The 274399-nt window shown below is 43.2% G+C and overlaps 36 protein-coding genes and 6 long non-coding RNA genes across 76 annotated transcripts; 24 read left to right on the forward strand and 18 right to left on the reverse strand.

Moving 5' to 3' along the window:
* Nucleotides 1–2772: 2772 nt before the first annotated feature.
* On the reverse strand, nt 2773–4022 carry LOC108619983 (uncharacterized protein CG1552). 2 transcript variants are annotated; one of them, XM_018016828.2, is made up of 3 exons: nt 3691–4022; nt 3493–3607; nt 2773–3317 (listed from the first exon to the last, which is right to left on the reverse strand). In XM_018016828.2, the coding sequence occupies exons 1-3, from the start codon at nt 3839–3841 to the stop codon at nt 3080–3082; spliced, it is 504 nt and encodes a 167-aa protein (XP_017872317.1). In that variant the 5' UTR covers nt 3842–4022; the 3' UTR covers nt 2773–3079. The 2 variants fall into 2 exon arrangements, with proteins under 2 accessions (XP_017872317.1, XP_017872314.1); XM_018016825.2 differs by having other exon boundaries at nt 3454–3607; nt 3691–4017.
* Nucleotides 4023–8037: 4015 nt separating this feature from the next.
* On the reverse strand, nt 8038–11243 carry LOC108619984 (uncharacterized). 2 transcript variants are annotated; one of them, XM_018016829.2, is made up of 3 exons: nt 10816–11243; nt 9560–9680; nt 8038–8389 (listed from the first exon to the last, which is right to left on the reverse strand). In XM_018016829.2, the coding sequence occupies exons 1-3, from the start codon at nt 11024–11026 to the stop codon at nt 8266–8268; spliced, it is 456 nt and encodes a 151-aa protein (XP_017872318.1). In that variant the 5' UTR covers nt 11027–11243; the 3' UTR covers nt 8038–8265. The 2 variants fall into 2 exon arrangements, with proteins under 2 accessions (XP_017872318.1, XP_089330722.1); XM_089474596.1 differs by lacking the exon at nt 10816–11243 and adding an exon at nt 10648–10794.
* A 4972-nt stretch (nt 11244–16215) lies between these two features.
* Nucleotides 16216–18218, reverse strand: LOC108619986 (uncharacterized). The gene is made up of 3 exons (XM_018016831.2): nt 17574–18218; nt 17359–17491; nt 16216–16568 (listed from the first exon to the last, which is right to left on the reverse strand). The coding sequence occupies exons 1-3, from the start codon at nt 17734–17736 to the stop codon at nt 16460–16462; spliced, it is 405 nt and encodes a 134-aa protein (XP_017872320.1). The 5' UTR covers nt 17737–18218; the 3' UTR covers nt 16216–16459.
* A 3723-nt stretch (nt 18219–21941) lies between these two features.
* On the forward strand, nt 21942–24214 carry LOC108619985 (uncharacterized). The gene is made up of 3 exons (XM_018016830.2): nt 21942–22183; nt 22276–22390; nt 23863–24214. The coding sequence occupies exons 1-3, from the start codon at nt 22030–22032 to the stop codon at nt 24011–24013; spliced, it is 420 nt and encodes a 139-aa protein (XP_017872319.1). The 5' UTR covers nt 21942–22029; the 3' UTR covers nt 24014–24214.
* LOC149267771 (uncharacterized) lies at nt 22401–23656 on the forward strand. The gene is made up of 2 exons (XR_016271110.1): nt 22401–23232; nt 23342–23656. It is a non-coding gene; the product is annotated as an uncharacterized LOC149267771 (long non-coding RNA).
* A 5428-nt stretch (nt 24215–29642) lies between the features above and the next one.
* On the reverse strand, nt 29643–52302 carry sev (receptor protein-tyrosine kinase sevenless). 4 transcript variants are annotated; one of them, XM_089474578.1, is made up of 12 exons: nt 52215–52302; nt 47756–49056; nt 41850–41924; nt 40131–40196; nt 39702–40037; nt 38888–39124; nt 38507–38829; nt 32906–37773; nt 32215–32492; nt 31955–32146; nt 30402–30841; nt 29643–30316 (listed from the first exon to the last, which is right to left on the reverse strand). In XM_089474578.1, exons 2-12 carry the CDS (start codon nt 48836–48838, stop codon nt 29962–29964), a joined length of 8253 nt encoding a protein of 2750 aa, XP_089330704.1. In that variant the 5' UTR covers nt 48839–49056; nt 52215–52302; the 3' UTR covers nt 29643–29961. The 4 variants fall into 4 exon arrangements, with proteins under 4 accessions (XP_089330704.1, XP_089330707.1, XP_089330705.1 ...); XM_089474581.1 differs by having other exon boundaries at nt 47756–48917; nt 52215–52234; XM_089474579.1 differs by lacking the exon at nt 52215–52302 and adding an exon at nt 50653–51200.
* A 3092-nt stretch (nt 52303–55394) lies between these two features.
* On the forward strand, nt 55395–56353 carry Vago (vago). The gene is made up of 3 exons (XM_018017121.2): nt 55395–55573; nt 55644–55779; nt 55894–56353. Exons 1-3 carry the CDS (start codon nt 55501–55503, stop codon nt 56165–56167), a joined length of 483 nt encoding a protein of 160 aa, XP_017872610.1. The 5' UTR covers nt 55395–55500; the 3' UTR covers nt 56168–56353.
* A 215-nt stretch (nt 56354–56568) lies between these two features.
* LOC108619878 (growth hormone-inducible transmembrane protein) lies at nt 56569–58666 on the forward strand. Of its 2 annotated transcripts, XM_089474592.1 has the most exons (7): nt 56569–56703; nt 56794–57075; nt 57128–57239; nt 57678–57819; nt 57893–58229; nt 58306–58438; nt 58499–58666. In XM_089474592.1, the coding sequence occupies exons 2-7, from the start codon at nt 56874–56876 to the stop codon at nt 58575–58577; spliced, it is 1005 nt and encodes a 334-aa protein (XP_089330718.1). In that variant the 5' UTR covers nt 56569–56703; nt 56794–56873; the 3' UTR covers nt 58578–58666. The 2 variants fall into 2 exon arrangements, with proteins under 2 accessions (XP_089330718.1, XP_017872173.1); XM_018016684.2 differs by lacking the exon at nt 56569–56703 and having other exon boundaries at nt 56710–57075.
* A 280-nt stretch (nt 58667–58946) lies between these two features.
* On the forward strand, nt 58947–61408 carry LOC149267772 (lanC-like protein 3 homolog). Of its 2 annotated transcripts, none has more exons than XM_089474589.1 (3): nt 58947–59104; nt 59258–59321; nt 59462–61408. In XM_089474589.1, the coding sequence occupies exon 3, from the start codon at nt 59554–59556 to the stop codon at nt 60811–60813; it is 1260 nt and encodes a 419-aa protein (XP_089330715.1). In that variant the 5' UTR covers nt 58947–59104; nt 59258–59321; nt 59462–59553; the 3' UTR covers nt 60814–61408. The 2 variants fall into 2 exon arrangements, with proteins under 2 accessions (XP_089330715.1, XP_089330716.1); XM_089474590.1 differs by having other exon boundaries at nt 58975–59067.
* A 330-nt stretch (nt 61409–61738) lies between these two features.
* eIF3g1 (eukaryotic translation initiation factor 3 subunit g1) lies at nt 61739–62965 on the forward strand. Its single transcript, XM_018016688.2, has 2 exons — nt 61739–61899; nt 61964–62965. Exon 2 carries the CDS (start codon nt 61964–61966, stop codon nt 62771–62773), a length of 810 nt encoding a protein of 269 aa, XP_017872177.1. The 5' UTR covers nt 61739–61899; the 3' UTR covers nt 62774–62965.
* A 736-nt stretch (nt 62966–63701) lies between these two features.
* Smyd3 (SET and MYND domain containing, class 3) lies at nt 63702–65505 on the forward strand. The gene is made up of 5 exons (XM_018016685.2): nt 63702–63835; nt 63897–64138; nt 64214–64365; nt 64536–64998; nt 65071–65505. The coding sequence occupies exons 1-5, from the start codon at nt 63717–63719 to the stop codon at nt 65439–65441; spliced, it is 1347 nt and encodes a 448-aa protein (XP_017872174.1). The 5' UTR covers nt 63702–63716; the 3' UTR covers nt 65442–65505.
* Zw10 (Zeste-white 10 kinetochore protein) lies at nt 65471–68307 on the reverse strand. Its single transcript, XM_018016681.2, has 3 exons — nt 66830–68307; nt 66376–66715; nt 65471–66015 (listed from the first exon to the last, which is right to left on the reverse strand). Exons 1-3 carry the CDS (start codon nt 68156–68158, stop codon nt 65540–65542), a joined length of 2145 nt encoding a protein of 714 aa, XP_017872170.1. The 5' UTR covers nt 68159–68307; the 3' UTR covers nt 65471–65539.
* A 407-nt stretch (nt 68308–68714) lies between these two features.
* Torsin (torsin family member) lies at nt 68715–69959 on the forward strand. The gene is made up of 2 exons (XM_018016686.2): nt 68715–68999; nt 69052–69959. The coding sequence occupies exons 1-2, from the start codon at nt 68789–68791 to the stop codon at nt 69879–69881; spliced, it is 1041 nt and encodes a 346-aa protein (XP_017872175.1). The 5' UTR covers nt 68715–68788; the 3' UTR covers nt 69882–69959.
* Nucleotides 69960–70252: 293 nt separating this feature from the next.
* mRpL30 (mitochondrial ribosomal protein L30) lies at nt 70253–71031 on the reverse strand. Its single transcript, XM_018016680.2, has 2 exons — nt 70800–71031; nt 70253–70736 (listed from the first exon to the last, which is right to left on the reverse strand). The coding sequence occupies exons 1-2, from the start codon at nt 70925–70927 to the stop codon at nt 70322–70324; spliced, it is 543 nt and encodes a 180-aa protein (XP_017872169.1). The 5' UTR covers nt 70928–71031; the 3' UTR covers nt 70253–70321.
* Nucleotides 71032–71341: 310 nt separating this feature from the next.
* HLH4C (Helix loop helix protein 4C) lies at nt 71342–74482 on the forward strand. The gene is made up of 2 exons (XM_018014618.2): nt 71342–71778; nt 73129–74482. Exon 2 carries the CDS (start codon nt 73183–73185, stop codon nt 73717–73719), a length of 537 nt encoding a protein of 178 aa, XP_017870107.1. The 5' UTR covers nt 71342–71778; nt 73129–73182; the 3' UTR covers nt 73720–74482.
* Nucleotides 74483–74873: 391 nt separating this feature from the next.
* On the forward strand, nt 74874–79880 carry LOC108619994 (protein Flattop homolog). Its single transcript, XM_018016842.2, has 4 exons — nt 74874–75130; nt 78895–79031; nt 79100–79403; nt 79490–79880. The coding sequence occupies exons 1-4, from the start codon at nt 75104–75106 to the stop codon at nt 79781–79783; spliced, it is 762 nt and encodes a 253-aa protein (XP_017872331.1). The 5' UTR covers nt 74874–75103; the 3' UTR covers nt 79784–79880.
* A 117-nt stretch (nt 79881–79997) lies between these two features.
* On the forward strand, nt 79998–86726 carry LOC108618036 (uncharacterized). Its single transcript, XM_089474588.1, has one exon. It carries the CDS (start codon nt 80373–80375, stop codon nt 82074–82076), a length of 1704 nt encoding a protein of 567 aa, XP_089330714.1. The 5' UTR covers nt 79998–80372; the 3' UTR covers nt 82077–86726.
* On the reverse strand, nt 82866–86055 carry pon (partner of numb). The gene is made up of 2 exons (XM_018016840.2): nt 85459–86055; nt 82866–85399 (listed from the first exon to the last, which is right to left on the reverse strand). The coding sequence occupies exons 1-2, from the start codon at nt 85903–85905 to the stop codon at nt 83879–83881; spliced, it is 1968 nt and encodes a 655-aa protein (XP_017872329.1). The 5' UTR covers nt 85906–86055; the 3' UTR covers nt 82866–83878.
* On the forward strand, nt 86521–91006 carry LOC108619993 (ATP-binding cassette sub-family F member 2). 4 transcript variants are annotated; one of them, XM_089474587.1, is made up of 5 exons: nt 86521–86726; nt 87985–88676; nt 89379–89884; nt 89943–90479; nt 90550–91006. In XM_089474587.1, exons 2-5 carry the CDS (start codon nt 88007–88009, stop codon nt 90682–90684), a joined length of 1848 nt encoding a protein of 615 aa, XP_089330713.1. In that variant the 5' UTR covers nt 86521–86726; nt 87985–88006; the 3' UTR covers nt 90685–91006. The 4 variants fall into 4 exon arrangements, with proteins under 4 accessions (XP_089330713.1, XP_089330711.1, XP_089330712.1 ...); XM_089474585.1 differs by having other exon boundaries at nt 86522–86726; nt 87805–88676; XM_089474586.1 differs by having other exon boundaries at nt 86522–86726; nt 87879–88676.
* Nucleotides 91007–92161: 1155 nt separating this feature from the next.
* Hap40 (Huntingtin-associated protein 40 kDa) lies at nt 92162–94384 on the reverse strand. Its single transcript, XM_018016814.2, has 2 exons — nt 93817–94384; nt 92162–93749 (listed from the first exon to the last, which is right to left on the reverse strand). Exons 1-2 carry the CDS (start codon nt 94023–94025, stop codon nt 92888–92890), a joined length of 1071 nt encoding a protein of 356 aa, XP_017872303.1. The 5' UTR covers nt 94026–94384; the 3' UTR covers nt 92162–92887.
* Nucleotides 94385–94463: 79 nt separating this feature from the next.
* On the forward strand, nt 94464–97256 carry Pis (phosphatidylinositol synthase). 2 transcript variants are annotated; one of them, XM_018016818.2, is made up of 5 exons: nt 94464–94653; nt 95238–95372; nt 95938–96091; nt 96149–96300; nt 96387–97256. In XM_018016818.2, exons 1-5 carry the CDS (start codon nt 94602–94604, stop codon nt 96569–96571), a joined length of 678 nt encoding a protein of 225 aa, XP_017872307.1. In that variant the 5' UTR covers nt 94464–94601; the 3' UTR covers nt 96572–97256. The 2 variants fall into 2 exon arrangements, with proteins under 2 accessions (XP_017872307.1, XP_089330720.1); XM_089474594.1 differs by lacking the exon at nt 94464–94653 and adding an exon at nt 95157–95179.
* Nucleotides 97257–97293: 37 nt separating this feature from the next.
* On the forward strand, nt 97294–98258 carry LOC108619975 (mitochondrial inner membrane protease subunit 1). Of its 2 annotated transcripts, XM_018016819.2 has the most exons (3): nt 97294–97432; nt 97544–97711; nt 97769–98258. In XM_018016819.2, the coding sequence occupies exons 2-3, from the start codon at nt 97595–97597 to the stop codon at nt 98162–98164; spliced, it is 513 nt and encodes a 170-aa protein (XP_017872308.1). In that variant the 5' UTR covers nt 97294–97432; nt 97544–97594; the 3' UTR covers nt 98165–98258. The 2 variants fall into 2 exon arrangements, with proteins under 2 accessions (XP_017872308.1, XP_089330721.1); XM_089474595.1 differs by having other exon boundaries at nt 97407–97711.
* On the reverse strand, nt 98248–100488 carry LOC108619973 (nucleoside diphosphate-linked moiety X motif 6). 3 transcript variants are annotated; one of them, XM_018016817.2, is made up of 4 exons: nt 100329–100488; nt 99461–99711; nt 99258–99382; nt 98248–99202 (listed from the first exon to the last, which is right to left on the reverse strand). In XM_018016817.2, the coding sequence occupies exons 2-4, from the start codon at nt 99628–99630 to the stop codon at nt 98502–98504; spliced, it is 996 nt and encodes a 331-aa protein (XP_017872306.1). In that variant the 5' UTR covers nt 99631–99711; nt 100329–100488; the 3' UTR covers nt 98248–98501. The 3 variants fall into 3 exon arrangements, with proteins under 3 accessions (XP_017872306.1, XP_089330719.1, XP_017872304.1); XM_089474593.1 differs by lacking the exon at nt 100329–100488 and adding an exon at nt 99843–100269; XM_018016815.2 differs by lacking the exon at nt 100329–100488 and adding an exon at nt 99839–100268.
* A 167-nt stretch (nt 100489–100655) lies between these two features.
* Nucleotides 100656–105792, reverse strand: LOC108618035 (SRSF protein kinase 3-like). 3 transcript variants are annotated; one of them, XM_089474584.1, is made up of 2 exons: nt 105658–105792; nt 100656–103818 (listed from the first exon to the last, which is right to left on the reverse strand). In XM_089474584.1, exon 2 carries the CDS (start codon nt 103772–103774, stop codon nt 101012–101014), a length of 2763 nt encoding a protein of 920 aa, XP_089330710.1. In that variant the 5' UTR covers nt 103775–103818; nt 105658–105792; the 3' UTR covers nt 100656–101011. The 3 variants fall into 3 exon arrangements, with proteins under 3 accessions (XP_089330710.1, XP_089330709.1, XP_089330708.1); XM_089474583.1 differs by lacking the exon at nt 105658–105792 and adding an exon at nt 105470–105610; XM_089474582.1 differs by lacking the exon at nt 105658–105792 and adding an exon at nt 103881–103988.
* Nucleotides 105793–105842: 50 nt separating this feature from the next.
* Nucleotides 105843–110690, forward strand: LOC149267773 (uncharacterized). Its single transcript, XR_016271109.1, has 4 exons — nt 105843–106785; nt 106841–107119; nt 107204–107394; nt 109332–110690. It is a non-coding gene; the product is annotated as an uncharacterized LOC149267773 (long non-coding RNA).
* Nucleotides 110691–112710: 2020 nt separating this feature from the next.
* On the forward strand, nt 112711–118695 carry LOC108618034 (uncharacterized). The gene is made up of 3 exons (XM_018013939.2): nt 112711–114435; nt 114498–114575; nt 115170–118695. The coding sequence occupies exons 1-3, from the start codon at nt 112876–112878 to the stop codon at nt 118653–118655; spliced, it is 5124 nt and encodes a 1707-aa protein (XP_017869428.2). The 5' UTR covers nt 112711–112875; the 3' UTR covers nt 118656–118695.
* An 8101-nt stretch (nt 118696–126796) lies between these two features.
* LOC149267774 (uncharacterized) lies at nt 126797–132616 on the reverse strand. Of its 5 annotated transcripts, XM_089474145.1 has the most exons (3): nt 129219–129362; nt 128949–129006; nt 126797–128342 (listed from the first exon to the last, which is right to left on the reverse strand). In XM_089474145.1, the coding sequence occupies exon 3, from the start codon at nt 128247–128249 to the stop codon at nt 126921–126923; it is 1329 nt and encodes a 442-aa protein (XP_089330271.1). In that variant the 5' UTR covers nt 128250–128342; nt 128949–129006; nt 129219–129362; the 3' UTR covers nt 126797–126920. The 5 variants fall into 5 exon arrangements, with proteins under 5 accessions (XP_089330271.1, XP_089330269.1, XP_089330268.1 ...); XM_089474143.1 differs by lacking the exons at nt 128949–129006; nt 129219–129362 and adding an exon at nt 131629–132616; XM_089474142.1 differs by lacking the exon at nt 128949–129006.
* A 147-nt stretch (nt 132617–132763) lies between these two features.
* LOC108620157 (uncharacterized) lies at nt 132764–133779 on the reverse strand. Its single transcript, XM_018017048.2, has 2 exons — nt 133215–133779; nt 132764–133137 (listed from the first exon to the last, which is right to left on the reverse strand). Exons 1-2 carry the CDS (start codon nt 133591–133593, stop codon nt 133082–133084), a joined length of 435 nt encoding a protein of 144 aa, XP_017872537.1. The 5' UTR covers nt 133594–133779; the 3' UTR covers nt 132764–133081.
* A 410-nt stretch (nt 133780–134189) lies between these two features.
* On the forward strand, nt 134190–137242 carry LOC108620156 (uncharacterized). The gene is made up of 2 exons (XM_018017047.2): nt 134190–134401; nt 135656–137242. Exon 2 carries the CDS (start codon nt 135677–135679, stop codon nt 137033–137035), a length of 1359 nt encoding a protein of 452 aa, XP_017872536.2. The 5' UTR covers nt 134190–134401; nt 135656–135676; the 3' UTR covers nt 137036–137242.
* Nucleotides 137243–152008: 14766 nt separating this feature from the next.
* Nucleotides 152009–185718, reverse strand: DAAM (disheveled-associated activator of morphogenesis-like protein). Its single transcript, XM_089473098.1, has 10 exons — nt 185305–185718; nt 159715–160821; nt 155832–156800; nt 155587–155764; nt 154810–155505; nt 154537–154742; nt 154266–154405; nt 154043–154204; nt 153680–153843; nt 152009–153620 (listed from the first exon to the last, which is right to left on the reverse strand). The coding sequence occupies exons 1-10, from the start codon at nt 185350–185352 to the stop codon at nt 152698–152700; spliced, it is 4593 nt and encodes a 1530-aa protein (XP_089329224.1). The 5' UTR covers nt 185353–185718; the 3' UTR covers nt 152009–152697.
* Nucleotides 177061–179431, forward strand: LOC108619337 (uncharacterized). Of its 2 annotated transcripts, XR_016271075.1 has the most exons (7): nt 177061–177478; nt 177543–177699; nt 177764–178015; nt 178091–178552; nt 178617–178786; nt 178851–179057; nt 179122–179431. It is a non-coding gene; the product is annotated as an uncharacterized LOC108619337 (long non-coding RNA). The 2 variants fall into 2 exon arrangements; XR_001916233.2 differs by having other exon boundaries at nt 177764–178552.
* Nucleotides 185719–213991: 28273 nt separating the features above from the next.
* Nucleotides 213992–224713, forward strand: exd (PBX homeobox extradenticle). Of its 4 annotated transcripts, none has more exons than XM_018015864.2 (6): nt 213992–214139; nt 214479–214558; nt 216213–216549; nt 222946–223264; nt 223660–223918; nt 223989–224713. In XM_018015864.2, the coding sequence occupies exons 3-6, from the start codon at nt 216291–216293 to the stop codon at nt 224277–224279; spliced, it is 1128 nt and encodes a 375-aa protein (XP_017871353.1). In that variant the 5' UTR covers nt 213992–214139; nt 214479–214558; nt 216213–216290; the 3' UTR covers nt 224280–224713. The 4 variants fall into 4 exon arrangements, with proteins under 4 accessions (XP_017871353.1, XP_089331575.1, XP_089331574.1 ...); XM_089475448.1 differs by lacking the exon at nt 213992–214139 and adding an exon at nt 214147–214400; XM_089475449.1 differs by lacking the exon at nt 214479–214558 and having other exon boundaries at nt 214003–214139.
* Nucleotides 214483–215384, reverse strand: LOC149267775 (uncharacterized). Its single transcript, XR_016271246.1, has 2 exons — nt 215023–215384; nt 214483–214969 (listed from the first exon to the last, which is right to left on the reverse strand). It is a non-coding gene; the product is annotated as an uncharacterized LOC149267775 (long non-coding RNA).
* Nucleotides 221274–221903, reverse strand: LOC149267776 (uncharacterized). The gene is made up of 2 exons (XR_016271247.1): nt 221564–221903; nt 221274–221485 (listed from the first exon to the last, which is right to left on the reverse strand). It is a non-coding gene; the product is annotated as an uncharacterized LOC149267776 (long non-coding RNA).
* LOC108619329 (zinc finger FYVE domain-containing protein 1-like) lies at nt 224382–231600 on the reverse strand. Of its 2 annotated transcripts, XM_018015857.2 has the most exons (9): nt 230374–231057; nt 229881–230304; nt 229319–229747; nt 229051–229252; nt 228218–228827; nt 227956–228154; nt 227601–227793; nt 226983–227090; nt 224382–226925 (listed from the first exon to the last, which is right to left on the reverse strand). In XM_018015857.2, exons 2-9 carry the CDS (start codon nt 229905–229907, stop codon nt 226366–226368), a joined length of 2328 nt encoding a protein of 775 aa, XP_017871346.1. In that variant the 5' UTR covers nt 229908–230304; nt 230374–231057; the 3' UTR covers nt 224382–226365. The 2 variants fall into 2 exon arrangements, with proteins under 2 accessions (XP_017871346.1, XP_017871345.1); XM_018015856.2 differs by lacking the exons at nt 229881–230304; nt 230374–231057 and adding an exon at nt 231160–231600.
* A 275-nt stretch (nt 231601–231875) lies between these two features.
* On the forward strand, nt 231876–240479 carry vap (RAS p21 protein activator vap). Of its 9 annotated transcripts, none has more exons than XM_018015852.2 (9): nt 231876–232260; nt 233617–234139; nt 235662–235775; nt 235860–235932; nt 236224–236633; nt 237004–237853; nt 238021–238927; nt 238992–239142; nt 239205–240479. In XM_018015852.2, the coding sequence occupies exons 2-9, from the start codon at nt 233929–233931 to the stop codon at nt 239351–239353; spliced, it is 2865 nt and encodes a 954-aa protein (XP_017871341.1). In that variant the 5' UTR covers nt 231876–232260; nt 233617–233928; the 3' UTR covers nt 239354–240479. The 9 variants fall into 9 exon arrangements, with proteins under 9 accessions (XP_017871341.1, XP_089331569.1, XP_017871342.1 ...); XM_089475443.1 differs by having other exon boundaries at nt 233936–234139; XM_018015853.2 differs by having other exon boundaries at nt 233974–234139.
* Nucleotides 240480–240658: 179 nt separating this feature from the next.
* Nucleotides 240659–241954, forward strand: LOC108619336 (beta-lactamase-like protein 2 homolog). 2 transcript variants are annotated; one of them, XM_018015868.2, is made up of 4 exons: nt 240659–240887; nt 240941–241113; nt 241202–241420; nt 241480–241954. In XM_018015868.2, the coding sequence occupies exons 1-4, from the start codon at nt 240769–240771 to the stop codon at nt 241860–241862; spliced, it is 894 nt and encodes a 297-aa protein (XP_017871357.1). In that variant the 5' UTR covers nt 240659–240768; the 3' UTR covers nt 241863–241954. The 2 variants fall into 2 exon arrangements, with proteins under 2 accessions (XP_017871357.1, XP_017871356.1); XM_018015867.2 differs by having other exon boundaries at nt 240660–240887; nt 241187–241420.
* A 126-nt stretch (nt 241955–242080) lies between these two features.
* Nucleotides 242081–245334, reverse strand: LOC108619328 (pre-rRNA 2'-O-ribose RNA methyltransferase FTSJ3). Its single transcript, XM_018015854.2, has 2 exons — nt 243335–245334; nt 242081–242806 (listed from the first exon to the last, which is right to left on the reverse strand). The coding sequence occupies exons 1-2, from the start codon at nt 245214–245216 to the stop codon at nt 242208–242210; spliced, it is 2481 nt and encodes an 826-aa protein (XP_017871343.1). The 5' UTR covers nt 245217–245334; the 3' UTR covers nt 242081–242207.
* A 245-nt stretch (nt 245335–245579) lies between these two features.
* On the forward strand, nt 245580–247168 carry mRpL3 (mitochondrial ribosomal protein L3). The gene is made up of 4 exons (XM_018015865.2): nt 245580–245739; nt 245805–245907; nt 245966–246510; nt 246582–247168. The coding sequence occupies exons 1-4, from the start codon at nt 245702–245704 to the stop codon at nt 247003–247005; spliced, it is 1110 nt and encodes a 369-aa protein (XP_017871354.1). The 5' UTR covers nt 245580–245701; the 3' UTR covers nt 247006–247168.
* A 543-nt stretch (nt 247169–247711) lies between these two features.
* On the forward strand, nt 247712–250015 carry LOC108619330 (uncharacterized). Its single transcript, XR_016271245.1, has 2 exons — nt 247712–248524; nt 248581–250015. It is a non-coding gene; the product is annotated as an uncharacterized LOC108619330 (long non-coding RNA).
* Nucleotides 250016–250327: 312 nt separating this feature from the next.
* Slc25A46a (Solute carrier family 25 member 46a) lies at nt 250328–252637 on the reverse strand. The gene is made up of 5 exons (XM_018015862.2): nt 252206–252637; nt 252021–252140; nt 251804–251952; nt 251401–251740; nt 250328–251337 (listed from the first exon to the last, which is right to left on the reverse strand). Exons 1-5 carry the CDS (start codon nt 252238–252240, stop codon nt 250545–250547), a joined length of 1437 nt encoding a protein of 478 aa, XP_017871351.1. The 5' UTR covers nt 252241–252637; the 3' UTR covers nt 250328–250544.
* A 153-nt stretch (nt 252638–252790) lies between these two features.
* On the forward strand, nt 252791–254776 carry Ogg1 (8-oxoguanine DNA glycosylase). Its single transcript, XM_018015866.2, has 4 exons — nt 252791–252997; nt 253051–253368; nt 253486–253975; nt 254195–254776. Exons 1-4 carry the CDS (start codon nt 252906–252908, stop codon nt 254267–254269), a joined length of 975 nt encoding a protein of 324 aa, XP_017871355.1. The 5' UTR covers nt 252791–252905; the 3' UTR covers nt 254270–254776.
* Nucleotides 254777–274399: the final 19623 nt, after the last annotated feature.

The raw sequence follows: 274399 nt of genomic DNA on the forward strand, positions 1-274399 counted from the left end.
AGACTGCATTAAGCTGTCGGCAACAGGTGGATAACGGGTTAAATGCAGTGTCTATTCAGTTGCTGAACGGAAGGGCAGTTTAGACAGTTAGATACGCGTTCACACACATATAGAGTGAAGAAGAAGAAGAAGACGAAACAGGAAAAGAAGAAGATGAAGGCGACGAAGTACATGTATAAGAAGAATAAGTAGAACGACTCAGAAGAAGACAGAAAGAGAAGAAGAAGGAGCTGAAGAAGAAGAAAACGGAGAAGATAGAGAAGAAGAAGAGAGCAAAGTAAAAAGAGAAGGCTGCCAGCTCAGCTCCACTGGACCACATGCTTTGCCTTTATATGTAAGCATATGTGTGAGTTGGTATGTTTGTATTAGAGTCTCTCAATGCATGTGTGCATGTGTGCATGTGTGTGTTTGTGTTTCTTACAAAGGCATAAATGAAAGAAAAACAAGAAACGGCAACAACTAAAAGCGTACGATAAATATAAATTGCATTGTGCAATAATCTTCAAAGTGCAACAAAGTAAAACCAACAACAACAACAACAACAACAACAATGTCATGAAGAAGAAGCTGAGGCAACACAAAACACAATGAGTATCTCAGCAGGAAAGACAGAGAGAGAGGGAGAGAGAGAGTGAGCGAGGTGGGCAGAGGGAGCGAGGGAGGGACAGGGCTAGAGATAGAAGCAGCTGAAAGCTGGTAGCTAGTGGGTGCGAAGCATAAAGCCACATAAAAAGCAAGTCGAGGCAGCCAGGCAAGCAGAAGGAAATGCGCCAACAACAATGGGAAGAATAAGAAGGAGAAGAAGGAGAAGGAGAAGAATTCTGCTTGGGCAGGATATAAGCGCACACACACACACACACACACACACAGCGAGAGAGACAAAGTAAACAAGGCTGACAGGTTGCCTAACCAGCCAGGCTAAGGCGGCCCGGCTGCCACGCCCCTACCTTTGCCGCAGCATCCAGCTGCTTCTGTTAACTGGGCCCACAGCCGCAGCCATTGGCGTCGCACAAATGGGGCATCATTGGCTAAAGGATTCAAATCGATTCCATCTCAATGAGACGCATTGACAGGATTGCAGAATTGATTCTACATAAATATGCCCTAATATCTAAGACTCTGTATATACACATGTATCTCTGTATCTAATATTCTCTATAGTCTGTAGACTCCCACTCTCTCTCTCTGCGCTGTAATCGAACCCCGCTAGGTGGCGCCACTGCCTGCGGTTGCAAACCTTATGACAGCGAACAGTTATGGCTAGCTGTATCTTTTGTATTTACTTGTGCGCCACATGCAACATGCAACAGCGACAGCGAGACGACTAGGTAAAGGGGACAGAAACAAGGACAGGCACAGGCACAGGCAGAGGCAGAGGCAGAGGCAGAGGCAGAGGCAGAGGCTGAGGCACGGCGACTGCAATGATAATGCGCCGAGGCGAAGGTCCCCATGGCAAGGAGCTCAGCCTCGACGCTGGGCTATCAAAATTGTTGCTTATTAAAATAAAATTTATTGCTTGTTTGCTGATAAAAATGAGGAAGATGAAGAAGAGGAAGAAGAAGATGAGTAGAAGTGGCTGAGAGAGCAGCCGGATGATGAAGCAGAAGAAGCAGAAACTTGGTTAGCCTCGTGTGGCACGTAAAAGTGTTAAAATGATAAGCAGCGCGCAAACATCAGGAATATTGCTGCAACAGGAAATGCAGCACCATAAAGCCATAAAGCCAAGGCGGAGCACAAAGCGAACAGCAGGAGGCGCAGCAGCGGGAGTAGGGAGCGAGCCAAGAATGAGAGCGAACTGCTCAAGACAGTCCGAGACAAAGGCAAATGCAAAATGCAATTAAAGCTGCAGAGGTGCAAAAGCAATGCAAATTTTTAATGAGCTCCTGCCCAATGCCGAGCGCCTGATGCTCGCTTTGAGCAAGCCTGCACTGAAGATTAGCCGACTGAGAGATCAAGCTCTTAGCCAAGGCAATAAACTGTTACGAGTCAGGCACAGCCGAGAGCTTAATACAGTCATGAGGAATATCAGCTTGAATCAATTTAAGGTACGTTTACTCACGTGAAGTAGAGCAAGAAGAGTCCCTAGAAAGAAGAGTCCCTCTTTAAAAATAGAATGAGATAGAGATATATCGATGCATATTCACAATTGTCAGACCTAGAGCCATGCCCGAGCCTATATACCCACTTTTGCGTTGCCCGGGCGCGCATCATTGCCGACCCGCTTAATGAGCAACTCGTTCAAGAGTCCGCAGATTCCGCAACTTCTTCAGCTTCAGCTCCAGCTTCAGCTTCAGCTTGTTCTTCTTCTTCCACTGCTCCTTCAGCTGCTGCACTCCATTGGAGTCGAGCTGTCTCTACTTGGACATGCCCGTCCAGGCCCTTGACAATGCCAGCCAGTCACAAGAGCAGCCGCCAACTGTCGCCAAGTAGTTCGAGTGGCTCAAGTTATTTTGGCTCACCCTAATTTGTGTATACCCCTCAAATGAAAGGCTTATGTGGGGCGTATCAGCATCGAACTGAAAAGTCAATCTGAATTGCCTTTGTCTACTTCCAATTTACTCTCCTGCACGCAGTGAAGATGTTCTGATTGATGAGAGTGATTGATTGATTGACTGAATCAGTCGGTTATTGATATTACTTCAAAAAGAAAGAACAGAGGATTGATTGACCAGTTTCTACATAGACTAGTTTCCAGAAGGACACTTACTGTTATGCGGAATACAGCTAATACAATGATTGACTCTGATTGACTGTCATGGATTTAGGGCGAAATACAGTGCTTGGTAAAGTTTATTTACATCAATCATCAGCTAGGGCAACTAAGCGATTAATTGATAGCTTGATTGAAGACTTGCTTGTTGGGTATACGATAGTTAGGGTATATTAGTATTCGATAGAGTAGAGTAAACGTATGTGCTCTGGGCCAGACTTCAAGTGCTGCGTCTAGACAGGCGAGTCGACAGCCGAATTCCAATCCGCAGAGCCGAATTCCAATCAGAAGGGAGCACTGCAACCCAATTGGCAATCAGCCTATGCGCCTAGCCACAGAGTTGACAAAGTGGATGAGCAGCGGCCGGCATTAGTAGTTCTTGTAGCCCATCTCGCTGAGCAGGGTGTTGCCGTCGGCGCTGGAGGAGGACGAGGACGAGGACGCGTCCTGCATGTTGCGCAATATGCGATGGCGGAAGTGCATTGTCCGCAGGCGCTGCATGCGCCGCTTCAGATTGCAGTAGACGGGGCAGCAGTCGGGGAAGGGCTTGTACATGAGGTCCTCCTCGTCGCCCTGCTCGCACTGCTCCGGCAGGATGTCCAGGCAGCTGGGGGAAAAAGCACAGAAAGCAAAAAGGTTCGCATTAGCCAGAGTCGAAGTCGGAGCCATGAGTCGTCATGCAGTCATGCAATCATGCAGTCATGCCGTCATGCAATTTTTGTTGAATAATCAAGTTTCACTACTCGTTCGGTCTAGACATTTTTTCCACTACGAAAATAGACCTGGAGCGCGGCATGATCTGATTGTTCTCGCAGAACAGGTTCGAGCAGAGGCTGAGCAGAACGAGCCGGCGCGGCAGGAACTTTGACTGCTCCCACATGCAGCGACGGTAGGAGCCTGCGAAGCGACAGAGACAGAGACAGAGACAGAGATGACAGAGATTACAGATATTCAGATATTCATATGGACAGATCTCTTACGTAACACGCTGTTGTCACTCTCGCTGGAGTCGTCGGGATTGTAGCCGCGCTGCAGCTGATAGCGCTTCATGTGGAACTGGCCAAAGCCTTGGCAGCTGCTTAGCCAGGCTAGGCTAAGCCAGGCAGCAGCTAGCAGTTGCAATGGATACATACTATCTCCCTCTCTCTCTCTCTCTCTCGGTCCCGCTCTGTTGATCTCTCTTTGATGCACGCTCTCTCGCTCTCTTTTCTGTGTTTCGCCTTCTCTCTCTGTGTGTGTATCTAACTGTTCAGCCTGGCTGTTCTTTGGCTACTAAGCACTGAGCGTCTGCTGCGCGACATTACGTATACGCAATGTTCTATCACCTCACATGTAGGTATGTGTGTGACTGTGTGTGTGACTGTGTGTGTGTGTGCTTCTATCTAACTGTACAGCCTTTGGCTTTGCTTGGGCTATTCACAATATTACGTATACGTAATGTTATATCAACTCAACTACACACACACACATACATATATATATATCACTACATGTGTATGTGTGTTTGTAACAGTTAAATTGGCCGCGACACTTGATTAAATCAGCAAACAAACAAAACGAAAAACAACTTAACAAATGCAAATTTTTCGTTGATACGAAAAACGGGGGCTGCTGCGGCTCGCCGAGCTGCCGCAAATGAATATGAATATGAATACTAGTTGTGAGTACATTCACTCGGTGCCCAAACAAAGCGGCCATCCGCCCAAATTATGCGAAATTGTCGCCCAGTTAAAGCGCAGGCAGCAAATCAAAATAAAAATAACATTAAAAAAATGAGAAAAACAACAAATCAAATGTCAAGTGCAGCCAGACGGGCTGAGAGAGAGAGAGGGAGAGGGAGACAGGCAGGCAGAATGGCTGAGTGGCAGAGAGGGAGAGCTACAGCTAGATAGTTACTAAATTGTGTATTTACAGTTGTCAAACTCTTGGCTACAAATCGACTCTAAGCCAGCGGAGCAACGACTCAAAACTTTGTCGAGCCATTAGAAGAAGTGCGACAGGCTCGAGCAGCAGGGCATATCTGACTGCAGCAATGCTCGTTCAGTGCGTAGTGACTCAGTGAGCGCATATCATACACAGACATAATATTGTTAGCTCAAGCCGCAGAGCAGCTCCAGAAACGAAGCTGACCGAGGCTACGTCTGTATGCTTCAATACAGCTCGTTGGGCATATGTGAAGAGCCTGCCATGCGACGTTAACCAACACTAGCTACCCGGCTGTCGAATAGTCTAGCATTTCCACAGCTGCAACTTCTGAGCAGAAGCCCAGCAAAAGTTGCGCCTGCTCCTCGAGTGGGTCAGCGGCAGCTGCAGCAGCAACTGGCGATGCAAAAGTAAAAGTTTCGCAGAAAACTCAAAAATTCATAAATATACAAACAGATATACACTTTCATAAAAATATGAGTGCATATATATGTATATGTATGTGCAGCTTCATATATGAAGCGACGACTGCAAAAATCGTGTAACGAAATTTCGCTTGAATTTCTTTCTGCTTTGCTGCCACACCCAGTCGATGACAAAACTTTTCGCTCAATAACAACGCAAATAAGTTCAATAACTTTTCGCAGCAAAAGCTCGAGACGCAACGATAAGCAAATCGTATGCATAATTGCAGTCTGAATATTTATGCCAGGCCAAGCCTTCTGCTCTAGCCAAATTCCAAGCCATAAGTTGCGCATACGCCCCGTGGCATTTCACTAGGCAAATGTGTATGCTTCAAATATATCTGTATATGTATATGTGTATAAATATCATTTTATACACTCAGAGTAACAAACCTCAAGTCTGATTAGTTTTATTAGAATGCACAAGCTCTGCTCAAGCTGGAGCTGATATTTGTGAGCATTACGTATACGCAGCCGTGCACATGAATGTGCATATATATTTGTATATTTGTTGCAATGCAAGTCTTATATTACAAACATTACTGTGTGAAAGCATTTCAGCTGCAATTTATAAGCATTTCATTTGAAACTATGCTGCCTCTCTCTCTCCCTCTCTTTGTGTCTCTCTCTCTCTCGCTCCGCCTCTGTCTCTTCCCTATCTCTATCTCTCTATTCTTCCCCATATCTCTCTTTTACTTTTTCCCCTTCTCTACTTCCCTATCTCTCTCCTTCCCTATTTCTCTCTCCCTCTCCCTCTGCCTCTCTCTCACTGTCTCTCGCTTACTTTTTCTTTTCTAGCCCTTTCTCACTCTCGCGCTCTCTCCCTCTCTCTCTATCTCTACCCTTCCCTATTTCTCTCTCTTTCCCTGTCTCTCACGATATATTTTTCTATTTCCTCTATAGCTTTCACCATCTCTCTTTCTGTCTCTTTCCCCATTTCATTCTCACTCTGCCTAAATGACCTGCTGTACATCATATATTTTACATATATACCTATACATATATATATATATATATATATATATATATATATATATATATTTGTTTCATTTGCCCTTCAGTTGATATATTCCTTTCAAGCTCCCCCCACTTAGCGATTGTTTGCGGTTTCAATCAGCTGTGGCAGTGTTTTCAAGTATTTTTTAAAGTAATTTAATTATATTAAAATTTATTATGAAAACTCTAGCTGAGGGAACAAAGCGAACACTTTAACCAGTGCCTGCCCACCCTCCTGCCCCGGCATCCTTTCCCCAGCGCTTTCCCTTTATTGGTCAGCAGAGCAGACGCCAGATCCTTGTGCTCGCATCCTGAAGATGTTTTCTGGGCGGGGGCGGAGGCGGGTGCGGAGGCGAGGCTCTTATATTTGAAGCACGTTGCGCCCCAACGAGCAGCCAGCAATTAAGTTTGAGCAAGTTAAAAGTTTCTGCCAGCGACAAACGTTGTCTGATGCGACCCTTTTGTGTGTGCACGTGGCCCAATACGTAGCCATTGTTGGCATACCCTGTAGGTGTGCAAGTGTGGCTCCAATGGGGTTATATAGACGACGAGAGTGAGAGAGGGATTAGGCTAGGGAGCGAGATATCTAGAGATCTATGAATGAAAGACAGAGAGGTCTCTTTAAAGAAGCGAGACAGAGAGGCACCGACCCAATCTACCTGTAAGAAATACAATATACCCACTCAAGCATACACTTTTCACAATGGGTATGCAAAATACATAAAATAACTTTGGCATATTTTCTACCTGTTTGCTCAACTTTTTACATACATCAATTTTGACATTTATCAACTGCATATGGAGACTTGGCCTACAGGGTATCTGCCAGCCGAGCCGTGAGTGTGAGGCCGAGCCAAACGCATCTGTAATTGTGGCCGCGTCTGCACGTGTTGTTGCGAAAGGCGTAAACTGTATTTTCATGACACTAAACAAACAATTAACTCCACACCAAAGCCAAGACAAAGGCGCAAGGAGAAAGAGAGCGCGCGGAGGGGGGTGACAGAATGGGAGAGGGGTAGCGAGAGCTTAACTGGTCTCTGCGCCTGGTTACTTCATTTTGTCGGGCCTCATGTCAATTAGAATGCTAATTTTTATGCAAATTTTTGCGGATAGAATTTCCGAGTTTGTTGTTCTATGCTTCGGCTGTTCGGATTGCTGTATGTCCGTCTGATTGTCTGTCTGCCTGGCTGGCTGGCTGGCTGTTTGTTTGTTTGGCTTGTTTTGTTTGTCTGCGCGGCGGCTTTGTCTGGCACTTTTGTTTATACGGCGCCAGCTTGTTCTTTATTATGGACAAGCAAACAGTTTTCGGCGGAAATAAACCAACTAAAAGGCGCTGCCAGAGGAAATTGCCAGCAGGTCGTCGCAAATTAATGGACATTCCTGTCCATGCCAGCTCCAGCTGGCAATAGGCTTCACTGCGCACTGCCACTCCTGGCGGCTGGATGCTCGACTACTTACTGTAAACAATCTAAAACGGCAGGTACCGTAAGCAACTCCTCCAGCTCTGTGCCCCTCCGCCTCCTCCTCCTCACCCGACTGCCACGGCCTCATCAAAAGTATTTCCATAAATTCTTGAATCATGCTATTTATTCAACAAAAGCTCTCCTTAGTTATGCCAGGGTATATAGAGCAGCTGGAGAGAACTATCGATTGCCTTTGATACTCTAATTCCACGTTCAAGTAGCTCATTTACTCAATGTTTGACCATTTATTCCGAGCAAAGAGTTGAGAATTTGTCGATAAGTAAATCGACTTATTTCTGTAACTGTAAAATTTATATCAATTTGATCATTCTGATCTGATACCATTTCTAGATAGAGAAAGGCAGAGTTTTCATGATTATGTTCTGTCTTCAGCGCAGATTAGCCTTGAAATAAAGGAGTTTAACATGAGAAATCTATCGATAAATATCGATCAGTTATCTGTTAAAGTAAAAATCGTTGCTACTTTCAGTAAATATTTATTAATGCATACAAATTAAAGTTAGGAAAAAAAATAACATTTTATATTAGATATAATATAATTGCAGAACTATCAATAACACAATTCCACAGGATATACAATCATATCATAGCTGGAACACTCTTTATATCCATATTTCTACCTCGCATATGCATATGCAATACACTTGAGTTATCGATAGTTGGGCAAGAGCAGGAACCAGGCTGACGATCAGTAGTTGGGCTCGCTGCCAAAGAACGTAAACGTCTCATTACAGCGTATCTCATAGCAGTCCGGAAACGATGTGAAGTGCCTCGACAAGCGCAAATCAAAGATGAACTCGCAATACGGATAGCTGTTAGTATTTGGAATAAGTTCAGATTAGAGATGAATCAATAAATATATGTAAATGATGTATGTATGCATTTCAATATACAAAGAGATTGATTTGATTGACGCACTGCCTAGCTAACTTACTGAAGTTGACTGTATTGCAATTGATTGATTGACTACTTGACAAACTTATTGGCTCACTGTTGCCTACAAAATATACAAGACTGCTTGACTGAGTGATAGGCTGCTTGAATGAGAGATTGATTGGGTGTCTGATTGAATGCGGTGGCTGACTCTCATGAAGCCAAAGTCTATATATTTGATTGATTGTCTAATTGATTGATATTCATTTCTAATGATAGTTGATATCCTCCACTTAAACTTTGATTGAATCAACGATTGACTGAAAGAATGACGTTTGATGATTGACATGCTAATTTACTGAATGTAGCTAAACTAAAGCAAGCCTCAATCTATCTCTTATGACTCTTGCGCTTCGCTCACTGAATGATTGAATGACTGACTGATTGATGCTCAACAGACTAGACTCATGTAGTCAGCTTTATCTGCAGCAGTAGCTGAATTTCACTTGAATGCACACGTGTCAATTAGACTGGATGATGGAATACCTGATGAATTGATTGACTGATTGAACAGTAAATGAAATAGAGAATTACACTTTAGTCTGCCTGGAATAAAACTAGGCTAATCACATTGGAAATGCCTTGAACTGTAAGCTATGAGCTAAGAGCTTAGTCCATGCAAACATTTCACTGGCTCGATAGCAAAAATGGCGTTTGTATAATGCAGCTTGGCTTAAACCGAACCCAACTTTTGGTATAGTTGAGAATAGTTGGCTGTAAATACTCGACACGTGCACTCACTTTATTATTTGCAACGCTGAAATATTTATACCGACGCTGCCAGCTATTTTAATTGTTATGCTAAAGCAAACCTGGCCACCCGCCGACCCCACCGAGGGTGGCAGCTTGGCAAGTTTTGTTTTAAAATGCAATACACACAAGTTGAAAATAACATAAATTGTAAATTGTATGGCATATGGGGTGCAGGGTGTGGGGTGTGGGGTGTGGGGTGTGGGGCATGGGGTTGCGGCTGGGGCTGGGGTTGGGGTTGGGGTTGGGGTCGGGCTTGATAGGTGTGGGGCGATGTGCGGTTGTGTGATTGAACTTACATTGGCGGAAACCAGAGGAAGCAGCGATATGTGCAGAGTATGCCGAACGGGCGCTTGAACTCACCATCCGGCGTTTGTATCGAGCCCGAGTTGTGCTTCTTCCAGCACTGCGAGGCCCAGCCTGTAACCCCAACCATCAACGTATATCAGTGCAGGCCAACAAGCAGCGTGTTTTCAATTGTTTACAGCACACCAATTCCACCTCATAATTGAGTGGTCAACAATAAGAGCTTAAAGCCAGCGCGCTCTAGTCGGCTGAGGCCGACTAGCAGACTAGCAGACTTCTATATGTGCGTAGTATGGAGAGTCAAGAGAAAAAGAAGGATTTCAGACTCTTGGAACTCGATAGCTATGCCCTCTTGGACAAGTCTTAGGGAAGGGCACTCAGAAGATCGAAGATCGAATGGTTTGCAGCTGTATATTTCTATTGAGAGTTCTTATACCTCATTTGATATCTGTAGCCCTCAATAATCTCGAACAGAGCCGAGAAAACCAAGGCTGACAGACAATAACTCAACTTCTATTGAGAGTCTGCACATTGAACCAAGTCTCATTGAACGGTGATCAGACAAAGGGATATTTCTTATCTGTATGGCTTCATTGGGAGTCTGCATACCAAGTTAGGCATCTGTAGCTCTTAGAGTCCTCGAGACAGAAACGCTCTACAGAGAGAAGGAGAGCGGGAGAAACAGAGATAAAAACTATTCACGCCCACAGCTGATGTCCTTGCTGTCGCTGATTTTCACGCACATTTCCATTAAACAATTTTCAACCACTTTAAATTCAAATTGAATTTAGTTTTAGGCCATAAACATGTGTATGCGTGTGTGTGTGTGTGTGTGTGTGGGTGGGTGAGTTCTTTTTGCTCTCCATAATAAACAATTTATGCGGAGGCTGGCATGGCGTATGCGTAATATGCGCCATATACATCAAATTACATTTTGGACGCTCATTAACACACACTCACACACACTCACACGCAGGCACACACACACATACGCGGAGGCAGGCATTATATATGCCAAATTGGGTTTGCCACACGCACGCATACAGGCACACACACACACTGAACACACATATGCACACACTTGCATTACGCATACGCAACGTGCGCCGCAAAATAATTGATGAAATTTTCAATAGGCTTTAAATTAGCGCCGCACAAAAACAAAAATTGAACAAAAATTTGCACACAATTGATAAACAATAAGCGATAGACGATAGACGATAGATGATAGGCGTTTCGATATACGTACTGCCATAATTGTAATCACATAGACAGCACAAAATTAAGAGCAACACAAATGTGAGTGTCGTTGTGCCTTTGCGTGTGTGTATCGCAGTAATTGTTGCTGTTGCCGATGCTGTTGCTCTTGTTGTTGCTCTGGTTGTTGTTGTTGTTGTTGTTGTTGTTATCGATTTGGCCATTGCATAACAATCATTGATAGTACTGTCCCCGTCGAACATGCTCCAGTTATTGTCGGTGTCTGCTCTCAGCGCCTGTGCCCGGGCAACAGCGCATCGATGTTCAACGCGTTTTTAACTGTCATCCGCTTTATGCGCGCCACGTCTAACGAAACCTATAACAACACAGGCACTCACACAGACACAGACACACACGCACAGGCACGCACACATACAGAGAGACAAAAGCCAAGACAGCAAAGAAATGCCACAAGTTTGTGTTTTGTTGCTGTTGCTGTTGCTGCCGCAGTTGCCCCTAAATTGATGACAATTGATAAATTATAGCACTCGCCGAGGCGAGAGCCGAGTGTGTCACAGTATGTGTAAGTATCTGTGAATAGCTGTGAGTAAGTGTGAGTATCTATGACTAACTGCAATACCCAGCCCACGCCTCAGCCCTAAGCTCTGTATCTGTATCTGTATCTGTATCTGTATCTGTATCTGTATCTGTATCTGTATCTGTATCTGTATCTGTATCTGTATCTGTATCTGTATCTGTATCTGTATCTGTATCTGTATCTGTATCTGTATCTGTATCTGTATCTGTATCTGTATCTGTATCTGTATCTGTATCTGTATCTGTATCTGTATCTTATCTGTATCTGTATCTGTATCTGTATCTGTATCTGTATCTGTATCTGTATCTGTATCTGTATCTGTATCTGTATCTGTATCTGTATCTGTATCTGTATCTGTATCTGTATCTGTATCTGTATCTGTATCTGTATCTGTATCTGTATCTGTATCTGTATCTGTATCTGTATCTGTATCTGTATCTGTATCTGTATCTGTATCTGTATCTGTATCTGTATCTGTATCTGTATCTGTATCTGTATCTGTATCTGTATCTGTATCTGTATCTGTATCTGTATCTGTATCTGTATCTGTATCTGTATCTGTATCTGTATCTGTATCTGTATCTGTATCTGTATCTGTATCTGTATCTGTATCTGTATCTGTATCTGTATCTGTATCTGTATCTGTATCTGTATCTGTATCTGTATCTGTATCTGTATCTGTATCTGTATCTGTATCTGTATCTTATCTATATCTGTATCTGTATCTGTATCTGTATCTGTATCTGTATCTGTATCTGTATCTGTATCTGTATCTGTATCTGTATCTGTATCTGTATCTGTATCTGTATCTGTATCTGTATCTGTATCTGTATCTGTATCTGTAATCTGATCTGTATCTGTATCTGTATCTGTATCTGTATCTGTATCTGTATCTGTATCTGTATCTGTATCTGTATCTGTATCTGTATCTGTATCTGTATCTGTATCTGTATCTGTATCTGTATCTGTATCTGTATCTGTATCTGTATCTGTATCTGTATCTGTATCTGTATCTGTATCTGTATCTGCATCTGCATCTGCATCTGTATCTGCATCTGCATCTGTATCTGTATCTGTATCTGTATCTCTGATTTACCCACATCTCGACGTCTCAATCAATGTATCTCCATCTCAATTGCTGCTCGCATCTGATGGAGCTGTTGACACCTTTTCTGTTGCTGCGTCAATCAGTCAGGCATCCAGCTGTCCGACTGTCTCGCTTTCTGTCAGGTTGGCTGTCAACTTAAGCGGCGAATGGCTGCCAGAGCTGTTTCTCATAATTTGTGGATACTTTATTGTGCTATTTATAAAAAGCATTTTGCGCTTTGTCAATCACAATGTGAATTTCACTTCAAATTCCCAACACACTCGCAATGCTCCCTCGCACCGCCAGCAGACTCAAGTAGACTTGAGGCATTTACAAGTTGCTGGATTAGAATTTGACTTATTCTGCTGCCCTTGTGGAATTCATCGACTGGAGCTACAAAGTGAATGTTCATTTTGGAATTTACTTACTGCAAAGTTCTTTCGCCTCAGCCGAAAAGCAAAGAGCAAATCACTGGGGCCCATGCATCGCTCACATACTTTGCACGCACTTTTGCTGCACATTTTGTTTCTCTCTCTTTTTTGCAGTTGAAATTGCAGCGGAGGGGAGGACAGTCGCGGTGCGTAATGCGCAATTAATTTGTTTATAACTATTTCGAAATAATCTAATTTCATACAGAAATTGCTGTAATTTGCCAATCAGCATTGAAAGTGAAGTCCGGCAATGCGAACGCGCGCGCCCGCCCAACAATAAACGCATCCATCTAAACAATCTAACAAGCCCAATCAACGCACAACGACCACGACCCAAATCCCAGATACAGATACGGCTACGGCGATAGATGCAGATACAACAAGTAAGACTGCCAGGACTGACTCTGCCTGACCATCAGATACCCTGTAGACTGTGGCCCCCTTTACTGCTCGAAAGATATATACCAAAACAGGAATATTAGTATTATAGAGCTGGGCTGCCAGGCGAGTCCCTCGAATATGAACAGCCCATCTATGAATAGCAATCGCTGTCATCTTCCTCTCACACATTCCATAACATCCTACATACGCCTGCATCCAATCCTATATACCCCGCTGACACACTTACAATGCGTCTAGGGTGTCGAATTGGGGTATATGGAAACAAATACATGTGGAAGTGCGTTCGCATTGCTGTTGATCTTCGCTTGAAGCAGGCTGCAGAGTGTACATATGTGTGCATGTGTGTGTGTGTGTGTGTGTGTGTGTGGGCGGTTGGATGGCCTTCAGCGATCAATGTCATTTCGTTTGATTCCATTAAAGTGCGACCCCAAAAACAAAACAAAACAAAACAAAATAAAAGCTGCGAACTACGCAATGCGAAACAACAAAGCGAAAATGGAAATGGAAACTGTTTGCAGGGCAATGTGGATGCCCAGCAGCTGAGCGGGTGGCAGGGCGACTCTGTTTTGGCTGTGCGAATCAATCGCAACCCTTGCACTTCCCAGTCCACTCTCACATCCGTATCCACGTCCACGTCCACTTCCACATAAAGCCAGCTCTATGGGAGTAGCAGGTGCGTAAGTTAACAGCTCCATTGACTACAGCCACACAATTTATCTTATTTTTAGCCTGACTTTGAGGCCGGCGTCAAAGGCACACACACACGCACACCCACACACAGAGCACCTGTCCAACCACGCCCGCAGCGCGGCAGCCCCCCTCCCCCGCGTCCAACTACTGTCACCCAGCTCAGCCCTTTGCCACGTAATACACAAATTTCAGCATAACTTTGACTGGCTTATAAATGTCGAACGATTTATTTGCGGCTGTTTGCACAGGTAAGCGGCACAGGTGAGGAGCGGAGGACGGGGGAAGCCCGAGCCACCTGCCCCTAAATATATATATATATAGGTATAGCTGCTATAGCTGACGCGTCTAACAAAGTGTTTCAAATTTGTTTACTGCTGAGAAAAAAGCTAAAAAAAAACGCTTGAGCTGAGCTGGTGGCAAATATGTGACTGGCTGATACTCTAATGCAATAGAAGAGATATTCAAGAAACGGAAATATTTCTTGTCCTTATTAAGCATCGCATGTGTTGCAGGCCAACTGCGCAGTGTCTAGCTCTTCAAGTTTTCGTCTCTTGATCAGAAAGCCCATCCGATATTTATCGACCTCGAATCAAATTCAGATCTAGATCTATTTCTATGTGCTATATGCCTTAGACCCAACTTTGGTAATAACTCTTAAAGGTTTCGACTTTTGATCAGAAAACTCAAACGAAATTTATCGATTTTTATCGACCTCAAATCAAATTCAGATCTAGATCTATTTCTATGTGCTTATGCCTTAGACCCAACTTTGGCGATAGCTCTTAAAGGTTTCGTCTCTTGATCAGAAAGCCCATCCGATATTTATCGATTTTTATCGACCTCGAATCAAATTCAGATATAGATCTATTTATATGTGCTATATGCCTTAGACCCAACTTTGGTGATATCTCTTCAAGTTTTCGTCTCTTGATCAGAAAGCCCATCCGATATTTATCGATTTTTATCGACCTCGAATCAAATTCAGATCTAGATCTATTTCTATGTGATATATGCCTGAAACCCAACTATGGTGACAGCTCTTAAAGTTTTCGACTTTTGATCAGAAAACTCAAACGACATTTATCGATTTTTATCGACCTTGAATAAAATTCTGATCTAGATCTATTTCTAAGTGTATGCCTTAGACCCAACTTTGGTGCACATTTTTCGTGGCGAAAAAATTGGGAATTGCTTTTTCGGCCAGCCTTGACTCGCTCGGCAAATGGGGCGTGGCACTTGTGTAGCAGCATTGATAGCTGCCATGGCCTTTTGGCAACGTCTTTGGCCAACAGATGAAGTGCAAAATCGACTTGAGAGCTAACAAGAAATGGATGAAAAACTAGAAAAGAGCTCAGAGTGCAACTTTAATGGGCCACTCAGCTGCGAAGTGAATGTGTGTGCTCTGCGTGCGTGCGTGTGTCTGTGTGTGCGCTTGCTGGAGTGAATGAGTGCACGCAGCACACGTGGCGTATACGCAATCCGCTGGCTATATTGCGATGCTAGACACGTCGCTGTAGTTATCAAGGATTGTTCTTGTTCTCGTTGTTGTTCCTGTTGGCTGTTGCTGCCACCATTCAGGCTGCACTCGCAGTATTCACAGGTCCCGAACTGAATCAACAATCGAATCGCTGCGAATCAATTCACACACTCAAACATCAGCTTTAACTGAGACACGCTGTAAACATGCAACACACTCACATTCAATTGGAAAATTGAATAGATGCGATGCACCTGCTGATGGCGCGCTAGGACATAGATAGATTCGCACATATCTATTAAGGAGATCTGATATAATTATAGCTGTCATTCTTCATATATACGTACATGTACATAATTCTATCCCTATACATACGCCTTGGATGAGTATATAGTGTGCATAGACTCAGATACTGATGATGTTTATGGATACCCAGTTGATCTGCCTACTACGGAAACTTATTCGTGTTCCCTAGATGTCGAGAAATCTCTAGAAAACTGAGATATCTATCATATCAGCACTCAGAAACCGAGTTAACCAAGCTGCTACGATTCATCTACTAAATCTATTTGGATCTCGTCACATTCTCCATCGAACTCACAAATATATGAAACATATCTACAATAAACTATGCACAATTTATGGTGTACACTTAGAAATATAATCTGAAATTAATTAAATTCTGCCTAACTCTTCTAGAACTTCTATTTTATTTTTTGTAAATTTTTCCAAACTTTAAACCTTGGACTATAAATAAAACACAAACACCAAGTTTTTTAAATATGAACGTATTTTTTTCCACTCTGTACGTAATTCATATAAAATTAACTAAAATTTATTTTAAGCATAAAAATTAACTTAAAAAAAAAAAAGAAAAAAAAAAGTTAAGATTAAGGAGCACTTTGAACTAGAAATACAATAATTAGCTATATATATATATATATATATGTATATAGAGAGCTGCATGTGAGTGCGCATACACCCGGTCGGCACTCGGTATTTGCCTTTTGTCTAGCTGAAATAGTTTAAGAGCGTGCACTTGACGTTCGTGCAGTCGGGCAGTGAAGTGAACAAAACGCAGGATAACTTGTAGTCGTAGATGAATTCGCAAGTGGGATAACTGCAACGAGAACGAGAAGGAGGCAGAGGCAGAACCAGGGAAGGAGAAAGAGAAGAGAGAGTGAGTAAAAGAGGTATCAAGCAATATTATAAAATAGAAATTGAATTTCGCTTTGCGAAGCAAAAAGTAGCAATTGTAAAGGAGCTAAGCTGGTTATGGCACTCGAGCCAGGACAGCAGGTCGTGACACGCGTAAGCTACGTAAAGCTGGAAGAAAATATAATTTAAATTGTGCTTTACTCATAGATCTGGGAGCTGAACGGCTTTCGAATGAGTATCTAATACACATGCATTGCATCAGGCTTCTAATCATATATCCAAATTATAGATGGGACATTTCAGACAGACTTATATAAAATGATCGATAATAAATTTCGATCGATTGTATAAAAAGTGTTAAGGCTTTAGCACAGAAAGAACGATTTGTATGTATCACTGTATATTAAACGCAAATGTCCATCGATAACAATCGATAAGCCTCTTGTTGGCTGTAATTGAACAGTCTTACGAGTCTTATGCAAAATTGAATGAAATACAGCACAAGCTAAGAATAATTCTTCACAAAAAATATTTATATCGATCGCTCTCTATAGCACTTTCTGTAGAATCGATATATTGATATCGATAACAATCGTATATGACACTATTCCCTTATAAAGCGTTTCACTTGTCACGTTTTCATCTCAAATATTTAGTGGCATGAGGGAGGGGGGATGAGGTGGTCAATGACGGACATTAGTGCTGGGGCGTGGGGGCTGGGGCTGGGGGTGGTCAGAGTATCGATTGCTTACCTGATTGTAAAGAACCAGGTGCACTTGAAGTTGCACAGAATGCCATATGGTTTCTTCAGCTGCTCCTTCTTGTTGACAATGGTGTTCTGTAGATTGTAGCCATCGTAGCGGCGCCAGCAGTGATTGATGTTGCCTGCACGGGAGTAGAGTGGAGTAGAATGGAGTAGAATGGAGTGGAGTGGAGTCAAGCGGAGGGATGTGGTGCTGGCACTTACGTCTTATGTGATGGCTGCCGCCATGGTGATGAAAGTCGCGTCCCTCCAACTGCATTCCATGGCCGTTGGTGGCCTCGACGCCCGCGCTCGAGCTGCCAAAGAGCAGCAGGTACCACAATATCAGCGAGCTGACTATGAAGACGTAGCTCAGCACTCTGCCCATATTTCCCTTTCTACTGGGGGCGTGGCGCGCGCGGCTCGATTCGATTTGATGCGATTTGATTTGCTCTGGGCGGAGCCGTTCACGTTTCTTGTTTCTAGCTCGAGGCCGATGACAAAGCCTTGCTGCACTTTCTTCAGGTGGCGCCCCCTGTTTGTGTCTGTGTATGTGTGCGTGTGTGCAGGTATGCGTGTGAGTGTGTGCGACTATATATGTGTGTGTGTGTGTGCGACGCTATGTATGTGTGTGTGTGAGTGTGTGTGTATGTGTGCTATGGCTGTCGCTTTCGTTGCTGCTGCGAATGTCGCCCCTGCACTGAATACATTGTCTGAAAAAGTGAATTTGTTTTGGCTCCCCAACTGCTGAGCTGCTCCACGGTTGTGCGGCTTTGCCGTCTCTATTTTCATTTGATTCTTTTCCATGTTTTTCTCTATTTATTTTACCTCTCTATATGCTCTGTTTTTGTGCGAGCATTATAAATACCCCGTAAGCATGTGGCATACGCATGGGGTAGATTGATTTTGCTTTCCATTTAAGTCAGAGCCAGATGAGGGGAAAGAGAAGCTTACCAAAGACTTCGTGTTACCAAGAGAAAATCTTGCCTAATTAGAGTATGTAGGTCCAATTGGACATATGCAATCCCAGTTGGAGTACCGCTTCCGCTCATTGTATCAATACGAACTCTACCATTTGCATCCGCCTGCTCGAGAGGTAGTGTCAATCGTTCATACCCGACTCTCGGGCTGTTGCTATACAGCAACATATATAGCATGTATATATATTTTGTTTTCGGTCCTCATTCATCAACCTATTCAATTTGAGTGAGCGAGTATTTTCGTCTTTCGGCTGCGCGCTTTGCGTTTCTCACTCGTTTCTCGTTTGCCTGTTTTGCCTGTCACTCATTTTGCTAATTTAGATAATCAACTGTGAATTAGCTTAGCATCGTCCCTCTCCCACACTCTATCTCGCTCGCTCTCCTACTATCTCTCTCTATCTCTCTCTTTGCTCTCTGGCTGAGCCAAGCGGCTACGAACTGAGGTTCGCAGTCAACGCACTCGGGAATGTGTGTTTCTTAATTTAGATCTCACTAGATTAAGGCTTGGTCATACATCGATAATTTAAATTGATGTCGATGGTTGACTTTTGTGCTTATCGATAAGTGTACATTCATATGAATTTTCGTTTGTCTTAATCGATATTACGATAAACACGTATTGCTGAACAATATTACCGAGAATCATTCGATATACCATGCTATTCCGATACATTTCGCAGAGACATATGTATCGATAACAGTTTATCGCTGTCATTTCATGCGTAAGTTGATTAATGGCAATGAGTATCATAGAGCATATATCATAACGGTTAATCGATATCATATATTGTCGATAGCATCCATTAATGACGTTTACCCCTAAATAGTGCATATCTCATTGATAACCATTTATCGATATGCTTGTTTGACTGCTGGCAAAGCAACACAATGAGTTTTATATGCATATCAGCCATAGACACTTATCGATAGCACATGCTATCGATCAACTAAGCAAGGCTACTCAGTCTGCAGCTGCATTCCACATGAGTTTCCTGACTTTATGAGCGAATAACTGGCAATCTGCCGCATGTGCAGTTACACCTCAAGGCGAGCCCATCAAAACTTTAGTGCACAGTCATAGTCACAGTCGCAGTCACTGGGAGAGTCACAATGACAGTCACAGCCAGAGACACTGGCATCCACTGTGTAATAAATTAAAAATTTATTTAACTGCAGTTGACAATTTATTTGCATTTAATTTACCACAATTGTGGAAGCAGAAGCCAGAGCTAGACCCGAAACCAAAGCCAAAGCCAAAGCCAGAGCCGGAGCCGGAGCCGGAGTGAACAAGTGAATTCATGAAGTCGTAAAAAGATGTGGCAAAGGTAGTGGCAGAAGGGGCGAAGTACTACATAGGGGAGGCGTGGCATATGCAACGGCCAAGTTGCAAGAAAGCGCAATGAAACGAAATGAAGGTCGCTGAATGAGTGTCTAACTGTATGAATGAATGAATGAATGAATGCATAACTAACACGCAGCCCAAACACAGGCGATGCATGTCTGACACACACTCAACGGAGCACCCTGTGTGTGTGTGTGTGGGTGTGTGTGTGTGTCTGACGGGCTGAATGAAGTGTTTGGCAACACTTTAACTTGATTAAAAATTTAATAGCCAGCAGGATAAACATTTGCTTCAATTTTCTTCGCAGCTCAACTTTCTACACACCCACACTCCCTCTCTCTCCCTCTCGCTCTCTCCTTGACATGTCTATTCAATTGCACAACTTGCCGCAACACTTGTCTGTGCGTGTGTCGGATGTGCGGGTCTGCCTGCCGGTTGGCTTAACCCGAGCGAATGCATTTCATTAATTTACAATAGGAAAAACTTGAGCAACTTTACAGCAGCAACGACTTAGGGCTCATGCGGTATATCGATAAGTGTTATCGATTGCTGATTTAAGTATATTAATACTACTATCTATTAGCTAAGACTAAAACTATGCTGATTGCCAGCAGCACTCAGCGTAGGTGATATCGATATTTATCGATAGGACAGAGATTTTACAATATCAGAATTTTCATTAATTCCGATTCATATTATATTGAATTCCATCTATATATTGAAGTATAAAATGTTTTCAATTAACAATCGATATATTGATAAGCTATTGCTTAAGTTCTGTTCAAATATCGATACTTATCGTTTGACTATTACTACTACTACTTATACTTTGAGTATCATATTGATACTCTATACGCTGTGTTAAGAATTCCAAATTTTTAGATCTATGAGTAATACAAATCAAATTTGAAATCGATAAGAATTGAGTCGTATACTACCTTTCCCATTCCACCCAAGCTCTAGGGCCTTGGTCCATTTTTATATCGCTCCAAATGCATTTTGCAATCGCCGGCTCAGTGGCATCGTTTAGTCGAGCAGACCCGTCAAGAGCTTTCGAAAGCTGCCCTGTTCAAGCTCTATTCAATGTGTCTAACTTTAAGCTCAGCTAAGTACTCAACTTATACATTTATATATATAGTTAAAGAGCCAATCCCAAAGCTCGATCGCAGCGGAAGCTCTTTCAATTGGATGTCGACACAAATACTCAGATTAATTCTAAAAAAAAAAAAAATACAAAAAAATACATAAAAAACTACCAAACAAACATAACAAATTCCCAGTGGCAAAGCAACAGCTCGAATTGTAAATGATGAGACAACGAAAGAACGAGAGAGAGAGAGAGAGAGAGGGAGCTTCTGCGTGATAAACTCGCTGACCCGCAAATAAGGCGTGCTGGGGCAAGGGGCGTGGGCGGGCGTGACGAGCGTTGCTGTCAGCAGCGTCTTCAATTAAATAGTAATACATAATAATCAACACAAAAAAGCAGAAACAAACAAATGCACAGCAAGCTGGAAGCAGCACAGCGAATACCCTATGGAATAAGTGAAGCGCAGGTATCATCAATCAATCAATCACAAGAGCAATGAAAAGTCTGCTTCGCAAAGAAATGATTAGCTGAAGGAGAAGCAATACTCAGATTAATATACACTTTTATAACTTTCACTGACTGAATGACTACTTGATTGATTGATTGATGTTTAGCTGTAGCCTTAAAGTGAAACATATTGAATGCATGCTAGCCTAGCTGATTGATTAGGTGAAACGATTGATGGACTGAGCACTCAATCATCGTAACTATGACATTCGCAGCGAGGCAATTGATTGATTGATTGACTGAAAATTGTTTAGCTGATGTTGATGAATCGACAGACTGTTTGACTGAGTAATTGAATAAATGCCACACTATAGACCCAAAACGAACCATCTGATTGATTGATTAACTATGGGCTTGATTGAGAGAATGATTAGCTGACTGATTGAATGCCACTTGTGCATCGCCTGCCTTATTTGTGCAGACAAAAGAATCTTTCTGGAACTATTTGTCTGGAAATGTTTACGTTTCCGTCTCAATTCACGGATGAATGCCTCCCGCTGGGACCTCAGCCCAGCTGAGCGTATCACGCTGCATCAGCAGCCAGAGACGCCCCCCGTGGTTAGGGTGCGGCGAAAACAAACCAATTGATGAATCTAAGCCAAAAGCCAAGTCACTCGCAGCAGCGCCAGCAAGAACAACAACAATAGAAATGCTGATGCCGATGTCGATTGGCGATGACAAATTTCGATAGCCGTTGCCCAAGTGGAACAAGCGAATCAGCCAGCAGTCGCCGCCAGTGCCATTTCGAACGACAAACGCGTCGCAATGTCTGAGCAACGTTCCACCAAGCCGAGAGGCAGCAGTCCCAGCAATCGATGCCGCAGCAGCGGCCTGATCTTCACAAGCCTCTGGCTCATGCTGCTCCTGCAGCTGGCTACGGAAACAGAGGGCTACCGAGCTATCATACCCATCGACGAAGGTGCGAACGAGCGTTGCTCTACCTGAGCTAGCCACACTCTCCCTCACTCACTCACTCACTCACTCGCTCTCTCTCTCTCTCTCTCTGTTTAGCTAATCCCGGCAAATGCATTTATCGTGGCGATTTGCTGCCGGAGGGCATCAACAACGGCATTCCGCCCTGTCAGCGGCTTACTTGCAATGCGGATGGCTCCATACTTATCGAGGGGTGAGTCTGGCCAGGGCCAAATACGCACACGCACACACTGACACACACGCACTCACACACGCAGTAACTCACACCAAGCTAAACACAAACATTCGAAATGTTTTGCACAGATAAGAAAGGGGCTGACGGCGCAGTAGGCATCGTCAAAACTTTGTGAATTGAGTTTAGAGCGGAATTATTTTTTCTGATTAAGAATTAGCAGACACTGAAACTCCTCTGGAACAAGTATAAGTATATATAGAAGAAACATGTAGCAGAAGGAAGAAAGAAGGAAAGATAAAAGGCTTCCATATGCCTGCAAACATAGCTTAACCCGTTCAGCTTATCTATCCAGAGAGACAAGGAGAGAGACTCGAAGGGAACTCGAGGAACTTATCGAATGGAATGGAATGAGGAACTTATCCAATCGAGATTTTTTTTTTTTTTTTCTTTTTTTTTCAATCGAGATAAGTTTGATATCATTCTCTTAAAGAATCTAAGCATAAGCGAGAGGAAAATGGAGCCAAGAGGCTCTCAAGATTATCTAAAAAATAACTTTACAATTGAAGACTACTTATATATGCTAGCATAGGAAAATCCCGGCTTGGATATGTCACAGCTTTTCAGCTGACATTTTTTTGATTAAGCGAGAGAGAGAGATATAGGAGATATAGGAAGTATAAGAAAAGGAAACTAAATACTACATAGATATATATATTTATCTATATATATAAATATATATTATATACTCCATATGTACTCCATAGAGAGAACTCTGAAATATATCTGTGAGACTTCAGCTTTATTTTCCATAAACTCCTTCCTGAATCGCTTGAGTTCCATGAAGGCCAATGATATAGCAAGTAAGACACAACTTTAAATTCTTATGGAAAGATATAGATAGATAAGCCAAACAGAACTATGTAGTATATACTGCATATATTCTAATTAAAACTCTTTAATATTTGTTAGACACGATTACATCATTCCCAGCACATTTCCATCCAGTTACAATATCATCTAGGTCTATTAACAGAATGTATTTGAACGAGACGGCAATGGAGCTGAAATATTCTTTTTCGAGCCAGTTGAAATGAAGGCCAGAAAATTAATCAACTAATTGAAGGCGCTTCAATTAAAAACTGGTCCAGTTTATCAATGTAGCTCAATCAATTAATCAATTGATAAAACTCATTTTGGAAACTTGTAATGTTCAATGTCTCATAGATTCACTTTAGATTCGCGTAGCTGGCATAGCTAATAAAAAAAGGAAATTTTGGAGCATCATCCTCGATCATTCATTGTCAATCAGTATCAATCACGAAATTAAATGAATAAAATATTATCAATCTTAAAGTTTCCATCGTACGCATACTAAACATCTTTAATCTCTCACCAGCTTTACTACTTATATATTTATATCTGATCTATATATTATGATTCTCTTTCTCTTTCCGTCTTGGTCCTCTCTGTTCGCATTTGTCCGTCTGCAGCTGCGGCAAACTTCGCATCGATAAATGCAATCGGGGCGAACGCATCTATCCGTCGAAGCCCTTCCCGGAGTGCTGCCTGCTGCGCTACAAGTGCAAAAGGCCGGACGGAGTGCCCTTCTACATTGAACGGAATGCTGCCGAGGGAGCGTAGATGATCCATAACATAAGGCAGCCATCTGGGATCCATCCGGAACTCATTTCAAAATCCATTTGTCGCCCGCACCGGCAAACAAGCTATGCTAATTTATTTTGTACATTATCCCACTTTGTATATCGAATCAAGCAACTATTCTTTTTTTTTTTACTCCACATAAACATACATGAAACAAAAAACACACACACACAGACTTTATATAGCCATGTGATACTTGGAGCTTTTTAATACTGGGCTCCCTTGACTCGCAGCAGAAAAGAAATTGTTTAATTACTGTGCCAGCCCGCTCATAAACAGCAATTAACGCGCCCCACATGCTCCAAGCCCCCTCTGAAGTGACGCCAACTGCAATCGAGGCACTAGCTGTGGATGCAACTGAACGGCACTTGCAGCTCAGGCCTGAACGACTGGCAACTACTCTCGACTCAGTCTCTATGTGTCACACATAAAGATATCGATCAATCAAGCTAGATCGGTGGGACAATATATTAGTCAATTGATCGGCATAGTGATGAGTCATTCAATCATCAGCTCATCATATAGTGTGTTAGGTAGGCATGCAGTCAACCTTACTGGTTGATCAATCAGGCAATCAGCCGATCAGTCACTAGTCCATTTATCATTCAATCAATCTGGCATTAGGCAGTCATTTGTCAGGCAATCAATTAACTAGCCATCAATCAGTCAATCAACTAGTGATTCAGTAAGCTCAATCAGTAATCTGTAATCTTACAGTCAATCAATCAATCAGTCAAATAGTCAGCTTATCAATCATCTATTACCAAGTCGATCGATTTGCTACCACACAGTCAAGAATCCATTCAATCAATTGCTCTGTTAATCAGTCAGTCAATCTAATAGATTAACAGTCAATCATTTAGTCAGTCAATTTATCAATCAACCAGATGGAAAGCAATTTAATTATTTAATGTATATTGTCTTTCACGGCCTCCCATTTGCAATACTCCCTACAATCCAGTTGGCTGCAGGGTATTGTTTAAGAAATAAAAATAAAATTTAAAAAAAAAAAAAAATAAATAAAATAAAATAAATAAGCGCACCTTTTGTCGCAAAACGTTAATTAGTGCGAAATAATGAAGCTGCGTCCCAGTCGCAGATTCGCAGATTGCGAACTGAGCATTGGGGAATCGGAGCATGGGCAAAGGGAGATGGTGAGTGAGAGAGGGCGGTGGATGGGGGATGGGAACTGCTTCTATCCAAATGCCACCCAAAGGGCGGGCAGTGTCAAAGCTTAAGATGCGCGTGCAGCGAAAATATCGCGAGAATTTGTTGCCTCTTTCTTTTCTTGCTCTTGAGGGAAAAGCATCCCCTCGTCCCCATCTTCGTCTTCGCCCCGGTCTTCGTTCCGCCTTCTTCAGTCCTTTGTAACTGCGCAAATTAGCCCAATTAGTTCGACAGCTTATCGCATGGCTAAGCAGCTTTATGTGAAATAGCCAACATATTTGGACTTGAGATAAACCTGCCGCCTCCCACCCTCTTTCACTCCCAGTCGCTCCCCCTTGACCCTTTTCCCCTATATCTATGACTCACTCACACTCCACAATGGCGCTTTCGCCTTCCCTCATCATTATTGGGAGCTGATTTTTCCAGTACTCATTAATAGATTTATTGAGCTCGTCCATTTGAGCGACTAATAAAATAGTTAGTTAAACAAGTTGGAGAGGTTTGAGTTGAACACTTACAGGGTATTATGTATTATGATGACAGCTTGCAGTCAACATCGAGAGCAAGTTTTTCTAAAATTATAAATGAACCAATTTCCAGGGTATTTTATAGTCTGGAACTGCCGATTAGAGCACTTCTGCACGCGATAATTGATACTTGTAATCAATCTTAAATATAGACCATAAAGGAAATGGTTTGTACAGACAAAGCCTATTCAGATACAAGAGCTTTTCAAACATGTACAGGGTATGCATGCACAGTCAAGTAGAAGCAAGAAATTGGTCTGCATAAATGATCTCCATTTCGGCAGTTTTGCAAATTGTTACAGGGTATTTTTAGTGAGACGATGCACATGTTAATATCACACAGAGACAAATACAGATAGGACAGGGTATATTCTAGTCAGGCATAGTCTCCTAAGCCATTTTAATAATATTTATTTGAAGAGACATTCATTATGAAATTAATAACGCAACGCCATGCAGCTTTTACACACATTCCAACTCCGACAGGGTATTCCACAGTCGGGCATGCCGGCTCTGCTGTTTGTGCTCATGCATTTAGATGATGATTGATGCTTGCTGCCAAAAATAAGTGCACTCTGGCCATGCGAAATTGTTGCGCACTGTCAAGTTCTTTATAAGCCTCTGCGCCCTAAACTTGCCGAGGTATTTGCACAAAGCCACCTTTCGACAGGGGCTAGGGGCGTGGCAATGAGAGTAGCTTATGGAAAATGCGTAGAGCAGAGCCAACGTACATATGTGCGCACAATTTTGGCTCAAGTGCTGGGTAATTGGGGGCGGGGCAAGGAAAAGTTTGCTAAAATTTCAAATAAACTCCAAAGAAAGAGAGAGAGAGGGGAGGGGGGGAGAGAGGTGGAAACTCTTAAAGTTGCTCAAGTTAAATCGTTGGCATCTCCCCTCGAGGTAGTTACCTTGGCCTAACCAGCACTCAATTTATTTATGGCTTTGCTCTGAGCCGCAACTAGTTGACTCTTTTAATAACCAATTTGGCAGCGAACAGCCGGCAGACGGCAAAAAGGATATTAGCGTTGTCCTCGACGCCAGGATCTAAGAACTAGACCAAGTTTTTTCCACGCCCGCCTGCAACTGTAGATGGAACTGAGCAGGTGCCGGCGGGGGAGGAGGAGGAGGGGGAGGAGGGAGTGGTGGCTGGAGTGAATCTTAATGGAAAAACGCACAAGGACATGCACACACATACACACACACACACACACACACTCACACATACGCACACCTGCTTAGCTACACCTACAGGTAAGTTGTGTATTATGAAAAGCTCATCTAATTTCAATCAATTGTTGCCAGAGTTGAGGGCAACAAATTTTTAAGTGCTGCTGCTGCTACCTCCACTTCACTCTCTTCCTCTTCCTCAGCTCCGCTCTGTCCTCGGATAGAAAGGTGTGTGTGTGTGGGTGTGGGTGTGGCAATATCTTCATCCAGAGCAACGCAGCTTGAACAAAAAGTTGGTGAAAAATTAAATTCAATAAAAATCAAAATGAAATTTAATAACCAGCCACACGTGCAGCTAAATAGAGTTTGCAGCGGGTCGATAAACGATAAACGATAACATTTGCTGGTTACATGTTAGAGATGGGACTGAAGCCCAGGCAGTCAGAGCACATGACTGAATGATAAACGGTCATATATCGATAACTGGTGATCGATACCGATAACAATAATAATGACCAAATGCTCGTTTAGATAAAGATAAATGTTCGCTCCATATTTATTTCTTCCCTTTTAATCAAAAACCAATTTCATTTTTGTGAGGCAGCCTAGCTAAGCTCTGCGCTATTCTGGCTCCAACCTAATCTTAAAAGCCCACCGCCAGCCCTTGAGTCAACTTCCTATCCCCACGTAGCCCCCACTTTAACCACCATTCCCATCCCCATGCCTATCATCATTCCTGGCTCGAGCCGAAACCAAACTTCAAGTAGCTCTCGCGTAACCACTTAATCATATCAGCATAATAAGTCAACAGGAGACGCACCAAGGTAATAAAATTAAATCCTTGCTCAAAAGCTCAAGTAAGGGCAGGCGGTGCCAGCAGGTGGCTGGAGGGGCATGGCGGAGGCACGCCTACCCTATACGCGATATTATAGTCTAAGCCCCAAAGCAGAGCGAAAAACCAACAAGCGAAATCAATGGCAAGTCAACGCGAGGCATCTATGTCGCACGCAAAAAAATAAGAGCAGAAGTGAAGATGCTTTTGCATGGGGTATGCGCGACTTGGTTATGCCCTGTCGGGGAAGAACTTGTGGACAAAAAGATAACTACATCATGAGAAATGTTGAGAGGAGCAAGAAAGAGGGCAAATGAAAATGCAGAACCTATAGCTGTGCATATGACGTGCTCGACTAGCAGATACCCTGTAGGCATATAACTTGTTATACATAGATATAGATAGACAGCTAAGGTTTAGCTGAGGCAGTTGACATCTATGATAACAAAACACATTATATAACTCACTCAACTAGTAGATACCCTATAGATAGATAAAGGAAGTTTGAAGTGACTCTTGCTTATATAGTGCAAATGGGGTATGCAGATCTCTCCCTATCTCTCTTTTTTCCTTCCCACCTGCCCGGTCACGCCAATATGCCCGCTGCTGCCAATGTCTAGGGTATGCAAAAGAAAAACTGCTTACGCGCATATTAAAAATGCTTTATTTATGCTCCACTCCAAACAGGGAAGGAAAACGATGGAGACGCGACGACGGTAATCGATTTATGCGCAGCTATTTACAATTTGTTATTTGGGCGGCACAAACAGCGACCACGCCCCCGTCAGACAGCCAGCCTGCACCGCCGCCGCCCTCGTCTCCCTTTGGTAGCCAAGCAACATTTGTGAAATTCAATGAGAGCCATATGGAAAAGTTCACGCAAATCGTTTGGGGAGAGATGAAAATTCAGCGAGCGGACGAACGAATGGACCGATGGATGGATGGATGGACCTGCAACTGGAGATGTTTGAAATATAATCAAAATGTGTGTGTATATGTGTGTGTGTGACAGACAGACAGAGAGGTAGCGATCTCAGTAGCCATTGTTCAAAGTTTTGCTCAAAGTCACATTTAATTTGAATGGGTAAAAATCTCGAGCCATTCTACACAAACTTACAACATTTTCCCGCACACAATGAACAAATAGGTTAAAGTTCTGAGATACAGAATGTTCGACTGTAAGATGCCCTGTAATCGATTTCAGCTTTGATAACAAACCACAACAGTTTAACCATGCTGGGTCTTATGGTTCCCTAACTGTACTGAAGGAACCCAGATTAGCATTCAGCCGTTTTTTAATGTAAATGTATCGATATTTATCGATATATAGCAAGTGAAGTTGAAGCTTTTAACAATTGTTGCATAGTGATGCACTAAACCAATATACTCACTACATACACATTTAATAGGGTAGCAAACCAATGAGGAAAAAAGCGCCAAGCGAAGGAGAAAAGAATTAAAATATCGTATAGAAAACTTTGTCCAAGCTATAAATGTGCAAAAATTTTAATGAAATTAAAATAAGCCGCGACACGTGTCCGAATGAGAGTCCAAATCGAATGGCTAAGAGACGATATCTAATTGCTCTCAAAGCCGATTTGTCATTTACTTGGGCGAGCTGCAGATAGAGACAAGAGGATACAGCGAGAGAGAGAGAGAGATAGTGAGGGAGAGAGAGTAAGGGAGAGACAGCGGGGCTAATATTAAATAAACTGAGTTTTGTTTGCACTCAAAAGAGATTCAAGCTTAATCTGAAGATAAGATTGAGAATATATAAACATATATATGAATATGGCTTACCAACATTGTAGCCCCTGCTTTGACAGTTGCACAGGTAAACATGACGGAATCGCAGCTAAGCCTTTCGAGATTAAGCTCATAGATGGGCTTGGCTTTCAAATTCATTTATATAAAATGTATTTCGTATATAATATTTATTGCGAAATCGTTACAGAGTACCGTAAAATATGTCATATGTGTAAACTACTAAAAAAAATAGATATATGTATATGCATATGTTATACACTAGACACAAAAAAAATAAAATAAAATAAAAACATTTGTTTCGTTTTGGCTAATTTTTCAGTACAGAAAAAAAAAAGAAACTTAATTGCCTATCGCAGCCCCGGCATGTGGGTGGGCTGTATATTGTTTTTGGCAAGTGGGCGTGGCATGGCTGAGTGCACACGCCAAAGCAAATGCTCAATCAATTCGAGGCGCGATTGAGCCGCATTTCAGAGCCGCGAGACGCTTTCATTCGCATACAGCTGTCCACTCTCTGCTGTCTGTGTGTGCGGAAGTGCGTGTGTGTGTGCGCGTGTGCCTGTGGGTGTGTGTGTGGGCGTCTGAGTGTGTATGCTGACATGTGCCTGCGTATCCTTGGTGTCCATCTGCAGCGAGAGGCGCTCGGGCGCATCGTCGAAACGCACCTTGACCTCTGGCTTGCCATTGCCACTGTGCAACAAAGCCTGCGCGTCCAGCTCCATGATGGGCATATCCATGCTGAGCGTCTGCAGCACGCTGTGGCAGCGCCTGAAGCTAGGCCGCTCCCAGGGCTCTGAGCGCCAGCATTGCAGGAGCAGCGCGTAACTGTGAATAGAATCGAGATGCATGAAGCGAATATACCCCTTTGCAGGCGCCGAGCGGGCACCATTGAAATGTGGCTGGCACTTACAGTCTGTCCGGACATTGCTCCGGCTGCTGCAGTCGGCCGCCCTCCTTGACGTGGGCGAGCACCTCGAAATTGTTGCGCGCCGCATACGGCTGCTGGCCGAGCGTGAGTATCTCCCAGCAGAGCACACCGAACGCCCACACGTCCGACTGGGTGCTGAAGAGGCCGTCGACGAGACTCTCGAGTGCCATCCAGCGCACGGGCAGCAGGCCCTCGCCCTCCTTGCGGTAGTAGTCGCTCTTGTAGATGTCGCGTGCCAGCCCGAAATCCCCAATTTTCACGATGCGTCGCCCGCCAATTGCTGCCCCATCGGACACCAGGCAATTGCGGCAAGCGAGGTCGCGATGCACGAAGTGCATGTCCTCCAGATAGCTGCAGCCATTGGCCACGTCCAGGCACATGTTCAGCAGATCCTCAAACTCTAATTTGCGCTTCGGCGATTCCTGCAAGCAACGGTACATCAGTATCAGTCATTTCCTGCTTTAAATGCATTCAAACTAAGATGGCATCTCTCTCGCACACAAATTCTATTTTCGGCTACTTTAACTGTTTTAAGCCAAAACTAAAACAACAACAAGCAATTGCAAAGAGCAACGCGAGAGCGCATAGAAAACGGTTTCGTTTTCGTTCTCTCCTTTGATCGTCTTCGAGCTTCACTCGACACCATGCACAGAAAAGAGATAAAGCAATGTGGCTACTCTCTCTCCCTCTCTCTGTCTCTCTCTTGCTTTTGCTTAGCGCATGGCTTCGAGTGCAAAAGGTTACACAGAGCGTGCGTCGACAGCAGAAATTGTGACGCCACATTAGAGAGTCTGAATTCTGTTATGGTACAAAAGCTTTTATGCGTTGAGTGAGTGCATAAGAACGGGACATTTTATTAGGGAGAATATTATTAAATTGTTTTCAGTCTGTTAAGTTGAATAACATTATACATAAAATGTGGGCAAGCTATGACGTCATGAGCAATAAGCAAAATTTAAATCTTTATACATCAAATATGCTATTTTGGTTGTGCACACATAGAAGGCTTAATACACTCTGCTTAAATATGTGTGTCGAAATATGAATACCCTACTCTATTACTATGACATGCCGAGTTTTGCAGCTGAGTATATGTTTATTAAACGTAATATTATTTTTAAAAATTATTGGTCAGAATATTTGATGCAGTGAAGGTAAAGATTTGTTTTTATAGGCATTGATAGCTCACGCAGCGTATTTTAAGAGTCGAGCTAGCTTAATAAGCTGCTTACAAAAGTAAAAGAGAAGAGAGAGTCGTAGCAGAGATGCAAACACATATAATATGTAATACATACGTACATGTATGTATAAGAAGAAGGTTATGAAAGAAGCACAGGCAAACGATTGTGTAAGTATGACAGAGACGGCATATGTATGTATGTACATAAGTATTTGTGTCCATCCTTTATATTCCGTTTGTTCAATTGAACCAATTGAAAATATAGTTTTAGTAGGGCAACAGTAACTTCTATTATATACATATATACATGCATACAAGGTATTTGATAATTGGCAATTAGGCTCAATCCGCTCACCTGTGAGTTGGGCCGCGCCGCACGCAAGTAGCTGAGCAGATCTCCCGCCTCCATGTGCTCCATGATCAGCGAAATGGTATCGCTGTCGAAGCAGATGCCAATCAGGCAAACGATATTCTCGTGCTTGAAGTTGCTCATCAGCTGCGCCTCCTGCAGCAGCTCCGCAAACTCGCTGGCGCCCTTGCGCAGACTCTGCAAGTGGATGAGGACGGTGCTTCAGTTTGGGCACGGCAGGTGAACTAGGAGCACTAAACACTCACCTTGATGGCCACTCGCTGCGGCTGCGCCTCGTCTTCGCCCTGCAGCTGGCCCTCGTACACCTCGCCAAAGGCGCCGCTGCCCAGAAAGCGCAGCAGCGTCAGTCGACTCCAGCTGATCTGCGGCAGCAGCGCAATGTCCGCGTCGCTCAGCGTCATCGAGAACGTGCGATTGCGCGCTGCCATCAGCTGCTGCTGCGTCTGCAGCGTCGATAAGTTGCTCCAAATGCTGGGTCGGCTCTGCTGGAGCAGCTTTTTGGCTCGCTGGCGACGTTTTTGTACTGCGAAATGGATTGATTGAATATTGATTGATTCATTTATACATAAGTAAATATGCATGTATGTATATATAGATGGATATGTATAGAGAGGAATACGAGATAGTTGGCATGATTTACGATAGTCGGAGATTGATTGATAGCTGATTTATGATTGATGATTGACAATCGATTGATTGATTAATAAACTGACTTGGTCTCGCGAATGAAATGATGGAGCGTTGTATGTTGCTTGAAGATTGATTGATGATTGACAATCGCTTGATTTACTGATTGACCGACTTGGCCTTGACATGAATTAAATGATTGAACGTTGTACATAGCTTGTTTAATCCACAAATCGACTGATTGAAGACTGAGCAAGCTTGTACAGCCGACTGACTTGCTTGGCGATTGATGAACATGATTGAGCTTACCTTTGCGCACGAGCACAAGGGCCAGCACACAGCTGGACACAATGGCCGCTGGAGCAATGATGGCCAGGACCAGCGAGCCGCGCTTCTCGGGCGAGACGAAGGGCTCCGCAATGCGTTCGCTGTCCTCGCTGAAGGGTCCCCAGCCATGGAGGCGGTTCCTGGCCCTGACACGGAACAGTAGAAGGCGACGCGAGTGCAGGTCGCGCACAATGCAGCTCAGCTCGGTGGTGTTGCAGAGGTCCAGCCACTGATCCTCGATGACCTGCGGCTCCTCGGCCCACGGCAGCGTGGCGAGGGAGGTTTCGCGGCGTCTCCGACGCCGACTCGGGCGACGCGCCTGCAGCGCCTCCAGATTGTAGAGCATTATGGGTACCCCATTCTCGGAGGCGGGCGCCCAGCTGACCCGGAACACTTCCCCCGCTATGTGCTCCAGCTGCGGTCGTCCGGGCGCACTGGGCGCATCGCTCAGCGTCTCGAACACCTGGCTCGCCGTATAGTAAACCGAGCCGGCTGGCGTGCTGGCATAGCTTATGGCGAGGCGGCAGGAGTAGCGCGTCTTGGGCTGCAGCGACGACAGCTTCATCAAGGTGTAGTTGGCGATTACGTTGAACTTCAGCTGCTCGCTGTTCAGCGACTGGCACTCGAGGATCAGCGAGCTGATGGCGTCGCTGGTGCCCGCCCAGGCCAGGGTCAGGGAGTAGGCGCTCAGCTCGACTAGCTGCAAGGGCGGCAGCTTCTGGTAGCTGCGAATCAATATGGGTTTGGTGCCGTTGAACTTCGTGGGCGTGGCATGGGCATGCAGCCAGAGCTGGTAGAGGCGGCCAGGCTGAAGCTGGGTCAAGCGCTGCACACCAGCTTGCTCCAGGCGCAGCTGCTGCGGTGGGTTGATCGCCGTCTGATTCCGATCAGTATCTGCCTCGCCCGCGTCTGCATTGATGAATGATTGATCCTCCTGATTAACCAACGATTGATCTGTGTCTTTGCCTGTTTGCTCGTTTGCTTCATCCACTGCCTCGGGAGTCATTGATTGAGCCTTTGCTTTCTCGCCTTGCTGATGTACTGCTCCGTCAGTCTGTTGATTGCTCCCTGCTTGAGCTCCCAAGTCCTTGTCCTTGTCCTTGTCCTCCTCAAGGCTGCCCCATACATCTCCCGCTTGCTCATCCTCCTGGTGCTCCTCCTCTATCAGCTGCCAGTGCAGCGTGTAGTAGACGCTCTCGCTTCGCAGCTGCAGTGGCGCCAGCCAGCTCACTTCCAGCTCATTGGGACTCAAGGCCCTGGCGCTGAAGTTCCGAGGGGCCGTAGGCGTGGCGGGTGCAGTGCTCAGCCGCAGCTTCGGCAGCACCAGCAGCGGCTCGAGCTTCAAGACGGTCTGGTAGTAGCTGCTCAATGAGACGCCCAGCTCATAGCTGTGGAAGGGCTTCAAACCGGCAATGCTCAGTGATTGGCCGGCGAAGCCCTTGAGCGAACGCAGCTCACTGGAGTTGCCCTGGCTCGCCGTCAAGTTGAGCTGGTAGCCCAGTCCGGGTATGGGCAGGCGGCAGTCCGGGGCAGCTGTGAGGTGGGGCAGCTGCAGGGTGCAATTGGTTTCGTCGCAGCTGGAGGCCAACGGCTCGTGCTGGCCGCTCCAGGAGGCGGGCAGCAGCAGGCAGTGCCGGTCGGGGTAGGCCTGGTAGTTGTAGGAGCGCAGCAGGCGCACCTCATCAAAGCTCAAGGGCAGCAGGTACTCCAGCTGCTGGCGCCGTCGGCCGAAGGCGCGCAGACTGCCATTGCGCAGGGCGTAGAGATAGCCAGAGTCCTGGGCCAGCTGCAGGATGTTCTCGTTCAGCAGGTTGAGCTGGGCGCTCAGGGAGCTGGGCGTGCAGAGCTGACGATGGATGTGGTAGATGCACAGCCTGCCCAGATCGTCGACCAGGTTGACGGTCTCCTCCGACGGCTGCTGGCTGCCCTCGAAGAGGCGCCACAGCGACTGCGTGAGGCCCTGGAAATGCAGGTCCGTCTCGTTGGCTAGGCTGCGACCCCTCAAGGTGCCGTTGCGCTCGTTCAGCGAGTGCTGCAGCCAGATGAGAGCGCGCGCATGGGGCAGCGCCATCAGGTCCCGCAGGAGCTCACCGCGCGGCGTGCACCACAGCCTTTCGCCCGGCAAAATGCGCGCCTCGAAGCGGCACAGATCGAGCCGGTAGAGGCAGGCAGCGGGCAGCCGGTCGACCGCCGACAGCTGGTCCAGCTCGGCCCAGTAGACGACGCGCTGCACCCAGTCGACGGTCAGGGCGAGCACCTCGGCGCGCATGCGGGCCAGCTTGGCTGGCACCTGGCCCGGCACGTGGCTGAGCAGCTCCACGTGCTCGTTCACCCAGAGCAGGCGCCGCTCGCCCTCGATGGTGACCAGGTGCTCGACGGGGTTCGCCGTGTAGACCAGCTGCCGGCGTCTGGCCAGGTCCAGGTCGAACTCCCCGATGTGCTCGGCATTGGCGTAGAGCAGCCGGGGCACCGCCTGCAGCTCCGGCGCTATGTGCAGCGTGTGGCTTGTGGCCGCTGTCGACTGCTGGGCCTGCACCTGGAAGCGGTACGTCTCGTCCGGCTGCAGCTGGCCAATGCGCGCCTCCAGCTGCGTCTGGTTGAGCAGCAGCTCGGCGTGGAGGTCGGCGCCGTGCCAGCAGCTGATGCGGTACTGCAGCGTCGCCTGCTGCTCCTCCTCGGGCACGTCCCAGCGCAGCAGCGCGCTGATGTTGACGCCAGTCTGCAGCGCCTGGGCGCGCCGCTCCACGAAGACGCGCAGCCTGCGGGGCTGCGTGGGCGCGGCCAAGGGCGTCGCCAGCGTCAGCCGAGTGGTGGGTCCAGCGCGCCAGGCCGAGTGCGGCGTCAGGCTGACCCTCAGCGGCAGCATGGCCTGCGAGAGCTGCGTGATGCGCGCGAAGGCCGTGGCCAGCTCCAGGCTGAGCACCCGCTCGCCGCCCTGCTCCAGCAGCAGCTTGTAGCTGATGCTGTGGTTGCCCGCCGTGTGCGTGGGCTGCCAGCGCAGCCGGAAGTCGTTCCAGTGCCCGCCCGGCTCGATGCGCACGCTCTCCGCGGCCACGGGCAGCGGGCGCACGCTCTGGTCCGGGCTGGGGTACGCCTTGTCGCTCAGCAGCTGCAGCGCAGTCAGCGATGCATTCAGACCCAGGCCGAGCGGCTGCAGCGGCTGCGTGCCCCTCGAGCTCTCGTCCAAGCGCAGCAGGTGCGCCGCGCTGCCGTCGGCGGCGATCCAGGCCAGGGCGTTCAAGGGCTGGAAGTGCTGCAGCGTGTGGGGCAGGGCGTCGATCGAGCTCAGCGTCGTCAGCAGCTCCAGGCTGCGGTCCATGGACAGCGCGCTGCGATAGACCAACAGCTGAGAGCTCGAGCCGGAACCGGAGCCGGAGCCGGAGCTGGAGCCCTCGACCAGCCAGTAGAGATAACGGTGCTGCAGGTCCAGGCAGAAGTTGCGGATGCGTCCGGTGAGGCCGTTGACGTGGTAGAACTCCAGCTCCTGCTGGGTGTTCAGCGTGCGACTGGCCAAGTGCGCCTCGCTCGAGTAGTACAGCTGGCCGTGCTCCGCATCCAGGGCCAGCTGCCTAGCCCCAAAGACGGGCAGCAGCTCCCGCTCACCCGTCAGCGGGTCCATGCGCTGCACCACATTGCGCGCCAGGTCCGTCCAGTAGAGCATGCCGCCGCGCCAGTCGTAGGCCACGGAGCTGACCTGCTGCAGGCGGTTCAGGGAGCCGCAGCTCAGCTGGGGCTCCAGCCGGTGCACGCAGTAGAGGGTCTGCTCGCTGACGTAGTAGGCCACGCTCTCGTTGACCAGGACGAGGGGGCTGGGCGCGGGGGCGAGCTTGGCGGGCAAAGCCTTCAGCTGCTCGCCCAGCTCGTTGGTCATGTAGAGCCGGCCCTGGCGCGTGGCCCAGCGCAGGCGGTGCTCGCCCAGGGGCCAGCTGCGCGTCGCGATCTGCTGCGTCCACTCGCCCGCCCAGCCGGCCTGGTTGATGGCTCGCACGCGCAGCTGGTAGAGATTGTTCGGCTGCAGGCGCTCCAGGCCGAAGCTCAGCTGCCGGATATTCCGTATGTTGTACGCGCTCTGGCTACCCACGTCGAGCACCTCGAGCTCGTAGCTGAAGTTGGCCACGGACAAGGTCTGGTAGGGGTTGAGGGCCGGCGGCTGCCAGCTGATCTTGGCCGCCTGAGCGCCGAGCATGGCGCGCAGCTGCTGCGGCTGGGCCGGCTCCAGGGCCAGGGGCTGGCGACGTCGCTCCAGGGCCACGCTCTCGAAGATTTCCTCCTGCAGCAGCTCCTGCTCGTCGCGCTGCATCGTCCAGCTGCTGGTCTTGCTCTGCATCTCCAGTTTGCTGTCGTTGATCAGCAGCAGCTGCTTCTGATCGACGCTCAGCGCGAAGCTCAGCCAGTTCTCGTCCCTCAGTGGCCTCAGCTGCTTGTAGCTGCCGTCGTAGCTCAGCTCCAGCAGCTGCTGCTCCTCCAGGAGCAGCACGTGAAGCAGCCAACGCTGCGGCTCCAGCACAAAGTTGCCCAGCCTCGTTTGGGCCGGGCCCACTCGCACCCTAGCCTTGCTGCTCAAGTCCAGGCGATGCAGCGACTCCCCGTCCGACCAGAAGAGCCAGCCATTCAGTGCATCCACCTCCAGCTGCTGCACCGTCTCGCCCAGCTGTGCGTTCAGCTGCTGCACGTCGTCTCCTTCCGTCGAGCAGCTAAACAGTTCGTACTCCGCACCGTCTCCTGCCTCCGCTGCCAAGTACAGTCGTTGCCGCAGCCAGTCCAGGCTCACCTTTCGCGCTGTCCAATTGCCGGGCAGCTGCAGGTGCAAAGCTCGCGCCGCACTAGTCGCCGGCTCATCCAGTAATTGACTGCGAAAAAGGAAGAGGATTTAACCATTTGATTGACGATTGTTGCTGTGACTGACTGACTGATGGATTCTTGGAAACACAAAGGGATATCTACATACATGTATGTTAACCAGTCTGTTATGTTTGAATGACTGATGATTGATTGCTGACTGATTGATAGCTAACTGTGAGAATAGAGAATGAGAATGAGAATGATTGAATGTATAACTGCTTGAATGAGAGATAGGCTGACTGAGTTGACTTGAATCATTGATTGACTGCAGATTGCTGAACTGCCTGATTGACTTACTGATTTTCAGAGTACACCATAGCATAATTATGTTTGTCAAACTATCTAAATGATTGACAGGATAATTGCAATACTCACTGATTGATTGACCGACTGATAGACTGACCTAAAGTAGACTCTGCTCTATTTAAGAGGATATTATTGTCTGGACGATTCATAGATTGAACGCCTGATTGTTGAATCAACCAGCTTGATTGATTGACGACTTGATTGATTGATTAAGAATACTAACATAATTCACATTTAAGTACCTAAATGATGAACCTGATTGATGGACTACTTTATCAATTAACTGATGATTTTTGTTGTATATCTTATACTTGATTGATGGACTGACGATCCTGAAGATCCAACCCAATCGGAGCTAAACACTTTTAAGCTACATGGCTCCTAGCCGAGGCTAGCGCAGTGTACAGTTGGGTACATCCCCCATCAATCACTCACCTGTGCAGCTGTCCTAGCGAGTCGAGTAGCCAGAGTCGCTGTTCGCGCTGCGACCAGGCCAAGTCGCTGATGTTCGTCTGCTCGTTGGAGCGGTAGACGACGCGCGTCTCACCCGCCGGCTCAAGGGATTGCCAGACGACTTGCCGCCTGCTGGCCAGCAGCACACTCAGCAGCTGCTGCGGCTCCAGCGGCGGCTTCGTCTGAATCGCAGCCACGGCCGAGGGTCCCTGGCCCTGTTTGTTGATCATGCTCAGCGACAGCGAGTAGTTGGTCAGCGGCTGCAGCTGGCCGAAGATGCAGCTCGTGCGCTGAGCGGGCAGCAGCTGAGGCAGAAGAGATATTGATGTGTATCTGGACACCTGCAGCTGGACTTGGACTCACCTGCTCGCGACTGTCGTTGCTGCCGCCACTCAGCTGCAGCTTGTAGCCCTCGAGCGGCGCATTGCTGTAGCGGCCGGGACGCCAGTGAAGGGCCACGTGATGCTCGTCCAGCGCCAGCACCGATTCAATGCTTGGCGCCGAGATGGGTGCTCCTTCGATGGGCGTTTCATAGATGGGCGTGGCTGGCGAGTAGAGAACATCCGAGCTGCCCTCGCCAAAAGGCAGCTCAAAGCGAAACTAAAGTGTGAGAGAGAGAGAGAGAGAGAGAGGGAGGGGAGTAAGGCGTAAATTATTGGAAGAGTTAAGCTTCTCAGTAGATCAACTCTGAATTGACAAATCGACAGAGTTAAAACGGGTATATAAGCTCTTCGTGTACAAGTTTTCTCTCCATAAGTTATTCCTATTACGACAGAGACAGCTCTTAACATCCTCTCCATCAGGTACAAAGCGGATATATTAATTTAGAGCAATATCTGTCTACTCGGTAGTGCTCAGTGGCACCTTCTGCATTCTTACACACATATCTATGACTCTTTCTCAATTTATGTTTGTATGCACTTATATTTCATTCTGATTTGAGAGCATGAAATCATATATATCTATATATATGTATAGTCTGTATAGTGGGTATATTAGATCTCTACCGTTTGTGTAATGCCTAAGCCCACTGGAGGCCTCTCCTTCTCATTTATAGATCAACTCTGAGCCTGACTACATGAGATCTCCAACCCAATCAGGACTTATCCCAGCCAACAAGCATTATCAATGGCACACCGTCTCTCTCTGCCTGTCTGTGTGGCTGCTGGCAACTTACCCTGTAGCGCGAGTAGGGAATAAGCGCCTCGAGTATCTCACACACGTAGTACTCATCGCAGTCGTAGTCGGCCAGATTATGCCAGGCCAGCTCCGTCAGCTGATCCAATTGCTGATATTGTATGTTGAAGGGCCGACTGGCCAAGAAGTTCTCTGGAAACTGAATGCTCCACTTGATGGTCAAAGCGGACGAGTCGCTCGATGGCTCCAGCAGTTGCGGCTGCGTCGACTCCACCAGCTTGGCCATGGCCAAGCGCTGCAGATGCCAATAGTCCCGCTGTGACGTCTCGCAGGCGCCAATGCAGGGCAAATCGTAAGGATAAAACTGCGTGGAGGCCTAGAGCAGCGAGAAAGAGAGATTTAGATAGGAAGAGAGATGTGCAGAGAGAGAGAGAGAGTAAGTGAGAGAGAGAGAGAGATAGTCACTTACGCAGGCCTCCTGGCAGGGCTCGATGTCCTTGAGTGCTCGATACCATTGCGCACAGCCCTTGGTGCACTGCAAAGAGAGAGAGAGAGAGGGAGAGAAAGATATGAATTATGAAAGTAGAAATGGAAATTCCTTAAGCAAAGATATATATCAGCGAATGTGAAAGTCGAAGTGAGGAAAGACTACTACAAGTCTTAAGTAGGAGCAGAAGAAATAGTAAAAGTCTATGGGAAGGAAGAGCTTTGAGCGCTGGAGTCATGTTTCTCGTAGACTACTGACAACCTAAGAATATCTCTCACATATGATAACTACTGCCTAAGCTCAGGTCTTTCAAAGAACTACTACCCACCCAGTCAATGACTCTATATATGGACTCCATTTCAAGACAGTACTAATACTACTCTACACTAATCGTATGCCCGTCTGCTCAACAAATCTCAGCCGTTCAAACGGGCTTTGCTGTTCACTTCAAAGCATTTCTAGATGCCCATAACAATTTTTTGCTTATTATATATTTTTGTGATCTTTTAATTTGTCGTAATCGAAAAATTTCGTGTTCTCAATAGGTGAGTGGCATACGTATGCGCCCTAAGGAATCCCCGGAAAACTCTAGTCTAGTCCAGTCTGAGCTGAGATGGATTGCTGCAAGGTAAAAAAAAACACACAGAAGATCGGGATCAAGTACCTCGGCTCGAAGTGCAGGTCGAGTCGATTGATGGGCTTGCACCTGATGTTCAATGGGTTCTTGAGCTGCCTGGAGCGGGAGTACGACTGGGCGCGTCTCATGCACTTCGAGCTGGTGTGCAACTAGTTCCCACTGTGGCCAGGATATCGTGATACTCCTTGCTCAGCCCCCATGGGGAAACTCAATCAGCACCAACCACTAACAGCTTGCGGTTAAGCTTAAATACAAATGTGAGCCGTGAAGCGGCTTCGACTTCAAATGTGTTTTCAGTTCTTAGCAGAAGTTGACTTGCTCGTATACTTTACATTCTGCTTTTTTTACATTCTCTGGTCTATCCGCTTGAGAAAGGGGTATTCGTTCAAATATGCCTTGATAATGCATAGTAATGGGTGTCCCATAGTCGGTCATCACATTGTTTAACTCGCTTTCTCGCATAAACATTGGCTTAAGAGCATTTTTCATAAAAACTACACTATGCTATGTCTTTGTACGAGATAGGGTATCTGCTAGTCGTTCACAATTTTGCATAATGGCCCAGTGGAAAACAGTTAAAGAGAGATCCCATGAAGCTCTGAAGCAAACTTGTTGCATATGCACTGAAACCGTTTATTTATGTATATTATAGGGCATCTGCCAGTCGTTCAATTTGTCAACCAACTTGCAATCGGAGAACAGACGTAGGAAATCGTTTTCATGCTGCACAACATACGTATGCATATACATATGTATAGATGTATGTATTTATGTTGCTTATGTATATGATAGAGTATCTGTCTGTCGTTCATTTTGCTGGCTCTGCAATTACACTCTTTGTCTGGGAATTTCGGGGTGCTCGGCTTCAGTTACGGGGAATTGATTCGATTTTCGATTTTCGATTTTCGTCTCTCCTTTGCTTTTCTATCCCTTTTTTTGTGGGTCAGTCGAAAGCAGGTTTCGAATTACGGGGCTTTGCGGCCTTTGGTCAGGGCTACACTCGACACCGCTTTCGCAGTGGCGAGGGGGCGAGGGGGCGTGGCAAGGGGCAGGTGTTGACTTACGCGAGTTTTGTAGCACTTGTCGCTGTTGTCGGCCTTATCGCACTTAATGCCGAATTCGTCAAGAAATAGATCCTCCTGGAAAAAGAGAAATGAAACATCAATAAAGAGCGACAAGCGGAAATGCTGATGTAGGAGAGTGTCGACGCGGCGTAGGACAGTGTAGGGGAAGCTTGGCCGTGGGAAGAATATTCAATTCAATGTCAGTGCATTCGCATTCAGACAATGGCACAGCGCGGAGAAAGGCAATTGCTGAAGAAAGCGAATGAAAGAGGGGAGCAAGTAAGCAAAGAGAAGGGCTGCGAGAGAGAGAGGGAGAGATAGAGTGAGAGGTAGTGCACTTAGCCAGCTTGTGACCTTTAAAACTTGTCCTCTATCTACAATAAAAAGCTTAATTAAGATACCCTGTAATAGGTGAGTACGCCGAAGCGAGGTAGATTAACTCGGATTGAATGTGATATAAATGGAAACTGTAGCGATATCTATGTAAAGCATGGAGAGTAAATATACGAAGACTGGATACATTCTAGTATATTGTAGACAAACTCCACCCACTAAGCTGTCAATATACCCACTCACACACCTTGCACTGGGTATTCGCAATTTGTTGATTCGCTGGCTTTCAACTCGATAACTGAGAATTTCTGCCTATTAAAAATGCACAAATCTATTTGACCAACTCAACATTTAACGTGCGTCACGCCAAACGAGTTTCAGACTGCCCTCTCCCTCTCCCTCAGCCTCCCCCTCTCTGCCTCTCGCTCTTTTCTGCTTAGAGCACGTGAATCTTTGATCTCTGCTCTATTCGAAATAAATCTGCATTGATAATTAGCCAAAAGAAATAAAGAAAAAACATTTTGTTCGCATCGAAGGTCAACAAGAGACGTGCAAAAGTTGCTTAACCTAGTGCTACATAATGGAGCTGTGCATTAGCATGAATAGAATGGATCTCCAGTGGGGCACACCAGCAGAAGAAGAAGCAGCAAGAGAACCTCCATGGGGCTAGCAAAATGTAATTCCTACTCACAGCTGAACTGGACACAAATTAAGTCCAGCCAGACAATGCTCGACTTACTTGAATAGGCAATTCAATTTCTCGCTCGCTCTTTGTTTCTACGTCAATGTCTGCCCAGACTCTGCCTCTGCCCTCGACTTGTACGATATGTTTGTGTTTTATTCAGAATCTATTATTAGTTCTCTCTTCTTTCTCGCTTTCTCTAAGTGAACGACTCCCTCGCCCTGAGTCTGCCTTGATTTCCTTTTTTCTCTCTTCTCTCCGTCTCTCCTTTTCCCTTTTCTTTTCAATTCAGTCAGAATTACTATAACCTTCTCTCTCTTTCAGCGCCTTAGTGAACTAATATTTAATATGGATCTCTCTCTCTCTCTCTCTTTTTATATACCTCTCATTATCTCGCTCTCTCTCTCTCTCATTCTCTCTCTCTCTCTTTCTCTCTCTCTCTTTCTCTCTCTCTCTCTTTCTTCAATATGAATCTCTCTCTTTTATAACCGTCTCTTTATCTCTCTCTCTTTCTCTGTCAGAGAGCTTATAGTTGGTATGAATCTTTTTCTCTCTCTGTCTCTCTCTCTCTCTCTCTCTCTCTCTTCCCCATTCTTATTCTCTCTAACTCTATCGCTCTTTCTCCCTCTCTCTCTATCCTTAGCACTATCTCCTTCTCCAAGTCCCCCTCCCCCTCCAGTTCCATTTTCAATTCCAATTTCCCATTTCGGCTTTCGTTTCTATGATTCGAATTTCGAATTGCCTTTAAGCTTCAAATTATCGCATGCAGTTGCACAATTTACACATCTCTGTGTACACACACACACATATACATACATGCATTAATGTATGTGTGTGTGGGTATGTTTGTGTTTCTTTATTCTTGCACACGCGTCAATTTAATTTAGAATTCTACGTAATATTTTATTAATTTAGCTTGATTGGCTTTTTCACAAACTGTTCACAGTGACTGTGTGTGTATTTGTGTGTGTGTATGCGTCTCTCTCTGTATGTGCGTGTGTATGTGTGTGTGAGATGAAAGATGTAAGGGGGTGGCGTCGAGTGGGCGGGCGTGGCACGTAGGGCGAGCTGCTAGCTAATTGGCATTGGAGGGGGACTTTCATGTCGTCGTTGCAGCGTCTTTTGTTGTACAATTTCTATTACATTAACTGATTGACTGACTGACTGACTGACTGACTGACTGAGTGATTGACTGACTAACATACACACACATACTCACACACACAGCTATTGCTGCCAAAGTGTATATGTGTGTGTGTTATTGACACCATTTGTTGCTGTTGCTAGTGAAAAACACTCTTCACATTTAACCAATGCGGGTATATTGAAGAGAGCAGAGCATTGGAGACACATCTGGTATCTAAATATGAAAAGTCTATCTGAAATGATCTAAAATTTAGAGAAATACGATAAAGTCATCTACTAATTAGATATCACTTTAAAGACTGGTTTCTTTGAGCAAAAGTCGAGATCCTCAAGAGCTGGAGATTTGGTATGAGTGCTCGCGTAAGGCCTAAATCAAATCGTGATTGCTACTCTCTCTCTCTCCCTCGTTTAGGATTAAAGTTATTTTGGCATAACTCAACTTTCTTTAGAATTCGAAATATATTAATTATATTAAAAGTTTCCAGCAAACGTATAAAAATACAACTCTAAACTGAAAACCGGTTAGGTTAGGCATAGTTCAATGGGGTGAGGGTATCTGCTAGTCGGTCACACATACTGCTGCTGATTTATTGCGCTGCAGTCCGAAAAGCTAAATAAATTGGCTGAGCATTTTGCACAGAATCATCAGCATCATCAGCATCAACAGCATCATCATCGCGTCGAGTGATTCTTTCGTAGAGCTAGATATTTGCGCTGCGATCCAATCTATTCGGCTGCCCCTCTAGAGCTGCCTAGGCAGCTGCAGCTGAGGCAATTAAAGCAGCCAAGCGATAAGCAACAATTTACAGACCTACTAGGGACATTCCCGATAAGCAAAGAGAGCGGGGAGAGGGAGAGAGAGAGAGAGAGAGAAAGAGTGCGAGAGCATCTCGAATTCCCAATCCGTGTTTGAATCTCAGTTCGTACAGCATTTACAGCAATTAGGCTGCCTGATTAGCTTTAATTAAGCCAAACTGACATCGAGATGGGGCTTTCGATTGCATTGCCCTCACTCTCTCTCTCTCTCTCTCTGTCTCTTTTTAAATGGGTCTCGGTCGGGGCAATGGGGCATGGGCTTTACGAGCAGTGAAATGGGAATTGCCGAGTGTTGAGTGAGCGTGAAATGTGTAGCGCTTAATTAGCGCACTCTAGCCCTAACTAGTGTCTAATTGAATGCTCTGACAGCTGTTTGCATTCTCAGCTTAATCGATAAGCAGTTATCGATTAGCAAACATAAGAGGGAGAGAGAGAGACAAAGAGAGAGAGAGAGAGGGAGAAAGATGTAAAGGATGGGAAAGGGAATGTGAAAAGTGAAAATAATGAGAGGCTCAGGTCAGAGATAATCTTTATATCGATTACATATCAATAGATTATCGATAATGATAAAAGCACAATGAGAAAAGATTGGATATAGATACTGCTATATGGCGCCATCTATCGGGCATTTCAGAGCGATAATTGAATAATGATGGCAACAATTGTGAAAAACAAACATAAATTACAAATATAAAGTAGAAAAAACAAAGACCACTTAAGTACTTTTTTAATTATGCCAGATACGTGAACAGACGCGAGTCGAGTTCACCGAGAAACTAATTAAAAGCAGCGCTACAGCATCAATTTGGTTTCTCTCCCTCTCTCTCTCTCTCTCTCTCTATTTATATATATATAACTAAAGATGATGAAATATGTTTTCAATTTGTTTCCATTTCTAACAATTTCTATTTATTTATTTTGGTTTTGGGCAATTAATAAACACAACTAGCTCTAACTGGTAAGCAGCCGTCGCCATCTGGAGCCGACAACAGGCAAGTTTCACATAGAGCAAAGACAGATCCAGAGAACATTCGAGGAAGCAGCCCACACAATGTGCATTCATGCAAATTACCATCAATTTGGCAGGTAACCCAAATATTTTAGTTACAGTTAGAGATACAGATACAGATACAGATACAGATACAGATACAGATACAGATACAGATACAGATACAGATACAGATACAGATACAGATACAGATACAGATACAGATACAGATACAGATACAGATACAGATACAGATACAGATACAGATACAGATACAGATACAGATACAGATACAGATACAGATACAGATACAGATACAGATACAGATACAGATACAGATACAGATACAGATACAGATACAGATACAGATACAGATACAGATACAGATACAGATACAGATACAGCTACAGATACAGATACAGATACAGATACAGATACAGATACAGATACAGATACAGATACAGATACAGATACAGATACAGATACAGATACAGATAAGATACAGATACAGATACAGATACAGATACAGATACAGATACGATACAGATACAGATACAGATACAGATACAGATACAGATACAGATACAGATACAGATACAGATACAGATACAGATTACAGATACAGAACAGATACAGATACAGATACAGATACAGATACAGATACAGATACAGATACAGCTACCAGAATACAGATACAGATACAGATACAGATACAGATACAGATACAGATACAGATACAGATACAGATAACAGATACAGATACAGATACAGATACAGATACAGATACAGATACAGATACAGATACAGATACAGATACAGATACAGATACAGATACAGATACAGATACAGATACAGATACAGACATACAGATACAGATACAAATACAGATACAGATACAGATACAGATACAGATACAGATACAGATACAGATACAGATACAGATACAGATTAGTTGCAGTTCCTGTTGCACATGCATACACAAATACAGTTTCAGATTCAGATACAAAAGCTGAGATAGATACAAATAATCGTTCCATTTAGCATCTAAATTGTAGATGCCGCTGATTTAAGTGCCCCTTTGACATGACAAGCGAAGCGGACTACAAGCTATAATCAAGTAACTTGACAATAAATAAAGAAATGAGGGGACGAGAAAGGGGGTGATATTAGATAGATCACATAGATCAAGTATGTAGATCACGTAGATCGCTTAATTAAAGCCTCTGATTTCAATAGGCTTCGTGCCATGTGACTAAACGTAGCTGATGTTGGCTTTCAGCTACTCATTGACAAAAGATAGACTCAATTCGATCACGCAATGCTCTCTTTGGAGTTAATAATAGATTAGCTGCAAGTGGAGAGAGAGAGAGGGAAAGAGGTGGATAGCATAGGTAACATTAGCTTTATCAGGAGGATAAATTACAGTAAGCGAGAAGAGCTTGCCTTGAAAGTAGAGCCGTAGCCATATAGATCAGCTCATTCCTAATCATGAATAGATGTATGTATGTATATGATAGGCTTTGATAAAATCAATCGATATATAATAGATAATGAATCTATATATAATCGATATAAATGTATCGATTCATTTTGTCACATTTACATTGGGTTCTGGGTAAACAAGAGGCCCAAAAACTTTACTTTTCTCAGCAGTAGATCAGAGAACCCTCTTGGGTTGAGTAGAGATGTCTTCGATTAAATTTCAGCGGCTTTTCATTCTGGGGCACTTGAAGCACCCCGCCTTTACTGATCTAGGGGAGAATCTTGAGTTTTAGATCTTACAGCAAATCAAATTTCATCACTCGGATCTTTCTAGTCTCAAGTCTCAAGTCTCTCAAGCTCCTCTGACTATGCTTACATAAGCTTGCAGCTGCTGATAATCAGACCCTAGATTCTATAATAGACCTAGCTATATTCATCGTGCCAGAAGTTTCGACTCACCTCTACAATGCAGCGCTGAACGCAGTCGCGGGTAACGTGTTCCAGAACGATTCGCTCATCGATGCCTGCATTGCTCTCATGTTGCTGCTGCTGCTGCTGCTGTTGCTGCTGCTGTTGCTGTTGTTGTTGCTGTCGCTGCTGCTGCTCGCGCGTCTCCGTGTGAACTGGCGCTCGAACAACGCTGCTGATGACAATGCCCTCAGCGACGCTGGGTGGTGAGGCGCCCAAGTGCTTGGCCCAGACGGCGACCTTCTCAACCACATCGCTGTCCAGGGTGGGTCGCATGTTCGCCTGGGCGAGTGGTATCACAGCAACTGTTGCTGCCGTGGTCGGTGTTGCTGGCGTGAAGCCGAACTGTTGCTGCGAGCGACAGCAAACGGTGCAGCATAGCGAGAGCAACAGCAGCAGCACAAGCAGGTGCCCCAGCAACATGGTGGCGATGTTGCCGTTGCGGCTGCACGAGAAGCTGCCGCGGATTAGCTGCAACAGGCTTTGCCCAGAACAATTGCCATGGGAACGAGATCGTAGCAATTCTTGTTGCTTGAGTTGTTGCTGTTGCAGCTGTTGCTGTTGCTGTTGCTGCTGTTGCTGTTGCTGCTGTTGCTGGTGTTGCTGATGCTCTAGCTCCTGCTTGGCTCGCTCCTGATTTGCCAACATTTTCGTATTGACATTCACAGCAATCTTAACATTGAAGCTAAAGCTAAAGCGTCGCGGCTGCTGCTGTTGCTGCTGTAACAGCAACTGTTGTTGTTGCTGCTGTTGCTGCTTCAACAGCTGCTGCTGCTGCTTAAGGGTTTGTTGCTGCTGTTCCAGATATTGCCGCTGCTGCTGTTGTAGCGCCTGTTGCTGCTTCAGTGTATGTTGCTGCTCCAGCAACTGTTGCTGCTGTTGCTGATTCTGTTGCCTCTCGAGATTCTGATTGAGATTCCGATGTTGCTGCTGTTGCTGCTCTTTGTGCTGCTGCAGAAGCGGTAACTCTTCTAGCAACTGCTGTTGCTGCTGTGCTGCTGCTGCTGTTGTTGTTGCTGTTGTTGTTGCTGTTGCTGCTGTTGTTGTTGTTGCCGCATCATTTTGACCAAACATAGTCAACAATTTGCATCAATTTCCATGCGAAATATTCATTGAAACACATACAAATAAAACAAAAGCCCGACCTACACCTCTGTAAGCGAGTGTTACTATGTGTGCGTGTGTGGGTGTGTGTATGTGTGTTTGTGTGTCTGAGCTGGTTTCCAATTTCTGGATTTGTTCGATTTGCTGTTCAAAAAGCTTCGATCGACGCTTTGCAATTTACATTTTGCCTGAAATTGTAAAACGAAATAACAAAAATATAAAACCAAATCCAAAAATCCAATAAGAACCTCGTCGTCTCTTATTGGAATTCGCATCGGCATCGACAAAAAAGGGGAATTTGCATATCATGTTCATTATAATAAGCTCACAGCAATGGGGCGAAGAGTTCAATGTGCGGGCACAATTCAAGTCGATATGCTTATAGGGAATACCTCAGATATGTATAGATATATGTATGTATATAGTTGATCTACTTGTTCAAGTCGAATGGAAGTAACGAGCTCAGGCCAGAAATAGCGATTCGCAAAGCTCAAAGGTGCGAGTCCCACTTTGGCATATTAAGCAATTTAATTATTCAACATCATTCCACATCTACTTTGTAGAATCCCATTAATAATTTAGTGATCAAAAGTGGCTCGCTGCGGCGTAGGCTCGAGTTCGAGCAAAGGCGAGACGGATAAAGAAAGAGACTGGGAGACGGGCGGAGACGGAGAGGCATGGGCTAACGGACGAACGGACGGATAGTGGGACAGAAGGCATGACGGAAGAAATGACAAATGAACGGACAGAAGTACGAAAATACAATGGAGCAACGGAAAAAAAAATGGACGGACGGACGGATGGACGGACGGAAAGACAAACGATTGAACAGATGCGAAGGAACAAAACGAATGGACTGACAGGCCAAGACACGAATGGATGTGCAAACTGGGAGGAACAGGCGGCGAGAGGAATAAAACGGACAGACGGACGGACGGAACATGTGAGGCTATGAATGATGAAACAAACAGACAGCATTGCACGCAACTAATATGCTCCACAGTGAATGACCAGCCGAACACAATTGAAGGGTCGTTAATAAAGTCAACAAATGTTCCACATAGAGCAGGAGAAAAACAAACAGTTATATATGTAGATATATTTATGTTTACATTAACACTAATTGACCGCAAGACTCTAGGCCCTAGAACAACTGAATTACAACATAAAGAGGACTTAAAAACACTAAGAATCTCACAGTGAGCTATGCACGACTAGCAGATACCCTTGCGTCGCAAAGCGAGGGATCAGAAAGATAATTAAGCAACGCATACGCTCTATACGGTTAACTATATCGAATTCGTAATCGATTTTTATCGATTTTTATTAATCAGCAAAGTTATCGATGACTTTAAGCCAAAAATTATGCAATTTTATGGAAGATCGGGCGGACAGACAGAGAGACTGATGGAAAGAGAGACAGAAGATGAGCAAGCAGAGAGACGGCTAGAGCCGAGAAGGTTAACTATCCTACTCCACTGAAGTAGATCTGGAACACATGTATACACACACTCCGTGGAAGTAGCCATGTCGCGCACTTAGAAATCGATATACCCCGTCAGCACACGCTCACACAAATTTCCATCTATATATAAATATTTATCACTAATTAACCGCCATCGAGGCTCTGAGGATAATTAAAAAAAAAACACACACACACACACACTCACACACAAAAAAAAAAACAGAAAAAGAATTAAAAAAAGAAAACAACAAATCCAATTCGAAATGACTTTTTATGCAAATGCCGTTATTAATTAATTATTTACGAATTCGATTGTTACACTTGATTCTTGTTTTTTATTTTCAATTCTCATTTTTTGTTTATGCACATTTCGCATTTTTGTTTATGTTGTTTTTTTTTATCACATTCGAGCTCCGAGACGAACAAGCACTTTATGTTGTAGTTGTTGCTATAGTTGAATCTTGTTGTTGTTGTTGTTGTTCACGCGCTTTAATTCAATTTGCTGTTAATGCGCGTAATTGATTTGAGCAGCTTAATTGCAATTGACGGCAAGCCCTTCAGCATCCCTAAGTGTATCTGTATCTGTATCTGTATCTGTATCTGTATCTGTATCTGTATCTGTATCTGTATCTGTATCTGTATCTGTATCTGTATCTGTATCTGTATCTGTATCTGTATCTGTATCTGTATCTGTATCTGTATCTGTATCTGTATCTGTATCTGTATCTGTATCTGTATCTGTATCTGTATCTGTATCTGTAAATGTATCTGTATCTGTATCTGTATCTGTATCTGTATCTGTATCTGTATCTGTATCTGTATCTGTATCTGTATCTGTATCTGTATCTGTATCTGTATCTGTATCTGTATCTGTATCTGTATCTGTATCTGTATCTGTATCTGTATCTGTATCTGTATCTGTATCTGTATCTGTATCTGTATCTGTATCTGTATCTGTATCTGTATCTGTATCTGTATCTGTATCTGTATCTGTATCTGTATCTGTATCTGTATCTGTATCTGTATCTGTATCTGTATCTGTATCTGTATCTGTATCTGTATCTGTATCTGTATCTGTATCTGTATCTGTATCTGTATCTGTATCTGTATCTGTATCTGTATCTGTATCTGTATCTGTATCTGTATCTGTATCTGTATCTGTATCTGTATCTGTATCTGTATCTGTATCTGTATCTGTATCTGTATCTGTATCTGTATCTGTATCTGTATCTGTATCTGTATCTGTATCTGTATCTGTATCTGTATCTGTATCTGTATCTGTATCTGTATCTGTATCTGTATCTGTATCTGTATCTGTATCTGTATCTGTATCTGTATCTGTATCTGTATCTGTATCTGTATCTGTATCTGTATCTGTATCTGTATCTGTATCTGTATCTGTATCTGTATCTGTATCTGTATCTGTATCTGTATCTGTATCTGTATCTGTATCTGTATCTGTATCTGTATCTGTATCTGTATCTGTATCTGTATCTGTATCTGTATCTGTATCTGTATCTGTATCTGTATCTGTATCTGTATCTGTATCTGTATCTGTATCTGTATCTGTATCTGTATCTGTATCTGTATCTGTATCTGTATCTGTATCTGTAATCTGTATCTGTATCTGTATCTGTATCTGTATCTGTATCTGTATCTGTATCTGTATCTGTATCTGTATATGTATCTGTATCTGTATCTGTATCTGTATCTGTATCTGTATCTGTATCTGTATCTGTATCTGTATCTGTATCTGTATCTGTATCTGTATCTGTATCTGTATCTGTATCTGTATCTGTATCTGTATCTGTATCTGTATCGGCTTAAGTTTAGATATCTGTATATATCTATATATCTTTATATCTATAGTGCGCTACGTACTTAACCGTGCCGCGATCGTCGCTTAACTGATGAAACCGGCAAACGGCGACGGCTCCAAAAAAAAAAAAAAAAAAACAAAAAAAAAACAAAAACAACCCCAAGCCAAAGACGCTCAACGATCAACAAACAGCAAACAACGATCAACGCCAGCCTCATCCAGAGAGGAGAGAGCAAGAGCGTGAGAAAGAGAGGGAGAGAGAGAGAGAGAGAGAGAGAGAGGGAGAGTTGGGTTTCATAAAAAGCAATTCCCAAATTTCGCTTTACACCTCTTTCTCGAACAGCTTTCAGCGACAATTTATGCAGCTCGCGCAGTTCGTGTGGAAACTAAAAGCGAGCTGTAGCCACGATTAGTTGGACTATTCGCTGTCTGCGTCAATTAATGGCAAGTGATTTGACATTCCCGGCTAATTATTGGCAGTCTATTGCAAGTGCTGCGAAGAAACTCATGTACTTGGGCATTAATAGTCAGTGCTATCGATCTATTCGATTCTAGCCATTGCCCGTCTATCGATCAGTCTGTCAGTCATTTATTAACTTGATTTGTCGAGAGTTAGCTCGTCAATCTGTTGGTCAGTCATTCAGGCAATCAGTCTCAATCAGTCAGCAGTCATTCACTCGATGATGAATACAAAACTTTCCTCTTATGGCACATGTTCAATCAATCAAGCAAAGACTGATCAATCAGTCTCTCATTCCAGACTAATGCCTGACTGATGTATGAGTAATGTATGATTAAAGTATGCCAGATACATGTTTAATGTATGCCTGGTATATTACTGATGTATGATTGACGTACGAATGATGTACGACTGAAGAATGAATGTTATATGATTGATGTAGGCCTGTCGTATGTCTGATGTATGTCTGATAGACGACTGATGTATGACAGATGTATGATGTTTCTCACATATATAATTGATGTATGGCTATTGTATGACTAATATTTTACTGATGTATGACTGATAGATGACTGATGTATGACTAATGTATGATGTTTCTTATAAATATATTTGATGTATGGCTACTGTATGACTAATATACATATTTCAGATGTATGACTGTTACATGACTGATGTATGATGTTTCTCAGATATATAATTGATGTATGGCTATTGTATGACTAATATATTACTGATTATGACTAAATTATGTTTAGTGTAGAGAGAGATATAAGAATTCTAATATATGCTATACATATATATTGATTGATCAATCAATGTGCATTGACTTGAAGTAAACGGTTTTTTTGCGCATCTACAAAAACTGTATAGGGTATCTGACAGTCGGTAGTCCCTCTTGTAAAAGCTCCGAGTATTTGCAGCGAAAGTATACAATGAATAAAATCAGAACGAAATGGGGAATGCGCTGAAAAGTAAGCAACATTCTGCTGGCTGATGCGTCAATCAAGCATCGCAGCACTTGATAGGGCTATTAGGAATTTGTGCTTGACAATTTCCGTTTCCGTTCGAAAACCTTTTGGCTAGGAATGCACACACTTTCTATACGTGATTTGATTTGTGCAGGAAATTGCAAGTGCGGCGGAAATTTCGAGCGTTTTTTTTTTTTTCGCTTTGCCGTGTCAAAGGTTATCTGGCTGGGCAATTGATTAGATTGAGCAACAGCAGCAGCAACAGCTAATCGCCGAATGGATTTGTGTGAAAGGTTCAAACTGTCAATTGTGCTCGAAAAAGGGGACTCACTCAAATAGCGAGTGGAAGCGAAATGCTTGAACTGATTTTCAGCTGATTCTACTTCTACTGCAGTCAATCAATAAGTCGGTCAGTTGGTCAAACTATTGGTCAGTCAATCAATCACGTCCTCACAGCTCAACTTTAGCTTAATCAAATAATTAAATCAATCGGGCCATATACCATCACCATCAATCAACATACATCACTCAATCAGCTTGGAAGATAAGAAGGTTCCATCCAGCAAGCAATAGTTTAGGGCTAACTATCCGGTGTTCAGTCTAGAGCACAGAACGCATTGATTGAAAGAATCGTGGCGGGATGATTGAGGAATAGTCAATCCTAATCGTTGATGGAGCAATCAAAGTACATCTTAGGATAAAATTCGTATCATCTCTCACTCTCTCTCATTCACTATCTTCTTCAGCATGTATCTCTCTCTCTCTTTCTCTCTCTCTCTCTCTCTCCCTCCCTCTTTCTCTCTCACTTGGTTGTATAAGCATGAAAGCATGATTCATCTGCTGTGGCCCAGTGCCCCACACAGCTCGCTTGGTATTGGTCAGGCGCAGTCTACAAAGTGAAACAAATTATTTATAAACAATGTCTTAAAATTTAACATCAAAGAGCACACACATACGCCTGCGTTTGCCCATGCACATGTGTATTCTATGTATGTATGTACATACATATATATGTAGGTACGTTCTCGTAAACATCAATTAGTTTGCCATTTTTCGTGAAAAACATGAAAGGTATATCGACTGCAGACGACATTGGTCTAAGCAGGTCCTATGGTATGAGAGAAACAGACAAAGAGAGAGAGAGGGACTGAGAAAAAATAGAAAAAAAAATATATAGGGCATAGGGATAGAAAAACGAGAAATCGGAAAGACCAATAGATCTAAAGAAAGGGATAGAACATATGTGAGATAAAAAGAAAAACCAAGAGACAGACACAGACACAGACACAAAGTCAAAGAACGGAAAAATTAAGATAAAGGGAAAGAGATAGACAAAGAGACACAGAGATAGACAGAGAGGGAGAGCGAGGGACAGAAAATTATGGCCACACGGAGCAGAGCCGACTGAGATTAAGAGGGATTCATTGGGAAAAGCAGAGAGATTTGGTCATCTTAGAGAGATTCATTGAGGGACCCATTCGGGAATTGTAGGAAGACACGCTCATCTTAGAGATATGCCAATGTATATATAAAGACTTGTGCAACCACCTCACAGTCGCAACTCATTAACACCATAGCTTTGTGACGCTCTACAGGGTAGCGCCTGGTCATGCCATCGACATTTGAATTTCGATCTTTTCTGCGCTGCGGACTGAGCGATAAGCATGCCATATAGAAAAGCATCAACACATTTCATATACATACAAAATATTGTTAAATTCCCAGTAGAGAAAGCGCGTAAATGCTCTGAGTAAATGTGATTACACACACACACACACAGATACATATGAAGATAGAGACAATCCATGTGGAGGAACCATTGATAGAGATTAAATACATTTGCTTGGAATCAGTTGCGCACTAAACTTTGCAAACGTCGAAACGAATCAGGCAAACAAAAATAATCGAGAAGAAAAAATGGAATCTGCTAAATTGTTGTTAATAGGATTCATCTTCGTAGCCGGCAGCCGGGCAATGCCGCAGTATCCATGTAAGTATGGACGGATGATCCGTGTATATAGCTGTGCTCTTCACTCATTCCATTTTGGTGCCTTTGGCAGCTAGTTACCGTTACAGTCAACAGTACTGCCGGGATACGCTGACAGGCAGGCAGCTGTATGTGGGAGAAGTGTTTACACGGCCGGGGCAATGTGTGCGAGTGCAATGTCTGGGCACACTTCGGATATGGGAGGATACGTGAGTAAGCGATAGAGAGAAGGAGACTCAGAGAGAGTGGCGATTGGCTGACCAATCACATGCACTGATATTCTGTACATCATTTTCACTGTCATTCTTTATTAACCGTTTCAGCTGTAATTTGCCGGTCGGCTTGAAGGGGGACTGTCATGTGCTGCCGCCCACTGAAACCGATTCGGTCTATCCGAAATGTTGTCCCCTATACGAATGCAAAACGTTCACATCGAATCCCGAGGGGGAGCTGGAGCAAACGAACACGTATGATCATGCTGGCAATTTGCGCAAATCGCATCTGACCGAGGTGATTATCATAAACAAGGATCGTCTAGCACCCAATTTACCAGAGAGGCCAACCGTTCAGCCAACTGTTCGAAAATATTCAGTATGAGCAAGCGTTATATATCTATATATATACATATCTATGTATATATGCATATACATGTTTATAGTGTGAATTTGTAGTGTGATCAATTAGGCCTTAGTTAGTCGTTAAAAATTATCTGTGTCGCATTGTATTGTTACGTATCTTGAGCATAACGAAATTGCATTAAATTAAATTTGAATTCAACTGCAATGGCGGCATTTTTTATAAAACGGTGCTGTTATACTCTTCCACCAAGATTAGCCTATCGATTGTTGCAACGACCAGTCAAAACATGTCACATTATTATTTACACTTCAGCCACTAATAAGCAGATATGGTAAAAATTAAGAATAAAAACCTAAATACCTACGACGATTTTATTACTTTATTTATTTTATTATATTATTTACGACGATTATTATTAATTTGAAATTAAAAATATCGCGTTGCCAACTAGAGTATACATTTTAAACGATATATATTGTAACACACAGCTGATCATCGTGCTTATATCGATAGCAACAAGTCAACATTGTAAATTATCGAAGTGACAATTGTTCGTAAGTAGGAAATTCTAGAAATATTTCAAATTACATAGAAGTTTTGCGTCAGTTACGCTCGCTAACTAAATTTGTTTCATCGAAAAACAGCAAAAACGTGTGTAAATTAATTTTTGGCACAAGCGAATTCAACTTTAACAATCAACTGCGAATTTCATCACAACAAGAAAATGTTGCTGCGACTTGCATTGTCGAAAGCTCCATCGAGCTGCCAATTGCTGGCCAAATCCCCGAAACTGAATCTTAGTTTAGTTCGCAACTATGCTCGGGGTCCAGTGCGCCCCCCACGCAATCCCGTAATTGTGGAGCGGGCTCCAGTACGCAGTCAACCGACGCTCAAGGAGAAGCTAATGGGCCCACCAAGTGCCAATGGTAAGTGCTTGCCTACCAATTATCGCCGTAACTAAACTGTGTTTTCTTCCAGCCTTTTCATTGGGCAAGGGAGCAGCTGCGGGAGCCGCTGCTGTCGGCCTGGGCGCCCTTTGCTACTACGGCGTCGGCATGGGCAAGCACACAAGCATTGCGGACAACGCCATGTGAGTAGGCATTCCTTAAAGTACATTAAAATATACATACATATGCATACATACATGTACTACATATGTATGCTTCTCTGCTGGAGGTATTTCCAATGATTACCTGATCTAATATAGTGCATCTTACAAAACAGAGAGAGCGAGAAAGATCTAGACCTCCTCTAAATCATTAAAGCACAATCCAGAACAAAGCCCACCCACCCCCATGCTCTCATTCTATTGCGCTCTCAGCGAGCAACGGTACTTCACAAATTATAAGCCAAGATGATCATTCTCTCTCATTCTCTCTTTACCGCTCGAGCAATCGCACTGCTCTCTCAAAGTTGTGCATGTGTGATGCGAATGTCCCGTTTCTTCTCTTTTGAGAGAGCTGTGCATTGTTACATATTAATTAAGCTTTTGCGAACTTACGACTTCTCTCTCTCCCTTCATGTGTAGAATGTGGCCGCAATATGTGAAGGAGCGCATACAATCGACATACGCTTTCTTTGGTGGCTCCTGCTTGCTGACTGCAGCCTCTGCTGCTGCAGTCTTCCGCTCGCCTCGTCTCCTCTCATTGGCCTCGCGCGGTGGCTTTGTGGTAAGTCAAACACCGTACACACACCCACTCATACACACACAGATATCTATATGTATGTATATGTTTACCGTAGTGGACACTAGCTTCGTTTGCCTTGGTCATTGGCAGTGGAGCTGTCACACGCTCCATTCAGTATGAGAAGGGGTTGGGGCCAAAGCACTTGGCCTGGGCCGTGCATTGCGCTCTATTGGGTGCTATGATAGCCCCATTGTGTTTCCTCGGTGGACCGATACTAACGCGCGCAGCTCTCTACACGGGCGGCATTGCCGGTGGCTTGTCGACGATCGCAACTTGTGCACCGAATGATAAATTCTTGTATATGGGTGGTCCATTGGCCATTGGCTTGGGCCTTGTCTTCGCCTCATCCTTGGCATCAATGTGGCTGCCGCCAACGACCATGCTAGGCGCTGGTAAGTAATTGAGTTTTATACATATGTATATATGATATAAAGCTTATGCTAATCCTTCTGCTCGATTTTCTTCCAGGCTTGGCCTCGATGTCGCTATACGGCGGACTGATTCTCTTCAGCGGCTTCCTGCTCTACGATACGCAGCTGTTGGTGCGCAGGGCTGAGGTGTATCCAGAGTATGCATATGCACCCTTCGATCCGATTAATGCGTAAGTATAAATCCTTTAGTTTCCTGTGATTCTCGAGATTCATTTCATTCTATATTTCAGCTCTATGTCTATCTATATGGATGTTTTGAATATATTCATAAGAATTGCGACCATCATGGGACTTAACCATCGTAAATAATTTCAAGCAAATACAGTTGTGATATAATAATGATATATATGTAAACAAATAAATAAAGCTTACAGGCTACAAAGCCCAGAAAAAGTAAATACCTCTGTGAATTTCTATAAATTGGTAAATAAATAGTGATGTGCGTGACCGGGCGACAGTGTCACAATCGATGTTAGGCAATGCATATCGATTAAGCTAATGCCAGTGGCACAGCAGCATAACTATTTCTTATTATTTTAATAATTGCTTAACATTATTATTTACTACTTTAAAAACGTCTATATAATACATATATATATATAATATATGTGACTGCAATTTAACTTTTTTAAATTATGTAGACACATAACATATCGCACAACGATTAACTATCGCATGAATCGTATCTTAAACGATGTATATACGTCGGCAGGATAATACGATAACAAACCTGTACAGAAGACAATTAAAAAGGATTTAAGAGCTTACAAACTGCTTGGCTTTGACAACAGTGTCAAATGTGTGACAAAACTTTATTATTTAAATAGGATATATATGTGAGCACTTGCAAACTAATAATTAAACAAAACACAAATCATTTTATACGCGATAATACATCTAAAAACTAAATATATATATATTTGTATATATATTCATATAAATATTATATGCATTAGTTGTGTTTCATTAAGTGCATAAACGTATTTCAGGTACGTTCCCGTCGATGCTATAATACAACCGGTTGGAACAGGGGCAAAGCTAAAGACACAACGGGTAAGTACGAGTCCTAGACAAAGCAAACGCCGGCAGCCGGCGGGGGCCGCGCCCTGCGTCAGGTACGCAGCAGCCGGCAAACGGCAAATCGATTTACGATAACAAAAGTGTTTTGCTTTTCTTCTCCTCTGCTTTTGCAGCCGCGACAGCAGCAGCAGCCGCCGAACTGAAAATAACGCAAAAGGGAAAAGTAGAAGACAAAGTGGAGACCGACGATAACTTGAGTCTTGAAATGGAGCGGCGTTATCTGAAGAATCCGTTTGCTGATTTCGCCGGCGGTGAAAATACGCCCTTTGCCACCGATGAGGAGCACATTAAGACATTGATATGCACCTATGTGGATGCCATATTGGAGCACTGTCATCCCAATAGCGACGAAGAGGACAATCGCGGCGACTTGTATGTGGGCAATGCTGGCATTGCCTTCATGTTCTGGAAGTTGAATAGCTGTGAGCAGACCCGTGATCTCTATCCGGCTTTGGAGCATGCGGCTGCCTTCATACGCAATGCCAAAGTGAACGCCCAACGCTACAAGAAAAGATCAGCCGAGCGATATTCCTTTCTATGTGGCAACGCCGGCATCTATGCCGTCTCCGCTGCCATATCCCAGGAGACAAAGAATACGGAGGAACTCTCCATGGACTTGGCCAACTTTAAGTCTGGCATCCCATCGAGCAAGGAGTTCATGCATACGAAATATGGTTGTGACGAGGTGCTAGTTGGACGCGCTGGCTATCTATCTGGCTGCTACTGGCTCAACGACGTGCTGCCGGAGAAGAAAATTACGGATGATGACCTCATCTCCATTTGCCAGCTGATCATCCACAGCGGGCGGGAGTATAGCAAGCTGAATAACTCTCCGTTACCATTGATGTATCAATACCATGGTACAGAGTATCTGGGCGCTGCTCATGGCCTTTGCGCCATTTTGCACATGCTCTTGGATAGTCCGTGGTTCCGTACGGTTCCCATATCGGCGCCCGCCGCCGAACTGCGGGACATCAAGCGCTCGATTGACTTCTTCCTGGAATTGCAGGATGCTGAAGGCAACTTCCCAGTGGCTCTGGAGGACTTGCGTTCGGGCCGGGATAAGCGTCTTGTGCATTGGTGTCATGGTGCACCCGGCGCTGTCTACGTGATAGCCAAAGCCTATCTAATCTTCAAAGAGGACAAATATATTATATCACTGCGTCGCGCCGCGGATTTGGTATGGAAGAAGGGATTTTTGCGCAAGGGACCGGGTATTTGCCATGGCGTAGCCGGCAATGGCTACGTCTTCCTTCTCCTCTTCCGCTTGACCAACGAAATGAAGTACCTGTACCGTGCTCACAAATTTATGGAACTCTTAACTAATGCGGAATTTAAGCAACGTGCGCGCGTTCCTGATCGACCGCACAGCCTTTACGAGGGAGTCGCTGGCACAGTATGCTTCCTAGTTGATCTCCTGGAGCCGGAGCAAGCTTATTTTCCCTTTATGGATGTCTTTCATTAGATAGTCCCAACCGCATCCCATCCCTCGCTCCATCCCCCATTCTAGTCATATATTTTATTTCTTTAAATTCAGCGCCCATTCTGTCGATATTGCAGCTAGTAAGGACTATTTTTCTTTTTAATTAGGATTCATCGATATCAGTCAAATTCGTAGGCGTCATTGTATACTTTCATCTATATCTTTCAGTCTTCAATACTTTTTTAGCCTTTTTTATTAAACATTATCCAGTCTTTCTTTCTCTCTCTCTCTCTCTCTCTCTCTCTCTCTCTCAACGTCTCCCTCTCTCTCTCTCACCATTGCTCCACTTGATTGCGTGGCTCAATCATATTCTCATATCAAAATTCTCTGTGCTTTAAGCTAAGCAATTAAAAATAATACGCATAAATATTCATATATATATATTCTATATATATATACATACACGATACACAAACAAATATACAATATATATTTATATACAATACTTACATTCATAAACATAAAAGAAATATAGACATATATATCTATATATATGTATACTGTGCTTTATACCTACGAGTAACTCCATTGATGAGCTCTAAATTCTATTGTCAATAAAGATTATACTGCAAAACTATGTATATATGTATATGCTTACTCAGCGGCAAATATCGTAAGTTGTTTGTATTTCAAATTTAGCGCCATCTTCGTGAAATGAAATTGGTTACTCATCACATGTCGTTGGCTAATATCGCAAGTTTATTTCATTTCAAATTACTTGTATATCGATATTAATGTATTCGTTACTTTAGTTACCACTTATCGGTATCTGCGCAACCGAACTAGTTTATTATATGACATTGGCATTTTACAATAATCAATTATTATTTCATTTGTCACATAAATATCCATATCTTCGTAATTGAGCAACTGAGCAGCCAGTGCAATGACATCACAGTCGTGCGGTTTGACGATGAATTGTTGCAAGTCTGCTTGCTGTGCGATAAATACTCATCGACAATCAACTTGCATCCCTAACTGGCTCTTTTCGTGGTGCGGACGCAATCTGCAAACTCGTGGCGAAATTTTGTATTAAATTTTCGTTGTCCAATTGCATAGCAAAACAAGGTTAATTGACACAGAGCGATGCTGGCTAAGACATAGAAACGTATATTAATGTTAATACTTACAGATGCCGGGCGTTGAAACAATCAAATCCAGTTGGGCCGATGAGGTGGAGCTCGACTATGGAGGCTTGCCACCAACAACCGAAACAATTGAGAATGGCCATAAATACGTGACCGAATACAAATACAATAAGGACGATAAGAAAACGAAAGTGGTGCGCACTTACAAAATATCCAAACAGGTCGTGCCGAAAACTGTCGCCAAGCGTCGCACCTGGACGAAATTTGGTGATTCGAAGAACGACAAACCCGGCCCCAATTCTCAAACAACAATGGTTTCTGAAGAGATTATAATGCAGTTCCTCAACTCCAAGGAGGATGAGAAGGCCAACGACCCGTTGCTCGACCCCACCAAGAACATTGCGAAATGTCGTATTTGCAATGGCGAGCATTGGTCCGTCAACTGTCCCTACAAAGGCACCGCTATGGACACCAATCTCATGGAGAAGAAGGCGGCAGCTGCTGCATCGGCAGCCGTGGATGCCCCCAAATCTGGAAAGTACGTGCCACCATTCCTAAAGGATAGCCAAAAGGGCGGTATGGGTATGCGTGGACGCGACGATACGGCCGCCATTCGCATTTCTAACTTATCCGAGTCCATGACCGAAGCGGATCTCGAGGAGCTGGTCAAGAAGATCGGTCCACAGAGCAAGATGTACCTGGCCCGCGATAAGAACACCGGCCTCTGCAAAGGTTTCGCCTATGTTCACTTCAAACAGCGCAAGGATGCGGCAGCGGCCATCGAAATCCTGAACGGTCACGGCTACGATCACTTGATCCTGAGTGTGGAGTGGTCAAAGCCACAGAACAACTAAAAGGGGGCAAGACGACGATGTGTGCGTGTGTGCGACGTGTGTATGTGTGTGAAAGGGCAAGGCTGCCGGGAAAGTTAAGCAGAAATGTGAAGAATACTGTAATTTGCTTTTTTTTTATTTTGAATAACTACCACTTATAGAGACCCTTGAGCATACCGCATGTGTTACAAATAAATAGTACATGGTATCTAAGCTATAAGTTTGCTAAAAACACAAAACAATAAACAAAAATTAAAAAGGAAACTGAAATGAATATATATTTATACTATGCAGGTCGTTTATTTACATGCGCGGGTTTGACGTCACGAATACTGCGAACAGTGTTACCAGAGAATGTTTTTATGCCGCAGCTCGCTGAAAAAGAGAGAGTGAGAGCCTAAGAGCAACAGATGTGACGTCACAAATATGTGAGCAACGCGCTCAGAGAGTGGCACGACCGAGGACATCAATAACGGCACTCCAGCACGCACTCTCTCATAAACAATATTTTCGTGTTGGCTTGATTGGCATGTAAATGTGTACGCCCCACGTTTATTTTTAATATAAAATATGTTTATTTTAAGTCGCATTTAGGCAAAGGTGCGCATATGCCATTTGATGCTATTCTCGGATTTATGGGAATACATATTACTAATGATGTTTTTTATGAATATGCATATACAGTATGTCAATTACCCTTGATCGCAGACAAGAGGGCGAACATATCTCACAGAAAAAGAGCGCTGCACTCCATGGAGCGCATATCGTGTTGCTCGCTCTGCAGGGTATCGCTGGGTCGACTAATAGCGAGCAGCATTCTGTTCTGCTTGCGTAAATTGTGTTTTGTTTGTGCCGTGCGCTAAATTTAGAAAATAGGTGCCGCTAAAGCATTTCAAATTTGAATATAGCAAAATGCAATATTTTTGATCTGCGGCTTGCTGGCAGGTCCACAGGTGTGTTCACAATGGAGTCCTCGTCGAAACTGGCCATAAAACGCGGCACGCGAATTCTGACTGAGAAGCCATTTGCGTACGTGCTCAAGTCGAAATATCGACTGGAACGCTGCGATAATTGCCTGGAAGCGTGAGTTGTAGTGGGATTTTAGAGTGGAGTAATGAAATAGAATATAATATTGCTTGCACAGGACAAAAGTGCTGAAGTGCTCCAACTGCCGTTATGTCTCCTACTGCAATCGCAGCTGCCAGCAACAGGCTTGGTCCATCCACAAGCACGAGTGCCTGTTCCTCAAGCGTGCGCTGCCGCGCATTGTGCCCGACGCGGCGAGGATGCTCTGCCGGCTTATATTGCGGCTGGAGCACGGCGGCGATCTGGAAAGAGGCTACTACACGGAGCACGGATCGCGCAAATTCCGCGATCTAATGTCACGTGAGTGGCAATTAATATAAAATACATACATACATATTTGTATATAGGCTTCGTTTAATATTTTCCAATTTTCAGACTATGCGGAGATTAAGAACGACCCGAAGCGCATTGAGCATTTGGAATCGTTGCATGCTGTGCTCACGGATATGATGGCGGAGAGCGGAAAAGGAAGTCTAACTGGAAGTCTGGTGCCCAACATGAATGAACTGATGAGTATTTATGGTCGTGTAAGTGTGAGTGAGCGGCAGCAGTAAAAGCTACTCAGCTACTCTGATGGCTGCACTGCTCTAAACAATATGTGCGTCCCCCTCTATCTCATGCTAAGGCTGATTTGAAGTGTGACGTCAAGTTTAGTAAACTTATCGTGATATTATTTGCTCTCTCATTCATCGTACAGCTCATCACGAACGGCTTCAACATCCTGGATGCAGAGATGAATTCGATAGCGACTGGCATTTATCTGGGCGTCTCCATAACAGATCACAGCTGCCAGCCGAATGCGGTGGCCACGTTCGAGGGCAACGAGCTGCACGTGCACGCCATTGAGGACCTGCCGTGCCTGGATTGGTCCAAGATCTACATAAGCTACATCGATCTGCTCAACACGCCCGAGCAGCGGCGGGCAGATCTAAAGGAGCATTACTATTTCCTCTGCGTGTGCAGCAAGTGCATCGATCCGCAGGAGATGCACGAAATGACCGCAGCCGTTTGTCCGAATGGCAGCTGCGACGCTAGCGTCAATATACAATTGGATAAATGTGAGAGCTGCGGAACGCCCGTGTCGGAGCAGCTGCGCACCGACTACAGCGAGGTGATGGCGCTGACGCAGTCCAGCTTGGACTCCATGAAGGAGGTGGCCTGTAAGTGGACGAAGCGGCCGGACTATGCGCTATATACACTCCTCATACTATGCACACTCTGTTCCCTTCCAGATCTGGACGTCTGCAAGGTATGCCTGGCCAAGCATCGTGGCATCCTGCATCCCTTAAACGTTTGGCACGTGAAGACACTCGATGCTGCCTTCGAGGCATCGATCCAGGTGGGCAAGTGGACAGAGGCATTGGACTATGGAAGGCAGCTGCTGCCAGGCTTTGCTAAATACCACGGGGAATGGAATCCCTTGCTGGGCCTGCTCCAGCTAAAGCTGGGCAAGATCGAGCTGTACGAGCGCAACTACAAGCAGGCCTTGCAGCACCTGCAGGAGGCGCAGCGCATACTGAACGTAACACATGGCCAAGATCATCGGCTGTTGCTGGAGCAGCTGCGCCCGCTCATGCTGCAGGCCAAGCACGAAATGCGATGAGCTCAGATCGGCTAAGAGATAGACTACGGTTTGGTAATAAAGAGTTTAATTAAGTGTAGAGCAATTTGAAATGTATATATATATATTTGCAAATGGCGTTAAACGATCTGCGTGATGGCCTTGGCGCGCCGGTCCGTGTCCTGGAAGAGGGCGCGTATCAAGTGCTTGATCTCATTCGCCTGGTAATTGGCCGTCAGCGGGCCGGCGCCATCGCACCAGAGTTCGGTAAACTCCTTGAGCGAGGCGTTCATCATGGTCTTCAGCTGCTGCAGCTTCTGCCAGCTGCGCACCTGCAGCACCTCGTGCTTATCCTGGTACAGCAGCGGCCCCTTCTCCAGCACCACGTCGATCAGGTCGCTCAGCTCGCTGGCCATCGTCGCCGAAATGTCGCGCAGCGTAAACACCCGCTGCACCAGCTCGTTGACAAACGCATTCAGCAGCTCGCAGAAGCTGCTGTTGTAGACGTTCTCCGGCAGCACCTGTTGCCACACGTTCTTCAGCAGCTCCAGCTGGCGCAGGCACTGGCGCACCAGTCGCAACGGCGTCGAGCCTAGGGTATGCGGATTCTCGAATTCTGTCAAAGGGCGAGAAGAGGCATTAATTAGTAGGAGTGTGACCGACTCGCAAATCCCCTCACCCCAATCCAGAGCACATGCGCCACCCTCTCTTTACAGCCCCCTACTCCATGCATTCACGCACTACAAATGTTCTCTTTACTCTAGGAAATCGTTTGGAGTATCTGCATAGATATGGGTAGATTTCTTGTCTCTGTCTAATCGTCTCATCAAAATTTCAAGTCTCTGACTTTTGCAGTTGTCGAGATCGCTGAGGTCAGAATAGGACTTCTATATATTCTATATATGTTCTGGCACGCCTCCTAGCTGCCTTTTCCCATATGTACAATCTACGCAGGAGAAACAATATGAAGACCCACCGAATCCGCTCATGATATCCATCAATATAGACTGCTGATAGTTGAGCTGAACCCGCAAGTGCTTAGTGGCCGTGGACTGAAGCATCTTGACCAGCGAGGGATAGCTATCGATGCCGTTGTTGGCGTGCTGAGCCACCCAATGCGTCAGGTATTGGCAATTGTTGTGGAACAGCGCCGATTGCTGGGGAATGCTCTGCAGCAGCTTCTTATGCACCTTGGGCACCTCGTCGATGTACGTCTCCAGCAGCTGGGCAACGACTCCGGCCAATGGGTCGGGCGTCGATTCTGCTGTCTTATCCGTTGGCTGGCGCAGCACGCGATCCATCAGCTTCACAAAATCCTATCAATGGGAAAGAGATTTGCTTTCATTATACGCGAATAATTAGAATACGAGCTCGACCTCGACACATTACAGATGTGTAGAGAGAGGCACGGAAAGTTGGTTGATGCTTACCTGGGCGCTCTTGGAGATCATGCAGCGAGGGAACAGAAACGGATCACTGGCCACATTTGCAGATAGATTGTTCGGAGCCACCAGCACCATATCCTGCAGATCACGCTGTATTATCTCGCGAGCTGTGGCCAGGACGCGGGCTGAGAGGCGATTCCGGTAGTATGTATCGAACTCCTTGGTGAACTCGGTCAGAGCACAGTCCACCTCTGGATTGATGAGATATGAATCCGCCAGGAGATGTTCGAACTGTAAAACATCTGCGCATAGAGTGGAGCTATTGTATTCATCCATTGTTTCCGGGACCGCGGGTATCAGGCACTCCTCGACGAGCAGCTGGAGCATGCGGTCCTTAACCTGATCACCGATAACAGTGAAGACATGCTGAGTGCCGTTGAGGTTGCTATTGATGCCACTCAGTGTCTGCAGCAGCAGGCGGAAATGATCAAAGACGTCCTTATAATTGGGCCGCAGCAGAGCCGACGCGGCGTCCTGATCCTTGATGGAATACGAGAGCGTTAGCTGTATGTGACTGTCATCCTTGGCCGCTTCATTGTATTCAACCGAAACGGGCTTTAGTATCAGCGGCTCTATACAGTGCTCCAGCAGAAAATTGCACAGCTTGGCTGGATTGTAGCGTTCCTGGAACAAGGCACTCACAATGTCCTGCAACTGCGCCTCGTCCTTGCTAATGAGCAGAGTAACGCATTTCGAATTGGGAAACGTTTTGCAATTCAGTTGCACCAGGTGATCGAACCGCTCCTGAAGGTTCTGCTGCAGCAAATGCGCCTGCACATGGTACTTGACTTTAATGGATTCGTAGCAATCCAATGTCTGGAACAGTCGCTCCACCTCGGGCGCTACATCGGCAGAGTCTGTGGAGTCGCTGTAGATCAGGCTGCGCAGTTTGCCCATCAGGTCGAACACGACCAGGCAGTCTTTATTAGCCTTCGCCTCTTCGACACACTGAAATAGATCGTCCAGCTTCAATATATGCTCGCTGACACGCAGCTCCAGCAATATTTCCCGCAGATCTTTGCTGCTCTTTGCCAGCTCAGCGCTGGCGTCGTTTAAGGCGGCTAAACCCTCTTCACCAACGGTGGCCAGCAGCTCGTTGATTTCGTCGCCTAGTATGGTCGCTTTCTCCAGAAAGATATCGGGCGATGTATGATTGGGCATGAATTCTGTATAATTCTCATCAATATGCTTGCGTACGCGCGTTTGAAATCTTTCGGTGCGAACCAACATCTTCGTAATTGCCGATTTTGTTGTCTCAATGCTCTGGCCCTGGCCTTGGAAGGACTCCTGCAGCACCTGCTTTTGCGCCATCATTTTTAAAAGCGTTATTTACCAACGGCAAGTTGCTGGAAAAATGTTTAAATTCGATGTGATGCTAATACAAACTGCAACGACGACGCTTGTTTACTTTTTTCTTTGTACTTATCGATTGCAATTTGAAAATGAAGTAGTCGAACTATTAGATTTTCGATAGCCGGGCATTAATCATAATAGTATCGATAGTTGTATGTGAACTTTAAAAAAAAAAATTAGTACTTACTGCTACAAGGCACATCAGCAAGTTTATCCTAAATTTTTAATTTTTATTAAACAGTACAAATTGACTAAATGATTATTACTTAATGAAATATGATTTTAATTGAAAGCAAAAAACACAACATAATATTTACTCTTTATATATTGCCAATAAAATAAATTATTGACTTTTGTCAAAAATTCTTTATTTATAAAAAGTCGTGATGTATATCGATATCATAGCTGTTGTAATCGGTATTGTAATCTATGCAAATTAGAAACCAAAACGAGCTAGTGAGCGAAAACGAGCTAGTGAGCCAAAATGAGCCATATTGAAGGAGCTAGCTCAGTGGCTCAGTTTAGTGAGCCATTAATTTTGGCTCACTCACTCATGAGCTACCCAAGTCTACAATAGTCTAATAGCGTTCAATGACTGCACACAAAGCAAATAAATGTACAAAATGTATATACATATTGCTAATTATTGCAATAACTGGAAGCGGCACAGTTAATGGCATTGAGCCAATATCAGCGATTACAGGCACCGCAATAGTTACCGGCATTTTTGGCGCGAGCAATTTTTTTTATTGCAAGTTTGCCGAGTGCTGTGACGAACGCAGCGTGCCGGGCGATATAGGGAGTAAGTCGATTGATTGGAAATGGAGCTTTGTGGATAACAGATGCATTTTCAGAATTAAAGCAGTCATTGTCTCGCACGCTCTTTGGCCAACATATAGTGCAGCAATATGTTGTTTCTGCCCTTTCGGGCCATTTACAATCGACGAATCCGTCCCGGAAGCCGTTAGTTATGAGCTTCCATGGAACGCCGGGCACGGGAAAGAGCTTTGTGGCTGATAAGATAGCAGAAGCTCTTTACCTAGAGGGAACCAAGAGCAAATATGTGCACAAATTTTTGGGCCGGGCGGACTTTGCACATCCGGGTCGCCTGAACGAGTACAAGGAGCGCATCAATAATGAGGTACGGCAAAGCATCAAGCAATGCCCGCGCTCACTCTTCATATTCGATGAGGTGGACAAGATGCCGATTGGCGTCTTCGACACGCTCACATCCTTTATTGACTATGCAGCCAATAAGGGCGATGCCGATTATACGAAAGCCATATTTATATTCCTATCAAATACGGCGGGCATCGAAATCTCCGACCACTTGGTCCGGCTTATGAAGAGTGGCAAACGCCGCGAGGATACGAAACTCTCCGATTTCGAGAAGATGCTAGAGCTGTCTGCGTACAACATGGAGGGCGGCTTGAAGAAGACGAACATGATCGAGGCGCATGTCATCGATCACTATGTTCCCTTCTTGGCCCTCGAGAAGGCCCACATCATCCAGTGCGTGGAGGCCGAGTTTCAACGCCACAGATATAAACCCACACAGAAGGATATTCAATTAGTTGTCAATAATGCCGTTACCTACGATCCCAAGCATAGCATGTTCGTCACATCCGGTTGCAAGACGATCGAGAAGAAGGTCGCCATTGTTGTCTATGACAGCAGGACTTGAAAGTCTCGGCTAAGTTGTAGTTTTATTTTTTTATATATATATATATATATATTAAAAGGGATGGAATTTTAACGATTACGATTATCTTGGATACCTTCTTCTTAGGGTGGATATTTTGAATACGACTAGAGATCCCGTGCATCAAATTCGTTATAGCGCTTGGAAACATCTCACTTCATGGGTATCTATTCGGTAGGTTTGTAGGTTTGGTAGCCTGATCACTGCTCGAAAGCGTACGATATATAAAGCTAGGAATATTTTACTTGAATACCTGCAACATACACTTGCTTTCCTGAGCACTCCCAGCACGAGCTACAGCCAGTGAAATAGACAGGCATGTGAAACGCTAGCATTGAAAGACTGTTCTGAACTCGACTTACTTCCCGCGCGTTTAATAACTTTCATCTTTTACATATTATTACATTTCAATGAACCTATTGTTACCAGGGATTTAGCCACTTGAGTCGCGCATCCTTTCGCAGCAGGTCCGTGTCCAATCGTTTGGGCTGTTGATCGAATTCCGCGCGTGCCTCGCTGCGCTGTTCCACTGCTCCGATTTGCTTGGTCACCAGGCACTCGCCGTTCTCTTTGAGTATCGTGTGCTTGATGTCCTGTTTAGTTGGTTCGCCGTAGGGGAATGTCACTGGGGAGACTTTGATCAAGTGCTTTATCTTCCATAGCCGGGCATTATTTTCGGGAATATTTTTAACCACGGTGAAATCGCTTTGCTTGCCGTCCAAACCCAAGTCTTTGAGTAGGCGCTTCTCCCAGTAGGGATTGCCCTTGACGGGCTTGATGCGCTGCACGCGAAATAGCTTGGCCGGTTCGATTGGTGGATCTTGATGGTCGGGCGTTCTATACAAAGTTTGGCATTTCACTTTAAAAATACTTTTTATCGGGCCGGGTTTCGCAGCTCACCTGGGATAGTAAATAATATTCTCGTATTTTTTGCCATCTTTGTACAGGAACTTTTTGTTGTGCTTGCCATAGCTGCGCTCAAGCCTCAGGCTGAGCTGCACCGGCTGTAATAGGCGCAATGTGTTCATTTTATTTAACAATTATGTTAATTATCAAATAAATTAACGAAACCAGCAGCTGCTTGGTTATGAAAGCCTGCCAGGGCTGCCGCGCAATATCGCCATTCACACATACACGCAATTTCAATTGAAGTTATCGATAGTTAAATGCCAAACAGTGCTGTAAGAATTCAGGCGATAGTTAAGTATATCACTAGACGTTTCGATAATAAAGCTATTCAAGCACCGATTGATATATTGACTATCTGTAACGGTTATTCTTTCCTTCAAAATTGCACAGTTGAGCATTTTGTTGAGCTATTCTTTCTTGTGTTAGGTAAACAATATTATAGGAAAAATTCAGCTTCAGCTTTCTGCTCTTCTCGCTAGCCTTCAAATGAAGTGTAAATGAATATGAAATGTTAATGAAATTAAATATTTTACATAACAAAAAAAAATTTTTTTTTTTTTATATATATATTTTATTTGCAATCTGTCTTGTACAAAACAATAAGCAAATCTTTAAACTATAACTATAAATAACCGGATGGCTTGAACTCCAACGATATATACCTACATATCTCTTATATTGTTTCGGGCCGCATTTTAATGGGGAGCTAGTTACAGTTATATGATTAGCATAATCGTCGCCATTTTGCTACGCTGATTGGCTAGTGGCGTTGTATGCAGCGCTTGCCATTGGCTGTCGCCCGGCCATACAAACGGGGGTTGCTTGGCGCAAACGGCTGCTGACTATAAAGGATGCCGCAGCATCCGCACAGCGACTCAGTTCGTGTCGAAAGCTTTGCGGGCGCAGGACATCGGCATAAAAACTGAAACACAAATCTCAAATTCAGTTCGTGTGTCTGATTGCGATTCTTGTAAGTAAAAGTTGATCCACTTCAAATTAGTGTCCAAGCTGGTTTTTGTTCTAGTTAAATATTATTTTTAAGTGCGTGTTTTGTTCTCTGGAGTACAATTGCCGCCCTAAACGAGTTCTTAGGATTCGCAAAGCGCATTAAACAGCAAAATCAAAAAGGGGTTCGAAGCTCGAACTCCGAACACCGCCTCAACTCCCGCGGGCCACAATAAATGCAAACGTGACAATTGTTCCGTCGTTATTTGTGTAGGTGTGAAAATATGTCGCAAATAAAAGCCCGAAGAGCAGCAGCAACAATGTCGATAATAAGTAAACATAATAATAATCATAATAAATATAATATAATAGCAAACGCAAACAAAACACGTGACCAGAAAGGGTTCCCTAAAGGGGTTGACTGATGCACACACACCCTTCGGACGCCCACAGCATAATTCTATAAATAATGCAACTGTTATTTGCTACGTGGGCGTGTCTGTGGGCGGAGAGGCAATGCAAACATTCTTAATCAAGCAGTGCTTGAGATAGCGCCAACAAATACATATACATATATGCGTATGAGTATAGGTATATATGTACATATATCCGTACACCTGATTCGATTTAAGCAGCGCTTCATCTATCTATATATAAGACATATTCCTGAGCATTAGCATCAGACTCCTCGAGATTCAGATGTTTGTATTTGACACAATTCAAATCGATTTATTTATCGATTAGTAGTTCTGGATTTTGAGACCAAAGCTCTTCTTCTGGAATACAATTACCGTCTATTGCTATCGATTATCATTTGCTTAACATCGATAAAATCGATTTTGAGATTGACGTCTCCAAGCACAAATCAAGAACTGTTGGAGCTAGAAAATTCAGATTAGGTATTAGACTCTACTGGGGCTTATATCAATTGGAAATACTTTACTTTTAGTACAGCTCGTTTTGAGTTAACTCGAAAAATTGTAGACCTGGAGATAGCACACTTGGTATGTGGGCGCTTGATGTAAAGAATAATTCCTCTTTCGAAAAATTAAATATTTCAATCGGCTAGGAGCACACCATCTCAAGAGAGGTCTATTCAAAGCCCTTCAGACTTGGTTTCCCTGAGTTAACTCGAAAATTAACAGCGCTAAAGACATCAGAGCTGGTATTTGGGCTCTCGAAAGATATATGCATTATAGGATTATAGTTACCCTCAAGACGCTTAACTACTATTCTACTATTGGAGCTTGGTGCTTATATCGAAAGCCAATAGCTCTCTAGGCAATAGTTCACTCTTTATAAGCCTTCCTCTCTATATCATCGAAATTTGAACTTGAACTTGACAGCTTGTGATCTTTCTCTTAACCCCAAACAGTGGTCAGCCGAGGTGCAGCAGCATCGGGATTGGGATTAGGAGCATCGTCTAAATATGGTTTACGATATGGCACACTTGGCACCCGGGCCGCCGCAGAGCATCTCACTGAGTCGCTACTATATGGATCAGGAGGACGACTTGGCGTCGGGCAACAGCAGTGCGAACATATCGAACGGCCAAGGGCTAGGGCATGTCGCTAGCGAGGACTACGCGGCGAGCACGACGCTGGACATCGACCAGCGGTATCAGGCGCGGATTGCGTGCGAGACGGCGGCACAGCCGGCGCTGCCCGGGCCGCCGCCAACGCCGGCGCCGCGGCGTCGCACCACGCCCATCACCCACCTGGATCCCTCCGAGCTGGTGGGCCTGTCCAGGGAGGAGCGTCGTCGGCGACGCCGCGCCACGCTCAAGTATCGAACGGCGCATGCGACGCGCGAAAGGATACGGGTGGAGGCCTTCAACGTGTCCTTCGCGGAGCTGCGCAAGCTGCTGCCCACGCTGCCGCCAGACAAGAAGCTGTCCAAGATCGAGATCCTCAAGCTGGCCATTTGTTACATAGCGTATCTGAATCATGTGCTCGAGACGCCCTGAGATACCGCCAACGCCTCCAGCTGCAGCCAGTTGCCAGGCGCCATGTTTCTCAACAACAGCTCCACCTACTCCCCCAACTCCGCCTCCGCCTCCGCCTCCTCCTCCTCCCCCACCTCCTTCCCATACAACTAACTAACTGGAGTTCCGACATGCATATACCTAACACTATCTATCTATATATATAAATATGTATATCTATTCTAGTCCATCGACTCAACTCGATCTTAGACAAAGTGTAAATTCGTGTGTTTTTTTTTCATAGATTATAGCTATATGTGTAATACGTGATATTTGCTTATATATCCAAGTCCAGCAATAAATTTATCTATATGTATCTATGTATATATTGTACAGCATTCATACGAGTTTACTTTTGGGGGCTACTCAAGAAACTGATTGGAAAACTATATATTGCTTCTCTGCACCCGTCTCCCAGTTCTTCGCTTACTCTCTTTCTCACTCTCCCCTGCTTTCCTATTGATATCGATTCATTTCAGCACGATCTTCTTTTAACTCTTTCATTCTTTGCCTCTGTATACATGTGTTTATCTCTGTCTCTCTCTCACTCGCTCTCTCTCCCTCTCTCTCTGTTTCCCATACATATGTATGCACATCGTTTCCCTTCCTCTATCTATTAATGTGGTTGTATAACGCACTACAGGGTATCTCTGATCCAATCATTCGCTTCTTTGCTTTAACTACTATTTAAAGCATATCTAATTAATGGGAATATTTCCCAGATATGGATGACCTCTTATTACAGGGTATCATACAGTAAATCACTTGTAATTTGCGCCACAAGTGTATCTCATTGTAAATCGAAATTCATCATTTACAGGGTATGCCAGGGGCAGTCAGTCACTCCGTTTGGGAAAGTTGCGTGGCTCAGCTGGCGTTGTCAAGTTTTTCATTTGTTTTGCTGTCTGCGCGCAATACGCCAGATGCGCCAAGCCCCAATCCAGAACCAAACTCCCCAGCATCTCTATCTCTTTCTCTCGCGCACACGCACTCTTCATCTCTCGCTCCCACGCTGCCCCACTTCGTGTGCCTGTGGCTGCTGTGCGCAGTTCAGGCCACGCCCCCGAAAATCTATAAAGTCTCCCCCAAATATATATTGTCAATCGCAGTGTGCGTTGCCCGAGTGAGCGTGTGCGTGTGTGTGTGTGTGTGTTTACATATACGAGTATTTGTCTGGTTTTGTTTGTGTATGTTGGGCTCAACACATTATTTGAAGTAACAGAAAAAACATATATTCATTCCAGTTTAACATCAGCTCGAACTAGAGCCATTGAAGATTCGTTATTTTTGTGTCTCGCTTTTCGTTCGTCTTCGAAATTCGAAATTCATAAGCCGTACAAAGAGGAGAGCAGGGGGGAGATCGAAAATGGCGTTCAATTTCAGTGCGATGCAGGTGAGCCAGCCGAACCTAACCTCAATTTAGTTGCGCCGGCGTTGCCACCTATCAAATTCGTCTGGCGTGGCAGCGACCCAATTGCAGGCGTCATCTAACTGTTTCTGCATTTCCGTGACCGTAACTGAAATTCGCTTAGTACGAGTCACAGAGGGAAGCGACAAAGCTACTGCTAGCTCGACTAGCATATACCCTGTAAAGCCGCTGTTCCTCGTCTCGATGGCTCTTCATGGGCTATGTTTTGATTGATTGGATGGACACAACATATGCAGTTGCCAATAGGGTAGTTGAAGTGCACGACTATTGTATACCCTGTACGGCAATTGTTGCCAGTCAGAGGGAAGACAGTCTGCCTCTTGCTTACAGCAAATCTTGACTGGTATATACCCTGTAAAACTGTTGTTGCTTACCTGTTTCTTGAATATCTACAGTTTCCTTTGGTATTAGGCTTAATGTTACCCAAAGAGGGCTAGTCTATACCCTGTGAGCCATCTGACTATAGCTGTAGCCCTCCATTCTCGCATACTTTTGAATTGATCTATCAAATTCTCAAGAAATGTTCTATCAAACGTTCGCTAATAGTTTCATGTGTTAGCATTAAGTTTACTCCAGTCCTACATACAGTTATGCATGTACATGTAGCTGGCTTTATGGCTTGTCTGTCTCACAAGGCCAACAATAACAACATAGACATAGACATGGCAACCGGGTGAGCGTGTCCTCAATATGGGCTATGTTTAGCCCGCACAGAAATCAAAATACCAATAGAGCTTCTCCCCACCCCAGTACCAGGCTCTATAAATAGAGAGCATAGGCAAAACGGGCGACAATAGTTAATAAATTCCAGTATCAGCTGAGGTAATATTCATGTGAACAAAACTATTTCGAAAGCAATCAAAATAATATTTTAGATTAGGCAAAGAGTTTCGTAATAGCTTTTAATTTGACTAATTTGATTTGATTGAATATATTTAGCTTTTAATTCCAAATACTTTAAATAGTTTAAAATCAATTAAATTCCACCTGAGCTGCAGCTCGATGAGTTAAACGCTTTCGACGCCTTTGTCGGCTGGCAGCTGAGCTGGGCTGTAGCATACATACAGGCATATGCATGTGTATGTGCATGTGCTGGCAAGTGTGTGTGTGTGTGTGATGCGTACGCAACTTTTGCATATTTTCCCATTGCCTTCTTGTCACCTACGTCGTGCCTATCTGCTCTCTCCTTCCCTTCCCTTCCTCTTCCCTCTCCCTCTTCCCTCTTCCAGGCAGCCGACAGCTATGCCAAAATAGCGACAGTTTTATTTACTTGGTTACCATTGCCGATTGCCATGCAACTTGTTTACAGTTATTTTTTCCAATTCTCTTGCAATACTTTTGTTTTTGCGCTGTGCACAAAGAAGACGCGCTCAAAATAGTCTAACGGAATTTGTGTGACTCGCAAGGCTCAGGCGACGGTCAAGCCGAAGTGACAAGTATTTTTGCTAGTGTGTGTGTGTGTGCGGGTGTGTGTTCACATTTCTTTTTTTTTTTTTTTTTTTGCATCTGCAGCGCCCTCTTATGGGGAATCGTATTTAATGGCATTTCAATTGCAATTACATGTGGACAGCTGTTTTGGACGAGCAGCCGAGGCTGAAATTGATTGGGAAATTGCGGAAAAGTGGAAATGGCAGTGAAAACTGTGCGCTGAGAAGCTACTGTTGTTGCTGCTGCCATTGCTGCAGTGCGTGAAATTAGCTTAAGTGTTGCCCACTACAGACACTCTCCGTCTCCCCCCTGCCCGTTACATCAGGCACGCCTCGTACGTGTGCGTGTGTGTGTGGGTAGGTGGGTGGTTGGTTGGTTGGTGTTGGAACCACACAAACACCAGACGCTGCACGTGCAGCTCGCTAGCTTTTTGACTGTCTAATCCAGCATGTGATAAATTGCACCCCAGAGGGCTGCACATGAAAATCATCGCTAAGGGTTTCCGGCTGCCTCGTGAAAAGGGGTGGGCCGCAATTGTCCCGTTATCTGTCTGAATGAGCTAAGCTCTTGAGGTCTTTTGTCGCGCCTCTCGTCCTATTGTTGCTAATTGAGTTTAAAATCAATTTGTATTTCACGCTTCGTCCTGCGTCCTGTTATCGATAGCCCCATACCAGACCAGCCCTGCCCACTCCACCCACCTCTAACGACGCCAGTGTTGTGTAATTGCCGTGCAAATTTAATTACAGTAGCAACGCCTCGCAACAAGATGAGAGACCTCTGTGCAGCTCCTTTGTAGATCTCCCTCTGGTTCGCACGCACTCAATCAAGGCCTGCCCCCGCCCCTGTCGCATTCCGTCATCAAGTGTTGACAGCGTGCCACGTGCTGCGGCCGCGGCTGCAGCTGCTGGGCGTGGCCTTGTGTATTGTATTACCATTCGCAATTTGCATTTGCCACCTCGGCTTGATTGAAATGAAGCTGGCGTGGGAAGCAGGACGAGCTGGATGGCTGCTCCCGCAGCTGCTCCACTTGCTCCATGCACTCAATGAAAGACGAAAAGAGCGAGACCCAAATAGAGAGCGAGAGCGAGAGCGAGATATCTGAGCTGAGCTGATAAATGATTGCGCCAGCAACTGTGATCCATGGCTCACGGCAGAGCTGTAGGTCTTAGCTCTGACTCCGACAGCAATTGCCAGTTCCGGTTCTACATTTGCTGTCTCTTGATACCCTGGCAACTGGCTGACACATGGGGTATGTACAACTCGAGTGCATGAGCGGACTATGAGTTCAAAGGAAGATGGAGTCAATGATAATAATTGAACAGCTCTTTTACTCTTCTCTTTCTCCCTCTCTCTCTCTCTCTCTCTCTGTCTCGCATTCTTGAGTTGATTACGCTTGCATCCTATTGAGGGGTATATCGTAGTCGTGCAATTGTGCCGCTGCCAAACCATTTTTTATCGCTTCTGTTTGCCGTCTGTTTAAAAAGGCAAACACAAACAGAGAGCGTGAGCGAGAGAGAGAAGGGGCGAGTGTGGCGAGGAGAGGGCAACTGAAACTGAAACAGAAGCACAAACAACGCATTAAGTGGCATTAGGCGAAATGCCTTTTTTACACATGTTGCAACACGGAGATTACGATTACGCCGTGTAATCGTTGCACGGGGGTTGGGACACGCCCACTGGGGCGGGCATGGGCCGGCCAGGGGAGGGAGGGTGCGGCTCAGCTAGGTCCGGTCTTTGGCTTTTTATCAATTGGTTTGCTTAGCGGCCATAAATAACAGCTTTAGGACTTGGCAATTGAAACAGGTGGCTGACAGGTTCAACTGGCTTAGAGCCAACTGCAGTCCCGCTCCCCTCTCTCTGTCTCTCTCTCGCTCGCTGTCTCTTCTTACCTTCGAAATGAAGAGGGGAGGGTGTGACGCACAGACGGACATCATGCCAGTTCTATTGAAGGAACTTGACATCTGTCCGTCCGTATATATTGTACCGTATCATATTTTGGTGTCTTGGCCTCCCGCAAAAGCATTTTATATCTTTGTAGGTCTGGAGTTCGTGAACTGTGCAATTTCTTATAGAGCTCGACTCAAGAATATAAATTGATCGGTTCATTCTCTCTCTCTCTCTCTCTCTCCTGCTGCAATTCTCGCTTCCCCATTTCTTTTCATCTCTCTGGCTCTCTCACTTTCTATTTTTATCTTTCCTCCCCTCTGCCTTATACGATTGAATTAAACCTTTTTCCTATTATTACTTTACCTTTATCTTCTGCTCTATTTACCCTGCCCCTACCCCTGCCGCTCGAGCAGTACGAGCGCGGCTTTCAAGCAAAGAGCGTCAGCAATTGGGAGTATCCGCGTTTCTCGCCGCCTCTGCCACGCAATCTGAGGGGCAACTCGACGCCCATAGCAGGGAACGACGGGCACCTGCTGCCCACAGCGCCCCGGTAAGCTCGAACCCGAAATTGTCCATTTATCGAATATGAAAGGTATGCTCAAGCTCTCATCCTTGCAGGGACGGCAATTTCCTGGGCAACTACCGCGGCACGTATCATTTGCCTCTGCGCATTACGCGCAGCTTTGCGACGCTCTACAACAACTGCCTAAGCAACAGGTACAAGTATTGGAAGTACCCCAGAGATCTGTGCAACTGCCAGCGAGCGCTTAAGCGCCAGTGCGGCTACCGGGAAACGCTGGGCCTCAAGGACGATCCGCTCTGGCAGCGGCCCGCGTGCCAGACCAAGTGCCAAGGCTTGAAGCAAATACTCGAAATCAACAAGCAGCACATGAAGTGCCGACGCGCCAAGTGCGTGCCAAAGGTGAGTCTCGCTTAGCTCAATCACCATCAATCAGCTCACAGCTGCAATGCACAACCACACACGCACACCCTCATCCACGCCCATAGTCGAATGAAAAGTTGATTCCGCGCGTTGGCGATGCCTCGTCCAGGAATCGAAAGAAGCTAAAGAAGCGTCCAGTCACCGCCTTCGAATACAATCGAAACAATCACCGCGCCGAAGACGCGAAGGCAAATAAGGCTTCTAAAGAAACTGTCAAGGATCATTCTAAGGAGCCCGGCAAGGACATTAGCAAAGAGGCATCCAAGGACGCCAAGGTCGCTGTCTCAGCTCCAAATCAAAACAAGACAACAGCCAAGTCCACTACCAAAGCGCCAAAATCAAAGAAGCAGTCCAAGTAATCCCCCTCTCTTTCCACTCGCTGAACTGGTTGACATACAAATTCGAACGTGAAATCTTTTAATAAATTTTTTTAATATGCAATCGGTCAATCAATCAGATTGTCAATAAATCAGACAGGCTAATCAATCAATCAATCAATTTATTAGTCTTGCACATAGTTCCGCCGCTTCCTCAATCAGATAGGTATAGATAAGCACATAGCACATTGAAAATATTCTCAATCATACATCATCGATTAATGATAGCCAAAAAGCATTAAGCATCATCAATCATTAATAGTTATACCATAAAACAATAAACTTAGGTTATCAATCAGGTATCAATCGATCGTCAATCGCCTATTCAGTCTCATTTTTCCATTCCTAATACGATTGATTGACAAATATTCAATCATCATCAATCATCAACCTTCAGTCAAAATAAATTATGCATCAATCATTCATCAATCATCTTCAATTTTATTTCATTTATCATGATCCATCCACATCCACATGGTAATCCAATAATCCTCCATCAATCACTCATCATCACATTAGTTGATTGATATCGATTGAGAGTACAAATCCGACGTGAATCACTTGTTCAATCATGTCGCAAGCAGCCGTTGCCAGCAGCAGTGTGAACTACAAGCTGCCGGATCTGAGCTATACGCCCGGAGATCTCACCGAGCCGGAATATCGTCTGCCCTCGCACCAGCAGCTGCTGGACGCGAAACTCAAGCCACAAAATGCGCCCGAACGGGAGCTACCCCTAAGCCGTCTCTATTTGGACGAGGAGGCGGACAGATTTGATCGAGCCGGAGCGAAGGAGGTGAGCAGACAATTTCCGGCTCTAGCCGCCGCCCAGGCCAAATACACGGGTCAACTGAATCAGAACTCGAGTCTAGTTCCGTCCGAGTTGGACTTCTCGCCCGGCAGAGATCTGATCTCAAGTAGACCAGTGCCCGCTCCCACTCCCGCTCTAGCTGAAACAGACTTGAGCCGTAAGATGCCATTGCACTCGATTACGGAGAAGCCGAATGAACGTTGTCCGTCGCCCGTAGTGCCAGCGTATGCGAACTTCGAGCTGGCCAAGCGAATGCATCAGGATAACCTCGACCATCAGCCGTTGCCCGATTGCGTCGCTGACTTGGCCTTTCGCAAGGCCCAAATAACTGGAGGTCACGGCGGCCTAGCCCTCGACATCGATCCCATTGCCACGGGCGTTGGTGTGAAGACCCACAACGCCGGCCCGACGCACTGCACCAAGATGAAAGTCTATCGACCAAAGACGGGAGGCGTTCTACCCAAAGCCTTGAACGGAGATCCGTTCCGTGGAATCGGCTCGGCGCCACCGAAAAAGATGGGCGCGATGGACCTGGCCATTGGGTGGGACTTCAAGCCAGCCAATCCGGCGGACGAGCCTCGTCTGGCAAGGCACATAGATGGCTCCAACGATTCCGCTGGACCGGCCGTGTTCACGTGCGTCAAAACCCCTAGGGAAGAGCAGCCCAACATAGAGCTGGGTCGCTCTGCGGGCGTATTTACGAGCACCATGGGTGAACCGGACTTTTTCGACAAGGACATACTACGGCGGAAAACGGACTTTGCCGGCCGATCAATGGCTCGGGAGGAGAACTGCGGCTGCGACTACGCACCGCCTGCGCGTGCACGCAGCGTCTCGCGGGAGTCCAGCGCTTCGCATTGTCGTCGAGCTCCAAATTTACTCGACTCCAGCGGGCACTCCGGCGGCGTTAGCTTTGGACTGCCAACGAATCGCCTAGCCAAGCAGTATCAGTCCTCGCCCATGCTGGGCGATAAAGCCTATCAAGCGCTGCGAGAAAAGTATCTCGGACCGGACACCAGCGATTGCCACACGGGCTGTCCGCAAATCCCGGGCCCGGCTTGCAGGCGAGATCAGCCGGCTCGTCGACCGACGCGTCGCCTCTGCCACAAAGTGGCACCGGCTCCCCGATGCTGTCCCTCGGCTCACGGCCATTGCCTGTCGAGCAAGGCGGCCTTTCGTGCCGGCATGCCCAAGCTGAATGCCTCCGGCGATTTCGTGGGCATCCCGCCGAGCTGCGGAGCTGCCTCGGGTGGAGCTGCACGTGTTTTGGTCGTGCCACGCCCCCGACAGCCGTATGCGAAAAAGAACTACGACATCGACACGCTGGTGCCACCGTTCCGCAGTCAAGGCGGCGGCGCCGGACAAGGCGGCTATCCGGAGCACTGGAGGCTGGCCAGCGTCTATCAGCACGCCTACAAGCCGCCCGAGCAGCGCAGGAGACCCCTGCTGCAGACTGTCTACAAGTAGAGCTGCAGCTTGCTCACAGATCCGTCTGTTCTTCAGTAGAGATCTCTTCTGGGGCCTTGAGGGAAGGACAAGGAGATGGCTTTGTCCAAATAGGATCTCTTCTACACCAGCTCTAGAGGAATTCCTTAAGGATATTGGAATTCTTTAAATTAGGTTAGGATATGCTTAAGAATCTCTTCTTTTTAGATTAAAATCGATGCCCCAAAAGGTATATATCTCTTGAAAGGGAAGAATTCCTGAAGAATATGAAATTAGATTAAGTAAACTCTACTCATTGTTTCAGATGGAAAAGGGATCTCTAAAAAGATAAATATTGCTTAAGATATATCGGGAATATTAGGGAATACCGCCTTACATTAGGAGAAGCGACTATTCAACAACTCATGTTATTTCATCTGAGATTCAAAAGAGGCCTATTGAAATTACTTCCAATTGGAGACTCAACGGCTCTGTTCCAATTTAAAGATATCCTTAGCTCTTTGAACTAGAAACTTCGGAGCTTTACCTGAGCTTGGTGTTACCAGACTTTACACTAAAAGGCCATTACGATCAAAGGCTTTTGCATATGAGGACCAATAAGCTAATCGATGAGTTTTAAAAGTCTAGCAATGTTAGGAGCAGACATTAAATTAGACGATAGTTTCGTCATATGGAATCGTAATCGCCTTAAAATATAAAATTGAACAAATCGAATTCCTGGAACACAAATAAATCAACTTTTTTTTTTTTCATTATATTGGCTCCAGCTAAAAAGTCAATATTAGATATAAATACATAACCTCACAAATATTAAATAAATATCAAATTTTATTGAAGTGCAATATAAATATTTAAAAACAAATCTTAAATTTAATATAAGAAAAAAACGTGCATTTAAATTGAGAGTAGAATAAACATCTATAAAGAGGGGTTTACCCAATAAAAACTGGAACAAGATTTGTAAAAATTTGTCAATAATAAATTGCTTAAATAAATTGCATGAAATACGTTTATATCAAGAGAGGCAAGCTCAGATATATATATAAATATATATTTAGGAATATATATCATTAAAAAAAATACCATATAATATATGTATATTATACGGAACACTTGATATAAATTATAAGAATTTCTGGTTATAGCTGATCAATAAACACACGCTGCTTGAACATTGGAAACATTGAGAATTGTGTTTAAAAATACTTAGGAGCTCCATCAATCAATCATTTATAACCTCACTTTATGTGGATCGCAGAAAAGCGCATTTAGTGTTTTATCTGCGTGTAAGTACAGCTAGATGCTTGCAAGTTCTTTGTAACTGTGCTTCAGAGCTATTTCTTGTTTTAGAGCGGGACAGCGTTGCCAGATAGTGAAAGAAGTGAACTAATATATCTACGAATATCAGAGGCATCTAGCTCAATATATATGTATGTATATATAAACTCTGATGTCAGCATTTTTTACATATACCAAACACTTCAAACATCGTTGCCAGATCGCTTCAAGTAAAAACTTAATACTAAAATAGATTTAAAAAAAAAAAAAAAACATTTGTGGACAATCTTTGGATGCTAAAGAACTTGTAGAACGTGTTACGTATGTAAGCGAGTGGAACCTATCCATCTGTCTCTCTCCCTCTCTTACTAGTCGTACTTGTGTGGCCTGTCTCTCTCCCTCTACTAGTCATACTTGTGTGGCCTGTCTCTCTCCCTCTCTCCATCTCTTCGTTGGCAATTGTGCCTTATGGAGAGCGTCCCAGAATTTGTGGAATCTATCTCTCTCTCACTATCGCTCCCTCCTCACTCGCTCTCTCTCTCTGCTCATTTGGCCGTCGCGTAGGCATCGTGACTCTTGTGGAACACATGTCGCAGCACATCCCGTGTAGAGCGCCTGATACTGTTGCGCAGGGTGTGCTTCTTCTCATTCGTTAGCTGATCGATGGTCATGTACTCGGTTTGGGGAATTGTGGAGCGTAGCTTCATGGTTCGCTCGCTGCTGTCCACAATGGAGACATCCAGTGGGCCGCAATTTGGCGCCTGCGGCTGCGGCTTCTGTGGCCGCCGGCGCAGACTGTGGCGTATGCTAGTTAAGATGTTGTGATGAGGTTTCTCCGATGAGTCCGATTCCTGCTCCGATTGTTGCTTGTGCTCCGCCTGCGGCTTGGGCATAAGCTTTCTAATGGATTTCCTTATCATATTGCGCACGCCGTGCGCACCATGCAGCTCCTCGGACTTGGCAGATTTGCTGGATGCAATGGAGTGCAAGGACTCCTTGCTGCCTGCCACATTTACAGCTGCAACTGCAGGCGTGGCAGCTGGGCGATAGGAGCGTACGAAGCGTGTGGGAGCCTTGAAGTTAAGCTCAGCCTGCTCCTCTTCCTCTGGCTCCGATTCGGAGGCATAGGCCACATCATCGCCCTCGAGTTGTGTCTGCTTTTCCGACTCCTGTTCTAGCAGCTCTGCCTGCTGTTTCGGCTTCCTGATGGATTTGCGTATATTGCTTTGCATGTCCAGCTCTAAGGATTTGGTTGATCTGGCGGATGTTATGGAGTGCAGCGACTCCTTGCTGCCAGCTATGGCTGCAGCTGTTCCACCTGGTCGATAAGAGCGCACGAAGCGTGGAGGAGGCTTAAAATCGGCGACAGCAGCTGCCTCCGGCTCCTGCTCTTCCTCCGAATCCTCAGAAGCATACGCCACATCTTCACCTGCCAGCTGAGGCAGCTCCAGCGGCTCCTCCTTCGACTGCTGCTCCGTCTCACGCTCCTCCTCATTTGCCTCCAGTATCTCTGTTAAGGTCTGCCTGCGTGTGGTGCACACGTAGCGTCGCTCCTCGCTGCCCTGTTCGACGCTGGAAACCAGTTCCAGCTCTGTCTGCTCCGTCTCCAGCAGCAATCCATTCTTGCGCAGCTTCGCCTCATTGATGCTATTCTCCAGCTCCAGTTGGTAGCGGTCCAATTCCTTGCCAATGTCCATGCTGCTGCTCTCCTCGCTGATGGCACCCAGCGAACGTTTGGCTGGCGCCTCCAATTGCTTGGGAACTGGCGAGAAGACCAGTTTCTCGGCGAGCAGCTTGCTGGGCGTGAGCTGAGCCAACGATAGGCCATGGAAATCGATGCGACAATTGAGTCGCGGGGTAAATGGCAAACCTATCTTCAAGTTGGTGGGCAATGGCTCCTCGGCCAAGGCCGGATTCTCTACACCCGTTGGATTTCCAGCTGCGTTGGAGATGTCGCTGCGACGATGAATCTCAAAGGGATTCAGCGAGGCGGGTGCATCATTGCCTCGTAAATTCAAAGCCTCGTTTACGAACCCCTTGGTGGGCGTGGCAGTTGCACGAACGACCTTAAATAGGGTTTAGGTTAATAAGGAATACAAGAGAGTATGAAAGCTCTGACACTTGCCTCATATGGATTAAACTGACGCTCCGGCAACTCAAGATTCAAAGCCGGATTCTCGAAGCAAGCGTGCGCGCGCTTCGTCTTCTTTGAGGGCTGACGCACTACCTCAAAGGGATTTAGTGAGAGCTGTCCCTGCTGCTCTTTTTGCTGTTGCTGCACTGCAGCCAAATCCGCAATCGATTTAATTTCTAGTCCCGGATGCGCAGCAAAGGGATTTGGTTGCTCGTTCTCTTTGACCAAACGACGACGGCCTATCAATTTCTTCGGCGTCGAGCTGAAGGCGGCGTTGGTGAAGCATGACGACGCATTTCCTGTAACACCAGGTGCAGCAGCTGCAGCTGCAGCGGCTCCTTCGGATTTAAGGGTGGCGGCTGCGCAATTGGTTTCACGTTTGCGTTTGCGTGGCGTCTCATTGAAGGCCAAGGCAGCGATGCTCTTGGTTTCCAGCATTTTAAACAGAATTTTTTTATAGCCAACCGAAACGTTTAAAACTGTTTCACGATGTTCTACAAGGAGCAAAATAACAAATGTACACAAAGCCAATTGTACGCCTCAAACAATGCGCGCCATTTTGAATTCATAAAATAGAAACAGTGCTGCACAATTATGGATAATAAACGCGTAGCCCTGGACTATCGCTTGAAGAATACGCACTTGTGATGTGAATGGCAAATCTTAAAGAAGAAGTGCGCATCGTTTGCCGCCATAAAGTAGTTTGAATATACCGGCTGATATTTAATTTTTCCTAAGAATACAAATTATAGTAAAGTTAAGGGCTCGTCCACGCGAGCCAGTCGTTTGATAATTAATAAAAAACAAACATTAATTTTAACAAATATGCTAAAAGATATCGATATTTCGAATATCGATGTATTGTTATATATTCGAGAGTCGTAAAAAAATCTATATGATACTTTTCCTAGTTAATCAAAATTTTTATTTATTTAAATAAAATAGTTCGTTCGTCAGAATCGCACAAAAAAAATATGTATCTTTATTAATCAAACATCGATATACAGTGCTCGATTATTTCAACGTAACACGTGTGCGGTGGTCAAAACGGTAAAAGGCAAAAGTAGCAGCATTTTTCGCAGCTGCTGTTGGTGTGTGAGTGCTCGGTGTGTTCCTGTTCCGTTGTAAAGCAGCAGCCCGTCGTCTAGCAGCAGCCCCCAAAAGCCCGGACCAGCATTAACAGCCCGACAAATGCGAATTGGCTTGGATTCTTTTGCGTGACACGTTCAGTTTTTATTTTTCTATCAACAAATTTAAAGGTGAGATGTGCTATATAACGCCAACCGTGAAAAACTCAATAATGGCACATCACACATATATAAATGTGCACATGTGTCAGTATATGGATATATACACACGCATGTATATATAATTTGTGTATGTGTGAGTACGCGTGTGTGCTGTAATAGTTTAGGAGAAGTGTCTGGCGCGTGTGTGTTGCAATTTCATTCCTTTCCCCTACTTTTCACTGCACACCTGCAGACTATCATCAGCTGCACTGAAATTCCTTTGTGCACATTTTGTAGAGTGAGTGCGCAGCGTCTCCCATTGACCAAAAGTGATTCATTGCGAAAAAAAAAAATGCGGCAATGTAGGTGAAATGTGGTTCATCAACAGCTAGAACGAAAATCCAAAAGCATGTAATTTGCTAATACGTAGATATAAGAGCAAATCGTGATGCGTATTGCGCTTTCAAGTTTTTTCTGTTTAACCGTTTTTCGGCGCATTGTTGAAACAGTTGCTGCCGAAGGTGCGCATGTGGCGCCATCTGCAGCCCAGACAGCGTACCCTCTACATACTTTCCACATCCACAATCGCATGCACAGTAAATTTGCGCTGTATCTTTTCTCACATGTTCTTTTTCAATATTATTGAAACTGGACGTGGGACGCGCAATAGGAATGATAAAAATATGTTTCCTTATTATATGCGATTATGATTTAAGTAATCTTACTGCGCGGCTTTCTTTCCAATTCGTATACACTTGAGAGGCACGGAGCGTGGCATTGCCACAAGATCTAGATACTCCAAAGACCTCAACTCTATCGAAGATAATAATTGACACTTATGACATGACATTTAGCAACACTACGTGGGAAACTCATTCCAGTTCCAGTGTGGAAGTAATTCGTAATTCAGATCTAACTGTCATTTCACTTCTACAGTCGTCAAGAAGCATTAAATACTACACAAAGTATAGATATACAAAGTTCGCTCAAGTTGAAATATGATTGCATTTGTGTATCTGCTGCTCTTGTTCCTGATCGGCGTATTGAATCATTCGTTGTTCATCCTTATGCTGTTTCAACTGTGTTTTTCTTTTGTTGTCATTCACAGCACTCACATACACACACACGAGCGCAGGCACGCTCAAACAGGAAATATATATACATTCACATATATATTTACAGATATATAAAATACATTTTAGGCATACAGGCAACACACACACACACGCACACAAATTTCGATTCGGCAACTTCAAAGTATTCAAAGTAAACATAACCTAAAAAACAGATAAAATTTCAAAAGAATCAAAATGCCGTCGGACGCTAAGAAACGGGATGCGCAACGCAAAAAGGATGCGCGCAACAAGAAAATCCAACAGATACCATCCACAAAGAAGATGAATGGCAATGCCAACGGCCTCGATCGGGAGATGACCGAGGAGGAGAAACTGTGCGCCAAGCTCGAGGAGGAGGCTAGAATCAGTGCCGAGGCTAGATCCTGCACTGGCTCCCTGGCCGTGCACCCAAGATCACGTGACGTGAAGATTGCCAACTTCTCAATTACGTTCTTCGGCTCGGAGCTGCTGCAGGACACAATGTTGGAGCTGAATTGTGGTCGTCGCTATGGCCTAATCGGTCTGAATGGCTGCGGCAAGTCATCGCTGCTCGCCGTTCTCGGCAGGCGCGAGGTGCCCATACCGCCACACATTGATATATTCCATTTGACGCGTGAGATACCGGCCAGCACGAAAAGTGCGCTGCAGTGCGTCATGGAGGTGGATGAGGAGCGCATCAAGCTGGAGAAACTGGCCGAGGAACTGGCCATGAGCGACGAGGATGATGCCCAAGAGCAGTTGATCGATATCTACGAACGCCTCGACGATATGTCCGCCGATCAGGCCGAGGCCAAGGCAGCTCGCATCCTCCACGGTCTCGGATTCGATAAGGCCATGCAACAGAAGCAAGCCAAGGATTTTTCTGGTAAGAACTGCTCGTGACAATATTCATATACAGTAGAATCCAGCCATAACGACTCCGCTTATAGCGTCTGTACGGCTATAGCGACCAAAATTCTGGTCCCCAGACAAACTTTTATGAGCAAACTTATACGGTTGTAGTGTATATAGAGTATAACAGTGCCTTGAGTGTCGCTATAATCGGATTCTACTGTGTATTATAATCCATTTCTTATCTTAGCTCTGCATATTCCTTCTAGATGATTCATGGTTCAATCTTTTACTAGTTCTCCTATTCTAAAGAAACTTTCCATGTGAACTCAGCTTCTGTTTAGGCTATTTTTGTTAAACTTGGTGCATTTATTTGATATAACAATACATAGATTAGTCAAAGGATCGCAGCATAGCTGTGATAGTAACTTTAGGATGCTCCAATAGATGACTCCTATTCCTCAATGTATATCAAGAGCATTTCTTCTAACAGCTGTCATATAGAAAGCAATCTAGATTGTTGTTCATTCAAGTCTTTATGGCTTAAGTTCTCACCAAGCCATCAATCATTTCGGCCTATCTATCATTAAATTTAACCTAATGTTGCCAAATTTCCCATTGTAACGTTGCCACCTAGACGAAATGAGGCTAGATAATAGCACTTCCACTTGGTCACTACAACTCCCAAGCGAATCAAAGATGTCTAATTCTCTCTGTGTTTTTCCCCCTTGTTCAGGTGGTTGGCGTATGCGAATTGCGCTGGCGCGCGCTCTATTTGTCAAGCCGCATCTGCTGCTGCTGGACGAGCCGACAAACCATTTGGATTTGGACGCGTGCGTGTGGCTGGAGGAGGAGCTGAAGACGTATAAGCGCATCCTGGTGCTCATCTCACACTCGCAGGACTTTCTTAATGGCGTCTGTACGAACATCATTCACTTGACGGGCAAACGCTTGAAATACTATACGGGCAACTATGAGGCTTTTGTGCGCACCCGCATGGAGCTGCTGGAGAACCAGATGAAGCAATACAACTGGGAGCAGGATCAGATTGCACACATGAAGAACTACATAGCGCGCTTCGGCCACGGCTCGGCCAAATTGGCCAGGCAAGCACAATCCAAGGAGAAGACACTGGCCAAGATGGTTGCCCAAGGTTTAACCGAGAAGGTGACCGACGACAAGGTGCTCAATTTCTATTTCCCATCATGTGGCAAGGTGCCGCCACCTGTGATTATGGTTCAGGTGAGTCAATTGGCAATATATTTGTGATCTCTGTACTGAACGCTCTCCCCTCCCTTAGAATGTCAGCTTCCGATACAACGATGAAACTCCCTGGATCTATAAGAACCTTGAGTTTGGCATTGATTTGGACACGCGTCTCGCTCTGGTAGGCCCCAACGGAGCTGGCAAGTCGACGCTGCTGAAGCTACTCTACGGCGATCTGGTGCCCACATCTGGCATGATACGTAAAAATTCACATTTACGCATCGCTCGCTATCATCAGCATCTGCACGAGCTGCTCGACCTGGATGCTAGTCCATTGGAGTATATGATGCGCGCCTTTCCCGATGTCAAGGAGAAGGAGGAGATGCGCAAGATAATTGGACGATATGGCTTGACTGGACGGCAGCAGGTGTGCCCCATACGTCAGCTCTCGGATGGGCAACGTTGTCGCGTTGTCTTTGCCTGGCTGGCCTGGCAGGTGCCTCATCTGCTGCTACTCGACGAACCTACAAATCATTTAGATATGGAGACCATCGATGCTCTGGCAGATGCTATCAATGATTTCGACGGTGGCATGGTGCTAGTTAGTCACGATTTCCGTCTGATCAATCAGGTATGTATACCAATATGCTGATTACTGCAAGCAGGATCATGCTAATGCTTCTTTGTCCACTTTTCTCTAGGTTGCTGAAGAGATTTGGGTTTGTGAGAAGGAGACGGTGACCAAGTGGAAGGGTGGCATTTTGGACTACAAGGATCACTTGAAGAACAAGATTACCTCCGAGAACGAGAAGAAGGCCAAGGTGGCAAATAAATAGTTAGCTACACATACACCCACACACGCATACATATATATGTATACATATATATGCAACACACACACTCGTACACTCTGAAATACAGCTTGAAAACTCTTCTGGAAAAACGTTGCTCTCGCTCTCGCAGCAGCTGCGCCTCTCGCTCTTTATCTCCTAATTTGTGTGCGAAATTAGTTTTTGAGTTTACACAGGACACACACACGCACTACACATACACATACAAATTTTTAGGTGAATTTTTTCCGTTTTTTTGTGTCAATATAAATTTAAATAAAATGTGAGTCAAAAGGAAAGTAAAAACAAACATAGAAACAACAACAAATGCTTGTGATCTTAATCTTAAGCCACACACACACACACACCCACCCACACTCACTCTGGCATGTTGTGCACAACAAGCTGTGGCTTAAGTGTTTATTTTTTTTTTTATTTATATATTATTTTGTATTTTGAGAACAATTTCTTTGCTAGGTTTCAAATTGTTTGATGCGCTTAAGCTAAATAGAAATAAAGAACATATAGTAAACAATATTAAAATATACATACATTAACATACATATATATGTATAGGCACATGTATATACATATATATCATGTGCATGTATTGGATAATTATGAACAAATTGCAAGACCAGTTAAACAATAATAAAATTGCTACTGCCCGCTGCCCTTCCCAAAATCAAAAGTTAAAACTAAAAATAAGTATATATACATATATATATCAAACTTTTTTGATAGTTTATAAAATTGGAATTTGCTAGAGAATTAAAATGCAGTAAATGTTTTTTTTTTTATATATATACGAAAATAAAACGAAGCGTTTTTAAAGAAGTAATTAAAAGCGAAAAATAACTACATAACTATAAAAAGAAAAGTAACTTACTAAATTGTTCAATGAAAATAATTTCATATACAATAAACATATATACAATACAATGCGAAACAGAAAATTTAAGTCAACTAAAAAATTTAAATTCAATAAAAACAAAACATGGAACAAATAGATAAAACAATAAAGTGTGTGTGTTTTTTTTTTTTTTCAATATACAACCAATTTATTTTTATTTGAATTAAAGCAGAGAAACTAATTCAACTCTAACCTCAAAATTGGTTCAAAATAAAAGTGATATACGTAGAGAATTTAGCGCATTTTAAGCTCATGTAAAATGCAGACGTAGTAGAGCCGGTAAAGTATAAATGTATAGAGTATATATAACAGCAAAGTGACTTCATCCCTACATTTGAGTTCAGCGATCTTGAGAACTAGAAAAGCAATACAACTGGAATTTGGTCTACGTTTTTACTGCTCACTATACTTAACAAAGGGCTTATCTCTTTTTCCAATAACTCATTGCATTGCAGAGTTCAGTGGGGCTTACTGTATGTATGCAGTCTCACCCTTGCCATAGATGGCGCTTGAATGAATGAAATACGAGCTTTGTATTAGGTACAACAAAAGCTATAATATACATCCATATGTTCTTTTTTCTTTCGTTTTATTGTACTCGAGAGTTGTATACATAGTTATTTGTTTTTATGCATATTACAGTTAATTTATTATATTACTACTATAAGCTAATATCGTTTATACGTTCGCGTTATTCGTGTAGGCACGTTGACAAGTTTTATTGGTAGACTCTCGATATTGCATATACTACACACTATATATTTATATTAATATACATACATACATATTTTGATACATCTATATTCACATTCATATATATGCATATACACACATATATATTATAAATTTGCACTTGCATTTTTCTGTTCGTTTCGTATGTTACAAATTTGTTTGTGTGTGTGTGTGTGTGTCGTCTTTCGCTCCAGGCGTTGAACGTTGGAGTTTATTGATAGCTAGGTGTATAGGTAATAAAAGATGAAGTGAGGTGAGGTGAGATTTGAGGGGAGGCTGCTCAAACACAAACGATCTTTAACAATTCGCAACTGAAAGTCTATTGTTTAGTACATCTCGCTGCTCTCGCTGATCCTTAACAAATCGAACTAGTGCGGTTCTGGAACGGCTAAGAGGAACTGTCAAAGTTAAGAATGTAAAATGTGATGTGCACATAAGATCGAACAGCTGATAATACGGAAGAGATAAATGCACCAGCTGTCGTTGCTTTTGTCCGTGTGCTGGCAGGAAGAGAAAGGATAATGAACGGATGAACGAAGGAATGTAGGAAAAAGGTAGGTAGGTCTAGTAGATCTTTGATAGCTCAGAATAAATAGTCTTAAGGAGCTGGCGCTCCTGTTGACTGATCGAAATGTTGTCGGCGCCAAAGTCACGCAGCAGATGCTTGAGATCACACATGTTTCGCTCGACCCAGGCGCAAACGATCTCCGCCAGGCCATACTGTTGCTGTATTGGCACCGAGGCGCCGGCACGCTCAGTCGGCTGATTGGCGGCGTGAATCAGCTGCGATGGAGTCTCATACTGGGCGAGTGTGTAGTAGTATTCAATCAGTTTGATGTGTGCGGGGGATTGGCGTGCTGGCGGCAAGTTGAGATGGACTAGCAATAGAAGACGCAGCACTTCGACGCGTCGCAACAGTTCGCCGTACATCGAGGCCTTGCGCCGCTCATAGATGTTGTCCACAATGTCATCCAAGTGAAGCAAAGCGCCGCGGTAGTCCTCACGCTGCATACTCATCTCGGCGCTAATCTCCAGATCGTTGATCTGATGAGTAGGCGAGGCAAAGCTGCTTGTGCGTTCCAATTTGCGTTTGAGATGCTTTAGCTCGCGCAGCACTCCTGCTTTGAAGACTCCACTGTCGGCCACATGCTCGGCTGCCTTATTGTAGCAATGGAGAGCGCCCTCGCGGAAACCATTCTGACCGCTGCGCAGGTGCAGCTGCTGGAATTCGTTGTGTGCTAAGAGAAAGGCACGTGCGGCACGTACATATGCCTCAGCCTCGCGCTGAGGTGATCCGCCGTATGACTCACATTTGGCATAGCCAATGTGACACATGGCCGCATATTGCATGATACCCGACTCCTCGAAGTTGTAGGCCAAACGCTGGAAGTCTGCCTGGACATCGGCCACGTTTGGTGCAAAGCGCCTGCAAAATGCGAAAGTCATATTATTCGCTATAAACTGCTCATATGGATTCAGATCGTTTCACTTACTTGAAGAATACTACACGTTCGATTTTCTTTATTTTTGTTGAGGCGCGAAGATATTGTTCAATTGGATTCTTTGGGTATTGGTCGAGCTGTAGCTGTTGTTGTTGGTGTTGATGATGATGGTGACGGTGATGATGGTGGTGGTGATGATGATGTTGTTGTTGCTCTGCCGGCTGTGCGTTGGCAGTGTTATTGTTGCGTAGTTTCTCCATGATTTTTAGATATTATTCAAGTGCTTATACATTATACATTCTGATCTTTGTATCAAACTAACTTGTCAAAAGAAAAACAAAAAATAGTAACAGCCTTGCAAGTGCTGTACAATGGTACATAGCAAGCGTTGATAAATTATGTAGAATGGAAAGCAGGCACAGGTTGACTTTTATCACACGTGTGTGACGTCACAACTTGTTGATTATTTCATTCGATATGCCCAGGAATCGTATTTATTAATAATCACGCAACCACTTTATGATTACATTTCGGAGCTCAATGTTCGTTCACAATCCAAGCGCGAATTCTGTCGCAAGCTACGCAAGATACAATTTGTGCATTAAGCGGTGTTACCTGTCCATTTGCTCTGTGCCATTGCTGTTGAGCATTAGCCAGCACTGCTCCGCCAGCTGATTTGCGCCCATGCATACAGCGCCATTTTTTGCACAGTCGTAGAACAGAACGTAGAAAAATATTGCAGCGCAAGCCACGTTATCGCGCCGCAACGCATTTAATTAAAGCATATATATTTGATAAAACGTTTTATCAATAATATTGACTAAACGGTCTCTACAATGGCCATTGCCGAGCACGATAACGTTTTTATATTCGTACCAAATCTGATTGGTAAGTTCCTGTTTAGTAAACAAATGTGACGTCGTGTATAATGGGCCGTAATCAATTATCCGCTTACAATGTCTTAATTTCATTTTACAAATAGACAAGTTATTGAATTAAAAAGCTGTCTATTGTAGCTGAGCAGAATATGCTTTGCCAAATGCATCATGAAGCATACAACTTTGCTGTTCTTGGAGTGATTTTTTATTAAAATTTTTTTTATTAATTATTTCTATTGCGCGCCCACTGTGCGACGCATTGGGTGCTGATGTGTCTGTGTGTGTGAGTGTGTAGATAGCAGACAATAACAAATATGTGTGCATAGATTTGTTATTGTTGGTTTAATTCAATTAGCAAGCGTTGGTGGCGCTGCAGCCTGTGAAATGCAACACACTAAACGCTCCCTCCTGCCCCTTCCATCCTCTCGGCCATTCAGCAATGTCACCTACTGCGCCATCTACATGCGCACCGACACATTATCGATTGGAAATTGAATTGCACTTGTTTGTTTGCGTCTGTGCGTGTGTGAGTGCGTGTGAGTGTGTGCGTGTGTATGTAATTTGCATTGTTTTGCCTTAAATTGTCTCTTACAGGTTATGCACGCATCGTGTTGGCTATTATTGCGTTTTGGTTTATGTCCACAAACTATGTGGTCGCCGGCTGGTGTTATATAATTAGTGCACTACTGGACGCCGTTGATGGACATGCCGCTCGGGCCTTGAATCAGAGTAAGTTCCTGAAAGCATCTTCAATATCTCTTTCGACTCCTCATCAATAATCAAGCAGACGAACAGAATGTATGACTCAGACACTGACCGGCAAAGTGTTCAGACACGTATTTATTTGTCCAGTTGTTGTTTGTGCAATTTATCCGCATACGTGTCCAAATTTGATATCGGATGGTGCCACATTTTAAGTTTTTTAACTTAACGACATTAAACAGTGCTTCACGGTTAAATGCGATTACCCATTCAAAGGGTATGTGTAGATTGTCGTATGCTTCTCAGTACATGTACATACATATGTATGTAACAAGTTAGCGGTAAATATATACTATGTATAGGTAGCAAATATATACAAATTCTATTTACAAGAATTATTTCAATAAAATAAGAAATGTCGGACAGCAGATGTAATAGTCATACAGTCTCCATAGGTTCACCCTCATTTCTTGTGAGATTATTTGGAATTGAAGGAATAAACACTGCGAGGTATTCCCTAGTCAGGCAACATGCTGAGCCGCCAGTACCTCAGCCTCATCTAAGGCGTTGGTTAATTTTCTACTCTTTTCAGGCACTCGCTTCGGCGCTATGCTGGATCAGTTGACGGATCGATGCGGTACAATGGGCCTGCTTGTTACCCTGGCCAATTTCTACCCGGAGTATATGTTCTGGTTCCAGTTGTCAATCGCCATCGATGTCGCCTGTCACTGGCTCTATATGCAAACGTAAATGAAGCAGATTCGGTTGCGATCCTCTTATAACTATTGACATTGACATTTCAGGAGCGTTGTCGTTGGACGCGTCTCGCACAAGGTGAACGACAACTTTGTGATGCGCATCTACTACCAGAAGGATGTGCTCACCTTTATGTGCTGCGTGAATGAGCTGTTCTACGTCTGCCTCTATCTATTGCATTTTACTAGTGGACCTTTGAGTAATTATATAATACTAATATAGTCAGGCACTCCCGACTATATAACTCATTATTCGTTGATTTATCATGCATTTCCTTTTCATCAGTATTAGGCGCTTCGCTGTATAAGATTTTGGCCTTTCTCACGGGCCCCTTCGCTATACTGAAGGCTCTGATCTCTGTGATGCACGCCTACGTAGCTGGCATCGATTTGGCAGCTGTGGATGTTCGCGAGCGCCAAGAGAAACGTCACAGTCCGGAAATCCAAAACTCTGGCAAAAAGTTGGAGTAAAAACCAAAAAGGGAAACAGCCAAAGCTAAAAAATAATGAAACAGCGAAAGAGAAAACCATTAAAAAGTACGAAGCAACAACTGTTAATTCCAAATAACTAAACAAAAATTAATTATTTCTAGTGGATTTTTTATTTGACGCTTTTATTTAATTTTTTTAATTTGCACTAATATTTATTTTAATGTACATATATATAATATACATACATATATATATATATATATATATATATTTACATTTTTAATTCGTGCGGTGATTCAAGAATTGTAATTTTTATTATATATATGTATTTATTTGCTTAAGTTAAATTTAATGTTATAAAACATATAAATATAAATATAAATATATATATATATATATATATATATATTTATATCCTATATTGTTAATGATTGGAATTTGATGTCATCCATTTTTAAAATGAATTCTCTTGATCTTAATCTATATGTATTTAACTATATAATGTGTAAGGGCTAACTACAATACAAACCGAGACCTGGTTATATATACATATATATATGTAGATATATATTTACATAAACTATCCGTAGAAATTCTCTGCGTTATTAGTCAAAAACAAACGAAAAAAACAGAAATTAAAAAAAAAAAGTAGTTGAAACAGTTTGTCAGTGGTTGAACATGATTAATAAATAGAATTTTTATTGTTTTGTGTGTGTGTGCAAAATTTAGAGTTTACATTTTTTGTTTCAACTCGTACGATATTGCGAATGTGTATATATTTTTGAATTTTGACACCTAGTGGGAAGAAGAGGTGCAGGTACAAAAGAGGTGCAGCCCTGGTAGGAACTATCGATAGAGTTCGAGCACGGCACAGCTGGCGAACAGTGCTGTGTAGCCCTGGTAATGCAAGCAGCCAACCACAATTTGTTGTTATTTTTTATTTGTTACACAAAACCTTAAAATATATTTACTTATTTATTTTAAATATGCTTTGGTGCAACGGCAACTCAGCTGATACAATTTTACATTAACTAAGGGAGACCGCGGAGCAGCGGAGCCGTCATGAAGATGGGCATGGGCTACACAGTACTCTCGCGTTTGCGAACTCTGGCACGCTACACAATCGCCTACGCTTGTATAACTCATTGTACGTTTGAGTATGTGGGGGACTTCGTTTTGGTAAGTTAATAATGATCTATATATTTACATATGTATCAACGCATGATTGTGTTCTAGTGTAAAGGTCCGTCGATGGAGCCAACGCTGTTTTCCGATAATGTACTGCTAACGGAACGTTTGTCAAAATATTGGCGCAAGTATCAATCTGGCGATATTATAATTGCCGTTTCGCCCGTTAATGCTAGCCAATATATATGCAAGAGAATTGTGGCCGTGTCTGGTGAGAAGATAACTACCCTTAAGCCCACTCCAATAGAGGCCGAAACGGCGGCAAAGCAGCTGACTGAAGTTAAAATGGTCACAGATTATGTGCCTCATGGTTGTGTTTGGATCGAAGGCGATAATAAAAGTAATAGCTCGGATTCGCGCTATTATGGTCCCATACCGCTCGGTCTAATACGTAGCCGAGTCGTCTGCCGCATATGGCCACTCTCAGAACTAACAGGCCTCTGATCACCACCTACGGCAAGAGACAAATTTATAGTTATCTCTAATTTTATTGTAAATTAACGACCAGTATAAATAAGATAAAAATGTTATTGATGAATGGCTTTAATTCTTGCTTTACACACACTGCAATTAACTCCTAAGGGAAAAACCGTTATCGATGTATCGAAGCAGTGATAAGCCAAATGTCCTTTGGCCCATTGCACATACACATGTATCAATTAGCTGCCCGAGTAGCTGCCCAAGCGATAGTCCGATGTTTAGCTAATTAAAATTCTAAATGGGTTTACATTTATCTATACATTTAACTATGTACAAATAAAAAACACTTGAAATAATTTCACTACAGTTTTGGCACTTCCTTGTTACTATCCTTTTCTGGAGCAACATAATACAATTTGTATTCCTTTTTGAGCAGGCTATGCACCATGCTAGAGCAGGTAAAGTCGAGGCCCCGCTTTTGGTAATCCAGATAGGTACGCACGAACAATCGATTGGCCTCTAGCACTTGGGGATGGCAAAAGTACTCATCCAGCGGCATCCACTTGACACGAGCGATCTCACGCTCACATGGTGTGGTTTCCAGATTCAGCGGATTCAGGGCAATGATCACATAAATATCGGAGCATCCAAAATTGCCGCCATGCGAGTGTCGCAGGCAAACCATCGAGCGGAATGTGGTCCGTATACCCGTCTCTTCCATGACTTCACGCACGGCGGAGTCAACCAGATTTTCCTTCGGCTCCACATAGCCGCCGGGCAACTTCCATATGTCCTTTGCTATCGCATGCTTATCGGAAACGACCAGCACTTCGTTATTTTCGTTTATCACCAGCCCACCAACGCCAAGCAATGTATGTGCATAGCTGGGCAAGTTGCTGGGCTCGTCCTTGGGCAGCCACAGGTACATGGTGACGACACCTGAGCGGGCGTGGTGGAAATCGAAGCCTGCTTCAGCCAAAATGGGCACCCAATCGGCCTGCTTCTTGTAAACACGAAACCATATTGTACGATTTTTGTTTTCTCGCCAAAAGGCCAAAGATTCTGCAAATAGTGTATATATAATGTGAATGAAGAATATTTCTCTTATAGAATTTACTGTGCAGCTTTTCGCAAAATTGTGCTTTGTCAGCAATGTCCTGTTGGTTGCCATCGACCGTTACACCCAAGTAGCGGTCCTTCACCCCTTGAAATACATCCGGCGGTGTGTCCATTGTTCGGAATCTGTCATTATTTAATACATTTCAATTTCACCTGCTACACATGTATATTGGCACATTTATGAGCTAGGTATGCACTTACCCCTGATATGAACGCTTATACACTTGTGGCCAGCCACGAATTCGGTTGTTGTGATATCCGTGGGTTACTGTTGCTGCTGTAATTGCTCCTGCTGAAATTACTAATTTGCGCCATGTACTTAACGCGCTCGTTAAAGAATTGCTGCGGTTTAGCAATATGACTAACGACATTTAATAACAATGTGACCAAGTTGCGATAAAGCGCAGTATTGCGCTTGGCCGTTGCATATGCAAAACAATGCGAGCAGCTATCTACAAATAAATTTGGAAACACGAAAAATATGACAAAACGTAGATGAATATTTTGTTTTTTTAGAAAATTCGGTAGCAGCCAACATCACAGCATTTAAATATTCTTTTTCAGCGTTTAGCAGCGTACCTGCCTTAAAGCTCGGCTCAGTCTTTATAGAGACCGGAATTAATTGCTGACAAAAAGCCTTATATCAGCGGCAAAGTCACACACACACGCAGACAATTTTAATCAATTGTAAATATTATTATTCCTGAGTGTTTCCACTCATAGAATATTATCTGTATTAGCTGATGTGATAAGCACAACAGCCAGTCGACACCCGACTGCCGTTCCGTTCAAATTTGGCGCATAGCCCCGTCTGCCTGTTGTAATCCAACCTTGAATGACAATGACTGCGAATGTATGTGTGCGTGTGCATGTCGGTAAATATTTTCGTATTAGTTGTCTGCTCTGTTGTTGTTTATTGGGCGTTATCAAAATGAGGTTTATGTAATGCACACATACACGCAGAACGAGTTATTCATTCACATCCCTTTTGTTAAGTTCTAATATCGTAACATGTATTATAGCTTTTTGGTGAATTTGTATTCTAAATGTTTTATTTATTTACACTTACATTTCGCGCCTAATTTAGCGTTACAAAGTTCACAGCTTTACACGCAGTGTGACCACACTCTTATGCACGCAAAATACTGAGCAATAAAAAATATCATACTAACAAGCTCAAACTTTTCTATCTGCACAAGCAATATGTATAAAAATAGGATTAGGCGCTGCCAAAATTAGGTGCAGCGGGTGAATGTGTAAATCTGTTCGATTCCATGTCCATAATTTCAGAATATGGCTGCCCAGATCATGCAGTGCAGTACATGAAATTTGTTCTTTGATACTTTTGGTCACCCTGATCGTGCAATGCAGCAAATCGATATCGATAACGAGAGACTTATTCGATTTCACATATCGTAGACGCGCATTTCTTGTTTATTATTTAAATTCGAAGCTAACAAATGAATACATATCTAATTATATAGTATTTTGCTAGTTGTTGGCTTATTTGTATGCAGTTAGTTAGAAACGTATGGGGGTCTGTGTGTGTGCATGAGTCTGTTGATTTAGATATTAACCTAATTACTAAGGCGCACTCAAATTTAAGACTCAAATTAATTGATTTGTAAAGTAAAAAATAAATAAAAATGATATGATCTTATATGCCCTATACTTGTATAAAGTTGAATTTAGCTCTCAATGAATTTCGAAACGAACGTATGTTTGCCCTTGGCCCTCCCTCCCTGCTTCGCACTATGCGTGGCTCTCGTTTGGGTCCTGCTGCTCCGCCTCGTCCTCCTCGTGGAGCAACAGCCAAGGATGATTGATGGCCGAAAAGGCCGTGATGCGGCGTTGGGGACTTGTGCAGAGCATCGGCTTCAGAAAGTCGGCGAATTCGTGAGCATCGCGCGGCGACCAGTTGTACCGCTCCATCAGGACCTGATGCAAAGGATGCGGCTCCAAGTTCTTAATATTCAAGAGCTCCCCCTTGGAGTTGAAGATTTCCGCCGAGTATTCGCCACGGGCAATCAGCTCCCTGGGTATCGGCCCGCATGTCTCAATTATGTTAGCGATGTGCACCTCGTCCGGGCTGGCATCGCCGCGCCACTTGTTCGGCTCGAAGAGGTACTCGCCCGTGGCCAGCTCCCAGAAGAGGCAGGCGGCGCTCCAGAGATCGGCCGAGGTGTCGTAGCCAGCGCCCAGTATGACCTCGACGGCGCGGTACTCGCGCGTCTGTATGTCCTCGGTGACATGCTGGTCCACGAAGCAGGCGTTGCCCACGTCGGCGATGGCCACCCTCACTTTGCAGGGCTCCAAGGCGGGGTCCTTGCGCTCGATCATAGCCATGTTGAGCTTGCCGCTGCTCGAGGTGGCAGCGGGCAGGTCGGCTTGGCGCCGAGCCGCTGCCTTCTTGGCGCCCTTCTTGCTCTTCATGCGCTTGTTGTGTAGGTGGTGCGATTCGTTGCTCTTCTCCTGCTCGTCCTTCTCGTCGTTCTCAATGCACTTCTGGACGTAGCGCATGAACTTCTCGGTGCTGCTCTGCAGCAACTTGGCTGCCTTCGAGGAGGAGTAGGAGGAGGCGGAGCCGGAGCCGGAGTTGTGGCCGCGCTCAGATTCGGCCATTCTCGAGCGGCGCTTCCTGGCCCGACTCGACGTTTGGGAGTCGCCCACCTGCTCCTCGCTCGAGTGCTCCTGGCTGAGCCGCAGCTTGCGCACTTCTGCGGCAGAGAATATGACGGGTCCGTCGTAGGCAAGGTAGGGCAGCTGGTTTGTGACGGCGTCCAGGGCCATTTTGGTCGTCAGCAGGCCGTGCTTGGCCAGCAGCAGCAGGTCGTCAATGCCGCGCTCGCGCAGCCACTTGCGATGTGACTGGAAGAAGCTGATGCTCTGCTTGGTCTTGGTGCGCAGGCGGCGCTTGGCCGTCTTGCTCAGCTTCGCGTCGGCCAGGCTGAGCTGCCGCTGGTGTGTATCCAGGTACTTCTTGGACTCCGCCGTGGCCTGGCTGCGCAGCGACAGCTCGTCGGCCACGAGCAGCACGTTCTCCGGCTTGAGGTCGGTGTGGATGAGCTGGCCCTGGTCGTGCAGCAGGTACAGCCCCTGCAGCACCTGGTAGGCGATCTGCTTGACGTTGTATAGCGGCAGTCCCTGGTAGCAGCTGCGCTGGATGAGCATCAGCATGTTGTCGCCCAGCACGTCGAAGACCAGGCACTGGTGCGTCCCATTGACGCCGCTCGTGCTGAAGTTGTCCGTCATGTTGACCAGGCGGTCGCGCAGCGGGTGCCAGCTGAGCTGCGAGATGTGCCGGAGCAGGCGAATCTCATGGCGCGCCGACTCCGCGTACAGCTCCGCCGACTTCACCAGCTTGATGGCGCAGTAGCAGCTGCGCACCGTGTCGTAGCAGAGCCACACCGTCGAGTAGTGGCCCCAGCCCAGCTTGCTGATGGCGAAGTAGCGCTGCTGGAACGAGTCGCCCACACTTACCGGATGGTAGCCTCCTGGTCGGTAGTCGCTTGGACTCTCGTTCACGTAGGTGTACGTTGTCGTGGGCAGTGTCTCCTCGTCATCTCTGCTGATCTCAGTAGCCTCATCCTCATCCTTGTCACTCTCACTTCCATCGTCATCCTGAGCTTCAGCATTGTTGCTCTTTGTCTGATCGTCGCTTGGGTAGGAGTCAACGTGTGGAGCCTGTTGCTCTGCCTCTTGGACATCTTCAACGGATTCTCTTACCCACAAATCGAGTTGCTCCTTCAGTTCCATGCTCTCAAATTGATCCTGTTGTCGCTCTAGCTTTCGTTTGAATAGCTGCTGCTGAGACTCCTGCTCCAGGTCCAGGAATAGATAGTCCGACTGGTCCAGCTGCAGCAATTGTTCCTGCTCCTCGGCGAGCTTGCGCATCAGGCGCTGCTCCTTTTGTCCTTGCTCTTTCTCCACTTTCAGTTCATTCTCCCGCCCCCATTGCTGTTCGCATTTCAGCTCCTCCTTCTCCTGCAACGCCACCAGTCCCCGCATTCGCTCCTGCTCTCGCTCTAGCTCCCTCTCCCGCATCCTATCCCATTCCCGCTTCCTGTCCAGCTCCATTTTGACCAGCTGCTTGCGCTCCAGTTCCAGTGCTTGCTCCCGCTCCTCGTAGCTCAGCGGGATTTCCGATCGACTGCGATAGCAGCGATACTTAAAGTTATGTGTTTCGCCAACTGCGAATTGCTCAATACCATCGGCTTGTTCTATTTTTTGGTCTCTTATTTCCTCCAGGGTCATCTTCTGTTGGGTCATCCGTTCGAGCCGCAGCAACAGGCTGAGATCAGTGGAAGCAGCAGACGGCTGCTGGCAGCCGGAGCTCGAGGAGCCTTCGACCCTAAAGGAGCAACAGGAGGAGGATATGGAACAGACTTCGGATTCGGTTTCCGGCTTGGTCTCCGTATCCACGTCCGTTTCGGTTTCCCCGTTGGTTTCCTCGGCCTCCTCGTCGGCGTCATCCTCCTCGGCCTCCTGCTTGGACCTCATCGTCTTGTGGGACATGGCCTCACCACGCTTCTCCCCTTCTTACTCTTCTTGCTAAAACGCTATCAATATAAATGGTTCAGGATACAAAATATAAATAATGTATATAAATATAAATATATACATATATCGAGTTTGAAAATTTTATGTGAGTGTTCTATATATACTATACACATGCTACAATTTTAACGGACTACTAAAACGATTCACACATCTTTATATTTGACAATACATCAATCCAGTCGCACGAGACGCCTGCTGCGATACGAAAAGCACTCGACAAAATTCATTAAAGTCTTTTCTCTCATTTGTTCTCTTTCTTCTCTCTCATTTGTCTTATTTCATTTCTCTTCTCTTTTGTCTCTCCTGTCTCCGTTCTCTGTTCACTCCACAGTCTCTTCTGTCTTATCTTAGCTTCTCCCTCATCTCTCTCCCTTCTTTTTTCTCTATTCCCCCTTTTATCTTCATTCATCTATTATTGATCGTCCTTTCTCAGTCTGCTCTCATCTCTCCTCCCTGTTTCTCCTTGTCTCTTTTGTATCTTTGTCTACTCATCTCTTTCCCTTTCTCTATCTCTCTCTCTCTCTCTTCACTTCTCTTCCCCCCTCTTCTCTACACAATTGACGGTCTAATCGGAAAATAGATGCTCAGTGATATGGAAAATGTCATTTGGAGCAAAAAACTGCGAACAAGCAAAATCCTGTTGCCGTTAACTGAAAAAAAAAAAAAAATTGAAACGAGAAAACAAAAGAGGAAAATCAAAAGGGATTAAAACAGTGTTGCAAAATGCACAATTTAACAAAGTCAAATCGAAGAGGAGGTGGTGGGGTGAGGGATGTGGTAGGGGAGGGTGTCGGGGGTGGGGTTAACTGCCCATTCAGGTGCTTCAAACGGAACAATGAAGCTATAGAAAACTTTCACACAAAAAATTCCCATTTTTTTTTTGTGGAATTAAAATTTTTGTTTGTATTTTGATTGCCAGCTTAGCATTATTATTATTTTTTATTTTGGGAACAAAATAATGAAAAAACTGATTGTGCCCCTGCAAATGGAGAGAGAAAGCAGAGAGAAAGTATTTACACAGTTGTTTAAACAAATTTTCCGCTAGGGGTTGAATGGGAAATCCAGTGAAAATTCAATGAAAATTCAAGCGTAAATATGAAAACTCCCGTTCAAATATTTATTTCAGACTTCGATATTTTAAGAGGATGGGGAAGGCAGCGCGAGAGTGGCGGTGGCAGGGGAGGGGCTGACACGTAATACCCCTTTTGTTTGTAATTAGGGAGTTTTCCTTATCGAAAAAAATGTGAAAGTTCAAGAAAATTGGGCGATCATATTTCTCCTAGTATAATCCATTGCTAAGATCTGTCCAATTCGGGCGCTATGCAGAGTAAATAAGCCAAAATATTTACATAATTTGCTTAAAGTAGCTAATGATTACCTGTAACTAGGGTAAGTGCAATGGCAATGAGCTTAACAAACAGAGACAAGCCATATGGAAGTCATCTAGCGTATATGTATGTATGTATGTATGTAAATATAAATGCACTCAATCAGCTGGAATACCCAGTAAGGTCAACTATTTTAGGTATGGAATATTTAGATCCTGACTGGAAGTTAGAATTTGTTCCATCATTACTGAAATACATACATACATATATATATTGTGTATACAGCCATGCATACATACATACACATACTAAATATACTTACATATGTATGCAAGTACACACATATATACATATGCATCTGTACTTTGAAGCTTAATCAATATTTGTCGTTTGTATGCCTAAACAAACTGTCCATGAACCAATTCATGTGCTTAGCGCTGCATTTAGTCACACTGTACAGGTTGGCCAACAATTTGAAATGCTTTTAATTCATAATTAATAAATACTTGCCGAAAGTGTGCAATTGGAATAAAAGTGGCAGCCAGGGTTGCCAAGCTGCCGCACATGACAGCTTTTGGCAAGCTTTTTTGTGAGCTGGCAGTGCTGTGCTTGCGCTTGCGCTTTTCTGCGCTCTCGCTCTCTTTCCACACTCGTTCGCTTCACAGGCAAAAATGAGCGTGCGCAAGCGTATGTGTGCGTGTGAGAGAGAGTGGGCGAGCCGTTGCGCAGCTGTATTTGATTTTTCGGTGCACTCGCTCGTCGCTCGTTCGTTTTTCGTTTTCTATTGCTAACGGTAATAAGCAGCATAATTGGCACATTTTGCACAAATTGAACAAAAAGACGGAATGCGCAACAATGCAGCAGCAGCAAAGGCGTCGGCGACAGCAGCTGCAGGGCTAGTCAAAGGACGGCACATGCCAAAATGCTGCTGCTGCAAAAAAACAAAAAAGAAAACAAAACAAAACGGAACTAAAGAAATGTCTGGAAGAAGCAGCAGAGACAGAGACGGAGACAGTTGAGGCAGGCGGCGCGGCGAAACAATGCCGAAAGCGGAAAAATCTCGGCAGCAAATAACACCCAAAGGACAGCTGTCTGGCTGCAGCGAAGACGTCATCATCAGCCAGCCAGCCAGACAGCCAGCGGCTGCGACTGCGACTGCGACGCCGGCAGTGATGTCTTACGCATTGCAGGCGCGTTCGCTGCCCATGCAGCGATAGCAGCGCGCGGTCAATCGGTAATTGGATTAGGCCAGGCGCTACCCTGAGCATTGACCCGCTGCAGCGCGTAAGCTAATCGAGAAAATAGCGGGACCCCTTTTTTTATACATATGCATGTGTATGTGTATGCGTGTGTGGACAAATACCCTTGCCAAGTGAGCATGTTAGCTATGTGAGCAAATGTGTCATAGCATTCATAAGGAGTGCTCGATTTATGCTGACCTGACCTATGCGAACTCAGCGCTCCGTGAGGATATTGCTGCGCAATTCATTGGAGGGTCAACTGTATCACAACTGCCTACACGGATTCGGAAGAAAGTGCACCTGCTACTCATTAAATATATAATATAATATATCAAATTGAATCAAATCTGTCAACTAGGTACCGCAGCTCTCCGCAGAAATATCATTTTGGAATTCGGTATGTACAGTCAAATTTCTATATATCACTTAATACCAAGCTTAAAAGCTGTTAGAGTATATCCACTTCCGCATAGGTAGAGCGAGAGTTTTCTCAATTTTTGGGATGCTACTGCCAAGGAAAACAACGGAAATTAATTAAGAAAACATTGCATCGCGATGTGCGTTGAGGTTGTCCGTCAACCCGAAGAAACCAGCCCGCGGGCAGTCTTGGCCCCTGCCCCTGCCCCTGCTTCTGCCCCTACCCCTACTCCTGCCCCAACCCCTAGCTTTAGCCCTGTTGCCTGGCCTTGGCCCCTGTCCCGTACCATAACGAAGGTTGATTTTTATTGCATGTAAGTTATTTACATGCACATGAATGCACATCACAGAAAAAAACAACAACATTAAAAGGTTTCCATATTTTTTGTTCTGTTCAGATCGGAAGTAGCCGCTGCGACCCTTTCACAATTGGATTTAATTGTGTTTGACTGACTGGAGAACCCTTTGGAAGCTGTCCGAGCTGCTTTCTTGCGCGCGCTCTCTCATCAGTGAGGCAAGGCAAACGTTGACCAGGATCTGAATACCATATCGTAGTCAATATATATATCGTACATCTTTGGCTTGACTTGTAAGTTGATCAAATTGCTTATAGATTTTGATTCAATTTCCATTCTATCTTCTAGGCAGTTCAGGTAGAGTCTTGCTATGATAGAGTTCATGCTCGCTCTCTCGTTAGCTTATCGCTCTCCGAAGTATATATATAACTATCACTTAGATATACATATTACATTTCTAGCCAACTCACTCCCGAGAAGTAAGATATTGACTTTCCTGCCTCCCAGGCAAAGTCTTCGTATGAGAGCGTCCTTGCAGGATTTTCGGGATTTCGTCAATTCTTCATGCTTGAGAAATGTCTTTGTGCTCAGTTGCTCCCGATCTGTGTCAACAGTGTGGGAAATGTTGTGGGCTGTGAATGGGAAAATCGATTCATTTATCATTCGTGCGCAGGATGTGGGGCGACAGGATGTGACTGGGCACAAGCGATTGTTGTGGCCAGCCACTGCGCATCCTGTTGCCCAATCAAAGGATATGCTATATGCACGAAGCGTTGAGCAGGATATCACAGCAGCAGCGGCAGCGGCAGCTGTCTGGGAGCGACCGCAAGTTCGCGCCCATGTTGCGGGCCAGTTAATCCTTTGACTGGCGTGCAGGATCAACCAAAACAAACGCCGCTGACCTCTTCATTATGCATTGTCAACGTCGCAGGACAATCGGACAGGACGACGATCAGTCAGTGCCAGCGGCCCGCTGAACTGGAAAATTATGCAAGCGCGCGATGTGCCCGGGATTAAGGACGCCTTGCAAGATGTCGAAATGTCGCGCGGCCTTAGGGCGGATCAGCACCGAGCCGGAATTTGCCTTTTTCGTTTGCGCTTGTTTTTTTTGCCCCGTGTCGGACAATTGATTCCGTGACATAAATTCCGATGTAAACAGCCTTACGGTCAGCCCTGGCCCCGCGATTGAGTTGTCACATAAATCTCAGCCGACGGACGAAAATATGTCCATGTGTATGTATGTATGTGTGTGCGCTAATTGCCGTTGGCTGTGCGAAAAGTAGCCCAAGCACTGAAGCCTGGGAAAATAGATCTTTCCGTTGGGATTGCATTTATTTGGAAGCTAGGACTAGCTGATATTTATTGCTGTAATTGTTGTCATCAGCATCATCATTATTGCCATCATTATCATTTTTGTTGTAAATAATTGCATCGTTTATCATTCCCAGTATCATTGCCATTGGCATTGTTGTTAGCAGTGGTATTAGCATTAGCATTAGGCTTAGCATTAGCTTTAGCAACAGATTTGTTATAGCCTCACCATTAGCATATTCTTATTGGCATTTTATATCTATATTTAAATCTAATTCTTATCAATATCGATCATCATCATATCTTCCTTATCCATATATAGATCATTCAGGAAATCAGTTTCAATTGCAGATTGCAACGTCATCTGGATCTATTCCCCCCCCTAAGAAGCTACACTTTACTATATCGGCAATAAATAATATACAAATTTAGAAATAAACCCTTTTGAGGCCTATAACAAGGCGATGCGTACATATTTGATATATAGTCGAATTATTCATTCACTTTGAGCTCATTTTCAGTTTGATTTGTGCTTAGGCATGCCCTCCCCCCTCCTCCATTCGTTGCATTTGCCATTTGAAATCTGTGCAATTTTCAGGTTAAGGCTTTAAACACGCTATGTGTGTGTGTGTGTGTGTGCAACCCTTTTTGGTCCAATGTTGAGGTCTATGTAGCTGGGAACAGGCACGGGCAGGCGAGCCTTTGCCTTTGCCCCGATTGCAATTGATTTGAAACGTATTAACCCATGACCGCTTTAGCCATTGTTTATTGACTAATTTGTGGTTAAAAATTTGGCGCGATTTCACAATTCGCATTCCTCGAGACAGATTGAGATTTATGTATGTGCGAGTGCGAGTGTGTCTGTGTGACTGTGTGTGTGTGTGTTTGCCAATAAATCTTTTTTTTTTCTTTTTTTAAGTGTGCGAAAACTTTTGGCGTGTTGTGCAGCGAGCGGGAAAACACAAGAACAACAACAACAACAACAAAGAAGACTTTGGACAAAGCAAATGAGAGACGTGAGAACGAGCAGTGCGGTCGAGGTCAAGGGTCGAGCTAGAGGAGTAGATATGTATATAGAATCCATATAAAGTTGAGTTCAGTTGGAGCTCCTGCAACTGCAGACCCTTCTATGATGATGTCCAGTTAACCTCTAGTTATATAGAGCTACGGCTATTTAATCTTGACAACTGTGATACACCCAAAGTCGGTTCAAGTACTGCACTACGATGTACCCGGAACACATTCCGCACGGCAAACAGCGCCACGTGCACTCATACACTCTTATGGAAATCTATGTGTTCGTTATCCTCCGATCCTGGCAGCAAGGCGCTCTAATAGAACAGTTGTAATTACATTCAGATAACTGTTGAGAGCGTGTTGCAAGTGTTGCGACTTCCTGGCTGAGCCCTAATTGACAGTTGTCAACGGGGGTGGCGCGGGTGGCAGCAGGGAAATTTCAGAGTCATAAAATTAGAAATTAACCCGACGGTAAAACATCTGTAAAAGAGCCAAACAAATTTTTCATATGCCATCATAAACTTGCAGATCGACTTTTGTGCTAATGTGTTGGGCGCGTGGGTCGTTGATCGAGGTGGTGGTTGCTGGTGGTGCTGGTGGTGCTGGTGGTGCGATATGCATCGTGCTCGACGCTAGCCTTTGACAGTTTATCATTAGGCTGAGGGTTGTCGAAGGTCCTTCAGGCAGCATAATGACGACTCTCCTGCCCCCCATTAGATGCATGGTAAACAGTTGAGGGGTTTTCATAAATTTAATTGATTTTCTGCACTCGGACAACGGAGTCATTAGCAGATCCTTGAACAGCGATAAACCCAACCACTAACTGCTCCTGTTCTTATGATTAATGTACGCACTCACTGACCAGAGAGGCAGAGAGCCGGAGAGGGAGGGCTACAGAGAGGGAGAGATCAAAAACAAAACAGAGATATATATGTACATAAATGAACATAAAGAGAGAGAAAGCAAATGAGATTGAGAGAGATCGTTGCACTATCCTCCTACAATTGCTGAGAGCATTAGAAATGTTGGTGGCATTGAGAATCGGGACAGAAGTCATTGCCCGTCTATGTATGCATGTATTATGTTGAATCTGTCATCAGCTGCTGCTGATCAGCTGATCTGCTGCCGGTCGACACTGCGTAGCGCATGGCCAAAAATATTTGCAATCATAATCAATTCTCTTTTCTGTTGTTTTCCTTGAATAATCTTAGTTGCAGCAATTAGTGATTGTGACAAATGCTGCAAATTAATTCCGACAATTCGGCAGAGGTAACATATAAGTCATAGCACGTATTGAAAGTCTGAAAATACGTGCCAGACATGCAAAATAAAATTCTGATTAGCCGCCTGTCTTCCAATTGAAAAGTAGAGCTTCCAATTGGAGTGAGGCTATGAGTGGGAAGAAGAAGCTTAATGTGGTAAGTAAACATGTGAATGAGCGGCAGAGAGACTGAATATATCAATAAGAAACTAACTGCTAAAATACTTGCCTGCCTGCGTACTTGCCAATTAGCGGGCGAATAGAGAAGGACTGCGTAAGTGGGAGTGAAGAGGAGATGGCTATTGTGCGCAGCATGCTGCGCATCGTTAGTAAGAGCGAGCTGAAGAGAGTAAAAGCATGCGCAGCTAAGCATCTTTCTGTCAAGCTAAACCGAAGGGGAAATCGAAAACAATGCGCGAATTGGGAGAGAAGGAGAAGCTAGCTGCGCATCGTGAGTGGGAGTGAGTTAAAGAGATCGTTAGCGCGCATGAGTAAAATTTGCAGTGTAGATAAAGAAAAGGAGGAATGTAAAAGGGGAAAGCTGCGGCGCGGCTAAATGAGAATCAGTGTTAAATTTAGGGCACAGGCATAGGTGCATGTGTGTGTTGCAGTACGTTTCCTCATGTGGAAAAATGTAAGTATGGAAATTTATTTGCCTGCCTGCCAGGTTTTGCCTTGGGCCAATCAATTAAGAATTACATAAGAAAAAAACCTAAGGCAAAGGGGTTAAAGTTTGGGTATGACAGAGAGCGAGCGAGCGAGTAAGATTCAATAAACTTAACATTTTATTCAAATTTAATTGCAGCCATGCATTAATTTTAATGTTTTGCATCGGAACCTGATCCTAAGCAACTGTCAAATGCTTGACAAACTCTTCCAGCTGAGACGCGCACACCACAGGCACTGAGACTGCGAGTGTGAGTGAGAAAGATTTGGTGTCCCGTTTATGAAACTCATTTGCATAGGGAAGACGGAGCCAACCCTCCTTGCAGCGGCCTCCCTTTCTTATTCGTTTGGCCAATGGCTTTTGCGGTCGCGAGGTTAGATTTATGAACAGCAACAGCAACAACAATAACAATATTCTATAGTTTCCCTTCATTTCGCTCTAAATGCGCATTTTTGTGTCTAAACTTTTGGATTTTCTTTTCGAAATTCTTGTAATTTTCTTGACAATTAAATATGCAAATGCGACTAAACGTTTAGCCCCTGGCCCGAGACCCTGCCCCGGGTCCTGGTCCTGGTGCTTTGTACATTTATCGTATTTCGTCCTGACCCGAAGCAAACAAATAAAAAAGATAAAAAAACTAATTTAGAGCTAAGATTTACTTGATTCTTTGTTCAAATTTCTTTCACATCAAATCGGGCAGAAAGTGATTTGTAGTGCATTAATATGGCATAATAGTTCGCTTGAGTATCTACGATGTAGGCATCGGCGTGAGTTCCGCTAAAAACGGCCACTATTGAAAGCTAATGCGCTAACAATTCTGACTAAATGCAATAGAAATCGCACTGCACGAGTTGATAATTTGGCAAGTGAGTGGCGAAGAAGGAAGAGAGAGAGAGAGAGAGCGTCACGCAAAATAAAATGCTAAATGGATCACTGAATGCTTCAATGTGAGTGAGGAAGACAGATGGCGTGCGGAGCAGAAGCTTGATGGGCATCGTTAGTGGGAGTGAGCGGGCCAGAGAGTGAGCATGCAAATTGAAGTTAGCTGCGCTTCTGTAATGGGAGGGGAACAGGTATCGTATTATGTTATGTTAACTCAGCTTAATGAATAATAATTCTAAAATATTAAAACTATGTAAATCCAAAATAAAATTTTATCGATCTCAATAAATATATATGTACATATAAAATCAAAAGAAATTATATTGGGAATTTCTATAAATAATATTCGGATGCCTTTGCTTGCCAGTGTTGGTTAATGTCAATGTTAATCTGATATGTAATTTTATGCATGCCTTGGAGCTGATTTTGCCTGGAGACGACAACACTTTTGTCTGCAGTGTTGGTTAACGGCACATTCGATATTCATTTTCACTTTAGAGCTGTCAGCTCTCAGCTTTTCATTTGCATTTTTCAGCAAGCTTAGCATTCAAAAATTGTCTAATCAACGTAGCTCAATTTTTGATTTCAATAGAATTCGGTTATTTCTTCAGTTCTTCAGTTTTTATCGTGAATATCATGCAAAAATACCAATTGGAACAGCAATCGCAAGCTCTCTACCACGGACACGTGGTACCGCAGCCGCAGCCGCAGCCGCAGTCGCAGTCGCAACCGCAGTCGCAACCGCAGCCGCAGCCGCAGCCGCAACCGCAGCCGCAACCACAGCCGCAGCCGCAGCCGCAGCCGCTGCCTCTGCAGCAGGAAGTGGAAGCAATGAATATGCAAAATTTTCCACCAAACGGGTTGTATCATAATGGCGTCTGGTATAATAACACCACGCAGCCATTCAACTCGTACCAGCCGGCGGAGGGCGGGCCTGTGTCCGTGCAAGTGCCGGTGGTACCCCAAGCGACGTATGAAGGGCAGCCATTTTTCTGCCACCCAACTCAGTTGCTGGAGAATCCGGGCCAGGGCAATGCAAGTGCCGCTTCCGCCGGAGGTGCTGTGGAGGCACAGGCTCAGGTGCAGCCGCCGGTCGTCTATCAGCAGCCGTGCCAGATGGTGCAGCCGATGCAGGTGATGCCAACTGCAGCCACCAATCAGCCGGACAATCAGTCGGCCTACATCTATCAGCCGTACAATCAAACTTTTCAGCCGATGCAGTTGGTCGTTGCACCACCGAACTCACCGCAAGGGATTGGAGCCCAGGCGAATGGAGTGCCACAGAATGGGGGCCAGTTGCTTGGAGCTGCCAATGTGCAGCAGGCGATGCAGGTGCAGATGCAACACCCAATGCAGGTGCCGCAACAGATGCATATGCAAATGCAGCAGCAAATGCATATGCAGATGCAGCAGCCAATGGAGTCGCCGATGCAGGCACCGATGCATCAGCTAATGCAGGTGCCGATGCAGGTGCAGATGCAGCAGCAGGCTTTAAAGGAGCCGCCGATGCAGGTGCCAATGCGGATGCAACAGGCAATGGATCCACCAAAGCAACATGCAGTGCAGGCTTTAAAGGAGGCGCCGATGCAGGTGCAGATGCAGCAGCCGCTGCAGGTGCAGATGCTGCAGCCAATGGATCCACAAATTCAGCAGCGAATGCCGCAGGATTCAGGAGCAGCTGCAGCAGCTTTAGCGCTCGCGCCACCAGTGGAGCCAAATTATCCTTATAAGATCTACAACTATCAGGATGGGACTGGCCAACCGAGACAAGCAGCACCGGCACTGCCACCACTACCGCCACCGCCTGCACCACCGCAATTGGCAGCACCACAAGCAGCAGCCCAGTCGGTGGAGCAGCAGCCAGGATTCTGCATGCAATGCTGCTACCCGTGCTGCACCAATCCGGTGGTTGGCGCACCGTCCGCCGAGCAGCCAGCTGAGGCCGAGTCGGAGCTGCTCGAGATCGACATAGCTGTGGCCAGCGACGTCTACATAACCCGCACGAACGAGAAGCTGATGGTCACCATTTACAAGCAGAAGAAGTCGACCAAATCTGAATTCTCCCAGAACGTCTATATAAATGGGGGTCCGCCACCTGAGGCCCACGTGCAGGCTGAACCGGACAGCAACGCGGCCTCTGCTCCTGCCAGTCAGCCAGCGAACCCGGTCGGCTACATTGCTGCACCACCGTCTGAGGTGAGTTGGCATTCTATATCTGTGTCTCTCCCGCTCTCTAAAATCTCTTCCACTTTCTCAAGGTCTCTCATGAAGCGGCTGCCAATCAAGCACCACCCCAGGCCCAAATGGAGCCTACTAATGTTTGCGCCCGGGAGCAGGTAAATATATGGACACCCTGTATGCCCCGTAACCACTCATAGCTTGAAGAAGAGGCTACCAATTGCCGTTTCTTCAATCGATAAATATCGATTCGGAAGATCTACTATACGTTAAAGCGCATTCATATATAAATTCATAACACGTTATATCTACATATGCTTCTATATATATATATATATATGCTTCTGTTGCAACTCCTTGTATATTCCAATAAATATCGATATTTCTTGAGACATGCATACTATAAGAATTATGCGATTTGTGGACTCAGAGAGGAGTGAATAAACTAAATTTTTACTAAATTTTTCAAGTGGAAGCACCATATATGTATGTATGTATATGCACAAGTACCTATACATAAGTCTGGCCTATCTTATCGCTATACTTCCGCATCGATTTCGGGAAAAATCTTTCTCTTCTTTGCTAAGCTGATTTTTATATATGTATATGAATCACGCACGTTAATCGATGAATATCGTTGAGCTATGACTGTTTTTCGCATAATTCTTATAACTAATTCTATTTTATAGCTTGTCGGCCAATTTGTACGACTAGAGTATATACGATCTCTAAAAACTTTTCTCACTTTGCAGCCGGAGCCCAAGATTGCTCAAGCAAACGAAATGGAGCAATTCAAACCGCGCATTCTGTCTTTCGATGAGAACGGTCAATCGCGTTTCTCTGAATGCGACGACATAGAAAGACACTGGCATCAGGAGATACGGGATAAAATGGACAATCAGTTGGACAAGGAAATAGAACAAACACTAGAAAATCAATTACAGCTCAAAATGGAACCTAAAATGGAAAATAATACCGAAAATTCTACGGAAGGTCCGTACGAACAGCTTCGAGCACCGCGTCGCGTCATGCAACCCATCAATCCAATGCCGATAGTTAGGCCACCGAGAGACGACACAAAACATTACAGGACTAACTTTTCAGGTTATAAACACGGTCAGAGCTCATTGCGCGAGAAGCCTGAATTTGTCGTCAAGGAAATCCTTAAATCCACCAAGCAAATACAGCAGCTATCCAAAAACAATGCGAAAGCTGATGAAACTCCAATGAACGGCTCTCATTTGCAGGCGGAGCAGACTTTGGCTCCAAAGAACGATTCCCATTCAAAGACTGAGCAAACTTTGGCTCCAAAGAACGATTTCCATTCAAAGACTGAGCAAGCTTTGGCCCCAAAGAATGATCTCCAACTAAAGACTGAGCAGACCTTGTCTCCAAAAAACGATACCCATTCAAAGACTGAGCAGACTTTAGCTCCAAAGAACGATTCCAATTCAAAGACTGAGCAGACCTTGGCTCCAAAGAACAATTTTCCATCAAAGACTAAGAAAACCTGGGCTCCAAGAAACGATTTCCATTCAAAGACTAAGCAGACCTGGGCTCCAAAAAACTATTCCCATTCAAAGACTAAGCAGACCTGGGTTCCAAAAAACGATTCCCATTTAAAGACTGAGCAGACCTTGACTGAAAATAACGTGAAAGCAACTAAGGCTACATCAAATTCAAATCAAATCAACTCAAACAACAGGCAACAGCTGTCGCAAAACTTCGATAATTTGATAGTTAACATAGCTCCGGGAAATGGAAACAACATTCAAACTGTTCAGGCCTCAAGTTTAATACAGCCAGTCACTGAAGTCAGCTGCGTATCTCAGTCTCAGGCTGTGGAACCAAAGACTGAGTCCATTACACCAGAGAGTCCGAAACCAGCTCAAGGCCCTCCCCAGGAACCATCGATCCAGCCGAATCGAAAGACAGAACCAAAGAAAAGCCCTGTAGATTCGCCAGTTTCAAAAACAGCAAAACAAGACAATTCTAAACAGATTCAGAAGCCAAAGGGCATACCAAGGATTTCCAAGAAGCAAGCTAACCTCTTGGCACGTAGGAACCAAAGGCCATTCCAGCTGCAAGCTGACAGATCAAGCCCGAAGAAGCCGCAATCGATAGCGAGCTTTGCTCCACTCATCTATAATCTATCAGGTCCGGAGGGTCTGCGCGAAGGGTCGTCTACTCAACAGAAGTCTGCTGTAAATGTGAAGGGCTCAGCCGAAAACTCATTAGCGAAATCAAGTCAGAGCAGCCCGAATGCAAATCGAGAAACTACCAAAACAGATTTACTAAGGGCATCTCCAGTGATTCCGAGGTATGCTCCAAAGGCCTCCTCGGCATGGAATAAATCCCCAGAGAGTACGCCGCAAGTAAGCCCAAGGGAGCCCAAGCCTGTAGTTCCAGAAAAGACATATCAGCCCCCTAGTCCAAAGGTTGATCATCGCAATTCAGCACAAACCGCAAACGAGGCGACATCTTCTACAAAGGTTCAATCCAAGTTGGCTCAGGTCAAAGATCAAATTGACGATCTGAGTTCAAAGTGCGTTACTCCAGCCAGAGCGAGTAACCCAGTTTTGGCACCGGCCAAGCAAAATCGATCTGGGCGAGAGGCACATGCTCGTAATAACGCATCAAAGGCTCCTAACTCAAAAGCTCAAGCCAAACAAAAGGGTCATACGACGAAAAAGAAATCATCCGAATCTGCTCCATTGAATAAGTCATCAAAAAAAGTTGGCGCACAGCAAGCAACGAAGGTTCTTCCAATAGTAAAAGAACCTATTATTATACAGTCGGTAGAGATCATCAGGCAGCCAGATAAGCCATACAATCAACCAAAATCAGCAGCTGCGGACGCAAAGCCAATAGCTACAGAAGCTGCTGGAAAGGATTCCAAAGGCGTTATGAAAAATCAAGCTACCCTATCTACAGAAGATTCGGCTGCAGCTGAGGTCAAGAAAAGTGACTTGAAGCCAGATGAAAGTGGCGATCAGTCGCTAGAATTGGAGCGGAATAAGACTGAAGTATCTGAAGCAGGTGCTGAAATGGAGGGTGCTAAATCGGTAGAGCTACAGAAAGGATTCAAGGACGGGGATGTGGATTCAATGAAAACTCAATCGAACATAGCGCCATGCCCTGATAGCTGGGAGGAGTTAGCGAAAGACGAAGTGAGAGTAATGCAATCCCTTTCTGAAGAGATGGAGTCCAATCAGGTAGCTAACGAGGAGGTAGACTCTGAGACAATTCAATTGCCCTTCTCCACAGACAATGAGCTAATGGTGGACCTGGACAAAAACGTAAAAACGTTAATTATGGAGCTCATACAGACGGTGGAGCATACATTGTTTCATAGCCAGGAGGTGGATTCAAATACAAACCAATCAACACCCAGTGATAGGAACGAGGAGCTAGAGAAAAGCGAGGAGGTGCTGGAAGAGAGAAATCTGTTGAACTCGGCTTCAGAGGGTACTACGTCGGTGGAGGTAGAGCAACACGACGAGGAGCAAGGCTTGAAGGGTGCCACATCGGTAGAGCTGAAGGAATCTCAATCAGAAGGAGTTACATTAACTAAAATCAATGAGAACAGTCCAGGGTCAGCCTCGAAGGATGCTAAAATCAATATGCTGCTCACTCACAGTGACATAAAATTAGCTTTGGAGGATGCAAACCAGATGGAGAACAATGCAGTCAGTCAGGCCAGCTCAGGCGAAGCAGGGTTAGAGCTCAATGTAAGTGAAAGCGAATCGAAAATAGATGCCAATATAGATCAAACAAAAAGTTCGGAAAATTCAGAAAGTACAATAGCAGCGAATGAGGGGGACGTGGTAAACGCCAATCCAGGCGAGCCAGACAAAGATAAAGATGATGCGGAGGTACAGCCTTTTGGCATGCAGCAAAGGAGTACGCTAAAAAAGAAAAGTCCGAGACTCTCGAGAATGGAGCGCAAGGCGATGCGACGCGAGGCAAAGAAGGCGCTACTCGAATCGCTGGCCCAAAAGAAGAAGGAAGAGGCCGAAGGCAATGATAAGCAACCAAGTGAGCAGGCGAACGAGGAGGCGTCGGAAAAGCCCAAGGACAAGAAGAAGAAGAAGATTAAGATATATGGCTTCGAAAGGGAGGATAGTTCCGAATCAAGTTCCGAGGAGGAAATCGATAGCCCGGAATTGAATGATATCAGCAACCCACTTTTGCGACGCAAACTCAATTCAATCATTCAGAAAATTAATAAGCTGTAATCCATCAAAATTATGTCAATAAAGAATACAAATATGTATAATTAAAGAACTATTTTTTTTTTTTCAGTAATGGAACCAGTTCCATTCATTTTTATGACTTATTACTGAGTCCAGTTTTGTTCGATTGCTGACTCAGCTTCTTCCTATGAATAGATTCATCCTTATTTCGTGTTGCAGCAGTTCCGGAAATGGTTTCAGTTTACAGCTAAGCTTGAGCTAGACCTTAAGTCTGTTCCCCTATAGAGACACATAGTCATATGCCAGATGAACCAGATTGAAAGGAAGATCTTAATCTAAATTAAATTGTTGTCAACTGTGAACCTCGCAGCCTGTGACAAATGCCGATTTGCAGGGTCTCGGGAGACGTTTTCAGGTGTGGCTAGCACTAATTAGGTGTCGAAAGGATTAACAACGCCTACGAGCTCTATTGAACCGAACTACCTGCTCATTAGCATACCTTGCTTACCTGACCCGACTCAACTCCTCGCCTATTCACTGAGCCCTTCTTTCATTCATATCTCTCTATCTTGATCTAGGCATATTCTAATTCTAATCCTTGCCTAAGCAACTTCTCCCTTTTGTTCCTCCTCCTTTGCTTTCAAATTGCGACAAATGTTGCATTATATCTGATGAAAGGTGCAAGAAGGTGTCGGAAATCCTTTCTCCTATCTCCTCCCTTACCCAAGCAGCTGTGCGGGTGTTTTCCTTTGGTGTCTAGATACAGGATCTATAGATGCAGATCAGTATTTAGGACACGAGCTCTAATGCAGCCGTTGTTTACCGTTTACTAATCCCAGCTCAAGCAAAACGCTCATCAGGTAAGTAAAATACAAAACACGAATGCAAAACCTAGATTCAGAAAAGCGCCCAAGGGAGCGTAGGTTTCTAGTCGTTAAGCAGTTCGGTGATCTCGCTAACGGAGCATACTTCGACGTCATATTATCAATATATAGAGGATTCGTTCAAAAAGTATCACGAGCAAGACCCACTGGCTGCACACAGTATCTAGATATATGTATAAACGAGTATTCCATATTATGACTCAAGACGCGGAAAAAAGCTAACCAGGCTAAGCTTCTGATCACTCACAAGAGATCTCCCAAAATTGACGCCCAGAGAGAGAGAGAAAGAGAGTCGATTGTGTTAAAATGTGAGGAGTACAATGTGAGAGAAAAGGGAAGAGAGTGACAGTAAAAGAGAGTCAGATAAAGAGAGCGAGAGAGAGAGAGAGAGAGAGAGAGAGAGAGAGAGAGAGAGAGCGAGTTAGAGTAAGTTAATTTAAGTTAGTCGAGTGTTTCATTGTTGTTGTCGTGCTCGGCTGTCAGCTGGCACGTGGACGTTTAACCGGCGTCCTCCTCAATTTTTCGGGCCCATCAAACGGGCGACTAACTCATCTAATTGGCAACCGGTAGTCGATGGCCGCTACCACTAAGCGGTGCAGGCCACTCTTTAAGCCTTATCTCTCGCACTTATCGTAATTGCATCGCGAGTGAGCACATTCGACTGTGTCATGTCACATGTCTCATGTCACATGTCACAGCGCCCGAGCCACTTGCGATGGGAGTTGAGAGAAAGATGCGGAAGAGAAAAAAGCCTCACGCGTATCGAAATCACATTGTGCGAGAGAGAGAGAGAGAGAGAGAGAGAGAGAGAGAGAGAGAGAGATCGTGAAGGCAAGTGCTTGGTAAAGACAGAGGTAGATTTGAGATGGGAGAAGTTTGGACAAAAGAGAGCTAGAGTCAGGGAAGAACACAAGCTCGGATGAGACAAAGTGAATCGGGCTTCCCTCAATCTCAAGTCAACCCCATAGCTTATTTACTTTTTGCTTGGACTGTCGATAGCTCAATAATTCATAATAAAAATAGATCTCGAGAGACACAGAGAGAGGGGGTAGAGTGCTGGTAGAGTCAAGACGGGGTCGCTACCCCGATCGTGTGTCCTGAATAATTTGCATAAATTGACATTTGCATATGTCTTCGGGGCTGGTGACTGAAAAGCGAAGTCGAAAACGGAATCTGACTCTCTGTCTCTCTCTGCCTCTGCCTCTATCTCTAGCTCACACACACATTTCTTCTGTCTTTGGTTGCGTTCGACAGCTGTCGCTCTGTCCCGCCCCTGGCTGACTTTGTACCCTCGGCTCTCGAAAGGTGTGAGCGCATGTAATAGACATGCAAGACGCAAGATGCCAAATGCAAATCCGAAATCCAAAATGCAAATGCGAATGGAAATTGAGAAAGAGAAGAATTCTGAATTTGTTTTTGTTTTTGTTTAGCTGTATATATTTTGTTGTGATATGTAAGTTGATATATATGATATTTGATTTTCAACCTTCCCAAATTAACTGCGTACACCCTCTCGAGCCGACAGCTGCCTCAGATTCTACATGCAAAATATTAGTTCCAAGTGACATTCTCTTCCAAGAGGCCATGAGGCCATGAGGGCAAGAGCAAAGCTAGATAGTAGCTAGGATAGTCCTTCAATCGGTCAGTCATAGGCAGTCAATCAGTCTGTTAAACATTCTTCAAAATTTTCATTTATCTTCATTCAAGTGGATCTTGCCTCAACAACATATAGATATCAAAGCTAGCTATATAAAGAGTAGTCTAGGAAGCTTTTAGTCCTAACTAATCGGAGCTATTTTTATATATCTTATACTCTACACATACATCTCAATCTGGCAATATTCAGATTCGATTGAATTCTTCCAATTTCACATAAATTTGAGACGTGCCAAATGATAAATAGATTTATCCACAGGGTATCCACGTCTGCTTCATGCATATGCAATGCGAATTGCATTTCTCATACGCTACTAGATCATCATGCATCACAGGATTTCCGAGAGATGAAAGAGCTGTGGAGTGATGGAAATGATCTAAAAAATGTTGCATATCATTAATGCAAATCTGGGAGATGGGAGAAATGTCTGATCCGCTACTCCTTTTTTTCGCACTACCCTTAGCTGTCATGTCGGTGACAAATATTATTATAACAGTTGCAAAACTGATCAGAGACAGGCACTGACATAGATAGAGGAAGAGAGAGCGAGATAGCGAGACAATAATATGCATTGTCTGGTTCATTAAGTGCGGCTCACTTGACAGCGATTGAGAGAAAATGCAAAAAAGGTAAATTGGAGAAACCCTTTGCTTTCGGATTTTGCGGCCTGGGTCGTGAGAGAAAAGAAAACAGCTTAAACTCAACTTCAGAATTGTGCCCCCACCCCTCGTCGCCCTCTCGCTCTGCTTGGCTCATCCCCACACCCTGCGCAACCCTTTTCTCGTTTCCTTTCTTGAAGTGCGCAAAAATTTAAATGATGTCAAGGTGGATGAGAAGATGAGTTCGACGAGCTCGACGAGTTCGATGAGCTGCGATCGGATTCGATTTCAATCATTTGCAATTTTCCGCATTTACGCGAAATGCAGCAGCAGCAGAGGGAAATGAAGAAGGCGGGGGAATTGCCAACGCCTTGAAAGAAAGCATCGCAACACCAAAAAAAATTGAAATACAAAGGCAACAAATTGATCTTCCGCGAGATGAAACACTTTGTGCCGAAAGACCCTTTGCCCATGGAAAGAGTTAAGAAATTCTCTACAGAGATGCATGAAGAGAGTGAACGAGAAAGAGAAGTGCATACTTAATAGAAGGTTTACGATGTCAAATTTGAATGATGGCAGAAAGAGAGAGAGAGAGAGAGAGAGAGAGAGAAATAGAAAAAGAGAGAGAGAGTTAGTGAAAGAATAGGAAGGTTAGAAAAAGAAAGAAAGAAAGAGATCGATTGATTTAAATAAATATATATAGAGAGAGAAAGTGTGGTAGAGACAAGAAGTAAAAGATAGAGAGAGGAAGAGCTAATGAACTTAAGGCTAATACTTAGATTCTATCGTCCACTGATCTCGAAATTGGTTCACTAGTTCATCAAAATAACTTGTTCAGCTGAGCCATTCTTAATGGAACAAACTAGATTATATATTAAACTGAATCGAACTGACTGAGTATTTCAATAAAGCAATGTTTTGTTCGTTGATCTCAAATCCTTTGAAGATCTTTGCTCATTTGCTCATCTTTGCTTTGCTCATCTTCATTTGGCTAGTTACTCTCTGCCAAACTATGCAACTGCCTCGATTACTCCTCCGCTATAGACTCTATATCAAGTTATCATCGACTTCAGCTGTAATTGAGCTGAAATTTCAGTTCCTTAACTTCAGTTCAAATTTCTTTTCGGGCTCAGTTGGTGGATGCGTCTTGAGCACCTGCTGTCGTGCAATTGGAAATTGAAAATTGGTTCTAATGAATGGCCTGGCACACTGCAAATAACACGTTATATAGAGCACAGCTCTCTCTCGCTCTCTTTTTCTCTTTCTGTTCCCTCCCCCGCCTCTCGTTCTCTCTTTTGAGTTGTTAGCAGTTCGAAATTGATGGCAAAGGACATGCTCGGACGACCAACAGGTGAGTTTTGCATCTTGAAGGATACGCCTAGTTAGAGCCTTGTATAGCAGAGCGTGAGAGATCGGCTCAAAATAGGCAGTGGGAGTCAAAGAGAGAGAGAGAGAGAGAGAGAGAGAGAGAGGCGATTGGGATATGCATATTTAGCGCCTGCTTCGAATGGCTTGGAAGGACCCGCAGGACATGCCAATCTAGAGGCGACGCGACGTGTCGACGGTGTCAAGGTGTCTTTGTGGCAGCGAGTGCTTGCTGTCAGATGCCCCGTAGAGCCATCGCAGGCGCAAGCGGGTATATTGCACAGCTGAAGAATTCTCTACTTGAACAGTGCATTCCATAACGGGTAGTAAATTACAGGGTATCTGGCGATTGGAAGTACTGCTTTTACTCTTGAGCTATACTCTAGCCAAATACCATAGTAAGGATAGTGCATCTGATCTTTGGCAATACCAGTTTTCCGATATTCTACGAGTAATATGATAGATAAACAAGATATTTGTATATGACATTATAGGCATATGTATTTCTTTCTCACATTGTACATATTTTGTATTTACAGGGTATTTGTTAGCTAGCTATCTGCTATTAGGTGGTATTATATAGGTATATATAAGTATAAATCTCTCATTTCTCATTTATTCTATCAACCCATCATAGGGTAACCATTAGTCTAGCACACCTCTCTTCCCCTCTTCCCCTCTCTCGTCCGCTGTTGTTTTTTGCACATGTTTACACATTTGTCTGACATTCGACTTCCTGACAGGACATGCAGGACACGCAACACGCCCGCTCCCCAGAGTGCCGAGTCCCGAGTCCCGAGTCCTCTCAGTGCTGCGTTCGTATCCTCGCCCGCCTCGATCAGCGTCCATTGTTTGACTACAATTTTTTGCAACTGTTTCGCCGTCGAGGCACGCGCAGGACGGAGGACGCAGGACGCAAGTCCAGACCGGGGTAAGAGCAAATGGCAGGGGAAGCAGAAGGTAGGAGGCAGAAGCCAGGAGCGGGGCAGAGGCCGAGCGCAGTGTGCAAAAAAAAGTGCGGGTCGAAAGGTGCGTTCGACTGTGTCAATCGACTTTTCTCACTTTAGCGCAGCATTTAAGCGGGCCCATTATGCCGGCCCACAGGCGAGCCTATATACAGCTATATACACTTGGATTTCCACTTTTCCAGCGCATTTTACACTTTTCATTTGACGCACAATCGAAGTGTGCCATCAAATGGCTTTTCAATGAAGCTGTGAACTCGTTTCAAATCTAGCAGAGCAACAAAGAGATCTGACGCTCCATTGTTAGCAAAGGCAAATGCGAACTCTATTAACTGCACGCTCTCTCTATATATATGGAGTTGTGTGTGAAGTGTAGGGGCGTTTCAAATTCAATTCAACTCCCAAATGTTTCAATTAACTGTAAAGCCAGCAGACCCGAGGAAATGTGAGCTGCAGCATAGACTAAGACAATGCTCAGAGTTTCAGACTAAATATGTTGAGATTGAACTTCATTTGGATGTGGAAATGAAAATGTCAGCCAATTCGAATGGAAGCTTAAAGATTCCGAATAGATCTGGAATAGGTCTGCAAATTCAAAGAGTGAGAGGCTTCCATAAAGTAGGACTACAGCAAGTGGAACAACATTTGAACCCCTTTTCAAATTCAGAATTTAAAGTATTTGAAAGTCTGCATAGACACATATGAGAGCACACGCTAGAACTAGATTTCAGAGTGGGCAATACCTATGTCTGACTTTGAGCTGTTGTGCTAGATGGACTCCATTTCACATTCAATCAAAACAAAATTAAAGAGCTGCTTGTTAAATGAGACGGCACGGAAAAGCGGCTAAGTGGGAAATGGGAAATTGTAACAAGGACAGGAAAAACAACGGCGCATCATTAGAGCACTGCAAGAAACGGAAGACAAGGCGTAAAGCCCTTGATGACTAACCTTTTTATGTCAAGTCTCACTGATTTAGGCCGCGGCAAAAGGGGGCAAAAAAGAAACACTGTCCGCTGGTCACTCGAGGCCCTTAAAACGGTTCACTGTCCCGGAAAGGGGTATGTCAGGTCTTTAAGATGTGAAAGAACGGGAGCGACAGGGTGCGAGAGAGAGAGAGAGAAGGAGAGGTAGGGATGGTAATACCTGCTCTACATATCTTGTTGTGCTTGACCTCTATTGAAGTCCGTTCGGACTGTCAAAGCGCACAAAGAAACAACACATGTAAGTAACCCTCTCTCTCGCTCGCTCGTTCTTCTCTCTCGCTCTCTCTTTCTGCTCTCTCGATAGAGCTTGACCTTTGGGCAGCCTACCCAGACATATCATATCATATTTGTTGTCTCTGCGTCTGTCAAAACGCACAAAGCAACAATACATGTAAATACCTGTAATACTCTCTCTCCCTCTCTCGCTTTCCTTCTGTATCTCCTGCTCTCTTTAATACGCTTCGCTGCGCTTTAGGCTGGGAAGCTCAGCGAGTTTTCTTCGGTAAAAAAAAGTGTTAACGTCTTGGCTTAGTCTAAGCAAAGGGAGATTACAGACTGCGCCTATCTCCTTCTCTCTCTCTCTCTAAACTATCTAAGCATTTGCATATGTTATGACAGCTCATTTAACGCCCTTTGCTCAATGGACTTGACCAGCTAATGAGCCATAGCCACAAAGTAGATCTTGACCAGCTCTCGTATAGTTATGCAAATGCCCAATAAAGGGTTTACTGAGAGAAACTGTAGGCAAGTTTCTCCCTCTTCAATTAGAACTTAATTGTAGCCGCAGTCTCAGCGGGAATTGGCGCACAGAAAGAAGAGACTTAGAGCCTTAAATGCTGCAATCCTAATGCGTTCCGGCGTAAACTTGTAACAGTTCTGGGTTTGCATTGCATGGATCTTAAAGGTATTACTGCCGTGGAATGGCATTAACTAAACATTCCACAATCAATGGAGAATGAAGCAGCTGCATAAAACGTGCAATAGATGGCGCCACGTGTTCGTACTAGCGTACAGAAAAACTGTAATGTCTGTGTACCTTAATTATAGGGTATCTTCTCGTCAGGCATACTCAACTTGTGCACTATTACTCATTGTACGGGCTAGATTCCAGTCAAATACAGACGCAGGTGCGGGGTATCCATTATTCAACTATATCCGACATACATATATAGCGGGTACAGGGTATTTTTAAGTCAAATACGCCCTACTAGAGCACTTTCTCATATCTGAGTTTGCTTCATTCTGATATTTTGTGTTGTCTCTAAAGATAGCTTAGATGGGGTTGACATAGGGGTCCCTCTCTCTCTCTCTCTGTTTGCCTCTCTCTCTCTCTCTCTCTCTCTCGCTCTCTCTCTCTATTAGCCCACTCATTTCTTGGTAGCTATCAAAGCATAAAAACGCCCATTAACCCGAAAAAAAGTGCGCTGTGGGAAACACTTGCACTCCGAATCGTGTCTGGTGGTTCCGTGGTTCACCGTTCGTAATTCCGTGGTTTGAGTCTTTGGGTTTCGTCTTCTCCCTCATCCAAGGAACTGGAACTCGTGTAGAGGCAGACGCTACGCTTGGCTGCATCTGAAGAGTTTACTTATGCATTTAATGCTGGTTTCAGCTCAAGACTCTCCTGTGGTCAAAATTCCAGATCATAAAAATTATGATGGGCCCCTTCCATTCGTGGGAATTCACGAAGAAGCGGAGAAGAGGAAGAGCCTCATTAAAAACGAAACGAATTTTTTTTATAAATTTTAATAATTCAATTATTTATTTTTCTAATAAAAAAAATTTCTTAAATTATGAAAAAAAAAAGTGGAATTCTATTTCAGATATATCCATCCATATATAGATATATCTCCCTCAGCTTTGCTCATTCAGCGAGAAGCTGAGACGCCGCTTGGTCGTATCTCTCACCTCCTGCTGCAGCCAAATGCCATCCAGCTGGCAAGAGGCCTCCAGCTCCTCGCCCATCTCCAGCTCCAGCTCGCAGTCGCTGGTGGAGTTGTGTCCGCTGTCGGGGCTGATGTGCCTTTGGCCAGGAGCTCGGGAGTGCGAGTGTGCGTGGGGATGGGGCAGCTTGTGGGCAGATCGGGCCGCAGCTGCGAGTAGCTTCTGCGCCGAGTGGCGCACGCTGGACGAGATCTTCGTGGCGATCTTCCGTTTGCGCCTCACCACGCGCTGCCTGCGCAGCTGCTGCAGAGAGCGTCGCTTGCCCGCCAGAGACAGAGATGCATCTCCCGCTCCACCTCCTGCTCCCTGCTGAGGAGAGCGCACTTCCCTCTCTTCGTACACATCCGGATGGGTGGGTGGCTGCCAATACTCGCTCAGGTCGCTGGCCGGATCGAAGGCGGGTCGATAGGTGGGCGAGTGGCTCGTGGAGATATGCGGGAGTGGAGCGGGGCGGGGGCGAGAGATGTGGCGTAGGCGGGAACGAGGATGGGGATGGGGATGAGGACGGGCGCGAGCACGAGGCGCTGCAGATGGAGCTTTGCGCGTGCTCTCCAGTATGGCATCGATCATGCGCTCCAAGGTTACGTCGCCCATCTGGGTGGAGCTGAGCAGCGTCTGGTCAGCAATGGGGGCAACTGATGGAGCAGCAGCAGCTGCAGCAGAAGGAGCAGGAGCAGGAGTAGAGGCAGCTGGCTGCAGGTAGCGCGGCTTCTCGAAGTAGCTGTCCGGGATGCCCATGCCACGCAGTGCGAGCAGCGCTCCTGGAATGATCCTGTTGTCCTGCGTGTCCCGCTGGCTGTCCGCCTGATCCTTGTTCTCCCGGTGGCCGGGCGAGTACTCCGCCTCGAAGGTGGGCAGCGTGCACGCATAGGCAGTCCTCTTCAGGGGGGGCGTGTGCAGGGGCGAGAGGATGTTGCTCAGGTCTCTCAGCAGAGGCGTGCAGCGCGGCGCAGGAGGGGCAGCAGCAGCCGAGGCAGCCGAGGAAGCGGGCAGCGGCGTCGACGTCAATGTGGAGGTCAACTGATTCTCCTTGTCGCCCGCATCTGCCTGCATCTGGATGTGGAGCAGCGATTGCCGCTTCACGTTCAGCTTCATGCGTGAGGCGGCTATGGGGGTGGGCGTGGCAGTTGGCTGGAAATCGCTGTAGCTGCTTATGGCATGGCCTCCAGCTGCCTCTCCCTGGTCTGGCTGAGTCTCCAGGTAGGACAGACGCGGCTGGTTGACAGCCCACTTCAGCATCTTCGCTTCTGCTTAGTCTTATGGTGTTTCGAGTGGAGTTGTTGCTCTCCTTCTTGGTGTCGATGCCGTTGTTGTTCTTGTTGTTGTGGGTGTCTGTAAAGAGCGCGAACAAAGTTGTTGGTTTAGTATTTTGGTTAAAGACTTATACATACATATGTATACACACATATATTTGTATATATTGCTGAATATATAGATGTATATTAACGTATATGTATATATTTGTATATATGTATGTTATATATCTGTATCTTCCACTGGCCCTTACCCTATCTGCCTTTTAATACTCTATGCAAAAGCTGAAAGTGGGGCATAGAGCTACATGCATCACACTCACATGGTAAAGATTTACATCATAATTTTATCTCTCTCTTAAATTAGTTGAGTTAAACTATAATTTTCATTTCATTATACTATATGACATTTCATATAACTCTGATTTACAACAAACATTTCAGTACCAATTATTTAATATTGGTTAATAAGGGTAAAGCAGTGTATAAGGAAGTCGACTACAGCGCACAGCTTCGCTTTGGGCTTCATGCTTTATTTTTTTAGCTTTTTAGCTTTTGTTTGCGACTCCTGCGAAGTTGTTCGGCGAGTTCTTTTTTGGCGCGCTTTTCGGCGGAGAATTTCGCGATCTTGTTATATCCATACGCATATACACATACATATGTAGAAATATATATTTATACGTACATATATACAATATATATTGATATGCCCATTTAAGGGCCAAGTTATGCGAGCTTTTTGGCTGACCAAAAAAAAAATCAAGAAATCAGTGAAGCAGCAAAAATGAACTTCCCCCATCCCTTCGCATTTTTCACGTACAATTGAATGCGCCATGGGGCGTGCGCCACGCCCACTTTTCGCAAATGAATTTATATTTATTCTTATGATATGCACAATTGAATGCGAAATCTGTTCAGATTGAGGAATTCGCTTTATTTGCCACTTGCAATTTACCTTTTTCACAAGAAATTTCGCAGCACTAGAAAAAAATATTTCGAATTCTTTGCCTATCAAATATTTCACTATTTTCGTATATATTTGATCTCTGGTTTCGTTTCTCGGCATCGAAGCGTGCACGTGCACTCGAACCGGCGTTTGTTTGCGTACTAACTGAATGAACTCAGTCGCCGCAAGCAGCAAAGCACAGAAACGTGTTGCGCTCATACATACAGAGAGAGAGCAGGAATGAACAGGAGTATGGGTGTGCGAGAGAGGGTGAGTAGGCAAGCGTACGCTTGCGCCGGCAGCTTAGAGAGAGCGCAGCACCAGAGCAGCATGCATGAATCTAGCGCTAAGGAATTTATTGAGAGAGCTCAGAGCTGAGAGCAGACTGAGCGCAGGCATTCAATCAGGCTGCAACTGCATTCACAGCGAGCCAAGTATGCAGCTGGTGGGTGGGCAAACAAAAAACGACATACTCTGAGCAAGGATTTAACTGACTGTTATTTAAATATGGGAACTGTTATTTAAATGTGGATAATAATAAATAAGCAGAAATGCATACAAATTACGTAACAATATAAGAACATTCGTAAAGAACATTCTGTAATATGGAACATGATCTTTATAATATACATACATAGGAATGTAGTAAATATGAAAACAATACCCATTCAGATATTCAGCAATTGTTTAAATATTTAATTATCATATATGGATTCTTGACCATGCTTATATTCTCATTGGATAACTTATAATTTAAGAGATATTTAGTTACATTAAACAGCTATTCCTTTGGCATAAACTGGTATGGGGTGTGTAACTGGAATAGGTCTGTAATCTGTAATCTATAGTCCCACCTACATATGAAAATGTGTATATTTAATATACTATGTCTTAAATCGGTCTAAATCAGTGTAAAAATATACTTATAGATAGAAAATTATATAGATTAGCATGTATTAAGCACTAGACCTATGCAATAAAACGGTATTTATTCATATATACTCTGTAGACAGCTAATATCACTATCTCTGTCAGTCTTCCTCTATCTATCTTTGTTTATATTTAGCACATGTTAAATTCCTATACTAATGTGGAATACGATTCTGCCTTTTATAGCATACGATCTCGTATGCAATATGCATATATGTATATGATCTACATACACATACATATTTTCCTATATAGAGCACTCGCTATAAGTATGGCATTCTGAACTAGAGCCCAGCTTCGATTCGGTGGTCAGAAACAGTTGGCAATGAAAACCACAGTTGGCTCAAGACATGCGAGCGAGGTATGCCAAAGTGTATGTGTGTCTTCGTGTGTGTGTGTGTGTGTGTGTGTGTGTGTGTGTGTGTGTGTCAGCCAGCTGCCGCTGCTGCTGCTGCTGTTGCTGCTCCTTTGCGCTGCTTACGCCACAAAACATAATTTTCAATTACCTTTCTCGCAGCGTGTGGCTCCTTTCACCTTTGAGTTTTCGCCAAGAAAAGGACAACAAACACACACGGAGACTCACACACATACACACACACACACACACATACGGACGCACACTCTGTATAAACCTTTGTACAATTTAGTTTATTGTTTATGGGACAAGCGCCGCTGCCGCTGCCTCTGCCGCTGTCGACGCGTTGCTGCCGACGCCGCTGCCTGGCTGGCTGGAATGGAAAATGTTGTGGAAAATTGTGCAATTGTTTTGCAATTTATTGGTTGCAAAGGGGCTCAGCATATGCCGCTGCCGACGTCGACGGCGACGTCGCTGCGACGCCAACGTCAACTTTTGTTAAAAGCGCAAATTTATGAGATTTTGCGAGCACACTGAGAATTGGCCAAGGCGACAGCTGTGCGAGCCCAAAAGGAAAGTGACAGAGAGAGAGAGAGAGAGAGAGAGAGAGTGAGAGCGAGAGAATGTGCCTGAGATAGCTATCAAGGAAATGCGTTAGTAGCAGAACTCTTGGCTCTTCCTGTGTCTTGAATGGACATCAAAGGATTTTAGCTAAAAAAAGATAGCGGAAAATGTAGAGTCTGAGCATCTTAAGATCTCAGATCTCAGATCTATATCCGGTATGAAGACCACCATGAGAATCGTTCCTCTCTCTGCACTTTCGCCAACTCAAACTCTAGTTTGGTCAACATTCCTTTGTGCTGTGTGAAGATGTCATACGGAGGCATTGTTGATTGTATAGTTCCGAGCGAAAGTGCCCGACAAACTGCTTCCTATTTGCAGTTTCAATTGTGCGACAAGTATTTCAAAGATCAGCTACGAGTTCTCCTGGGACTAAGGAACGCTGAAGATAATGCTCAGCTTGATGATAGTAGTAATAAAAGTGACAGTACAAATGCCAATGACAATGACAATAACAATACAAATTATGAGTGTAAATAAGATTATAATAATAACGATAATTTCATTGCATACCTCTAGCAATAGCCCACGAAATTTGTGTAATAGCAGATCGCAGCCAAATCCAGGGTATATGCTCGTCGAGCATACTCTTCAAAAGTGCGCGTATCACTTGTTAGCTTTTGAATCGATCTTCATTGGAGCTTCGATTTCCGTTAGCTGTCCCAGCTGTAGACCTACCCTCTAGAGGAGCTTAGCTGGGTATGACGATAATCCCAAGTGTTGTTCCATTTGATCATTTTTCCAATCTGAGCAGCTGCTGCTCCCGTTTTGAGCAATTGGTCAATAACAAAAAAAAAAGAAGAGGAGAAAAGACAAACAAAGAGGCGACTGCTAATGGAAATAAATCAATAATATGATCAAGCAGGAGTAGGAGCAGGACTCTAAGCATAGAACGCGCGCGCGTCTCAAGGGGCAGCTGCTTCGGCTGCCTCTTCTTCTTCTGCTTCTTCTTCTTCTTATTCTGCAGTACCAAAAGGATCCTCACAATAATCTGTCCTTGTGACAGGCATTGAATCAAAGCCAATTTAACGCATTGGTCACTCCAAACGCCCCTGCTCAGAGAGCGAGAGGCGCTGCGAGTGAGTGAGAGAGCGAGAGAGGGAGGGAGATAGCCAGGGAAGATAAATTAGGACGGAGGATCAAATCGGTTCGCTAATAAATTGCCCAACAATTGCGCAATTTCTCATAGCCGAAAAATTGCGAAAATGGAAAAATCGCTTCACGCTTTTGACTACCTTTTTCCTTATTTGTATTTTCTTCCTTATCCCTCACACAGCGCGATAGACAGAGGAGAGGGAGAGGGAGAGGGAGCAAGAGGCATTGCGATAAAGTAGGTAAGGCACGAAGCTAGGGCAGTTCCTTAGCTAATCTTAAGTCGTCAGATAGCGCCAGTTTATTGTATGGCTCTAGCTGGATCCTGGGACAGCTGTAAGGGATTAGAGCCCGAAAAATCGAAGTAGATCGAAGCTCCCCTACATAGGCAACTGAACTCTGATTGATTTGGCCTCGAGCAGAAGTGAAGTGGCGTGGTCTCAAGACGGGGAGGGATTACCTAGACATAAAACACTAGAAGCTAAGACTTTGCTATGTGAGTATATAGATCGATAGACCGATAGATCGAGTCGATTGCTGGAAATGAAAATGCACGTTGATGCTCGTATTGAATATATTAGATGGTTCGGTGGGTGTGTGACAATTGACATTGTAACATATGTTGGACTAGCTTGAAATGTACGCAATGATGGCCTTAAGTAGTAACATTTATAGGTTGAAACTAGAGTCTAGCTGAAATTCAATGCGAATGGGCTGGATGAAATGGATAATATATTGTTGGAATTGTTGCCGTTGTCCCTCTACCTAGAGGTAGTGTACTTTCTTGAAATAAACTTGAGATTAAAATTTAGATTGTATGTGTTGATCAAATAAATGGAAATAAAGGTCGTTTCTTCAGAAGATCATGAAAAGCTCACGCGTTTGATGGAGAAGGCACTTTGCACTTGTTGATCAATTTGTGATGCCGGACTTGAAATAGAAATGGAAATAGAAATATAAATAGACATTGAGTGTGAATCGGACATTTGATTGATTTGATGACTTACAGGTGAGCTTGTGGCGCTTGCCTACCGTTTTCTTCATACGATTGATATCCTTGCGCAGCTTGGTCAACAGATAGCATTGCAATTTGTACATGTGCTCGTTGAAGGCTTGACGCTGGATCACATCGTCCAGTTGGGCGGCCAGCTTCCTGCGAGTCCACCAAGCGGTGGCCAGCCCGATGGCAATGGCGCTTAGCCAGAGTTGGGTTGAGTAGTCCTCCTTCTCCTTGACCACCGGGGGGCACCAATTTACGCGGACGTGCTCCAGCAGTTCCCTCATGAGCTTATCGACTTGGTCCTTCACGACTACGCATAGCAAGATTATTACTTCGGCTAGGCATAGGCAAAGGCCGCAGATTAGATTGTATCGATGCCAGACCATTATGGAAGTAAAAAATTACGGTACTAAAAATCTATATATTTTTGTTGTGTATATAAATGCTCAAAACGAATCTCTGACAACTTTCTACATATGAATGAATGTTCACAAGTTCAGGTATAGCAAAGCAGACACAAAATTCAATGTGAACTTCGATTTTACAGTTATTGGAATCAATTGGCATTTCATACAAATTGAATTGATTTCAATTGCAAACTGCAGCACTTTACTCACACCTTTAACTCCCGCTCACACACACTCACACACTCTGGGCAGCGAGTTCATTTGCGTGTTTTCTTAAGGATTTCATATGCAAACTGCAGCTCTGCATTCACTCCAATACTCGCTCTCTCTGTCTCGCTCGCTCCTTCGCTCATACTTGGACTCCTTGCAGCGGAGTTCATTTGTGTATTTTCGTCTGGCGCGCTCTCCCACAAATTCCAACAGCCAACATGCCAATGCAGCAGTAAATGAATGCCAACGAGAGAGAGAGGGAGAGAGTACTCTCAAAAATGAAGAGAGCATGGGTTGCGGTGGTGGTTGATTGGCTGGACAGAGCTGAGCACGCAACATGACGTGCTTAGCAAGAATCAGTCACATTGCGTCTGCGGCTCTGACAGCACGTCTTGCTCTGCTCCGCATTGCAACGTTTTCCGTTCCGTTTCGTTTCGTGGGCATATAAATTTTTTTTTTGTAACTCTACGGATTTTTTTGGATTATACAAATTTTTTTTGACTGTGTGAAAATAATTTTGGATATACGACTAAACGGGCTACCCCCATTACAAAACCAACAAAATATTTGAAGCAAGGTAAAGATACGACGACAAGTGCATTGTGATTAGCTATTAAAAATGCATTAAATATCTCGACCATGAAGTAGACCAAGAGCAAAGCGTAAAGAGTAATAAAAGGCAGCTCAAGTGTTCTGTGAGAAATTTAATTATAAAACACCCCATTAAATAATCATCGCAATTTTTAATTCATTTCAATACGAAATGCATTCAAATTGTGCGCGTGCGTCTCGTTTGGGTTCGCAATAGTATAGGGTATATATGGGGTATATTGCTCACCTAGACTATGAGTGCTTTTTGTGCAATCCAAAGGTATGAATATGCCTGAGCAACAGCCAAGTCTATCAGATCGAAAGTATTTGTGCTTTCTTAAAGAAGCTAGAAATCTTTTGAGCGAAACAATGTCTATGTTTATATTTTCATATATCTCGAGCTAACTCGCATATTCGATTCGCATTTGACTAGAATTGTTGGATCCTCCGTATAACATGTCATATAGATCATTTGAAAAGTCACTTTTGGTATGCAAAGTTGACAAATCTTCTTCAGATGCTTCTCTATACATTCATAATCATGCAGGTGGTACCTAGTGTAACTTTTCACTTTAAAGTAAATTATATATCGATTCCGACATGTATGCCACATATAGTTGCCTATAACAATTCAGCTCTCCTTGAAGATATTCAGCTGAAATTTGATATTCGTGTTAGTTAAAGCTCAAGGAAACCCACGAATTAATCTGTAGCCCAACTCCTAGATCTTAGCGCCAAGTAATCCCTAGAGCAGCTGATGTGCCTAGGGTATTTATGCTTCAGCAATGCTGTAGTCTTTTCCCTTTATTTTTATTACTTTTATCGAGTTCCATCTGAAGTGCGCTTGAGCGCAAATCGAGGCGGGCAAATGCGCAAAATGCTTTTGCGCACTCTCAAGTGTTTTTGGCTCTTTTCGCGCGGCCACTCGAATCGCATTGCAAATGGCAAGAAACAGGCCGAGGGCAGAGCAAATCTGGCTCGGCTCGGGGCGCAGCTGGAAGCAGAATCTATCCAATTTCTCAACTTCCTCCATTCATTCGATTTAGTTCGTTTTTTGCGCGCTTTCCGCTTTGCAGCTTTTGCGAATCCTTGCAAAAAAAGGAAACTTGTTTCGCAAGTCGAGCGGGTTTCTGTTCTACTGTCATCCTTTCATAGACAATAGCAATTCAGGCCTAACTAGCCTGATCCTTCGTGCGCATCTCTAACCCGTTCCATCTACCTCTTCTCCTTCTTCTTGCAGACTTTTCGCACAGCTGCCAGAATGCTGAAGTGGGCTGTGAACCAGCCGCGTCTGTCCTACCTGGCGACTCAGCCAGACCAGGGAGAGGCAGCTGGAGGCCATGCCATAAGCAGCTACAGCGATTTCCAGCCAACTGCCACGCCCACCCCCATAGCCGCCTCGCGCATGAAGCTGAACGTGAAGCGGCAATCGCTGCTCCACATCCAGATGCAGGCAGATGCGGGCGACAAGGAGAATCAGTTGACCTCCACATTGACGTCGACGCCGCTGCCCGCTTCCTCGGCTGCCTCGGCTGCCTCGGCTGCTGCTGCCCCTCCTGCGCCGCGCTGCACGCCTCTGCTGAGAGACCTGAGCAACATCCTCTCGCCCCTGCACACGCCCCCCCTGAAGAGGACTGCCTATGCGTGCACGCTGCCCACCTTCGAGGCGGAGTACTCGCCCGGCCACCGGGAGAACAAGGATCAGGCGGACAGCCAGCGGGACACGCAGGACAACAGGATCATTCCAGGAGCGCTGCTCGCACTGCGTGGCATGGGCATCCCGGACAGCTACTTCGAGAAGCCGCGCTACCTGCAGCCAGCTGCCTCTACTCCTGCTCCTGCTCCTTCTGCTGCAGCTGCTGCTGCTCCATCAGTTGCCCCCATTGCTGACCAGACGCTGCTCAGCTCCACTCAGATGGGCGACGTCACCTTGGAGCGCATGATCGATGCCATCTTGGAGAGCACGCGCAAAGCTCCATCTGCAGCGCCTCGTGGTCGCGCCCGTCCTCATCCCCATCCCCATCCTCGTTCCCGCCTACGCCACATCTCTCGCCCCCGCCCCGCTCCACTCCCGCCCATCTCCACGAGCCACTCGCCCACCTATCGACCCGCCTTCGATCCGGCCAGCGACCTGAGCGAGTATTGGCAGCCACCCACCCATCCGGATGTGTACGAAGAGAGGGAAGTGCGCTCTCCTCAGCAGGGAGCAGGAGGGGGAGGGGGATCTGGAGCGGGAGATGCATCTCTGTCTCTGGCGGGCAAGCGACGCTCTCTGCAGCAGCTGCGCAGGCAGCGCGTGGTGAGGCGCAAACGGAAGATCGCCACGAAGATCTCGTCCAGCGTGCGCCACTCGGCGCAGAAGCTACTCGCAGCTGCGGCCCGATCTGCCCACAAGCTGCCCCATCCCCACGCACACTCGCACTCCCGAGCTCCTGGCCAGAGGCACATCAGCCCCGACAGCGGACACAACTCCACCAGCGACTGCGAGCTGGAGCTGGAGATGGAGCTGGAGCTGGAGCATAAGGCGAAGCGGGTGCCGTTTGGCGACTGCGTCCTGGAGGTCGCGACCAAGCGGCGGCTCAGCTTCTCCTTCCACGAGGAGCTCTTCGTGGAGCAGTGAACCTGGTTCCATTCAACTGAACCTTTGGCTGTCTCAAATAATTTTAGCACATTTTTTTTTGCTGTTGTTTTTTTGCTCTTTGAATTTAGCGAAATTGTTGCTAAAAGCTTTCAATTGCCTTCTCCAAATTCACATTCCAATCTAAGACTTTTAATCTCTAATTAAAAATGATTTTTTTTATCGTAATAAAATTGCCAAGATTGTAAAAACAAGAACAAAAATAACGTGAGTTATGTCAATCGAAATGCCTGTGGGAGTAAAAGAGAGAGTGGGAGAGGGGGAGTGAAAGAAGAGCTGAAATGGCGGCATAATTGTTGTCGAAGGAAAAGACTAGGGGATTACATGAGGCTAGTCTGCATATGAAGATCTCTCGGATCTCCAATGTCTGAATATTATACAACAAACATATGCTACAGATGATATATATTGATTTCATCACGGTCTATTCACTGAATGCTGAGTTCGCATAGGCAGTTTAATATGTGTCGAAATTGGTATAAAAGATACATTGAGGCTTAAAACGCATATATAAAAAATTTCGGCAGGATATCTTCATGGAGTGCTGGGTTCGCATAGGCAGCTATATAATATAGCATGAATATTAAGAGCGGGGCAAGCCTACTTTGCATATTTAAGTATCTGTACTGCTTTTTTGCCCCTTGTTGAGGTTATGTTAACCTCAATTTAATGTATACACTTGTGAATCGGGAGGAGCCGACTTGACAATACTCGTTCGAAATAACAAGAATATAAATGCCTTGAAGACGAATGGAAGGATGAACAAACAGTGCAAGATAGACAGCCGAGAGTCGAACAAGCCTCAGGCAGAAGTAAATATATGTATATATAAATGGGTAGACCAAAGGAGAGACGGATTGGTTGCAACTTGATTGACGGCTTGATAAAAGTGGAGAAGAAGAAGGGCTGAAAAGGCCCAACACAGAGTTAGAGTAGATAGAGTAAAACCAATACGCCCAGCTTGCCACTAGGTGAAGGAGCATGGGAACGCTTTGTATTTGTAATATTTGTAGCATAACCGAAATCTAGGCTACAACAATTTGTTCATAAACATAAAACGGAAGGGCGACTAAGCGGAGGTAGAAGCGAGCGCATAGATCGAGGTAGAGGCACGGTAAGGTACGTGAAAGTTGAAGTCGTTGAGCCACCCTCCGCTGGGCCGTCAGTTGTTGAATGCGTCTAGTGCATATCCTGTTCGTATCCTGCCAAGGCATTTACATGGCGTTTATCACACACCTGTGCCGAGGTAGAGGCCCGCTAGTGCCGTGCCAGTGCCAGGGCCTGGGTGGGTGAACGATTTGCATAAATTTGCATTCGACCAGCTACAAATGTGTGCGACTCGCAGGATACGCTAGCAGGACACATGCTGTCGGCTGTACTTTCCGAGAGCGAGGCTCTGGCATTTCGAGCGCCAGCCAACCAGAACCAACTTATGCAAAAGGCAATATGGAACGGCAGCCGTGGCAGCTGGCTGAGATCCTGACTCCTGAAGGATGCAATTCAATGCAATGCGTGGGTCGTTAGCTTCTCGCTGACTCGCCTTAAATCGTCTATTAAATGCGCCTTCAAGCTAAATGCGCCCGCGCCCATTGTTGCCGTCTTCCTCCCTCGCCTCCTCTCCTTGCTCAATTGAGTTTCCTTTAAGGCACAGCAGCTGCCGTTGCCTCTACCTCTGCTGCTGCTGCTGCGGCTGCTGCTGCTGCGGCTGCTTCTGCTCTGATTTGTCACATAAAAGAGTCGCAAAAGATCCTTTAGATCCTTCAGATCCTTGCGTCGGCGTCGGTCGCACACCTTGCACCAATTGCGCCAAAAGGTGGAACAACTGAGAGTCGAGCAAAAAAATAGAGGAAAAGCAAGCGTCTGTTGAGGGTTGATCGACTAGCAAATACCCTGCGCAGCTTATTGTTTATTGTTAGTTGTCTTATAATTAAAGCTACTTAAACTCCATAAGAAATAGTTGGAGCTACTGCTCCTGCTTAGAGATAGGGTATTCGATAAGTCGTCGATTTTGATTTCAATAAGTGAAAGAATGAACGGTAAAATCAAGAATGTAGCAGAATACCCCGCTTGCCCATTCGCTCAACGTACAGGGTATTGCAAGGCAAGCAAATAACAAAACGAGCCCTGGGGACAGCTGTCGTCGCTTGTGAGGGAGTCTCACTCTGTCCGTGTGTGTGTGTGTGTGTATTGTGTGTGTGGCACGTGGCAAGGCAAGGCGTTTGCAAGTTCTCAAGTGTCTGGCAATTGGTTCAAGTGCTACCCAAAAATGGGTTAAGTGCCGGAAGCAGCAGCAACAGCCGCAGCAGCAGCCAAACTGAAGCTGACCAAGCGCAAAAATGCAACAGAAAGTAAACTATATACGTATTATGGCTAAATACTTGAAAGAAACGAAACGAAACTAAGGAAACATATGTATATACTCATACTCAAGACTAAGAGCTTGGTATTGGTATGAAGGAGAATTCCTGAGTTGCTTGATCTAGATTTGATGGATCGTACAATGGAGATCGTAGTATAAGAATCGTTGTATAAGACTATTAGAATAGGGATCTTAGTATAAAGAGAGTGACATAGGAATCTAGAACAAGTTCATGGTATGGAAATCGCATTGAGGATTGTTTTATAAGGATCATGGAATGGAGATTGTAGCATAAGAGCTGTTGTAGTATAGTATAAAGATCGTAGTATAGATATCTTATAGCAGATATCTTAGTGTAAGCGGCATTGCATGCAGATCGCAGTAGAAGAAACATAATATAAGGATCACAATGAAGAGATCACAGTGTGAGCAGCACTTCAGGCGCTTTTCAGCACAGATTCCCGCTGAAGATCTTGCAGGAGAGCGCGAACGCAGCTGGGCAAATGGGAATTGATAGAGATCGGCCCTGAAGGGGCGCTGCAGATAGCGTTGGGCAACTCAATCAATGTCAGACGGGGCAATGTCAGCAATTGCGACTGTCAATAAATGGAGCAGAAGGACGTAGGGCAGGATTCGGCAGGCAGGATCAAGCAGAGAGCGAGAGAGAGAGAGAGAGAGAGAGCAAGGGACAGAGCCCAGTTGACTAATCCCAAGCGACGTGCGCGATAAGTTTCACGACGCCCAGCTGAAGGTATTTTCTATTTTGCCAACTATTTGTATTTGTCAAGAGAGAGAGAGAGCGGGAGAGCGAGAGCGAGAGAGAGGAAGACGAGACGATTAATCAAGGTGACGTGTGCGCATTTTTCGTGCCTCAGCCAACTTTGGCTGCGGCTCGTCTCGGTTTTGTTTTCATTCTTCGGCTGCCAGGGGACATCTTGCCTTGCGGGCACACAGTTCGGGGTTTGTAATTTTTGGCGCGGGAACATATCCTGGCAGACCTGGGCTGCGTCCTGATTGAGTTTTTGTCCTGTGCCGCTCTGCTTCTGTCCGAAATGCGAGCGCAACGTGTGAAATTGGATTTTCATTCAGTTTTTGGCTTACCTTTACCTTTTGCCTTCTCCTTCGACTGGGCAGGGCTAGCTGAAATATTAGCCAAAGAGTTCCTTTGTTGCAGCAGATCGATGCTTATCAAAGTTTCTTAGCTCCTCGCCTAGACTTCCTTTTCGCAGTGCTCGATCGATGGCTCCTTTGTGCCGCTCTGCAGTTGCCCAAGATCGAATTAGGCGATCTTATTAGTGGAGAACGGTGTGAAAGGTGTGCGAGTAGCTGTCTATGTCGTGGCTTACGAGTTAGCAACGGGATGGCATAAAGAATAATGATCTTAGTAAGAGTAAGAGTAAGAGGAAATCCTAGCATAGGGATAGAGGTACAATATGCCAATCACCAGAGAGAGAAAGAGAAAGAAAGATCACATATTCTATCAATAAAATTCAAACTCTACCGATTGTGCAAGACAAAACTCAGATGTGGCTTATTCAAAGACAACTCAGTAGAGCAGAAGTAAGTGCTGAAAGGACTCGAACAAAAGACGCCCACGACCGTCCTGAAAGCCGCTTCGAATGAGGCTTGAAGCGTTTCCTATTGCCGTCGAGGGTTAAAGAAAGTCAAACCACAGGATCAAACGAGTCAATCGATACGCATTTGCATTTCAAAGCCATAGAGTACGATAGAGAGAGAGAGAGAGAGAGAGAGAGAGAGAGAGAGAGAGGTAGAGGTGAAGAGAAAGGGTTGTCCGGATGCTGTATGTAAATGTTGTTTGCCCGACAAACTTTGACACGGACAATGCCAAACGCAAAACTAATAGATACATTAATGCCGATCTCCTGCAGGATAAGCGAAGCGCACGGAGGCAATCAAAAGAGGTGCTCGGGTAATTAAAAATCGTTGCGGGTCAGCGTTTGGGAGAAAAGGGGTCAGAGGTGGTTGGCCAAGATGCTAAGATGCAAAGTTGTTTGCACTTCGGCTCAGGTTCGGGTTTGGCTTTCGCCTAATTGCTTTCCATTGGGGTTTACCGGTTCCCAGACACTTCAGCCAATTTCACTCAGCTTTCGGGAATGCAGTTTGTTTGCCTTAGGGCTTTTCAGATTGTGATTCGATAAACTTTTCGCCTGGGTTCACCCAGGCCTCAACCTCGAGCGGACAAAAGTAAACCTAATCTTGATCTGCTTTTCGTAACTCTATTAGGAAACGTCTTCAGCGCTCGCATCTACAATATCTCAAGTCCATTCAGCAGTGTCTCAATTTGGAAAATTCCCATTTGCTCGCATTTTCCCTATCCGACTCATTTGTGAGGCATTCACTTTCAATTATTCCAAAATGCTCATTGTTCACATTTATGGCTCTCCCTCACTCCCGCTCCCTTCGCTCAGCTCACGCCTCTTGAGATCGAGCCGCAATGTTTACACACAAAAGTTGTCATAAGAAACGCATTAAAAGTTCTTCTCCTCTGCCCGTTTCGTGGATTATTTGGCTAAAGTGCTCGTAAAACTCTATTGGGCTGGGCGCTATTACATGAATACCCGATTACAGTTACAGGACTCGAGGATTTCTTCCCATTTTACGATCGGGCCGCAAGGTTTTTATGGCTCGCCCATAAATCGCGACAAGGATTCGGGACGTCGCGACATCCTTCATTGACGTCCACAGAAATATCATTAAAATCGAGTGGCTGGCTCTTCGGGGCGTGTGGCAAAAATTTAATGACACAAACACACACAAAGAAGGAGAAAGGGAGACAAAGAGAGTGAGAGTGAGAGGGAGAGTGAGAGGGAGGGAGGGAAAGGAGCAGCTTGAGCCCGCATCATCCCAGATGAATTCCGCTGTGCGAAAACGTTCGAAATGACTCGAAATTAGCGTATGCAGCAGCTCATTAGCAAAGTGCTGACGATTTGCCAGAGCGTTGCCAGATCATGCAGGCCTGGTGGCTAGAGCTGACATAGAAGTAGCTGCTAGCAAGAGCCGTGGGCGTGAGCGATATCTATCAATCAGGGCTATTCAAAAGCATGCTTGAGATACGAAAGTATCTACAAGATACAAAAGTATCCACACGTTACAAAAGTATCTAGAGTGTGCCATCCTATTTGTAAAAACTGTCTACATGATCATACAAAAGTATTCTTGGGATACAAAAGTATCCTTGAGATACGAAAGTATCTAGAGTTGTGATAGATCACATTTGTAAAAACTATCTACAAAGGATCTAGAGTGTTCATAACCATTTTTAAGAACTCTCTATGAAACGTTGAGGAATACATACAAAACATTACCAAAGACATGCAAAAGTATCTATCCATAACATATAACATAGAAGGTATCCACAAGTTACTCAAGTATCTATGGGTATCTAAAAGAGAATCCTACTAGGTGTGAAATATTGAAGCAACTGTAAGATACAAAAGTATCTTAAACGCACAAGTTCGGATCTGTAAGCATGTATATCTATGAACTACGCAAGTATTATTTAGATGTACATGTAGGCAGCACCGTCTCTATGATACAAAGGTATCAGCAAGACTTTAAAATGTCCTCGAGGTACAAAAGTATAAAAATACTAACATATTTACGCAAAGTACCTACAAAAAGTTGGAAAAACTGAAAGGCGGAAAATTTCAATTAAATGCCAGCCAATTGTTCAGCAGTATCTATAAGATTCAAAAGTATCTGCAAGGCAGTTCAACAGATTAGCAAGTTCTCTCAAGCTTTCTCTCTCTCTCTCTCTCTCTCTGTCTCTCTCTATCTCTCTCTCTCTCTGTCTCTGGAATATAAATGCCAAATTGCTTCTGACAAACTCTGCCAAATGTTCGAGTTTATTTCAACAGTTTCTCTCCTTGTTTGCTTGGTTTTCCGTTATGTGGAACCACTGTGCTGCTTGGCTCGAGGTCGCACCAGTGTGCCACTAAATTGAGTTGAGGTGCGGTCCTGGCTGGTCCTTCGAGATGCCGTTGCACCTGTCTTCGTCTTCATTAAGTGGCCTCGACGTCGAGCGGGTGTCCAAAAAAAAAAAACAAAAAAAAAAAAAACAAAACGAAAAACAACGAAAAACAACAAAATAAAATTCGTTGCTCTCGTTTAGAGTCATCGGCCGGCACTTGAGGCCGACCCGCTCGATAGGCAATCAATAGAGAGCCGGCAGAAGTGGCGAAGAGGGGGAGATAGCAAGGTAGCGAGGTCCTTTGCGCCAGGACAAACGATCGTCAATCGTGGCGCGAACAGGTGCAAGCGCTCAGTTTAGCAGGCGTTGCCTCAGCTCTTCGCCTGCTCCACATTTCCTTCGATTGGACTCCTGCGATCCGCTGATTCGCTGGTCCTGTGGCCTGCTCCTATTCCATTTATGCATATTGAATAAGCCGCATGCATCGAGCGAAAGGATCCCAGCTAATGGACACGGGTCGAGTCGTAAATAAGTCGGAATCGGATCGGATTAAGTGCCGGGCGTAGCAAATGCGCTGCAAATGCCCGAAAGCTGCTGCCGTAACGGGTTCACAAACGATCCTTAAGCGAGCAGCAGGTAGCTCCTGGGCCAATTAACAATGGGTCTTAGCATCCACTGGACAGGTCTACAAATTGTGAAAAACCGAAACGAATCGCCAAGCAAAAGGAAAAGGGTATTGCGCAAAGACTAATCCCAAGACAGAGCCCATAGCGAGGCGCGTGTCCGAATGACTGAATGAAAGTCTGTCTCATTGAGAAAACTCTTTGCTTAGATTAGTCAGTGTAAAAAGAAAGAGAAAGAGAGAGAGAGACAGACAGAGAGAGAGAGATAGAGGGAAATCGAAAAATGAGAGAGCGACAGGAAGAAGATAGAATGCGAGAGAGGGAAGTAGAGAGATTGAAACTATGGGAGTACAGAAAGCTGAACAGAGATACAGAATGAGAGAGAGAAATAGAGAATACAATGGATGGGTCATATTAGTAGAGAGTAGAAAGCATAAAAGAGAGAGAATGTGGGATAGGAAGGTACAAATGAAGAGTGAGCTAGATCGATAGAGGAGATATTGAGAGAGCAAGAGAAAAAGAGAGAGGGAGAATGAGAGAAATAGAATGAGTGAATGAATGAGAAAGGCAAGTAGTGAAATTGAAGCTATTTGAGTAGAGAAAGCTGAACAGAGATGAAGAATGAGAGTGAGAGAGAGAAAGAGAAAAAACAAAAGAAAGGGAAAGGAAGGTACAAATGAAAAGTGAGCTAGATCTATAGGAGAGAGATATTGAGATAGAGGAGAAGTATAAAGAAATGCTTCAAAATGATTATTTGACTCTGAGAAACAGAAAATACACCAAGAGATGGTAAATATGTTAAAAATATATGTAAGCTCTATAGAGCTTTGAAGCTTAACTCTTTGTCCATTTATCTCTCTCTCTCTCTCGCTCTCTCTCTCTCTGCCTGCTTCATTCCCTCTCAGTATCTATTTCTTTTGCAGTTGCAGAGATCCTGCCTAAGGAGCTGGCTGTGTCGAATGTCGAATGCCTTCACTCTTGTTTCTCGAACCCGTTTTGTTGTTTTTTTTTTTGTTTTTTTTTTTTTGGTTCGCATTAATTGCCCGACTGTCAGTTGCGTTTTTATCCCATTTCTCGTTTGCAACTGGATTTGGGACACTTTTGCTAGCTGGCAAACATTTGCTTTGCACCGAGTGCTTGTGCTGGCAATCAAACAAGCTCATTACTCTCTCTCTCTCTCTCTCTCTCGCTCTCACGCACAGTCTAGTGAGTCTAGCTCATTAATCAACCTAGACTGCCGTAGCTATTCCAGTTTCGATCTTATGCTAATGCCGAGACGAAGTCAAAGTCAAAGTCGAAGTCGAAGTCGCAGCCAAAGTCGACATCGAATTCGAAGTTCTCTATGCGCAGCACCTGCAGCGTCGCCCCCGCAGGTGTTGCCGGCCCGCACGCTGGGCATTTACATACACGAGTAAAAAGGCGCGTGCCTGTGCGCAGGATCAGCCGGATGAGCTGTTCGAGGATCAACCTGTCAGGCAGTCACAGCTGCCGCTGACTTATGCTACTTATGCTAAGTAGCTCCAGTCCCCAGCCACAGATCCTGTTCCTCTTCCTCTTCCTTCGTGCTCTGCTCCTGCTTCTTCCACTTGCTGCACTTTGATGTTGACATCTCATCGACCCTCATCAAATGCGTCGATTTTAATGTTTTTCTCATTTTTCACGCGCATTTTCCGCCTGCCAGCCAGCCAGCCTGCTGACCAACTGGAAACAAGGAAAAGGGTTGCAAATGAACCTTCGCTTCATCCATCTCCTTTCGTCTGTCCAGCTCAGTCTGTCTGTCCAGTTTTTCCCATTGTTTGTTTTTCTAAACGGTCAACACTGCGACACGTGTCATGTGCTTTTCCTCAGCTCAGTTTTGCGTGCCTCTACCCTGTAAAGTGTGTGTAAAGGGTTGCTCAGACCTCAGAATGTGTTTGATGTGAATGGAAAAATTAGATTTGTGGAAGCTGCAGGGTATCTACAAAGCAATCAATAGACAAAAGTCGCCATGTAGCCGTGATTTACATATATGTTACTTTATAGGGTATCTAGGCGCCAATCAACCTGGAACACTTTTCATACGTCTTGTAATAATCATTTTATATATAAAATATATTCTGTAGATTAGTTAGAACTGATTTAGCAATTTAATGGGTATCTGCAAGTCAGTCAGCTATGGAAATGAGTCAAAATTCTTGGCAAATTCTTGATAATTTACAGTTATTTGCAGATCAATGAAACTCGACTAGAAAGGATACCATTTGGTGGGTTTTCATACTTTACAGGGTATCTGCTAGGCAGTCATCCATGCACACTTGTCACATTCACCGATGGTCAACCCTCGAAGCGAATTGTTTTGACACTTTGATTTGATGCGATATGAAAGCGAATGCAATGCATAAATCATAAGGCAAACCTCAGGGCGTGGTGGGCCATGGTCAAGCCGAAACAAAGGCGAATGGCGGACTAACAGAAGAAGAACAAAGGAGGAACAGCAAAGCAGAAGGAAAGAAATGAAGACAGGCGATAAGCAACCAATATGCAATATGGACAGCAAAAAGTCGCAATGTTTGGACAGTGGGACAAAAAACGAGAGAGCAGCCACAGCGAGGGCAGAGAGAGTGAGAAAGAGAAAGAGAAACAGAGAGAGGGAGAGAAAAAGCTGCGAATCAAGTTGGCGGCAAATTAATTTGTTGAGCAGCCGTCCCAAGTGGGAACCGGGCGAGCGGGACAACTGCCGCGGCAGATCTATCAAACTCATTTGACAGTTGGGACCTACCCTAGGTGCCCTGGCCCAGGACACGTCGAGGCAAATGCTCGCTTTTCCTCGGAAAAACTGATAGTCATAGCTGCTGTTGTTGCTGCCGCTGTCGCATCTTCTGGCCTCATTTGCATTTAACCCCTTTGAACGCCCCTTTCGCCTGCGCCAAAGACGCAGCGGGACATCTTCGAGTCGTCCTCGGCTTGATTTCGTGTCCTTCGCGTTGTTGTTTTTATTAAAAATGAGAAAACTGTCGAAAACAATTTCGGTTTTTTTTCCCAACTATTTTTCCACTTTTCACTTTTCACTTTCCACTCTTTGCTTTTCGCTTTTCGCCTTCCGTGCGCTTTCAGTTCAATTAAATATGCAAATTGCTCGCAGATGATGCTGCACAATTGTCAACCGACGGCGATCGGTCCCCAAGTGATTTATTTCCCAAAACGGGGCACTTCAAGTCTCGCTTAATTAACTAATTGCTTTCGGAAGAGAGACGGTGAACGGCAGAGGGGAGTGTGGGGAGAGATGATTAAAGATTCATGGAAGTACTAGAAGAGTGGGAACGATATTTACGTTTCTCTGAGTGAGAGCAAAAACATAGGAGACAGGGATAGATACTCAAGGAGAAAGAGAGAGAGAGAGAGAGAGAGGGAGAGAGAGAGAGAGAGAGGGAGAGAGAGAGAGAGAGAGAGAGAGAGGTGAGTACACTGATGTATACTAATCTATCTTAAAGGCTAAACTCAAGGAGAAAGAGAGAGAGAGAGAGAGAGAGAGAGAGAGGGAGAGAGAGGGAGAGAGAGGGAGAGAGAGGGAGAGAGAGAGAGAGAGAGAGAGAGGTGAGTACACTGATGTATACTAATCTATCTTAAAGGCTAAACTCAAGGAGAAAGAGAGAGAGAGAGAGGTGAGTACACTGATGCATACTAATCTATCTTAAAGGCTAAACTCATTTCTAATATGCATTAGTATTTGTAAGATACACATAGATAGAAAAGTATCTGCATGATACAAAGGTATTAGCAGCATATAAAAGTATCTTTACGATGTAAAAGTATCAAGTTACAGAGTACCTTCTATATATATCTTCTATATATATCTTCTATATATATCTTCTATAATCTATAATATTCAAGCTGGAAAAGGATCTGCCAGATAGAAAACGATCTTTAGGGCGCGAATGTCTCTTCTACATACAAATGAATATTCAAGACACGATCGTATTTTTAACACACCAAAATGTCTATAGGATATCCAAGTATATTCAAGATACAAAAGCATAGCATCCCAAAAGCATCCAAATATCGCTAAGATAAAAGCGTACCTATAGTGTTTATAGTTTCTCAGATTCTATAGAGATTCTATAGAGAAATCAAGCATACTCAAGATACAAACCTATCCACAAATGAATCTGTCGAGTATGCAGAGAGTATCTTTAGGATACCCTTTTCAGGCTATGCAGCAAATGTATTTGCTATGCAGATAAATATTTTGTGCTTCAGCTAGGTAAGAGATTTCATATAATGGAAAAATTCAAACTTCATTGAAATAGAAAATTTGATAGAGATTTCTTTAAGCTTTTCTCTCAAGTGCCTGTAAATCCTGCTCGAGAAAAAAAAAGCAACGGAAAGAAACGAAAAGTAAGCATGAAATCTGGAATTTCCGAGCCACTGAGCTGTACTCCTCGTCCTCCTGCCGACAGGATGAAGGGCTGCAGCCAGACAGGACAAAGCAAAAAAAGCAGAGCAAAATTATATATATTCGTATAGCGAACGTAAACTAAATAATTACAAGGCTCGACGGCAGCGCAAACAAAAACAAGGTGACGCAAGACGGACAGCGCACAAATGCCGGCGCGACACCCATGGCTCGGGGTATGTGAAAAGGACCCATGCGAGAGAGAGAGAGAGAGAGAGAGAGAGAGAGAGAAAAAACAACTAAACCAAATTGAAATTGAAATCGAAATTGAAAATGAAAATCTACGTGTAATTGCAGCGACTACAAAGCAGAAGGAATGCTCAAACAAAAAAGTAGAGCATGTCCTTGCCGTGTGTCCTTGTTGTGAGGGGTGAGCAGCCTTAAAAAAATAGCTGCTTTCTGCCGACACTTTTTTGTGGGTTGTACCCTTTCTGGCCTTGGGAAAGTCGCGGCTGCGCTTTCTTTTTCTTTTCTCCCTCTCCCTCTCCCTCTTCTTCTCCTTCTCCTTTTCAATTTCACATTCCTTTTCTTTGCTTGATTAGATTTGATTTGTGTTATTTGTGGCATTTCGCTACTCGAAGGGCTCGGCGCTCTGCCCAGCTGGGCCTCGTCCTTCGGCAGGCTACGTTTAATTTCTAAATTATTGTTACGCCGCTGTGCGCTGGGCGTGGCACTGGATCGCTTCGTATTTTTGTTTTGATCAGTGCCAAATCACAGAAATCAACCAGCACCAGTGTTGGCAAGCGCCTCGCGACTGTGCGCAACACTGCTTTGCGGCGCTGCCCCTCGCGAGCTAATGAGGCAATTTAAATGCTAATTCTCATACTTTAAGCGCACTCGACAAAAATATCAAATTCTAATCCAAAACATGTCGCTAAACGGGGGTTGGGGGTGTCCTGCTACTGTTCATCTCTGTCTCTCTCTCTCTCTCTCTGTTTGTGCCTGCAGCATCAGGGTTGGGCTTACAGCCATAAATATGTATATGAATATGAATATGAATATGAAAGCGAATTTGAATATTCAAATGGGAAAAAGTTGACTAATACGATTTAAAGTTCAATGCCCAAAAAGCAACAAAAAGTTACGTGCAATTGGCCTGAGAGAATCGCATAGAAGAGCGCATCATTACAGATGCATTAACTGATAATTGTTTCTGTTTGGATTAAGACTGCTTAGCTAAGAGTAGCACGAGCTATTAGCTGAGAGCTGACTCAGCCTACTCGAGCAATTCGATGAGAACATTAAACCTTTGCTCGTAGAAGTATCTATATGTGATTTGTGTTAGTAAATGTATCTTTATCTAGTATTTGCTATGCACCCAAGTCAGAAGAATCTATAAGGTACAAGAGCAAATAGCCGAGAGATACAAGAGTATCTGTGAAGCTACGTTTCGTATTGGGAAGTTGCAAAAGTAGTTACTAATGAGGAGGACCTTTAAGTAAGTATCTTTCAGATACAAATATATTTGCAACTCCATAAGATACAAAAGTATCTTTTACATAGTCCAACTGCAATTGCCACAAGATATAAAGAGAGTGTTCTATGATAGATTGGCGTATCTTTGATATGCGAAAGTATCTTTCAGATGCAACAAATGTCAGCGAGAGGGAACAAGGCTTAGAATCAAAAGTATCTTTAGGATGTCTTGCAATATGAACTGTTAGGTACGCATGCCAGTGGCATCTGTGAGATACAAATGTATCTCTTTGCACATGCGGAGTTGGCCCTACGCAAATACAGGGTATGCATGAGCGCATTGTTGACTCGGCCATTGAATTCAACTCAGCTGAATTCAATTGAATTGAACTGTGAATAGAAGCGAATAGAGCTTTGCCTCCCCCTTTTGCAGGACTTGCTCAGTGACGGATGTTTTCAAACATTTTCCGAGCATGTCAGCGTGCGCTCATCTCTGCACTTTTTTGTCTATTTGTCTGTTTGTTTTTTATATTTTTGAATATTTGTGTTGGCAGCGTTTGGTCAGCGACAGCAACAGCAACAACAATAGAAACGAGAATGCGCTGCCTAAACAAACAAAAGCTGCGCGGCTGCGCGGCTGCACGGCTGCTGCGAGCGCGTGCGCAACTTCAACTTCAACCTGAAACAAAAGGGAAAGTGGAAAGTGGAAAGCGGAAAAACTGACCGCACGCGAGGTCAGCAGCTGACTTTGCATAGAGGCAAAAGGCTTTTGGCCTCTGCTCAGCGCACAAATTCAATTTCATATTTTGTTTACTTTGATAAATGGGCGGGGCACGCTAAGCCGCGACAATGGGCGCCGATTAAAGTCATAATTTCTGGGATTAAGTTTTCAGCTTTCAGTTTCAGTTTTTTTGCTTTTGGAAGCAACCAACCGAGCAGCAGCAGCAGCACTCGAACACAGCGGGTCACGAACTACTTGCGGTTACACACACACACACACACATATATATATATATATATATATATACATATATTTCGTAAATTATAACGAATTATGACATATTAAGATTTATATTTATGGCACAAAAGGACTTTTTGCCAGCGCGAGAAGCGAGAAGCAAAGAAAAGGAAACCGCGCACAGGAGGCGACCGCAAGATGAGAGGCGCCTTCTCACCTTCGCGCTGCAGCCTCCTGCGCCTGCTCGAATTTCAGGGCGCAGAGCCTTGGACAACAGGCAAAGGCACTGGCAGGGGCACAGCTGTTGCCTGGGCGAGTCCTTGCGCCGTTTTTGTGTCTCTCGCACAGTTGCCTCGCGCTGCGTATTATGATTTCATATATATATTTTGATTTATTGTTTTGCTTATATTGTTTTGCAATACATTCAGGTATTTCGTATTTCGTATTTCGGTTTCATTTTTTTTTTTTTTGGCAAATGCCTTTCGCCTTTGTTGTCCTTGCGGCGCTTGTCCTTGCTATTGAGTCTGTTCGCTGTGCGGTTTCTGCTTTCTGCAATATTTATGTTAATTTCGACTCCCAACGGTTTCTGCCAAGTCAGTAGCTAATGGCACATCGAATCGTTGACTCTCGCACATCCTGCGTAGAGGCGGCACGAAATATGATCGCATTGTTTGGATATGTTGACTGCATCGCATGTAGAGCTGAATATATTACTTGAATATTATCTAATTTTATTCATGATTATATTTGTAATATATAATTATAGATCTAGGAATTAATAAGCAATTTTATATTAAGAGAGGTTGAGTTTCACTCATTAAATAAAAACAACTCCGTTCACAATTGATCCAGCATCTAGACACCTTGATGTAGTCTAGACAACCACCATTAGCCTCACACTCCAGTTAGTCCAATAAGAAATCATATTGGTTGTGTGTCCGAGCTAAATTCGCTGCGCACAAAAGTAGGCAACATTTTTTAATACGGCATACGCAATGCGCGCAAAAGCAGGCAACAGTTTCTACGCTGCTTGAAATGCGAAGGCAACAATCGGTATTTGGGAAAACTTATATGCCCGTTTGCATATGAAGTGCAGAGAGTTAATCCACCTAGTAACACGCTGCTTACACTATTAGTTTTCCTGCGGGCCTAATCTACAGGGTATCCTTGTGCGTATTGCCTCTGAAGCTTCAAGTCTAATTTCCCATTTTCATAAATTTCAATTTGAACAATGGCTTAGTATTAAATAATTTTTATTTATCATAATTTTATAATATAAACTTTGATCTTTTACAAAAGTGCGTTAATATAAGTATTTAGCGAGATTCGTGCTAAAAAAAAATATATATGTATATATAATAGGGGATAATACACAATATAATAATCATATACATATGTATAGATGTATACATAAATGTTATTAATGAACATGACTTTTCTTATGGCAGGCCGCAGACGCCTTCAAAACTTGCACACACACACATCAAATATATATATTTGTATATAATATAAGATGCCATATAGTATCTGCTACAATGACCTTTCGCTATATATATAGCACTATATAGCAACATTCGCTATATTTCTCGTTCTTCGTCTCCTTCTTCTCCATCTTCTGAGCACAATCAAAAATGTTTGTAGCTTGTCTTTAGAGTTAGCTTTATAGTTAGTTAATTATTTTGCTTGCTTGCTATGAATTGTTGTTGTCGCCTTCAACACTTCTTCAGCTTTCATAAGTTTACAAAATTTGGTGATCTGCAGCTATATAGAAAATCATATAGCTTGTGGTATAACAAAAATGTGAGAAATCAAATGGGGGATTTGTTTTTGACTACTGAGCTGAGGCGTCTACTGTCTACTGTCTACTGTCTACTGCCTGCCGGCGGCTATCGGCTATCGACTGTCGACTGTCGACTGTCGACTGTCTACTGTCGCCTCACTGTGCGCTCCCGCTCCCTGCCGCTCTCCTCGCGCTGCAGACGCGGCGGCGAGTTCTGTCCGCTGGCTGGGGCAGCTCCTCCTCCGGCCCCGCCTCCGGATGCTGAGCCATTCGAAATGCGCGCTTTGCGCGAACGCTTGAACTTGGCCATGTCCTCGCCAAAGACGTCGCCGGTGCGCAGCGCCGAGATCAGATCATCGAATTCGCCCTTGTTGTCGCTCTTGGTCAGCGAATCGCTGCCTGAGCCGCTGCCATTGCTGGCGGACTTCAAGCCCAGATTGCGGGCGACGCTGCTCATGAGTCCGGTTTTGTTTTTGCGCTCGATGGTGCGTTTCTTCAGCTCTGCCTCCTGCTTGGCGCGCTTCTCCTCCTCCTCCTGGCGGCGGCGGAAGCTCTCGTTGTCGTGTCGCGCCTCCGCAAATGCAGCGAGGAACGAATCGAAGATGCCAAAGAATTCGTCCGGCTGCAGCACTGAGCCATCCTCGCCAAAGAGCCGCACAGCCCGATCGAAACGCGTCTTCATGTCCTGGAATTTATCCTCGAGCTCCGCGAATCGCACCGAGGCCTGAGCGTGAAATTCGCGCATCACTGGCAAGAACCGATCGCCCTGCTGTGCCGGGCCGGAGCTGCGATGGAACTCGATTTCACGCGCCACATCTGCCAGGCCCGTGCGCAGCATCTGTATATCCTTGTCCATTTCGCCGAGAGACACCTTGGACGCTTCACGCACATGCGGTATATCGTCCTCCAGCTTGAGCAGATCCTTGAACTTCTTCTCAATCACCTGCACCAGATAGTGCAGCAGTGTGGTGCCCTTGGCAGCGCTCGACTTGGTGTCCGCCAAGCGATTCAACGAGGCCAGCCGGAAGCCTGACGCGTTGCCGCGTGCACCCCGATTCATATAGTTGCCTGGCAACGAGAGAAGCCGCATTAAGATAGAGAAGACCTAAGCTGTAAGCCGATCATACCCAATGCCAGAACCAGCTCGAGCAGCTTGCGCAAGCGCCTCGAGCGTGCCACCTCCCGGGAGGCCTCCATGACGCTGGTGATGCGCGGTATTAGATCGTTCACTGTCAGCATAAAGCGCTTCTTGTAGTGCAAACTCTTCAAGCGCTGCTCATAGTGCGGAATTCTGCAATTGCAGGGGACGAGAGATGCATATAATATTAGCTTTAGCTTTAGCTTTAAAATGGGTAATACAGATAGATAGTGTCATATGAGGGCTATCAGGGAGAAGCTTAATTTGCTCTTTGATCTCTCCTGAACGGAGGCTTCTGTCTAGGTTGATGCAGGGGGATAAGCCACTGTCTACATCTCATGCTCCCACTCACTTGGATATCTCGTAGAGAAAACGATCCGCACGTGCCAGCGACTCAATATCCTCGCTGTGCTCATCCAGCAGCGCACGCTCCTCGGCAGATGGTGTAAACTTGAGCAGCTGCTCGACCATATCCAGCGCCAGCTGCTCATTGCTATCCATGGAGAGTATGGCTCTGTAAGGGAAATTGGACACCGATCAGTCGAAACCCCTGGCCCAGGCGGCATCGCACTCACTTGGATATATCCATGTCGCTCATCTTGAGCTTGCTCAGCAATATCGTGCAGTTCTGGGCGCGCCGTCCATCGATAACGGAGAGCACCTTCTGTTTGTTTTTGCCAGAGACGCGCAAGTCCTCATATGAGCCATCGGTGGTCTGTGAGTGGGAGAGTTCAATAGATTAGTGATCAGTTTCATAGGGAAGGGGCTAAACAGAGGAGATTCCTCCAGGGAATCGCGGACAAAGGGATTTCTTCTCCTTCTACCGTTCTCGCTCATGAGACTGACCGATACGCCGTTCTTCTGATAGGCCGAGAAGAGTTTATCGATGCTCTCGAGCTCCATGTTGTTGTAGAGCTTGCTTTCGTCCAGCTCGCTCCAGACGGTGCCCTGGAGCTTGGCATCGGGCAGCTTGGACCAGTTGAAGCTCTTCAAGGGGTTCGCTGGCTGTGGCACGTTCTTCTTTGGCAACTCCACTTTGGGTGGTGCTGGAGCTGCAAGGCATGATCCACATTAGGTGAGTCTCTCTCCGAGAAGCGGCAAACAATGTCTCCCACTTACCCATTGTTGGCGTCATGCTGGGCGGCGGTGGTGGCGCGCCGGGACAGGGCGGTGGTGGTGGCGGCAACATGGCTGGCGCCATCGGCGGCGGTGGCGGCGGCACCGCCTTTATCGGCGGCGGTGGTGGCGGCGGCGAGACGGCGCCGTTGCAGCCAGTGAGGCCGGCCACCTTTTGGTCGTCGGGTATGCTGCCCTCGGTGACGAGTCGCTCGAGGCGAGCGCGCTCCTGTTGCTCGGATTGCAGACGGTGCTGCAGATCCTCGGCCTTCATCTCGGCGGTCTGAGCGCGCTGCACGGCCTGCGAGTGCTGAGCGGACTCCTTCTCGAGGCGCTCGCGCATGCGCGCTAGGCTCGTCTCGAGGTCCTCCTTCTCCTGCATGCGCAAGTCCAGCTCCTGCTCCTTTTTGGCCAGGCGCGACTGCACCTCAAAGTTCTCGCGCTCCAGCTCGTCGGCTCGCTTGCGCGCCTGCGTCAGCTGCTCCTCCTTGACCAGCAGCCGCACCAGCTTGTTGACGTCGATTTGAAGGGGCGCCACGTCCGGGTCGTGCACGGGCGACTCGCTGGCCAGCTTCAGCTGCTTGCCGGGGTCATCGGGGTCGCTGATCAAGTCGCTGCTCGGACGCTGCTCCACCTGCAGCACAATCTGCTGCACGACGCGGTCAATCAGCAGCCAGTGCTCCGTGCAGTGGCCAGTATCTGGAAGAACAAACAGAAGGGTTCCATCAGCTGTCAAAGAGAGGTGGGCGAGGGGGGGAGGGGGGAGGGGTAGTCACTTACAGGGCAGCAGCAGCATGTGCTGGAGCAGTGAGAGCATGTGCGGGTAGGCGGGCGAGTGGCTCAGCTTGCGGCGCAGCAGCTCAAACATGGCGCCAGCGCTCTTGGTGTCCACATGCTCCTCGTTGAAGCGGCGGGCGAACTCCTTCTCGTCCTCGGCGCGCACCATCTCAAAGAAGTCCTACAAGGGCAAACGGGTTTAGTTAGTCTTCAATCTCTCACAGCATCGCAGCTGCTGCTCGGCTTACCAAATGCCTGTCCAGCGTCTCGTTCTCGTGTGTGCGCAGCTTGTCGATGACTGGCTGGATGCCCAGCATGAGGAATTCGTAGCGCAAGTGCAGGCGGAACTCTAGGTTCTCCTGGCCCGGCCCGTAATTGAGCACCGCATTCACGAACGACATCAGGGCCGTCTTCAGATTAACGTTATCTCTGTAGGCATACGTCGAGCGGTCCAGGTCGTTGACTATGCTCTGGAAGCGCGTGCGCTCCGTTGCGAACTCCTGGAAGTGCAGCATCGCCTGCAGCACCTTGCGATGCCCGCCGGGCACCAGGCAAACCGCTCCGAGTATCTCCAGGGCCGATATCTTCGTTCGGATGTTATCCGCCGCCAGCGAGCGGGCGATTGTGTCGATGGCCGTCGGATGGGCGAGCACATGGGCGCGGCCCATCGAGTTGTTCATCAGCGCCTTGATGCAGCCGATCAAGCTGGTGTGCAAGGAGCTGTTCGCTACGCGTATGTCCAGCTGGAGCAGCAGATTCAATAGGGCCGGCAGCCCATCCAGCTCCACGAAGCGCAGCACAAAGCTGTGCGTGGAGGTGCGCAACGCCGTCTTCAGTGCGTCCACAAAGGCGGCGTGGTTGTCCATGCGCGTGTTCAGCTCGTGGCTGGGCGAGTCCTCCGGCGACAGCGAGACGTGCACCACCAGCTCCTTCAGGCGCTCTATGTAATGCTCGGCGGTCGGTGGCTGGGTGATGGCGGCTGCATCGGGCCCGTCGTTGGCGTCGACGGGCAGCTTGCGCGAGCAGTAGATCTGCCACTTCTTCTGGGCGGGCAGGCTGAGCATCGCCTCCTTGTTGGGCGCCGTCAGGTCCAGCTCCTCGACCAGCTCTGCGAACTTCGTGTCCAGCTCATCCACCGACGGCATTGGCTGTGTGGGCGTCAGAGTCTGCAGCGTGAACTCGCCCTCCACCACACATATCTCCGGTGGCTCGTCATCCTGCAAGAGACGAGCTATTACTTTCAGCAACAACAACAGCACGTCAAGCCTCAAGCCTCAAGCCTCTAGCGACGGGGGCCGTTAACAGTGCAGAACCAATTGTGAAAGACACAAACACACAGACATGGGGCAACCTTCCGAGTTGCATTGAAATTGAAATTGAAATTGTAATTGTAATGCTTGTAATCGATCCAGCGCCACGGGGGCTAGACTGGCGCTAGTTGCTCGTGCTCTGTGCTCTGTGCTCTGTGCTCTGTGCTCTGCCCAAGCAACAGTCGGTTCCACTTCAGATTCTACGAGCTAAGGTTCTTCTTGTATTCGCCTATTGCGTCGTAGCTCGACTGCAACCAGCTCTAGAGTCGGTTTAGGCAAAGGCTTGAACAGAAACGTTCTAGTTCAGCCCCAATTCTATCTAAAACCGAGGCAACAACACAACTGCCTAAGGCAGGAGAGTGAGAGAGCAAGGCTATTCATCTGAGTAGCACAGTTAGGAGATCTCTAAGAAGCATCGATTGACAGAGAATAGGATGACATTGAGAGTAGAGATGAGAACATTTAGTCATAGGCCGCAGAGCTAGAAACCTTTACGATCTGTGTCTGTATTTTCTTCTCTGACCCAGCAATTGAATTTATCACCTATTGCTCTCTCTCTCTCTCTCTATAGTTCCCACGTCTTATTCTTATCTCTTCTTGTTTCATCTATTTTCCTTCGTATTTCGTTTTTCCTAGACTCCCTAATTTGGAGCTATCAAAGGGAGGGAGAGAGAGAGGGAGAGGAGCGAGAGAGCGGCAGAGAGAGAGAGGAAGAGAGAGAGAAAGAGAGAGAGAGAGAGAAGAGAGAGAGAGAGAGAGGCGAAGGAGAGAGAGAGAGAGAAGAGAGAGAGAGAGAACGAAGAGAGAGCGAAAACGAAGAGAGAGAGGGAGAGAGAGGAGAGAGAGAGAGAGAGAGAGAGACAGAGAGGAGAGAGGAAACAGAGAAAAGAAGAGAGAGATCGAGAGAGAGAGAGAGAGAGAGAGAGAGAGAGAAATAGAAAAATAGAGAGGAAAAAGCGAGAGAAGAGGATGAAGAAGGAAGAGAAGAGGGAAAGAGAAAGGCTCAAGGAGAGCGAGAGAGCAGAGACGAAGAATAGCCTCCTCTCTCTCTTCCCTCTATCTCTCCTCTCCCTCTCTCCCTCTCTCTCTCTCTCTCTCTTTCTCTCTCTCTCTCTCTCTCTATTTCTCTTGCTCTCCCTTTCTCTCTGTCCTTCTCTCTCTATATATATCCCTCCCTCATGACAAGTACAAACACAGGGAACCAGTCTACTTACAGAACTTTCTTCAAGTCCGTTTCTGTATCTTATCTTCTTTTTTCCACATTCTCTCTGCTTGTCTCCCTCTCTTTCTCTGCCTTTTGACCTACCTCACGCTCCATCTTCCCTTACCTACTAACTGTCAACCATCTGTGCCCCCTTCAGAAACATTTAGCATAGTTACGGCGCCCTGATTGCTCTTTCACCCGTTGCAAGAGCTCTTCAGGTTCTTTAAGACTAAGTGCGCTTGACGCAAGTTCTGTTGGTTTAGCTAAGCACCTGAGACAACATTATTTGGTGCCGCCGCTCCCTCTCGATATCGACAGCTGTTGAAGTGCCTATTCTTTCTCTCTCCAAGTTTGTATACCCTGCTTTCACTGAGAATGCATTCGGAAATGGGGGCTATAAGGAAGCTTTGCCTGGTATAACACTAAACGATAAATATCGATAAACAGTTTCAGAGTTTTCAAGTTGTTCTTTAACGTCTTTTATTTGCCTTCTAACTCAAGGGCATCTGCTAGTCGAGCTAGTCTCGCCTCTTGTCTCTCGCCCACCTTATTATAATTTTCTTTTGATTATTCACTTCACTTATGCAACTTCGTGCACAACTCGATGCCAGTCAAATCACTGCGAGTTGCTGTCGCACTCGTATTTCGCTCCACTCCACTGGGTCAGGGGTAAACACAGAGGAGAGGGAGCCGCCTCAAGTCGAGGGGCAGCAATTGTTAACCTATGTTAACAATTGGCACGTGACTAAAGACGATTCTTATACCTTTAAGATTGATTGAAAAGAAAGAGTGAGAGAGAGAGAGAGGGAGAGAGAGAGACAAAGACAATTCGTGTCCAGCTCACATATTAAATGAAATATTCTTTGAGCTACTTAAAGAAAATGCAAATTGAATTCATTTCTGGGCATGACTGGGTCAAATTGAATAAATTATGATATAGCTCACAGTAACTATATATCTGCCATGTGATATAGCTGGCTGAATGACAGTTGAAGCAATAACTGAGCGTAGAAAATGGATTTCTTGCATATCTAGTTATCTCGTTAGCTTGAGCTTGCCATGTGGAATTCTGATCAAGCTTGAAGATCTAGCTGAAAATGAAGAGTCTGAGGCATTTAACTACCCTAGACTATGGCATATAGCAAAGGAGAAGCCCATTAATAAATCTTCAAAAAAGGAATTCGCTTGAGACAACTTCCAGGTTCCTGAACGTATGATGACTTTTTAGTACTTTCGTTATTTTCTATGCTTTCAGCTGTAAATTTACCAAAGCCTCAGCTGTTGTCCCTCTCAGTCTTAGTTCAGATTAGGTTGATCTTATCTTATCTTATCTGAACTTATCTGATCTTCATGTCTTCTAGGCTCACTCCATTGATAGTAGTTCTTGCTTATGGATCAACTTCTATGTCTCATATCTTAGAGAGTATTTATCCCTCCCCTTTCCCCTAACAGCTCCACCCCTTCCTCACGAATTGAGCATTTCCAAGAGCAGTTCTTTGTATTAAGGAAGTTCTAAATGCCCCCAGACTTCAGCTAGTCACTTCAATGACTATGAAATTATCCCATAATTCTCATATAGACTTCTCCCCCTTCTTACCCACCTTCCTTTCTCCTTACCTTGAAACAACCGCACCAGACGCGCTTGCCTCGAAACACCGGCATCTTCTTCTTCTGCTGCTGTCGGTAGTGCTTCTGCAATGGGGTCTCGCAGCTGCTGTGCGATTTCTTGAAGCCAGCAACACTGCCGTTGCCTGCGCCGCTGTTGCTGCTGTTGTCGTGGGCGTCGCTCTCGTGCTCCTTGCTCAGTCCAAATGGATAGCCAAAGGTGTAGCCTAATATATTGTGGGTGTAAAAGGAGTTGGCGCCGTTGCCCAAGCTGCGGCTCTCATCTGCATGTTCCACGCAAACGTTGCTGTTGCCGCTGCCGTTGCTGTTGCCGTTGCTGTTGCTGCTGCTGCTGCCGCTGCTGCTGCTGTACTGTTGCCAGTAGCGATAGATACTATTGAAACAGCTCAAATCACTCAAAATACTTTTCCAGTGCTCGAAATCGAAACGTTCCTGAAAATTGGCCGAGGAGGTGTCGCTCGCGCCGCCGTTGGGTCGGCTGCTGCAGCTGCTGTTCAGGCAATTGCTGCTGTTGCTGTTGCTGCTGCTGTTGCTGTTGCTGTTGCTATTGCTGCTGAGCTTGAGCGTCGCTGTGCTGCCTTGGCTCAAGTCACTGCAGCTATTCAGGCTGGTGATGGATATTAAGCTGTTGTTGTTGTTGCTGCTGCTGCTGCGAATGTTGCTGCTTCGTAGATTGGCGCTGTTGCTGTTGCTGCTGCTGTTGTAGCCGTTAAGCACTATGCTGCTGCTCCGTATGTTGCTGCTGCTGCAATTGTTGCTATTGCTCTGACTGTTGTCACTGGTTATTGTTATCTTAGTTACGCCCGCTGTGCTGCTTGTTGTGGCAGCAGTTGCTGCTGTCGCTGCTGCTGTTGCTGTTGCTGTTGCTGTGGCTGCGACTGCTGTCGTTGGTGTTGCATTGATTGTGATGCAGCTGCTGTTGTTGTTGTTGGTGGTTGTGGTGGTGTTGCTGTTGGTGCTGCTGCTGCTGTTGGCTGCAACAGTTGCTGTTGCCTTGGGCTTCTCTAGTGTGCTCTCTGGCGATGTCTGCAATATTTCCGTAGTGGTGCTCTGCGTATCCGGCTCATTGATACAAACAATGGGGCACGCCTGTAGCTTCTGCAAGGAGACAAACACACATACACAGCTATTTAGATTGAGATGCATAGATTAATCAAAATTTATGTAACTATCGGAATTTGTCCATTAAATCATTCCCACTGCCCACTTGTCATGGCATTCTTGGCCAAAGCCAAAGCCAAAGCCAAAGACATGGGCCGAGGTGTCTAACCAGACAAATGGCTGTCAGCTCGCATGCCAAGGCAACAAACAGCACAGCAACAGCAACAGCAACAGCAAATGCAATTGCGTTCAATTCAATGACTATCAAAGCCAACTGAATGCGTGTGTGTGTGTGCGTGTGTGTGCAAGCGTGCGTGTGTGAAATATACATATGTTTATACCCTACCCCATAGCGGGGCATATATGAGTTTACTTCATATTAACCAGTTAAGCTAATTCGATATATAACCAAGACAATCGATAACAATACATTCGATAACTATTGACAAAAGTATCGTAGCACACACAAACATAAATAGACGATAGCTGACCAATTATCAAATAAAGCATTGGCAAAACATAAACACCGATAACTGTGTTATCGATAACTAACAACATAATCGATAGCCAGTAGACATCGACATCGGCATCGACAACAGAGCTCGAAGAGTGCAACGATAGTCTATATACTTCATCTATCCTCGGCTAGGCCACAATCGCATCGAGGGTATGCATATTCTATTTGGAGTACTTGAAAGATTTATATCGAGCATTATGCATTCCGTTTCGTGGGTTTTTCGTTATTGTTTGGCGCGTGGGCAAATGTAAAATCTCTTGACTTGCTCGCTGTGCTGGCTGTCATAAATGTCTGGCAATTGTCGAGACCGAAATGCGCTTTGACATGTGTTGAAATCGCGCAGAGGATCAACATCCCCACCTCCTTCTTAATGCGTGTGGGTCGCGACTAGATTCCATAGTAGAATGCGAAAGGGGAAATTTCGAGACGGTTTCGAAATGAGCTCATGCCAAGGGATCGAGATCAGGTCACATTAGAAGTGAAAACGGAATGGAATGGGAATGGGCTCTCAGCCTATTGATCTGTATCAAGAATGCATATCATAGAGTGTTCGAATCTGCTTATGATTAGGGTCGAAATCTAGATAGAGTGGGAAATGGCTTTCGGAGTCGGATCTATGACTTGTTCAACTCAAAAGCCACATAGAATGAGAATGAGTTTACGGGCACAGATCGAGATTTAGAATGTAGAACAGATAATGAAATATGAAACTGGGAATGAAATTCGACATTCGAAATGTCTTTTGCTGATGTGCTGAAGCATATGGGAATGATCGGGCATTGTTGGCTTCGTAATTGCTGTTTCACTCAATTAGCCATGCGAATTGCAATCAAATTTATGTAAATATATAATGTAATAATGGTCTAAGTGAGTGTGTGCAATGCGCGTTAGATAACTTCGAGTTACCCACTCTCTGCAGACAGTCTGGCAACGTTGATTGAGGCCAGGCTGTCAGCCAGCCAGGCAGCCAGCCAACCAGCTGTTACTAACTCTATTTGGTGTTTTTTTTTTCTCTGTTTCTTTTCCGCTTTTCAACATAGTTTGAGTAACTAACTAACTAAGTAGGCAACTAATTTAGCTGCCATCAAGTCAAGTTGCGACCCAGTTGCCAACGCCAACTGTTTCTGTTTCTGTTTCTATTTCTATTTTTGTTTCAGTTTTTCTTTTTGTTTTCGTTTTCGTTTCTGTCAAATCGGGTCAATGCTTTGGCTCAGAACTGTCAGCGAACAGTCTGGCAACGCTCTGTGTGGGCGCCTGCACGGCCTATGCGACTGACTAATTTAGCCAAAGCTGCGTCTTTTCTTTTTGTTTTTGTTTGTCATTTGAATATTGTATTTGCTGCGCTCCAATCAAGCGTTACGGCCATAAACAACTCGGCTAGCAGTCGGCGCTTATTTGGCCACAATTAAGAGCCAATATTTGTTTGCTCATTAAAAAGGGTCAACATACACACACACACACACACACACACACACACTGCCCACGATCAACGGGAAGATGAAGCATTGCGAAATCGCAAGCTGACACAGTTACATCCAGCAAACAGCCAAAAACTTCTGCAAACTTTAACCAAATCAAACTCTCTTAGCCAGAAACTGTAGGGCAGACAAACTTTGTTTGCCCAAGGCTAAAAGTGACTCCGCACTAGTCTATAGACTGCAATTTAAAAGAGTTATATATGGAGTATGATACTTACCCCATACTACTCTATATACCCATTATAATACACCTTTTTGTACAATGATCTCATATACCCAATAAACTCAGCCTACATAGAGTATATTCTCATCCTTATACACACTCTGCATGCTCATATATGACTACTACCTAAAAACATCTGTAAGTCTCTCCCATAGGATAATTCGCAGTTCCATTCATATATAGCTGAAGACATCTCATACATATGCATACCATATAAGACTTATATTGTATATAAACATCTAGACCTGCCTCAAGTATATTTCCTGCTAATTAAGTAATTAACTGCTTAACAAATATTACCCGAGTACGTTTTGAAATGTTAGTTATTTCCTATATAGCCAGCTTATAGATACGTGGCTAAACTAACTAGAAATATACTGGTTAGGTGAACTTCCTATACAAACACGTATATATATATATATATATCGATATATATTAACCAAATATATATAATATATAATTGCTGCTCTACGTTTCTAATGATCATTCATTCTGTACTACCTATAAGACCTTAGTCACTTATAGGTATTCCGCTCTAATTGAGTGATAAATAGTTTTCATTCAAGCTCCAATTCCTGAATCGAAAACGCATTCATTTGAAATTGGCTTTGATTATTCAATTACAATTGCACTTGGCTGTTTCCCTTCCCCAATTTCTGATATGCGAGCCACAGTCTTTCCGTGTCGCCTCGCATGGCTGTTACATTTTTCACACTTGTCCATGGCACGCCCCCTTGATTCCAAGCATCCATTTCCGAGTACACCCACTCGAAAGGTTTGTCTCGTAATAACTTCATAAAGCGGGCGCCAAAAAGTGAAATGGAAAATGTTTGGCGGGGAGACCAATGAAATGAGAGCAGTCTGTGCTCAACTGAAAGATACCCTGTATGATCTGTCATATATGTATATATAGCTTAAAGATTATAATACAGGAAATATTTTTAAAAAAAGAGCTGCAATTCGATTTCGATTTTTATCGATTCTATCGATATATCATAAAGCGTATTTATACTATACATTAATATCGACTCTTTCAGCAACATGAAAACCCTTTTGAACCACATTCAAATAGTTTACAGGGTATATCATACAAACCAACATTAAGGCAGGAAGCTAAGAAGATGTATATAAATGTATGTATATATATCAAACACAACAACAATGTATGCTTGCCCTTAATACCAAAAAGACGAAAAATCAAGTGACTCGCAAAAATGGGAAAAACTTGTTTTTCCGCATTGCCTGGAAAAATTGTTGCGCGAATGTTGAAAGCGACGCCAACTGGCGACGGTAGCTGCTGTCATTGTTGTTGCTGTTGTTGTCGTTTATTGTGTTGCTGTTGCTGCTGTCAGCAGCCGCAGCAAACTATGTGAAACTTTTCCTTTTCGAGCCGCAAAAGACCCGTTCATCAGCTGTCGCCGCATTTAAGCGCATCTTTACCCACATTTTATGCAAATGGCAGCTGATTGAGCAGCTTACAAAGAGACACACACAGCACACACACACACACACAACATACACACAGCGCGCACAGCAGCTGCTGCAATCAGTTGTCATCAATCATTTCAGATAAGCGAAAAATCGAGCTTTAATTAATAGATAAATGCGTTTGCAATGCGAGCAACATGAGCAATCGATAACAGCATTATCGATAGCTAAAGAAACTGACTAATGAATAGTAAATGATGACAACAGTTTAGCCAATTTAGATCCATAAGCATAAATACCAATATCGATAACAGCCTAATCGATAAATAGTAGGCTCAAATAGTAATAATATGACCAGTAACTAACATACGTAAACAATCGATAGCTAGCAATAAAGAGTCATCCACTGACCTCTCAGTGTGCCCAAGCCTTCATAAACTTTCGATGGTCAACTCATCGATTATTGTTATCGATGGCCTTGCTTTACTGGCTTTTTTACTGTATTTGGATTATATTGAAATTCCGATTTGCATAAACAGTTTGGCACGCTCATCCATTATCGATTTTTATAGCGATCAATCATTGTGCGAGGCTTTCCTTATGGCAACACCAAAGCCAGTCAGGCATTCAGGCACTGGAGCAATCGGATATAGAGGGGTAACTGGATGAGAGGCTTTGCTTTCGCAGACATTGTCGCACGGTCCAAAAATAGTCATTACGATCAGCTAACGATAGTTGATATAACGAACTGTTCAAACAGTTTTTTTTTCGCCACTTTTATGTTTTCTCTCCTTCTTTTTCTTTCAACTTGTCAGTTGGACAGTGGAACGACTGGACTGGAGAGTCAATTGCATGAATTTTCAGCACATTTTCGGCGCATTTGGCAGCGAACGGCAATTATGGTAAAAGGTTTCATCATCTCCAATCGATAGACAATGCTCAAGGAATTAAAGCTAAGCAACAAGTTGAAAACTCTTTTATTAAGGAAGGAAATTGGTTGAACCTAGAGATAGCAACATATACACATAAATGTTTGATTGGCATAAAGGCATTGCTGGCTCTTTAAGCCATGGCTCACGTGCCGCAAGTAATGTTAATCATGTTCATTTCATTTCTTATAAAAATGAACAGAAAAAACATCTCATTCGTAATCGCAACAGCCATTAAAGTCAGGTGAAGAGCCTCTAAATTATCTAAAAGAAAAGACAACTGACTCGAAAAAAAAATATATATATATATATTCAAGTGAGATGCGGAAACTGAAGAAAGAAAGAAATATAAGAGTGATCTAGTGAGAGAGTGTATGGCTAAAAGATACCCTATCAAACGTGCCTGCTATACCAAATATTTTAAGTGTCAACAACGCAATAAAATCCAAAATGAAGGCAAGAAGAGCTATCGATACTTATCGAGCTATCAATTACTATAACTGCAACTAACTCGTAAAACGTGTAAAATATCTAAAGTTTGAAATCGATTTATATCGATTATATCGCTCAAAGAAAAGTTAGGTAGAGCTGAATCGATCCATTAATTAAGGCTAAAAGAGCTTGAACGTCCTCTACGAGTTCGTTCACGCCTGCCTGCCTAAGTATACCTCGCTTATCCACTTTTAAAACGGGGCACAGAGCATACTAATACTATCGCCCCTCAACTATCGTATATCTAATTGCACAGCATTAGACAAAATAAAGAAAAAATTTGTAATTTTTTATTATTTTTATTATTTTGTTATGATGTGGTTTGTGTTTGTTGCTTCAAGCCAGCAAAAGTAACAACAGCAACAATTGGCGCTGGACCGTGATGAAGGTGTTGTAAGGTGTTGCTTACATGCAACAACAACAACCACAACGGCTACAATAACTGAATTTCAGCGTGTATCAAAAGCAAATCCGAGTCCGCAAGCAAGCAAAAATAAAAACAATAAAACAAAACAAAACAACAGTAAAGGTAAATCGAAATCGTGTAATCAGGCATGCGGGTGTTAAAAAATTATTACACAAGGCAATTGGCTAAGGCAGCACCCCAGCCTGCCTAGCCACCCCACCCGCCTGCCTGCCGCCTGCCCTGCCCTGCCCTATGTGCCCCTATTTTAACACCCGCAGCGCCACCTGCCGGCCAGCCATGCAACACAATGCAAGATTCCAGTTTCGAATTTCAGTTTTGCATGCTGCCATCCAATAAAACAAAAACAAAAAACGCCCCGCATGCAAGCAGCCGAGAGGAGAAACGACTACAGCTCACAATATAATACTAGGTGCAATGGGTATACTCAGAGTTGCTAAGAAGCCCCATGGATCTAGGCAGCTACAAGGCTTATCGATATGATACATGTGTTTGCAAATACTGAAACATTAATCCAACTAATTTGGTATACATATTTAGGATAATTTATCTTTCCCTATGAGTGCTACAAAACTAGACTAGGCTAAAGTTGGAGTAATGTTCTTTAGGGAATTACTCTCCTGTTAATCAATTTCCTTGAATATGCCATAATTACAGGGTATTCGATGGCGCAACCAACCAAAAGCCAAGTCTACGTCAGCTAACTTAAATGAGACCGTCTTAAACTAGGACTTTCAAGTGCTTGGGAGCTTATCAAAAATATATTTTCAGTCGAGACAGACATGAGATACGTTTGCAAGCTTAATCCGATACTTTTGACGTTCTCAGCGCTAACTACTGGGTATCTGAGACCCCGAAACGAAACAACAACAACACACACAAAACACGCAAAGGCACAGCACATAAATAATCAGCAGTCAGAGGTGTCAAGTTCTAGTCAAAGTTGAGCTCGAGTGCACCAAAAGCGAAATTCGTTACGTTTTCAATACTCGCCCAAAGGCATTCAAAAGAGGGTATATAGGGTTGACAGGCATGTAGCTAGACGAATACCCAAAATTCCTGACACTTCGAGTTCCAGTCCAAGCAGGAGCGAGAGAGAGAGAGAGAGAGAGAGAGAGAGAGATGATATCCTCAAGCATTTAGAGCTCTTTGGTTGCTAACGAGTATTACATGGTCTGTTACACCCGGCTGAAATGTTCTCGAAATCACTTGCAGCGATTGTGTTGAACGGCGAGCGACATTTACAAAAGTTTGTCGGCTTTATTGCATTTGATATTTAGCCGAAAAAATTAGGCTTAAGAATTTATAGCGGTTAGGGTGCAGCCCCAACGGGTTCGATCGGGCGATCAAATGCCAGACTCTAAGAGCTAAGAGTGATCTAAGCGGCACTGCATGCTCAGCAGATACCCTGTAACCCACTCTTCTCGATGAGTTAAAATAGACTTTCAAAGCAACAGCTCTTATACTGACTCGCCCTTAGTCATCCGTATGCTCTTATAATCGTACTCTTATAATGCAATACCATTCTCTTCTTATATTGCTAACTCTTTCACTCGCATGTGATTCATTTTCATTTACTATTTCACATTTTCGCTCTCTATTAGTATTATTGTCTATACTTTTGCTGTCTTATACAAACATTTTCTAATATTCTAATACTTTTACTCAAGCTCTACACTCCACTCATTCTATACTCTAATACACTCTATACATATAGTCATACATATTATCTTATATTCTTATAATCCATCTTCAACTTATATCCCATTGTTTTCATTTATGTTCATAATCTTATACATTTATGCTTATGCTCTTTCTCTCTCTCTCCCACTCTCTTTCTCTCCCTGCCTCTCGCCTCTTGCCAGTTCCCAGTTACACTTATACCGTTGCCGTCGGTACAGGGTATACGTATTTTGCTTTATTTTGGCCAAGACAGACGGCGATCATCCTCTGAGCACCTGAGTAGGCAAATCTCAGCTCTGGACACAACTTTCACTTGAATCAACTTGTCGCAGTTGCTGCTGTTGTTGCTGTTGTTGTTGCCATTGTTGTCGCTGTTGTCTGTGGCTGCGGGCCTTCGGGGGCGATGCTTTTGATACTTCAGTCTGCATGGTGGCCCATTGTCTGATGGCTGAATGACCCCATCTCCCGCTAGCCAACCACTTCTGCCCCCTGCCACCCCGCTGGCAGCATTCGTCATGGCAAACCGTAAAAAGCCGAAAAAAAAGTTCAACAATTTGCCATTTTCTGCGCTTGGCTTGAACTTCATTTGCACAACTTAATTATGAGCTAAATCAACATAATTATGACGATCAATGTTGTAAACGAGGCTGGGCACAAGCCGTTGCCAAAGTGTTTTTTAATTATTATTGATACAAGTAAAACACAAAAACAAAGAAAACTTTACAAGAAATGATTTTGCAAATTGATGTTTCTTCGTTGGCTCATCAACATCAGCTCGAAACATGTGCGCAAAAAACATGCAACAGATCGCTGAACAACAGCAAAAAATTTATTCGAAGCTTGCATATGAAAGACTTAAGTTTGTCTGATTTTAATGGAGCTGGGATCAGGCATAGAACTAGTTGTGCATGGCTAAAGTGCTTACTGTTCTAGTCTATCATCTCTCATATCAGGAACATAGTCCATTAGAGAATGAGCTGAGATTATTACAAATGGATCAAATACTTCTCAAGATTGCAAACCTACAGGGTATGTCACTCATCCGTATAATGCAGCTAAAGTCTCTTCAAGCTAATAGCAAACACTGAATTTGCATAGCTAATAACACAAAGAGTCAAGCGAGGAGAGATAAAGAAGAAGAATGAGTAGAAAGAGTTTGAAGACTTTGACGATTGGCGTTAAAGCAAATTTCCATTTTGAGTGTTTCATAGATTTGCGATTGGCTTTTCCTAAATATATATAAATATATATATTTATGTATGCCTATATATATTTGGCATTTTTTATTTGTTGCTTTTTGGCTGACATTTAAAGTTTAAGAGGCCAGCGTCAGAGTTTTGGCCAGATCAACAGAGCAACTGAGCCAAAGCGACCAGGCAGCAAAACAGAGATAAGACGATATATGATATGGTATGATATACATACATACATACATATACAGTAGAATCCCAATAATTCAAAATGGCAAAGAGATCAATATTTTTTCGATTTACACAGAAAATAAAATTATTGAGATTTATTGAGAACGAATTTCTTTCAAAGGAATATAATTTTTTCAATTATCGAGACTCTACTGTATATATGCCATGTGTTATAGCCAATAAGCTATAAGACACTTAGATTTCAAGAGCCTTATTATTGATATTAAAATTAATAATTGACTGAATATTGAATATATTTCATATATTATATTTCATATATTATATACATAATCAGTAAACCCAAAGATAATTATTAACTTCAAAAAAATATATTTCTAGCTCTCACTCCTCCCTCTCTCTCTATATATCTTAGCGAAACTAACTACGTATAGCTATGGGTCTCTCCATCAGTCAACAGCTAAGCGGGGAAACTTGAAATACTTCGCCAGAACTTGAATATCACGAAGTTCAACCCAACTTTTGCGCCAAATGGCAATTAATTATAACTTTAAACACACTTTTCATGTATGCATATATAGTATATATACATATAGTACATATATATGTCTTCTAATGAGCCATTATACATAACTAGGGTATATGGAACGAGTTTCGTAGTCATAAATAATGCGAGTTGTCAATGCATAGCTATGCGCGCCCGCTAACTTAAAACATGATTCGTTTTCATTTGCTTCACCCTGTAGATCATCGAACGGGGTGTTTTGGATTAACTGACAATTACGTATATGTCTTATACTATAGCTGATTTGACTCAGTCAGTCAGTCTGTCTATATGAGATAAGCTCTACATAGATATATTGAATGTATGCATATAGGAATGAAACAGTATAACAGTTTGGTACCTAACTGTATTACTTGTATAGCTTCCCCTACTACAGACATCGATTAACGATATCATTTGCTCTTCGTCATTCGCGATCTGCCATGCAGTTGGGCTGGCATATAGGGCATCTACTAGTCGAGCAGTTGCGACATTTTGCATTTATTTTTAAATGCAATTACTAAGTATCTAAGGCATTAGGCAAAGATACATGAATGTATCCTACAGATACTCTAACTTGTGCGGCTTTTATTTTCTTAGCTTTTGTTTCATTTTTTTCTGTACTCCTGACATTTATTCCGCATTCTTGCAACTTGATTTAGGCTTGGTGTTTGTTGCTGTTGTAGGTTGCTGCTGCTGCTGTTGCTGTTGTTGTTGTTGTTGTTGTTGTTGTTGCTGTGGCTCAGTTTCAGTCATCGTGTGCACTTTAGCTTTCAGCTTTGTTGCGGCACACAAAGCGCACCAAAATCGTCGATAAAATCGTGCAAAATACTTTGCCATGTTTGCCAATACCCTACACAGCACAGCAGCATACAGCGGGTGTATTGGCCCAGCATCGGGCACTATGTTAAGATTGTTTCACATTGATATAATTGTGGCTAGCAGTTTGAGCGGGCATATTGGCTGAGACCTGTACTAATACAATGTTACGAAGATTGTTTTCCATGTTTTATCTTAAGCCAAGGTATTTGTTGGTCAACCACTTCAATTTAGCGCATTCTGACAAACGTCTCTTAGAGTCTTTGAAAATAATAGTTAGTCTCGCTTTTTAAGTGTTTTTTTTTTCTTTTTGCTGCTTTCTGAAATTTGCCAAGATTACAAAACAATTTTTGCTTCACTTGGTCCTCCATGGTCACTTTTGAGCAGATGAGAAAAAGCGGCAACAAAGCAGCGACAAGTGTATGATGCAAATGCTCGCTCATCGAACTCATCAGCAGCATCTTCTTCATGTCAGTCAGATGTTGCCTGTCACATATTATCTTCTATAGCATTTAAATGTCGTCCTCCAATGTCAGGTAGACGGCTTTCGGTGTGGCCAGAGGCTCCAAAGACATACTCTCTCTCTCTCTTTCTCTATCTCTCTCTCTCTCTCGTGCTCTTGCTCCATCTTCCTCTGTGTACATTGAACTTTTTATTTAATAACTATATTGTCTTTAGTTTGTCATCAATATCATCATTATCATTTTCATCATCTTCATTTCAGATGCTCTTCTAATCATCATCAAAACATTCATCAACATTTTAACAGTCCTGTCTTTAGCATGATCAATGCAAATGTCTTTATCATTATCATTCTCATTATCATTATCATCTATGAGTATCCTTATCATTCATCACCATTACCATTATAGTTCCACTATCAATATCCTCATCATTAAGAATATAATTATAATCATTCACATTCTCAACTTCATTTATTGTATTGGGTAGTTTTGCAAGTCATCGATCATTAGCATTATCATTGTCGTCACGTATTACATTATCATGTTCATTGCTCTGATGCCAAACTGCAGTAAACAAAAACCTAATTGAATGTCACAATAAATGCATTGACCTTTTCTTTACATTTCATCTCGCTCTATGTTATTGACTTATATATCATGTTATTTTATATTTTACATATGTATATATAATCCAAAATAACTGTAATATCTAACAATAATGTTAAATATATAAGCATACGTAACAAGACGTTCATCAGAAGCTTCATGATGGAACATCTCAGCTGACCTGACCTAACCCAAGCCAATCTAACTTCATCCATTCCATATTATATTATTTAAATGCGAAGAAACTTGAGTTGATGGCTTCAGATATATTTTTGGAGTAGCAGAGATCAACTTTTGGGTAGCATAACAAATGACATGCTTGATTGCTGCCAGCATCTAGACACGAAATACGACTCATTCGAGAAGGGGGCATGCAGCGTCAAGGGAGGAGAGAAATCGGTGGCGAGGTAGCAAAAGGTGTAATAACAATGCGCTTTCATTAACTAAAGCCACGTGCTGGACCATCGATCTTTGTTGTCTTTATTGTCTTTTGCAGGCCGCTCTCTGCTGATGCTGAAAGCGAATTCCAACTGGGTGTGATGATTGCTTGAATCAATATGTAACATGCAGAAGAGAATCTCTATTGGTGGATCCATAAGCAGATATAGCTCTCTGATAATTTGGCTGTCGATCTAGCTAGACAGTCTACTCGATTACTAATTCTCATATTCCAAATATCGATAAATATCGATTTTGCGAGTTTGCTGTGAAATAATGCCAATGGATATACTAATAAATGTAACAAAAGCAGAATCGACTAAATGTAAAATTCAGTACATAAAAATATCTAAATTGGATTATATCGATAAATATCGATTTGCAGTTTTTGCTGTGAAATAATGTCTATGAATATAATAATAAATGTAACAAGAGCAGAATCGTATAAATGTAAAATTCAGTACATAAAAATATCTAAATTGGATTATATCGATAAATATCGATTTGGCGAGTTTGCTCTAAAATAATGCCTATGAATATAATAATAAATGTAACAAGAGCAGAATAAAATAAATGTAAAAGTAGGCACATAAAAATATCCCAAATATCGATTTGTAGTCTTTGCTGTAAAATAATGCCTATGGATAAGATATTACATGTAACAAGAGCAGAATCGAATAAATGTTAAATTCAGCACATAAAAATTTCCAAATAGTTTATGGGCGAGGTATTTTATGCGGGGCGGGGGCCTTAGGGCAGATATTCACGTGTTTTTTGTTTTACTTAATTTTGTTTTGGAATTTATTTTTGCATTTTTATTGAAGCTTACGTAAAGTAAATGGAGACATGGACATGAAGTGCAAACTGAGCTGGGGCTTAAGCTGCGAATTGGAATTGGACCAGAGCAGAGTTAACAACAGGCAACAAGCTACAACAGCAGCAGCAGCAGCAGCAGCAACAGCAAGGAAAACAACAACAATAATAACAAGCAACAACAATTGTTGTGCAATTTATCTTTATTTAATTGAACTTTTACTTTCGTCTCTTCGTCTTGTTGGCTGAACGCGTTTCATAAATTGCAAATCAACTTGTAAAGTGGAGGGAGAAGGAGCAAAAAAAACAAGAGTTTATAAATATTCACATACACACACACACACACAGACGCACACACATGCTTGTGTGTGTGTCTGCATGCTAATCCGTTAAATCAATTGATGTGCGCCGCGGGCGCTTATAAAAATCGATATAAATTATTAATTCAAAACAATGCAAAGCAAAGTCAACAAAAAACAGTTATTGAGGGTGCTCGAGATACCCTGCAAATATCGAATACTCCCTAGACATAAAATATATCAAAGCGATTTCACATACACTCTAGCTTCTATCTATATGAAAGCCTCAAGCGGGCAACAAAATATTCTTGCTCTGATTATTTTGAATTTGTATTTCAAGACACGCATACTCCTTCTTTTACTCATATACTCTATAATATTATACTCTAATATACTCTCCATACCTTCATATTCTTAGAATTCGTAGAATCTAACTTTGCTAATTATATACTCTTATATGCTTATTCTTATATTCAATGAACATTATACTATCATACTCTAATACTCTACTAGTATAATACTCTACCAGTTCAAGCCTTCATTCATCGAAATGAACGGACATAAAGAAACGTTAGCCCGTTTCTTGACTACGCCTTCTTCTCTCAGTCATTAACAGAAGCTAGTATACCCTTCCATTGCAACATTTACAGGGTATACGAACGGACAGATATGGGGAGGAAGGCAGAGAGAAACGACGTGCATGCCGGCATCAACAAGCGGAAAAGAAAAGTTTAAGAAAAGTACCGAAAAAAAAGTAAAGGAAAAAAACAAGTTTAATTTGATTTTTTTTTCTTTGTGAATATTAATTGACAAAACGAGTCGCTTGGTTCAATTGGCCTTTAATTGTGCTGATGCTGGACTGGATACAAAACTGATTATGAGATCATTTTCCAGTCTTAAATGCGATAATTTTTGAGATTAAAGAGACACACAATTCCACAACGACGACGACGACCAACGATGAAAAGTGAATTGACATTCAAGTTTGCGCTCCAAGTCTTTTGTCTGGTGGTCTTGGATCCAATTTATAATGGGCAGCTTATTATTAAAGATTATCTCATTAAATGCCTCAAAGCCTCACTCATTTATCATTAAGTAGAACATTGTTAAAGGCACAAATATTGACAGCTGTTGGGGTGCAACCGACAGGTTTATAGCCAGCATGAAAAGAGCTGGACTATATGGAAGATATATGTGTACAGGAAAGAAGTCGCTCTTGTCGAAACTTAAAGCTATTAATATTGAATGACAGACCTTGCAAAAAGTAGATAAAAGCGATATAGTTTTTGCAAAACTTAAAGTTCTCCTGGAAGTCCTAAAGCTGTATTGGATAAAAAGATAAAATAAAAGTTTCATAGAAAGAAATTTCTTTTAAAGAAATCCTCAGGTCATAGACAACTAACAGTATAGATTAAGCAAAAGCTAACGCGAATAACCAAAGAACATGGAACTCATATAGAGAGAGTATCTTCTAGTCAATGCACTGTGGTTTCAAAGGCCAAATGAGTTTGACTTCAGCTTCGACTTCTTATAGACTCTGTGTCATAGTCTGTCGCTAGCTAACAAACACGTCAAGGCCTTTGACAGTAGTTGCCCTGAAACGCAGGCGCAATTAATCATAGCCAAGCGCAGCTAATGATACCACAGATGCGAAATGCCCCAAGAAAGTTCACGCCATGGAGCTCTGTCAAAAAATGCTGTTATATATGGTGTATGTTAACAGTTATGCGCGCAAGCAGGATGTAGAGCTGGCTACTCCAGAGGAGCTGCAGAAGAAGGTCAGCTGTTGGGCAGCTTAACAAATGGGCCGCTGATTGCTGCCAGCTTCTAGACGTACAATTTATATGCCTGCAAGGCTGGCGCTGTAGTGGAGGAGGCAGAAGAGCGAGAGAGAGGAGAGAGAGAGATGGGAGGCGACATAGCATAAGGTGTGATAACAATGCGCTTTCATTAACTGAAGTCACGTGCTTGACCATCGATCTTTGCTGCTGTTCGCATGCAGCTCTCGCATGAAAGTGAATTCAAGGCGGGTCTGATGATTCCTTGCATCAATATGCAACGGGCAGAATTTGGCAACCTTTGTTGATCCACTGAGATCTTGTTTGTGTCACAATTTATTTCAATCTCAGTTGATCCATTATTTTTTTGATATTTATTTTAGAGGGTATCAGTTAGTCGCCTATATACCTTAAGCTGCAGCTATACAACGCCTGCCCTTAGCTGTAGCTGCAACAAGAAACAAAAAAAGTTCGCCTTGCCACCTGCAACAATTTCAAGGTGTCGATAATGCTGCTGCTGCTGCTGATGATGATGATGATGATGATGATGATGATGATGATCATGCTTATAAAGAAGCAGCAGAAGCGGCAAGAGTAGAAAGCCTAAAACTGCTGATAAAGCAGAAGATGATGCAGTTGAAGGTGACGCTGCAGAAGATGTCAATAATGATAATGATAATGATAATGATGATGATGATCAGTCCGATAAAAGGGCTGACAAAGATGAAGATGTTGATCAGCCAGATGCTGGCGCTGCTGCTGATGAGCTGCGGCTGATAATGATCTGGCTGATAATGAAGTAGGCGGCTAGCGTAGAAAGCCAAAGCCAAGTCAAGTGTCTTGACCCTCATTAATTCAAGTAAGCCGCAAGTCGAATTCGCAAAGCCAAAGCCAAAGCCAAAGCCAAAGCCAAAACCAAAACAGAAACGGTTTCAGTTTCGGTTTCAGTTTTGGGAGTTGGTGGCGAACCATTTTTCTTGACCGGCTGCGCAATTAACATACGTAATTTATTTAAATTCAATTTTTGTCTTTTTCTTTTTCTGGCTTGGCTCTTTTTTTCTCATTTTGATTTCATTTGGCTTCTTGGCGGCGGTGTTTTCACTTTCGTTCGGCATCCGAAAATTCCAAGCATCCGGCCAAGTGTTGGCAACCAGTTTTTCGTTTTCTGTGCGCGGAGCCCCCAGGCCTGGCTTGGCCTGGCCTGGCCTGACTGACTGCCCGCTTACCACGATTATTGTGATTATTGGCCCGGGCTAAAAAAAAAAAAAATAAAATAACCAAAACCAAAACCAAACACACACACATAGAGATTGAAAACGAAAGTGAAAATGTTTTTTCAAAAGGCGACAAATAAGAAAAAAAAGCGCCAAGAAAGCAAAACAAAGCAGAAGATTGCATAGATCGCTGAATGCTGTAAATTAAGTTGGCGATTTCTTCTACGAGTTGCTGCTGGTTGGGTGAAATCTTTAAGCTACACCTGCCCATGCTATTGCTGCCACAGCTGCTGCTGCTGCTGCTGCTGCTTCTTCTTCTCTTTACACTTCCATTCTCCGTTGCCAATTTTCATGTGCTCCTCTCGTATCGAAACTTTTACCCAGCTGCTTGACCCCACAGTCAACTGGCTGCCCACTAGATATTGGCATTCCAATCAATCACAGTTTTATGCGCCATCAAAAAAGCTTCGATTTAGCCCATGGAAACTACGCTCAATATTATTTGGTAATATCTTCACATACCGATGGTTGCCAAAGTGGAGTCTGCCTCCAGCTCGTAGAGATAAGAGATGGAGAGACCACTCAACATATTTTATAGCTAATGCTCTGAGAAGTATCTATAGCAAATTTTCATGCAACATGGAAAATTATTGATATTTTCTTTCGCATTTAAGTAGGCTGTGCAAAAAATCCTATATCTCAACGCAGAGAACAAAAAATATTCAGTCTGAATCGACTATTCGTCTAGAGCACATTGTGAGCTTTTCAAAAAAAAAAAAAAAATAATAATTATAGTAAAAGTATAAAAAAAAAATAATTTTGTTTTGTGCGGTTTTCGGAAATAAAAGCTAAAAGTAATTCGAACAAAATGCGTCCATCACCGATTAACTACAGCAATTCTTCGCGCATTGAGCGTCAGCGCATGCGTACCATATTGAGGGGACTCAGGCTGTCGAAGAGAGTTCGACGCGCCTTGCGGAACTTCTTGAAGGAGCTGGTAACGCTTCAGATTGTCATCAGCGATTTTCAGATGTTATCTAACCAATTGAGTGCACAGACCGACTAGCTCTAATTTTATCACGAAATATACACATTTACACTGAAAAAAAAAACATAATTCAGACAGGTAAGATTGACTCGCAAACTATTGCAGTTCATTAATTTTGACACATAGCTCGTGCTCTCTCTAGGCTTTTCAGTGTTCACATAAAAATTGCATACAGAAAGAAATATCGACAATTTTCAGATGTCAGCTGACTAATTAAATATAACGAAAATACTATAACGAAATACGCACTTTTGCAATAATTTACACAGAACAAAAAACTCTTCACATAGTTCAGACAGGTAAGTTTGATTCGCAAATTACTTCAGTTCAATCACTTTAACACATAACTCGTACTCTCTCCAGTTTTTTCCGTAACCACTTTAAAATTGCTAAATTAACTATTTTCAAGCATCTCTGGCGAAAAAAACTTAAGTACAGAAAAACAGATCGACAATTTTTTAGAGGATTAGATTAGTTAGTGGAGAGACCATTCAACATATTTTAAAGCTGATGCTCTGAGAAGTATCAAGAGCAAATTTTATGCTTTGACTTCACTGCGAGCTGCTCATACAAACGACAATTCGCACAACAAATTATCAACATAGTAACTATTGGGTATATGTCATAAAAATATCGATAACAATTTTGATGCAACATGCAAACTTATTGATATTTTCCTTCGCATCCAAGTGGGCTCTGAAAAAATTCCTATATCCCAGCGCAGAGAATAAAAAATATTCAGTCTGAATCGACTACTCGTCTAGAGCACATTGTGAGCTTGTGAAATAAAAGGAAAAAATAATAAGTAAAAATATAAAAATAAAAAAAAAAAAAATAATTTTTTTTCGTGCGGTTTTCGGAAATAAAAGCTAAAAGTAATTCGAACAAAATGCGTCCATCACCGTTTAACTACAACAATTCTTCGCGCATGGAGCGTTCGCGTGGCACGTTCGGGGGAGTCAGGCTGTCGAAGAAGGCTCGTCGCGCTTTGCAGAACTTCTTGAAGGAGCTGGTAGCGCTTCAGATTGTCATCGACAATTTTCAGATGTTATCTAACCACTTGGAGGAGGAGAGCGCCGATTAGTTCTTATTCTATAAAGAAATACACGCTTTTGCTACAATTTACACCGAAAAAAAAAACTCTTCAGGCAGGTAAGTTTGATTCGCAAATTATTTCTGTTCATTCCTTGTGACACATAGCTCGTGCTCTCTCTAGCATTTTCGTGGCCACGTGAAAATTACAAAATTCAGCTTCGTCGGCAAAAAAACAAGCTTAAATACAGAAAAAATATAGACAATTTTCAGATGTCAGCTGACTAATCGAATATTGAGGAAGATTACACACAATTTACACCGAGAAAAGAACTTTTCGCATAGTTCAAGTAGGTAAGTTTAATTTGCAAATTATTTTAGTTCATTCATTTTGACACATAACTCGTACTCTCTCCAGATTTTCCGTGGCCACTTTAAAGTTACGAGCTTAATCGTTTTAAGCATCTTTGACAAGCACAAACTTAAACACAGAAAAAAAGATTGACAATTTTCAGATGTCAGCTGACATTGAATACAAATGAAGACTTGTTCTAATTCTACAACGAAAAACACACTTTTGCTACCTTTTACACCGCGAAAAGAACTTTTCACATAGTTCAGGCAGGTAAGTTCGATTCGCAAATCATTTCAGTTCATTTATTTTTAAACATTTCTCGTACTCTCTCCAGCTTTTTCCGTGGCCACTTTAAAATTGCGAAATTAACCGTTTTCAAGCATCTCGGCCCCAAGAAACTAACTTAAGTACAGAAAAAACACGATGTTTGCCGCTTGCTCAGCAAATACGCTTGACACTGAGATTACCAATTCAAGAACACGAGGAGAGCACTAGGCAAAAGTCACGGCTGCTTATCAACACTTGTTCAAATAAATGTTCGAAAAATTAAAAACAGAAACAAAACAGAGCAGAACAACACAACACAGAACAAGAGCAGAACAATTCATAAAACAATAAAGAATGAGTTAAAGATACACAAAATATCTGTTATCGCATTTTTTTGTAGACTTTCACTCCAGCTGCTGCGCAGATGTCGCGCCTTTGGCTACAATTTCGAGAAGAGTGATCTGGTGTAGGAGAGCCCGAGTAGAAGATACCCAAATACAATAATCATATACCTACATTACAAGCAAGAGTGCTCGACTATTCCGCTATTCCACAGATAAAAAGCAGCGCACTCTGCTCACTGCGCAGTTGACGCAACGACTGACCTTGAGCTGCGTTGGGCTCTACTCTAGGAACCTCAATGCTGAATAACTTTAGATCTAGACGGAGTTTCCTAATGAAATGGCAATGGCATCTGTCTTCTAGTTGAAATGTTCGTAAGAGGAATCTGAACTTCAGTTATCTAAAAATCAAGATATCAATTCATAGCTGCAGTAAGTGCAGGATGATACTACCAGGAAGAAAATGGAAATACGCTTACTACGTATGATAAGCAGGCATACAAATAATGCAGTCAGGTAGCTCTGCGAGTGCCTGACTTCAATGAATCAAGATAATTAGTGTTGCATGAGCTGTTGCTCACAATAAGAGATAAGGAAAATGCAACTTTGTCTGATATGGTTTATGGGGTCGCATATATCGCAAGACATTTTCCAGAGCATATAAAAATTGAGTACCCCATGGACGACTGTCAAGTCGCGTAGGTGGTCCACGAGTCGAGTGGGGTGAGGCGGTGCGACATAAAGTAGCAATGATTAAGTATGTTTAACAAAACTTGCAGCATGCAAATCACAGTCAGGAAATTATTATTACAACTTTTTAACAGCGCTGTCAAATTCACCGTTTTTTCTCTTTCTCTCTCTGCTTTGCTTCACTCCATGTTGAGCATGGAAGCAAACAGGGTATGTTGATTAGATTGAAGACTGTCAACAGTTGACTAGGCTCTGTGTTAGCTATAACCCAAATCTTTATAATATATATATATATATATATAGTCTATAGCCTAGAGAGACATCTTCTAATCAAAGGAAATCTATATAAAATGTTATTTTATATAATTGAGTCGGGCAATCCGGAATTGACAGCTTAAGCTAAGGCAACTCCCAAGCATCTCATTTGTCAAATATTTATACACAATATAATATTTTGCCTTCTATACACATTTGCCCCTTAGCAGTCAGCTACGTGAAGCGCCTCCAGGGTAGCCTCTAGTTGTTCATACTCACTTGCTATCGAGACTTGAGTTTTTCGAGCTTTTGACTTTGTTTTTTGCTTTGCTTTGCTTTTCAATTCATTAGGCTTACATATGGCTTCCGTATTTGGCACCCAACGAGTTGGTCAACGTTTTACAATATGGGTCAGAGCTATGCCATAATTGGAGGATTTTACAGCTATAAGTATATATATATATATACGATTGCCAACTGAGCTAACTGTTTTTATGGCTCAAGTAAGAAATAAATACAATTGCGCCGCCTTGCGAAACAAATGCTTAAAGTCTCGGCAAGTGCTTAAAGAGAACTTGAAATAATTCCTTTCGAGCTTTATCAAACATCTAAGCATATCGGAAAGTCTAATATATTGCTTGAGGAAGCATTTTCATTTGGCATTGGCGGTTAGTTTTTGCTTACAAAGTGAAAAACCGCAGCGACCACGAGGCGTATGCGTAATGCTAGCTAAATGCGCATTTTAATGGGAGCTAACTACCCACATACATACATATATACCGATACATATATACCGATATAAAAGGTTTATCTTATTTTCTACATATTCCCGTTTGTGACAGCTTTCAAAGGAAGCAGGGCTGAAGTAGCGCTGGAGTAGTTCGATTCAACTAAACTGCATATGTTATCGACAGCCTATCGACTCATATTATATAGCCACTAAGGCAAGGTAACATTTTACACCCAATGCCAAAATACTGAAGACGTAAACGTTTCTGCCACACTCTTAATAATATGCTATCGATATGTATCATCGATAACTCTTCACATAATAAAAGGTGATAAAATCCCATAACATTTATTCCCTTCTGCTGACATCAACTAATCAAACTTATTCGCTATCAGTCTTCTAGACAAATTCCAGCAAAACTCCCGTTGCAGACGTCATCTGACGTAAACGTTCCATATATATACCTAAATATATACCCAAGTTGTTTCTCATTAAGAAACTTCTTTCTTAATATGGATATATATATTAAATATAGCTGGCTAAGCTGTTAACATAATCATAAATCAACTTGTAATCAAACGAGTTGCCTTTGCTTAGCTTTACTTTAGTTAGCCATTAAAGCACTTTATAAACCAACTTCCTAGTGCTTAAAAGTTGATATATTAGCTGACATGGCTGACATTTTTAGGGGCGAGTACATAAACAACATTGTTTACTTAAAGCCCCCCCTACGCACTTGACACCTGTGAGGCCAATTAAACTGCATTTATCGCACTCACATTTCAAATGCAGAGCATTAATGAAGCATGAATTACCTTGACTGACTGACTGATTGAATGACTGCCTGGTTGACCAAGTGACTGATGGACTGCGTGCCGTATTGACTACTTAATGGCTTATTGCGAATTGAGAGCAATTGTTTCGTAAATGAAGATTAGGAGAATGAAATATTGTGGTAGTGATTGATGACTGAAGATTGATTAATAAACGAGTGATTGACAAACTGAATTTGATGGTTGACTTATTACTTGATGAGCTTAAAGATAAGTGATTGATAAGCCAATTGACTGATTGTTGAACAATAGATTGATTTGATGACTGGCTGACTGATGGGCTAGCTGATTCTGTGACTGATTAAATGCAGGAATGATTACTGATTGACTTGACTCAGACATTGTTTGTCTGATGAATTAGAGACGGTCGGAACCGACCGGAACCGACCGACTGACTTACTGACTGATTGAGCAACTGATTGATTGATTTATTCAGTGACTGATTGATTACTGACTGACTAGCTGGCTCGGTATAATCAATTGCCTGATTGAGCAACTGATGGCCTTGATTGTACTTACTGATTGACTGATTGATTAAGTTACTGCTGTCTGGCTAACAGAATAACTAACTTGATGGACCAATAATAATAACCAGTCAAGCGGACTGGCTAGCCAACGGTGATCATTTGACGATTGCCTGACAACATATAGATAAGACTGATTGACCGACTGACTGACTGCATTGACTGGTTGATGAGCCAACTGCAAGCACTTGTCGTCCACTTCAGCTAGTGCAGCACAATCTCTTTGCCAGCTGAGGTGCTCAACTGTGTTGAAGAAGTTTAAGAGGCAAACAGGTTTTCATCTGACATGGCTTAGCCGATTTTCAGATATTCACAATTTGCACAGATACTAGTTGCGCTTAATTCAATAAATTTTGATGGTTTATTCCGTGACTCTGGCTGCACACATTAACGGCATTTGCAAATGAACCGTTTTCGACCACACACATACGCACACACACTCGCGTTTGTTGTCTCAGTCTTTCGTTCTGTGACGTCAACTACCGCAAGCTGCGCTAGAATTCAAATGCCGTAATCACAGCCCCTCCCACCACTTGCTCCCCCCTATCAATTAGCTTAGTCGTCTGCCTGCCTGCCTGGCTTTCTCTCCTGTGAGGGTTTTCGGTTGCATAAAAGCTTGAATCGCCAACTGGTTGCATTTGATTCCTGAATGCATCGTGACGTCAGCTTCTGATTACCTAGTCTGGCCAGCTTGCTGGCTATTCTAAACAGTTGCTGCCATTGCCAGTGATTGGCATTGACCCATAGGCAATAGCCTAGCAGCATTTCATAAACTGATTTGATTTATATTTATACCCCATTTGTGGAATTCGCAAACTACAAAGATTTTCCACTACAAAAAATGTGATTTCAAGTTTAAATCTTCGATTTATATTGTTCAATTTTGAAGCGAATATCGAAGCATACTTCTACTCAAAATAAATTATCGATATGCTTAGTCTGATATGACTTATTGATAAGAAGTTCTTAGGGCTCACTGACAACTGAAGAAACGCGCGCTTGCTCTTCGTATAACTCCAATCTTCAGATATTTATGTTATCGATAACTTATCGAGCATACGTCGGCTGCTTAGACAAAACTTTATGCTCGATTTTGCCATTGTTATAGTAAGTGCTAATTATTCCAAGCCCGAACTCAATGCAACTATGTTATCGATAACATATCGAATTCACATTGCTAGCCTTTTGAAGCCACTCTACGCTCACTCCTAACCCATTTGCAGCAATTACTCATTGAAAATAGTGAAGAAATGGGATTCTTGTTTAACCAACACATTCGATATGCGTGAATGTGCTCGATAACTTATCGAGCGTGAGCATTTTGATCAATTGGGCAACTCTCACCTCGCAAATATTTATTAATTATTGCAGCGGCAACAAAAGCAACAACAGCAACAGCAGCAACACAGCTCCGGCTGCATTAAATTGTTGTTTGTGCTCGTCGTTTATTATGCGGTGCGCAGCATTTCAACAGACATTTTCAATTGCGGCTCATTGAAGTAGCCAAATAGACAGACAGAGAGAGAGAGAGAGGGAGAGGTGAGAAAGAGAGAGCGAGAGAGATAGACAAATCGTTAGACCAAGCACTTAATTTGAAGCGCATTTCACTTTCATTTTTGTGTCTGTGTTGGGCAGCAAATCAAAATTTGAATGTTTCCATTTCAATTTCAATTTACAATTTATTGATGAGCAGCATTGAATGCAAATGCTAAAATGCTGTAGTGCTAAAAACAAAGCGAAAGCAAAACTTTTGCAGAATCTTAAAACGTTTCAATTAAGAATTGAATTGAGCTGAAGTAAAAGTTAATTCCAAATTTACTCATTCGAATTGAAATGAGTCAAGTGAATCAATTTCGAACATTAACGTCTTGACGAAGCCAAATGGGATGATGCTTTTCGTGACTTTACTTAATAACGTTTCACATCAAATTAAAGCAACAAGCTTTTAATTCAAACCTTTTAGTGGCTTAAAACTTAAATTTGCTAAACTGAGAATTAGTCAAACATGTAGGATAGGGATAGTCCGTACAATGGTGATGGGAACGTATATCTATAAGAGTTAACCGATTTATGGAGTTGGTCAAAAAGACTTTTGTTGTTGATTGAGTAGATTATTTCCTATTTGCCTGCTAAGCTACATGCAGTTGATATAAGTCTACTCTACCTTAGTAGGTCTTTATTCCTCGAAATCTATATACACGCTCATCACTTGATGAAGCATATCACGTTCATTTTTCTTTGATCTAGAAAAATCTCAGATTTGGAGATTAAAGTCATATCTTATCTTATCTTGTTTATTCCAAATATAAAATTGCGTTAGACCGAAGAAATTTTATCTACATATATATATTGTTAGTTCAGCTTCAATATATTGAAACATTTTTACTCGAATAAACTTATAGAAAAAACATTTTAAAATTTGTTTGGTAATATTGTGGATTGATCAACTTTTCATCTCCCCAGAGATTTTTTGTTTTTTCCCAAAGAAACCTATAGAAAGACTACGTTAAGCTAAGACTGCGAAGATATAAACATATCTGATGGAGACTAATTTCTAATTTTGAAACGATCGAAATATATGTTATTATTATATTATATTATTTATTTTTGAGAGATTAGATACTACAAATAGAATTCAAAGTACTACCGAAATACTACTTTAGATCATCATACTATCTTATAGATACATATAGCGTATACTCTCGTAAATCTCATATACATTTTTTAAGCATATACGAATTTGTCTGAATCTTAACAAATCTCGGGAATATATTTCCAAAAATCGGCCTCAATATATATATCTATATAGTCTACATCGACAACTTTTTCGATTCCTTTTTGTACTTCTTTGAATTCCTTTATCGTCCTCTCACTCACCGTATTGAACTTCTCCATGAAGACGTTGATCTGATTTTTCGCTGACATTTTGATGCATGTGGTGCGACACCTGGCGTTGAGAACTGTCACATGACACAGTGGAAATAGTTTTCAGTGATTAACTAGGCCAAAAACAAAGGCCGCAATTTTCTTTCCAGTGCACAAAAAAAACTTTGGGAAACTTTTTCTTCAAACAATTATAATCATATATGTATATTTATATAGAAATAATAAACTTCTAGCAAAAAACAAACAAAAACGAACGAAAAAAAAAAGAGTGGTATAATATTTAACACGCGCGCGCGTTTCAATTATTGAATTTATTGAATACTTTTCTTTAATGCTATCTCGCTTCTTCGGTACGTTCGTTCGCTCGCGTGCGTTCTTATCGGCGGTTCGGAACGCATTGAAAAATCGCGACGTGCCCAGCACGGCGCAAAGCTGAGCTTAGCTCTAGTGGCAGCGACGTTGGCGCCGACAGCGACGCCGGCTTCGTTGACAAACTTGCCGCGACAGGTGCCCAACATAAGCCACAGCAACAAAGAGGGAGAGAGCACGCGCACAGCTGAGAGAGCGCCTGCAAGCGCTGAAGAGCGCGCCTGCAGCTGAGAGAGCGAACAAGCGCCTTGTGCAATTGGCAGAGAGCGCAAAGTAGCGGTTTGTCACTTCTTTTGCTGCTGCTTTGAGCTGAGCTGGCTCTGCCGCCACGGCTGCTTCTTTTGCTTTTGCCTCTGCCTTTGCTGTCTCTGCTGCTGCTGCTGATGTTGTTTTTACTGTTGCCTCTGCTTTTGCTTTTGCTCGGCAGTTTATGCTGCTGCTTGTGCTTTTGATATCTCTGCTTCTGTTGCGTTTGCTTCTGTTGCTTTTGCTTCTGTCTTTGCTGCTGTCTCTGCCACTGCAGCTGCTTCTTTTGCTGTTGCAGTGGCTGTCGATGCTGCTGCTTCCTCCACTACTTTTGCCGCTGTCTTTGTTGCTTTTGCTGCTGCTTACAATATTTTTGCTGCTTCTGTCACTGTTTTTGCCGGTGTCTTGGTTGCTTTTTCGGTCGCTGTTTTGACTCTGCTAACGCTGCCTACGCCAACGCCTCAGCCTGCGCCGCTGCAACTTGTGCGCACTGTCAAACTTTATTTTTCTGAGCTAGTTTTTTTTTTGGCGTCTCGCTTTGTGGGTGGCATAATAAGTACTTCAACTTAGTCATTGAAGCACTTGCTATCTTATTTTGGCTTTTTATTTTTTAGAAGGCTTGGAGGACATGGAGGAGAGGGATACATCATATCGTATCATCTATCTATCTATATAGATAAATATAAATGTTCACATCAACTTAAACCCCTTCAAATGGCTTAAGTCAATGTATATACATATGTATATAGAGAGTGACAAAACTAATTGCGTGATTCGAAGGTCAAAAAGCTAAAAAGTTTTTTGGTTTGGTTTTTCTTCATTTTTTTCACTTTTGGCACCACTTTCAGATATGTTTTTTGGTTTTGTTTTAGTTTTTGTGAAGGTCGTTACGAGTTGCTATTGCTGTAGAAGATATGGATATACTAAAATGTAAAACATATTCTCGAGAAATGGCAGGAACTTGACGCTTGAGGTTAGCTTGAACAGCTGCTGGGTTTTTGCAAAGAATGGATCTACAAATAAGTTGCAATGTTTTTTTTTATCACATTTCAAGCAGCAAAGAGAGACATATAAACGGAATTGAGTGTGCAGTGAACGACTAGCGGACATCCTCTATATCAGAAGATGACGTAACATCAATTAACATAGTGAAATGGGCAAACAAACCAGCTCTTATAAATATTTAGACCTGTAGATGAAGTGAAAGAAGTTCGAGCAAAGTTAGATTGGATTGAGCCCCACAAAAGTCTTTAACAAAATTTGAAATTATTTTGGGTTTATTTTACGTTTTATTTAGCAGAGAATTAGCGACTTCTGCAATGCATGACTGAACAAACAATCAAACAACAAGTCCAAATAGCTTAATTAGCTTGAGCAAAGAGACGAAGAAGAAAGAAAAACACCAACAAGTATAATAATAATAACAATAGTAATAAAATATATTGCGGCTCGCCAATTGAAGTCAAAGTCAAAAACGATTTAAGGTCGCTGTCCAAACGAAAGGCCCCAAACGGAATGGGCTTACAAATATTTCAACGTCTGTCACACAAAAGCAATAAAAAAAAGGAAAAGCAAATAATATGAGTGAAAGAGAGAGAAAGAGAATAGTGAGACACCAGAAAATAATACGACAAATACGACACCTTACTATAGTTTCTACTATACTACAGCAGTGCAGGAACGTCCTACTCAAGCTATATCCAGGCATACCCTTACCCATGCTATACCCTACTATTTATGATATAAGATCAAATCATTACTCTCTATAGAGGATAGTGAAACACCAAAATAGCAATAGTAGTACCTTATCCTAAGCTACTCTACTCAACTAATGCACCCCGCATATACTTATAATATAGAAATACTTTAGCTTCAGCTATTCTACACTATATACTTATATACTCTCCTTTAACTATAGTCTCCTATATCCCAATTAGTGTATGGCATATATATACCCTTTCCTAATTACTAAGGGAGCCACTACTCATGGTATACCCTAGCGCACTGATATAGTGCTACAAATAAAACAGATGAGTTACAATATTCAACTTGAAAGACGCCAAAAGCAGTCATACGGCACATACTCCTCACTAATACCGTTTGTTTAAGAGTATTTCGATAAGTATGGTTAGAGCAATAACGGTTTTAAAAAAATATACTGAAAAGCGTGTCATGTTGGCTGGACTTTATGTAACGCTACTTCTTTAAATCGCTGTCAATGTCTCCTCGACATATATGTATATATTTATAAATATATAGCTATATACATATACATATACCTATATTTGATTTTTTGGCAATTCATTGAGGCATTACGCCTCGTGGTTCATAAAGCTGAAACGAAAGACTTAGGCAACGAACTTGCTGGACTTACCTCTTAGCATAGTCTTAGGTTAGGCATCTAGACGTTATCTCTGTATCTTTGGCTGTAATTATATAGAAGGCGAATACAAAAAATTGATTTAGATTTACTTTTAATGCATATAGATAAGGCAGAAACTCTCTCTCTCCATCTCCATCACTCTCTCTCTCTCTCTCTCTCTTTCTGTATCTCCTTCGCCTGCTGTCTCGCTCTTTCTGTGTCTTACAGCCAAATCATTGCGCACAGTAAAAAGTCATTGAGATCATAATCGAAACTTTGCCTAATTACCTCATACGAACAACATTTTCCATTGCCTAAGAAAACGTGAAAATTTTTTGGGCACCCAGAAGTCGAGCACCTCTTAAATATCCAAATATCTGAATAAAGCTCGACGGTAAAATACCTCATATATTGATCTAGTTATAATTGCGATATACAAAATGCCTGCTCGCCTATTTAATACGCAGTATTCATTTCTATTTGCAGTCTTGGCACATTTAATGTATGATCGACTGTCAAATACCCTGTATTAATAAGTGGTAAAAGATTCCAATCAAGAGAGAGACGGTCAAAGCTCTGCATCGCTGCACTACCCACCCCTTTCTACGGGTACAGGGTATATATGTGGGAATGGAAATAAAGAGTGCTTCAATTATATCTCGTTTGTTTTCGAAATAATGAAAAGAAAAAACACTTTCATTAGCTGAGCTACGCCTTCTTCTATCCCAAAGCTCAAAGCCAATTCCGGCTAATCAAAATTTTCTATGACTTTTATTGTTGTTGTTGCTTGCCACGCCCCTCTGACGAAAAAAGTGTGTTATCGCCTAATCAGAGACGCCGCACTCAACTCAACTTAACGCAGCTCATCTCCCTCCCTCGCCCTCTGTCAGCCTCTCTCTCTCTCTCTTAAATTCCGATACCAATTCCCAATTCCAATTGAAAGATTCACTTGATTTTTTGTTGAAAGTGAAATTTTGTCAACAACTTTTGTTGCTGTAGTTGTTGTTGTTGTTGGTGTTGTCTTTGCATTTCAATTTTGGCATGTTATTAAAATGTGTTTTCAATTTCACTAGAAAGCCTCTCCAAAACAAGAGTCGCCCTCAAAACCAAAAAAACCTTTTGATATTCTAGCTGAAGAAATTGAAGCGAAATGTGGAAATAAACACACCAAAATAATATTTTGTTTCGTTTACAGAGCGCGTGTCGACCAAACAGCCAGCCAGAGAGAGAGAAAGACAGAGACATGGCTTGCATTACAAGTGCTTGCAGCAGTAAAAGAAGTCTGTCTGCCGCGCTTCAAGAGCTTAGCTCTGGCTGTGTGTGAGGGGGTCGCACAGTTTGAGCGACTGACTGATTGAGCAGCAGAACGACAGATTGACAGACTGATGAAATGCGCCTGTCAATTATAGGCAACACAAATAAAACAAATATATTTATGAAATGTCTTAGGGGCAACGAGCTGGTTAAACAACAAAAGACTTGGGCAACGAACTTGTGTGTGTGAGAAAGAAGTAAAGAAGAACGATATTTACGATATATGTACATATCGAAAGATAGAGAGTAAGAGAAAGAGACATATAGAGCAAGAGTCTTTAAAGTCTTTGGATTGTGATCTAATTTATCGATTATCGATAACAGCTACAGTTCCACACCCGTAGCATCACCTGCTAAGGCTCAAATGGAGAGATCAGATGATGCTCAAGATGACCTTTGCCTTCGATCTATCGATTATTGTTTCAGCCCTATATCACATATTTCGACTCATTGCAATCAATGTCATCGGTATGGTATCGATAACAAATTTAACGAATTTCTCTTCAGCATTAGTCATCCATTCTCTCCTTCTACTCTCACCATTCTCTCTCTCTCTCTCTCTCTCAAAGTTTATGCACATCCGTCATTCGCCTTTCCGGCTTGGACCGTTTCGCCAAGACACATAAACAAAAGCAGAAATCAAAGAGACCTATGCGTAGTATTAACATATGTCGTACGCGTTAATTAACAATTCCGCTCAGCTAATATCGGTTTCACCCACCCAAAAACAAAACCAAAACAAAAACCAAAAAAAAAGAGCAACAACGAAAGCTCCTTTTACCATGGACGCCCCCGCGGCTGACCACGCCCCTCACCTGCTTCTTTCGGAGGAAACTCTCGCGTGTGCTTGTCTGTCTGTCTGTGTGTGTATGGGTGTGTGTGTGTGTGTCTGTCTGTGTGTAAAGAAAGTAAATTGCGAGTCTAGGTCTTCTCTATTGCTTTATATGAAAGTTGCGCTCGCGAGTTGAATGACTCAAACGAGGAGGAATCGCGCTGCAGCTGAAGATGGCAGCTGGAGATGAAGTCGCAGTTGGCGTCGCAGTCGCAGCTCAGCTTGGTGACCAGAAATCAAATTAAAAACAAATTTGCCAATGTACAAAAAAAAAAAAGACAAACACAAACTGGCCAAGAAATTGGACGCTGTGCGGGGAGGGGATCGCACACGCATGTCTCTAACCTCCAGCTGGGGCCTAGCCCCCAGTTTGCTTTTCTGTTCGCTTTTTGTCAAAGTTCAAAGTAAAAGTTTATAATGTGGGCGTGGCATGGCATGCATTTGGCATTGACTCTGACGATTTAAGATATGGGACATGATTGCTGAGGACTGCGACTCCAGCTACGACTGCGACTGCGACTGCGACGGCGACGGCGACTGCGACTCAGCGTTCATAGTCACGAAAATTTATGCCGACTTTTTAATTTCCAATTAAAATTGCGCAAACATTTTGCACTTTTCGATACCCTGCAGCAATAAAAAACTGATCAGGGCATATGCGAGCAGATAAATGCTATTCGAGCTGAAATTAAAATAGGATCTGCATCTAAAAAATTCATAAAAGAGAAATCTTCTGTCTGAAACTCTGTAAGCACTTCCAAGAAGCATCCATGAAAACTTCCAATATAATCTGCTTTGACTCTCTACAGGAATATGTAACTCTAATTGAAGCTATTGACAGCTAAAAACCTTCAATGAAACCACTTTTAAAATATATTACATAAAACTCCATTCATTCTTCTCCATCTCTGTAGTCCCTTCTCAACTGCACTCGTTTCGCTTTTTACTTTATTATAGTTTACAGGGTATCCGCTGGTCGTTCAGCTTGCTCATCTCGCTAATATGCCATATAAATTACCGCCTTTTGAGCTAGCCTTTAATGATCGCTCGGTCAAAGTTCCGCGCAGAGCAGTAATCCGAGGCGTAGGTCATTAAAAGAAATCAACGCAACTTATCGTTAATGCATCGTAAATTAGCTCGACACTGCATTAGATGCCACATCTTTATACACGTGCATACACATATACCTACACATTTACTATCTATGTCTCGCTGTGATTGTCAACTTATTAAAGAGCATTACTCATGCTAGGCAAATGCAACGCATTAAACTTCATTGCCGGCCACACCTCGGTCCAACAGAAACCGAAAGCCAATGACTGAGTAACCGAACCGTTCCATGACTGAAACTAGCAAAGTCGAAACCCTAAATCCAGATGAGCCACAATTTCCTTGAGCTGAGAGAAACTACAAAGGAAAGGAAAGACGAGATAAAAGTTCGGTTCAAACCGAATCAACATCCTACAAGCTGAAACTATTCGAATTGAGCTTATCCTTGCTCATTTCGAGAATATTTTTATATTTTATAAATATCCTATATATATATATTTATTTTTATATCTTTAAACTCAAAACAAAGCACAGTTGGATCTCTTAAATGTGTGAGCCGAGAGCCCAAGGCAATTTATTGCTTTGAACCCTTGACTTATATATGTATGTGTGTATATCATTCCGTTGCAGCCCAGCTCAAGCCGCATCCACGTTACGCAAATGCAAAGGCAGCGGCAGCGCCAGAGCCAGAGGCAGAACAAGACGTGAACTTCAGATTCGAACTAAGCAAAAGGTCATTCCACATTCCGCATTCACTGCGAGCCACTTGCGCAATATGCTTTGTAGCTTCTTCGTTTTGCTCAAGAGATTCGCACGAATTTTGGGCAGCTATTCCTGAAAGCAAAACTAACTGCTTCGCATATACCCTGAACCAAGTAATAGTTGGAAATTATAGGGTATAAATGACGTTTATTACGGCTTCATGCAACCCAATTCAAACTGAATATGTTTTCAATCAGTTTCAATTAGTCATTCAATCACAAAATTTGTCAATCAATCTACTTATGGGCATAGTTCTCATCATCATCAATCCACTTGTTAATCATTCAATAACCAGAACTGAATTAGACAGTGACTCAATCATCGATCGACCATTCAGTTTGCCAATCATTCAATCAAGCACATCAGTCATTCAAATAAAGCTGCTATTTACTAAATTCTTTTAGTTTATCACAGGGTATGTTATTGTCACGTATTTGTATGAGAATCATTGAGATAATTTGTCATTGGTCTCGAAATGATTAAGTACGCGCGAAAAGTATTTCACATACGTTTTTGTTACTTTGCTTATTTATATTTTATATAATTGTTTATGCTGAAAAATTAAAACATGACTTTTTTAAGGAGAGTCACAGATAAGAGAAGATATCCACTTGAGCAACAAATTCCTGAATACCCTTTAATGTAAATTTATGCAAGCTTTGGTTAACCAATGCGTTGATTGGATTGGTCAGAGTCTCTTAGTCAAGCAATCAATAAGCTCTATCAACCAGATCAGCAATAAGCACTACTCAGTTCCTTGAAAGGGCAATCAATCAAGTGGACAATCAATCAATATATTTATAGTTTTTTTTATCCCTCAATCAATTGAAATCAATCAACATCAGTGACTCAACCAAAACTGATATGCCAAACAGCTTATTCAGTCAGACATTGATACTCTCATTCAATCAATCATCCTACCAATCAATCAATATTAACATGTGCCACAATTAGTTAGTCCATCAGTCAAACAATTGGAATCAGGCAGTCAATCAATCAATCAATCACACACAGCTAAGCCAAGACTAAGTTTTATTTCAATCAGCAAGACAGTCAGTCAGTCAATCATTCAACAAAGCGCTGTATAGTGCATCACATAGCTAGCATGCTCACACCCAGAGAGCAAGAGTATTTCAAGCTCTGATCATTAAACGTGCAGCACAAGAGGCAGCGCGGGAGCGGGGTAAAAACGAAGCCTCTTGCGGCTTTTGCGGCTTTTTTTTTTTTTTTTTTTTTTTTTTGTAATGTGTGTGTAAGCATTGCATTGAAAAACGTGAGTGCGTGAAATGTGAGCAAGAGCAACAACAAAAAGAAAAATAAAGTTAATGTCGATGCTTGTTATTACAGTTATTGTTGTTAATCAGCGCTATGAAGTCATATGTGGAGAGGGGGCGAAGCCCAGGCACAAGTACTAGCTAATAGAGTGAGTTGTTGGAGCTGAGGAAACGTTTGCGCCGCTCGCTGCGCTTCTCATGTCCAAGAAACATCTTCAACATTTCAAATTGTTGTTGAGAAAGAGAGAGATAGAGACAGACAGAGAGAGATAGAGATGCTGACTAAATAAAAAAAAGTTAATCGATTCATGCCCAAAAAAAACTAAGGAAGTAGTTATGTGCCTCTCTTTGCGATTCTCACACACACAGTTGAGGCTCTCTTTCCGCATCTCGCCACAGGTGAATGCTAATAGAGTAATTAAGACAAAGGCGTCGCTCTTTGCGCTTCTCACGCCCCCACTTAACTCTTTTCCCAACAAGCCTCTATTACTTAATTTCGCTTAAAAGGAAAAGCGAATCATCTGGCCAGCGAAATATAGCCAAACATTTTGTTTCTTTATTTCTTAATTTCTCAGCTTTTGATATGTTTTTATGTAATGCCCGAACAAAAACCAAAAGCATCTATTGTTTCTATAGCTAAAATTAGAAGACATAGCTGGCGAGAGCGAGAGAAGAAGAGAGAGGTAGTGAGTCAGTGAGCGAGGGAGTGACAGAGATAGAGAAACGAAATTAGCTGAAAATATCAAAAAGCTTTCGATTTCTATTTGAATATTTAAACGAAGCCAAAGACCGGCAGCTCCTCTGAAGTTCAAAATAAAATCATAATAAATAAAGTTAGAAAAGAAAGAAAGAAATTCCCATCAATTAATTGCTTTAGCTGCTTCCTCTTCTTCTTGCTAATCGCTTACACTGAAGAAAAAAAAAATGAAAAAAAAAACAACAAAAATAAAACGTTTTTTCTTCCCTCCTCCTCTCTATATTTTCTTTCTTTCTTTCTCCCCTTTCTTTCTTAATTTTCTGTTTTGGCTGTAAATTTCTATACAAGTTTTTTTTTTCGCACACAGCCGAATGAACCGAAGAAAATCAATTGATCACTTGAGAAATACCCTGCAATGAGCAGAACAAATATATTGACTCGTATTAAAAACTTCTACCTAGTATTTGCATGACTTACAGATATCCTGTAATATGCGTAATCCTGACTTGAGCTGCTCTCTCTCTCCGCAAAGCTTCTGCAAAAACATAAAGTCGCTCGACTGAGAGATACCCTTAATAAAATTCTAGCACAGTTTTTTCCTCTACACATATAATGAAACTTCTAGAGTAAGAGACTGGCTTAACTGTAAAATATTATTTGCTCTACAATGCTGAATAGCTTGTAGTCTATCATTTCCCAGAGCTTTTAGCTTTAAGATGCTGTGGAACGTCTTAAAGTAAAATAAAATTTGAATGAAAATAAAATCAAATTGGCCATAAATTATGGTCAAAGGCGTCTGCCGTTTGCCATTTGCGTGTGTGTGTGTTTGTGTGTTTGTGTGTGTGTGTGTGTGTGTGTGTGTGTGTGTGTGTATGTGTGTGTGTTTGTGTGTGTGTGTGTGTGTGTGTGTGTGTGTGTGTGTGTGTGTGTGTGGAGCCCTCTTCCTTCCTCTGCTTCAACTAACTCTTTCTCTGCCTCTGACTCTCCCTCTCGCTCCTCATCATCTTCTTTTTCTATCTTCTTCTTCTTCTTATGCCGCTTTTATAATGCTCAGCTCCCCTTTGTAGCTGTGCGAACGTTGGCGTCTATTTTGATTAACATTTAAAGAGCGTAACAATTAATTTGTTAACGGCCCACAAAAATTTATAATATTACGAATCGAATACACAAACACAACAAATAGAAATAGCCATAAGCTTGCTATTGAGCTCCACACATACTTTGGGGTATTAATTGAATTAAGGCTAGGCACAAGACGAAATTGTTCAGTGAGAGGTAATCTTGCCTTTTGCATATACTATTGTTGCTATCCAAGTTCGCGAGCTATATTTGAAGACCCAAAGTTCGGAATGGGGAATCTAAAAAGTTGATGTATTCATTAGCTGATAACTGTATAAGAGATGAACATGCCAATTAGGCTAAAGATCTACTTACTCTGCCAGTTCAATCGTTGTATATAATATGTAGCCAAAGGTTCTACTTTTATTTCGCCCTAGAGAGATTCTCTGTACCCATAAGAAAGTAAGTCTAGTCACAATTCTTCACAGATTCGATTGGAATTTCTATCATATTTCTTATTAATTTTTGGTACCAAGCTCGTTTTCTCTTTTGCCCTACTAGAAATTAGATTAAGCCGTAAACTCGAGTCGCAATTGCAGTTCACATATCATGAGAACAAGCCCAGTATTTTCCTTTTCTCATTTCGTCGAAACCATTTCTGATAAATAGGCGAGTTACACATTTCATTTTTTCTTTTCTTTTCCTCTGCATTTCGAGCGCACTTTCGTTTTTTCCCCAAAATAAAAAAAAACAAAGATTCCCACAGCAAGAACTGATTGCGGTCTCTGGAAGTTCTACAGAAAAAGAGTTGGAGCTAGGCGTAGCACATAGAGGGAGGCTATGGAGGGCGTAGCAGCTGTTGACATAGTGGAACTACAAATCAAATTTATGGTTGCAGATCTCAAATCAACTAGCGCATTCCCCTGACATGTGTCAAGCGACACTCTTCGCATACCCTAACTTGCGAGGGTCTCTCAGACTTGTTCATTCAATATGTAGCATTAGCCAACGTAGATCGCATGGGTCTCTTTCCTTCTCTATTCCTCTCTGTACATTCGCTCTCATTTTGTATCTCTTTCTTCATCTATACCTCTCTCTCTTCCTTTCAAACTCGTATCTTGCATTCTTCTCTCGCTCCCCTCTCATCATTCCCTCTATACTTGTCTCTTTTTCCCTCCTTCCAACTCTGATCCACCTTCTTCTTCTTTGCTTGCCTCTGTGCATCTCTTTGTTTCGTTCTCTATTACTGCAACTAGATCTTTCTCCTTCTCTCTCTCAGTCCTTCGGTGTTTCCGACTCTTTCAGTCCTTCGGTCCTACCTTCGCTCTGTCTCTCTCGCATCTCAGAGCATTTCAAGTTCGACTTGTTCAAGTTAGATTCCATTTTTATGCCTCTTTTCGTTTCATTAATTTCTTGGTCAGTCGACGTCGACGTCGCCGTCGCTGCTTTCACCGTGCGCTTATCGATGTAACTGCAAGTGTCAACAGCAAACAACCAACAATGAACAACCACAAAAACAAAAACAACAACAACAACAAGCAAAAATTGGCTGTCACGTAAAACGCAACGCCTGCCGCGCCCAGCCTTGACCTAGAGCCAGACTTTTGGGCTTGGACTCGAGCTGAAAACTCAAGACTTGGGCTCGACTTTGGCTCTGTGTGTCCGTATGTGTGTGGGCAATCTAAGAGGGCTAAGAGGGCTTCTGGTGATGCAGAGGAGAGGAGCAGAGGGGATTTAGACAGCCTATGTCTGCGTGTCTGCACACGTCTGGGAAAACGTGCATTAGAAGACGCCTATTTGATGGAAAGCGGAGGCGCATGAAACGCATTGAAAGCTTTCTTTCAGCCAGACCCAAAGACGACGCGTTGCGAACCAAGACGTCGCGACACTTGGCCAGTGGGACACACAGAGACGCACACAAGCACACACGCACACTGGAGCTTGGCAAATATGCGAATTGAGCAACTGTTTGGTTGGAAGGCCGAGAGAGAGAGGCGCGGGGGGAAGTCTTGGCACTCATCAGCTGCAAGGAAAAACTCTGCAATTTTTCATTACGCAAAAAACAGGAAAACAGATAACAGAAGAAGTGGAAAAAACAAGTAAAGGAGAGACTGTAACTAGCACTCAGACTAAGCAATACCCTGTAAAGCAACACTGGGCAAAGTGTAGACTGGCTTCACTTCGTAGATGAAGAAACTGGAAATCTGTATAATCCATATCTCTATTTCGATAGCTAATGATAAGTATCGATTAACAGGGCTGAAGCAACCACGAGAGGCGCGAAAAATTGCATACACAGTCAATACAGCCCTGGATACAGTCTAGCTATCCACAGGGTATACAAATGCGTTGTATTGTGGTTATTGCCCAACCAAATGAGTTGACCAACAGCTAAGCCGCAAGAATCCGAAACGATGACAACCAAATTTGTACAAAATACTATTAATTAAGCCTAAAGACCGACTGCCCGTCCATCTCCCTCTCTCTCTCTCTCTTTCTCCCTTATTTTGCCTCTCACTCTAAAGTAGTTTTTGGTGAGCCACCTACGATCCTTAAATCGACTCGAGCGCCAACGCACACCAGCCAAATATCTCCAATCAGAAGCAACTCGAGTGCTAAGCTTAGTTGGGAGTGCTAGACTGAAAAATACCCTTGGAGCTGTAGCTGCTGATGCATACCACCAAAAGTCACCATATATGTCGTACAATTGAACAATTTAAAAACTTAAAACATTGAAATCTTTCAGCAAACGATTTAGGTCAATCATTCATTAAGAGATACCCTGTAAGCCCTGATTTGAACCTTACATCTTATACTTGCTTAAAAGCTCTATAATCCATCTCTAGCTTTCTTAGAGCTACGAAGTTAATTACTTTATAATTATTAGTTTATTCACGAACATCAAGGAATATACTCCATTTACATAATTTTAGAGGGTATCAATTATGCGAGAATTTAATTAAATATTTATACATTTCTATTTGTCGTTGGAGAATTTAAATGCGTTGGTGTCTCTTTGATTTTGGAATATCATTAAAAAATTGATTTGCGAGCCGCACAACAATGCTCTACTAGCAGTTACCCTAGGATCTAGCGCTATACTAGAATTTAGATGTGGAATACGATAAAAGCTCTACTCGTAAAAAGCTCGACTCAATAATACCTTTTGAATGCTAACATAAGATTGCATATCACAACTGTAAACCTCGATGTCCTGCAATAGATAAACCAAATAGTCGACTAGCTATACCCTGTTGACTTTTCCTAGAGAATAGCTTTAAAAAAGAAACGAAAATATTCTTAAATTTATTTATTTCTTAAATATATATGCTAAATTACATATAGATACCCTGGAACACATATACCCTACACAAATCCCAAATAGAGCAAACATTTTCAAACACTCTAGTTCAAGTTTCTGGGCATCAAAGCGAGCCTTGAAACGATTTCAGCATTCCGAGAGCCTAGGGAGTCGAGCAGTAAAGGAAATATATTCATTCTATTACATTTTGTTGATCCAAACAGACCTAAAAAAAAATAAAAAAATAAAATAAAATTTTTTTCGAAAAATAAAATAGAGAAATAAATACAAAATTGAATTTCGTGCACTATATTTTTTTTATATACAAATATATACATTTTACTAATTTAATTTTTTTTTCGCAAAATTAAAGCTATGGCTGGATCGCCGGCTCGTCGCTTGACCAGCGAGCACTGCAAGTTCTGTGGCAAGAAGCATCGCAAGAATGCTTTGAAAATGCAGAAAAAAGTCATTAGTCCCGAATCCCGTCGGAAAACTCAGGCTAAGAGAAAGCGTTTGCGCTCGCGTCCCATTTCATCGCACTCATCTGAAGAACTCAGTAAGACGGTCACTACGCCAAAGCGCCGCACCGTAAAAAAAGTGACCAAAGTAGTGAAAGATAGGAGAGTAAAGCCTCACCACACCGGCAAGCCTAAGAGGACTACTAAGCCCCGACCAAAGGTGAACAAACCGAAGAGAGGCAAAAAAGCGACAGCACAAAATGCAAATGCAAGACGCAGGCCACAACAATCTCTAGGAATGGATGTCTTCTCAATAGACGATGCATTGGATAGCCCGTATACAGCCGAATAGGATAGAGTGACATCACTCGCTGAGCCTTTGGGCTAAAATTGATTTCGGACTTGTATTTTAAATTGAATAGGAGCTCTTCTAGAAGAGGTACCGCAGCAATCTGTGCTGTGTCAACGTGTTTATTGAATATTGTGCTGCATGAAACAAAATAAAATAAATGACATAAACCCAAACAGTATCTGAGATTCCAATCATTCCACAGCTCTTCTAGGCATATCTAACAGGCGACTCATGCGCTCTGCTAGCTGCGCAGTTGACGCAGCGACTGCGCTTGGGTTGTATTCACATTCGGAGTGTGACAACGTAAAACATGCATCCGCCAAGCCACAAATCTGTGGCGAAGGGGGCCTGGCATCGGAAGTCTATGGAATACAAAGTAGTACATGAATCTACTGTCATCGAAAATTTCTAGCCTTAACACGCTCAAAAACAATTCATCGAAACGGCTTGCACTGCGTGTGTGGTGTACACGCCTTAGTTACCTATACTTCCTAGCTCGAGCTTAACGCAGACCATAGACCATAGACCACAGTTGAGTGCTACCTACAGGGTATCTGCGAGTCAAACAGTGCATTACAATGGCATACAGATTGATTTTGGTATACTATCCGAACAGCTGCAGCTGCTTTGCCTAGCAGCATAGCCAGGGTATCTACCAGTCAGGCATTTATCTCATGTGTGCATTAACTTCTCGATGCAAAATTATTGCATACATTGCGGCTGCTGTCTAAAATGCTGCATGGAATTATGATGTTGCATACTCTTCAGGGTGGACGCAATTTGAGCTGCTGACAAACACACACACGCACGCACGAGAATATTGCAGTCTATGTTTACATGTATGTGTGTGGCTTACAAAGACTGAGCAAAAAGGAGCCTTTAAAAAAGGGTTGCAAAAACTAAATGAAAGCAGCTAGAGCGGTGTGAGTATGTGTGTGTGTGTGTGTATGCTTATGAGTTATGTGTGTGCTGGGTGGGTGTGTGTGACAATGATGTGTGTGTGTGTGGCTGTTGCAAAAGCCTCGAAGACATAAAAATTACAACAGCAGCAGCAAAACACAAACAAAAACGCTTGGCAAACAGACTAAGACTAAGCGAGGGTATATACAGGGTATGTGCACACATACATACGCATACATATGTGTGCCTGGCATAAGTCAAAATCTAAATAACCGCAAGTGTTAATATGCGCGAGCAGACACCCTCGACCAAGGCGTAGTCCACCAGGATACGTAAGGAAGCCAAGGCTAGGGTAGAGGCTGGAGCCCTAGAGTGGGAGGCTAGAGTTGGGGGCGGGCCGTGCTCTGTCTTTCTCCCAGCCCATCGGCACTCGTGAGGGAGGCCCTGCAAGAGCTCGCCAAGGTACGTTGGCATTGTCAAGACCATCTGCTCCCAGCCCCTCCTGCCCGCAGTCCGTTCCATCAACCTCGCTCACAATGCACTTTAGCCTCTTCCTCTTCCTCGGTGCTATGAACTGGCACGCCGTAGCGCCTCTGTCTTTGAGGTGTTTCACTTACCTTTTAGCTGTTTTCCTGCTGTGTTCACAAATGGCGATAAAAGTTGGAAGAAAGTCAACTGTGAAGAGAAGTAAACAAGAGAAGAGAAAAATGGAGTTAGAGCAAGACAAAATGAGTAAAGTACATACGAAAGAAAGAGGGAGATGAGAGCTGTCGAAAGCTCAATCGACTCTGGTGATCGAATCCATTTTAGAGAATATTTCTTTGTAATAATTTCATTTATATAGCTCGAAGCTCGAATTCTGTCGGAAAACTATTGAGAAGTGCCCCTATCCTATCCAACTCATCTATTTTGTTAGATGGAAAGAAGAAGATGCCTAAGCTCCTTGTAGACCTTGGGAACTGTTGCGTTCTATTTGAATGTGTGGGTCCTAGCCAAAGGTCTAGCTGAGAAGCAAGCATATGCCAGCTGTCGCAATGCAAATCAGTGACCATTGGACTGTCGCCCCCAAGTGGTTTCAATAGAACTGCAGCGATAACGATAGCGATAACGATAACCATGACTAAGAGAATGACGATGGCGATGACGAGGATGATGAGACATCACTAAGGGGCGCAGCATTAATTAGCTTCAAATTCCCATATAACCAAAATGTTACTAAGGCCTTTGTGCAACGACTAGCAGATACCCCGTAAGCGCTTGCGATGAACGACTGATAGATGCCCTGTTTTTAAGTATAGTAGGTCTTAGAAAAGATCTTTAGATAATAAGTGACTTGTTGATACCTTGTATAAATAGCTCAAGGATGCATAGTAATGAACGACTAAGAGCTACTCAGTAGATTTTCTTGTGTTGTCGAGACAACTGAAGCGAACTCTTTAGCCTAATGCAGAGACACAAATGGCTTATGGATGCCAATACAACCTGCTTACTGTTTGCATATGCATATAGGATATATATGTCTTTATATATAATATCATATTACACATACATGCAAGCAAGACCGCTAATAATTTAGAGCATGCACAGCTCATTAGAAAAGGGGTCAGGCCAGCCATGGAGGTCGAGGAATGCCGGGGGAGCAGCCCGAGAAATTTAGGCAGCCAAAAAGCATGCAACGCTTTGTTCTGCTCAATGGGCGATTGTCACGCAACGCATTCTGAGGGAGAGCAGGTGAGCGGAAAGAAGAAGAGGCGCCTCAAAGCGGGGCGCGATAATTTGCGGCAGCTTGAGTGTGTGGAAAGTCTAGAGACTACAAGTATGTGGCATATTCATAACGAATTCGAATCGCCAATGCCTAAAGCAAACAGCGAGCAAGCCAAACACACAGACAACTGGCTGCCACGCCCCACTCCCCTTTCGCCGTGAGCTACAATGCTGCCAGTCGAAGCGAATGTGAACGATATGGCAACGCGCTCAATAGAGTCTTCAAGTAGAAATAAAAGATCTAAAGCTTCAAAGCGCATTAAATGTTCATAAAGAAATAAAAATCTGACTTTGAATACCCTGTAAATAGTTGGGGCTGTCATTTAAGCTACCTGACAGCTGAGCCAATATGCATTGCAATTATTATTATTATTATTATTAAATGTGATATACCTATATAGCTTTAAGCCAGACTTATCTCGATTTGAACTATCCAATCATATTTTATATACTCATGGAACTCGGATACTCTGCATGCTGGAGTGTTCCAATTCGATATGCAACTGTTGTCATATCTCATCTTACGGTATATAACATTCATTTCAATATGGCCTAAGATTTGTAAATCTACAGGGTAACAGCTAGTCTGGCTAGCAACATTCAACTGGTTTGCTATTTACTGTACAGCTCTATTATTCTATTTTGCTGTTCGACTTAGTGAAAGTGCTGAAGCGCCAACAACACTTGACAATTATATATTATACGAGTATAAAAAATATTGTTGAGAAATTTATTTTTGTATTGTCATCGAGCATGCGATTCAATTGATTTTCAATTAAGCACTCGAACTACCCTATACTTGTGTCCGTGTCTGTTTCAATGAACCCGATGAACGGAACCCGCATTTCAATTACAACTGCACTGCAAGCACGACTAGCAAATGCCCTGTAAGCAGGGCATCACAATTCTTGTGAGTCGTTAATGCATTTTTCAATCGAGCTCGAGTGGGCTAGGTCTTCCAAAATCACTTTTCTCAGGCATTTGATAATTGTTGATTCGTATTTGTATTCCCATTCCATGAAGACGACACTAAATTTGAATATGCCCAGTTCACATATCATTTGAATGGGCATAGAGCATAATAGGCGCTGCAACTGTTGATGATTGTAAAACTGAGCCCTTTGCCCCTTAATTGCTTAAATCAACGCGACGCCGTCTGCTACTGTTGCTGCTGTTGCAGCTGCAGCTGCAGCGGCTGCTGCTGCTGCAACTCGACTGTTGACTCTGGCAAAGGTCAATGTTTTGCTGCGGGCTGCTGATAAGAGCCCAGTGGCGCATCCTTTTGCATCCTTTGGCACGCCCAGTGTCAATGACAGACAGCAGCCCTCGCTGCCTCGACCTCTCCCGCTCTCCCGCTCTCCTTTCTCTCTCAGTCTCTGTTGTGTCTCGTTGTAATTTGCCAGTTCTCACTCTCTCGACTCGCCTCACTACCTCCTCGCTCTCCTTGCCCTTCAATCTTCCACACTCTCTCTCTCTCTCTTCCTCTCTCTCACTCCACCTTGTCTGTCTCGCTACTTCTCTACCCTCCGCTGTCCTTTACCACCCCAGTATCTCGCTCCCTTGTCTGCCTATTTAGCTCCCTCCCTTCCACTCTCTCATTCATTCTCTTTCTCATCCTCTTTTCTGTCTCTCTCAACTGTCAACTGTCAACTGGGCAGCCCCTTCATTAGCGCAGCTTTAACGCCAAAAACCAAAGGCAAACACACCCAGACTCTGTCCCTCTAGACTCTCCCTCTCCCTCTCCCTCTCCCACTCTCTTGTTCTTTCTCTCGTTTTAGTCTCCATAATATTTACCTTTAGTATTCGCTAAAAAACTCAAAACATTTGCTTGCGATAAGATTGCGCGCTGTAGGCTTCACCGACTGTTCCCCTTTTATCTCTCACTCTGTTGCATTTGCTCACCTCTTTCTCTCTCTCTCCAGCTTTCGCTATTCCTGGTGGCTGATCTGGCGCTGTCTTTTGACCATGTTTGCCTATCCAGTTGGCAAATATTTGCCCAACGTTCGGTTCGTTACGTTTCAGTGTTTGCGTTCCGATAAAGAGTTGAATAACTCATATGCTAATCGGGGCGAAAACAAAGTCTGGCATCTAATGCGACATATTTTCTCCACGGGTGGGCAGTTTACACTGTTATCGATCGACTTATCGATAAGTCTGTGGAATCATGGGTACTTTACTCAAAGTCATCTGTTAAGCGACAGATTGTATGGAAATACAAGGTGCTCACATGCAGATTATTGTTATCGATATCGAGTACAAATGACGATCATTATCGATAAGATTCGTACAACACCAATAGCTATATTATCGACAGCATTGCTCTCCATCTTTTGCTACAAGTTACAGTTAAGTAAAGCTCTAATCATGGTGTTATCGACTACCAATAGTATTTACAATCGATAACAAAAGCAAATTAATGCCTTACACCGATACCTATAAATATTCAGCCTTCCTTCTTAATGGTCTCTAGCGACAGAGAAAAGCACTCAGCACGCAATCGACGCAACTCGAACTCCACCTCGAACTCGAACTCGAACTCGAAATTGAATTCGAAATCGAAACTAATTGCAGCACCACTGGCTGGCCATCGACCATGTCTAGACGGTAAACATAGGGCCACAGATTGCCCCACGGCTCGTGGCCATGTCAAACAATAATCAATTCAAGTGCAACTGCAGCAATAACAATAATTTGAATGTCGTATACCCTGTAATGAGCAATGAATATCGTTTTGCAAAAGAGGGGGTTTATCAACTGCCACAGAGATTGGCTATCAATTTATTTATCGATAATTCATATGGATGCTGATTAATATACATTAAAATATTTTTATTTAAGCTCTGCAGTCAACTTGTCTTATTATCGATACTTGTATCGATTACATTAAATATTAGTTTTAGATCTATTTTCTATTATACTAAAACTTATATCATATTAAGTCGATTGCATATATACTTCGATAGGGTAACTTATAGTCGTTCCCACGGCCATTGGCGCCCAGCCTTTCAACGCCCAGACACGACACGACACGCGGATCAAGATCACATTTCTCAGCCAGTCGATCGCAGTGAATCTACAGATCGATGCGAGTCGCCCGCGCTTCCTCCTCCTACTCCAGGCAAGTCGTAGAGCGAATCGCAAGGGGGAATCGCTGAGGCATGCGACTCTCCCTGTGTCGCTCTCTCTCCCCCTCCCTCGCTTCCTCTCTCCCTCTCGCTCTCTGCGTGTGCCTGTGTGCGTGCCACATCTATTTTTAGCCAGGCAGCCTGCCAGCTGCCCGCTGGACGAGTCGCCAGTCGCAACCCTGTGCCTCAGTTCCTCAATCGCACACTTTGTCGCCCCGTCCCATCCTGCCTTGCCTTGCCTTGGCATGCCCTGCCCTGCCCTTCCGCTCGATCACTAATAGATCGTAGCTATAATTTAATGGCATCTGCAACTGGCTTCAAGTTTTGTATCTGAGTTTTGAGTTTTGGGTTCGAGAGGTTCGGTTTGAGGGCTCGGGACTCGAGCTGCCCCATATGGTACATGACTTTGTTTTATATTTTTAGTTTTGCTTCCTGCTTCTGGCACTTGAGCAAACCAGAACGAGCACTCCATTATGGGTGAACGAAACTGATATACCCTAGCATTTATCATACGATATAGTACTTATAAGGGCAGCAATTGCACTTGTGTTACAAAACGGGAAAGCTAAATATTTATCTATTTAAGGAGAGGATCTGTTTCATTAGGAAGGGAAGGCGGAAAGGCGGATTATCATAGATTATATTTGTATGGAATTTGATGGTATGGTATGGTAATTGATCTGAACTAAAACTAACCTGAACTACCTTCGATCAATGCTCTCTCGATCAATCATAGTCAAATCTAACTACTTTTCAGCTGTTAGAAAATCAAGCATCTCTATTAAATTGGTTTGTTTGCTTGCTTTACTGAGTGCACATAGATCACTTGAACACTTTAATTTCCAGCTTCGGGGCACTTTAAAAGCAATTCGACTGCTTCCTCTTCCTCTTCCTCTCCTTTCCGTTTAATGGTCTTTTCCCACATTGATTTATGTGCAAAAAATTCTTCGTATCGCAGCTTTGACAACTCTTCGAGCATTTCCTCAATTGTCCCTCGAAGACATTTCTGTGCGCAGATATTTTCCTTAAATATTCATTGCACGTGCATTAAGCACAACTGGCATATACCCTGTAAACGTTTTTTTTTTTTTTTTTTTTTTTTTTTTTTTTTTTTTGTTAAAGTAAACTTGAAGAAACTATGTGAAATCTTTAAGTATGTCAAATAATAACTCTAACAACACATGCTCAACTACAATATACCCTATATTTCAGCAGAACTTTCAATGGAGGATATGGTTTACATATATACTCAATGAAATACATGATTGTATAACTTGCTCGACTTGCGTATGCCCTATACACGCAATACACACACACACACACACACACACACACACACACACACACACACACACACACACACACACACACACACACACACACACACACACACACATACACACATACACAGACACAAACACACTTTCAATGCATAGGGCATAAAATGCTGTCAGTCATGCAGCTGTCATATCTTTATCCTCCCCAAATTTAGAGAACTGTAAAACACATGTAAAAACTTCAAAACTTTAGACTAAAATTAGTCGCAACATGAAAAATCCCATTTACAAATCTTCTTCTCTCGATGAGAGGGGAGCAAGAAATGAAGTCACGCGCGGACTTAATTATAAAGTAAGAAAAGCCCCCAACACAAAATTTGTAATTGTTTTGAGCGATGAAATATTTGGATCTATATTTAAACAAATAGAAACTAGATATACATATTTATATCTCATGCGTATAAATAAATGTATATTTTTTCTTTTAAACCAAATATTTATGGCATTTTTTGTTAGGTTCCCATATTGAGTTTCCTCCCTTCCTTGAGAATTCTGTCTCACAGCAATTTATTTAGATCCGAATTTGATCAATAACATTCCAGAAAGTTCAAAAGCTCGATTACGCCCATGGCTATAGGACCCAGGCTCGATGATCGTCAAGTGCTCTTTACTTTTTTCATACTCTGTACTCAGAATTGAAAATGTTTGGTGAACGGTAACAGGCAGTCAGGCACTCCCGACTAGAGCACTCTCAAGTGCTTTCGTCTCAAGAAACCTTTCAAATCTATATAGACATAGGCGTACCTTTATTCCGCCAGAGCTGGGTACGCAGAGTACTTAAAAAGAAATGCTGTTGCTGCTTCATGAAAAGCAAAACAGCTTTTCGCTATTTTTTCCCTGTCCAAAGACAATATTTCCAGACAAAAGACCACACAAACCGCAAAGCAGATGGACTATGATCTCAGCAGGCACCGGGTGTCACCGGGAGGTACACACTCCCCACCCCTTTCTAGCGCCCCCTATCCTCTACTGGCTGAACTGCACAATTAATCGCGAAGTGTTTCTCAATTGAAGGCGTCGCAATTTGTGTGCAAAATTCATCGGGAGAATTTCAAATGAGAACAGTCATAGGGTTTCTGCTTCTTCTTCGCCATCATTTCCCTCCGCATTCGCAAGAGGGCTTTAAATGAATTTAATGCGATCTAAGATCAGTTACAATTGCCTGCTATAACCCAAGTATGTGTGGGCTTGATTTGTGACGGGGCTATAATATATCATATGATAGCTATGTATAGCAATAGATGTACTTATACCTTATGATACATTAGTTTGGAATACGATTTTCCTTGATCTAGGATAGATATAGATTTAGATATAGATGTAGATTTAGATATATGTATAGGCTATTTACTATACCTATGGCTACATGTCTATATCTACATATAAAAATAAAACTCTATACATGTATATATCCATATGTCAATCCATTTCTATAAATATTTACATATTTCTATCTTATCTAGATTCAATCTTTACTTGTTTTTATATATAGCTAGTGATAATACATATTCTCATACATATATACGCCCTATCTATACCATTAGCATATACATACCTCTATAATCCACTTCTTATCTATACACTATACCAATATGTTGATCTATAGGTTGATCTATCTGGTTATTCTGTTCTCTTCAGACTCTGTTTTTGCATATTTAATGCATAAACAATTTTATATATTTATTCTTATCTCTAGCTGACTATGCAAAGTTGTTGCTTTATACCTATCATTTTTGCATATTTATTAGCATTTGTTATCTCTTACACCTTTCTCCCATATCTAATCTATTTCTATCTAAGATTCCCAGAGATCCCAAATCCAGCAACATTTCGTCAATCTCGTCTATCTCTTCTACCTTTACTTCGTTTTTGCTTTTGCCAAGATTCTGAATACATTTCTAGGTATATCCATTATCTGGTAAGCAATATACATTCGAAGCAAAACTTTTGAGAACTTTTCTGACAGTTTTCATTCCTTGCTAGATCCCATTTCACAGTTATTTTTAGCCATAGCTCGACCTACACTGATCTATATAGTCTATATACAGTGTAATTAATATTTCTATTCAAATTTCAAGTTGAGTCAAAAGAAAGAGACAGCGAGCAGGTGAGAGCGAGATAGATGCAGACTAGACGTATATTTATGCCTCTCTGCCCCATCTCTGTCTCCGGAATTGACTGTGTCAACCACATTTACTGCAGTCTCAATTTGTAGTCAGAAACAATTGATAGAATGGAATCGCTACCCCCGGGCCAACTATTTCCCCTACGTATGCCTCAACCTATGCCCAACTATTTGAGAAACAAAACAAAATCGCAGTGGAGATAAAAAAAAAACTCTTTCAATTTTAGTAATTTATGGAAAGTTACGTCAATTTAATCGCTGATTACAGATTCCTCTTTGATTTGCCTCCAGAATGTGGAGCATGGAGCATGCAGAGCAATAAACTTTATGAATAGACTAAAAAAAAAAGACAAACAAAAACAGTTGGAAACAGTTAGTTCTTTTCGCTGCGGGTCCCATGCGCCTCTTCTGCTCTAGCTGCCTCTAGCTCTTCTAGTTGTGCGTTTAATTTAGCAGACCATCCGCTTATGCTAATTATGTTTGCCAAACCAGAACAGAGCCCCAAACAGAATAGACCAGCAAAGAATGCGAATAGAGGTTTAGATGTTGATGGATACCCTGTATGTATATTTAAGTGGCTAAGATTTTACTTGCCTGGGCAGCACGTTTAGAAGTTAGTGAATGGGATCCACTATATCATACAACTATCCCATTGAACTCAGCTGGCAGCGAAACAATCTTTGTGAAACTTGTGCAAGCTCCATCTTGAACGTGAAGGCATAAGAGCTGCTCAGATTGTTTAACTGTATCATCAATTTACCTATGTGAACTCAGCTTCTACAACAGCTAACTCCCTGAGATTTGGTGCATACGTCATTAATTCTAAGTATAAGTTAAATAAGTTCAAACCGGCTCATTGCTTACACTCTAACATGATAAAAATCAATCAGATCGTTAGAATTGGTCAGATTGAAAGGGAATGAATTTCTGTCCGTCTCACAGAATATAAATGAGAAACTATTAGCGTAACATTTGAGACAGTAATTCTCACAAGTTTATTAACTGACTCAGCATTCGCTGTATCTGTATCTATACGCGTAGATCTGAACATCTGTAGATCGTTCTTTATGTTTTATCTTCAACTTGATCTGCATCTCAATTCCCATGTTTTGCTGCTGCCGATTCACCTAATTTGCTAACTCAGCGTAAAAGGGAAGAAACAAAAGCGAATCCCACAAATTGTAAAGCGCCAGACATGGTTTCAGTTTCAGTGCATACATCCACAAACATACATATGTATATATGTATATATATATGTTTTCGAAGCATTTTTGGACTGTTGACAACGAGCCCATAAACAAGCTCGTAAAAATTCCACCGAGTGCAGAAAACACGCACATCGAATTCAATTAGAGACTGTTGCATACCAAATGCCCTTACATCCAGAATATAGATCAAAGATATGATTTATAAAACTTTCAACTTGATATCAAATGAAGTAGCTCTTCCAAGTTTCATCGATTTTCATATACTGAAAAATGAGTTCTCGAGGTGTGAGCTAGTCGTATAATAAAGTAGGGCTATTCTCCCAGTTTTTACTTATGTTATATTTACAATAAGGCGACAAGATTGCATCAAATCTATTAAAGTTTGGTCCATTGAGAGCTGAGTTCACTGAGGTAGCTATATGATATTGCAAGACAAGACAGGGTCTTGAAATAAAGCAGCTGAGTTCGCTTAGGTGATTAAAATGAGAGACTCTAATCGTTTTGATCATGAAACATATATCTTTCATACAGATCCTTAGTTTCTTTCTCTTTAGTTCTCACTAAGCATCACAAGTTTCCCATAAGTCACTCTATTATATAGCGATGTATGCAAAGTGCTTCTCCAAATCAATATACCCTACAAGCACTCAAACACACACTTGAGGAACACTTTACACAAATCAAGCAGCAGCTCCACTTATCCAACTTTAACCCAGCTCCTTGGAGCGTAACGTGGCGCACGCGCTCGATCACCCCTCCCTCTTCCACTCTCTCTGTTCCTCTACCTCTCTCTCTCACTCTTGTCCCTCTTTTGGATGCTATTCAGGAATTTGCGCAGGCGAACGGCAGCTGTAGCCCAAAAAGGGCAGCGACTTCATCTTCCTCCACTGCTTATCGAGTAGGCAGAGGCGTTTGGTCTGGTAGGCGGGTGGGCGTGGCAACGGGTTCTTGCTCACCAAGTTAGCCGAATCAGATGCGACGGCGGCGACTGGGACTGTGGCCTGCGCTCGGTTCCCACCAGATGAGCGCCTGCCAAGGCTAATGTACGAGTGCCTGAGCAAATATTAACTAAGGAATACCCTGTAAATTGCAATTGACTTCGTTTTGGACAAATAATATTCGCCAGGAGAAGCATTTAGACAGGCGTGGTATTCCATCTATCTTTTCCAATTCTATTGTTAGCATACTGAGAATGACCTAGAACAACAAAACAGTAGATTTTTCTACATACCCTGTGAATTATATAAGTTATATTTACTTAATTTTACTGCTGATCTAAAAGTCAAAGGTATATTGTGAATCGCATAGAGAGGCTATAAAGTTCCAATGCACCGCTCCACGCGCTTCTCAGTCACTTGCTCTTCTCCCTTTGCATATTGCGTGCTACGGAAGCATCTTGGAGAGCCCTTATCCCATTAAAAGCCCCCCAACGACCTCGTTCTCTCTCTCTCTTTTCTTCACATTTCTCTTCCAAGCGATTCAATGTCAAGTTCGTGTTTGTGGTTTATTCAGCTTCATCTCAGTGTGAGCTCATTCGAGGCGCTTTTCGGAGGGTACTGCCACGCCCCAAGAATGACGCCATAGGTGGGCGTTTCTCTTCCCCTTTCTTTGGGATAATTGTTTTTGTTGTCCCCAAAAAGTTAATGCGAGATGTTTATCTCGCTGTCAAGGACAAATGCACACACACACACACACACACACACAACCACACACACACAGAGGCAATCGAGTGTGAGAATGTGTAAGAGTCACATTTATGACTCAACCAAACTCATTTGAAAAGGAAGCCACGGAAGATTCGCTGCCGGGTATAATCGACTGCGCAACACCCTGCTCACAATTCTTCTGACTCTTGCTCTAATTGTGATTCACACTTAAGTGGGAACTGACAAACTGTGACTACAGAATGCGTACTTATAGTCGCAATAAAAGAGGGAGAGAGAGAGGGATAATTGATCATTCGACCAACTGATAAGGTGATTCAACTTACCCGAATTTACTTGAAAAGTTGACCACAAAAACTTGGCCTCCAGCTTGAAGGATAGTTGGTTATACGATATTTAGTATACATATATCTATATATACATTATATGTCTTTAGATAATAATTAAATTATTACCTAGTAGTTAGTTACCTAAATAATTCAAACTCTGCTAATTGAAATAAACTTATTTTCTTTTAGATGTCTATTTTTATATAATTTCATATATACTTTATAACTCCAATAATTTCAAACTTTTCTTATATTTTTTTCATATTTGGTTTGCAATCAAATTTGTTGCTCTGCCAATCAGAATTCATTTTTGTATATATCCTCTCTCTTTCTCTCTTCTACATTTTAATTGCAGCGCCCAGTAAAAGGCTTGCAAGAAAAAAAAAAAACAAGTCGGCATTGCCAAACGGGCATAGCCAACTGTTTAATACTCGCTTAGATTTTTTCAAGCTTCAATCGTTTTCAGTTTGTCACATGTGATATAACGGTAAGCCTTGACAATGATTACTATGTATAGCATTAATGCCCAATTAACGCTTCACACTGTAATAGACGAGGGCCAAACAAATTAACAAAAATCATGGTGAGAGACAAATCTGGCACAATGCCAATATGCCCTATATTTTCCTACTCCAAGGAGTAGGCATGTTTTGTTTATTATAAGCAGAGCGTTTTTTACGCTCTTTACGCTCTCTTTTCGTTAAGTTAAGCGGCAGCACCGTTAGAGGCAGCGCAGTCGGCGTTACCGTTTTGCAGCGCACGCTTTGCTCGTTTTTTTTTTTTTTTTTTTTTTTGGTGGTTGCAGAAAAAAAAACCATTTAGTTAAATTAACATGCTTTAAACTAATTAAAAGCACGCAATGCAAATAAAATATAAATAAAGCTTATCTCAGCTGCTAGCAACAATAACAACTTTTTTATAGTTTTATTCACTATTTGAAGTCAGGCGACGCCTACGACAGCCAAGGGCTGCGGCAGCGGCAGCGCTGCCCACAGGAGCAGCCACCGGCTGCTGCACAGACACAAACAAACAAACTCACTCACACATACACCAAACTGTTCTTATTGATTTTTCACACACACATACAAAAGGGAGCTAGCGAAACGCGAATTAGCACAAAAGGCATTAGATAAATGTGCATAGAAGCCGCACCAACAGCATTAATAGTAACAACCGTTATTGCGATTGTTGTTGCCCAAAATGAAAAACAACAACAACTAAACACTTACTGCACTTCCTGCCTCTCCCGCTTGCGCTTACACGAGCTCTCTTTCTTTCTCCCTCTCTTGCTCGGTCCGCTTTGGTCGTGACTCCTGCTCCTTTTTACAGCTGCACACGATTTTTTTTATTTTAGTACACACCCTTTTTGCACACACACCAAATTTAACATGCAAAAAATTAAACAAAAAAATGAAACACTTTTATTTGCATACACTTGTAACTAGCATTTATTTCATTTAGATTTATTTAGAATGATTTTCATTTAGAACGCGCGCAAATTAATTCGAAACAAAATATTCGCAACGCGCTCGCCGGGATGCTCAACACACGACCGCATTCAACGAGTTGCTAATTCGTAATAACAGTGGACATAACAGCTGTTCCAGCGGTTTCGTTCTTTCAGTTAGCAGCCCGCCAAATGTTGCTCAGCGCAGCAACAATACCAATGTTAACTTAACATAGCTGGCTCCACACCTAACTTGAAATATGTTGGCAGCCTTTTTAAAATATTCTTACTGGCTGCTCGCAAATGTTGCTAAACGCACAAATGCCAATGTTCACTTTACGTTGTTCGCTCCACACTAACGTTACTTATGTTAAAAATAATCAAATTGGCTGCCAATTATATTATCGCTTTAATCAACCTAAAAAATTAATTTGAAAATTTTGTTACACATTATATATATAATAAAATTGTAATCCTATTGCACCCAATACGCTAATTTGCATTATTTAATAATACTTTACATATGAATAACGATAAATATTAGTTAACTTTAACTTTGAATGGCCATCAACTACGAAAACTTAATTTCAGCACATTGTATTTACTACCAACAAAATAATTCTTAATTAAATTTAAAAAGTAACCGCGCACGAATGACGTAATGATTACATTATCTGAACAACAGCTCAACATACAAACGTAAACGCGAGCTGAGGCATGTAAACGCAAAACTAACGCATAAGTGCGCAACGCAAACGGTAGAATTACAATACATTTTATCGATATAGCAACCCTTCAAAAACACACATAAGATACATTTTTTTGTCAGCAGCAGATTTTTTTGTGTGGTAAATAATTTTCATAGATTTATTGTGCATACGTATATCAAAATGTCAACAAAACTCTAATACGTTTGCGTACAAGTGTACGCATTAAGTAAACAATATGAATACATGAAACAACAATTGACATAACTTGAGTAAAAGCAAGAAAAATTTTGTGTACCATACAAAAAAAAGGAAAAAGTGGCGACGTTTTTGCTGCTGCGTATGGAATGAAGAAGAAGAGCAAACAGCGCATTGAAAAATATACGGAGAAGCGAATACAGAGTGCGCTTTGTTATACACGCCATAAATACACATATTTATAGCAAGTGCATATTTTGTTTTGTTTAATTCTAATTGCAGCTGGCGAGGCAACCAAATGCATTAACTGAAAAACTAAACGCAAAATAACTGTAAAGCAATTTCGTGTCGTGACGTGCTGTGTAAGTTAAACAATTGATTTATTGGTCAAAAAGAAAAAAAAACAGCAGCAGGCATATAACAATTTTACAATTGCTGTTATATGGACGGCGCTGTTATACACAACAAAAACACTGTAGCACAGAATTGAAGCGGCTCTGATTTTCAAGAATTATATTGCATGAGTGTGTGTGTATTGAACAGGTTTTTATTCGCTTTTATTTGGTGCGTTGTTGTTTTTATTTTTGCGCAGCCTTTGATGCGCTTTGTCCGCATGCACATATCTATCTCAGTAGCTGTAACTGTGGGTGAGTGTGTGTGTGTGTATATATATTGCAGCCCTGAAGGTCAGCGCTGCTTTCTCCTGTTGTCTTTCGGCTGCTGTGCAAACTAATTACAGTTCCCTTCTCTTGCTCTTTTTATGCAGCCAGCCACTTGAAAGAGCAAAAAAGTAATTATCATTTTGCGCAAATGTGAATGCACTTACACACACTTGAACTAGCTAGCATGCTGCGTTGTAGTTGTGTTTAGTGCGCAGGTAACTTTGCGTTTGCCTACCCCCTGCCGCAGGCGTGTGTCAGCTGCCCGCTGTCCATTGTTCCTGTTTTTTTTTCGTTCAACCACCCACACGCATTCTGCATGCAGAGTTGCATGCGATAATTTGAATATGTCGAATTTTATGCTGAGATGACATTTGCTACTCTGCTAAGCACAAGCAAAATTCAGGATATTTGCTTGGAGCAAAGCCTCTCTACCGGTATGACACTTGTCATTATGCTCAATATTACAATATTTAAAAATACTGAAGAATATGCATGACTGGCTCTATTTTGCAAAATATAAAGGAACGAAACATAGCAATAATTAGCGCATATTTTGGAAATCTTTATGTACCATTATAGAACATTTTTAAATTAATTCAGCTACAAGTGTTCATCCATGATCTTCCAATGAGCTGCACGCTCAACTATGACATATCGATATAGTATTTGCACCATCGACAGAAATGCTTTACACTTTTCATTATAGATCCTTAAGAATTTGTTATCGCCACGCCCTGTCCACAACAGGCTGCAGCAGCCGACGCCCATGCGCCCCAACTCTAACTCCCCTTTCCACCTTCCTATTTCCATCTCCAACTTCGAATGCCGCAGTTTGCTTAGCGTCCCAGCTCCCCCTCCCAGAGTTCCTTAGGTGCCCGTGCTCTATTTTAACAGCATACTTGGCACAGTCTGCAACGAAGACAAACGAAGAAGACACACACTAACACAGGCACACGCACACGCACAGTCAGACAGACAGTCGGATTAACATTGTTCGTGGAGATAAACAGCAAGCGAAACCGAAACAGAAACAAGTTAACGCAAGAACCATTGAGAGAGAGCAAACGAGGCGGGCGATAGAGAGCGCTGTCAGCCAGTTGGTAGCGCGTTGCCTTTGCGTGCGGACGTGTGTGCGCGCATAGAGTAAAGCAAAGGAGAGAATAATACAAGAGGAAGAAGAGCAAAAGAGCAGCGAAAATTTATTTAAACTAAATGCAACGTAAATGAAAGCTTTTGACTAGGTTTTTTTTTGCGTGTGTTTGTTGCTTACTTATTTTTTTTACTGTTGTATTTGCCTGTTGCAACATGTGGAAAAGTGTTTAAACGTGTTTGTTTATTGTTCTTCATATTGCAGTGCGTAAATTGTTGTAGTTGTTAGTCCGAGCGTGAGAGGGAGAGAGCCGCGTGTGAGAGAGAAAGACAGCATACGAAGATGGAGGATCGCATGATGGCCCACACCGGGGGCATGATGGCACCGCAAGGCTACGGCCTGCCCGGCCAAGATGATGGCCAAAATGCGGGCAACGAGAATGAGGTGCGCAAGCAGAAGGACATCGGCGAAATCCTACAACAGATCATGAGCATCTCGGAGCAGTCGCTGGACGAGGCGCAGGCCAGGAAGCACACACTCAACTGTCATCGCATGAAGCCGGCCTTGTTCTCCGTTCTGTGCGAGATCAAGGAGAAGACAGGTGAGTTCCATGGCCGATATGTCCTAGAGTAGACGATGCTAGAGCGACAAAAATGTGCACGAAAATGAGGAATGATATACTCCAGTAGAAGTCATTTAAAACTATGTACTAGGTATACTGGTATATCTGTAAATCCTTTTGCAAATACGAAATATAATATTTATTTAGAATGGGTTCTTAAAAAATGAAAAATGATCAGATTTTACCATAAAGATAATACATAGAGACCATATCTATGTACTATACAAGAGAGTAGAAGATGGAATCTGTTTTTTTTTTTTTTTTTTTTTTTTTTGTATAATTGTAAAGCTATGTATAGAATATAGCGATATTATATGATATACCAATATGCATAGTTGATTTGATGTTATTGATGATTAATTTCATCCGAATAGTAATAGCTGTTGTAGAATCTCTATTATATAGTATATAATCAATGTATAGAAAAATATTATTATTGCAGTTTGGTTAAATTATGGGGCTCTTTAATGTCCTTCTCAAAAATACAAGTTAAAACGCGTTACTTATATAAAAGGGATATAGTAAGAGCCTTTCTCTGCACCTTTTATTTATAAATTGCATTAAATATACCCCTATAAAATGTAAATCATTCAGATATGCATGTATATTTCATGTAGCGCTCTTCTACGCGCTTCTCATTAATTTGCTGATTTCTCGCTGTAAGCAATAAAACGAGAACTAAAATTCAATATGCGTATTCCCCATCCCCATCCCAATTCCCATTCCCATTCCCATTTTTTTATGCATTATTATACTTGCACGCACCTTGTACAAGAAATTTTCAAATCGAGTTTTCCCGTCGTTTCATTTCTTGTTTTTCTTTACTTTACTTTTTTCGCCCTTCTTGTTGTTGTTATTGTTGTTGTTGTTTGTCCTTCATATTACGCCCACGCAGCGACACGAAATGGGCAATAAGAGCGCGTTTTGATTGTGAGCCCAGATGTTTTGAATGGCTCCAATGTTGCCCCATTGCCAGCAGCCTAACCCTAAACCCCCACCCCCTAGCCCACCACAGCGCACAGCCCACAGCCCATGCCAACCCTCACAGATATATACGTATCTCTGTGCTTCTACCCAACCCTCAGAAAACTGCGCACCGTTGCGAAATTGCCTTTTGGGCAAGCTTCTTGGGGCTTGGCTAACACCATTTTTACGGGGAGGGCTTTGCGGCAGACAGAGAGAGGGCGAGAGAGAGAGAGAGAGTGAGAGAGAGAGAGACATTGACTCGAATGAAAAAATCCCCTTAGAAAACACATTCTTATGTCCTTCAGCTCGGAAAACTCTCTCGATTTTTTTTTTTTTATTTTTGATATTGAAGTTTTGATTATATTTGTGGCGGGACGAAAAAAGTAATTATTGGCTTGTTGAATGGACTTTTCATCTTCTTCTTTTTATAGATCAATTTTGTTGGTTTTGTGGGAAATATTAATGATTGTTAAGGAGCTTGAAGAGAAATTGTGAGAGAAAGTGGAAGTTCCTGAGGAAAATATTGGGGAAGCTGAAGAGACATAGCTAGAAAATGGAGGCAGAGAGAGAGAGAGGTGAAGTGAAATGAATTAATACATATCCTAATATACCCCACTAAGTCGAGCGGCTTGCTCCACTACAGGGTATATATGATTGTTGAAGCACTTATTTCCGAATGTTATTTGCTGCTGCATGAGAAATTGGAGAAAAGGGTTTCGTTGCTCATTGTGGCTCTGGTCACACCTTTACCTTCACCGTTACGATCAGGTGACTAATATAATCAAATGTCCAGGGGGTGTCGGAGAGGGCCCTTGGAAGGGTGCCTAGCCGAGTGGGGCTCTAGACTGCAGCCAATTGCCAAGGTAAAGTCGACGCACAAGCAAAAATGAAATCAGTTTAGGCATATATACATAATATATATATGTATATACATTTACAGTAATTTCTGTGTTTTTATCTAGCTGTGTGTGCGATAACACTTCCCAGGGCTCAGTGCGTATCGATGGCGGGCGCCGACAAAGTAAACAAGAATACAAGTTGCCAAGAAGACGAAAACACTTGACCCAAGTCCCAGCGAAGGGGCATTGTAAGAGGAATAGAGAGGGAGCGAGAGAGAGAGTGGGAATGATGGTGTGTTGGGGGAAGTGTTGAGGGTATAAGTAGGGTATAGCTGCTCGTTGTTGAATGGAAACAAGTATTCTCAGAGAAATGAAGAGAATATGGAACAATGAAGAGGCGTCAGAAAACAATGAAAAACTTGGCAAGTTCATATAACTGTATTGCATATCACTGCGACTCTTTATAAGCCAACTTTCTCACATGATAAGTCTATACATTCGATTTTGACATAATATCAAATACCACCAAATTTAATTCTTAGTAAACTGCACTCAAAGCTGAGTTCACATAGTTATCTAGATGATATGGTTAACCGATTTTAACAGTTCTGGCTGAAATGAGCTCTACATGAAAATAAAGCATCTGTAAAAAGTTTCATAAAGATCGCTTTGCTGGCAGCTGAGTTCAGTGGGATAGTTGTATGATATACGGTGCCCATTCAGCCGGTACTATTAAAATCTGTGCCAAATTTCATAAAAGTCACTGCAATCAGAGCTGTGCTCACATAGGCAAACCAATGTTTATACCAAATCTGAAAGACTTTTGGCTTACATATACGTAGTTTTATGTGTGGTAGTGCGCATGTGAGTTGAGCGAATCGCAATACCCGCTTGCGAGAGGGCATTCGAAATAAGTAGATAGAAAACACTTCAGTGTTTGGCTTTGATTGTGGCGCGCTCTGTCGCCCTGTTGTGCCTTGTTTAACATATATTATCAGCTTGTACGCGTGAGTATTAGTGTGTGTGTGTGTGAGTGTGTATGGGTGTGTGAGTGTGCTGCTTAAAATTAGTTTTTGAAAAGCGCAAAAACCTGTTCGACAGCCATGCAAAAATACCACGCACACGTTGTCAGCGACTTGAATCGTGTTTATATATATTCATATATATATTGTATATATATATATATATATATAAATATATACATCTGTATATATATATTTGCATCTGAGGAGTACAACAGGCCCCGCGATATGTTTATTTATATGAAACAGTCCGACGCTGGCACCGACTCCTGCTCCTACTCCAACTCCTGCTCCTGCTGCTGCTTCAGTTTCATCCTGCTTCGCTTTCGTCCTTTTTGCGTTTTTGGCCCATTCAAATTTACGAGCTGGAAATGCCATTCGAAACCTCCGCCCGCTCTAGCCTCGTTCAAATACGCCACCCGCCACGCCCACCGATTCTGAGCTCTGCTCTAAGGTAACAGCTCTATCTATCTATGTAGCCATCTGCAATTTAGCTGGCTGCTTTCAAAATGCTTCATTAGATACGCAAATTCCCTTCGTGTAACTACCTCGCCGCATCCCTCTCTCTCTCTCTCTCTCTCTCTCTGAGACGGTCTAAACAAAAGGGTTGTCCTTTCCTGACGATGAAGAAGAAGACAAAATGTGAAGCAGTTGAAAAATTTAAAATAGAAAGCAGCTCAAGACTAACTCAAAAGATTTATTAAAGAAAATTCGAATTTAATTTGAAGAAGAAGAGGCACGGAAAAAGGAGTGAAGAAAAAGAGGGAAATGAGGCAGAATAGAGCGGAGGAGATCAGAGAGATCACATACGAAAGAGAGAGATGATATGACGACACAAATGATAAAGGCAGATGAAAGATGAAAGACAAAGAACTAGTTCTGGGTTTTCTAGTATCTATATATATACATACTAAGATCTGGAATTTTTAATTCCAAATGATGAACAAGTTCATGCCGCTCTTCCATCGCATCGTGAACTGTTAATTTTATGAACTAGTTCACTTGAGTTCGCTTAGCTTTTTAACTGAACTGAACCAAATAGAGCTGATTACTGAATCGCTCAAGATTCACAGAGTATTCTCGCATATCTCTTGCCTCTATCTAGAGAACTATTGAAACTACCCAAGTCTAAAAATAAAATGGTGATTCTTCGCTTATCATCGTACTCTACAAGTTTCTATCGGCTCTGGTATGGTATATAGTAATTCCCGTAAAACTTTGGACTGGGCTAAAAATCCTGTTGCATGATTTACGAACTGGAGATAAGAACTTTGTCTAGACTCAAGTTGCCTATGCTTCATTTACGCGCTCTTCTAATCAGAGCAATTCGTGCCCCTTCCCCGAAACTTATATCAACTGCCACGCCCCGCCGCCCTTTGTGGTTAAAACTTTGGCAATATTCCGGCTAACCTTAAAGGAAATAAAGCAACCACCGACGTCAACGCAAAAGTCGCAACAGTTGCTGTTCTCCGTCTCCACACACCCTCTCCCTTTCTTTCTGTCACCCCTCAAACTTTCGATATGCTCATATTAACATTAAGCCACGCCCCTGCCGCCCCCTTTTTACTTTTGTATGTATGAGCGCAGCCGTCGTCCAATATGTTCTTCCGCTGGGCGAAATAAATTCCATCTGAGGCTTTAATTGCATTAAGCGGCGAATACTAATGTGACATGCTGTTAATGTCTTTCTGTTAATGTTAATTAACATTTACGGATCATTTCGTCGGCTGTTAAATGTGTAGTTAACGCGCTTAATGTGCTTATTAAGCGATTATCAGAATTGTCGGTATGGAAATAATTCATATAAATGGAATCCGATTGACTGCCACTAGAGGTCAACTTGGAAGGTCAAGCTTGGAGTAGTTATGCGACTCTGTTAGATATCTGATTTGAGTATGAAGAGCTGATCGAAAGAATGAATGTTTTATCATTTCATCTCAAGAGAAAGTGATCGATCTCCAATTATTTTGTGGTCCTCGCTTCCACTATTCTCTTTCTCTTTCTGCTCTTCTCTCTTGTCTCTTTCCACTGTAATTTCGACTCTTCTGTTTTCTCGACGAAAGACAGGTCTATTCTACTCTCTGTGAACTTGGTTGAGGATGGTTTTTTTGGTTAGAATGTATCAAGGAACCTAAAACTTTGAATAAAGCGCAAGAACTAACTCACTTTAGATAAACCTTTCGCAGTGCTCTCATCACATTCAGCTTCTTCAAGACTTTTCTTATCATTCAGCCGAAAGTCATTTTGAAAAGTTGGTAACAAAAGTTTCAAAGGTTTCTTGGTTAGGGAGTTATTAAATTTGTTCCTCAAATATTTAAGTCCATTTAAGAGGCGACAGCTCGAAATGTTTTATTCAAGACAAAGAGCGGGCAGGAGGACGGCTAGCGGTAGAGGGAGAGGGATAGGGAGAGTGCGGGGCTGGGATTTCATTACATGTTTTGTGCTTATGCTTATCCTGTTGGCAGCAATTGTTTCTGTTCGCAACGTCTGCATAATACATAGAAGTAGAAGAAGCAGCCGAAAGGAGCGAAAGGAATACCCCTAACCACATTGAAAGCTGTTGTCCTTTCGCCAGGAATATTCTCGGCTACGCTCTGCCAATGCTGATGAGCTTATGCGTGAGACCAGCGAGACAGAGAGAGATAGAGAGGGAGAGGGAGAGTGTGTGTGAGATGGAGAGAGACAAAGTCAATTGTTGGCATTCGCGAAATGCTTTTAGCTTTAGCTCTGGCTTTGGCTAACTCCTTGGCGAAACGTGATTAAGATTCGAAACACAAGCAGCGTGCGGCATGTGCGGCATCTAATTCATGCATAGCCATGGCTGGGCGAATATAATATGGCCCAGGCGGATGCTGGGCATTGGGGGCGGATACTCGACTAGCGAATACCTCGGACTGTGAACAGCAGTAGCTAAGGTTAACTAAATGTGCCCAGGTTTGACAAAATATAAAATGTAGCATAGTATTCGGAAATGGATTCTTTGTTATCGATATCGATATCGAAGTGTGAACATTTGCACCTGTCTTAGGAAATATTCATAATATTTCATATACGTAATTATATATTTTAAGCATCAATAATACTTCACATCTCTAGATATGCCCTAAAGCCATTAATAGCTAAATCAATATTTATCGATATATTAGTCTGTTTATCGAGTACACAGAGTTTGCCAATGAAATTTATCTCACGCATCAGCTGTCAAACTAATATAGCCCGCTTTACGCACTCTCCACGGACTACAGGGTATAAAATGGAAAACGCATTTCCCCAGACAATAGCACAGCATGCAGATGTCTATATATCTGTATCTGTATCTGTATATGTGTCTAGTGAAAACTTTTGCTGTTGCTCGAGGCAATAAAATTTTAGATGTGCTTTTTGCACTTCCTGTTGAACAATGCGAAAGTCGAAACAGTTTCCCTTGATGCCAGAGAGACGGCCCGAGAGAATGAGAGAGAGAGGGAGGGTGGGGAAATGAGAACTTTTCTTCTGACTGCTTCGCTTGCTGATTGCAATTTGTGTTTCTTGCTCTTCTGCTTTTACAGTCCTTTCCATTCGTAACACGCAAGAGGAGGAGCCACCAGATCCACAGTTGATGCGCCTGGACAACATGCTCATCGCCGAGGGCGTGGCTGGTCCCGAGAAGGGTGGCGGTGGAGCTGCTGCCGCCTCAGCTGCGGCCGCCAGCCAAGGCGGCTCCCTGTCCATCGATGGAGCGGACAATGCCATCGAACATTCGGACTATCGAGCCAAGTTGGCACAAATTCGTCAGATCTATCACCAGGAGCTGGAGAAGTACGAACAGGCATGCAACGAGTTCACCACACACGTCATGAATCTGCTGCGCGAACAGAGCCGCACCAGGTAAGAGAGAAAGGGAGAGAGTTAAGCTAAGCGTTATCGATAAACTTATTGAACGAGTGCTCAATGGATGGAGAAGAGCTTAAGTAAGATTAGAGAATGGGAGTAGAGCTGTTGCTAAAGTCCTACATCAACTACAAGAGAGAGAGAGAGAGAAAGAGACATACGTACTTAGATGACCAGTTTATCATTATCGATAGTCATTAATCGATCATTTACTAGAAGGGCGAGAAGAGCAGGTGATAAATCTATTCGATGCTTCACAGCCAAGCTAAGAAAGAGAGAGAGAGAGAGAGAGATACATAATGAGCCACTTATCGATAGCCAATAATCGATCGAACAGCAAAAAACTTGATTAATATTTGCCTTGGCATTCATTCCTCCGTCTCGCTCATCAGGCCCATCACACCCAAAGAAATCGAGCGCATGGTCCAGATCATCCACAAGAAGTTCAGCTCCATCCAAATGCAGCTGAAGCAATCGACCTGCGAGGCGGTGATGATACTGCGATCGCGTTTCCTCGACGCCCGCCGCAAGCGACGCAACTTCAGCAAACAGGCATCGGAGATACTGAACGAGTATTTCTACAGTCACTTGAGCAATCCGTATCCATCCGAAGAGGCCAAGGAGGAGTTGGCGCGCAAGTGCGGCATAACAGTAAGTCGAATCGGGGCGGATCCCCAGTGATCGGTGATAACTATCGATATTTATCGCTGACTGCTTGCAGGTCTCACAAGTATCGAATTGGTTCGGCAACAAGCGCATTCGCTATAAGAAGAACATTGGCAAGGCCCAAGAGGAGGCCAATCTGTATGCAGCCAAAAAGGCGGCCGGCGCCTCGCCCTATTCAATGGCTGGGCCACCGAGCGGCACAACAACGCCAATGATGTCGCCAGCACCGCCACAGGACTCGATGGGCTATCCGATGGGCGGCTCCGGTGGCTACGATCAGCAGCAGCCATACGACAATAGCATGGGCGGCTACGATCCCAATCTGCATCAGGATCTAAGTCCTTGAGGATAGGCGGGCCAAAGCTAAACAACAACAAGAACAGCAAGCAAAACAACTAACATCAAACAATTCATTAAGCTCTTAAGTTTTTTTTCTGTAATGGCAATGTGTGTGTGTGTATGTATGTGTAATAGGTGTGTGTGTGTGTGTGTGTGTGTGTGTATCATACAATCAAATAAGTATACGATTATGTCTTAATTTAGAAAGAGAAGTGAAACAAAGTTTTGGGCAATGCCTGAGATTTTGTTATCTAACAACAACAATACGCACAGGCACTGCATATAAATATGAATAACAAAATATATATATATATATATATATATATGTGCATACACACACACACTCACGTTGGATCTATAATCGTATATACCTATATACATGAATTAAATCTTTTGCGTTGCAATATCTAATTAATAAAACGTAAACTTTTTAAATTTTCACATATTTTTTTTTTTTAATTTTTTATGCGCTTAGCTTAAGTAAATTAGAATGAAGAAATGAAGGGCAAACTTTATATTCAAAATTGCAAACAAAAAAATTATAATTTTTTTTTAGCTTTTTTTGTAAACCTCAAATACGTAAAAAAAGCGAAAACTTTCGACTAGGCATTAGTTTACAAAATAGTTTATATATATATTTTTTGTCGTAGTTTTTAAGCTGCAAACAAAACAATTTGTATACTAAAAAATACTAAAAAAGAACGCATGTATACTACAATATACGAACTATATATATACACATCTATATATATATATCTATATATAAATAACACTATACAGCAAGAAGAAGAACAAATGTATACTAGAACGAAACTCCCATTTATCAAGCCTAACAAAAATACTAAGAAAAATTACTTAATGAAAATACTAAAACATATAACTACAATTTGTATACCAGTTTACTGCTGTTATCACGCTCGTATAACAGTCCAAAACACAAATAACAATTGTCAAAACACAAAGTATTACGAAAATCTTTAACAAAAAATACAAATTTTTTATTAAATATTTACGGCAAAATTTATAACAAACAAAAATCATGTATACGATGTAAATCAAATTTAGAACTCAACCATTTTTTTTTTAAATTTTCATTTTGGTTTTGTCAAAAACTTTTTGTTGTACGCAAAAAAGAAAAAAAAAATGAAAAGAAAAATGAACAAAAAAAAAAAATATTAATAAATAAATTACTTCCTCTTAGTATTTGCTGGAAAAAGTATTGTAAACAAACAAAATAAAAAATAAAAATAAAAAAATTGTCAGCTAACTGTTAAAGCAAACAGTTCGATACGTATATATATATTTCTATATATATGTATATGAAATAATACTATAATTATTTTAAAAAATAAATACAACAAATGAACAACAATGCTATATTAAAATTAAATAAACAAAAAACAAAAACAAATTCGACTAAAACTTTAATTTATTTAATGGAGTTTTTAAATTCCAGGGGGAGATTGGGTAGAGTCATTCAAATCCCTGGGACCGGGCGAACACACAGGCTTGGCTAGATGGACACAGCTCGCCGTACTGATCAAGAATAGATGTGCCTTCTGGGTGGGGTCTGTCACTCCCTTCTACAAAAGCAATATACTCAATATAACAGATATAGATATAGATATTCCAACAATTCGTTTTAAAGATATTTGGTTTGACTTTTATTAAATTTGTTGTTCAACAATTAAGCTAGATGAGAAAAGAAATGTAAATTGAATTTCTTTATGGACACAGAGATGCAATTGGAATACAAAAAAAAAGAAGTAAGATACATAACTATATATATACACACAAAGGTTTATGTAGGCTTAACTTTTACATACACATATACATGCATATATGGATATATGTATATGTATTCTCTCTCTCTCTCTCTCTCTCTCTCTGTCTGTCTCTCTCTATACATATATATAGTACATGTATCAGAACATATAGTATCACATTGTACGATTCTTTGCAGTGAGTCGGGGAGCAGCATCTGTTTAAGGAGCCTTGCGCCTGCCTGGGCACATGCTCCAAATTGTGACTGGTTGATCGGAATTGGGTTGGGCACGCGTCTGGGTGTTGGGAGTGCCCTGACGGGCCGCGTCTCATTCGGACTTGGCCTTGACGTCGTCGCTGGCATTGCAATTGCGGCAGTCGGAGCTGGAGCTGGTGCTGCGAATGCTGCTTCTGTTGCTCTCCCGGCGATTCTCGCATAGGCCATTCGGCGGCATCGCCTCGTCCTCGTTGAGGGCATCCGAGATGGCGCTGCTGATGTTGTTGCCGCTGTGCTGCGATCCGCTCGGCACACAGGCACAGGCATCGCACACGCGCACATCCGTCTGCCAGCCGCGCTCCAGCACGGGCATGCGGCGCTTCGAGCAGTTGCTGCAAACCGCCTGGCCGCAGCGTCGGCAATGGTGACGTCTACAGTCACCAGGTCCATCTGCTCCTGCCCCTGCAGCTCCAACTCTTGGTCCACTTCCACCATTGCTGCTGCTGCCTCTGGCATCTGTTTTGCTGCTGCCCTTTGGCTTGCCGCGTTCGCTCGAGTTCTTGGCTAGCTCGAGCTCCTCGGCGCGTCCAAAAACGGATTTGCATATGAAACAATTGGGCGATTCCGCATCAGGCACCCAATAGGCAGGACGTGCGCTGTCCTTGATCATAGCTGCGGAGCGACAGAGGACGATTAGCCGAGAGACTTCTTCTAATTGACTTGACTTACCCTTGGGATAGTCTATGGCCACGGCTGCGACGCTGCTGATCGTGTTATAGATCGTCTCGCCATATTTCCGCACCAGAATGTCGCCTTCATCGTTCGTCGGACGAGAGCCTAAGGCGAAATGTTGATTACAATCAATGTTAAACATAAATTACGTGCTGGAGAAGGAGAGAGATAGAGATAGAAAGACAAAGACCGAAGGATGGCTGTGGAGATAGAACTATAGCCTCTAACTAAAGAGCGACCGAGCGAGAGAGAGCTAGAGAGAGCTTTGTTAATACAGATAGAGAAAGAGAGAGAGAGATATATATAACCTTTCAGTAAAACTAAATTGCTCTCCCCCCTCTCTCTCTCTTTCTGACCCTCTCTGTACCTTCAGCCCTTCTCTCAATAAAGAGAGAGAGAAATAGCTCTATTTTTCACTCTCCCTCTCTCTATCTCTCTATATGTATACGTACTTGCTCTCCCATAAAAATACTACTATTCATAGCACTTCCTTTATCTCTCCCTCTCTCTCTCTATCCCTGTCTATCTGTCTATTCTTTCAGTTCTCGCACATTCATTTCATTCCTTGGCTGATTTCTGCTTCGACTGTTGATCGATCTGATGCAGTTGGCTTACCTGGCGTCGCGTCCGACTTGCGCTGCAGCTGTTGATAGCAATCGTTGCAGACGCGCACGGGCTGCAGCCAGCCTCGCCCCGGCACGGGCACCCTGTGCTGGCTGCACGTGTGGCAGAAGCCCTCGCCACAGCCGCGACAGTGATGTTTCGGCATGCCAGACTTCTCAAAGCTGCGCCTGCAGGCGTGGCACATCTGGCGGGAAGGGAAAATGAAGACATAAGTGAATGCTTAGACGTAGCACATACCCTGTAGCCATCGATATTTATCGATCTAGAGAATTCATCGATTACTCCATATACTCCAGTTGCTTTCCTATGGCTACAGGGTATACGAGTGAAACTATATTCAGCGTACAATTATCTCCTGATTGGGCCGCCAATAGCTGGGCGCCACCTTGTCCGCCAGCATGCCGCTCAGTGCCTTCGCCCAGGGCGCCGAGATGTTGGTAAATGCCTCGCTGATGCTGTTGACGCTGTCGAGCACCATTTGGGCGGAGTGCGCATTAGCGCGCAGCACCGCATTGCCACCTTTCCAGACATGCACGACCTGCACACTGCAACGAGAGCGACGGAATCAGTTATCGACTCAGCTGGCTGCCGGAGAGCACTGTACTTACTGCACTACCGACGCCTCGGGTGACTTATTGCCGTACCAATATTGGCGCGCTCGATAGATCTCGCCGCAGTACGGGCACTCGATCACGTCGCCCTTCCACACGTATTTGGCCAGGCCCGACCAGGCGGTGTCCGTCTGCGCCTGCGCTCGCACGCTGACCACGATCTCCTTGCCATTGTTGTAGCAGGCCTTGCACAGGTAGAGCTTGTTGCCGAACTGGTGCTGGTAGTTGCAGGGCTGCGTATTGAAGTGCGGCTCCCCGTCGCTCACGTGCCCCATCGAGCGCTGGCAGCGGCGGCTGCACGACTCGCAGTGGGCACCGCAGGTGAAGTATTGCTCCGGAAACGGATTTATTGCTTTTTCGATAATTTCGCCAGCGAACTTCTGATTCAGTAGTTTCATCGCCTTGAATACGACGGCGGGCTGCCGTGGCGATCTCACCGCCGTATTCTCTATCTCCAGATGCAGTGCATCGCTAATTTTTTTGAAATTCGTCGACTTATTTGCGTCCGTCTGGATGCCCACGTAGCGCAGCGAACTAAACGCGTTCGTCTCATAATTCAGCAGCGCGAAGTTGTTGCGCAGCTTGTCCTCGGCGCTCTCCTCGACAGCTGTGAGAATAGGGTGACATAAGAGACCATTAGAAAGGATTCTTCAGAAATTGAGCAGTCTAGTTAGATTCTTCCTATATAAATTAGATCACCCAGACTTGTAGCTTTCATATTTTTCGATTATTATCGATATAAGCAATATTATATATTCCCTTGCCAGCCTCTAGCTTTTCTAACTTTCAGACAAATAAACATCGATATTTATCGATACAATGGTACATACTGCTCTCCAGCGGCTTTGTGTAGTGAGTCTCATGGAATATGATCACAGCTGGTCCCAGAGTGCTGCCATTGCCCATGGCCTGCAGCGCCTGAGTGAAATGCAGGCAGAACGCCTTCGAGGCGGTGCCCAGAAACTCGTACATATCACTGTGCAAACGCTCCGAGCGTGTGCGATAAACCACAATATCCGAAATGGCTAAAATCTGTGGAAAACCAGAGAGCAAGCAGTTTAAGTGAAAAGTCGAAAGTGATCGATTAATCGAACATACCTTGAGTAGCATGCGCATGCGTTTGTTGCTTTTGGCCGTGGTGCCCAACAATCCTTCCGTGTCTAGGCAGAGGACACCCTGCTCCCGCTGCATAGCCGCATAGACGCCAATCGTGCAGGAGCTTTGCTCTGGCGATGTGCGAAACACGGGCTCGCCATCGAAAAATACCTGATTCATCGTATGCGATTTGCCATCTCCAGTGTTGCCAAATATTGAGATCACTTTGATTTTGTCCAGACTCTGACACTTCAGCTTCTTGCAAAACAATTCCGGGGTCGCTATCTGCAGATTCTCGTCGGCATCGAGAAAGAGAAACGCTCGTGGTGTCGATCCGTTCTCATTATCGATCGAGTCGTGCTCATTTGTATTGATGAATGGTATCGATTTGAACTCGGCATCGTTTATCACATCCAATCGCAGAGCCTCGTCCTGCATATGTGTGTGAGTATAAAAGTTGTTGAGCACAGCAGAATGAGTGAGAGAGAGTGCGAGAGAAAAAGAGAGAGAGAAAGTGAGCATGAATGCTAAGCGACTGAGTGAGTTTTTGCATTATAACGCGCACCTCTGTTATGGAAACTAGAAAGGCCATCGCTAAAGCCGAATTGCTGCGATTGAGTAAGCCTTTAAGCAGCTGTGTAAATTAATTGTTTTACAATTCACAGTTGGCGCAGCAGCTGGCTGAGCGGCTGAGCGCTGCTTTTTATGACTCAGCGCAGCGCCTTGCGGACAGCGTTTGCTGCGACTACTCAAAAAGTGACGACGCAATTTAAAATAAATAAAAACAAATAAATAAACGTCGAGCATTTCTTTTGTTATATTTGCCTGGAAGCATGTGCACCTGTGTGTATGTGTGTACGTGTATTTGTGTGAGTGTTAACAGAACTCTGTTACGTTAACAGCTTCTTTGCATTCTGTCCATGCAGCTATTAACATTGTGCGCTTACATCCGTCTGCACTTAACCCTTATGTGTGCATCTAGTTCTCAGCTTGAAAGATTAGTCAAATTATGAGTCATACAGAATTTAGTTGTTAGCTTTAAAATTGCTTCAGCTTACTTGTTGATCAAGCAATTGATTTCACAATTCAAAAAATTATTGCATTAGAAGATCTTCGACACTGCCCACTTACTGGTTTAATTGCAATTATTGAGCATTTACAGTTTGCTAACAGTTTTTGTACTCTGAATGCAATTTAAACAATTTCTGATTAAGCTTTTGCTGCTTTTTCCTTGTTTATTTTTTACTGTCTCGCTGGACAGCTTGGAATTGTAAATAAAAACAAAATAAGCACGTAAATGGAATACTGTTGTGGCTTTTTGTTGTTGTGCACCTTATCAAGGGCTTATCAAAGCCTGCGACAAGTGATGGCAAACGAAGCAGCCTCGACAACAAAGGCACAAGCGTAGAACTGTTATTAATGTCGAGCGCTTGCTTATGTTGTTGATATCGGTAGCTTTGCCGTGCCCCTTTTCGCATGTGTAAAGTGCGACGCAGCTGTTTTTTTTATTATTTGTTTGTATTTATTTTTTATTGGGCTGGGCTTACAGCCGTTTAAGTCTATTCACTTTAATGCGTCTGTGTTTGTGCAAAACAGCTGCGTGTATATGTGTGCGTGTGTGTGTACACGTACACATGTACGTACATATATATATGTGTGTGAGTGTTTGTTTTTTTATCAACGCGCGTTTCATGAGCAAAACTGAATTAACAATGCGCAATACTTCGAGATCTAAAAACAATAGCAAATTAATTGATCGTAAATTGGCACATATGTCACGCTACATGCTGCATTCACTCTACTGTTCTGATATATTTGCAATTTATTGTCAACAAGCTGCTTACCTGGAAAAATGGCATCGGCTGCATTATTGACGATTGATTTTTGTTTGTTGTATCCAAATTGATCATTATTGTAGAGCTGCGTCTGCTTCGTTAAGGATTTTCGTTGCAGCTGCAAGCTGCAGCCAATTGTAATAACTATGTACGTATATGGTAAGTAGATGTGTGTGTGTGCCTGTTTATTTGGCTAAGCGTGCGGCTAGCTACTGCCAATGGCGGTGTACTTGATTAACTGCTTATCAATTCAACTGGCGTGTCTTTACTGTTATTTATATATATGCTGTCTTACACATTTAGTCACTTTTACTATTCAATTTAGCTATTTGAACGCACCACGACCAACAACAAACGATAGGAACGCGCACGCATTGTCAAAAAGTTAAAAGCAATACTCTTTAATAGAGATGCGAACTATGCAGCGATCAATATATCGATGCACTGCCATGCTCAGAGATGGCTGCTTGCCGATATTACATAAAACAGCTGCTGAGCGATGTTAATAAAACATCAGAGATATAATTCGATGAAATCGTTAGTAATTTACGAAGACATAATGACAAGATATTTGTCACCTGCAGCTATTAATTTTTACAACTTCAAAAACAAATTGATCACAATGATTGTTTGATTTGAAGTACATATTTGTTGCAATCTCATAGTCGATTGCCAGTATCGATATTGTAAATGGTGGAAGTATCGTCAAGTGCTCAATCGATATTTCGATATGCCATGATATCAACATCCCCAATGTGTGTGTGCGCCGCAAAACAAAACGCGTATTGTACGGGTACGGTGCGGGCACACAGCAACGGCGAACCCCCAAAATATTTCTAAATTGGCTGTGCTTTCCAAAAACGACGATTCGGTGAATTAATTTGCCAAATAAATATAACAAGAAATACCGTATTGGAAATGTCCTGAATAGTGCTGATCGTGTTTTTTGTTTTCATTGTGTTAGTGTGCAACTCCCGTGTGTCTGTGTGTATCGTCGTCTCGTGTATGGTGCTAAAATTTACACATACCCACCTACACACACTCATACACAACATACAAAAACACACAGGCGCGCACATATCTACAATACATACATAAGACGTATACATTGTAAGTGTAGAAAATTTCTGCTGCTTTCTTTTGTTGCCTTATTCGTTTGCATTGCCCCCAACTAGTCTGCCTTAGATGTATGTGTATGTGTGTGCGTGTCGCATATTGTCCGTATATTTGAAAAGGGGTTGCCATACCCCAAGAGGGTGGAGTCCAAAATTTGAGTACGTATATTGTTTCTTTTTTCTCATCTTTGAGTGGTCAACCAAACACATACAACACTCAAACATACATACATACGCTTCGTTAAATTGAAACGCTAACGGTATTTACCGTTAAATAGCCGCCTATTGTACAGCAATTAGGATGAACGAGTGCTTAAAATAAACAAATATTTCAAAAAAAAAAAAAGAAACAATTCGATTATTTTGCCTGCCGTCAAAAACTGAAAACTCAATTCATTGTTTCTCGGCTGTTTCTGAACTCTTGATTGTGGTTTCGGGGTGGGGGTTGTATGAGCTTGTGTGTATGTGCTCAGCGCTCGTTGTCAGACGGCAAAACGGAAACGAGAAATTTTCATTCAACGTTTTTCTTGGTTCCATTTGATTTTTATTGTGCCATTGCTCCTTGTATGTAGATGCATATATACTGTGTGTGTGTGTGTGTGTGTGTGTGTCTGCATATGCAGCATTGAGTTGTACTTTCTCGTTCAATTGAATTGGTTGAAACGTTCATGTATATAATGAACTAATGTGTTATTCAAGCAATATCGCTAATTTTCTCATTTATGCAAGTTCCATTGGCTTTTAACTCATTTATTCATTATTGATTATAATCTTACCAAAAGAGTTTTCATAGCAAAACAAAAATAATTGATTTGTATACTCATATATCAGTGATCTAATTCAATTGATCAGCTTAACTAGTTGCAATGAACCAAAGTCCGAACGAGACGGCACAGCTCCAATGCAGCATATACATACACATACACATCGACACTGCATGCATGTAAGTGCGCGACAATGGCGAGACGGCGCGCTCTCTGCTTACATGCTTTTGCCGGCTCTGCGCTCTCTTAGAGACATACACAGACACACGCAGCACACACAGGCAAGACAATCTAACTCGCATGCTGATAAATGCGACAATCATGCATATTGCATTTTGTTTATAACAAATTGCTTGTATATTCGATTCATTCATTTACGCCACCCACACGGCCATACATACACATACACACGAACACAGGCAAAGACTTGACTGCTTTCACAGACGCATGCACAGTCAGACATACATACATATATACATACATACCATATACATGCGCTCTCACTAACTCAAGCTTTCTCTCTCTCTATCTATCTCTATTTCTTTTTGGCTTTTGTCGCCTGCGTCTATTTTGCATTATTATTACAGCGCGACGCATCACCGGCATAACAACAAAAACAGCAGCAACAGCAATAATTACTATTATTATTGTGAGTTGGGCGCAGCGTGCGCTGCTGCTGCTGCACAGCGCCACAGCCAAAACAAAGCAACAACAACGTACATACATACACACGTTCACACACAATACTCGCATACAAAACATCTGCACAGCTGCTTACGCACATAGATAAACAGCATAAAGTACATAAGCGCATACGCATATTTGCATTTGCATAAAAAGTAACCAAAAAATACCAAAACACACACATACATCCATACATACAACAAAAATACCAATCAATGGCAGATCTAATGCGTTTGGGTAATGTGGACGTTGTCATACAGAAAGATAAACTCGGCTCGCCAACGGGCGGCTCCGATGACGGCAACCTAGCGGCATTGGGCGGTATAACGGGTCTCGGCGCCATGATGGCCGCTGGTGGCATTGATTTGAACGATCTGGCACAGGAATTGGATCAGGATGAATTCGATGGACCGCATATGCTGAATGGTGAGTGTTGAGCACATAAATATGCAGGTACATACATACATAAATAAGTACATCAAATGAATCAGTGCCCTTTGTATGCACTGTATTATTTTATAGAACCGGTTCGCAAGACGAACTTATGGCTGTTCGCTGCCCCCTAATTGTAAACATATGGCAACATGCATACAAATTTATATTAATGTATATGTACATACATATGCATGCATGGATAGATTGCCTGCCTTTAAAGAAACACACACACACACACACACACATACAAATGCGGTTAAGTATGTGTGTGTTTACATTAGGTGAATCATCAGCTGTTTGTAAGCGCAGCCTTGTGGCTGGCTCTAGGCTGCCAAGGTGCAATGGACGGGCTTCCGTCCGTCTGTTTTAAGCGCGCGTGCCAATGCGTCATGCGGCACAAATTCAAAAACAAAAGAGAAAATAAAGCTAAAGCTTTGGCAATTATTGCGTCTGCGTAGCTGTTTGTGAGTCATGCGCTTAAGTCGTTCTCTGCCCACTCTTTCTCTCTCGCTCTCTCTGCCTTTCTTTCACCTACAATTGATCGCTGACAACCTTGCCAGCTCTCGCTCTCGCCCTCTCTCTCTCTCTCTCACATCTCTTTCAACAACATGCGTGACCTTTAGCAGAATGTGTATGTGTGTGCGTGTGCGCTATCGCATTTCATTTGACAAACGATAAATACGTTAGTTGACAATTGATCGCTGTCAACATTTTTTCTATGGCATGTTGCCAGCTGTATTGAGTAAGAGTAAATATACAGCAAGTGCAGCCACAAACATATATATATATATATATATATATATATATATATATATATATATATATATATATATATATATATATAAATATATATATGTAAGCATATATATGGGTATGTCTGTGTATGTTTGTGGTCAATACAGCTGGCAAACAACGATCAATTGTCAACAAACGTATTTATCGTTTGTCAAATGCGATAAGCGCACACGCATACACGTACACACACACACATATATATATATATATATATATATATATATATATATATATATTTATAATGATGCCAGCCCATTGCAGCTATCGCCTCATATCGATAATAAATATTGCATTCCATAAGGTCAGCTGGCTGTGCAATGTGTGCATATGAGAATTCGTGTAGCAATTGATTCACATTGATATCGATAATTATCGATAAATACATGATTTCTCAGCCAAAGAGATGTTTTTATAGTGAGTTTATTGATAATGGCAATATATAAAATTGTAATCGAATTTCCTTGTCATAAATCGTTTTTATTAATTATGCACGTGTGTTATCGATACATGGTTATCCACTTAAACAGAAATACATATGTACATATAGTAAACTTATCTACGGCAACTCAAATTTGCTCAAGTTAGAGTATTTCGTTTTGACCGTCTGGCCAGAAATCGATTTCCCATTCTTTCTGTTTTGTTTTTGTTTCTGTTTCGTCGCTTGCGTGTTGTGCAATGCTGTTAATTTGGCACATTTTTCAACATTATTTGCTTGCAGGCGAACGTCCGGCGATAATTGCTCCGCCGGAGAGTGAATGGTATCATGGACGATTGGATCGCTATTCGGCGGAGGCACGTCTGCGTGGCAGCGGCAAACTGGGCAGTTATCTGGGTGAGTATACCCTATATGCATAGATATTATCTCTCGTCCATGCATCTACATGTTCTAATGCTCGTTTTCTATTCTCATTCACAGTACGCGAAAGTGATCGCAAGCCTGGTTCCTATGTGCTCAGTTATTGTGGACGCACAGGCATTAATCATTTTCGGTAAGTTTACCCGACCACCAGATACCCTGTGTGCACGCTATACTAAACTCTTTGAGATTTAGCTTCTATAGTCATTCAATTTGAGCTTAGTGTACAAAAAAGTATCGATAGCTCAATGTGTAGTCTTCAATAGTTCAATTTATCGATAACTTTAAATTAATTTTCTTGGCTACTTTGTGAACGTTGACTATATTTGCAAGCCAAAGATAATATATGCATATATATATCTACAGTCATACCGATAACTATCGATAATATTTTTAACTTGACCATTTCTCTTGATCCTTGCAGCATTACGGCCGTCTGCGGAGACTTTTACATTGGCGGACGTCAGTTCATTTCGCTAAGCGATCTCGTTGGGTATTATACGTCGTGCAGTGATCTGCTGAAGCGCGAACGTCTGGTCATACCTGTTGCACCGCCGGAGCCAGTGAATGATAAGAAACGCGTGGTTGCCATCTTGCCGTACACGAAAATGCCGGAAACGGATGAGCTGAGCTTTCAGAAGGGCGACATCTTCTTCGTGCACAATGACATGGGCGATGGCTGGCTGTGGGTTACGGCCCATCGCACTGGGGAGCAGGGCATGATCTTTCGTGAGCTGGTGGATGACCTGGATGTGTCTATCGATCCCAATACGGTCTTTCCCTGGTTCCATCCAAATTGCACCAAAAACGAGGCCGTCGATATGCTGGTCAAGGGTAAGTAGACAAAACGATGAGTCGATAACAAAGCAAGTCACACTTGGAACGTCATTTAAATACATTTTGGTAGTATCAAGTCAATTCTAGCGAGTAGTCAGTTGTATTAAAGTTAAACAGACGAAATTCGAGTCTTCGCTAACTAGGGAAATTCACGTTCACGTTTGGAGGGTTTCTCTCATATCTTTTCAAAGTAGCGATTGCAAAACAAAATTCGTATTCGATAAATAAACAAGCCCATATTAATTGAAAGGTTAATCGATAAAGCTTTACGTACTTAAAATGTAGGCTAAGAGAGGCAATAAATTTGTTATATAAACGTGCTATCGATAGATTTCACTAACTGTTATTCTTGCTCTCCATCTTGCAGCTGGTCCTGGCAGTTTTCTGGTGCGACCCAGCGACAATTCGCCCGGGGACTATTCGCTCTTCTTTCACATCAACAATCAGATACAAAGATTTCGCATCGAGAAGAAGGGCGTACGCTATCTAATGGGCGGTCGAACGTTCGAATGCCTCGATGCTGTGATTAATCGCTATCGCAAGGAGCAAATTGTCGAGGGGCACTCACTCAACCATCCCGTCGTCAATGGCAGTCAGCCCGAGTTCAACCAACAGTACGTGGTGGAGAAGGCGGCCGAGAAGATCTATGCCACGCTGCGGGAGTGTCGCGATCAGATTGGCCTGAAGAAGATCAAGGGCATCAAGCATCACGGGCATCTCAACAAGAAGTCGGACAAGACGACCAAGTGGAAGCAGCTGTACTTTGCGCTGATCAACGACGGCACCGAGACGCAGCTCTGCTTCTATGACAATCCAAAAAAGACTAAACCAAAAGGCCTCATCGATTTATCGTGCGCCTATCTATATCAGTGCCATGACTCGCTCTGGGAGCGACCCTACTGCTTCCAGATCGTGGAGCGAGCCCTGCCCTGCCTGGCCACCGTCACCTATCTGTGCGCCCCCAGCCAGGAGAGCTATGTGGAGTGGATCAATGCTCTGAAGGCCCAGTGCGATTCGCAGCTGAGTCGCGCCCAGAAGAAGGTCTCGCGTCTGCGTGAGCTGCGTTGCCTCAACTTGCATGTGCTGGAGGCGCATCGATTGCCATTCAAACTCGTGCCACATCCCTATTGCAGTATTTCCCTGAATCAAGTCAAGGTTGGCAAGACCAGGGTCAAGATTGCGCCCGAGCCCGTCTGGGAGGAGGAGTTTGTGCTTGAGTAAGTGTGACGCTCACCCTTGCATGGGATTTTCCGATAATTGTGTTTCAATTCCACCGTTCCGTTTGCTGCTCTGATTCTGATTCCTATTGCAACATTCTCAGAGTTTTACAGAAATAGATAAAACATATTCCCCTATATCATTCCATTTCGTTTCATACTTTTAGCGATGTTCCGCCAGACGTTGTCTCCCTGACAATTACCGTCGTCTCGCGCGGCAAACGTGGCAAGGACTCGGAGGTGGCCGAGCTAACGATCGACTTGGCCAGCCTGAAGAACGGCCAGGAGACCGAGGACTGGTACAAGCTGACGGGCATGACGCCGATGGGCGAGTGGGGCTCGCTGCGCTTGCGCATGCGCTATCTGGACGATCTGATAATGCCGTGCGAGGAGTACAGCCCGCTGCAACAGCTCCTCCTCGAGCCGGAGCTGCATGCTGTGAAGGCGCTGGCCGAGCTCTGTCACAACGATCGCGTGCCGTTGGCCACGGCGCTGTTGCGCGTGTTTCGGCACGAGAAGCGCGAAACGGAATTGATACGCATCCTCTGCCAGGCTGAAGTGGCCCGGGAGAACGAGACAACGACCCTGTTCCGCGGTGCATCGCTGGCGACGACCCTCATGGACTTGTACATGCGCACCGAGTGCAGCGGCTTCCTGCAGTCGGCCGTCAGCGAGACGGTGCAGCGCATTCTCGAGAGCAAGCAGTCGGCCGAGCTGAATCCAACCAAGATGGATGTCAACGACGACGCGTGCACCAACGCCGAATTCCTCTTGCAGATACTCGACCTGGTCACCCAGTCGATATTCACGTCGCCGGACGCTTGTCCGCGCAACGTGCGCTACATCTGCAATTGCTTGCAGAAGGCGGTCGTGGCCAAGTGGCCGACGGAGCGTTTGGTGCGCACGCGCGTCGTATCCGGTTTTATATTCCTGCGTCTGCTCTGTCCCTCGCTGCTCAATCCACGGCAATTCGGCTTGGTCAGCGAGACGCCGCCGACGGCGGCAACCCGATCCCTGATCATGGTGGCCAAATGCTTGCAGAATCTCGCAAATCTAATCGAATTTGGCGGCAAGGTAGGTCCAATGGGCTGACAATCTAGAGAGACGTATAGACTAATCGATTTCTATGCTCTTCCAGGAACAATATATGGAGGTGGTGAATCCATTTATACTCAAGAACAAGGAGCGCATGATTGTGTTCTTGGATCAGTTGTCGCAAGTCACCGATCCGAATCCGCCGTTTGTTATGTTTAGCGAGCAGAATACTAATCACAATGCACAGGATACGGGTGAGCCAGATACGCACCTATCGATATTTATCGGTAGTTACATGCTGTTGTTTTCTTCATAGGTCGCGAATTAGCCACATTGCATCACATTTGCGTTTCGTATTTGCCGGAATTGCAGGAACTATCGCATATAATATCGATCAAAAAGCTGGTGACCGTCACCGATATGTTATCGAAGCACAAATTGAAATACCGCGAGATGATCAGCTAAGATGATGACCGATACGCCCAACAGTCAGTTTATATATATATATATACAAATATATATATAGTATATACATTTTTATATAGATATTTACATATATAGTTGAAAACCATCACCATCATCAATCATTATCTAGTGCATATTGTGAGAATAGTTCCAATAGTTTAGTCAAGCTTTTCTCGCTCCATTCATTGGGTTGTTTTACTTTCATATTTTGTTCTTCCTCTGATTTTATGTTCTCTTCCACATATTAATATATATATATATATAACAGGCATCATATATATTTATATAGGATCTTATCTTTTTTATTTTTATATATATACAATATTAAGAAAGGCAGCAAATGAAAAAGAAGGAAATGAAATAATATTAGTAATTAGCCAGGTCAAAAAATGTGTTCAACAAAAAACATTTTTTTTTTTTTGTTTTTCGCAAAAAGAAAAACAAAACAAAACAAACACACAAAAGACAAAACAAAACAAAACACGCGTGGCCATTAATACATAACAAAAGCTAAATTTAAATTTAAAAGAAATGAATCCAAAAAGTAATGCAATATTCTATAAAAGCGAAACGAAACAAAAACCTTAATTTTTAGCTTAAATATATATGCATAATATATTATTATTAATGAATGCAAAACTCAATTATTCAACTCTCAACTATATCTCGATTTATGTATTACTTTATATTATGTAAATTAGAAACTCGAAATGCATTTTCAACTAACTTTTACTTTCGTATTTTGTATATGTTTATATTATTTTTTTAAGGTCTTAACTTGTATGCAGGCACAATTTGTTTTTCTCTCTATCTCTATCCCTCGCTCTTTGTTTTGGCCATATATCTATATATATCTCTCTCTATTAAAAAATTTAAGCAATGATATTAACAAGCAAAAACATAGTTGAACTCTTTTTAAGTTCATAATTTTTGTAATTTGTAAACGCATCAAAATGAAGAAAAGCAAAACAAAAAGCAACAAAAAAAAAACAAAAACAAAAAATAGTTATCTATATATATACATGTATAGTATGTATACAGCATCTGCATCCTAGTCAAAAGAACAGCAAACAAAACAAAAATAAAAAAAAACTTACGAAAAATAATAAAAACAAGTCAAAATCAATAGTGTTTATTCTTATCTTATAAAGGGCAAAAGTTTCTTACACAAGGCATATTGAATTAAAATTTGAAATTTATTTTGAAATCAATATATGTGGCGCACATATCGATAACAAATAACGTAAGCGCGAAGTGGTGCAACTGATAGTACAGAAGAACTTGGTGTCAAGTATCGATAGATAATTCAGTCAATTGCCGCATCACTATTGCGGAGCAGCTGATCGACGATAAGGTTTGCACTGGTTTATTTACGTGCTTAAGAGTCAACGGCTTATATTAAATTATACAATATAATGGCACTAATACCGCCGGTAACACGCCTTAGCGCCTCCATAATACGCATTCTCGGCTGCAATCCCAGTCCGATGACGCTGCAAGGAACAAACACCTATTTACTGGGCAATGGCAAAAAGTGCGATTTGAATTTTCTGCCCGATCCAAAGTTCAATTTATTTCTCTTCTCAGGCGAATTCTTATTGACACCGGTGATGAAGATGTACCGCAGTATATAGATCATTTAAAGGGTGTGCTGCGGGAGGAGCAGGCAACAATCAGCAAAATTATCCTCACGCACTGGCACCACGATCATGTGGGCGGGGTCAAGGACATTGTGGGCAACAAGCAACTGGCGGACAAAGGTGCGAAACACCTGCATAATTGATGCTATTTTATTTAAATGTGTGTGTCCTTGTGCGTTTTTATTAACTGTAGTGCCCATCAATACAGATTGTGAGGTGTACAAGTTTCCGCGCAGTCTGGAGGACTCGAGCGATGATTCCTGCAAGGAAATACCCGCTCACATATCTGTGCAGCAGCTCAAGGATAATCAGGAGCTGTCCGTCGCTGGTGCCAAAGTGCGCATAGTGCACACACCTGGCCATACAACGGATCACGTGGTGCTGACCATGGACGATGGCACACTCTTCAGCGGCGACTGCATACTGGGTGAGTGAGAGATCTGCATCCTCCAGGGTCTCCACTGAAATGTGTTGTATGCTTCGCAGGCGAGGGTACCGCCGTCTTCGAGGACCTCTTCGACTATATGCAGAGCCTGCAGAAGATACTGAATATCGCACCATCCATCATATATCCCGCTCACGGCAATATCATACCAGATCCTGTTGAGAAGATTCAATTTTATATCAATCATCGCAATCAGCGTGAAGAGCAGATTCTGAACTTCTTCAGCCAACGGCCGGGCAAGGCGTGGCAGGCTCTGGATGTGGTCAAGGTCGTCTATAAGGAGACACCCGAGCAACTCTGGCCAGCTGCTGCCTACAATGTCAGCCATCACCTGAGCAAGCTGCTCAAGGAGCACAAGCTGAGGCTCAACGGCGAGCAGAGTGGCGAGAAGTTGTACGAGTACCAGCCTAACAGTGCGCTCTGAGCTGCACTTAACAGCACTGTTAACCTAACATTATGTATCTGCTATATTTTGTATATATGTTGATCTGTTAATTATATATGAATGAAAATGTAGCTATGTATATTTGTTTTGGATATTTTTTATATATTTGCGTTGGTCACTCCTGTAGTCATTAGAGTAGAATATCTATTAGGATCGAGATGAATCCTGATTCAACAGCTGTTAATAACATGGGACACTTCGATACGTTGCTTAACGGCATGTTAGGCAAATGAATATTATATTTCACATATTATTCCACTAGTTCCTATTTATTCTATACATTAGCATTTACATAAAGCCGACTATGAGCTACGTTTCCACTAACTAGCGCTTGCCCTTGCCCTTGCCTTTGCCACCTTTGCTGCCCTTCTCGCGCCGCTTCTTGGCCACAATGGAGCGCTTGTCCTTCTTTTCGCGCGGATCGACGACACGATAGCGTCCCTTGACGCCAGGCGGACGACGTGCACGACGCGAGGCTGTGTGCTTCTTGGCCACCACATAGGTGATCTCCTTCTTCTTCTCCTGCGCCTTCTTGTAGATCTTCTTCAGCTGCTTGGCCTTCTCCTGGGAGGTGGCGTCTGCATTCTCCATGATCTTTTCGGCCATCTTTTTGGCCTTCGCCAGGCGCTTGGTGGCGCGACGCTTCTTGCGCGCCTTCGCCTCCATCACCTTCTTGATGGGTCGCACATTCAGCTCCTGCACCTTCCGTTGGTACTCCTCCGTCAGCTCCTTGGGCACCGGGTGCGGCTTCGTCATATGCTCGGCCTCATCCTGCACAAACCAAGCGGGCAAGTTCTCATCATTGAACGCATAACGATTCCAGGCAGCATCCACCAATTCGCGTCGCGTCTTCTTGCCACGCACGAGCAGAGCACCCAGAGCCAGTTCCTCCTCGGACAGGCGAATTTTCTTTGCCTTTGGTGCTAGAAACGGGAATTCAAGAATGGATAATTTAGTATATAATCAATGAATAAATTTAAAGATGCATTTTATCTCTCTGTCCCTTTACCTTCATCAGATACATATATGATGTCCTATCTAGGCTGTAGGAGCTTCCTTGTTACACCTGCTGGCCTGGACATATATAACGCTATGTCTGCCTTTACATGTAGTCGATTATTTTTAAGCGTGTATTATATCTCTTTATCTTTATATAAAACATTTCAATCACTCTCAATTTTCGTCGAGTTGTTAATCATTGATATGGCTATCTCTTTCCCTTCTTTAGCATATATCTCTATCTCTTTCTTTTCTATTTTCTGAACTTTCATAATCTTAGTCCACAGACAGAAATCCTTCGCATTTTAATCTTTAAGTTTTACAATCGTCCCACCTTTTTCTTCTCTCTCTATCTCTATCTATGGGATTTCTATCTGCTCTGACAGCTACAACTTTACTCTAACCATTTACCATTTTTATTTTTATTTTCTAGTCCAAGTCCCTCATCTCACCTTTAGCCATGTCTCCCGCCACATTATCCTCATCCACTTCCTGCTCCGAGTCCGAGTCAGATGACTCCGAACTGCTCTCCTCCTTCTGCACATCGTGCCTGGCACGCCGTTTGGCCTTTTTGCCAAGGGCTAGGGTGCCGGCATCTCCATCCGTGGACGGGCGGTTCTCGCCGAGCACAGCGACTCCTTTGGCCTTGTACGCCTTGGCCAGATTATCCAAGTCAAAGTTCTCCTCATCGTCGTCGTCCTCGTTGCCAATATTCTGCAGAGTGTCCTTTTCATACCAGAGAGCGACACGCTGTTGTCGCCGCGTGTCCTTGTCCCGGAAATCCCCCGACTTGATCAAAGGATGCTCGGTTCGCTGTTTCTTCTTCTTGCCTTTTGTATTGGACGACGCGTGATCCTCATCGTCGTCGTCGCTGAGTCCGAGTCCCTGCTGATCGTAGTCGCTGTCGCTGTCCTCATCTTGGCTCAGCTCCGGCTCGTCCTCGTTCTCGTAGTTGGCATCGTCGTCCATGCGTTTGTCATCCTTGTCGTATTTCTTGTATTTGGGCAATTTGGGATGCTCGACGGGCTCGCCCTCCACATCGAAATCGGGCTGAACGTCGAGCATGTTGTTCAGCTCGCTAATGCTGTCGATGCCCTTTAGATCGAAGATCTCCTGCTCGCCTTCTTCGACTGGACCGTCATCGCCCTTGATGACCATGTTGAGGTTCATCTTTTCGTGGAGTTTCGCCTTCGCCTTGAGCGTCTTCTTGCGTTTGCGCTTCAGCTCCTTTTGCTCCTCCTCGGCGAGGGTTTCAATTTGTTGCTGCAGCTCGGCATCCTCCATATCTTCGACCTGCTCTTGGGTCAACGGAGCTGGCTGCTTGTCTGTCTCTGGCTCCTCGATGACGCCTTCTGGTTCCGTTTTGTACAGCTCCTCCTTGATGTGTTTCCACCAAAGCAGCAGGCCCTTGATGTCCTTGCGACCGAGTACCTTCAGATCCTTGCAGCACTCCAAGATCTCGGTCGTCGTCCTCTTGTGCTTGGCGATGCGCTCATCATCGATGCGAATGGAACCGATGCCCTGGAGGGCAGCCAACGCATTCTCCGCCTTCATGAACTCCGAGGCAGCCAGATCGTTGCGCAAGGCAATGTCTTGCTCCGTGTAGCCCTCGGCCTTGACGCGCTTCTGTTTCTCTGGATGCAGCAAACTATTCTTCTGTTTGCCTTCCAGGTCCAGCTCCTCGAACACATATTTTGCATCCAACAAACGGGGATCGATGCGATCCGGTGCCAAGTAGCCCTGGCAGACGACGAAGATTTCGGCGGATTCCTTACGCGAGGCACTGGGCTTGGTGGCGTGCACCTTCTTGAAGAGCTGCTTGAGTACCCAGAGCAGGGCATTGTAATCCTTAGAGCGGAAAACCTTCGTTACGAACCAACCGCCGCCACGGAGGAACTGCGTGCCCAGCTTTAGGGCATTCAATGTGAGACAGATCTGCTGGTATGCATCGTAGAGCCAATTGCGTCCAACATTTGGCGCACCATCGTGCAGCACTACATCAGCTTTCCACGACTGCAGCTCCTTTGTCAGGGACTGGCGGCATTTCTCTGTGGTAATGTCCTCGACGAGGCCAATGCAGCCGGCAATTGGACGTATTGGGAATAGATCGACGCCGATGACAATGCTGGAGACAGGCATATTCTGTTTGGCCACCTGCATCCAGCCGCCAGGTGCGGCGCATAGATCGATGCATACCTGCGACTGTTGTAGGAAACCAAATTTGCGGTTCAATTGGATGAGCTTGAAGGCGGCACGCGAGCGGAAGCCAGTCTCTTTGGCCAACTGGTAGAATTTATCTTTGCGCGTCTTTCCTACTTTTGTTTTCTTGCCCATTTTGTTGCTGTTGTCAACGAAAACTCAACCGAAAATGGAAAAAGAAACAGAACACGCCGCAGTAGCGCGTTGCACGTGTTTAAAGTTTTTTGGAAGGGTGCCTGCGTTGCCAGATGTTCGCAATGCGGCCACAAAAAAAAACAAGCTATCGATATACAAAGCTGGCGTGTAAGCATCGTTAGTTGTTCAATTAAAAATATTGTATTTGGAAACAACAAAATATTGAATCATTTAAATACGCAAGATTAATACACTAAGTCAAGTGTAATAATCAAATCATATTTATAATTGATAATGGAGCACGTTAAACTGGTGATAATTGAACTGGCTACACTACTTCTGGCAGCACTCTGTTCATTTATTGCTCATACCTATCGATACCTTTTGCTCTTTGGCTACTCATCACTAAGCTCGAACCGTGTGCCGCATAATTGTTATTTATGTATTTAAGTTGAATTTTTGTATTAAAAAATTATATAATTAACATGCTGCGCACTGTTCTAAGCGATTTGGCTCGCCTACGGTATATAAAAATCATAATATATTCCTAGATGTCTTATAGATATTAGTTTTCTCTGATAAAAACAGGCTGAACGGATCTGTCTGCTCTGTTACACAAGTCCGCGAGAAGGGACACCTGAATCGGCCGCGTTTAAGGAATCCCTATTGGTTCATACGACAACAGCGCTCAGTAAGCCATCTAATCTAATTTAGTCGACAACTGGTCAACCAATGTCAACTCCTTACAGCAAACGGATGATCAAGTGACTGGCGAAAATCGCAGTTTCATCAAAGAAGTGATCCATGATACCTACGGCACTCCGGCTTTAATTAAAGGCGTACAAACCTACGAACAGAAGCAGTTGATCAAAACGAATGAATTGCCTGTACCTACCGAGCCTTGGACACCGGCCGTTCGTCGTTGCGGGGTGATTGCTCGTAAGATTGGCCAATATCCGCTTTGGCTGAAGAATGGAGAACGCATTCGTACTACGCTCCTGCAGGTGGTGGACAACCATGTGATTAAATATATACCCCCAGAGGAATATAAGCCCACACAGAGGCCCAATGTACATAACTTGAATCGCTATGGCTGCGCCTTGGTTGGAGCGGAGAGCACAAATCCTGCCCAGCTGACCAAAGAGTATTGTGGAATCTTTCGCGATTCAGGCGTGATGCCCACCAAGAATCTAGCTCGTTTCATAGTTTCGCCCCAGGCGGCTCTAGCGCCTGGTACACCACTGAACGTGGGACACTTCCGCGTGGGCGAGTTTGTCGATGTTCGCGGCAAGACGTGAGTGACGAGAGGAGAGGAGTGTCAGAGAAGAGTGTCATGTAGCTTAATCTAACCCGCATTCTTTGCAGTGTATATCATGGATTCCAGGGCGTGGTCAAGCGACATGGATTCAAGGGCATGCCCGCCTCGCATGGTGTGACAAAGACGCATCGCCGTCCCGGCAACATTGGCGGCGGTGGCGAAAAGGGACGCGTCTGGCCGGGCACCAAGCTGCCCGGTCACATGGGCAACCGTTGGCGCATCAGCAAAGGTCTGCGCATCTGGCGCATCAATACCAAATACAATGTGATGTGGGTGCAGGGCAGCGCAGTGCCTGGCTCCACAAACGGCCTGGTCTACATCTACGATACGATCCTGCCATTGCGCAAGCCCCAAGCTGCGCCGCCTATGCCCACGCTCTATGAGCAGCCAGAGGATGAGGCGCCCGACGACATTTGGTATGAGCAAGTGCACAATTTCAAGGACGAGTCCATCACCTATAAGCCGGAGTAAATCGCAATTAGCTTTTATATTCAGTTCCCATCTTTCTTTCTGTTATGCCGTACATTGTATAGAGCTCTGTGCAAAGTATCCTAGATAAAGTTATGTAAACTAAACAAATCGAGTTTGTTGTTATAATTGATTCTAGGAATAAAGCTAGTTTATAATATTGCTATTCGAAGTTTGTATTCGGAATTGAAGTGAAAATGCAAAATACGCGTGTGTGCATGCCTATTAGAGATCTATTAACATTTGTAGCTTCCTCGTATAGATCAACTCAGTTCCTTATACTCTCGTTCATGCAATACTGGAGAGTATATTGGTTTTGTATATTTGGTTCCCTCTCTGTGTTGAAAATTTTATTTAAATTTAAATTTTATATAATTTTTATATACAGTGGAATCATGCTATAACGACTCCGCTCATAATGTCCGTCTGGTTATCGCGAAAGAAAGAAAGAAAGAAAGTGCAATGCCGACGTCACACAAATGTTTCTATACCAAGGTATAACCAGTTTTATTTCTAGTTTTTTTTTCAGGTTTTTTCCATGTCAAATTTAATGCGCACATGAATATCAAATTAAAGATAATGCTCGTTAATATGATCATTAAGTTCAAATTCGATACTACAGCAGAAAAATTATCGAGAGCGCAATTCAATATTTTCGATATTTTGAGTGCAAGAATGTGATACAATCGATAGTATTGTTTTTGTTTATTTTGTTTTTCTTTCTACTATATTTTTTGAGATTGAGGTAGCTTTTACTCAGAAATTACAAAATAAAATGTTAAATAAGAACATTTCAACAAATATGCGAATATATGGACTAATACGCGTGATTTTCCTATCGCTTACGACTATTGATATGTGTGATTTGTCTATAGTTTACGACTATCGATAGGGATAAACAACTATCGTTAGTGGCGCTGAAGCTTCCCAGCTCTACACGACACTTGGGAATTAGAAAAATGCAAAATGGCTTTAAAACGAAAGTGTTTCACCGTTGAAGAAAAAATGCAAATAATTCGCCGCCTGGAAGCCGGTGAACGCAACGTAGCCCTGGCGAAGGAATTCTGCGTGTGCCACACAACAATTGCCACAATAAAAAAGAATAAGGAACAAATTAGAGCTTTGTTTAACAGTAATGTCCTAAAATCAAAACGTGTCAGAGCGTCGACACAAGATCAAGTCGACAAGGCATTGTTCCAGTGGTTTAAAATGCAACGCAGTCGAGGAATCTCATTAAACGGTCCACTGCTTCAGCAAAAAGCGAATTTTTTCGCTAAACAATTTAAGATTAAAGACTTCAATTGTTCTGGCAGCTGGATAAGCCGCTTCAAGGTGCGGCATAATATCCTCTCCGGCACAGCCAGCACAGAATCTTTGCCTGAAAAAAAATGCGATGCAAAAGAGTGGCTAACGCAGATTTGGCCTGCACTACGCAAGGATTACAGTGATGATGACATTTTTAGTGCCAACGAAACTGGACTGCTCTACAAATTAACTCCAGATAAAACGTTAAATATGAAAGGTGGGAAGCGCGATCACGCGATGAAGAGATCTGTTTATTGACATTTCAATTTATAGGTGAAAAATGCGCTGGCGGGGAGCTATCCAAGGAAAGGATTACCTTGCTTCTTGCAGCCAATATGAGTGGCACTCTAAAAAGGAAATTATTGGTTATTGGAACATCAAAGCGACCTAGGTCCTTCAAAAATGTTCAGTTGTTGCCTGTTGGCTACTATAGCAATCGCCAGGCATGGATGACGTCTGAAATTTTTACTAGTTGGGTACGCGATTGGAATGCTGAGCTTAAACAGCGGGAAAAGAAAATATTGCTATTAATTGATGATTGTCCAGCCCATCCCATCATAAGTTATCTAACGAATATCACTCTAGTCTTCCTGCCACCAAGTACAAATACGAAATCAATATTACAACCGATGGATCAAGGTGTAATCCGCGTGATCAAATCCACTTATCGCAAAAATCTTATACTCAAAATAATCAGCGATATGGAAAACAGCATCGATGAAAATTACCCGAAAATTAGCATTCTAGATGCCATTTTAATGCTAAATGATGCATGGCAGCAACTCTCGCCAGAGACAATTGCGAAATGTTTTAGGCAGTCTGGGCTTGCCAAAACGAATTTAGATGTTCCACGCGATGATATTGAAATCGAAGATGACATTCCTCTATCGGTTTGGGCCACAGCTCTAAGAATTCAGCTGCCGATTTCAAAGGAAGTGCTGGATGAATATGTTCTCATTGACAATGGGTTGGCGATTTGTGGGGAACCTTCTGAAGACAATATTGTTAAAAATATATTAGACGACGATCAGGATAGCGACGACAGCGTCGAAGATCAAAGTGAAGATCTGACAGCACCTAGCGTTTCGGAGGCATTTCAAGCTGCAGAAGTTCTGAGTAGATTTGTTCATTCCCATTGTAGTGACGAGATCTTAACGCACAGCATGACTCGTTTGAATAATGTTGTGCGCAACTATTTTTATATATCAAAAACTGCTGCTAAACAATCAAAAATTACAGAGTATTTAGTTAATTGAGAATAAAGAGAATATTATGGTTATTCATATAAAAATCGTAGTCGTCGGATCCCTTGAGCGTCGTTATAGCTGGACTCCACTGTATATACTTGATGGGGTGTACATATGTTATATACGCTCTCAGAAAAACATTATACCCTGATTTCCCATTTTCAATGGGTTCCGGATATAAAAAATGACTGATTATTATTAATCCGATAGTTCTGGTCCCAATACAAACTTGGAAGGCTATAGCGTATTCCGGATATAGCGTCGGCTTAACCGGACTCAACTGCATTTCATTTAAATTGTATATTTTAATATATTTTACAAATAACTTATTTTTGTATTTATATATCTCAATTGTTTTATTTATTAATTTGTTAATTCATTTATTTTATATTTTAGTTTGTAATATTTTTATACATATTTATAATTTTACCTAATTATAAACTCAACACATTTTTATTTTATTTCTATTGTGTCTGAACACTTCAAAGATTTGTTAAATTTATTTAAATTTGTTATAATTTTTTTTTCCGTTTAAATATTTTTCTTTTAATGATCTAATTACACAATTTCAGACTAGCTTACGTGAAACAATTGATCAGTTCTCAATAAATAACATGCTTGGCTAAAACTTTAAGCTGTTTGATTGAAACATGAAAAAAATAAAATATATGGATTTTCTAATATAATTTCCCTTCATTTACAAATACGCATATATATGATGCATATCTATATATATGTATATATACACATAAAGGAAACAAGACTCGTGGAAGTTATCACAGCAAAACGAAATAGAATTAAAAGAAAAAAAATATATGAAGATGTATCTAACTCTCTTATGGAAAACACCTTACAGACTTAGATAAAGATATAAAGAGAGAGCCGAGAGAGCTTCCACACGAAATTTTGAAAATACATATATATATATATATACGTATATATATGGGTGTGTGTGTGTCTGTAGAACACGTAACCAAAAGCTAAAGCTAATCAATCGAGCGAGTTCTGCCCTACGCTATGAACATCCAGTTCGGTGCTTGAGATGCTTGGCGATATGGTTGTTGAATTATTTGAATTGTTGCCGCCGACCAGCACTGCGGACGCCCGATCCAAATTGTAATACTGTACAATGCGAGCGGGCGGGCGGTTCGATATGCATTCCGTGATCTTGCAGACGACCCACTTGGTCAGCTTGATGACGGCCACGTGCGCAGCGAACTGGAGAACGACAGCACCGAAGCCCTTGTAGAGTCCAGCCACACCCTCGGTTAGAATCGTGGTGCGGTAGCAATCGATGGCGCCCTGGTAGTTCGTCAGAATGGGCACCACAGCATAGCCGTTATCCAGATTATCGATGATGGTGCGTGTGCCCTGCAGCTGCAAGCGGTGCAGGATCGTTTCGAAGGGAAAGAACAGCATCTCGGTGGTGAGCATCGATATCAAGTTGGCATAGATCTCGGCGTTTTGATGCTCCAGCGTATCGTCGCGATGCTTGGCACCGCGCTGCTCCTGCTTCATCGTCAGGCGTCGCCGCATGATACGCGACGAAACGCCGCGTATAACCAGGCCAAATAGATATTTGGTAATGCCCATTGTAACGCTGGGTCCAATCAAGGCCCAGGCGGGCAGCATGCGTCCCTTTTGCGGCGAGCTCCAGTAGAAGAGGCGCAAGCTGCCCTCGCGAAAAACATCGAGCAGGCCAGGCTTCTCGCTGGCGATATCACTTTGAACAGTCTCCACCAAGGAGGCGGCATAGAAGGGCACAACCAGGCCAATGCTAATGCTGCAGACAGAATCAGAATTAGGATGAGTTTAGTCCATGATGCGCAGCTCCAAGGACACTTGCCTCTTCAGCAGTAGGTGCTGTCCGAAACGCTTGAGTGTCGTCCGGCTATCCACATCCTTTGGCCAGCTGGTGAACTTGCTAATTACATCATCTATGGCCAGAGTCATGCCGCGCACGAGCAAACAACTGCCCAGGCCCTTCCACAGGGTGGTGACACCTTGGCGCCGGTGCAGATGCATAATGCTCGGCATCAGTTGAAACGGATGCAAGTGATAGCGCTTCGATGCATTATAAACTTGACACTGGCGGCGCAGAACAATAAATGGATGGCTCAATAGATTCTCAGTGACCAGTGAGACCCATTGGACGCCAAAGACTAAATATTTGCGCAGCGACGCCTCTAAAGAAAGCAGGAATTATAATTATATATCATATATACAGGCATGCAAACGTTGTAGCTCACCCTCGTCCTGGCTATCTAAGTATTTGTCCAGCGCCTTGGACTGTTTCTCTATCGAAAGATCTCGATCAGAATTCAAGTATTTTATATGCGATACGGCATGCTGATCCGCATTTATGTTGTCGACAATGGCCTTGTCGCGATCCTCCAAACTATAATGATATTGATATAGATGTGTGTTTATTAAGTTTATAAAGCCCAAGGCACGCGGGTGGGTTACCTGTTAACCAGCTGGATGCCGGGATCGCCTATGAGCTGCGGCATCCTGTCCATCATCTGCTGGTATGACTCTGCTTGTGGATGGATCTGTTCGCCGTAAGCACGATTTGCTGCCGCATGCCTGATTTATCAATAATGTTAGTGTTTTGGCTTCGAGAGATTCGCATTTGCGGAATTCTTACTCACATTTGGTTTGTATAATTGTTGATGCTGCCTGACATAATATTGTGTGTACGTGTGTGTGTGTTTTCCTCTTAGTAAATGTTTAATGTCTCGCCAAGTTCCCTGCTGTCACTGTTACTGCTTCTGGTGCTGCTGCCACTCTACTTACTTTCTGTTTCTTTAGATTTGTAAATACTAAATAACTTCAATTTCCATGTAGCCCGTGTAAGCATTGAAACTAGAGATGGAAGCGTGCACCCAACACCCAACTCGCTAGCGGGCAGCAGACAATCCGTGAGCAAGAAGGAGAAGACTATTTAAATGGAAAACACTTTTTGTTTAATATGAGCATGTCAGAATAATATATATGTAAATATATAATATGTCTGATATATTTGCTACGACTGAAGTATGCTTGACAGATAAGGAGAAATAAACATTATAGGACGGAAAGATGTTATGTTTCAAATCAAGTATCGATATATACACACGCATGCACCACGAACAAAATTGCGTGCAATACTTTTCGTATTTCAATGTCACTAGACGGTGGTTGGCGGCATCAGCTGTTTGGGTCCAAAGTTTTGAATATCGATATGTCCATTCTCGCTTACCACAAATGCCGATGCATGTTATCGAAGGCATGCGTGCTTCGATTTTTAGCGGCATTTAAAACAGCTGTTCTTGCACTTTTTGCATTTCAATTCGTAATTTAAATGTGAAAATGACAAAAGCTATTAAAAGTAGTGGCAGAATTTTTGTAAAAGCTAAAGTCTGTGATCTGGAGCGCACTCTACTAGGCGGTCAAAGCTTTCGGTGCGTATGAAAACCAGTTGAATATGCAATAATTTATAAAAATTGTATTTTAGCTGGCGCAAATTATGTTCAGAGCCGAAAGTCAAATATTGCGGCGTTGCTTTGAATACCTATTGGGAGCTGACGCCCGAAAAGGACCATATTGCCTATGACGCTCACGTTGCAGACAATACTCCAGCAAAAATTAATTTCACTGCCTTGCTGAGCGATTATTTGCGCGCTGATTTCGATTTGGAGTTGCAGCAAAAAAATTGGATGCAGGCAGATGAGAATTTCAAGAAATTTGTTGGCCAACCAGTGCGAATGTTGGCCCAAGAGCCGCTGGAGAACATTATCTGCTTTATGTGCAGCCAAAATAATAATATAAAGCGGTAAGCCTGTCTATTTATACTCAGGTATAGTTTTTGTTGTGAATATTTCTCATACCCTGTAAAATGATTATGATTAGCATTCTAAGCTTTGATTTCTAATATTGAGTTGTTTTGTAGTATTTCATCGATGGTTCAGTGGCTTTGCTCAACTTATGGCAATAAAATTGGGCACTTTAACGGCCAGGATGAGTTCAGCTTTCCCACGCTGAAAGACCTGCAAGGCGGACGCACCTGCAGCCAGCTGGACGCTGAGTTGCGTGCGGCTAAATTTGGCTATCGAGCTAAGTTTATAGCCCGTTCGCTGACGGAGATCGAAAAGCTTGGTGGATTGGATTGGTTTGAGCAATTGCGGCGTATGCCCTATGCGGAGGCACGAGAAGCTTTGGTACAGCTGCCGGGCATTGGCTACAAGGTAGCCGATTGCATATGCCTCATGTCGCTGAATCATCTGCAATCGGTGCCCGTTGATACGCACATCTTTAAGCTGGCCCAGCGGCACTATCTGCCCCACTTGGCCAGCCAGAAGAGCGTCACTAGCAAGATCTATGAAGAGATTGCTCAACACTTTCAGCAGCTGCATGGACAGTACGCGGGCTGGGCGCAAGCGGTAGGCATGGGCTATATATCCACAAAGATATGGATAACCAAGTTGCAGTCGGTCATAACCGACTTGTTATATGCTCGTTCACAATCCAATAACAGCTGAGATGTACATATAAAGAGCTCCAAAACTAGCTCTGAGCAAGTATACTCTATTTTTCATAGTGGACGAGCATAGCCAATATACATATAAATATGATAATGATATATAATATCTCTTTTTTAGGTTCTCTTCTGTGCGGATCTGCCACAATTTCAGCCTAAGCTGGAGCCCAGTGCGGCTAAGAAGCGCAAAAAGTAGTATCCTTTGTACATATTATAGACGTATGTATATAAGCTATAACTATAGCGAAACGTGTTTGTCCTCCAGATATATGTTATTTTAAGCCTAAATCCTCCCTGTGTATAATATAACTTTCGTAGCTTCTAAAATCCTGAGTCGAGATCATTTTGCCAAGTTTTTGGTTAGAAAATTATTAATATGCAAAATGTAATTCCTAGATATGGATCTCTGGAACAGAGCTACCCTCAATACTGCATAAAGCTTGTAAGTAGTGTGCCTCATATTGTTATATAGAGAAGTCATAACCTTTTGTATATAATCATATCTAAAAGTTTATGGCCTTATAGGGAGTATTAAGATTAAAGATATATAATAATTTAGATATTATTTAATGAGTGACAAGATTGAATTGAGTATATAATTTTAGCTTAAGTGTAGTCGTAGGATCAATACGATAAGTTTTCTTCATAATCATTTATGGACTAATATTAAAGCTAGGTTTGTTTGTAAACTTTTGGCAATTAATGATATGGATGATGTTACCTGCGGGGGTGGTAATGAATATTCTTAGTCAGAGCATTTTTTGCCTCACTTAAATGTTTAGCTTTGTGCAACTGAAGCTGAAAATTGAGCTCACATAAAACATTTCAACGTCATCCAACACAAACAAGCTTCAAAAAAGCCCGACAAAACTGCACAGGTTCGCCCACTTTTTCAACGCCCACTCACCTGGCTAAGGTGTGCATGGAGACCGCGCACTCGCAGCCACTGGCATGCGAGCAACTAAAAACCCCAAACAAGCCTGCGAAAGTATTTTGCTAACACTTCGCGAGAGATTAAAAGCAATTTACTTATAAATTTTGCACAACAATTTTATGCTTAACCGAAAAAAGGAGGAAAGTAAAATGAAAGATAGAGCTTTGGCATGCCGTCGCTCGAATACCCTAGACAGTAAAACATATCAAATAAGTATGAGTGCCCTTTCCGGGTGTTCCCGACTAGAAGATACCTTAGACACAGCTGCTGCATACAGTCAACGTGTGATATAAAATGGATTTAAATCGATTTCATGGTCTTAGAAGAGTTATCGAGGAATTGAAATTCATGCGATGTTCTTCTTCTTATACTCTTCTTATTCGTATACTCTTATACTCTTATACTGGTTTACTCCTATACTCATATACCCCTATACTCATATACTCTTATGCTCCTATACTCGTATACTCTTACACGCGTATACTGCTATACTCTTATACTCGTATACTCTTATACTCGTATACTCTTACACGCGTATACTGCTATACTCTTATACTCGTATACTCTTATACTCTTATACTCGTATACTCTTATACTCCTATACTCTTATACTCGTATACTCCTATACTCTTATACTCCTATACTCTTATACTCGTATACTCCTATACTCTTATATTCATATACTCTTATACCCGTACTCTTATACTCGTATACTCCTATACTCTTATATTCATATACTTTTATACTCGTATACTCCTACACTCTTCTACTCTGATAATCTCATGCTTTTGTACTCTTGCGTTCTTATACACGAATACTCTTATAATCTTAGCATACTGTTATACATAATTGTGCAGAGCTGGATTCATTGACACGTCAGTTGATCCTGATCAAGAATTATGGTATTCACCCCATCTACTTCTGTCCGTTAAACCCCTTTTGCAATGGGTTTAACTATCTTCTGCAAGGGTATTTAGACCGACAGACAAATGTAAGCCGTAAATAGTGGCTAACACCAACTGCAATTAGGGATGAGTGCGTGAGTCCGTGCTGTAGCCCATTAGGGATGGGCTGACTGACTATGAAAACAACGAGATCTTTCAGTTCAGCTTTACAATCGGGATCAATCAAACCAAATTTAGGGTTGGATCAGTGATCCACTGATGGCTAAACATTCGATCTTTCCCAGTTAAACCACTGTCGGACGAGCATTAAATGCAGTGGTTATACCCTACTGCTGCACTCTAAATTGCGTACTGTTAGGTTCTTCCTTTTGGGCACTTCACGCAGGCATCTCTAATGCAGCGCCCGTGGTTCGTGGCGTAGTGCTGCTCTCTTTATATGGGTGGGTGAAAATCCGCTTGGTGTCAGCTATAATTTAATTTAGACAACAGACAACCGCAGGCCAGCCAAACTCTCGTATACACACTCACACACACAGACACACACATAACACAGCACAGGTAACTGGACTTGGACGTTGTTGAATGGACGTCATAGTTGGGAACGACTTTTCATAACCTAAATTATTTATTAGACAGTTTAATTTTCAATTCACAAAAAACAGCAGAGCCAATCCGAACAGTGGATGCCTGTATGTGTGTGTGTGTATCTATTAAATAGAATATCAAAGAAGTTGATGTTTGGTGCTTGCTTCATGTTTATTTACTTGTAATTACTGCAATGACTTTGGCTGTTTAATGACTCCAGTAATTATAAGTTAATGTTTGATTGGCTTAATAAATGAGTGAAAGGATGATTCATTGATTCAGTAATTCGCTAGCAATTGACGGGTTGATTTCCTCGTTTATTGCTTGCCTGATTGACTGAGACTGACATAGATCGTCTAATTGATTGACTTATTATGCTGATTATTATCTTAATTACCTAGTTGATGAGATTGATTGAGAACTGATTACTTACTTTACTTATATATTGTTTGCTTTACAAGTGTATTGACTAATTTGATTGATTGACTGACAGACTCCTCTACTGATTAGCTAGAGGGATCATTTATAGTCTAGCTGTTCTTAAGGATAGACGACATAAGTAAACTGACTATTTGTATGACTGACTCTGATTGAACGTCAATCGTACGTCCGATTGACTGTAAATGATTGACTTGCATCGCTGTTGTGAACATCCGCTCATACGCCAAGCAGTCTGTTAGCTGCATTAAGCCCTTGCTCTGGGAAATTGAATTTATAATCTCTTTTGGACCAGGAGTTATGCCAGCTGTGGGGCACAAAAGGCTTGGATACCCTTCAAAGGAAGAGAAGATGTTGAAGAGTTGAACTCTGGCATGAACCTTGGCATTGCCCAAGTGACCGGGTTGTAAACTTTTTCGACAGCCACGCAAATAATGGGCATAAATACGACTCAAAGGCAGCAGGGAGGCAAGCAGCTCAAGATGGAGTTCTGGCCAAGAAGGTGTTGCAGGTTAAACATAAATTACTGCGTCACATGCAACGAGTTTTCGAGGTTGCTCAGCAATAACCGCGTAAAGCGCCAAAAGTTTTGTGTTTGCGAAATTGTGAGAGCGAAATGTTCAAAAGATGCGAAGCTGAAAGAGAAGGAAGAGGCAGGAAGGGGTACAAAGTAAGAGGACGAGCCTGCAGACGGTAGGAGGTTACGCGGCGAGACGGGATGTGGGTAAGAGATATAAAGTGAAAATTAACAGATAAGAGGGAAGATGTTGGAGATAAGATCTAAGAGATAAAGGATAAAAGGAGTAGGGGGTGAGAGGTAAGATGTAAGAAGTGAGAGGTAAGAGGTAAGAGGTGAGAGGTAAGGGGTAAAATGTAAGAGGTAAGATGTAAGAAGTGAGAGGTAAGAGGTGAGAGGTAAGGGGTAAGAGGTAAGAGGTAAGAGGTAAGAGGTAAGAGGTAAGAGGTAAGAGGTGAGAGGTAAGAGGTGAGAGGTGAGAGGTGAGAGGTAAGAGGTGAGAGACAGGATGTGAGTAAGAGAAAAAAAGTGAAAATTAACAGATAAGAGGGAAGAGAAGAGTGGAAGATAGTGATGAGATCTAAGAGATTAAGGATAAAAGGAGTAGGGGGTAAGAGGTAAGATATAAGAAGTGAGAGGTAAGAGGTAAGAGATAAGTGGTAAGAGGTAAGGGGTAAGAGGTAAGAGGTAAGAGGTAAGAGATAAGAGATAAGAGATAAGAGATAAGAGATAAGAGATAAGAGATAAGAGATAAGAGATAAGAAATAAGAGATAAGAGATAAGACATAAGACATAAGAGATAAGAGATAAGAGGTAAGAGGTAAGAAATAAGATGTAAGAGGTGTGTAGGGAAATTTCCATTGCGAAGGCGTAGCGGTTGTCAGCAGTAGCTAAAAGGAGCAACCAGTAGCACACAGGAGTAGCAGGAGGCAGAAGAATGTAGGAGATGTGAGAGGCGTGTCTGAGAAGGCAGTAGGAGACAGTCGCAGGCAGACACGGAAAGGAGGAGTCGGCAGGAGGCACGTGGAAAAGCGAGTAGAACGCAGCAGGAGAAGCCAGTGTGGGATAGAAAGAAGATGGCAACCAGAGGCATGCAGGTGGCAGACGGGGCGGCGGGAGTCGGTGCTGTGGCAGCGAGTTTGCCCTGGTTCAAAAAGTTGCAAGTTTGCATAACCAAAAATTGTTGTTAAGTTGCCAAAAAGTTGCCGCCGAGCCAAAAAAGCAACAACAACAACAAAAAGAGCAAAGTTGCCGCAAGAGCTGTAAAGTGTTGGGTTTATTAAATGGCTAAAGCCAGAGCCCCAACCAGAGCCCCAGCCAGAGCCAGAGCCAGGGCCAAAGGGCGCTGTGGCGCCCATTGCAGGTGAAAAATGGAAATGAGCTTCAGCCAGCCGCATTAAACCCAACACTAACCAAGAGAGAAAAAAAATATATATGCCAATTAATAGGAGGTGTCTAACAGAAATGCCAATTAAATGCGAAACGAATGCATTGTCCACAGATCATTGACAAGGCTTGCCAGGTTTCTGGAGAGAGAGAGGGAAATGAAGATGTAGATGAAGATTGTGATTATGATACACTTGGCCGCATGAAAGGGCGGTATATGAACTTCCTCCAGCAGCTCTAGCCAGGTTAGCTGGGGCACATCTGAGTCGAGACTAAGGTGGGGCAAATCTAGTTATAGCATTTTCAAATATATCCAATTTTTTGATTTTTGGGTTATTATCCAATTAGCATTCCCTTCTTTGCTTACAGGATATCTAGTAGTCCTTGTAATACAACAAGAGTAGCGTATACCTCGAGGCTCACCAACTGCGTACAGGGTATCTGCTAGTGCATCATAGCGGCTGCTTTATTACCATATTCATGTGATAGTCGCAAATGACAAACGAATTCATGATAAATACAAGCTGATATCCTAGCTGTTCACAGGGTATTTCCTAGTCTGTCATATGTAATTCATTCACTCATTCAGCCATATCTCATCTATCTATCTCTCAGCTAGAGCACTCTGAGCCAGTATAACTCACGCTTGACAACTTTACGGGGTATCTGGCAGTCGCGCATACCCAACTTACTCAAGCATCTCTGAGTTTTTTGCTCTCATTCCGTTCGCTTTTGTGTTCGTTTTAATTGAACTGGTGCGTTTTTTATTTTCAATCGCCTTGGTTACAGCCCAAGTCCCACAGGCCACAGTCCGGGCCAGCCGCTGTGGGCCGCCCTCGCCCCCTCTCCAATGCTGCTGTTCAATCAGTAGCTGCTGCTGCTGCTGCTGCTCCAATTGAGGACATGCTGACTTATTAACCGCTAATACTTATAATTGGTGGCCCATCGAGGCCGATGAGAGGCACTGGCAAAAAAGGGGCCAGGGCGGGGGTATGCCACAGGGGCATTGTGTGGGTGTGGGTGTGGCTGTGGCTGTGTGCACCCCTTTTGTTGTGGGAACATATGTGGACTGCAGAATTGCCTGCTGATTTAATTCAAATGCAATTTGGTAGCCAAGGAGACAATCTCCGCTTTGCTCCATTTAACCCAATTTCCGCTAAAGTACCAAGTCAATATTAACACACACACGCTCGTTTAGAATGTGTGCATGTGTGTGTGTGTGTGTGTGAAATTTGAGTGTGTTGCAAAAAAAAAGTGCGAAAAATGGAGACAAACTTCGCATTGCGGTGGATCGCGCTCAATTTGCTCTAAAAGTGGATGTTAAAAGTGTGCGTGTGTGTGTAAGTGAGTGAGTGTATATATGTGTGTGTGTATTGCTGTGTGTGTAAATCCGCTTGTGGTGGCATTTAATTTTATGCACATGCTGCCCGCCTTTTTCGTAATTTTCAATATTTCGCTCGATTGAGCTTCAACTTTTACCCACAAAAAACACTCAAAATTCAAAGTGCTTCAGAGTGCTGCTGTACCGCGCGGCGTATGCGCAATCTATGTATATATTCATATACGTATATAGCAAGTGAAATGTATATATATAAATATATATATATATATATATATATATATATATATATATATATATATATATATATCTATAGCTGTTTGGCTTTATTTGGTCAACTCTAAGAGCTCAATTATCTAACCATTCGATGAAGTGAAAATTACAGAATAGTTAAACATGTCAGACCGATCCCATAGAGCATATGTATAAGAAGAGCACTAGGAGAATATAAGAAGAGTATTAGGGCACTATAAGAAGAGCTTAAAATAAGTAGAAGAGGAGTATAAGACTGCAGAGTAGAAAAGTTAGTAGTAAAGTAGAAGAAGAGCAGGAGAGGTGTCGTAGAAGAGTAAAAGTAGAGTAGAAGAGGTTAGTATAAGAGTGAAAGTAGAGTAGAAGAAGTGTAGAGGAGTAAAAGAAGATTAGAAGACTTGAAAAAAAAAACGAGTAGAAGAAGACGAGCAGAAGACGAGCAGAGAAGAAGAGTAAAAATAAAATATAAGATGAGTAGAAAGATTTAGTGAGTAGAGCAGTGGAAGAATTGTATAAGAAAATTAGAAGACTCAGAGAGCAGAATTCGTATATCTAGGCTCTCTTCTTCAGTCTCAATTCTTCCAATGTTGATACTTTCAAGCGAAGCTGAAGAGTCTTTAAAGAGTGTAGATTATTATATCTCACTCGCGGCTCACGTAAAATGCGTATGAGCAAACTAATTCCTAAAGACTTACGAAAGATACTCCGCGTAGAATTCATGAAATAAAACACTCTTTTAATCTCTTTATTTAGAGCTAATAATAGCAGCGGATAATGCGCCCACGTATGCTATAAAGAAACTTGTGTAAATTTGAAGTGCCGTGCTGGCGCATAAGCTAGCTGGGGAGATGGGGAGCAAGCCTCTCCAGCTCCTTCGTGCACCCCCCTCTCAAACAGCGCCCCTCCATTTCCCTTTTACAGCTTTAGTTGGTTATAATTAAATGGATTAAGCGAGCGTCAGCGAGTAGCACTTTTTGATGCCAGCGGCCATTTGTTGGCGGCTGCATGAATATGTGTGAATGTGTGTGGTGTGTGTGTGTGTGTGTGTGTGTGAAGTGTGTGTGCGTGAAGATTTTAGCTTGAAAAATATATGCAAAAATTGTCTGAAGAGCCGCGTCAAGCTGTTAATTACATTAGAGCGCGCATACACAACAGTGTGAGAGGGAGGGGGATGGGTGGCAGTAAGAGACCGCACCCACACCCACACCCACACCCACACACACACACACCTACACACCGTATGTCAAGTGGCATCTAACAAGCGCCTTATGTCAAAACATTAAAGTGCAAAAATGAAAGAAACAGAAAAAGAAACAGAACAAAATTAACTGACACGCGGCATCAATTTGTTGCCACCCTAAAGAGCCACCCTTAACAGCCCGTAGAGCACGCCCACACCCGAATGCATTCGCTTCCCTTTGCGCAGAAATGGCCTTTTCGGCCAGTGCTTTGCATATTCTTCTTCTTCTTCTTCTACTTTCTATATTTCCTTTGGCTGTTGCTGCTGTTGTTGTTGTTACTGTTGCTGCTGCTGTTGTTGTCATTTCATGCGCTGCTGCCACTTAACGATCATAAATTGCTGGCATTTGAGATATGCGACAAGTGGCGAAACCAGCAAACGCTAGCAACGGCCCATGCGGCGTATGCGTAATATTTTCCCTTCAAGCACACATATTTGCAAAGTTTTTAAAATTGTATAAAAATGCAATAAAAATAAAGAGAGAAAATGTGTTTTTATTTTGATATAATTAAGACGCACAGAAGAAGCTCGACATGCTTGACATAAGTCTAAAAGATATTTATCTACAAGCTGAAAGTATTTCAAGTTATATGTCTATTCCATAGAGAGCCGTTGAGAAGTCTTCATAGAATACAATAAAAATCTGACTGTAATCAAGCCGAAATTTCAATTCATTAAGATCTGTTGAGTAGTTTATTATTATAGCATAAATTTTATCTGTTTCAGAGCTTCACCATGCAATTGTTGTTGTTGTTGTTAAGGGTAAGTGTAACAACTGTCGGTTCCAGTTTCAGTTCAGCTCAGTTCCAGTTTTATTTCAAGTTGAGCAATTCGTTCGTTTGAGCTTCCAGATCCGATTCCAAAAGTCAGTTTCAGTTCCATTGAGCTGAACTTTTAGTTTAATTCAATTCGAGCTTGCATGGTAAAGGTTTCCAGTAGTTCTTAGCTCCAGTTATCTACTGGCTCACAGTTCCAGTTCCTAACCATGCACCTGGAACTGAAAAGTGGAACTAGAACAGAAACTGTGACTTATCCTTATTCTTAGTTCTCAGTGCTCAGTCTGCAGTTTCAGTTGTCAATTCTCAGAGCATAGCTCTTAGTTCCAGTTCACTAGTTTCTAGCATCAGGTATAGAGCATTTCAGTTCCAGCTCCTAGTTCCATTCGCAGGTCGCTCTTTTCACAAGCAATGCACTTGCTGGCAGCTGCTGTGGCCCTGATTTGTGCTCAATTAACGACACTTGAGCCACAGAGGGATGGATGATGGGCAGCCGATTGGACGTAGGCTGAGGCTGAGAGAGAGCTGACATATTGCAGGACCACAAAACATGGCCAAAATCAGCCAACAGCAACAAAAACAATGACAAAAAGCGTTTTACTCGAATTACAAATTTCGAATTAGGAATTAGAGACGAATTACGCTAGCTCACTCACTCGCGCTCACCCATTCTCACTCTCTCCCTCTCGCTCTCTCACTCTCACTCTATCACTCTTTGGCTAGAGCAAATGTGATGATGATGAAGCTGAAGCCATTGGCGTGGCCAACAAATGGTTAACATGGCCAACAGATGTTGCTAATTGCTTTTTAATTTAAGGCCTCGAGAGCAATAAACGTAGCTGCCTGCCGGCCGCTTGCCTTTTAGATTTTTGTCCTTGTTTTGTCTCACGTTGCGTATACGCAATGTGGCCCAGCCCAGGCCCAGTCTGGGCAAAAAAACTCTAAAAGCAAAAGCCAAAGAACTCTGCTCTGTTTTCGTTTTTTTTTCGTCCTCTTCTCTCGCTTGACGGCTCGTTCGCTTGGCCCGTCCCTAGGCCAGACTAGATGGGCGGCTGGCTGGCTGTGGACGTAACTGTGGTAACTTGGCAACTTTTTGCGTCTATTGAATTTTCTGTTGAAACTTGAAATAATTTGTAAAGCATTTAACTAAAGCCTCGTGCCAATTGCCGATCGTGCATCAAAGGCTGCCACGTCCAGACGTTAAGTCTCCCTCAACTCAGTCCGGGCCATCAATTTCCATTCACTCCCTTTTAAAAGTTATCAAAGTTCCACCACACCGCTGGCTGTAGCGAACTTAATATTTGATGTTAGTATATATTTAAAATATGATTTTATAGGCATGATTGGATGATTTTCTAGTTAGTATAGTGTGAAATATAAATACCTTATTCTTTGATTTACGATTTAAATGTGGAAACTCGAATGTTAGCCTATAAGTTGAATTTCTATGAAAGTCGAAAATTCACTGAAATCTATAGTCAAGGAAATCTTCTATAAAGCTCCAATTTATCTGAAAGTTCTATTAAGCTCAGAGTACTGAAGCTAAAAGCTTGTGATGAGGAAATCTATGGTTCAGAAAGAGTTTTAACAAATTAGTTTCTATGGAAAGCAAACCCCTATAAAGTCTCTATCTATATGAAAGCTCTATTAAGCTCGGAGTGCATCATAAAAGTCAGCGAATATAATGTTTGTAATATTGATGGTGTTTGACTATGATGGTGTTCATTTGCGTATTGATCTTTATTCTTCTGAGCCTGGATTTATATGCCCAGAGTCATGCATAATTTCAACCCTTAAATCTAGTGCGTCTATTGCTGAGTGTGTAAGGCTTAGCATTGGTCTATTACATATTCTTATCTTATCGCAGAGTTTGTAAGGCCCCGCGTGGGTCTATTAGCTATTCTTATCCTATCGCTGAGGTTGTAAGGCTCAGCGTTCGTCTCTTACACATCTGCCTCTGGGGTTGCAAGGGTTGGTGTCCATTTGTCCATTTATAGAGTCCGTACATGTGACCCTTATCTTTTCCCAGCGCACTACCTGCTAGTCGTTGAGTGCGTCGGAGGCATGTATACGATCTTCGTATATTCATATGTTCATGCCTGAACAGTAAGCTTCTAGTAAGTAAGCTTCTAGTCTAAGCAGCTTTAAGCTCAAAGCTCGTTAAACTTCTTTTGGAAAACGATTTACTGTTTCGAAAGCTTAAGAAAGTTTGAAGAACAGAGAAGGGAGAGAAGACAGCTTGACTGAACTCTCGAAGGCTTAAAATGAGCTGTGACTTCAAAGTTCAAGTGCCTGACAGCTTAAAGTCTGCTGCGGCTCAAGAGCCTAAATGAGGTTATCCGATCTCCACGTTATGCCCAGCTCATCAAACAGCAGAGCTGAAGTCTAAATCTCAGCGTTCGGAACTCTCTATAGAGACTGCAGTTTGCGGGGCTCTAGCCACAATTGAGTCAGAAGAGGCTAAAGGCTTTGTTGGCCAACAGCTCGGCGATTCAGCGATTAATCCATTGATTAATTATCTTTTGTTTTGCGAGTCAATATAATTGATGTGAGTCCACTTAGTATGTTGGGAGTTTCGTGTTTAGCGATTATATTCAATTGCAATCTCTTGTTTGGGGTTACGCAGCTCGGATGGAAAGTGCGATAAATCAAGGGCTTGACCAAAAAGAAGTCGCTATAAATCAGTGCTGATTTAAGAGCTGCAAGCACAAACAATTTTTCGTTGTTGTAAAATTCATTTTGCACAGGCCACAAAGACAACTCAACTGTGATGCCAGCTGGAAGATTGGGTGGGGATGGGCGGTAGGTGTGGGACGAGCGGGTCAATTAACTGTGATAAAGCCACAAAGCAAGGCGCGAAAATAAAATATGAGACGGCAAAATATTCCAGACTCTCGGCCCAACAGCAGCAGCAGCAGCAGCAGTAGAAAAAAGAAGAAAGAAGAAAGAAAGGGAGATAAAAAAGGTGTTGTTCTCTCTAACATAATCAATTAATTTACCGAGCGCGTAAAATGTTGCGACGACTTTGTCCTCTACTTCATAAACTTTTGCCCACGCTCCGCAGCGATAAAAGGAGCCCAAATAATTACTTAACGGGTTTTATGCTCGGCTCCGCATTATGTAAACAGTTAGCGCATCCCACCCCCCACATAGCCGCCCAGCATTGCCGAAAAGAAAAAAGGCAAAGCTCAAGCAAAGGCAGACCATGAAAAATATTACGGACAAACGCGATGGCAACGGCTGCTGCTTTCACTTCGGCTTCGTCTTCATCTTCTGTTGCCTCCCCTTCTGCTTCTACTTCTGCTTGCTACGTTGCGTCTGCTTCGCATCCTTCTGCATTGTCTTCGACATTATCTTCGACTTCGACTTGTTTCTTCTTGTTCTTCTATTTCTTCTTTGGTTCCTGAATATGTTTCTACTTTTGCTTCTTCTCTCCCTTTCTTCATGCTTTTCTCTTTTGCCTCTTCTCTTCTCTTTTGCCTACATCTTTATCATCAGCTGCCACGTCTTTTCGTCTTCCTTTTTGCTTTCTTCTAGTTCTTCCACTTGTGTTTCTTCATGGCTTTCTTCGGCTTATGTTTCTGTTTTATCTAGCCCGCCGGCCACAAATCAAATCTGTGATACGAAACCCCAAAATTCGATGTCGGAATTCCAGAAACCCGACTCAACTCTTTATGACTTCTTTATTTGGCACTGGCGCTCAAGGAACTTTGGAAAGCCCATGGGATCGGTTCTGCTTTCATGTTGTGTTGTTGAGAGGCAACTAACACTTGGATATTTAATTAACAGATTTCCCATATCAGAATCAATTCACAGTTAAATACAGTTGATATTTGACTTCAGATAGGTAAGGTAAGGATTGAATATAATCATTATCATATAGATATATTATAGATATATAGCTCTACTCTCGCTTAATGTGAAGAAGTCAATTGAATCTAACCGATTCCCAGTCGAGTGGGAGCTTCTCCGGCTATAATCGAACTGGTTCAAATGAACTGGTAGCTTAGTTTTAATTCAATGAGATTTAATCAGAACTTTTAAGGTCCATTAATGCGCGAATCGGTCGGAAAGGGAATTCAGTTGTTGCATTACTTTTTAGCTTCCCTTCCCAGTTTCTTGTTTTTTAATTTCTTTTACTTTGTTTGAGTGCTTGACATTTAATTTCTGTTCATAATTATGTGAAAGGGCCGCTGAGTGGGATTTGTCTCTTTGTGGGTTTATTTCACCAGCTTCGCTATTTTACGTCTCTCCCACCTTCGCCTTCGCCTTCGCCTTCGCCCTCGTTTTTTCCGGTTGTTGTTCTATTTGGTTGTTAACGCGTATTATACTATGTTCTTCTCGCTCTTCTAAATAAATTCACACATTTTAATGTTTGACCCAATTAACAATTTTCGCTGTTTGTCTTCCTTCCGCTTTTCTCCTTTCGGCGTTCGCCTTTCGCCCATTCCCTGTTCATTCTCGTTAATGTTGTTGTTTACGATCCTAAATATAGCTAAGCGTTGCGAGGTAAGTAAGTGCTTTAGTAGAAGTATTAGAGTCGGGAGTACCCGATGCGTAGATACTCTGGGCTGGCTTACGGTACTTCGGTTCGAGCTTCGTTTGAATCTCTTTCTATCTTTTCGACATAGATTTCATCCATCTGTCCGTCCATTTCAGATTTATGATCATCAGCTTGCAGTCAGTGCATCATTCAGTTAATCTATCAGTCAATCAGAGCTCTGTCAGTTGCTCCGTCAATCATAAGCAAGTTCATTATTCGACGAGCTCCATCTTTTCATCAATCAGTTGGCCAAGTTCAATCAAGCCTTCAGTCATTGCTCAAGCAGAGCGTCAATCATTCAGTCACATTTACCTAGGTTTTGAGTGCCTAAGCATTTCATTTCCTCCCTGTCACTCCATCAATCAAACAGTTGATGATTGAGGCCTAATTGAAAATGTGCTCAAATTTAAGGAAAACTACTCAAAGCTCGCTTAGGCCATGAGCATAGACAAATGCTTCTATGGCCAGGACATGCTTGGCACACACACCCATACACGCACGCTCAATTGCTTTTTGGTGGCCCAGTCGGTCAGCCCTTTCATTTTTGTTGTTGTTGTTGCTGTTCTTTTCTTTTTGGCCCTGCTACGTGGTGCACTACTTGAACGTCGGACACACAAATTGTGGCATTGCCTTTTGTTTATGATTCCACGTAGCCCCAAAGCGAGTATGTGTGTGGGTGCGAGTGTGTGTGTGTGTGTGTGTGTATGTGACTTAATCTCGATACATTGAATTTCCATTATATTTTAATGGAAATCACGCATCTGTTTATGGCTCCATCTATGGCTGGGAACGGCTGACACACATTTTTGTGACTGTGTGTGTGTGTGGGTGTGTGATTATTACACAAAATTTCAGTTCGTAACCCAATCGCACACACACATAGAGAGAGACACTTTGTGTGTCCCTAATGTCCACACGTTTAGCTGTCCAGATATTTCAGTGGACTACTTACGCCATCCTCAACTCCTGCGCCTGCTCCTCGCTCCTCGCCCTCTTCCATCTCTCCCGCTCTTTCAGCTCCTGCTCGTTCCCATTTTTGCAAAATGACGCTATCAGTGTTGACTACGTGTATGTCCTGTACCATGTCCTGGCCAACCAATCGACCGACCGACTGGCCCAGCGGCCAGCCAGCCGACATTAATAGCTTTTGATATCTAATGGATTTCGTGCTTTATTGTTGCGTATGCAGTATCAGAAAGGAAAATTCCTCATCAACCGCTGCAATTGCCACTTGGGGTATTACCCTTTACACCAAGCGCACATTTTCAGAGCATGAACGAGTTCATTTGAACAGTTCATTACACTGAACTACTCAAACTGTACCACTCAAGTGATCTGTGATCCATTTAGGGCTGTTCGCTATGAATATAGAAGAATGCACATATATCTACATTGTTCATCAACGGTTCAATGGGAATCGTCGTTCATGAACTGCTGAACTAGTTCAAGTTTGGATTATAATTGATACTGGAGTGGAATCCTCTTTTCTCTTTGATCCCTCTCGCTCTTTCTCCCTTCCTAACACTCTTTCCCTCTCTCTGCTTTCTGTCTTTCCCTCTCTATCTCTCTCTTTCATCTGCTATATCTCTCACACCATTCAAAGCATTTCTTAAACGTTTTTATTTTGATGTCTCCGAGAATCGATTCAAATCGCTGCAAATCGGTTCAGGTTTCAAAATGAAATTGCCATCATCTCAGACTAAGTTAATAAACCACCCACGTCTTCTTAAGTTCTCAAGCATTAGGGTCGACACGTTTACCTTTACCTTTACCTTAGCTACACCTAGAATATGCCGCCCACTACTCTTCAGGTTGCTCCACAGCATCGAACCCCATTTCTAGAACTGAGGTTTCAGCCTAGACAAAAAAAAAAAAAAAAAAAAAAACAAAATTGTGTAATCGACTTTTGTGTGGACGTTTGCCGAAGAATAGAACAAAAAAAGAGATTGAAACCCGAAGCGGCAGCACCACAATGCGTTGTTGAGCTGAGCTAATGCATAAAGTAGCATGACTGAAAGATACCCTGTATTCTTTAAGGTTTATTTCAAGTACATTGTTTATGAAGTTAAGGTAAATATCTGCTTTAGATACGTATTTTTGTAATCGATATTTGATGATATTGTAAACAACGATTTTAAGATATTATAGATAAACGATTAATACGATGGTATGCAATAATTATTTGTACTATGAAAAGTATAATAGATAAAAATATGATAAATAAATATAAATACAAATATGTGAATGTGTATATTCGATTAAAACAATACTTTTCTAACATCGATATTTATCGATAATTTGTAAACAAAGTCGTATTTATTTTCAATTATTTATGTTTGTATTTATCTGATTACACTGTAAATGTGGGCTTAAGCTAATATGCCCACCGTTGTCTAAGGTTTTCCCACAGGGAATAGGGTATAAAAAACAAAAGCCGCAGATCTGTGCGTTTTGCTGCGGTATTCAAATGAGTTTTTAAACATTTGAATTGCTTTTGACGCCTGATGTTGAATGCGAAATTATTTCTAGTGATTTGTAGGCGCGGTTACGCCCATCTTTTTGGTAGACCCCATCACTAACCGGCGCTCTCCCGGCCCACCCCCATTGCCCATATCTGCCTCCCTACCCCAGCTGCCTAACCCAGTTAGGCTAACGCATTTCATTTACTTGCGGCTCGAATGCTGATTTTTGTTGCTGATTCAATTTCAATTGTTGAGCTTCGTTTTTAGATGCCTTCAAATGCGGAGTTACGCCTTCAAAATGTGGGAATACACTGCTAAAAAAAGAGGTGTAGGAAAAAGTGTTCACTATTTATTTGTATATAATTCAATTGGCAAATCTTTTTCAAATAATTTTCTACTATTCATCCTTTAGTTTGTCTAGTTCTTTTCTTCTTAGTTCCATTTCCTGCTACAACTACTCTAGCCCCTTTTTTTCCCAGTGTATTTTCAGCCCTTGGATCGCTCCTCTTACAGTCGTTTTTGGCCGTGCACAAGTGAAGTTCGAAATGCAAATTATTTTTATGCAAATGCCGGCAAAAAGTATTTCAACTAACGGAGGAGAGCAGAGCAGAGCAGAGCCGAGTCGAACAGGGTAGCGCCCCCATGTTCCAGCCCCCTTGGCGCTACCCTTTATGCTACCTCCCAATGCCGCTCGGTCCATGCCCTTGTTAGCTCTTGCTAGATTCGAAGCTTGGTTTTTGGTTTCAGTTTCAGCTTCGGATTCATTTCAACATTTCGCACACCCATTGCTTGTTTTTCGGAGTGAATGACATTGCTCGCAGCCTGTCGCTTGTCAATCAACTGAAATGGAATACCCCCTAGCCCACCCTCTCCGTCTCTCTCTCTCGCTCTACTCCTTATCACGGCTGTCGTCTGCCTGTCTGTCTACACACAGAGAACCTTCCTGTTACCGCCTCCTCCCCCCCCCCCCCTCTCTCTCTCTCTCCCAGCTGCTGGATAATCCTTTCGTTAAAATAGTTTTGGACAATTTTAGCTGAAATGCCTGCGCTTTTGAACTTTCTCTCTCACACACTCGCACGCTCTTTCTCTCTCTCGCTCTCTGGCTCTGTCGGCTATTTTTGGGGTCATTGGGTTGACTGACTTAGGTCACGGTTGCGACTTTGGCTTTGTGCACGTAGAACTGTTGCGCTTTGCCGTAGCTTCTCAGCCATTTGTCATTCACACAATGGGCTATAAATTAACTGATATATCATATCTAACACATATATATGTATATATACAAGATATTGTGCGGCATAGTAAATATTTCAAATGATACAAGAGGAAGGAACCAGTAGTTAGAGAAGCTATAATTAAGTTAAGGCTTTCAATGCAAGAGTATATGGAATGCAGGCGGAGTTATGCAAATATATCATATATAGAAGGAGTGGTCGATGCTATACAATTATATAATATGGCGGGGGAGTTATAAAGAAATTGTATAACACAATCGGACTTAAATAGATATAGAGTACAGTAGAAGTAGGTATATGGTAGAGCAGGAGCTCTTTCGGGCATATAGGTAGCACATGGTAGAGCATTAGCATGTGGACGGTCCTAACATAACGACAGAAGGGATTGTTAGTGTTTGCGTCTTGCGTAATGTTCAAGCATCAACTTGGGATTTTGACGAAAGAGATCGAAAAGAAATACTAATAGACGAAACTTTCGCAGTTTTAGCTGCAACTGTTCCACATACCACACAGGTTCCACTCAAAGTATGACACGAACTGCATCTACCCAATGTTGTATGTTGCGTGTACGGAGTATGAAAAAGGAAAAACTGAATTGATTTCTCTTTTCGCTGGGCGTAAAATTAAAAATGTATTACAAAAAGCTGCAATATAAATCGTCTAGCTGAAAGCGGGGTCAGGTAATGTGGGTAGAGTAGTTGGCGGTGGCTACCCTCATTTTTATTTTACTATGGACGGTAGCCAAAGAAGGCGTGGCGTGGGCGTATGTAACGCTTTAAGGTAACAACTTTAAGCGCCATCAATCAAATGGCCAATGGTCAAATGGCTACGTTATGGAAGCAAAGGGATCGAAGGGAGGGCGGAAGAGTCGCGTAGCGGTACGGAACAGAAGAAATGGAGTAGGGGCGCACAGGTCGTTTGGAAGGCTGGAAAAAGGGTTGAGGGTGTAGAATATCAAGCGGACATGGAGCAGAGAGAGCGTAGAGCTTCTCTTTAAAGAGGGCGAAAGCAGGGGGAGACTAGAGAGTGCATTGGAGCCCTCTCCTATTGTGGGGGTGCTGAGGGGGCATCAGTTAAATCAATCAGCCCCTTGACGCGGTTTACGTATCGCGCCATCAAATCAGAGCTTAAATATCAGTTTATTGCCGGTGTTTTTATGCACACACACACACACACACACATGTGTATGCATGCACACACATATGCGTATATATGAGCGCATGGGCGTGGCACCATTAATTCAAGCGCCCCGCCCCACAGTTGTATACAATATGTACAAACGACTCGTTTCGAAGAGCTCGTAAAAAATGAAGCTGAAGCTGAAGCTGAAATACAAACTGAAATTGAAACCGAAACAGAAATCTTGTACGCTGGTAATTTTGTAAGCTATTATAGAAAAGAGAGGGCGAGAGAGAGAGAGGGAACGAAGCTGAGTAATGCCTGTCAAATGTGTACACTATAAAATTGATTGACATTCATAAATACCTAGTCTTTGGCTAGGGGTATGGGGTATAAAGGTATATATAGTATATAATATAATAATATAAGAGTAGACGAATATAAGAGCATATGCAAGTAAAAATGTGTAACCAAAGATACTCTTATAATATATATATATAAGACTCTCTTATAAAGTATAAGAGTATGCAAGTATAAGAGTCTACAATATAGTATAAAGATACTCCTATAACATACTCTTCTAAGATACTCTTATAATGTATAAGAGTATACAATTATAAGAGCCTACATTAAAGTAGAAGACTGGAGTATAAGACACCATAAGAGTATACGAAGATGAGATTCTAAATATGTACTCAGGGTATCAGCTAGTCGGATACTAGCTATCCTAGAGTATGCTCATCCATTGTTGCACTGACAGCGTATGTGTGCAGTCGATGACACCCACAGCAAAGCTTCACTTTCAGCATTTCTTATCAATGCGCTCGGCGCTTCAGGTGCCAAAATTGCAACAAAGAGCGAAGAGGAATGTGAAGAAAAGGCAATTATAAATAGTTGACCTTTCGCAGGTGAATTTTTTATTGGCGTGCTTAAGGATAATTTCTCAATGTGTGCCGCCTGCCGCCTGCCGCGTGCCACATGTCATCTGCCACATGCCACAGAGCAGAGTAAAAGTCAAATGAACTTCACAAATCGGTTAATAAAACAACGCACTTTATGCGCGTGAGGGCAATAGCTGCGATATGCGAAAGAACTTGCCAACTGCTAGAGGAGCAAGACCGGCATCTTGTGTATGTGTGTGTGTGTGTGCGTATGTGTACATGTGTGCTTTTGTGTGTGTGGCACATTTGCTGCTTGGTTGCATTTTGTGTGCATGTTTCTCACTTCCGCGAAATGTTGCAACACTTCCTGCAATGCAATGCAGGAAAGTTTTTTAAGAGCCCGAGCTGAAGCCAGAGCCGAGCAGAGTTTTATGCCATATACCACATACCACATGCCACATGCAGTATGCCGCATGCCCATGCCGCTCTACGCCCCAACCACATCCAGTCACTTGGCCATGGGTGCGTATGCGCAATATTTTTGTTTGGTGCAGCGACGCAATTAAGCAAATTTGCTTCATTACAGGCGATGCGCTGCCTGACGCGACGCAACGTCGCTGCCGTGAGACGCATACGTGTGTGTGCATGTGACCCACAGTGTGTGTGTGTGCGAGAGCAGCCAGGAAGCATTCAGCAGGCGTCGCCGTTGCAACGGGTGAAAGTGCAAACTATGTTGCATTCTACTATACAATAGCGCCATATGTGTGTGTGTGTGTGTGTGCTAGTGTGTGTGTGTGTGTGTGTGTTTGTATATGCTTTGGTCTGTTCGTGCAAAAGAAAAATGTTGTTTGCTTGCAATTATTTTGCACTGTTGCGTTGTTAAATTTTTCGTCATATTCATGTTGACAATCCACCGAGGCGCTAGAGCTGAGCGCGTGACACGAACTGGATAAAGCGATGTGCTGTAAGTGCATACCCCAGGAATTGACAAAAAGGGAGTATAGTCTCTCTTTGCGTCTTTCAGTTTATCTCAATGAGACTCAAAGATCAATTAATCAATCAAATTTATTCAGAATATCCTTTTGGTTACATCTACAGTAATAGGCTTATTCTATATTCTATATTCTATATTCTATATTCTATATTCTATATTCTATATTCTATATTCTATATTCTATATTCTATATTCTATATTCTATATTCTATATTCTATATTCTATATTCTATATTCTATATTCTATATTCTATATTCTAGATTCTATATTCTATATTCTATAGGCTATATTCTATATTATTCTATATTCTATATTCTATATTCTATATTCTATATTCTATATTCTATATTCTATATTCTATATTCTATATTCTATATTCTATATTCTATATTCTATAAAAAGGGAGCATAGTCTCTCTTTGCGTCTTTTAGTTTATCTCAATGGGACTCAAAGATCAATTAATCAATCAAATTTATTCAGAGTATCCTTTTGGTTACGTAGATATAGGCTTATTCTATATTCTAGATTCTAGAGGCGAGAGGCGAGAGGCGAGAGGCGAGAGGCGAGAGGCGAGAGGCGAGAGGCGAGGCGAGAGGCGAGAGGCGAGAGGCGAGAGGCGAGAGGCGAGAGGCGAGAGGCGAGAGGCGAGAGGCGAGAGGCGAGAGGCGAGAGGCGAGAGGCGAGAGGCGAGAGGGAGAGGCGAGAGGCGAGAGGCGAGAGGC

Source organism: Drosophila arizonae, chromosome X (genome assembly GCF_054131065.1).
Source record: "Drosophila arizonae isolate 15081-1271.41 chromosome X, UAZ_ARI_1.0, whole genome shotgun sequence".
Lineage (NCBI taxonomy): Eukaryota > Metazoa > Arthropoda > Insecta > Diptera > Drosophilidae > Drosophila > Drosophila arizonae.

Coding starts and splice junctions, on each gene's coding strand:
- LOC108619983 (XM_018016825.2), bottom strand. CDS start 3,841: ATGTATCCATTGCAACTGCTAGCTGCTGCCTGGCTTAGCCTAGCCTGG. Junction 3,608..3,690: donor GAGTGACAACAGCGTGTTAC/GTAAGAGATCTG, acceptor GTCGCTTCGCAG/GCTCCTACCGTCGCTGCATG. Junction 3,318..3,453: donor AAAATGTCTAGACCGAACGA/GTAGTGAAACTT, acceptor TTTTTCCCCCAG/CTGCCTGGACATCCTGCCGG.
- LOC108619984 (XM_018016829.2), bottom strand. CDS start 11,026: ATGTTCGACGGGGACAGTACTATCAATGATTGTTATGCAATGGCCAAA. Junction 9,681..10,815: donor ATGTGATTACAATTATGGCA/GTACGTATATCG, acceptor TTGGGGTTACAG/GCTGGGCCTCGCAGTGCTGG. Junction 8,390..9,559: donor TTCCTCTGGTTTCCGCCAAT/GTAAGTTCAATC, acceptor AAATACTAACAG/CTATCCGTATTGCGAGTTCA.
- LOC108619986 (XM_018016831.2), bottom strand. CDS start 17,736: ATGGGCAGAGTGCTGAGCTACGTCTTCATAGTCAGCTCGCTGATATTG. Junction 17,492..17,573: donor CGGCAGCCATCACATAAGAC/GTAAGTGCCAGC, acceptor ACTCCCGTGCAG/GCAACATCAATCACTGCTGG. Junction 16,569..17,358: donor ACCTGGTTCTTTACAATCAG/GTAAGCAATCGA, acceptor TTCTCGTTGCAG/TTATCCCACTTGCGAATTCA.
- LOC108619985 (XM_018016830.2), top strand. CDS start 22,030: ATGTCTGAGCAACGTTCCACCAAGCCGAGAGGCAGCAGTCCCAGCAAT. Junction 22,184..22,275: donor TATCATACCCATCGACGAAG/GTGCGAACGAGC, acceptor CTCTCTGTTTAG/CTAATCCCGGCAAATGCATT. Junction 22,391..23,862: donor GGCTCCATACTTATCGAGGG/GTGAGTCTGGCC, acceptor GTCCGTCTGCAG/CTGCGGCAAACTTCGCATCG.
- sev (XM_089474578.1), bottom strand. CDS start 48,838: ATGTTTGGTCAAAATGATGCGGCAACAACAACAACAGCAGCAACAGCA. Junction 40,197..41,849: donor ACAAGTGCTACAAAACTCGC/GTAAGTCAACAC, acceptor CTCTCTTTGCAG/TGCACCAAGGGCTGTGCGCA. Junction 30,842..31,954: donor CGGCGCGGCCCAACTCACAG/GTGAGCGGATTG, acceptor CGTTGCTTGCAG/GAATCGCCGAAGCGCAAATT.
- Vago (XM_018017121.2), top strand. CDS start 55,501: ATGGAATCTGCTAAATTGTTGTTAATAGGATTCATCTTCGTAGCCGGC. Junction 55,574..55,643: donor GGCAATGCCGCAGTATCCAT/GTAAGTATGGAC, acceptor TGCCTTTGGCAG/CTAGTTACCGTTACAGTCAA. Junction 55,780..55,893: donor CTTCGGATATGGGAGGATAC/GTGAGTAAGCGA, acceptor TAACCGTTTCAG/CTGTAATTTGCCGGTCGGCT.
- LOC108619878 (XM_089474592.1), top strand. CDS start 56,874: ATGTTGCTGCGACTTGCATTGTCGAAAGCTCCATCGAGCTGCCAATTG. Junction 57,820..57,892: donor CCTCGCGCGGTGGCTTTGTG/GTAAGTCAAACA, acceptor TGTTTACCGTAG/TGGACACTAGCTTCGTTTGC. Junction 58,230..58,305: donor AACGACCATGCTAGGCGCTG/GTAAGTAATTGA, acceptor ATTTTCTTCCAG/GCTTGGCCTCGATGTCGCTA.
- LOC149267772 (XM_089474589.1), top strand. CDS start 59,554: ATGGAGCGGCGTTATCTGAAGAATCCGTTTGCTGATTTCGCCGGCGGT.
- eIF3g1 (XM_018016688.2), top strand. CDS start 61,964: ATGCCGGGCGTTGAAACAATCAAATCCAGTTGGGCCGATGAGGTGGAG.
- Smyd3 (XM_018016685.2), top strand. CDS start 63,717: ATGGAGTCCTCGTCGAAACTGGCCATAAAACGCGGCACGCGAATTCTG. Junction 64,366..64,535: donor TGATGAGTATTTATGGTCGT/GTAAGTGTGAGT, acceptor TTCATCGTACAG/CTCATCACGAACGGCTTCAA. Junction 64,999..65,070: donor CTCCATGAAGGAGGTGGCCT/GTAAGTGGACGA, acceptor GTTCCCTTCCAG/ATCTGGACGTCTGCAAGGTA.
- Zw10 (XM_018016681.2), bottom strand. CDS start 68,158: ATGATGGCGCAAAAGCAGGTGCTGCAGGAGTCCTTCCAAGGCCAGGGC. Junction 66,716..66,829: donor TGATCTCCAAGAGCGCCCAG/GTAAGCATCAAC, acceptor TCCCATTGATAG/GATTTTGTGAAGCTGATGGA. Junction 66,016..66,375: donor GGATATCATGAGCGGATTCG/GTGGGTCTTCAT, acceptor GCCCTTTGACAG/AATTCGAGAATCCGCATACC.
- Torsin (XM_018016686.2), top strand. CDS start 68,789: ATGACTGCACACAAAGCAAATAAATGTACAAAATGTATATACATATTG. Junction 69,000..69,051: donor CGTGCCGGGCGATATAGGGA/GTAAGTCGATTG, acceptor ATGCATTTTCAG/AATTAAAGCAGTCATTGTCT.
- mRpL30 (XM_018016680.2), bottom strand. CDS start 70,927: ATGAACACATTGCGCCTATTACAGCCGGTGCAGCTCAGCCTGAGGCTT. Junction 70,737..70,799: donor AATATTATTTACTATCCCAG/GTGAGCTGCGAA, acceptor AACTTTGTATAG/AACGCCCGACCATCAAGATC.
- HLH4C (XM_018014618.2), top strand. CDS start 73,183: ATGGTTTACGATATGGCACACTTGGCACCCGGGCCGCCGCAGAGCATC.
- LOC108619994 (XM_018016842.2), top strand. CDS start 75,104: ATGGCGTTCAATTTCAGTGCGATGCAG. Junction 79,032..79,099: donor CTGCTGCCCACAGCGCCCCG/GTAAGCTCGAAC, acceptor TCATCCTTGCAG/GGACGGCAATTTCCTGGGCA. Junction 79,404..79,489: donor GCGCCAAGTGCGTGCCAAAG/GTGAGTCTCGCT, acceptor CCACGCCCATAG/TCGAATGAAAAGTTGATTCC.
- LOC108618036 (XM_089474588.1), top strand. CDS start 80,373: ATGTCGCAAGCAGCCGTTGCCAGCAGCAGTGTGAACTACAAGCTGCCG.
- pon (XM_018016840.2), bottom strand. CDS start 85,905: ATGCTGGAAACCAAGAGCATCGCTGCCTTGGCCTTCAATGAGACGCCA. Junction 85,400..85,458: donor GTCAGTTTAATCCATATGAG/GCAAGTGTCAGA, acceptor ACCCTATTTAAG/GTCGTTCGTGCAACTGCCAC.
- LOC108619993 (XM_089474587.1), top strand. CDS start 88,007: ATGCCGTCGGACGCTAAGAAACGGGATGCGCAACGCAAAAAGGATGCG. Junction 88,677..89,378: donor GCAAGCCAAGGATTTTTCTG/GTAAGAACTGCT, acceptor CCCCTTGTTCAG/GTGGTTGGCGTATGCGAATT. Junction 90,480..90,549: donor ATTTCCGTCTGATCAATCAG/GTATGTATACCA, acceptor ACTTTTCTCTAG/GTTGCTGAAGAGATTTGGGT.
- Hap40 (XM_018016814.2), bottom strand. CDS start 94,025: ATGGAGAAACTACGCAACAATAACACTGCCAACGCACAGCCGGCAGAG. Junction 93,750..93,816: donor GAACGTGTAGTATTCTTCAA/GTAAGTGAAACG, acceptor CGCATTTTGCAG/GCGCTTTGCACCAAACGTGG.
- Pis (XM_018016818.2), top strand. CDS start 94,602: ATGGCCATTGCCGAGCACGATAACGTTTTTATATTCGTACCAAATCTG. Junction 94,654..95,237: donor ATTCGTACCAAATCTGATTG/GTAAGTTCCTGT, acceptor TGTCTCTTACAG/GTTATGCACGCATCGTGTTG. Junction 95,373..95,937: donor CGCTCGGGCCTTGAATCAGA/GTAAGTTCCTGA, acceptor TACTCTTTTCAG/GCACTCGCTTCGGCGCTATG.
- LOC108619975 (XM_018016819.2), top strand. CDS start 97,595: ATGAAGATGGGCATGGGCTACACAGTACTCTCGCGTTTGCGAACTCTG. Junction 97,712..97,768: donor ATGTGGGGGACTTCGTTTTG/GTAAGTTAATAA, acceptor ATTGTGTTCTAG/TGTAAAGGTCCGTCGATGGA.
- LOC108619973 (XM_018016817.2), bottom strand. CDS start 99,630: ATGTCGTTAGTCATATTGCTAAACCGCAGCAATTCTTTAACGAGCGCG. Junction 99,383..99,460: donor TATAAGCGTTCATATCAGGG/GTAAGTGCATAC, acceptor AAATAATGACAG/ATTCCGAACAATGGACACAC. Junction 99,203..99,257: donor ATTTTGCGAAAAGCTGCACA/GTAAATTCTATA, acceptor CACTATTTGCAG/AATCTTTGGCCTTTTGGCGA.
- LOC108618035 (XM_089474584.1), bottom strand. CDS start 103,774: ATGTCCCACAAGACGATGAGGTCCAAGCAGGAGGCCGAGGAGGATGAC.
- LOC108618034 (XM_018013939.2), top strand. CDS start 112,876: ATGCAAAAATACCAATTGGAACAGCAATCGCAAGCTCTCTACCACGGA. Junction 114,436..114,497: donor TTGCTGCACCACCGTCTGAG/GTGAGTTGGCAT, acceptor CACTTTCTCAAG/GTCTCTCATGAAGCGGCTGC. Junction 114,576..115,169: donor ATGTTTGCGCCCGGGAGCAG/GTAAATATATGG, acceptor CTCACTTTGCAG/CCGGAGCCCAAGATTGCTCA.
- LOC149267774 (XM_089474143.1), bottom strand. CDS start 128,249: ATGCTGAAGTGGGCTGTCAACCAGCCGCGTCTGTCCTACCTGGAGACT.
- LOC108620157 (XM_018017048.2), bottom strand. CDS start 133,593: ATGGTCTGGCATCGATACAATCTAATCTGCGGCCTTTGCCTATGCCTA. Junction 133,138..133,214: donor CAAGCGCCACAAGCTCACCT/GTAAGTCATCAA, acceptor TTCTATTTCAAG/TCCGGCATCACAAATTGATC.
- LOC108620156 (XM_018017047.2), top strand. CDS start 135,677: ATGCTGAAGTGGGCTGTGAACCAGCCGCGTCTGTCCTACCTGGCGACT.
- DAAM (XM_089473098.1), bottom strand. CDS start 185,352: ATGTCAGCGAAAAATCAGATCAACGTCTTCATGGAGAAGTTCAATACG. Junction 156,801..159,714: donor TCTGGTGCGGTTGTTTCAAG/GTAAGGAGAAAG, acceptor CGTCTCTTGCAG/GATGACGAGCCACCGGAGAT. Junction 153,844..154,042: donor TTTCTCTACGAGATATCCAA/GTGAGTGGGAGC, acceptor CTGCAATTGCAG/AATTCCGCACTATGAGCAGC.
- exd (XM_018015864.2), top strand. CDS start 216,291: ATGGAGGATCGCATGATGGCCCACACCGGGGGCATGATGGCACCGCAA. Junction 216,550..222,945: donor CGAGATCAAGGAGAAGACAG/GTGAGTTCCATG, acceptor CTGCTTTTACAG/TCCTTTCCATTCGTAACACG. Junction 223,265..223,659: donor CGCGAACAGAGCCGCACCAG/GTAAGAGAGAAA, acceptor CTCGCTCATCAG/GCCCATCACACCCAAAGAAA.
- LOC108619329 (XM_018015856.2), bottom strand. CDS start 231,225: ATGATCAATTTGGATACAACAAACAAAAATCAATCGTCAATAATGCAG. Junction 228,828..229,050: donor CACAAAGCCGCTGGAGAGCA/GTATGTACCATT, acceptor CTATTCTCACAG/CTGTCGAGGAGAGCGCCGAG. Junction 228,155..228,217: donor CCCGAGGCGTCGGTAGTGCA/GTAAGTACAGTG, acceptor CTCTCGTTGCAG/TGTGCAGGTCGTGCATGTCT.
- vap (XM_089475441.1), top strand. CDS start 233,167: ATGCAGCATATACATACACATACACATCGACACTGCATGCATGTAAGT. Junction 234,140..235,661: donor TGGACCGCATATGCTGAATG/GTGAGTGTTGAG, acceptor ATTTGCTTGCAG/GCGAACGTCCGGCGATAATT. Junction 235,933..236,223: donor ACAGGCATTAATCATTTTCG/GTAAGTTTACCC, acceptor TGATCCTTGCAG/CATTACGGCCGTCTGCGGAG.
- LOC108619336 (XM_018015867.2), top strand. CDS start 240,769: ATGGCACTAATACCGCCGGTAACACGCCTTAGCGCCTCCATAATACGC. Junction 240,888..240,940: donor TTACTGGGCAATGGCAAAAA/GTGCGATTTGAA, acceptor TTCTCTTCTCAG/GCGAATTCTTATTGACACCG. Junction 241,421..241,479: donor CAGCGGCGACTGCATACTGG/GTGAGTGAGAGA, acceptor TATGCTTCGCAG/GCGAGGGTACCGCCGTCTTC.
- LOC108619328 (XM_018015854.2), bottom strand. CDS start 245,216: ATGGGCAAGAAAACAAAAGTAGGAAAGACGCGCAAAGATAAATTCTAC. Junction 242,807..243,334: donor GGCGGGAGACATGGCTAAAG/GTGAGATGAGGG, acceptor TCCCGTTTCTAG/CACCAAAGGCAAAGAAAATT.
- mRpL3 (XM_018015865.2), top strand. CDS start 245,702: ATGCTGCGCACTGTTCTAAGCGATTTGGCTCGCCTACG. Junction 245,908..245,965: donor TCATACGACAACAGCGCTCA/GTAAGCCATCTA, acceptor AACTCCTTACAG/CAAACGGATGATCAAGTGAC. Junction 246,511..246,581: donor GTCGATGTTCGCGGCAAGAC/GTGAGTGACGAG, acceptor CATTCTTTGCAG/TGTATATCATGGATTCCAGG.
- Slc25A46a (XM_018015862.2), bottom strand. CDS start 252,240: ATGTCAGGCAGCATCAACAATTATACAAACCAAAT. Junction 251,741..251,803: donor CTTAGATAGCCAGGACGAGG/GTGAGCTACAAC, acceptor TGCTTTCTTTAG/AGGCGTCGCTGCGCAAATAT. Junction 251,338..251,400: donor CAGCACCTACTGCTGAAGAG/GCAAGTGTCCTT, acceptor TTCTGTCTGCAG/CATTAGCATTGGCCTGGTTG.
- Ogg1 (XM_018015866.2), top strand. CDS start 252,906: ATGACAAAAGCTATTAAAAGTAGTGGCAGAATTTTTGTAAAAGCTAAA. Junction 253,369..253,485: donor CAAAATAATAATATAAAGCG/GTAAGCCTGTCT, acceptor GTTGTTTTGTAG/TATTTCATCGATGGTTCAGT. Junction 253,976..254,194: donor ACGCGGGCTGGGCGCAAGCG/GTAGGCATGGGC, acceptor TCTCTTTTTTAG/GTTCTCTTCTGTGCGGATCT.